This window comes from Muntiacus reevesi, chromosome 18 (assembly GCF_963930625.1).
Source record: "Muntiacus reevesi chromosome 18, mMunRee1.1, whole genome shotgun sequence".
Classification (NCBI taxonomy): domain Eukaryota; kingdom Metazoa; phylum Chordata; class Mammalia; order Artiodactyla; family Cervidae; genus Muntiacus; species Muntiacus reevesi.
In genome coordinates this window covers 39091845-39373424 of record NC_089266.1, presented here as the reverse complement: position 1 = coordinate 39373424, position 281580 = coordinate 39091845, and the positions used below count along the sequence as shown (strand labels likewise).

The 281580-nt window shown below is 47.8% G+C and overlaps 9 protein-coding genes, 2 non-coding genes and 2 pseudogenes across 25 annotated transcripts; 2 read left to right on the top strand and 11 right to left on the bottom strand.

The window, feature by feature from the left end:
- Positions 1-10767: 10767 nt before the first annotated feature.
- On the bottom strand, positions 10768-46224 carry YWHAE (tyrosine 3-monooxygenase/tryptophan 5-monooxygenase activation protein epsilon). Of its 2 annotated transcripts, XM_065911064.1 has the most exons (7): positions 46045-46224; positions 22125-22324; positions 19152-19258; positions 18304-18510; positions 16132-16268; positions 13306-13352; positions 10768-11700 (listed from the first exon to the last, which is right to left on the bottom strand). In XM_065911064.1, exons 1-6 carry the CDS (start codon positions 46106-46108, stop codon positions 13345-13347), a joined length of 723 nt encoding a protein of 240 aa, XP_065767136.1. In that variant the 5' UTR covers positions 46109-46224; the 3' UTR covers positions 10768-11700; positions 13306-13344. The 2 variants fall into 2 exon arrangements, with proteins under 2 accessions (XP_065767136.1, XP_065767135.1); XM_065911063.1 differs by lacking the exon at positions 13306-13352 and having other exon boundaries at positions 46045-46223.
- On the top strand, positions 24355-24461 carry LOC136150375 (U6 spliceosomal RNA). The gene has a single exon (XR_010659809.1). It is a non-coding gene; the product is annotated as a U6 spliceosomal RNA (small nuclear RNA).
- An 18007-nt stretch (positions 46225-64231) lies between the features above and the next one.
- On the bottom strand, positions 64232-84949 carry CRK (CRK proto-oncogene, adaptor protein). Of its 2 annotated transcripts, none has more exons than XM_065911061.1 (3): positions 84566-84949; positions 76775-77310; positions 64232-66856 (listed from the first exon to the last, which is right to left on the bottom strand). In XM_065911061.1, the coding sequence occupies exons 1-3, from the start codon at positions 84804-84806 to the stop codon at positions 66719-66721; spliced, it is 915 nt and encodes a 304-aa protein (XP_065767133.1). In that variant the 5' UTR covers positions 84807-84949; the 3' UTR covers positions 64232-66718. The 2 variants fall into 2 exon arrangements, with proteins under 2 accessions (XP_065767133.1, XP_065767134.1); XM_065911062.1 differs by having other exon boundaries at positions 66714-66856; positions 76945-77310.
- Positions 75167-75239, top strand: TRNAE-UUC (transfer RNA glutamic acid (anticodon UUC)). The gene has a single exon. It is a non-coding gene; the product is annotated as a tRNA-Glu (tRNA).
- A 6093-nt stretch (positions 84950-91042) lies between the features above and the next one.
- On the bottom strand, positions 91043-93045 carry LOC136150175 (geranylgeranyl transferase type-2 subunit beta pseudogene; annotated as a pseudogene).
- A 1047-nt stretch (positions 93046-94092) lies between these two features.
- MYO1C (myosin IC) lies at positions 94093-117789 on the bottom strand. 3 transcript variants are annotated; one of them, XM_065908641.1, is made up of 32 exons: positions 117555-117789; positions 109873-110028; positions 109634-109749; positions 108776-108974; positions 108616-108696; positions 106541-106720; positions 106352-106450; positions 106025-106138; positions 105869-105940; positions 105360-105479; positions 105166-105248; positions 104828-104933; positions 104632-104712; positions 104276-104367; positions 102774-102868; positions 102646-102692; positions 102449-102529; positions 100499-100604; positions 100301-100418; positions 99345-99458; positions 99194-99270; positions 98630-98698; positions 98448-98532; positions 98189-98348; positions 97830-97913; positions 96682-96775; positions 96528-96583; positions 96274-96409; positions 96121-96191; positions 95936-96033; positions 95763-95862; positions 94093-95356 (listed from the first exon to the last, which is right to left on the bottom strand). In XM_065908641.1, the coding sequence occupies exons 1-32, from the start codon at positions 117627-117629 to the stop codon at positions 95330-95332; spliced, it is 3192 nt and encodes a 1063-aa protein (XP_065764713.1). In that variant the 5' UTR covers positions 117630-117789; the 3' UTR covers positions 94093-95329. The 3 variants fall into 3 exon arrangements, with proteins under 3 accessions (XP_065764713.1, XP_065764715.1, XP_065764714.1); XM_065908643.1 differs by lacking the exon at positions 117555-117789 and adding an exon at positions 116630-116778; XM_065908642.1 differs by lacking the exon at positions 117555-117789 and adding an exon at positions 111419-111638.
- Positions 117790-120018: 2229 nt separating this feature from the next.
- Positions 120019-139402, bottom strand: INPP5K (inositol polyphosphate-5-phosphatase K). Of its 4 annotated transcripts, none has more exons than XM_065910865.1 (12): positions 139067-139400; positions 137163-137270; positions 136733-136841; positions 133315-133431; positions 132794-132936; positions 132054-132165; positions 131296-131405; positions 123564-123747; positions 122569-122706; positions 122230-122313; positions 121959-122063; positions 120020-121532 (listed from the first exon to the last, which is right to left on the bottom strand). In XM_065910865.1, the coding sequence occupies exons 1-12, from the start codon at positions 139111-139113 to the stop codon at positions 121473-121475; spliced, it is 1317 nt and encodes a 438-aa protein (XP_065766937.1). In that variant the 5' UTR covers positions 139114-139400; the 3' UTR covers positions 120020-121472. The 4 variants fall into 4 exon arrangements, with proteins under 4 accessions (XP_065766939.1, XP_065766937.1, XP_065766936.1 ...); XM_065910864.1 differs by having other exon boundaries at positions 120023-121532; positions 132794-132969; positions 139067-139396; XM_065910866.1 differs by lacking the exon at positions 139067-139400 and having other exon boundaries at positions 120023-121532; positions 132794-132969; positions 136733-136834.
- A 965-nt stretch (positions 139403-140367) lies between these two features.
- On the bottom strand, positions 140368-176765 carry PITPNA (phosphatidylinositol transfer protein alpha). The gene is made up of 12 exons (XM_065910868.1): positions 176502-176765; positions 172667-172697; positions 168159-168304; positions 164857-164948; positions 160138-160145; positions 158969-159043; positions 156662-156745; positions 155355-155432; positions 155085-155195; positions 153920-154042; positions 143905-143973; positions 140368-142949 (listed from the first exon to the last, which is right to left on the bottom strand). Exons 1-11 carry the CDS (start codon positions 176519-176521, stop codon positions 143929-143931), a joined length of 813 nt encoding a protein of 270 aa, XP_065766940.1. The 5' UTR covers positions 176522-176765; the 3' UTR covers positions 140368-142949; positions 143905-143928.
- On the bottom strand, positions 162188-162288 carry LOC136150401 (U6 spliceosomal RNA; annotated as a pseudogene).
- A 7752-nt stretch (positions 176766-184517) lies between the features above and the next one.
- Positions 184518-227679, bottom strand: SLC43A2 (solute carrier family 43 member 2). 4 transcript variants are annotated; one of them, XM_065911083.1, is made up of 14 exons: positions 227603-227679; positions 226513-226726; positions 218032-218239; positions 216181-216236; positions 214965-215041; positions 202335-202427; positions 200745-200878; positions 200459-200661; positions 199919-200065; positions 197026-197164; positions 195264-195393; positions 192375-192448; positions 191073-191196; positions 184519-190364 (listed from the first exon to the last, which is right to left on the bottom strand). In XM_065911083.1, exons 2-14 carry the CDS (start codon positions 226670-226672, stop codon positions 190203-190205), a joined length of 1707 nt encoding a protein of 568 aa, XP_065767155.1. In that variant the 5' UTR covers positions 226673-226726; positions 227603-227679; the 3' UTR covers positions 184519-190202. The 4 variants fall into 4 exon arrangements, with proteins under 4 accessions (XP_065767158.1, XP_065767155.1, XP_065767156.1 ...); XM_065911084.1 differs by having other exon boundaries at positions 227541-227634; XM_065911085.1 differs by lacking the exon at positions 227603-227679 and adding an exon at positions 227118-227508.
- A 4715-nt stretch (positions 227680-232394) lies between these two features.
- Positions 232395-243979, bottom strand: SCARF1 (scavenger receptor class F member 1). 2 transcript variants are annotated; one of them, XM_065908602.1, is made up of 11 exons: positions 243603-243979; positions 243303-243364; positions 242933-243034; positions 241558-242083; positions 239599-239817; positions 239078-239206; positions 238076-238179; positions 237335-237455; positions 235918-236042; positions 235687-235833; positions 232395-235029 (listed from the first exon to the last, which is right to left on the bottom strand). In XM_065908602.1, the coding sequence occupies exons 1-11, from the start codon at positions 243701-243703 to the stop codon at positions 234173-234175; spliced, it is 2493 nt and encodes an 830-aa protein (XP_065764674.1). In that variant the 5' UTR covers positions 243704-243979; the 3' UTR covers positions 232395-234172. The 2 variants fall into 2 exon arrangements, with proteins under 2 accessions (XP_065764674.1, XP_065764676.1); XM_065908604.1 differs by having other exon boundaries at positions 234312-235029; positions 235687-235796.
- Positions 243980-244127: 148 nt separating this feature from the next.
- RILP (Rab interacting lysosomal protein) lies at positions 244128-248299 on the bottom strand. 4 transcript variants are annotated; one of them, XM_065908605.1, is made up of 8 exons: positions 247843-248299; positions 247676-247769; positions 247483-247589; positions 247149-247394; positions 246752-246897; positions 246260-246382; positions 245550-245639; positions 244128-244563 (listed from the first exon to the last, which is right to left on the bottom strand). In XM_065908605.1, exons 1-8 carry the CDS (start codon positions 248068-248070, stop codon positions 244338-244340), a joined length of 1260 nt encoding a protein of 419 aa, XP_065764677.1. In that variant the 5' UTR covers positions 248071-248299; the 3' UTR covers positions 244128-244337. The 4 variants fall into 4 exon arrangements, with proteins under 4 accessions (XP_065764677.1, XP_065764679.1, XP_065764678.1 ...); XM_065908607.1 differs by having other exon boundaries at positions 244352-244563; positions 245561-245639; XM_065908606.1 differs by having other exon boundaries at positions 244420-245298.
- Positions 248300-248849: 550 nt separating this feature from the next.
- Positions 248850-281138, bottom strand: PRPF8 (pre-mRNA processing factor 8). The gene is made up of 43 exons (XM_065908894.1): positions 281061-281138; positions 280762-280872; positions 280051-280219; positions 277706-277870; positions 277401-277619; positions 277053-277265; positions 276715-276840; positions 276515-276620; positions 275232-275422; positions 274984-275103; positions 274711-274900; positions 274457-274576; positions 274212-274346; positions 273741-273870; positions 273168-273364; positions 272863-273069; positions 272573-272736; positions 272019-272145; positions 271725-271917; positions 271285-271472; positions 270894-271132; positions 270539-270685; positions 270149-270359; positions 269840-269956; positions 257666-257913; positions 257384-257563; positions 257047-257182; positions 256795-256964; positions 256330-256459; positions 256071-256217; positions 255715-255875; positions 255216-255407; positions 254332-254569; positions 254067-254195; positions 253135-253248; positions 252879-253052; positions 252436-252629; positions 251308-251547; positions 251069-251210; positions 249927-250067; positions 249663-249802; positions 249358-249560; positions 248850-249184 (listed from the first exon to the last, which is right to left on the bottom strand). The coding sequence occupies exons 2-43, from the start codon at positions 280859-280861 to the stop codon at positions 249030-249032; spliced, it is 7008 nt and encodes a 2335-aa protein (XP_065764966.1). The 5' UTR covers positions 280862-280872; positions 281061-281138; the 3' UTR covers positions 248850-249029.
- Between the last annotated feature and the right edge of the window lie 442 nt (positions 281139-281580).

Below are 281580 nucleotides of genomic sequence, written 5' to 3'. Positions count from 1 at the left end.
CTATCAAAATTACTTTAAATGTCAGTGTACTGGGAATTCCCTGGTGGTCCAGTGGTTAGAACTCAGTGCTTTGACTGCCATGGCCCAGGTTCAGTCCTTGGTTGGGGAACTAAGATCCCACAAGCTGCACCACACACCCAAAAAACAGAAAAAAGTCAAAGGATTAAATGCTGCAATGAAAAAATGTGTGGTGACCAAATGAATAAAATGTGAGATCTTTGAATATACTGTCCACAACAGACTCACCTCAGAGCTAAAGACACAGACTGAAAGTGGGGGGATGGGAGAAGTTATTTCACACAAATAGAAACACAAAAAGGCTGGGGTAGCAATACTCCTATCAAACCAAATCACTGAAAACAAAGGCTGTAACAAAAGACAACATTATATAACAAAAAAGGGATGGATACAAAAGAGGATGTTATACTCATTTAACATATATGCACCCAATACAGGAACACTTAAATATATAAAGCAAATACTAACAGACATAAAGAGAGAAAGTGACAATAATAATAGGAAACTTGAACACACTACTGGCATCAGTGGACAGACCATGCAGGCAAAAAAAATCATCAGTAAGACAACACAAGTCTTAAATGACACAATAAACCACTCTGAAAAACTTAAAGCAAAAAAAAAAAACAAAACTTAATGCATTTCCTCTCAATTCAGGAACTAGACAAGGATGCCCACTCTCACCATTTCTGTTTAACATAGTATTGCAAGTCCTACCCTCAGCGATCAGACAAGGAAAAGAAGTAAAAGGTATCCAAGTTGGAAGAGGCAAAACTGTCACTATTTGCAGATGACACGATACTCTTTATAAAAAGAATCCTAAAGTCTCCACCTAAAAAAGTTATTAGAATAAATGAATTCAGCAAGGTTGCTGAATACAAGAGTAATACATAGACATCTGTATAATGTGGAATCTAAAAAATTATACAAATGAATGTATATGCAAAACAAAAAGAGAAAACCTGTGGGAGAAGGGAGAGGGACAAATTAGGAATGGGATTAACAGATACAAACTGCTATATATAAAATAGATAAGCAGTATCTTATATATACTGTATAGCACAGGGAATAAAATGCATTATCGTATGATAACATAATGGAATATAATCTGCAAAAACACCAAGCTACTATGCTGTAATCTGAAACACAATACTGTAAATTGACTAGATTTCAATTAAGAGTGAAAAGAGAAAGCAGGAGGACTAAGGAAAGTTAAGGAGGGGAAAGGTTGCACAAATAGGCCCACGAAGGGCCAAGGCGGCAGGCAGGGGTCAGGAAGGCCAGTTCCACTGCACACTCAGAGGCCCCGGGGAGGTGGCAGCCCAGGATGGGCAGAAAATGTGGATTTCCATATTATCCAGTGGCTGGGAAGAGTGCTCCAGGAAGAGGCTAAAGAGGAATCTAGAAATCAGTCACACCAGGAGGGACACGTCCACACGTCCATGGCCGGCAGCAGTGGACAAAGGGAAGCAGACTCACAGGTTGTGCAGCCAGGCTTGCAGTAAACAACCTGATCACCAAGATCCACTGGGGCATGAACAGGCCTCTGTGCTAGGCTCTTTATGGGAAAATTGACACAGGTCATCTTCTGGCCAGGAAAACGCTACAGAACAAGTCTGGATATGGGAAGGTGGGGCACTAACTGGCAAGGCTGACAAAAGGCTCAGAGGCTGTGAAAGGCTCCTGGATTCTGAAGGGCAGGGACAGGTGAAGGGCAGGACGTGGGTAGACGTGGTCTCCTGGAAGTGGGACCACCCTCCATGGACACTGAAACCGAGTCAGGGCACTGCTTGCTCATAAGGACACTCTGGAACAGTCCCCCTCTAGCACCAGCAGAGGTTACGGTGGACTCTGCTCTCTCCCTAAATATTTCACCATGATAAAGGCAGCAGCCCCACACATCTGCCCCTGTAAGTCCTGAGAGGGCAAGAGAACTATCTGGAGGCAGGCGATTAGTTCCTGTGCTATTTGAGTGCGAAGGGAGTCCTTGGGACTTCCTTGGAGATGCAGCAGTTAAGACTGCGCACTTCCACTGCAGGGGGGCACCTGTTCAGTCCCTGGTCAGGAAGTAACAACCCACAAACCGTGTGGCACGGCCAAAAAAATGCAGAGGGGGGCGCCCATAAGGACTCTAAAAAAGTAACAGTGACCAGAGAGAAGGTACCAGAGTTACAGTATCAGCAGCAATAACACACACAGAAATCTCAGTCAGATATGCAGACTGCCCTGCATGTTATACTCATCTAATCCCCATAATTATGTCTTATTCCCCATCTTACAGACAGGAAAACTGAGGAACAGAAGACAATGCTCAAAGACAATTAAGGGGTAGAAGGTCAGGTTCACTGATCCTCCTGTTATTTTCCTTCTTACTCTATTAAGCCCACTCAGTGAATTTTTATTTCAGATACTGTTTTTTTTTTTACTTTTGGCTATGTGTATTGCAGGATTTTAGTTCCCTGAGAATTTACTAGCCATTTAAAAAACAAAAAAACAGAAGTTCCCAAATATCAAAATTAGTTTTTACTGAGCTTCCAACCTCTCCTTGAGATTTAGAAGTGCAACTGCTCTTGTCCTCTCCTCTCCTTTGAATCGAGTAATTTTTAAATTTCATTTTAGCTATCTCCAGACTTGTAGCTATACCTCTCTGCATTGTTTTTATGATACTTGCCCTAAGTATTACTATGCTATGCTGTGGTATGCTGTCGCTCAGTCATGTCCAACTACTTGAGACCCCATGGACTGTAGCCCACCAGCCTCCTCTGGTCCATGGGAATTCTCCAGGCAGGAGTACTGGAGTGGGTTGCCACGCCCCCCTCCAGCGTATCTTCTCAACCCAGGGATCAAACCAGGTTTCCCACATTGCAGGTGGGATTCTTCACCATCTGAGCCACCAGGGAAGCCCAAGAATACTGGAGTGGATAGCCTATCTCTTCTCCAGGGGATCTTCCCAACCCAGGAATCAAACCAGGGGTCTCCTGCATTGCAGAAAGATTCTTTATCAGCTGAACTACCAGGGAAGTCCAAGTATTACCATATATATTCTGTTTCTCAAGTTCTTTTCAGAATATAACATCACTTCCAGTAAAATACAAGACATTTACAGTCAAATGTATCAATTACCACCCCTTGACTTCCTCATATGCTATAGTTACCATATGTATGATATAACTACATATATTATTAATCCCACAATGCACTTAAAATTTTTTGCTTCAGGCACTTGTAAGATTTTTTTTTAATTGAGAGAAATAAATCTTTTACATTTACCTTCACATTACCATGTTAAGTGTTCTTCCATTCCTTCTTGAACATCTATTAAGAATGCCAACTGTTCTCTTGTCCTTAGCACCACAGAAGAGAAACTTTTGGCACTATTAACATTTCATCATTCCAAACCTTTCAGGCTCATGAACATAAATGCAAAAAAGAAAACTTAAAATTTTAGCAATTCAAATCCCAAAGTATTTTTAAAGGACATAACAACAGGGGTTTTATCCCAGGAATGCAGGATTGGTTTGATATTTAAAAAGCAATCATTATTATTCATTATAGTCATTACAATTCATTATACTAATACACTAAAAGAAAACCCACATGATCATTTAAATAGAAGAAAAGGTACCTGACAAATAAAAGCATTTCTGACAAAAACTCTTGGCAAATGAGGAAAAGAAATTAACTCCTCAAACTGATAAAGAGCATCTAAGAAAAGCTTGAAGCTAAAGTCATATTTAATGGCCTAAGAATGCTTTTCTCCACAAGATCAGAAACAATATAAATGTCTGCTCTTACCATTTCTATTCAACATTGTGCTAGAGGTTCCAGCCAGTGCAATCAGAAAAGATAAATAAAAGCAGGAGAAAAAGTTAAAACTTTCTATTAACAGACAATATCATTGTCTATGAAGAAAATCTGATGAGATACACGGAAACAACAAAATACTACTAACTAAATGAGTTTAGCAAGGCTGCAGGATACAAAATCAATTCACAGATATCAATCTTATTTCTATATACTAGCAATGAGCCGTCAAAGATTGGATTTTAAAAAGCATACAAACTTGTACACTGAACAGTACAAAACACTGCTGGAATTTTAAAAGGCTTAGAGAGCCTTATTCGTGGATCAGAAGATTCAATATTGTTATTGGAAGAGACACCTCATTGAAGAAAATATACAAAAAAAAAATATACAGATGACAAATAAGCATATAAAAAGATGCTCAACATTAGTCACGAGGAAAATAGAAATCAAAAACACCTATCAGAATAGAAAAATTAAAGAGTAAGCCAGCTCTACAGTTCAATGGATAGTTTGTTGGGCTTGTAAAAAGACTGGCAGGAAATTACAAAGAACAAAAAGGAAACCTTCAACCTTTGGAGGCTGAAGGCTATATTGACTCTCTTGATTATGGTTTTACATGTGCATAATATCCCCAAACTTCTCAAACTGTATAGTTTATATACATTACTTAAGTCAAACAGAGATGCTTTTTTATGGGAAAAAGCGCTATCTTTCAAAAGTTTCCTAAAGACAGTCAAATACACATACAGAATATTTTCCTATTTTTATTTGGGATATTATTTATTAAGATTCTATTCTAGTCTCATTAACATTGTATGCAAACAAGTTTCTATATTAGCATAAATTTTTTTTTAGCATAAATGTTTTAACTTCACCTTTTTTTTTTTTTAAACAGCAACATAGTACACACAGTAAGGCCACACAATTCAAACCACATTGATGGGTGTTTAGGTTATTTCTAACTTGCTATTATAATGCCAAAGTGAACATATTTTGCACATATTTGTAAATAAGTATACACACACAAGCAAAGGGTGCATTCATTTAATACTTTTTGTCCAGTCTCAGGATCTACATAAATCTGTTAGAATTAATGTTAGTTTAGCAAGGTAATAAAATACAAGGTCAATATATAAGTAGCAACATCTGGAAAACCAAAAAGATTAAATACTACTTAAAATAACATGAAAAGAAATCAATACCTAGAAATAAGACCAATAAAAGGTACCAGACCTCTACAGAGAAAACCACAACATGGAAATTCCCTGGTGGTCCAGTGGTTAGAACTTGGAGCTTTCACTGCCAGGGCTTGGGTTCAATTTATGACTGAGGAATCAAGACCCTGCAAGCTGTGTGGCACAACTAAAACAAAAGACAACCCACAAAACACAGGAAAAAAAATTAAAGATCTAAATAAATGGAATAGATTGTGCTCATGGACTAAAGAACATAATTGTGTGAAGATTGTGTGCATTCTCCCAAATTTATTTACAGATTCAATAAAATCCTCATCAACACACCAGCAGGTTGTTATTGCTATTCTACTACTGAAATTATCAAGTTGATTCTAAGGTGTATATGGAAATGCAAAGAGCCAAGAATAACCAATACAATCCTAAACAACAAAAAATGGAGGACTGGCGTCACCAGATATTGAATTATTTTATACCTACAGTGTTACACAGGCACTAGGACAAGACCAATGAACAATAAATGTTGCTGGATCAGTTAAATATCCATATGGAAAAATGTTTAACACCTTATTACCATGCACAAAATAGATTCTAGATGCTAGATCTAGATATGACAGGTCAAAGATTGCTTCTAGAAAAACAAATTTAATAATCTTGAGGTAGATAAATATTTCTTAAATAGGGCACATAAAGCATTTTACATTACAGGAAAATATACATATATTGGACTACATTATAATTAAGATCTACTCAAGATATCATCACGACACTAAAAAAGCAGGGCACAGAAAAGGAAAGATAACAACAGTAACTATAAAGATACACTCTAAATATATAGATATTCCCCCCAAAATATAAAGATGCCTTACAAGTCAATGACAACCTACAGAAAAATAGGCAGAGATCCAAATGTCCATAATCACATTAAAAAGTACTCAGTCTCATAAGTCATCAGAAAAATAGAAATTGAACACAGAATAAGATATCACTACACATCCACCGGACGGCTAGAACTAAAAACAGGGACTAAACCAAATGCCAGGGAAGATTTAGAGCAACTGAGAGTCCCATACACTGTTGTAAAGCAGTAGTGTACTGTCAGAACAGTACAACCACTTTGGGAAACTGTTTTGCACCATCTACAAGGCTGAAGCTACGGTTTTTCCAGTAGTCACACATGGATGTGAGACTTGGACTATAAAGCAAGCTGAGCGCCGAAGAACCAGTGCTTTGGAACTCTGGTGTTGGAAAAGACTCCTAAGAGTCCCTTGGACTGCAACGAGATCAAACCAGTCAATCCTAAAGGAAATCAGTCCTGAATATTCATTGGGAGGACTGATGCGTAGAACTGACTCATTGGAAAAGACCTGACCCTGATGCTGGGAAAGATTGAAAGCAGAAGGGGGACGACAGGATGGATGACAGGTTGGATGGCATCACTGACTCGATGAACATGAGTTTGAGCAAGCTCTGGGAGTTGGTGATGAACAGGGAAGCTTGGTGTGCTGCAGTCCACAGCGCCGCAAAGAGTCAGACACAACTGACTGAACTGAACGGATGAGGCTGAACACATGTATTCCCTAAGACCCAGCAATTCCATTTGAAGATGTTTATGCAAAATTATTTCATACACATACATACCAAAAGACAGGCACATAAGTCCATAGCAACATTATTTGTACCACCCAAAATCTGAAAATACCCATCCATAGACTAGGTAATGGTATACTAATGTAACGGAATACATCATACATGGCCATGAGAATACACTATTACAGGCAATGATATGGATTAACCCCACAAACCTAATTTTGAGGAGGAAAAAACAAGCCGTTTCATTTATATATGTCTACCATTTACATGTAAGTTTCAAAACCAGGAAAAACTGATCAATAGCAATGATCCAGATACTGGTTCCATTTGTGGGGTAAGGGCGTAAATTAAGGAACGGGGCATGAAGCAGTCCTTTAGGATGTTGGTCTTGTTGTGATTAAATGGTGTGTTCCCTTTGTAAAAATTAAAATTCTAAGATGTATCCTCACAATGAAGTATTCTACAAATCTGATCTTTGCTAATCTTAGCCAAGGTGAAACTGGCCTCTCTTGTTTTGGCTTACATTTCCTTAATGATCAATGAATGATGTCAAGTGAAAAAAAAAGTTTTTAAAAGATTACTAGAATTCTGCTAAAAGCAAATTCTGAGGGAATTCAGCAATTACTGTGGTCTGTTATGGCTACAAATATACCACTAATTAACGGAAAAGAAGCCTTAAGTGCTAAAATAAGGCCTACCCCAACTGTATAGCACCAGAATTCTAAATGGAAGAGTGTCTTAGTGCAAGACTCACAAACCATACAGGATGGAAGCACAAGTGCTGAGACATTCAGCACAACTGAAAAAGTGGTCAATAGCAGCTTTAGACAGAACACCACTCCTGGACATGACTCATAATGTATGGGTTATACGAGTACATATCCTTAACATCAACTGTGTGAGAAACAAATGCCTGAAACCCAAGAACTTTTTCTTGAAAAAAAAACAAAAACAAAAAACAAAAAGCAGGTTATCTGGAAAACTCAGTCACAGCACTGCAGCAACTTGACAATCCACAATCGCTACTTATTATCTATTTGGATTTTGGCTCTACCTGTCCAAGCTAACCTATTTTAAATTGGAAGAATGGCTCCACTTATTTAAAAAACAAAAACCTAATTTTTAAATTTCTAAATTAAGCTACTAGAAAAAAATTAATCTAGTCATTAATCTTGACTCTTTCTAGATGGTAGCTACTAAAGAGCCCTAAACATACTTACCATTTATATTCTATTTCCTCAAATCTAATGATTTATACTACAGCTTAATTTCTACTACAGCTTTTCAAAAAGGCATGTATCAGTTGCAAACCATATACTGACCTCAGAAATGTTAAAGTGTATTTCAATAAAACATTAATAGCCTAAAAGAAATAGAATGCTTAATGGTTTTGAGCATGTGCCCTTCAGTCATACAAACCCAACTGTGAATCCTGTTTGACTACTACTAACTTTGTAGCTCTGGAGAAGTTTCTCATCTTCTCCCTATCCGTTTTCTTATTGGCAAAATGCAGGTGGAAACTCACCTAATGACTGAGTACTTATGTGCTAGGCACTATCTAAATGACAGTGCCTTGAACACAGCTGATACCCAGTCTTAGCTGTTAGTTGTCACTTATCAATCACAAGTCTAGATCTCAAAGAAATGAGAGCTACAAGACAGGGTTTAATTTTGCTGATCTGGGTTGGATCCAGTATCACCACTTCCTCTAAAAGCTCACAATTCCTTTCCACTAGTGGCGGGGGTGACGGGGGGAAGGGGTAAGATAGGGGTAGGGAATTTAGAGGTACAACCTATATCAACACTATAACTATAAATGGGAGTATAATCTTTAAAAACTATGTTGCACACCTGAAATTCATATTATAAATCAACTATACCTCAAAACAAAACCCAAAAACCACTCCAATGCGGAAAGAGAAAACTTTAAATTCAAAGAAAAACAACTCCTTTAGTGAAGCTTCCCAGAATTTTACCAGGGAACCCAGTGATCATGTTAAAAACTTAAAGATTCATCTTTATTGCAAAAATTTTAGCATGCTCACCCCTCTAACTGTCCTAGGATCAATACCATAGCAGCTAACTGGGGACTTTTGTTTTTTAAAACTCACAAACAGCATTCATTTGGAGCAAGAGTGGCAGTGTTTATACTATTCCACCAAGATGCCCTTACAACAATCCAACTTAAAAGTTCATTCTAGTCTTCATAGAATGCAGCAAAACTATAGATTTTCTTTTCTGGCCACCCATCTCAATACCCAAGCATGGGTATAAACCCATCTATTGTTACTACTAACATTTCAGAAAACCTCTGGGTTTAAAACTTCATTTTTAAAAACCAAAAAATCAAAATTAAAAATCACATTCACGTTTGTAATCGTCAAGTTCCTATTTAAATCAACTGACCCGCACAGATGACTAAATCAAGAACTGTAAAAAAACAAAAACAAAAAACAAAAAAAAAAAACACTGCACCTTCCCAGACCAGACAGAAAGTGGAAAAAGTCACACTTCTGCAGTCTTCACACTTGACTGCCTTCTGATAGGATCGTTCTGAAGACCTATAACCAAACAAAACTCTCCTTCTGATGTCTCTCCATTGTTTTCTTTGGATGGCAAGCTCTATTTTCTCCATACCTAGACTGTCACATCACTGAAAATGCTCACAGCATCCTGAATTTGCTGAATACTATAACGAAGTCTACATAGGCAACCAAGGATCTCATTATAGTAAGCAAATTCATGTTGAGAACCGAACTGAACAGAGAATCACCTCCACAAACCAGACTATTTTGTAAAAAAATTACCTATGTATTCATGTGAACTCTTCCAAGTCCAGGCATCCACACATTAGTGTGGGAGCAGCCTGCAAAACCCTGATTAGCAGCTTCTTTAAAAATTTGCAGTAAGGGTTTCACTAATTCCTGTAATGTTGGACTGAAACGCAGCATACAGTTGGCAAAAATACTGCTGGAAAAAGAACAAATCATCTGATTAGCTCTTGGAGGTAGCTCCAGAGAGTATAATTTGCATGTAATCATCTCCAACTATCTGATAGAAAAACAATTCACAAAAATAAGATTGTTCATTCTACATACTTATTTTAATAGGAACTACTAGTACATCACTAATCTATTAATTTCCCAAGTCTTAACAACAAAGAACTGCAGTCCAAGATACACTTCTGGCATATCTCACGTAGCAGCAGGTTGAGCACAGTGAAGCTGGTACTCTCACATGTTGCTGATGGGGCTGTAATGTGGAATAACTCTTCGAGGGAAAATACTGGGTTGACCAAAAAGCTCATTTGGTAAAAATAAGACATATTTTCACCATGAACTTTATTGATCAATGTAGTCACTAACCGAATGAATGTTTTGGCCAACCCAATAATAGTATTTACCAATTGCAAAGTTGTTTTCTAACACAGGGAATCTAGAAATGTATCACAGATACACAGGCAACTATTTAAGCAGACCATTAACAAAGACATTTTACTGCAGCAGCATTTACAACTGCAAAACTGGAAATAAGCTCAATGTTCAAGAGTAGTCAACGCCCCCAATCAGGAGTATATCAATGTGAGGCAGTCATTCAAACAAGATAGACCTCAATGCCTGACATAAAATGATCTATATTAACTAAATATCTGTACACACTGTTGTATAAATTCCCTCAAAGATATTACTTCCATTGAGTGTTTCTAATAAAGAGGACCACTGTACTACTATTTCACCATGTGTACGTGTACACTGAGAATCTATTTAATTCTTCTCTATTCCTGCCACTCATTGGAGCAGGCGGAGAGTAAACTCAGCCTTCAGTTGTACAACTCCAAAAATTGCATGTTAGATGATCCTTAAGTACATTTTGTATTATAAATAAACACTGGCACTTTACTAATTAAAATAAACATCACACTGTTTCCTGATTTAGAGGAGGGGATATTTGCACTATTTATACTTCCTGTTCCTCAGAACCAGGTTACATAAACGTAATTCTCCCCCCAGAAACACACATCATTTTTGGGAAACAAGTGATTTATGAAAGAAAAAAAAGAAATGAGATCTTCTTCACATTCAGGCAAAAAAATATAATCCATGTGTTTAGACTAGAGATTTTATTATAGAAGGAAGAAGGATAGAGGCACAGTATGTTTGGCATTTTTAATTTAGGTTTGTTTTATTTAAGTTTAATGTTAATCCATGCTGTGTTTCAGTAAGAACAATACAGATTCTGTATCTGTGGCTCCAGTCAGATATCCAGTAGTACAAATTAGCTTCAAGTTACACAGACTGAACAAAAGAGGCCGAGCGAGCGGGGGGCGGGGTGGGCGGGGAGAGGGAGGGACAGAGAACTGAACACGCATGCAGGCCTTTCCACACCACCTCCAACGCTAACCTGCTTCAGAGGGAGAGTAAAAGTAGGCAAGAATGAGCAGCCACGGATTGTTGAACTGTTACCAGCACCATGCTTTTCAGCAACATTTCAGCAGAGTTTGAAACACTTTTTTACAGCAAAACCATTACAACAAACTCCCCAAAAAACCTTTTACCACCTCAAGCTAACATCCAATTAATTTTAAACATTGGTATAAAATTCAATTTAAACAATTAGAAAAAGGGAAAATGATACCACATACACCTCTATAGTGTGATTAACCTTTCTCTTAGATGCTTGCATCACGTAAAATTCTAATGGCTTTCGAATGTAATTTCCATTTCTAATGGTGATCTTGCCACATCTGGCAATACAGTAATGCTGAAAAAGCCTCTATGCAGTCCTGTTAGTGTTCTTAAAGAACCTAAAAGCTGGGACCAGTAAAATCCACAGAAATTCACTCTTGCCTTTAAGAACTTTTGAAAACTGTTTAAAAAAAAAAAAAAAAAAACCAACAGGGCAGGAACCTAAATTCTGAGACCAAATGTAAAAGTCAGATTTGGTGGTTCTCAGTGACAATGGGGGAATTTCCAAGAGGGGTGGGATAGGAAGGTCTAGGGTGGTCAGAGATGGTTTCTCTTGTTGGCTTTTATGTCTCACTGATTTTCATCTTCCACATCCTGCAGCGCTTCTTTATTCTGCTCTTCACCTGCAAAGAAGAATGACAATTAATTTATAACCTACTAAACGAGGTTGCTGTGGCACAGACAAAGGTTATCATTCCAAGCATAATACTCCTTATATTTGATACAACTGGTTTAAACACAGACAGGCAAAGGACTTCTACCATCCTTGACAACTTAGATGCCTAAACGAAGAGGTGCTGCTGGATTAAGGTCCTGAATGATCAACAGGATGGAAAAAAAAAACTGATGCATAGTAAAACTCAATGTTTTTATGCTAAAAAAGCTCTTGAGTGGACAGCCAAGGTAACCATATTATTAAAATGATTTTCAAGCTTTCATGTTTATCTTGAGTCAAAATACTCTTTCTCAATAACCTCACCTCTTCAAGAACCAAGAGTATTTTATAAATTTTTGCAAAATCTAATTGATCTGAAGCCTCATTAGAAAAAATTTCAATATGAGAACTGAGCAGTAAAATGATTCAAAGGAATTGGAGGATTCTGCTTTTGTAAACGAATATTTTACACACTTTGTATCTTGGACAATCGCACCAAACCATAAACCAAATCTCTCACTCCAGAGTGGAACAGCATGCTCAAAGTAAACCAGGCCACTGAGGTTATTAAAGAAGGGCATTTGGACCAGTTCTCTCATGCCACTTTTCTCTTCCCTTCGAACATGATTATCAATTAGCCTGAGGAATTTCAACTGCACTATGACATGCAATCGAAAGCCAGCCTATTCACCAGTCATCTACCTATTAATAAGCATAAGACAGCCATAATAAGGAAGCATGCAGGCTTTTGCCAGAAAATAAACAGATAAAAGTTACATTCTTTTGTGCTTTAATAAACCACTAATTCCTAAGTAGTTACTAGTTTGATCAAAATAAATGAGAAAAACCAATGAACTAATCCAACAATCATGATACTTCAGACAATCCATCCATTCCTACTGCTTGTTAAATTATTCAGAATGGACAAGTGACACGAAGATCAGCTCCCTACAGACATAAAGCGAAACTGAGGAGCACCTTTCAACGGTCTTGTCTGAAAGACCTTGATAGGATAAACGCTATCACGGCAGTAAGGGTAAAGATAGTTTTAGTCATTTCAACATTTCTTTTGTGATAAAAATGTTTGCCATTTATTGTTTTAAAAAAGTATTTAAGGCACATGAAGATTTTTTGACTCACATTTAGAAAGACATGCAAAGAAAAGACAAAAACAACCATTTACTGAGGGAAGAAATGATGGACCACCCAATTGTTCTCCCAATGAACAATAATGTATTCAAACTTAAGAAATGATAAGAACATTCACACTCAACAGCAATACACAGCCAAAATAACGGTTAACATACATCAATAGAGCACACTCTTAATTTACTTATAAGCAACCAGTAGATTTGCCAAAAGTTCCAATTAACTCTGGCGTAAAAACATTGCCAAAGAAGTCACACCCAACCAGAAGTAGACAGGGGTAGCAGATCATAAATGTCTCAAAAGGTTTTGCATCCTGGGATGTATAACAGGCAGATTTTTAAGCAACAAGATGATGATATGCAGGCATGATTAGTGAAGAACCAAAACTAAAAGCAGAATTCACTGTGCCATGATAATGACTTACAAAGTAGAGTTTTTAGGAAAGGAAGAGTTGGATTTTCCTTTAGGAATCTATATTGTAAGGAGAAAGGGAGGGAGAACAATCATATGAAAGCAACATTACAAGAAAAATAAACCAAGAGCAGGACAAAGGAAAACATCAATGACTTAAGAGGAATCAGATTGTGGAATATTTATTACTTTGTATGAACTTCACTCTAAGAAATAATCTGTTCCTTTTTAAGAGGATGAAATATCCTCTTAAAAGGTATACAGAAGAGGGGAAAACGTTTCCTCAGATATGTATTTCTTTGCCCAGTTTCTGGATTGGGAAGGGAGAAGGGAACAAGCAGAGAACACATTTCCTCTCAATGAACTTGTGTATTAAACAGTCCTCTGATCATAGGTTAAAAGAAAAAGGACTGAAATTGTTTGATGAGAAAAAGTGGTGCTCCCTTTAAAGAATTATGTTTGAACACACCCAGACAGACATTAACATTCTGCAGGCAAAAGAATACAAGCATATATAAGTAAAGGTTTGTGAACAACATAAATTTCATAGATCTCTTTGTTTAGAAACCATCAATTCAAGTGGTTTTTTACACCACTTTTCAAATTAAAAGTAAAAAAGGAGAAAATAATCCTTAAACTAAGTGCAAGTAACATCCTGACTAACTTCATACCCCAAACTCTTCTACATTCAGCATTGATTCTAAACCACAAAACCAACCTAACATGTAACACCTTACACCTTTTAGCAAAACTGGCAAATAATTTTCTAGTTACAACAATTTGTAATTTCAGACAGCTTGTTTATTTTACTAAGATTTCAACAGACCACTTGAATTTTTCAAGTTAAACCATGTTTCATAATTCCAAATATTTTGTAACACACCTCTTAAGAGGAAATTAATCTGTCTCAACAAAATTTAATTAACTGGTCGACCTACAAAGTGATAAAGAATTGATGCAACTGAATTTCACTAGTTTAAGTGTTTAAGATTAAAATGTAATGAAACATTTTGTACAAAGAACATTCCTAACTACGAAAACATAGTAAGTTTAAAGATACTTTATTTTTAAATAATCCATTTAATAAAACATGCTTGATAACCAAGAAAAAGAATATCTTTGATTCTGTATAAATGGAATTACAATCTACCTTAGTCAATTCTTGGTTTTAAGTAGTAACAGAAAATCAGACTTTATTTTTTTTTATTTTTGGAATCACTTTATAAAAGGTGACATCTGTACCAAATAATGTGTCTAAAAAAAAAAATCGCTTTACAAAATCACCTTTTTTGTTGTTATTTTTCACCCTCAAAAAAATATCCCAAGAGATCAAAGAGGTATAGCTTACTTAAGGTCAATACCGCTTACCAAACTCTCCACATGCTTTCCTTTTATCCCCTCAAACAGGCAGAGAGATATTAGTCTTCTCTGAGCTGGGGGTGACTATGAAGAGTCCACAGCTATCTGGCCATTCTTCTCAGTAGTTATTGTTAGAATACAATACAATTTAAAGCTGGAAGGAACCCCAGTAATTAGTTCAGAGATGGTTTAGTTGGTTTTGACTCCCACAGACTGGTAGTGGTTGCCTGCAGTGCTGTGCTGACGAAAAGTAATCTGTGACTCCATCTGGCTTTGTTGGTGAAGTGTGCAAGTAAGTCACATGCACCACAAATCTCAAGCCAAACCTAGTCAAGTTCTAAACAGTTCAGAGAGCTACTGCATTTTAGGAGCAGAGTCCCCTAATTCTCACTTACCATAAGACAAGATAATTCCAAAATCTGACTCTGTCCTTCCACTGCCAACCTACATTCCCTGACATCCATTTCCAGATACATCTTTAAAAAGTTATGTTTCCAAATACAATATATACTGGTCTGACCAAGAGAAACTACATCTAGCCTCAAGGAATATAAAACATGCTTCAGTTTGGGTAATACACTTTTAAATGATTTGTACCTAAAAATGACAAATGTTTCCACTCCCTGCATCACCAGAGCCAGTTACAAACACTCTTATAATTATCATGTCACAATAGTTTGTGTCCATCTCCTGGTCCAGTCCCCCCACCCTTTCAATGATCTATCATGGGTTAAAAACAAGTCTTTAGAAATGAGTAGAATAAAATATTCTTTAAAATCAGGAAACATGACAAATTTGGTCCTCTACATCTGGAATAATCATTAAGAACCCACCCTACTCCCAACAACAAGATTAAATTTTATAAAATACTCTACTACTATTTACAACGGCAACATCAAAAAACAGAGACTATACCAGATCTCTAAAATAAGGACCTATATGAGCAGGGTGTTTCATCTGTTGTATAGAATATAGAGGGAAATAAGTCTTTTTTTTAGATAAAAGATTTCCACACAGAAAATATACCATAAATATCTACTTATAACCATCTAAGTTTTAACCTGAGGATTGCCACTCAGCCAAAACAGTGACAACAACAATAAAATATAATTAACCTTAGACCCCTAAGATTGAATCTGAGGAATGGTAATATGAACTGCTTCCTCTCCCTCCATCTTTCAAAACCGATAGAACAGAAAACTAAGTTTAGCCAATGTTATGACAGGTAAATCTTGAAATCTTTGATTATTAACAAAAGATCTCCTTTTCCAAACAGGCCTTTTATGTTATTATCTTACAGACCAAAATGTAAGGCTGTATACTTTGATACCATTTCCTGTAAAGGCAGTAATTAAAATTTGATAGTTTGGAGGATAGGCTGTGAGTCTAAGTTATAGCTTAATGTAAAGAAATCCCAACTTTCTAAGAGTAAATAAATCCAACAAATGAAAGAGACACAATTTAACTTCAGTCTCCTTACCATCACCCTGCATGTCTGAAGTCCATAGTGTCAGATTATCACGTAACAACTGCATGATAAGTGTAGAGTCCTTATAGCTTTCTTCACTCAGCGTGTCCAGTTCTGCAATTGCATCATCAAAAGCTGCTTTTGCCAACCTACGAGAATTCATATAAATGTATTATAAAAATAAACAAGTCCAAAATAAACTAAACAAGTCCAAAAACAGATTTTAGAAAAGATGTAAGTTAAATTTCAGTCTTTTCTTTAGTTATCACTACTAGACACTATTAGATGCTGAATGCTTGGGTTTAGACACTGAAAACAGGTATAACTACTGAAACTCCTTTCTTAGTTTTGTAATCCAGCAACTGTGGAACTAGTGAAACTTTTGTTAGAGTTCCACTTATTACTACGTTTTTGACAGTCAGACCTAATCCCATCCAAGCCACCATCAAAATATATGCATATGAAAGGTATTTCCAAATTCTAGTCAGTTTAATTTTATTTAATAAAGTTTTAATGCAAAAGAAAAAATTCTGGGACAGTATCTCACAATTTAATTCAATAAAATTTAATGTTAACAGAGCAAGAAGAAAAAATCCACAAAAATGTGATCATATAAGCCATTTACTACAGTTAAGAAACAAAATTCACCTTTACTTTTTGAGTACTGTGTACTATGTACACCAAGTGATGCTGGGAACAGGTAGGAAAAGGAGCAAAGAGACATAATATGAGTCCACAATGAACTTTTTAAAAACACATAAAAATAGAGGGAGTGACATAAACAGCTACTATAAAATAAAGATGAAGTGCCAACCTAGAGAAAGTACTTCAGGGACCCAAGAGGGTGAGCAAATTAGGAAGTCATATTTGAACTTATCTTAATGGGTAGAAAGAGAGCACAAATGGCATACTTCACATTAAAGCAAAAGCTCGGGAAGGACTGAAGCTGAAGCTGTGTGTGCAACGGCTAGACTAGAGAATGGCAACGAAGAGTCAACCAATACTATGCCTGAACAGCCATAGCTTCTGCAGTTAAAGAGATATTACCTGGTTGGACACACTCATCAGAAAGTTTTTTAGATGAATTAATACTGATTTTTCATTCAAAAGAATCCATCTGACAGCTGGAAAATCTCTTCTTTCAGGGACTATCTGACTCCTACATACCCAAGAACACTGAGGTTACTTTGTAACACTTACTCCTACTGTATGATGTATCTAAAATAGGCAAATTCATGGACAGAGTATCAGAAAATCAAGCAGAGGTGTATATAGTGTTCTTGTTTAGTGGTAAGTTTGTTTCAGGTGATGATTAAGTTTTAGAAATAGATGCAACAGACAATATCATGGGCTTACTTAATGCCTACCCACTGCAGTACTCTTGCCTGGAGAATCCCATGGACAAAGGAGCCTGGTGAGTTTCCCTGGTGGCTTAGCAGTAAACAATCTGCCTGCAGTGCAGGAGACCTGGGTTCAACCCCTGGGTTGCGAAGATCCCCTGGAGTAGGATATGACAACCCATTCCAATATTCTTGCCCGGAAAATTCCATCGACAGAGGAGCTACTGTCCATGGGGTCACAGAGTCGGACACGATTCAGCACACATGCACACCCACTTAATGTCACTGAATTGCACATTTAAACACAGAATGATAAACTTTATGTTGTGTATACTTAAGAAATAAAAACCCACATACATATATTCCTTAAATTTATGTGTCAAAATTGGGAATAACCTGAAGTATAAATGGGGTAACACTTTTAAACACATCAATAAGATGGCAAACTTTATGACAGAAAATACAAAACAGCATGCATACTAAGAGCATAACTATATAGAACACGGTACAAAAACCGAAAGCTAATATACAAAAATGAAGACAATTCTATTATGAAAATCCCTCATTCCTTACTCCTACTCTGTAGTAACAAGATTCTTTTCAATCAACAATCAAATTTTTCCTCATCGCACAATTATCCTAACTACTATCCTAGTGAACTGAAATAGGTCTGTCTGTCTTTGTATCATCCAAAACAGTTGTGTTAAAAGCCAAAATTCTTCATTACAGGGCCAGGCCAAGGAAGGCAGCCCCAGGAAACAAGACAGAAAAACAAGTAGCCATTTTTTTTTGGTAACCTTTTTCACTTTCACAGTCAAGAGTTTTTTTCTCTTTAGAGACTTACCTGCAGGCACGGTCGGGGGAATTTAGAATTTCATAGTAGAATACAGAAAAATTGAGAGCAAGACCTAAGCGGATGGGATGTGTTGGTGGAAGTTCTGTCATTGCAATATCACTAGCAGCCTTATAAGCCACTAGGCTGTTCTCCGCAGCCTCCTTCCTGTCATTCCCTGTGGCAAATTCAGCCAGATACCTGTGGTAGTCCCCTTTCCTAAAGCAAAACAAAACAAAACAGAACAAAAACAGAATTAGAATAATGCTTTTTAAAATAAGTTGTTAAAAATTTTTCTCTTTTACATAAAATAAAGTTGTGATAAAAACATGAAACAGCAGATGTATATACTTCAATAATTCAAAAACTCAGGAATGACTCAGAGATTTCACATTGCCAAATATAAGCAAAATCCTAGGGAAATTAACTGAAAATGTTCAAAAATCAACAAATTTTATCACCGGAATTAAACATAGAAAGTGGTTCCAAAGAAAAGCACAACAGTTTGTTAATGAAATAAAAAAACAACTATATAAAATGTTAAGACTGAACTGTGTAATGCATTGCTTGTAGCTAGTGGGTATCCCTCACACAAACAAATGAATATATATACAGGTAACACAAAATCTAGTACATTTTTTTACAGCAATCATCTGTCATCTTAAATGCAGTAACAGTGATTATTCTTAGTAGTGAATTTGCAAATGAGTATTCAAAAACCAAGTCTTGAGAATCACTCCTCTTTTAACCATCCTTCCAACGTTAAATAAAATGTTGAAAAATCTATATGAAAAACTGGTGATTCTAAGAGAGCCAACATTTAATCTGATTTATATCTTCCCTTCTAGTATAGAACCTACATTTTATAATAGAAAACCTTGGACTCGCCAGTGTTAGCTGCTGGAATGAGGTGTTTGTCCAGTACATCCAGAATGTCACAACAGATTAACTTTAGCTCAGTCTCAACCTGAAAAAAAAAAAAAAAAGTCAAAAATTATTTAAGAAATTACACAAATTATCACATTCTATCTCTGGTTTGGAGAAGAGAATCATATTAAAGAGAACATATATATCCCTCTCCAAACTTCCTTTTCCACTCTTGATACAAAAGCAGAGCAAACCTGTCTTCGGTTTATGTAAAGTACTTCTTCCTACATGCCATCAGTTATGTGATGGGGGTGGGGGGAACAACTCACAGTTCAGCTATAGAATCACAGTTCAGCTATAGAAGTAAGATTGGGATTACTACTTACTGAATGCAACATATTAACTAGCTTTTTTTTTTAAAACTAGCTTTTGTCTCCACTTACATAGGAAAACAAAGATCACTATATTTGACCAAAGATAACTAACTTAAAGAACCTAGAAGCAGAGTGAAAACTTGAACCCAAGTAGCCTGCATGGCTAGGCTCACAGTTTCTAAGGGGTGGAATAAAAACTCAAAGCCAGGCATCTTGCCTCCGGGACTCATATTCCTTAACCACTATTATGCTCAACTGTAAACCACCTTACTGATAGATCCATAACCAGCTACGACATCAAAAGTCTACAGACTGAAGTAAACACTGCCACTTCTTTCAATTTGTTTATCATGGCAAAAACATGTATGTACTACCTCCACACATACATTCCCCTCTCAATTTTCTGTTACTACAATGTCTTCCCTGGTGGCTCAAATGGTAAAGAATCTGCCTGCAGTGCAAGAGTCCCAGGTTTGATCCCCGGGTCAGGAAGATCCCCTGGAGAAGGGAACTGAAAACCACTCCAGTATTCCTGCCTGGAGAATTCTGTGGACAGACGAGCCTTAAGGGCCAGTCCATGACAAAGAGTCAGACACAACTGAGCGAGTAATACTTTCACTCTTTCACAATGACATTGTTTAACCTTTCCAAATTCATTGTGTGCCCTCTGCAACCTTCTTTCCATTGTAAATAATTCTCCCTACTCACTCTTCTATAATCTCGTACTGATTCTAAGTAAAACCAGTTCTCTCCTGAACGAACTACCTTCTTTATGGCTTTTCAAGTAGAGATCGATTGCTCTAAGAGGAGGATGATTTCTGAATTCTCTTACGTCCTCACTGACTCAGGATGACTGTTCTAATGTTCCTCCCTTGGAAGCTCACCCACTATGTTTTAAAATATCAATTTCTGTCATCAATACATCTCTGCAGGCCCTTCACCCACATTCACTGAGTATCTACAGCTAACCTCTCCAATTCCTGGTATCACACACCAAGGCATTATCACGTTTCTTTCAATGTAGTTCTCCTTGATCTCAACTCCATGACCTTTATTTGTGCACTCTTTAACTGTGCTATTCTAGCCTGGAATTTTTAAGTTCCAATATTTTACTACTGGATTACAACTTTTTTTTTTTCAGTTTCTTTACTCCTGTTATTTATACTTAAGAGACACATCAAGACCTCCAGTCTCTTGACCCTTTCATCTTCTCCCAATTTATCACTTCCTCTCTTTGCTTCCTGCTTCCTTTCCTTCTTACCCCAAACCCCACAATCTAGCACACAGACTTCTCTCTTCAGCACTCTCAACCTCCTCATTTCCTCATCTCTCTGGAACACCAACCTGTCTGCTGACAATCCATAATCTTTGTTCCAATGTGTTTGAAGGTAATGGTCACACTGGTACCAGCTCACCACCTTCTATGTGATCCCAGGTACATTAATCACTCAGAACACCCGTTTTTATCTAGAAACTAGAACAATATCTACTCTTTACAGGGTCGTTTAAACATTAAATACAGTAACTTGCACATGTATTTTGTAATATAGAAATATCTCATGTAAGTCAGCAAATGCTGTTTCCCCTTTCCCTCTATCCACCAAATTCACTCCATGCTAACTTTGTGACAGTTTTTTTAATTCTTCTCACTGTACTTTTAAAGAGTGTGTTTAGAATTAGTTTCTCAACACTCAACAGTGGGGGGCTACTCTATGCATAATAGGATGCTTAGCAGTAACCTCATCTAAAATGTCTCTACCAAATGTCCTCTGAGGAGCAAAGTCACTTCTGGTTTGAGAACCACTGCTCTAGATTAAACTTTCTTGACCAAAAGCCACAGCAAGAAAAACATTACATATCAGCATATACCCACATATAATATCTGAGATAATAAATTTACCAATATCTGATGCCCTCTGATATTTTCTATTATAAAAACAATGACTAGACCGATCTTCCATAAGGATATTAACTGTCTCATTTTTGTACCCGTATTACCTATAAACTGATGTATGTAACAGGCACATGAATATTGGTTAAGTTATCAAGAATGGTAATTTCAAGTTACTCAATGAAGTATCTTGTAGTCACCACAATAGAAACAATGATTAAATTAGTTTTCTACTTGCATGGTGCTCTCTGCAGCTTTCAAGGAAAAACAAGTCTTCTCCTCTCTCCTAAAATACTGTATAGCCTGTAATTCTCAACCCAGATGAGTAAAAGATGCAAATCCAGTAAAATATAAAATATACATTACACAGGTATACAACAATGTGTGTACTAGGCTATGGTCTAAACAGTCTAACACCTAAGACATCATTCTTTAAAGCTATCTAGGATATGATAAGATGTGTCTAGGATATGCAGGCCACCCAGTAGCTCAGGCAGTTAAGAATCTGCCCTGCCGTGGAGGAGACCCAGGTTCAATCCCTGGGTTAGGAAGATCGTCTGAAGAAGCGAATGGCAACCCACTCCAGTATTCTAGCCTGGAGAAGCCCATGGACAGAGGAGTCTGGTGGGCTACAGTCCATGGGGTCACAAAGGAGTGAGACACCACTGAGCAACTTGAACACTAAGATGTAACAATCTCACCATTTGCCGATATTCCCGAATCATCTTTAGCTTGTCCTCGCCTCCCTTGTTCTCCTCTTTCTGTTCAATGCTGCTGATTATTCTCCAGGAAGCTCTTCTAGCGCCAATCACATTTTTATATGCAACAGATAGGAGGTTTCTTTCTTCAACTGTCAACTCCACATCCATCCCTGCTACTTTCTTCATTGACTCCACCATTTCTGTAAAAGTAAAATCAGACCTTACAAACTAAGTTTTGTTAAAACATCCCTATCACAGAAAATCTTTTTTCTGTCAAGCTAATGTAAAACAAAAGACAAATTTTTTAGCAAAATAACTTTCACAATCATCAAACTAGCATGAGCAAAAAAACTAAAAAACATGTAAAAGACAAAGTAAATTAAGAGCCCAGAACAAGAGGATCTAGAATATAAATTGTATGGAACCAAGCTGACTTCATATAGTACCAAGTATAATTTAGTATGGCTTGGAAGCATCTCTCTCATTTAAGTAAGAGAATTAGGCATGCATACCTACCCATTTCCTAGTAAAAGTAATTCAGCTGGCCATTAAGGACAAAAGTTTTAAATTTACAGGCTCTAAAATGCATTTTTCAAAAAAAGTGATAGAAAATGCATTTTTTCTCAAATTATTTCCCAACTAAATAATACTGAATTCCTACCCCCCCCCAAAAAAGTCATGGGAGCAAAGGGCATCCATTCATACAGCAAACATATAGTTAGCATTTTTGTTAATCACAAACTTCTCTCTGGATTTTCCAATCCTTCCTCCTCTAGAAGGGCACTGTACACCTCCTATGAATTCATTCATTTGGGTGGTTCTTACTTGTTACCACTAGATGGCGAGCAAACAAAGAGGCCCAGATAAAACCTTGGGAGATTTTGAGTACACGAAAGAGAGAGGTAATCAAATGCATATGAATGCAAAGGAAAAACCAAAATTCCCTTAAGAAACACTAACTGAAAGAAAAAAAAAGAAAAAGAAAAAGAAACACTAACTGAACAAGTTTATTAATGAAGGGACTTCCCTAGTGGTCCACTGGATAAGACTCTGTGCTCCCAATGCAGGGGGCCTGGGTTTGATCCTTTATCAGGGAACTAAGATCGGCATGGGCAAAGAAATAAATACAAAGAAATGTTGCAAAGAAGTAAACAAATATATTAATGAAAACTATAGTTTTGAAATGACTAAATGTCATCATTACCATGTGACTCTCCAACTTTATGGAGTAAGAACTTTTGGTAATGACATCCAAGGATCTGCATTTTTACAAGCATCCTTAGCATACACTGTATGCATAATAAATACATAATAATTATATGATGAAGATGGTGGCTTTATGAAACACTGCTTAATGATATGTTAAATTATGTGTAATGTTTCCAAAAACTATATTTCCAGAAAGTATATCAGGAAGTTAATACAGGGAGTTAATATGAGGAAGTTAATACAAATATCAAGATGGCATGATCTCTACAAACAGCGCAGTAATTTCTTACACAAACTGCTTACACCATAAAACTATATACATGTCCAGAGCAACTTTATTCATCATATTCAAAAGGTGAAAACAACCCCAATGTCCATCCATACAATGGAATAGTACTCAAGAATAAAAAACAAACTACTGATATAAGTAACAGCATGGATGAACTTTTTTTTTTTGGATGAACTTTAAAAAACACCATGCTAACTGAAAAAAGCCAGATCTAAATGGACTATGATTCCACTTAAATCAAGTTAGAGAAAAACCTGTAAAACTATAAAAATAGAGAGGAAGTGGCTATCAAGACATGGGGGTGAAGTGAGGGGCTGATGAGCAAAGGAGTGCAAAGGAAATTTGGGGGAAACAGAATTGTTCTATGGTGGTTACACAATTGATCACATTTACCAAAACAATTTTATGTGTAAAGTAGTATATTATAAAATCTTACATCAATACAGCTGAATTTTTTAAGGTGATTCTGAAGCTTTAAAAAAATATTACAGCATACATGGTAATAAGACCATTAATTCATTTGTGGGAGCCTGAGAGCATTCATTTGAAACATCCTTTTTTTTTTTTAACCATAGCCATGGAAAAAAATACTGGCAGTGTTTAGGAGTAAAGAGGGTATCATTTCAAGCTCACTGCCACACTAGTTTTCAAAAACTAAAAAACATGCCTAAAAAATGAAACAGTAATTCACCTAAGTTGCTACCAACAAAGCAATTTAAAAAGTAACCTATGGTGCTCACTTCAGCAGGACATATACTAAAACTGGAATGATACAGAGAAGATTAGCATAGTCCCTGTGCAAGGATGACACCCAAATTCATGAAGCGTTCCCTATTTTTTTTTTCATTTTTTCATATTAAAACAGTTAATATCTTTGGAATAAAAAAAAAAAGAAAGTAACCTAGGGCTAAGGTAAAGGTAAAAGCTAAGGTTACTAGGTAAGGAATCCACCTGCCAACGTAGGACACTGGTTCGATCCTGTGTGCCCCAACTATTGAGCGTGTGCTCTAGAGCCAGGGAGCCACAGCTGCCAAGCCCTCTCACTGCAACTACTGAAGGCTGAGCGCCCTAGAGCCCATGCTCTGCAGCAAGGGAAGTCACCAAGATGAGAAGTCCAAGCACCACAAATCAGAGTAGCTCCTTCTCCCGCAACGAGAGAAAAGCCTATGCAGCAACGAAGACCCAGAACAGCCAAATATATATAAATTTTTAAATAAAATTAAATAAAAAGTAGCCTAGGTACACCAACAAAGGACCATAATTCTTTTAAATTACAGAGCTTTACAACATTATATATGGAAAAACATTACTCAAATATCTAAAAATTGGGATTCCCTGGTTAACTCAGCAGTAAACTCTGAGCACTGAACTCTGCAGGAGATGCAGGTTCAATCCCTGGGCTGGGAAGATTCCCCTGGAGAAGGAAATAGCAACCCACTCCAGTATTCTTGCCTGGAAAATTCCAAGGACAGAGGACCTTGGTGGGCTACAGTCCATGAGTTTGCAGAGAGTTGGACATGATTGAGCAACTAAACAACTACATACATCTATGTCACACTTTATCCGTTCAGTTAATGTATTTTTGTACACTGACTTCCCACTTTTCAGCTATTATGAATAATGTTCCTATAAACATTCACGTAAGAATGCACACAAGTCTTTTGAATATATACGTAAAGACTGAAACTATAGATAGGGTCAGCAAGTGAGGATGATTCTAATTTCTCCATAATCTCACCAACACTTGTTTCCTTTTTTTTTAAGTCGTCCTAGTGGGCATCAAGAGGTACCTCAGATTTTGATCTGAATTTCCTTGATGGCTAATGATGTTGAGTATCTTTTCATATGCTAACTGGCTATGTGTGCATTCTCTTTGGAAAATATCCATTCGATGCTTTGCCAGTTTTTGAGTTACTGCTTTGTAATTACTGAGTTTAAAAGCAGGGAATTCCCTGGTGGTCCAGTGGTTAAGACTCCAAGCTCCCAATGCAGGGGGCCAGGGCTCAATCCCTGGTCAGGTAACCAGATCCCACATGCTGCAACAACAACAAAAAAAACCACCCCACATGCCACAACTAAGACCCAGGGCAGTTAAATACATTAAAAAAAAAATTTAAAAAAAAAAAAACAAAAAAAAAACCAGCCATTACTTTTTAAAAGCCCAACACTACTTACAGCTCTTTGCCCTCAGAAGCGTCTCCATCCCAGGAGGAGTAAGCCTAAGGGCAGCATGAGTAAGAGGAGGAAAGAGCTCCATGCTACTGCTAGAAGCCTTACAACCAGTGCTTTGCACCAATTTGTGCAAACTCTGACTACAGTGAAATTCTCATGTCACTGGTGTCATCCTTAACACCTTTTAACATCCTCAGCATCCATTTAACACCAGCAATAGAAACAATCCTAACTACAATACACCCCCACCAAACCATGTGAAAACCCGATTTATTCAAAATTCTAAACTAGTCACACCCTTAAAACCTCCAACAGCAGAGGATTAACACCAGTTGTATTCACATAAACTTCTCAAACACAATTAGTATTTCATGACATCATCTTTGCAGCAACTATTAATGAGATTTCAACATTTCTTGCATGGAGGGAGGCTGTCAAATCTCTCTGCAGCAGATATGTTCACAATTTATGTGCCAGAGAATAGCAATTCATGGTCAAATCATTTGTGGAGGCAGAGTTTAGTACATACATGAGGTTTAGGCAACAATATACAATTCCTGGGACTCTTGATAGTTGGGGGACAATGGGTAGCTGACTGAAAATCACCACTGTTATAGAAACTCTGAAATATGTAATCCTCACAACTCAAAGAAGAGCTGAACCAAATACTAAGCTTGTTTTGTTCCAGGTCATTTCTCCTTCATTGAGTAACAGCCTAGTCCATTACACTGAAGCAGCTTGCCTCTATTTGTTACTGACTACCCCCGCTGTGTATGCTAAATCACTTCAGTTGTGTCCAGTTCTTTGCAACCCCATGGACTGTAGCCCTCCAGGTTCCTCTGTCCATGGGATTATCCCCTCAAGAACACTGGAGTGGGTTGCCATTTCCTCCTCCAGGGGATCTTCCCAACCCAGGGATCGACCCATGTCTCTTATGTCTCCTGCATTGCCAAGCAATGTTCTTTACCACTAGTGCCTCCTGGAAAGCAGTAAATGCCTATACTACATTCAAGTAATATTCACAATTAACAAGACTATGGAGAGACTCATAATATTATATGATCTGATCTTGAATCCTGTACATGAAATGACTAAAGAAGACCAAAACTCTTTCATAATACAAAGTCAAGGCATTTGGGGATATTCTGAGAACTTGGTATACTGTATTCTAGAAGCCTTATGGATTCATCTGCTATAGATTATCCAGAAGAGGCACAAAGTATGTGAATGTGAAGGCTAAAGACTTGTCTTTTATATGGAAAAGTGACAGGTTGGTGGAAAAAAAAAGGAGGGGGTAGGAAATAAACCCATCAAAGCAATCTGTAACAGAGGATAGAAAAGTGTCATTTTAAATAATAACCAGATTTGATTTCCAATCAAGAGCCCCTTAGGGTATAAGGTATGTTTACAGAAAGACAGTCAACAGAGGAAAAAATCCAGCTCTTCCTTTTACCTATTTAAAAGACTAAGATGACCTACCATTTCACACCACTATTAAGAAACCAGAAAACAGGTGTTGGCAAGAATGTGGAGAAATTGGACCCCGTGTCCTATTAGTGGACATGTAAAATGGTACGGTTGCTGTGTAAACAAGTATGGCGGTTCCTTGAAAATTTCTGAATAGAATTACTATAAGACCCAGCAATTCCCCGTTCTGGGTAAATACCGAAAAGAACTGAAAGCAGGGTCTTAAAGAGATATATTTGGGTATTTTTATAGCAGCATTATTCACAGTAGTTAAAACACGGACACAACTAAGTGTCCATCAAAGAACCCATCAATGAATAGATAAGCAAAACATAGCATACACTTGCAATGGACTATTAAAAAGCAAGGAAATTGTGCAATATGCTACAACAGAAATGAACACTGAGAAACCAGTGAAAGAAACCAGTCACAAAAAGACAAATATTGTACAATTCCACTTATATGAGACACTTAGTAATAAAGTATAATGTTAGTTGCCAGAGGCTGAGGGGAGAAAGTAAAGTTACTGTTTAATGGATAGTTTCCATTTTACAAGATGAAAAGAATTATGGGGGTGGATAGTAACGGCTACACAAAAACATGAATGTATTTATTTACCACCACTGAACTATACATTTAAAAATAATCAACATAGTAAATTTTGCTATTTGTGTATTTTCTCTCTTTCTCACACATACACTAGCACACACACAATGAAGATAAACCAAGTAGCTCTGTCTCAAACTCAACTTTGTAGCTCTGTCTCAAACTCCGTAGTCCCCCTTTCTCAATGAAAAGTAATCCAAATGACAAACATGATGATAATAGCAGAATTTCAATTAACTGGGGAGTGGTGAAAAGAAACTCCTCCATAGACCCAACATGAGAATAAACTTAAGACAATAAATTTATTTCTAGCTTACATGAAGGCAAGCTTCCCAAATTACTATGTCAAATGGAAAGAATGCAAAGTTATCTCAGGGGTGACGCAGAACTATCATTGGGAAAGCCAGAGGGGAAAAAAGCAAAGTACATCTGCAAATTTTAAAACTCTGTAAAATTTAAATTTTAAATTTAAATGTAAAATTTTAAAACTCTTGTTGTAATGATAAAAATCACCTCAGTAAAAATCTCTCTAGACCAATTTTTAATTATCAAGGCATGGCTGTTTGAAATTATTAGTCTAGGATCTATCAATGTATTTTGTATGTATACATCTGAACTAACAGAGAAGTGTTTACGCCCCTAAGATACATTAATATTTCTACTAAATGAGAATACTTTTTCAAAAGAGAAAGATCTATTGTTAAATTAGAAGTAGCAGTGTAGGATCTGTACTTTTCAATATAACGCCACCATTTCCCCCACTTAGTTTTTTTTTTAATTTACCACACGATGACTATTATCTTACAGACACTTTACAAAATAAAAATTTGAAATAAGGATAATACAATAAATAAAAAAGAATCACCAACACAAAAAGTCATTCTTCACTAAATGAGAACATCATTCTTCACTAAATTCTTCACTAAATTCTCTACCAAGGGGTAGAGAATAAATATCTTAAGTAATTTCCCAGCTGCTGAGAAAAAGTTTTGTTTGGCTGTGCCTCATAGTGTGTGATCTTAGTTCCCTGACCAGCAATCAAATCCCGCTATCTTAACCACTGGACCGCAAAGAAGCCCCCAGTGTCCAAGAGTTTAAACAGTTCAGAACATTCTCATCTTATGATTATCAGGGAAAGGTAGGATTTATGAAGATAACTTGTACCATACACAGAAAAAACATTTGTGTCATCTGGGCTAAAAGAGAGAAAGAGAACAGCAGCAAAGGAAAACCTGATGTTTGCATTAGGGGGAGGGAGAAGTTCCCAAATGAATAAAAAGCAGAAAACCAGACTTGTGTCAGCAACAATATTTAGAGTAGCTAGGCTGAGGACAAAGAAAGAACTAAAAAGCCTAAGATGAAAGAGCTCCAGTTGGCAAAGAGCTTAATGTAATGAATGTCTCCCTTAAAATCTCAATACTTGGTTCTGAAGAGATATGGTTTAGAAATTAAGGGATGAAAATAAGGAACTCCACCACAGACTCAGTTTGCACAAAAGGGGGGAGTGTTATACCCTTTAATTATTCATTCACACTGAGGCATGCCACGAATCCAAAATGCCCTTCATATGACAGCATGTACATACTTAGCCTAACAGCCGAAGGATGATTTTATTCATTTTTAGAGAGTCTAGCATATAATCTCGAGACAAATTGGCCTCCCCTAAGACTCTGGAAAGCAGAGAGGCCTGGATGTAATCTATTTAACATCTCAAAACTGAAAGTACAAAGAGAAAATCAACATGTTTTCAACCTTTCTGAACTGCAATCGATAATTCTGTATTCTCGAAGGATAGAACAGGTGTGCTTGGGAACCAAACTATTCTCCACGTCTCAGAGCCTTGACACAACAAAGGTTTCCTTCTCACTCAAATGTCTGGGAAAGGCCACCATCTTTAAGCTGTACCATTTGGTACTTCAGGCTTCACTTCAGGCTTGGTACTTCAGTTCAAGAAGCAAGGGAAGAAACAAGTAATCAGGAAAGGGTTTGTCATTGTCTCTATATAGTCAGACAGACAAAAATTTCTGCTCACATTTCACTGGCCAAAACAACTCACATGACCTCACTGCTCAAGTACAAGAAGTTGGAAGAAGCGGGGAGGGCATCCCACAGAGACTCAATATAGCTCTAAAAAAAGCCAATGAAACCACACTACGATTTTTTAAAAAAACTGTCAAATCAGACATTACTTATAAAAGCATATATACGCATCAAAATTACAGGCAATTAATGCAGATAACAAATTTTGCCTATGGTTAATGACAACGAAATCAACAATTTAAAATGTCCCAAGTTACTGTATTTGATAAAAAAGTTCCAAGTGTGTTGGGAAAAAATCTAAGAGGAATTTACCATATACTGTAGATCTTTAAGTAAAAAGGAAGAGTCACAGAAAATGACTAATTTACATAAGAAGCAGTCTTCACTCAGATACTTCTGATCTCATGAAACCAATGACAGTTATTTCTACAGAAAGTTATGTTTATGAGAGGTTTCCCTGGTTGTCCAGTGGTTAAGAATTCGTCTTGCAATGCAAGGGACACAGGTTCGATCCCTGACCCAACATGCTTGGAGCTAACTATGCTCGTGTGTCACAACTACTGAGTCCACGTGCTGCAACTACTGAAGCCTGTTTGCCCAGAGCCTGTGCTCCACAAAAGAAACCACCACAACGAAGAGTAGCCCCCACTCTCCACAACTAAAGAAAGCCTTCGAGCAACAACAAAGACCCACCACAGCCAAAACCATAAATCTAAATTTTTTAAAAAGCAAGTTATTTATGTGAATGTCCAGGTATTATGCTGCTTTCAGATGATCTGATGGACTCATGACTTCTATGAAGTTTTTGTAATTCATTTCTTAGTAGCAATGACCATTAATATTTAGGAATGGGGAGTTCCCTGGTGGCCCAGTGGCTAAGACTCCGAGCTCCCAATGCAGGGGCTCTGGGTTCGATCCCTGCTCAGGGAACCAGATCCCATGTGCCACAACTAAGACTTCACACTGAAGATCCCGCATGCTGCAGCTAAGACCTGGTACAGCCAAATAAATAAATATTAAAAAAAAAAAAAAATTTAGGAATATACAGACGGAGCCAAATTTTCTCTAAAACTACCCTTTTTCTGCGTCACAGTGACAAATACACTACTGGCACCAACAATTATGTACCATAAAGCATAGAAAAGAAATTTGATTTGAGTAATTTTAAGGGCAGGTATTATCGGTTAACCATCAAACAAATTCAGTATGATCCCTAGGGAACATGGTTTTTGACAGAGCTATATTTTCATAAACCCATCAGATTAAGCTGGATACAAAATATATTCTGAGAAAGCAAAAGTGACTTATATAGGCAATTGAACATTAAAATCCATGCCAAATTTGACAATTTAGTTTTACCACTAATAATTCAGCTACATCACAAAGTCTGTGATACATCACTTTAAAAGGTTTTTCGCACTTTTATGAGTGTGCTTCCAAATCACTGAAGACTTCTATGCAGTACCAAAACACAACTTTAATACTAGTCTACGGCCATACCACCCTGAACGCGCCCGATCTCGTCTGATCTCGGAAGCTAAGCAGGGTCGGGCCTGGTTAGTACTTGGATGGGAGATTCTACATTACTCAAAATAATAACTCAGTCTAATTTCTTTTTTTTTTTCTCATTTATTTTTATTAGTTGGAGGCTAATTACTTTACAATATTGTAGTGGTTTTTGTCATACACTGACATGAATCAGCCATGGATGGAGTTACATGTATTCCCCATCCCGTTCCCCCCTCCCTGAAAATTTCTTAACTGGGAACTCCCAGGCAGTCCAGTGGTTAGAACTCCATGCTTTAAGTGTCAAGGGGCTGAGTCTGATCTCTGGTTGGGAAACTAAGATCATAAACCACAAGATGCAGTCAAAAAAAAAAACAAAAACAAAAAACCTTTTTAATTCCAATAGTTAATAATGTGGAAAAGATCTAAAAATACAATAAAAAGCTGATGTGTGTAGTTTTAGGAGTCGTCTTCTATCACTGACATGTTTCTAGAGAAATAAAAAGCTACTGTAATCACTAGTTATCTTTCATTAAAACTGACCAAAATATTGACACGTATCTTACACGTATTAAGCAAGAATTATTAAAAAAGTAATCTGAGTGAACAGTTTGGTCAAGATTTGGAAGCCATTCCTGGGATTTTTCTTTAAACAAAAGTTTAAATGGCTTAAAGCAGCCAGAATTAAAAATGTGACATCTACAAGTACATTTTGTGTTGAGTACCAGGAAACAAGCAGGATGCTGAAAACAAAATAGGGGGTCTGGGAAGCCTCTCAGGTCTTATTTTATTCCAGTATCATTTTTACTATTCTTGTCATAGCTACATATAACTTTGACCTACATCACTTAACCTTTATGAACCTGTTTCCTCACCTACAACTTGGAAGATAGCCACCACTCACTGGGTTATGAGGGTTAAAACAAGATTGCATCATAAACTCCCTGGCACCTAATAGGAACTCAATAACATGTTAAAATCTTTTTCTTTGTTTGCCTCTTGTAAGATTTAAAAACAAACAAACAGGAATCCAGGAAGATGTAAGCACTTGGAGTGTTGACAAAGCACTTGACACAGTAATGAGCTAAATAAAGAATACAGAACTTAGTCTTAATGGCATCTAGAATGGAGAATCCTTTCCAAATGATATTCAATTTACTTCACTCAAATCCACCAGAGGAATCAGTCTTCATAAACAATAAGACTTTAAACTTCAAATGACTCCTTAATCCATGGGCTGCACAATGTATGTTGTGTTAGCAGGCAAGAAAATAGCGTTAATTTCATCGTACATCTCCATCAGAGCTCTTGGGTGACCAGGTGCCATTGTCAATGAGCAGCAATATGTTCAAAGGAATCTCTTTTCTTAAAGCAGTAGGCCTCAACAGTGGGCTTAAAATATTCAATAAAGCATGTTGTAAATAGATGTGCCAAACATCCAGGCTTTTTTGTTCCACTTATAGAGTGCAGGCAGAGTAGATTAAGAGGAATTTTTACGGGCCCAAGGATTTTCAGAAATCAAGAAATGAGCACTGGCTTCAACTTCAAATCACCAGCTGCATTTGTCCCTAATAAGCCTATCAGCCTGTCCTTTGAAGTCAGACACTGACTTCTCTCTTTTTCCAGCAGAAGGCTATGAGACATATGTTTGACACTGGTCTTCAAAGTTCTTCCATGGTAATTCAGTAACAACTGCCCACAGAGGTAGTTAGCCTGATAATACACCTTCATTGACTATCAGCTGGCCCTCATGTTCCAACTGATGTTTCCTTCACCAACAAAGTAAATCACTGTCTCCTAAATCTTTTGTTTCAGGGTCCACTTCTCGAGAAACTCAAACTAAGAAGCTGCAGTTGAAGAAAATCATCTATAATCCTTCATACAGGAAGTGCAGTCTGCAGACAAGTAACATCAGACATCAGCTGGCTTATGAAAGCAGAATCCCAACCACCATCACAACCCTCTGGTTATAATCTCTACTTAAAGACAACCTCTGGGTGATTTGTGTACCAATTAATTTAAAATTCAATGGCCTATAAGGATTACTCTCAAATTTGCAGACTTATTTTATGATTACATAAAGCATTTTTATAAATGTTCTATTTGTGCTTGAAAATAATGTATATTCTCTTACAGTTGGGTATATATTTTCTTTTATGTCTTTTCATTCAAGCTTCTACACTTGTTTTTTGTCTGCCTGACTTACCATTTACTAAGAGATGTTTACTGAAACCTCCCAATACAGTAATAGGTTTGTCAACTTCTTCCCATAGTTCTGTCAATTTTTACTATTTACACTTTGGAGCATTATGTGCTTTGTTTTATACTCTTGCTGAATTAAACTTTTTATCATTACAAAAAATACACACAGAACTTAAATCTAAATCTATAAAGCCTCTTGTATAATCTGGCTTCATTTTTTTTTCCTGGCCCAGACAATTCCATTCTTAGGCCTCAAATGCTTCACCGCATATCATACCTTTGATGATACATCTAAAGCAATCTCCCTCTCCCACCATCCAAATCTTATCCACCCCAATGAGTATCTCATCTATTAACACTAGGAAAACTAAAAGTGAAAGTGAAGTCGTGTCCAACTCTTTGCAACCCCATGGACTGTAGCCCACCAGGCTCCTCCATCTATGGCATTTTCCAGGCAAAGTTCTGGAGTGGGCTGCCATTTCCTTCTCCAGGAGGAAAACTCAACTCCTTTTACTAGGAGTTTTACTCCTCTGTATTAGGTATCATAAATTATTTTATCATTCACAAGGGGGAACATTCCTAAGAAATGTTAAATAAATACCTACTGATTAAAAAGTACAATGAAAGGGAAAAAAGTACAAGAATGGATATACAGGAGAAATCTTTAGAAATGACTGTGAAGAGGAAGAAGTGAAGTCCTAATCCTATCAACTAATCAAAACATAGTATGAAAATACAGAGGCAGATACAGGGAAAAGTGACAGAAATCAATAAACTATATTAAATTAAGGGGGAAAAATAGTCAGAGGTCCATCCATAAGGTATGCAGTGCCACTCAGAAATAAGAATTGACAATTTTTTTAAAAACTAGACAAAAAACTATGCAGTATTGCCACAGAATTTCCCATATTCTCAAACTCAGGGTCTCCGATAATTATAATATTTAACTCTGGAAAAATGGCTGAGAAAGCCTCTAAGAAGTGAGTTCTACAAAGTCATCTAGTCAAATCCAACTATATACCTGAAGTTTGTATTACAGCTGAGTACCCATCAAATGCCTTAAATTTTTAACTTTTTTAAATTATGAAACTATGATAACACATTTACAGGAGACTAGGAAAAAAACAGAATAAGCCTACATATAGTTCCATTATATATCAAATACCATAAGAAGCACTCTCAGTGACTCTAATTCAGTGACATGTTTGAAAAATGATCTATTCCAGTGATTGTCAACCCTGGCTGTACAGTAAAATCTCTTAGAAAGGTTTCCTTCCTTAAAGGTAGACTGACAAAGGTGAACAAATGAGAAATTTTAAAATTTTCATGCTAGACTGGTTGAAATGGTCCAATTTTTATTTTAAAAACTTTTCTTATATTCAAGATGCTTTGTTGAGGGAAAAAGGCACATGGCTGAATAACATATACATAATGACTTTTCAATGAAAGAATGTAGCATATTATGTATATATACTACAAATACGTATTTATTTTAGGAAACATTTTTACACAACATCTCTGAAACCCAGACTTTTCTTAATCAATGGTATGTCGTGATGTAGTTAGCATCTTTTATAGTTGTAAAAAATGAAGGAAGAAGAACCATATTAACAGTATATATTAACTGTTGGGAAGAGGAAAAACTGACTTGACTTAGCAACTGGTCTAAACCCAAGGTCAAAAGACCCACCTGAAAAGCCATCTGCCGAAAAGATACATAAAGAGAAAGGTTGTATCATTAAGTTCCTAGAGCTTCTAAGCTTCAGTCTCATATCAAGAATTTACAAACAGTAGTATTTTTCTCATGCTCAACACTGTTTAATTTCTTGATTCCTTGATTAAATAAAATAACCATGTGATCATATTCAACAGTCATATGAAAAAGCTAGGGGATTGAGGAATAAGCTCTAGTTAAGACTTCAAAGCTAGAAAGAAACAAAGACTGTCACAATGGGTAATGGGAAAGGAGACACTTCTTTAAAATATAAAACAGAAAAATTCCAAAATAATAAATGGAATTCTACTGATTATATTTAAGGAATCATGTTAAAACTATATAATCTAATAAATCTGAACAGTTTCTTACAACTGAATTTTACTGTGACGTGTAACACTGAGACCAATTCTTGTCTGGAAAGAACAATGAGGGTAGAGTCTTTCTAAATTCTCTTTAATCCTTAACAACTAGCAAAAAAAATGAAATTCCATTCATGTTATTTGGGGGGAAAAGCAGGATTTTATACACCTCTTCTCCAAAATGATCAAAACACCCAGAGTCCCTATGTTGCATAGTTCCAAGAGAACTATGTGACAGTGCTGCATTAAAAGAATTGCAAATGCAGCAAATCTGAATCCATCATCCTGAGGAAAAAACAGACCTAGAAAGTGGAAATAGGTAAAATAGACTAAAGTTGAAAAAAAAAAAAGCAAAACCAACCACTGAGGGAAAATATTCACGGACACTCCCTCACTAATCCTGGTGCTTCCTTAAAAGTTGATGTCACTTGGGGTATATTGAGGCCTCACCTTGCAGGCCTTCACCACTCAACATTACGCTAGATCATAGAAAATGAATATTACATAATTAAGTGAACCAGTAACTCAGCTGACTGGAGTAAAACTCAAAGTTACAGACACAATCCCCAGCTGAAATTAATTTGTTTCATAACTACTTTCGTCTCTCTTCACTAGAAAATATACTCAAGTCTACGTACTATACTCTTCTGTTTCTTCCTATATGAAAGGTAACAGAATTAAGCCAAAAGACAGTTCAAAGCAACCTTTGAGTCATAAAATTAAAATGTAAGGAACAAAATAAAGCAACTGGTTTGAACTATTGTTTACATACATATAAATACGAAAGTGAGTGGAATATCAGCTTGGAAATGAAAAGACTAGCTGAATCCCAGTGATCCCCTACTGTCACTTTTCCTAAGGTTCTTCATCTTTATCTGTAAAATAGGTAGTACCTTCTCTGCAGGGTTGTTTTTGAGGACTGAGATAATAGTAAGCACCTGCAATAGCTGCCAATAAATAACAGATAGTATTGATATAGGATTTTATTATCACAGTCTACAAAAATATTTTTTGAGGAAAACTTTTGTTAATATCACTTAACTCTAGTTAATTAATGAAGAAAAAATGTAGCTTTCTACAAGTCTTTGATATGGAACAGGAGCCAGCACCAGATATAATGCCCTACAATTATACCAAACACCAGTGTTGTTACTGACTAACTCAAATTAACTCTTAATTACACATGCTAACAGAAGAGTACATCATGAGAAACACTGGGATGGAGGAAGCACAAGCTGGAATCAAGATTGCCGGGAGAAATATCAATAACCTCTGATATGCAGATGACACCACCCTTATGGCAGAAAGTGAAGAAGAACTAAAGAGCCTCTTGATGAAAGTGAAAGAGGAGAGTGAAAAAGTTGGCTTAAAGCTCAACATTCAGAAAACTAAGATCATGGCATCTGGTCCCATCACTTCATGGCAGATAAGATGGATAAACAGCAGAAACAGTGGTTGACTTTATTTTTCTGGGCTCCAAAATCACTGCAAATGGTGATTGCAGCAATGAAATTAAAAGACGCTTACTCCTTGGAAGGAAAGTTATGACCAACCTAGACAGCATATTAAGAAGCAGAGACATTACTTTACCAACAAAGGTCCGTCTAGTCAAGGCTATGGTTTTTCCAGTGGTCATGTATGGATGTGAGAGTTGGACTATAAAGAAAGAAAGCTGAGCGCTGAAGAACTGATGCTTTTGAACTGTGGTGTTGGAGAAAACTCTTGAGAGTCCCTTGGACTGCAAGGAGATCCAACCAATCCATCCTAAAGATCAGTCCTGGGTGTTCACTGGAACGACTGATGCTGAAGCTGAAACTCCAATACTTTGGCCACCTGATGTGAAGAGCTGACTCATTGGTAAAGACCCTGATGCTGGGAAAGATTGGGGGCAGGAGGAGAAGGGGACGACAGAGGATGAGATGGTTGGATGGCATCATTGACTCAATGGACATGGGTTTGGGTGGACTCCAGGAGTTGGTGACGGACAGGGAGGCCTGGCGTGCTGCAGTCCATTGGGTTGCAAAGAGTCGGACACGACTGAGCAACTGAACTGAAGAGTAATTCTATAAAGCATTTATACAGGGACTTCCTTGGTTGTCCAGTGGTTAAAAATCTGCCTTGCAATGCAGGGACACAGGTTTGACGCCCGGCTGGGGAACTAAAATCCCACACGCTGCAGAGCAACTACGCCCTTGTGCCTCAACAACTGAAGCCACAACTACAGCCCTCTCGCTCTGACAAAAGGTCCCACATGACACAAAGATCCCATCCTGAGTGCTGCAACTAAGACCTGTCTCGGCCAAATAAATATTTTAAAAAATAAAAGCATTTATACATTCACTGCAAAATAAGCCCCTTGAACGGACTTTTTGTCTATTTTGTTTACTGATGAATCCCAAGTGCCTGGTACATACTCTGAATACTAAGGCTTTTCAAAACACAATAATCTTGACACTCAAATGTGTACCATTTCTTATTCACATACCAGCCTAAACAGAGGAGCCTCTCACTCTAAAATGAATTCATATCTTCTCTTAAAAAAGAGTAAAAAAATTTTAGCCTTGGGAATTCCCCTTTCACTGGCAAGGGCCTAGGTTTGATCCCTGGTTGGGAAACTAAGATCTGATAAGCCATGCAACCGGTCCAATAAAAAAACACTTACCCTTAAAAAAATTTTAAAAATTTCCTAATTAGTTTCTGGCAGGTAGAAAAACAAGACATGATTTTACTATTTTGATTGCAGAGAGGTTATCTCTCTCATTAGTCTCAATATTGACGGAGAAGGGAAAATCCCTCTTACTCTACTCAAAACAGATTTCTCCTCTCAGAATTTAAGAAGATACTTCCTCAGGCATGCAAACATGTCTATCTGTAGCAGAACCAAAAAGATAAGGTGAAGAGAAGGTAAAGGTAGAAAGAAAAAGACTGGGAAAGTAAATGACCAAAGGTACACATGGGAAGGGAGGAAAAAAAAGAGCTCAAAGTCTAAATCGTTCCATAATTTCTGCAGAATTTCACACAAAACTTTCATAGTGATGTATTTTTATTTTATTTGGCTGCCCTGGGTCTTAGATGTAGCATGTAGGATCTTTAGATGCAGCATGAGGGATTTAGTCCCCTGGCCAGGAACTGAACCCATGCCCCCAGTATTGGGAGCTCAGGGTCTTAACTACTGGACCACCAGGAAGTTCCCAGAGTTTAACTTGGGGGAGGAGGGGTCTACTCTGCACACACACAAAAAAAGTTTGTACTAATACCTTTTGACAAACTTATAGAAGCAAAATCACAACTGTCCCAAGTGATATTTTTATAGTCAAAGGGCATGTTTTGAAATTTTCATGGTAATTCTATCATAAATGTTTACTAATTTATAATTTAGCCCATTATGGGCAAATTAATTAATCACATACACTCTTAAACAGGACACATCTCTACAACACAAGTCACAACAGCCATTCCAAAGTCCTACTGTATCTTCGAATGACTAACCACCAAGGACTTAGTAGTATTAATTCATAGCTTTAATCAGAACCCATTCACTGCCCAAGGCTTACACTAAGCCTTCAGAATCACTTCTCATGAAACTAGTAATAATTTTTCCTAGTCAGTAACCTGAGACTGTTAACATGCAAATATTTTTAACACTGATCTATTTTTATTTTTTTTTTAACTGTGGAGCCTTTCATTCCAAACCCATACACAACAGGTACTGCATTTGCTAGGGAGATCAGTATATCCTCCTGGATATTAACCTGAAATTAACACCAAAGAACTGCCAGGGAAGTCCCTCTTATTTCCCTGGCAGTCCACTAGTAGGTGGCACAGCTTCCATCTCTGGTCAGGGAACAATCGCACATGCCATGATAGGGCCCAAAAAGAACTACATATCAGCTCATAATGGCCAAAGAACAGCTTTATGTTGCTTGAGAATAAATTTGGACAACCTTCATCTTCTGGATATGCAATTTTAAAGAAGAGTTAAGATTAAGGATTTTATTTTGAAAACCTTTATACAAATATTACTTGAACACTAAATCCATGAGAATACACTTGTTAAGTATAACTTAAGAAAGGTTATTCTCTAACATGTAGTTCTGCAGCAAAAACATTCACATCATCTCTGACAATGGGTAAGACAAAGTCTTCACAATTAATACTATTACCTTGTAATTATACGTTGTAGTATACGAAACCCCACAAGTTCATAACACCCTGTAAATTAGCATGCAAGGTAGACACTATTAATCTCCATTCTACAGATGGGGAATTCAGAGTGATTCCAAGGCCTCTGCCAAAGCATGAAAGTCATAATTCTTATTCATAGTAATGTGTCTCCTTGAAATTTTACACAAAGACTTCAACAAACACATTTCATACTGCTTTAGCTAGATAAAATCCTGCCCTAATCACAAATCAATAACTGATCTACCCAGCTACTGTAATGAACCACTGGAAGAGGGACAATAAATTCAAGATTAAATTTCAAAAAAGACAAATCAGCATAATGATCATGCTTTCTAAACTATTCAGGATTTGGTGTTCTAAATGTAAGTCATAACAAGACTCAGGTGAAGGCTTTAAAAATGTTATTTGGGCAACTTCCCTGGTGGTCCAGTGGCTAAGGCTCTATGCTCCCAATGCTGAGGGCCCAGGTTCGATCCCTGGCCAAGGAACCAGATTCCACATGTTGCAGCTAGGAGTTCACACGCTGCAACTAAAGAGCCCCTCTTCCACAACTAAGACCTAGTACAGACAAATAACTTTTTTAAAATGTTATTTGGAGGAGAAAGTTCTGAACATCAGACAGACACTGCTGCTAACACCTAAGGCAAGTATTTTTATACAAAGTCTAGCTCAAAGTAGACATATATAAAACCAACACACTTGGCTTTGACACTATCAGTCAAATTGACTAGTTGGTGTGCCAGCAAGCTCTATTTTCAGCAACTACCATATCCATGACTTTTCTAGCTCCTATTTGGGGGAAAGGGGACTGAGAAGGGGAAAGCCTTCACTTTGCCTTTCATTTGTCTTAACATTCTGCCAAATGATAACTTCACTGGAAAGAAAACCAATATTCTGGGGGTTCAGATCTAAGATCTTGGTGGTAGGGGGATGGACAAAGCTTAGGGAACTTTCTCAGTGAGACAACTAGCAGTGCAGCAAGAAATGGTCTTCAGTAGGATGATCATGGGATTCCTAAGTGGCTCAGTGGTAAAGAATGCACTTGCCAAGGCAGGAGACACAAGAGATGAGGAGTTCAATCCCTGGGTAAGGAAGAAACCCTGAAGGAGTAATTAGCAAACCATTCTAGTATTCTGGCCAAGAAAACCCCATAGACAGAGAAGTCTGATGGGTTACAGTCCCTAGTGTACCAAGAGAGTTGGATATAACTGAGCGCGCACATGCATGCATGCATACATATACACACACAAATACACACAGGATGATCACAGGTCAAGTTTGCAGCTCAAGACAACCCATTTCAGCACGATTATGAATTCTCATCCCTTCATTTCAAGGTTATCTCAATTTGTATTATAAATTATCATGACCCTTTTATTATTATGGCAGTTGTTATCACAATTTGGTAAACTTAAATGAACTTCTGAAACTGTTCCTAGGAGTGTGACCTGCATGAATATTCCATAAACTCAAACAGTAAAAGTTATTTGAACAAACCAAGTTGTCAACTTCGATATATCAGTATGTAACTGTATCAAACTGTTAACTGATCATTTCAAAAACAGTAAATATATAATTGTTTCCCACTACCCCTGAACAGATTCTGTTTGACAGCTAGCTAAGCTACTATTTGTAACATTTGTGAATCATTTGCCAACCTCCCTGCCCCAAAATTTCTGACTGTGTCATTAATTTAAGGGTTGCATCCATTAAGACTAGGGTGAGGGGCAGACACCTTTTAAAAGTACTTTATAGAAATGCATGGCACTAAGCTATATCCCAGTACAGACATAGTGATAAACCAAAAAAATGTTAATACCAACACTTAAATTACCTACAATCCCTCACTCTAGCTTCACTCACGGTGCCTTGTTTTTGAAAGAAAACAAAAGGTTACAATGGATATTAGTCGTCACAAATACCAAGACATATTATGTGAAGTAACTGCTTAAAAAAATAAGAATACTCCCTTCCCCCACAAGGCACCATCTGATTTAGTTTCACATAGGTCTTTTGTGAGTGGCTCAGGAGAAATAAGAGTACTGGCTGGTCTAAAGGTCAGACAAATTCTGGCTTTCCTATATACTTGCCAACTAGTCATGTGATATAGAACAAAATTTTTTTTTTACTCACTAAATCTCAAAATTCTCTTTCGTGAACCATAAAATAAAAATAACATTACCTACATTATCACATGAAATAAAAAATTATGTGAAGGTAGCCTGCGAAATGTGAAGTTCTACATAAACGCAGAATTTTTATAAAGTTTAAAATTTTAACCTTTATCCTATGCCTGTCATTACTGTTTAAATACACATACTTTACTGAAATATAAGGCTGAAAACTTCTGCAAAATAAGCCTTACAGACCTTCAAAGGAAAAAAAAGATGCTTTCAGATCAACTTCTTAAAGTACTTGAAACTCATTTGTAAAATTAGATACATTAATTTACTATGATAAAATTTCACTTGCTTTACCAGGTTAAAGTCAAGAAATTTTTTAAATATTTCATGTTTCCTTGACCAACCTATTAAACAACCATGAAAACTGTTTGTATGGGCTTTCAGTAGGTTTGCTTGCACTAAATCCAAAATTTGCTCAAGTTTAATTATTTGTGTTCCTCCCCATTCTAGAATTCAAATTGAGACCTTTTCATACAAAGGTGAAGAGTGCCTAGAAATGTCCACAGTAAGAATTTACCCTATTACCATCTCAAACTGCAAAGATTCATGATTTCATTCTATTCCATGGTTTTGTAAACCAACAAAATAGACAGAAATAATGCCCAATATGCACAATACTGTACTGTGCATATACAAAACTATAGTGTACATGAACAAAAGTATCACAAAAGAGCAACTACTTTAAATACAAAAACCAAAAGTAGGAGGAATTTTCTAACTGCATTATCCAACTCTGTTTATGATTAGGTAGGAGGAAAAAACATTCAATCAAGTTAGTTAAAACAGCAACAACAAAAATTACTGACATAGTCAAAGGATTGATACTTAGCCTGTGCTTTTAAACTCATTACTAAGTTAATTTACCCACCCTTTTTCCCTAACAAGCTGGACATTAAGCAGTTGATTCAAAAAATGCACCCCACCCCTCAGAATAAGTCAGAGATGGGGCTCTGGTGTCAAAAAAGGGGGCGCTCTCAAGCACTCAGAAAAGATGCATTCCTGGTGTTGTAGTCACAGATTGAATCAAACGTAATCCATCAAAATTTTACCCCGACCTCACGTGGAGCTAATCACCACACGGAGAAGTGAGGAAAGGACAAAACCAACAACTACCCTACAACCCAAATGTAGTTTATGCGGACCCCTCTATTCTCAAAAAAACGTAAAAAGTACTCATTTCCCCACCACTATCCCGCGTATGGTTCATATACATGATGCGAAGTTTAAGACTTCAGGAATGCTAAAAGATGATCCGCTTAATATGGCTATGAATGATATAAAAACTATCCCTGACACTACTGTTGTTACATAACAGAAGGCTAGATTTAATCTTGAAAGTCGACCGTCCTGGCCCCAAACTTCTGTACTTTTTCTGTCTGCAATCCCAAACTGTCCTTTTCCTGAAGGCAGCTTAGTTCGTCCGTCCTCCAGTATCAATCGATTCCAATTCTCCAGTACAGAATTAAATGATGCTACCAAAAAGGGTAAGTATTAGGTTCAACATAATGTGCAAAATAAAAACAAAGTACTGCAGAAACAAGAAGAAAAGCCAATATTCATAGCCAACTACCACAAATCAAATCGTCAAATGTATTTTTCATCTTCCCCATACTTGATAAATTGCTTGATAACTAAAACCACGGAATCATTTTTTGTTACCACAAACAAAACTGAATTATTGCACCCAATTAAGGAATGGACACAGGTACAGACTGATTTCTAATGACTGTCTTCCTCTTCTTCCTTTCCAATGAATCCCTTCCAATTTTGTGCCCAAGAATCAAAGGAGTTACGCTCCACCTGGTAGATCTTATAGCCCAGCCGCTGCCCCCCCCGCCCCCACCTTTTGATCCTGAAGGACACCTCTAACATTTAATCAATGTTAAGGATGTGGTTACACAGTCCTGCGTTGAACAACCAATTAAACAATGTTCAATTCCAAAATATGATTTCATACTGAATTGTCACTTGGAAGCTACAATCACGAGCTTCCAATCAGTTTTTAAAACAAGTTCTTAAAAACAAAACAAAAACTTTCCTTTCTGGTGATCACAGCAGTTTTACTCAAAGACTAAATCCCTACAGAAAAGAAAACATTCCAATATAATTTCGAGTTTTTTCCCAAGGGCAGTGATAGATTAAGAGGGGAACTTACTTACTTGGGGCAAGAGGAGAAGAAAAAAACTTTCATTACAAGTACACCTACGGTTGCTTTGACTTTTAAATACTGAAATAAAGACAAATCTGACCTTGAGCTGTACTTCCCATCATATTCCCCTCCGCCTCCTAACAAGAATCTTGTTCAATATAAAGAGCAATTTAAGGATTTATGAAACGAAATTTAGAAATCTTCACTAAATTTTGAGTTCGAGGTCTTTTCTCCTAATTTTCAAATTCCCGAATCCTAATGAATGACGACACACATGGACTAGCCCTAAGGCTATTCACGTGACCAAAGGCATTCAAGGAAAAGTCCCCACACAGCATTTTGAAGTGGCTTGATTCAAGATCAATGACACCTGAACCCAACCATATCGCATCCCACAACAGCATTAAAAACATAAAAACCACGTATATGATTTTTTGTTTTGATAATGCTAGTTTAACGGATGTGGAGTCAATTCAGATACCAAGGTCCAAAATGGGGGGAAGGGGACCCAAGTCGGGAAGGGCAATTTTAAAATGTAGCAGTTTGGGGGAACTGACCGAACAGACACAAGGGCCATTTCAATAAAGTTTTGAAAAATGACTATGGCACCTTTAAAAACAAAGGAGCAACGAAGAGGAAAAAAATGTTCAAATCTGTACATAAAACCGTTTATTAAAAATGGAGGGAAGAAAACAGGATCTGCCGAGATCCCTTATGTTCTTAACAGAAAAACCCAAGTCTCTGCTGAGTGCCTTGGGATTGGCAAAGATCCCCAAAGAAGGAAGAACACCCATTCTAAGCCAGGGGAGTCAACCAAAACAGTCACTAAACGTTATTTGAAAAAACTTTTATTTTTCAACAGGTCATTCCATTTGTCATAATGCTGCGTATAAACAGGAGAGTCATCGTTTTTAAATACCGGTAGACTGAGGCACAGGCATGGGAAAGGCACTGAGAGAGTCATGAGCTCCTTGTTTCCTGTTCCATGTTCTACAGTTTATGGAGCCCAGAAAATGGTAACAGAAACTTCGAGCTCTGCGGGGTAAGTCTGAGGAGAGGGAGCGTGAGAGACGTTTTTCTAGAGCTCCCTAGAAAAAGGCGAGATGGAACGGGAAACCTAAAAAACGCCACTACAAGGTGTGCCGGCCTAAGGGGAGGAAATCCGATCGTAGCATCTCAGCTGGCCTCCGCCCAAGGATGAACTGCAGTGATTCCCACTCTCTCCCTCCTTCCCCCACCCCCATCTAAGGCTGCCCCCCACCACAAGCCCGGAGAAGCCCTCCGCTCGTAAGGGTTCTCCTTTGTGAGACTCCACAGCCGCCGCCCCACATTGGGCCTCCGGGGAAAAGCCACCGCCCCCACCCGCCATATTTCCCTGAAAGGCGCCCGCGCTCCAGCTCCCGGTCGCCACTCTCCCCCATGTGGCGGGTGTTTCTTCCTTCATCACGCCACCCAATTGTTCACCACGTCCCAAAACCGGCCCAGAAGCTCCCCTGGGGATTGCTCGCCCAGAGAAAGCACCCGCCATCTCCTCCCCCTCCCCCGCCCCAGGACTCGCCCTCCCCCCAGCCGCCATTTTACAACCAACTCCTCCACCCCATGGCCTTGGCCTGCTAGCTCTCTTGTGTCTGCAGATGAGGACGCTCGAGGAGTCAAATTGCTGGGCCTGGAGCCTCCTACCGCTCTGGGAGCCCACGGGCTATTTCCTGCTTCCCGAGTCCACGTCCCCGGGCCGGGCTCGGCGACGATGCCGCCATTTTGTCTCCCGCTCCCGGCCTCTGTGGGCGGCGGCAGAGGGTCCGAGAATTCCAGCCCCCCGTTGCCCCCCCAACTCACCGTCGTATCGCTCAGCCTGCTCGGCCAGCTTCGCCTGGTACACCAGATCCTCCCGATCATCCATAGCGGCAGCGGCTCCGGCAGGGTCTGCGCGACGGATGGAAGCGGATAGCGTCTCCGACTCTCAGCCTCTCGCTCCGCGTCCGGGCAGGAAAAATGGCGGCGCCTCAATCCGGGACTTCCGCCTGCGCACGCGGACAACTGCTCAGCTCTATGGCAACCGCTCCCTGGCAACTGGCGCGGGGGGCGGGTCCGGGTGCTCCGCGCCCGAGGAGGTTGGAACCAGCTAGACGCCCCTCCTCCGGGAGCTCAGCGGCCGCTTGAGGCGGGAACTGCTTCAGCGCGGAGGGAATGCGCCCCGAGGGAGCGAGCGAGGCCAGGTGAGGCCGGCCTGGACCGCTCCAGAAGACAGTGAGCGGCAGAGCCTGGACTGCGGGCGGAGAAACCAGAGGCTGTGAAGGGGTTTTTGTAATGACAAGCCATCCTCTCTGAAACTGACTCCTCTCCTGTTTTCTCAGCCAAGCTCAGTCCTGGGCCTCATTCAGGGCCCTGCTGTAGCTGATAGGGGAAGGAGGGATCCAGTTTTCACACTTCACCTTCGCACTTTGCGGTCTTTTTCTGTTCCTCTCCCTTGGCCTTCTTTTTTCCCCGTAGGCCCGCCATGGAGTAGGAACAGAAAAGTTCTCAGAAAAATCTGGTCTAGAGTCCAAGGTGCAGAAGAGTAGGGCCGAGATGAGAATGAGGTCCAGGAGGCAGGAATGGAAAAGAATCCATTGGTCTGTACCCCAGTGGATTCCTAGCACCTTGTACTGAGTACAGTATGCGGTATGTTGCAAGACTAAAGCTCAGGTAATTAGAATGTAAAATGTGTGGTAAAGTCTGCAATAAATGTAGAATAAGGAGACTTCCCTGGTGGTCCAGTGGCTAAGACGCCACACTTCCTGTGCAGGGACCCCGTGTTCCATCCCTGGTCAGGGAACTAGATCCCACATACAACAATTAAGACCCGTTGCAGCCAAATATGTTAAAAAAAATTTTTTTTATTGTGGAATGAAAAGGTTGGAACTAAATTATGAAAAACCTTGGATGGCAAGCTGAGATGTTTGCACTCCAGTGGGCACAAGGAAGCTATTTTTTGATGATTTTGCATGGAGGATGACACCATCATAATTATTCTTTTAGAAGGTTATTAAATATTGTATAGCAATGACTAAAGAACAGGATAAATTATCAGGCTATTACATTAATGCCACTGAAAGGTAATAGATGATAGCAGTGAAAATAGGAAGGAAAGGACAAATAGAAATAGTACTTCAGAGGGAAACCATAGGAGTTTGTAGCTAATCAGATGTGAAGATATTGGGAAGGGAAAAATATTAAAATTAACCTTCTACCTTCCCACCCTGAGTCATTGGGACAATAAGTGGCAGTACCATTAACAAAAAAATAAGAGACTTAGACTTCTCTGGTGGTACAGTGGATAAGAATCTTCCTACTAATGCAGGGGACAAAGGTTCAATCCCTGGTCTAGGAAGATTCCACATGTTACAGAGCAACTAAGCTCATGAACTGCAACTGCTGAGCCCACGCTTAGAGCTCATGATATGCAACAAGAGAAGGCACCACAATGTGAAGATGGTATACCAAAACAAAGAGTAGCCCCCTACTCACCCCAACTAGAAAAAGCCTTCAAACAGCAATGAAGACCCAGCTCAAGCAAAAAAAAAAAAAAAAGGAATGCTAGGAAAATTTACTGATGGAATGCAGAGGAAGATGAGTTCCTTTTATCACATGTTGGTTCTACGGTTTTCAAAGATCACTCAACTAGAAATAACAGGCATGGAACTGGAAAAGGGGACTGGCATTTCAAGCTGGAGGAAGGCTATGATGGAAACAGCTAGAGAATGTGTGGAGGAGGAACAGGACAAACAAAACCTTGAAGAATGCTTACTTTTAAGTGATAGGAGAAATCAGAAGCCAGCAAAGTTCGGCTCCTTAAGCCCCTTCACTCTTGTCTTATAAAATGTCAACAATGAATGATTAAGGGTTAAAAGACCTGGACTCTAGCCCTAATTCTATAACTATATAAATATGTGACCATCAGAAAGTTATTTCCACCTCTGAGCTTTATGTCAATCTGCAAAGTTAACTGGAGACCATATGTTAGGCTACTAAACAAATCTTAACGTTTAAAAGACTGAAACCACACAAAGTCTCATATTGAAACTAGAAATCAATAAGAGAAGGAAAACTAGGAAAATTTCGAAGATGTGCAGAAAATCGATAACATTCTGTTAACTGATGGGCCAAAAAAAAAAAAATCACAAGGAAAATTAGAAAATACCTTGAATAAAAACGAAAATACAATATACCAAAAAGTATGAGATGCAGCAAAAATTGGGCGAAGACGGAAATTTATAGCTGTAAATGTGTAAAAGAAGGATCTATAAATGAAATGGGAGTACTGCACATGAAATAGAAAAGTGAAAAAAAAAATAGAAAAGTGAAACTAGATAAAAGTTAATCATATAGTCCAGTTACTAGTTTATGTTTTCCAATTTTTATGTCAAGCCTTAATCAAGTAAAGCAGAAAAGCTTTTGTGTATATACATATATAAATACTATGTTAAAAATACATGGTTTAGAAAATTTATGAATTTTTGCCTAGCTAAAAAATTTAGGACATTTTGATTCCACTTGTTTGACTTAGTATGAATAGAATGCTGCTGCTGCTGCTGCTAAGTCATTTCAGTCGTGTCCGACTCTGTGCGACCCCATAGACAGCAGCCCACCAGGCTCCCCCATCCATGGGATTCTCCAGGCAAGAACACTGGAGCGGGTTGCCATTTCCTTCTCCAGTGTGTGAAAGTGAACAGTGAAAGTGAAGTTGCTCAGTCGTGTCCGACTCTTAGTGACCCCATGGACCGCAGCCTACCAGGCTCCTCCATCCATGGGATTTTCCAGGCAAGAGTACTGGAGTGGGGTGCCATTGCCTTCTCCGTAATAGAATGCTAGATTTCTAATTAAAAATAGATATGCAACAAAGGATTACTGAATAGCACAGGGAACTATAGTCAGTATCTTGTAATAACCTATAATGGAAAATAATCTGAAAAATAATATCATGGGTATATGTATAACTGAATCACCTTGCTGTGCATCTGAAACATTGTAAGTCAATAAAGTCAATAAAACATATAAAGGAAAAAATATCTAAAAGAAAAGAAAGATCTCATATATTAGGAAGCCTGAGTCATTGGTCCTACATTCATGTACTTCAAAGCTTTATTAAAAATATCTGGATCCCCATGAAGCCCTGCTGTACCCAAGTTTACCAGGAGATTTGGGTAGGAATGGAGTTGATGGGTTTTATCATCTATAAAATCAGGAGTACTGATAAAAGAAAGCTTTGAAATCTTCTAGTTCAGCGCCTACTCATGGTCATCTTTAACCAGCTTTACTTGGAAAGAATATCAGTCTGGTTGTAGATTTCAGCAAGCTGTGTCAAATGGGAACCTGTGCTGTCCTCCTGGCATGAATAAATGTACCTGTGAGATGCACACTGCCTGCACAGGTGTTCCTCCCTTAGTCCTGTGCCCATGACGCTCTGAGTACATCTTTGTGATGCAGCAGGTCTCACTGAGCCATCCCATCCTTAGGAAACCTGAGGGATTGAGAAGTAAATATCTCAATTAGCAGGTAGGAGCTAGGGATCAGATCTAGGCACGCACCTCTGGTGTTCAATAAATATGTTAAACATGGGGGGTAAATAGGAATTTCGATTTGGAATTTATAGCTACACACTACTATATGCAAAATAAACAAGGACCTACCGTATAACACAGAACTATATTTAATATCTCATAATAACCTATAATGGAAAAGAATCAATATATATTAAAGTTATATATATATATATATATATAACTGATTTGGCTTTGCTGTACAGCTGAAATATTCACATCAATTATACTTCAGTTAAAAATATATTTGTTGCAACTTCCCTGGTGGTCCAGTGGTTAAGACTGCCTGCTCCCAATGCAGAGGGCATGGGCTCAATTCCTGGTCAGGTAACTAAGATCCCACATACCACAGGCTGCAGCATATGTGCATGAAAGTGACCTAAATGAATGGAAGACACTCTGTGTTCCTGGATCAGAAGATAACATTACTACACAAAGTGATCTACAGAGTCAATGCAATCGCTATCAAAATCCCAATGGCATTTTTTTGCAGAAATGAAGTGAAACAGCTGAATTTGCTGACCTCTAGAAATCTCTCCATGGGCTTCTCTGGTGGCTCAGTGTTAAGAGAACTCACCTACCAATTTAGGAAAAGCAAGTTCGATCCCTGGGTCAGGAAGATTACCTGGAGAAAGAAATGTCAACCCACTTCAGTCCTCTTGCCTGGGAAATCCCATGGGCAGAAGAGCCCATGGGATCGCAGTCCATGGGGTCGCAGAAGAGTTGGATACAACTTGGGGACTATACAACAAGAAATTGCTCCCAGACACGTCACAGCAGGTACAGTGATGGGCTCTTCTTCCTCGGGTTCCACGGCTCCTTACCACCTGTGCAGTGGGAATCGATTACTCAACTTCTTTACACCTCAGTTTTCTCCCCTATGAAATGGGAATAGCATTTTCCTCACACAAGAACGAACTAAGTGGGAGATTGGAAGAAAAAAAAAAAGATACTCAATGAATGTTAGCTATATTTATTGATGTTTCTATGGTTCAACCTTGAGTGAGAACCAGAAGTTAGTGTCATAAAATACAAGTGAAAAGAGTTCAAAAATAAGGGGTGGTCAAATTAAATTTTGCAAAGACATCAAGATTAGCACTGAGAAAAAGCCACTGGATATAGCAATTATGTCATTACTGACCTTCATTCAAGAACAGTTTCAAAAGAGTGTTGGAAGCCAGACTGCATTTGGTTGAAGTACAAAGACAATAAAGTGGAAGCTCTAAGTGTAGGGTTCTCTGGAGAATAACTGTGAAAAGGTACAAGGTGATCATTTAATTGGGGTGATGACCCCAATAGGGGTGGCCAAATAACTGACTGAATAGGTTCCGGGTTCACAAAACTCACCCCACCTTACAAAGCCATCCGTGCTGCCAAATTGACCACAGAACACACAGAGATTAGGAGTAACATCTTTCTAACCACTGGGTCTTCTCCCCTGAACAGTTTCCCACGACTGACTAAAGTCTATATGAAAGTGACGCTTCAAAAACTGCTGAAAAGGCAGAAATCTAAACCTTAGATTGGTTCTCTGATCATACTGCCTGTTCTCTTAACCAACAGAACTAAAAGGGACAGAAATTGTTGACAGGGCAACAAAAATATAGAGAAACATATTTGATATAGCACCTGGGATTATTAACAGATAAAAAAAATTCATGGTTCTCTACTGAGGGTGGCTCCCAAAGTATGGCACTGCACTTCTCATGCTGCTTTGTTGATGGATACTCACCAACATCACCGAGTCAATCGATCACACCCCTAAATAGAAGTCTCCCAACTTTATTGAAAAATCTGCTTTAATAGAAACAAGATCCGTGGTAGTGTACTAACCACTACAAGAAGGAAATGAGACGTTAAAAAATATGATTAGTCATTGCCTCCAGGAGCTTGCAGTTTAGGACTTATTTTCTTTTTAAAGGTCATGGTGTTTTTATTTGTAAAAATAAGTTATTTTTATATTTTTTTAATTTAATTTTTACCATATATACATACATACATAGTACCTTTACATTTTGATGTAATAAATAGAATCAACTTTACAGTTTAAATCTGGTGAAAAATTCTCACGATATATGGTTAAGTACAAAAAACAAGAAATACAATCACATATTTAGTATTATTGCATTGGTAAAAATACAATCATACTTGGAACAAAGATTAGAAAAATACATTAAAAGAATGCTAAAATAAATTTTGTTTAGGGATTACAGATGATTTATTTTTAGCTTTTTTATTTTCAAAACTTCTTGAATTATGTATTACTTTTACAGGCTAAAAAAGGTGAACTAAAAGAAATAAAAGTAATTTACTGCTACAATATTGTTAAGCAGACTGCTTTTTCCCCTTAATATATCATGACCATCTTTCCAATAGTATCTATAAAGATACCTTATTCTTTTTAATAGCTTTATGATATTCTCTTAAATCAGTGTTACATCATTTAACCAATCCTATATTCATAAACATTAAAGCTCTTTAAAATATTTTGTTTCTACAAATAATACACAGATCCCTTCTATCTTTACACATATATAAGGATACAAATTTTTTTTTAAGTGTACAAATTTTAAGTGCACAACTGAATGATATTTCACCAAATTAAAGTAACTCACATAAACTGCATCCCATTCCAGAAGCAGAATATTGCTTAAGGCCCAGAAGTCTCCTGTGTATGCACACTTTTTATAATTTTATACAGTTGTTGTGAAATTGCTTTTCAAAAATGTTAAATGAATCTACATATAACCCAATAGTATTTGAGACTGCCAGGTTCTCACATCCTCTCCAACACAGGATTTATCATACTTTAAATTTTTGATAATTTGGTAGGTAAGATGAGAATTACATCTCAACTTGCCTTTTTGGGGTTTTAATGAGGTGGAGGATATTTATTTGTGTTTTTCTATAAATTGTCTATTACTAACCTTGTTCATTTTTCTACTGAGTTGTCTTTTTCTTACTGTGTACAGGAATTCTTTATTTTATAGATGCTACCCTTTGGTTCTTATATATGATGCAAATATTTTCTCATTGCCCTTTGTCCTTTATGCTGCGTTCTAAACTGAAGTTTCAAATTTCAAATATTTTGTTGTCACATCCTTCAGTCTTTTTCCTTTTGGGCTTCTCAGTTTTGTATCATGCTTTAATAGTCTTCTAGACATTCAACAGAATTAAAATATGCACCTGTTCTTTCTTCCTGTTCTAATTTTGCTTTTAACATTTATATCTTTAATATATTTAGAATTGTGTGTGTTGGAAAGGTAGACATTAAAAAAATCAATAAGCCTAATGCTATTATGTTTTGTTCATTATTTCTAAAATTGAGGGGCTTCCCTGGTAGTCCAGTAGTTAAGAATCCGCCTTGCAATGCAGGGGTCACTGGTTCAATCCCTGGTCTGGGAAGGCCCCACATGCTGCGACTACTGAAGCCTGAGCACCACAGAGCCCATGCTTTGCCACAAGAGAAACCACCACAATGAGAAGCCTACTACAACTAGAGAGTAGCCCCTGCTCTCCACAACTACAGAAAAGCCTGCAGAGCAATGAAGACCCAGCAGAGCCAAAAATATTTAAATAAATATTAAAATTGATTTGAAAACACCATCTTTACTATATGCCAAATTTTCTTATATCTGATTCTAGAATGTATTTAGAGCTGTTGATCTCTTATTTCAATGCTATTACTCATTGCAACAGCTTAAGAGCACGTTTTCATATCTGGTACGATAAGTTTTCTCTAGAAAATTTCACTCATTTTGTACTAGATGAACTGAAGAATTAACTTAAAAAGTTCTCCCAGGACTCACTTTGATTTTGATTGAGGTTGCCCTGAGTTTATAGATTAATAGCGGGAGAATTAAAAATCTTTTCAACAATGAGTTTTCCTACTCAAGAATATGTTTCTCCCACTTTTTTTCAAGTCTCTATGATTTTTTTTTTTTTTTCTTCATCATGCTGTGTCTTATAGGATATTAGTTCTCTGACCAGGGATCAAACCCTGCAGTGGAAGCTCAGAGTCCTAACCACTGGACCTCCAAGGAATTCCCTCTTTTAAATGATTTTATTTATATAGATTAATAGAGATTTCTAGAGATCTTACAAATTTCTAAACTTATTTCCAAGTATTTAGGAGGCTATTGGTATCATAAATGATATCAATATTATCATTTAATAGGCATTATTGTTGAATTCCTGATTTCAATGGGAATATCTCTAGTATTTCACCATTAAGGGTGATCTGATAAATAGGTTTTTGAAAATCAAGTTAAAGAGATCCTTCTACTTCTTTGATTTGTTGTAGCTGCCTTGGGTCTTTGTTGCTGTCTGCAGGCTTTCCACATCTGCAGTAAGCCAGGACTACACTCTAGTCGCAATGCAGGGGCTCCTCATTGCAGTGGCTTCTCTTGCTGCAGAGGACAGGCTCCTCAGGAGCTGTGGCCCTCAGGCTTGGTGGTTGTGGTGCATGGGCTCAGTTGCCTTACAGCGTGTGGAATCTTCCCAAACCGGGGACTGAACCCATGTCCCCGGTATTTGCAGGTGGATTCTTTTTCCTTTGGCAGATTTTTAACCACTGGACCCTGAGGGAAGTCCAGATCCTTCTACTTCTAATCGGGCAAGAGTTTACTTAAAATCAGGGTTGATTTTCCCTGGATGCTTTTTCAGGCTCCATTTATATACGTACATATTGAACCCACACCCCCTCCAATGGAAGCACACTCTTAACCACAAGACTGCCAGGCAAGTCCCATCAGGCTCCATTTTCATGAACTATGGTTTCTTCATTAATTAGTACATATAGCTAACTGTTTTAATAGATTTCCTAATATGGAACCTTGGTTGCAATGCTGGAATAACTTCTCCTTGGTTATATATATGATAGGCAGCCAGTGCCTGGATTTCATGGGGACACCTGCAAGAGTTCTTTGGCAGGTTCTCCAGGGGTTACAAGCAAGTTTCTTCAGCCCAGCAACTTATTGCTTTGTCCATTTGGTCCTCAGGAAAATACCCATGATCTTACTGAATAGGAGCATATGCCAAAATAGGAAAGCATGGTGGCTCCCCTGGCATCTTCCCTCACTACTGCCGTCTCTCAGTCCTCCAGTCCAGGGCCCAGAGAGACGTGGGAACATGAGTCATCCATTGCATCTGCATCCTTCTACTTCTGTGGCTGATTCAGGTCAAGGTCCTGCTGTTCTCCTGATCACTTGTAAAACCCATCACTTCCAAACCTCTCAAGAATCCATAACACAGGAATAAGAAAGGATTATTGTAAAAGTGGCTTGAGGACAAGTGTATGTTAGAAGTTAGGTCTACACTTTATGCCATTCAATTATTATTTAATTTAATAAAGTAAGTTTAAAGACCAGCTTATCAAAATGCTAGTATAAAACACAGTCAAATGTCTGTCAGATCTGAGGAAGAATGCTTTTTCAGCATTGAAAGTAAAAATTGACTATTTGAATAAACAGTAAATCCAATAAATAAAATATGCACAGGATATAACCTGATAATTCATATATGAGAAAATTCAAGAGGGAAAAGTAAAATGGAAAGATTCATTTTTACTAGTAATAAAGCAAGTGATTGAGATATACTTTTTAACATTTTTAAATTATTTTAAGTGAAAAATTCAATTGTGGTTAAATACAGTTAACAAAGTTAACATCTTAACCATTTTTAAGTATACAGTTCAGTAGTGTTCAGTACATTCACAATGCTATTGAAGATATACTTAGCAGCATACTAAATTATCTTTAAAATTCAATGGTGAGCCACACTTTCTAGGTTATTCTGTTAGCAGTGTTGACAGTTGGTAAATGTCTTTTAGAAAGCAATATAATTATGGTGATAACAGCCAACATCCAGTAGTCCTACTCCTGGGAATTTGTGCCAAAAATAATTCAATTGAACCAAAAGGCTATATTCACAAATATATCTGTGACTATGGCAAATTATCACAAGCTTTGTCGTTTACAACACAGATTTACTCTTTTATGGTTCTGGTGGATAAGAAGTCCTAAAATCAACAGCAGGACTGTGCTCCTTTTAGAGGCTCAAAAATGGCTTTTGCCATTTCCAACTTCTATAGTTAACCTGCATTCCTTGACTGACTGCCGCTTCCTCCATCTTTGGAATGCTTCATTGCAACCTCTGATTCCATTGTTAAATCTCCTTTTTCTGATTCCTCTCGAGTCCCTCTTATGATTCCACTGGGCCCACCAAGATAATCCAGGGTAATTTCCCAGGTCAAGGACTTTAATTTAAATCACAACTGCAGAATCCCTTTTGTCATACAGGGTAACAAGTTCCAGGGATTAGGATGTAAACATGACAAAACATGGTCCACTACAGAAGGGAATGGCAAACCACTTCAGTATTCTTGCCTTGAGAACCCCATGAACAGTATGAAAAGGTAAAAAGATAGGACACTGAAAGATGACCTCCCCTGGTTGGTAGGTGCCCAATATGCTACTGAAGATCAGTGGAGAAATAACTCCAGAAAAAATGAAGAGACAGAGCCAAAGCAAAAACAATACCCAGGTGTGGATGTGACGGGTGATGGAAGTAAAGTTTGATGCTATAAAGAGCAATATTGCATAGGAACCTGGAATGTTAGGTACATGAATCAAGGTAAATTAGAAGTGGACACCAATTCATGTAAATCTATGGCTAATTCATGTCAATGTATGGCAAAAACCACTACAATATTGTAAAGTAATTAGCCTCCAACCAATAAAAATAAATGGAAAAAAATTAGAATTGGACAAACAGGAGATGGCAAAAGTGAACATTGACATTTTAGGAATCAGTGAACTAAAATGAACTGGAATGGGTGAATTTAACTCAGATGACCATTATATCTACTACCGTGGGCAAGAATCCCTTAGAAGAAATGGAGTAGCCGTCATAATCAACAAGAGTCCAAAATGCAATACTTGGGTGCAGTTTCAAAAATGACAGAATGATCCCTGTTCGTTTCCAAGCTAACCATTCATTATCAGAGTAATCCAAGTCTATGCCCTGACCAGTAACGCTGAAGAAGCTGAAGTTGAATGGTTCTATGAAAATCTACAAGACCTTCTAGAAATAACACCAAAAACGATGTCCTTTTCATTATAGGGGACTGGAATACAAAAGTAGTAAGTCAAGTGGACTGACTTGACTTGACGTGGAGTAACAGGCAACTTTGGCCTTGGAGTACAGAATGAAGGAGGGCAAAGGCTAAGAGAGTTTTGCGAAGAGAACGCACTCGTCATAGCAAACACCCTCTTCCAACAATACAAGAGAAGATTCTACACATGGACATCACCAGATGATCAATACTGAAATCAGACTGATTATAATCTTTGCAGCTGAAGATGGAACAGCTCTATACAGTCAGCAAAAACAAGACCGGGAGCTGACTGGCTCAGTGGAAGTGCAGAGTCTTAGCCACTTGACCACCAGGGAAGTCCCTGGACCATTTGTTTTATAGAGTGTCCCACATCCTGGATTTGTTTCTTCAGCTCTTTGTGGTGGTATTTAACTTGTTCCTCTATTCTTCCTATTTCCTGTAAACTAATAGCTGGATGAGAGTCAGGTTCAATTTTGGGGGGTTTGACTACCTCAGTGGTGGTGCTTGTTGTGAGCTTCCTGTTGTATCTATCACATCAGAGACAATGTCCTGTTTGCTTTTAGTGATGCTCACACTGAAGAGACAATGTTTTTAAAATGACTTTACTGATAAAATTTACATACCATAGAATCCACCCACTTCAAGGATACTATTCAATAACTTTTATCTATTTACAGTTGTACAACCACTGCCACAATCTAATTTTAGAATATTTCCATCACATTAAAATGAAACTTTGAACCCATTTTGAGTCCGTCTCCATTTCTACTCTCAGCCCCAGGCAATCATTAATCTATTTTCTGTCTCTATAGATTTGCCTTTTATAGAAACAAATCATATTTTGTGTGCTTCAGTGTTCTGGTCTCTCTGTTAACTCTGTTGGTTTCTGAACTCAATTCAGGCATATGAACCTAAGTCTTTGTTTTTTCCTTGCTCCTGGTTCTCTCAATCCCTCATTCATTTTGATCCACTTGTAAGAACAGTTTTAACAATGTCTGTGCTTTCTTCATTTTCTTGCTTTGTGCATTTTATGCCATCTCACGTTCCCCAGTAACCATTTCTCTGCTACCTTAGGTTGAGTATCCAGGGCCCTGTTAGCCCAGAGGGAACTTTTGCGAGACATAAAATAAGTGCCCTTTCCACATAGTTGCAGCCCTAGGGGCTCACTGCTTAGCAAGCAAAATGTGCCTTTGAATTTAAAATGGTGCATCCGGCAGGCAGACAAAACCAAGTCAGGGACTGGGACTGTTTCTTAGCTACCACAGTACAGGTTGGATTTCAACTTCACTCCTTGCCTGGCATGTCCTTGGGAAGGGAATCACCTGCACATCTACACGCAGCAGCACTGCTGGTTAAGATAGGACATTCAGCTCTCCTTTACAACAGTAAACAGAGGTTTACTCTTATTCATTCAACATGTATCTGCTGAGTGCCTTCCATGTCCTAATCAGGTGAGGTGCTACAGATAAAAGTTAATGAAGTGGACACAGTCCCTTTCCATATGAAGCTTCCTGTCACTCTTCATTCTCAGTGACAATTTCCCAAGTGTCTTTCTTCCCCAACAGTCCCCATGGCCCAGTTCCAAACACCTACTTTAGCAGTACTAAAAATGATCATTACACATGCAGTGTTCAAATTACGAAATAAAATGAAGAAAAACTATGGACATTTGGGTATTGACTCACCAGGTGATGATGCTTCCTAGTAATGTGTGCTTCTTCACATATTTTAGTCAAATAGTTTCTTTGGGGTAGCTGTGCATATTCCAAAAATGGCCGGATTTGGTCACTTTTCCTATATTCATACCCCTTTGCAGTAAGAACTTTAGTTTCTCCCATCAAGAGGAAGAGTCTATTTTTTCACTCCTTGAATCTGAGCTGGCCTTGGGACTTGCTCTGATCAAGAGAAGGCAGTGCTATAGATATTGTGTCGGTTCTAAGGGTAAGACTTAAGAGGCCTTGTGTGATTCCATCTGTTCTCTTGGAACCCTGTCAATAGCCATGAGAACCAGTCCAGGCTACCCTGCTGGAGGATATAAGATCACAGGAAGCAGAGATTAAACTCTGCTGGCTGAGGGCCATTCAAGACCAGCCAGCCCCCAGCCAATTAGAAGCTGACCTCAGATATGTCAGTGAGATTAGCCCAGACCAGAACTGTCCAGCAGAACCAAACGCAAACTGCTAAGCTGCAGAATTGTAAGATAAATGATTGTTTTAAGTCACTACGTACCGATGTGGTTTATCATGCAGCAAAAGCTAACTGACACTGTGACCTTAAATCCCTAGGATTATTACTACCCGCCGCTCCCACTTGACTTTTAATGATATCTAGCCCACCCATCCTGTGGCTCATTCTTTTGTTCAAAATACACACTCTGGATATCTTGCTGTGTGTCAAGCAGGGCTGGGTGTTGGAAATACAATGAGATATCTAGGTCTTGTGACAGATACATGCACAGACAATTTCAGTTCAGTGTGACAACTGTAGGCGTATACTGCCAAGACATGGAACAGATAAGCCAAATTAGAGTGTAATTAGTGTAACTGAAGGTGAGACAGTTAGACTGTATAAAAGCCTGGAGGGCTGAGCAAGTGGATCGGTCAGGTAAATAAAGGACACAAACACAGCATGGCTAGAGCCCAGAGTAGAGACGGGAAAGTGAGGAGGGGCTGGAGACAGGAGCAGGGACTAGAGCATACAGAGCTCTGTGTCCTCTGCAGAGGGAACTGAGGTATCTGCTGAGGGAGAATATAATCTAGGATAAATTACAGAAAGCGCACTAAGGCTGCAACAAGCATAACAAAGGGCTTGGAGGGGCCAAAATTAAAGGCATTCTGGCGACTTTCAAGGTCATCCAGATGAGAAACATTGGCAGTCTGAACTAAGGCAGCAGCAGTGGGGAAGGAGGTAAGCGGACTGATTTTAGATGCTCAGGAGTTAGGACTTAGTAAATGACTACAGATGGGATGAACTCTCCAGAGGAAGAATAAAAGATGGGTCTCTGGGTTTTTGGCTTAGCCAAATGGTGCCATTGAGACAGGGGATATGGATGAGGGGCTGATGGGGGAAGGGACAATGAATTCAGTTTGGAATATATTGAGGAGTTTGAGGTTCCTTCAAGATATCCAAAAGATGGGGTACTCTTTTGCCCCCTTCTGATGCCTATGTCAGAAGCTTTCTCTATCTCCTTTATACTTTAATAAAACTTTATTACACACACACACAAAAAAGATATCCAAAAGGTGTCCACTAGGCAGTTGGATATATCTAAGACCTGACAACATTTTATTTGTTCATCATTGAAAAAAAAAAAAAGCAGGTGACTAATAGTTGAGGAACTTGGGGACTAGAAAGTGCCTTGAAATGGAAGAACCAGGGCTTTGGGAAGACAGTGAAAGAACAGAAAGGCTAGAAGGCAGTGATCAGAGAGTAAGATGTTTTAAGATTCCAGGGATGTCACAGTGCAAGATAATGGTTTTGAGGTCGTCAAAAAAGTGAGAAGTCGAAGTGATGAAAATGGTAACCCCAGATGACAGCAGATCTTGGCAAAATGAAACACCGAGAACCAGATGACCAAATATAAACGAGAAGAAATTTGATTGGGACAGTAAAGGCAGTAGGGAGCCTAACACGTTGGTAGATCTTCAAAGATGAGAGTCCAAAAATGGGGGATGCGTGGTCAGAGAAGACTCGGTACAGCTTGAGGATGATAGTAATAAAATGAGAGGTCACCAAGAAGCCTTACACTTGGGACAGAAAGATGACAAGAGGGGGAGCTCTGGAAGGAGTTGGTTGGCTCCAGCTGTCCTGGTATGAATTGCTTTTGCTTCAGAATTCCATTTCCCTGGAAGAAAGAGCAGTAGCCCTGCAGTAATGTTTCTCTAAAGGGGAGATTAGGGGTAGAGTTGCCAGGTTTAGCAAATAAAAACACAGGATGCCCAGTTAAATTTCAATTTCAGGTATTACATAGGTCATACTTATACTAAAAAATTCCTAGTCGGGTATCTGAAGCATCTTCTTATTTCTACAAAGCTTTGGCATCACGTGGCCCTAATACTCTGCCAGATGGTCAACATCTCACCTATTCAATTCACCTCCCTCGTATTAGTTGGAGTAGGCTAACTAATTTAACCTTAAAACATATGGTTGAACAAAAGTTTATTTTCTGCTACCTAAGCGTGTCACCAGGCTCCCCAGGTGACTCAGATGACAAAAAACCCACCTGCAACATGGGAGACCCAGGTTCGATTCCTGGGTCGGGAAGGTCCCCTGGAGAAGGAAATAGCAACCCACTCCAGTATTCTTGCCTGGAGAATTTCACGGAGCCTGACAGGTTGCAGTTCGTGGGGTCACAAAGAGTCGGACACAAGTAAGTGACTAACACTTTCACTTTTTCAAGCTGGTCATCAAGCCAAGGTGCCCCTCTCAGTGTTGTCACTTTGAGCCATGTGGATGAAGGCTCTACCCTGGGAGTCATCTCCCTTCCTGCCTGATAGGAAGAGCATGGAGGAGCTCCTAGAGGCGGTATCTAGAGCCCAAGCCTCAAAGTGGTGCAGGCGCTTCTGTGCATAGTCATTGGCTGGACTCACATGGTCATGTGTAATGCAAGGGAGCCTGGGAAACAGTGTGCACAGGAAGAAAAGACTATGGCTTTGAGTGAGCAATCTGCCACACCCCTTATATCAGTCTATCTTTGGACTCCCTAGTGATCAAGATTCCGGATCAATAATCTCTGCTTGAGAAGAACAGGTACCCACACATAAACCATATCCTAACTGCTGCTGAAAATGCTGATCAGGGACAATTAAAGATCATTACATGCATTTCTTTTTCCCTAGATATCAGGTATTTTGATAGCTAAAAGTGGTACCTATCAAACAGATCTCACTAGAAAGAAGAAAAAGTCAACCCAGTTGGTCCAAATTCTCGCTGCTAGCCCACCAAGTTGTGTTTTATCTTTGCATTTCGATGAAATTTACCACAAACCATCCAAAACAACTCACGTTATCCCCTGGTTTTTCCTTATGTAAATGCTGGTTGCTGTGAAAACAAAAAGGTCTGCCATTGATCAAAGGGCAGAGCTTGCTAAGGAACAAGAAACAACTAGATGGTTCAGGCATAAACCTAACCCTGCATGCATGTTTATTTAACAAGGGAAATAAGAAATTGGGGCAACTTCTTATTGAAAAGAAAAAGTGAAAGTACAAGAACTTGATTCTAGTAAGAGAAAAGATGTGGCCAAAGAATTTACATAACTGTTTCCTCTGCTTGCATTCTTTTTGGGGGGTGGTACCTGGCTTTCTCCGTTTTTCTTGTTGTATCACAAGGCTCACAAATGGATTTGGGCCTCAGACTTGGGACACTTTTGTCTTTCTACCTACTCTGACATTTTAGAGAGGGGCCAATGCCGTTTACCACAATGCACAGAGAGAATTCAAGAGGGCCCTGCCTCCCTTAGGCGCTTTCTTGAGTTGCCACCTCTGAGGTCTGTTATTCAAAGACCTAAATGACAACAGGATAAGGTATAACTACTCTGAATGTTGTTTAGGCTATTAAGCTACTTCTATTACTGGTATTTTAGAACAAGATAATTCTGACATTTTTGTTAATTCATTCTTTTTTAAAATAGCACCAAAACTAAAAATTACAATACAACCAGTGAATGATCTTCATTATATGATATAGCTTCCCTCTAAGTGATCCATTCGCCTCTCCTTCTATGGCGGGGGGAAGCAAAACATGAAAGCACCAGAGCTCTCAAGACTGGGCTTTGTCAAGCATTTCACATTTCAGAAACAGAATGACCTATAGAATCGGGTTTTACTTTAACCAAAATTAAAGATGAACCTATAGCCTTGGACCATATCCAAGACCAGGGGTGCTAGAGAGAGCAGCTGAGGTAACCAGTCGGGTCCCTACTCCCCAGACTCAAATACTGCCAAGGAAACGATTGTTCGATCAACAAATATATATTTTCTGCTGTGAGTCAGGCTCTGTGCTGGGCTCTGGAGATGAACAAATTAGATGTGGCTCCTGTCCTGATGGAACTGATTTCTAGTCTAAGGGAGGAGGTGGAATAAAATCAGGATAAGAGTAACAATCTGAGAGGAGTGCTGAGAAGGGACTTCGAGAGATCAGGGAAGACATCTCTTGACAAAGCAGCATTTGAGCCAGAATTGAGTGGAGGCAAGTTAAGCTCGTTTTCAACCTGTATCCCAAAAGAATCCTTAAGTCTTGCTCTTTTTGAACCTCGATTCTTAATAGTAGCTTTTCTTGGCCCCCCTACCTTATCTCCCCATTTCTTTTTCTTCACATATGTAGCAGCCGAGTTCCAAATTCTTAGCTTCCTCCTGCAAAACTTTGGAGACTATTTTCATATTTTCATCTGTGGACAGGGCCACTTCTCTCTTCATATCTGTAAGAGGAATAGACTTTAATCTGAAGATCAGGGTCACAAAATACAAGACTGTTATGAGCATTCCAGGCTATGTAAAAAAATTGAACTCCACCTATGACAAGATTTTATTTCTAATTGATAAAAAAGTGGAAACATATTTAAATCAGCTTGCTGTTAAGTGTGTGTACAGCAAACATGGCTGCCTTGCAGTGGCTGCCTTTATTTACCTCTAGGTTGATACTCTGCCATGTATATAGCAGTAGTTAAGATTGTTCATTTGGGCCCAAGGCAGGAAACTCTATGAATGACTGGCCACGCTTGTCCTTATCATCTTAAAACTTCACTATCCACAGAAACGTAAGACTATGGCATATAAAGTCAACTTTTTAGGTATATATACCCACATATTGTGCATATGCATCTAAATATACATGTGCTTCGAGAAAGGATGGGAAGAACAAAATGTTTAACTTTTAAAATTTCCTAAATTATCTACACTGAAGCAGTGTCACTTACAGAAAAAAGGAGAAATTATACTGAATATCTCCCCTAACAATCTAAAAACCTATTGGGTAACAGCCACATTTCTCACTTGCTTTATGAAAACCCCTACCACAATCATATTTTCTTTAAACCCATGTGTGATTTGGTAATATCTGCTCACATCATTCCAGCTTTCCAATCATTATATAATCATTCTTCTTATATCCCCCTCAAATCATTATTTCTGGACTTCTGGAGACCCTTCGAAGTAACACCAATGATTGATCCCATTTTTATGAGTACCCACAGTGTGTATAATTATTTATCTGATTGTTCGTAGGCTGTTGAATACTACACACAATTCTGACTCCCTAAACATAAAAGATTTAGCTCTTTTGTGAAAAATATTCAAACATTACTTTCTTCAAAAGATCACCAAGCCAAACATTTGGCCATATTTTTATTTACTACATATACTATAAACATATACAATACATGCTACAAAAAAAACATTTTTTAAAATTTAACTGTCAAGAAAGTGTATAGTGTTATAATACAATGGCACATGTTTCATATTTTATTTCAAATTGGTTTGCTTATCATCCATTTCAAACCTTTAATAGTGAAATGTTACTTATGGATAATTAAAATTATCTATTTGCATTATTAACAATAAACAATTCCAACAATTAATAAGAATTAACCATGTCAAATATTAGTATCCAAAAAAATGGGTTTTTGCAGAAATTATTATATAAAATATAGCAGCCAATTTCGGTTTATTTTGCTCAGTGACAATGTACATTTGCACTTGAATAGGATTCTTGCATTTGCTTTTGGAAGATACTTATAAGAAGTCCTTTGAGTTCTTAAGGTCCAACAACTGCCAAACCCAGCCAAATCCAACCCAACAACTCATGTAATGGCTTTGGACAACCGATCACTGAGAAAGTCTTATGATTTGGGTAGAGCTGCATGTTCCACCAAAATTACATATGATGAAAAGAGACATTACAAGCCAATATCAAGGTCAGAGGCAAAAAAAAAACAAACAAACATTCAAATCAATTGTGACAAAGCTTTTCTACAAATATTTTAGATGTCATACTTTCAGGAAAACAAGATTTAACGTGTATTGGGCTTTAGAGTATCTATGCTCTAACTGAAAATTTAAGAGTCGTCAGATGGAATTAAGTCTAGTATTGCAAACCTGTCCATTCAACATTATTGAGCACCCACTATGTGCAAAGCACTGTGCTAACATTTTAAAAGTTGAGTATTAACGTCTTTATCAAGCACTATCTTAGTGTGAGGTAAAAATATATTAAATTAGCGTCAACTCATTAGTTTGCTTGTGGTAATGTATGTAATCCTGTGCCAGCTGGCTTCCCTGTGCCATATAATGAGCTTCTGCACACCTCGCATTCACTCTCACAAATCTGTATGCTGGCTGTGCCAGGCATGGTGCTAGTCACTGGGATATCATGATTTGGCATACGTTCAATGAATGCAAATTAATCTTAACCTAGGCAAAACAACTGGAAAAATACATTACTTTTCTAAAATGAGGCCCAAAGCAAAGAACACGGTGTTTCTATTGGTCATATCACACCACAGACCAGTAAGTGCCTCTAGGCTGGGAACTAAATTTGAAGAAGTTTCATATGGTAGTCTAAATAGCCTCTATCATTTTTGGTCTCAGAAGTCAATTCTTTGGAGCACCTGACCCTATATAAACCATTCCACACTTAAAAGGGTTTGTAAACTAAACTTGAACACAAAGAAAAAGAGCCCCAAATGAAGGCAGTTTATAACATAGTATATTTCAAGCACTATTCTGGCCATATGAAACAAATAATACATAAGTAATTCATGATTGGTTCAAACATTTTTCAAAGCACTAAAACCCTATCCCCAAACTCATGTAATTTTAACTTGATTTTTATACAAGTTGTACATAAAGCAAAGGGCAGAATTTGGCCCCCCCAACCGTCTGTGGAATATTCTAAGTGATTGGTCCTTCCACTCCAAGTAGAAGCTAAGAATTCCAAAATGTCCCCTGATAGAACGGCACTCAGGAGAATGACCCTGCTGGATCCCATTAGCCAGGAGTCCACTGAACTGTGGTAGCAGTGTGAACCTACTATGACCCCTTGAGGGATGGCAGAGAGCTGGGAGTTTGGCTGTCCACGCAGTGAATCCAATACTGGCTTAAAGCTATGCACTGAATAAAGTGCTCTGCACATCCTGCTTATCATCTGGAATGAAAATAAACACTTATCTTGAGAATTAACCTATCTGCAGGTTTGGGGAAAAGGAATTACAAGGCTTGAAAGAATCCCAAGAAAAAGTATGAAGCATTGACTGGGAAGGAAGACAAATGCCTCTAGTAGTGTTCTCAGAATTCTCAGGATTTGAACTGTCAGAATGAGTCATACAATGGTCATGTTCCATAAATGAAAAAGCAATCCCACTGGGTACTATTCACACGTGCATGATTACTTCACGGGGTGGAAGGGAACAGTCTATTGCCATTTGACAGCATGGTTTCAGAATGAAAACCAAACCATTGAATAAATCAGGGTAAGTGGTGTGCAACACTTCTCTCCCGTCCATCAGTTTTCCACAGGTTGATTTGTGTTGCCTGAGAAAAGGGAGGCAAGATGCCAATCCTTTCAGATACACTCAGGCAATGGTGCTACCACCTAAAATCACCAATTCAAAAGTTAACACACAAGCCCTCCAGTTTCGTACCCTGAATATGGTAAATAAGACCAGGGATGGAGCAGTTCAGTCTAAGAAAGATCACAGGCAACAGAATGCTTATATAAACTAGACTGCTTTGACATCTGTAAGAAAACTGTATAGATGGCAATTGGAAAAAAAAAAAAGGATTGTTCCCATCTGTCAGCAAAACTGTTTGTTGAGCTATACTCAGCTGAAGTCCTCATCGGGATTCTGTTGATCCAGCAGACGGACATGTGTGAATGGGAAGTGACCTCGTTTGCCATTACACTCCCCTTCCCACTGACCACTCACATTAATCTTCGTAACCTTTACCAGCTCACCGACCTGCAGGAGGAGAATAAGGACAGCACTTTATTTCCAGTTATGAATGCAAGCTGAAAAACTCCATTCTCTGGTTAGCCAGACCCTGCCCATGTGATTGCTCTAGGGCTGATATTACAGAAATGGCTATTTGCTGCCTCCCAAGCCCCAGCCACCAGACCGATTACTTATGGTTAATGCAGGCAAGAGAAAGAGTGATTTTAGCAGTGCAGAGAAAAACAGAGTACAGAAAATAGGAGGGATGCTAGAAAATGACACCTTTCAGAAAGTTCAAGTGTCTCTGGAGCAGCAACCCTACCTAGGACGATCTACATGCCCTGTCTTTGTAGCCACAACACGCAGTTTCCTGCCTGGTCCTCTCTGGCATATAGCAGTGCAATCCCCCAGCCCACTCTTATACACACATCCTGGCCTGGTGTTGCCTGTAGAGCAAAAGGCAATCGGAGGAAGCATATTTCATTTGGCCCCAGAAAACAGAAGTGTTCCCATTACCTTCCTACCAAGGCAAGGCTTTCCCCACTCGGTATAGGCCAAGACTCCAAATTCCATCTGCTCCCTGAGAGCCTCAACCTTCTTCAGCTAGTTTTACTTGGCAGGCCACTGCCTGCCAGTCCCTCGAACTACCCACCCTTAGCAGGTACTGGCGGACTTTGCCGCTTCCTCAATGCCACCTGGTACCTGTTCCTTAACAGTAGGAGGACATCGTGTTTCTGCTGTTACAAAAAGCTTTCCTGTTTGCAACATCAAATATTTTTGACAATCTAGGATATACCTGTGTCTTACTATGAAACTTAAAAAAGACAAGGTGAAAAAAAAAAAGACAAGGTGTTTGATGAATGGATTCACCCTGTAGCAAAGTATTTAACAATGGTGAGGCTAAGTTCCCAAAATGTCACTGAAGAACTTTACGACTATCCTTGAATTATTAACATCTGAGTTCTGCACATGCAAGTGGTTTCTAGACATTACTGTTCATTTGGTTTCATTAATAATGATATTTAGCTTCCGTAAAGTACTATAGTGCTTTATATAAAATCATTTTCTAATAATCATATAATCCTATAAAATAGGAATTGTTTTCATTTTACATATGACATTCAGAACAACTAGATGTTATACCTGAAGTCAAAAAGCCAGTGACAGGGCTGAGATTTGAGCCCAGAAGTATTCAGCTCCCAAGCCCATTTATATTCTTTCCACAATATTAACAACTTTCAAATTATGCTCCCCTAGCCCTGTGGGTTCCTTCCCTAAGAAGGTCTGTAGGCTGACTATCAGCCAAGTCAACTCATGTTTAGGCCAGGGCCTTCTCTTTTTTTTTTTTTTTTAAATATTATTTTATTAGTTGGAGGCCAATCACTTTACAACATTTCAGCGGGTTTTGTCATACATTGACATGAATCAGCCATATAGTTACACGTATTCCCCATCCCGATCTCCCCTCCCACCTCCCTCCCCACCCGACTCCTCAGGGTCCTCCTAGTGCACCAGGCCCGAGCACCTGACTCATGCATCTCACCTGGGCTGGTGGTCCGTTTCACCATAGATATATACATGCTGTTCTTTCAAAACATCCCACCCTCACATTCTCCCCCAGAGTTCAAAAGTCTGTTCTGTACTTCTGTGTCTCTTTTTCTGTTTTGCATATAGGGTTATCGCCACCATCTATCTAAATTCCGTATATATGTGTTAGTATACTGTAATGTTCTTTATCTTTCTGGCTTACTTCACTCTGTATAATGGGCTCCAGTTTCATCCATCTCATTAGAACTGATTCAAATGAATTCTTTTTAACGGCTGAGTAATATTCCATGGTGTACCACAGCTTCCTTATCCATTCATCTGCTGATGGGCATCTAGGTTGCTTCCATGTCCTGGCTATTATAAACAGTGCTGCGATGAACATTGGGGTGCACGTGTCTCTTTCAGATCTGGATTCCTCAGTGTGTATGCCCTTTTGTGGGCACCTGTGCTATCTCTTCATTTTCTCTACCTTTAAAATTTACATACAGTAAAATTTGGTGGGGAGGGGATGCTCAATTTCATGATATTTAACAAACCCATACACTACCACAATTAACATGTGAAACAGATCCATCATCCCATAAATGCCCTCAGGTTGCCCCTTGTAGCCAACTTCTCTCCACCCTCAGACCTTGACAACTACTGACTTGTTATCTGCGCAGGGCCTTCTCTTAAACGAGCCTGATCTCACTCACAGAGCAAATAGGTTACCTACTGACCTACCTGCAGTTTCCTAAAGAATTATATGAAGAGATTAGAGGCCTAAAGTGGTTCCAGGAATCCTAAAATGCTGAGAAAAGGAAGAGAGAAACCATGGAATATTAGAGAGACAAGGGATAAAATACAAGGGTGAGAAAAGGCAGCAGCTTGATGGGTTGATAATGATGAAGGTTGATGGGGAAAGGTGAGGAGAGAGAAAAATGACACTGCACATCTGTCTCTGCAAACAGATCCAGGTCCTATAGGCTCAAGCACTCAGGGTTCTGTTTATTCCCAGCAATCTTCCAATTCAATTCCTGATATCTGAGCAGGTCAACTATGACAAGCAAAAATTTTCAGTCTTTGTAGAGGAATATCTGAACATCAAATGAGAATTTCCTTGGTGGTAAAAACAGTCTGAAAGATTTCTTCTTATATCCCCAATTCTCGTTTTCAAGACTACCTCGCTTGTTCTCATCTTTTAAAAATTCTTACAGTATTACAAGAAGTTAGGCTCTATATAAACTCCACAACATGTGACTATTCCTTAATGAATTTTCCTCCTTTTTGACCTGTCAGCTACCTTTGACTCTCCATCATCCTTCTCTCTCTCACACACACACACAACACTTTACTGGAATTAATGCCCCTGCACTGCTAGCCCCTTGCTATGTTACAGTAAACTTTATTAACTGCAACACTCTTCCCTCTCATTTTTATTATACACTCATGTTATACTCAAGTGCTATTCAGATAGCTGGACTCAGAATAAGTTCCTGACCTTAAGAAAGAAAAAAACACTTAAAGGAATGTGTATGCTTGTGTCAAAAAGTTAAATTGCCACTCATGGGACTTCCCTGGTGGTGGTCCAGCGGTTAAGACTCTGCTTCCGCTGCAGGGGCATGGGTTCGATCCCTGGTTGGGGAACTAAGATTCCACATCTAGGAAAAAAAATAAATAAATAACCTTGCCGCACATGTTAGATTCTCCTCCAGATAGGGAGTTAGTGACCAGTTTCTTTTAAGAAGTTGGTCTGATGCCATCCCAGCTATGTGACTCCATCATTTTACTGATATTAAAAACACAACCAAGGGACATGAGGGAACATTCTGGGATGCTAAAAACATTCTATACTTTCATCTGGGTGGTTGTCACATAGGTATATACACATGTAAATTCACTGATCTACATACTTAGATACTTAGGATTGGTACATTCTACCAAATGATTTCATATCTAAATAAAAAGGTGAAAAGAATGTTATGTTTCTCCAGCTTTTCTTTGTTGCTCAGTTGCTCAGTTGTGTCTGATTCTTTGCAACCCCGTTGACAGCAGCATACCAGGCTTCCCTGTCCTTCACTATCTCCCAGAGCTTTTGTAGGTGTTTTGTAAAAGATGGGTCTTCAGGATACAAACTTAGGTCCACCATTCTACTTGACACCAAAACCCAGGTTTAAACACCTTTCTTTGAAGTTAAGACTATCATTCTAAGACTAAGATTGTTGTTATTCTTAAGCATTCAAAGTGCTGTCTCAAATCATGTCCAAAGAGCTCTAAGTGACGAGTAGTTAAAATGTGGACCATTCACCCCCTCCAAGTCATCAGTACCACAAAACCACACTAGCTTCTCCCCAAGAGAGCAAAGCCTTCTGCTCTGCCTTCCTGCAGAGTTCTAAGTGAGAATGAGTCAGGGCTTCCGTACAGCAAGTTGCTGGGAGGGAGAAGAATGAAGCACAAGGTAGATCTGTGGACAGTATCAGAGTCATCCTCTAACATACACTCACTTGGTTCTACCCTACAGAGAAAGATTCAGGAAAAGCAACCAACTTCTGGAATCCAGAATCGTTTTTTTTATGGTTGATTAGGTTCTTGGCAGAAAAGTCCAAACATCATGGGGTGAAAGAAAGGTTGTGTCATGACTCTGAAATGATTCTGATTTTTAAATGGGTAAAAGAGGAAAGCTGAAAGCATTTAATAGGCTAATTAACCTGCCCAAAGTGGCCTTGAAGTACAAATACTTTGAGGTAGACCTTAGTAAAATTAAATTCCTATGCATAATACCCTATGGGTTCTTTCTCCTGAAATAGTCAAAGCACATAGCGAGTCCTGGGGTCAAGAACAGACAAGTCCCAAAGGCAAAAACATGACTTATCTTTGAGAAAACATAAGGCCCTTGAGCTCCAACTGCTTGGAAGACAGCGTGGCTATGGAGCCTGAGGCAGAGCGCAGAAGGGGATGGGGCAGCTAGGAATACGGCACTCCACTAGATGCAGTTCTTTCTCCAAGTCAGAAATGACACCATAACTTGTGCACCTCTCCCTGTTAGGCAACAACACTCTAAAGGAGAATTCCCTAAGGCAAGACCAGGGAGGGTAAGGGGGATGCACATAGGTTTGAAGCTTGGTGTACTAATTCAAAGACAAAGAAAGCAAAACTGAGTACCTGCCCTAGAAATGCTACAATTTTTTTTTTTTTTTTTTAGAAATGCTACAATTTTAAGACACAAAGGAATGTACTTGCAGTAGTAACTGTAGCTCTCACATTACTGATTTCAAAATTCACGTTACAGATGAAAGAGAAAGTCCTCACCTGTACACTAATGAAAACCAAAGAACTTCTAAAGGACCTGAAGCACAAGGCAGTTAACCTTTCTTTTCATGAGGCAGACTTCACTAACATCTTGTGAAGGAGAGACTGATGATTTTTTTACCACCAAGGTACTATTTCAGTGTCGAGTCAGTTCCTAGTCTCTCAACCCTATACCACACCCTCAGGAGTAAGTCTGCAAGTAAATCATGGTGTCATCTGTAAAGAGGATCTAATGTGGTTACTTTATCTTCCTCACTCCCAGGGAACTTAATGAACACTCACCTTTACCAGTGATAATTAGGGATAATTAGAAAAAAAAATGAAGTCCAAATGGCATTAATTTTTGGTGTTCCCTAAATAGGAGACACCAGAAATTGTATGACCACCCCTGCTGGCACAACCCCAGGTGACTGCTTTTCTAGTTTCTATCCCTGCTATCTAACAGGAAAGGCATTAATAGTTGCCAATGTTCCTTTGATCCAGATTTGCTGCATTATTCCTGTGAGCTCAGGGCAGGAAACACATATAACTAACTTTATGTAAATAAAGCCAGGGAAACCAAGTACAGAGACAGACTACAAGTACCTTGTTTTCAAATACCTTCAAACATACCAAAAACACATTTCAAGATTTGACTGAAGGAGGGAAAAAGGTAAGAAAACTACAGCAATCTAAGACAGGGGTCAGCAAACTATGTGGCCCATGAGCCATATCCAGCTTGTTGCCTGTTTTTGTAAACAGTTTTACTGTAACACGGCAAGCTCATTTGCTGTTTTGTCTATGGCTGCTTTCTAGCTACAGTGGCAAAGTGACAGAGGCTGCATGGCCTGGGAAGTCCTTTACAGAAAAAGTCTGCAGATCCCTGATCTAAGGAATAGGAAATATTTAGGGCCCATCTAAAATCTTTAAAATCAGTGAAGACAAGTGAGGCCAGTTCAGTCTTAATGATTCACTTGCCTCAGAGACAGACTGAAATGCACATGGCTCATATTGGTGGATCATTGCAGGCCTTTGAGATTTAACTCGTAGGTATGCTTCCGGATGTAAAGCAAAAGCACCACATGGAAGATAGGTGTTACCTTGATTGTAGTCCAAGTCCAAATAGATTTTTCTGTAGCTCAACAACTGATAATAACTGAAACTAAGTTCCCCATCCTTTTGATGAGAGATACATAGAACAGGTAGCTCAACATAAGGAATTTTCTAAGAACTAGTACAGTCAACGACATCTGAGGTTCCCAAATTGAAGAGTCAGAGGCACTGCAGCAAATTCTGAGGGGTCCCACCAAGTATTTTGTATCTTTGAGGGAAACTGCAATACCTGACGTCTATTATGCCATGCGAACTACTAACTCAAGGCAGTTAACAATTTTGACATCAGATTACACTACATCCCTCTCAAAGATGTCATGTCTTCGCAAAGCTGGGTTTTGGCAGTTGTTATGATAAAAATCAAGTACCTTATGAAAATATAAGTGTGGAACAAGAAATGAAGGTGGCAATGTTCCATATGATCCCAAGGTTTGAGAAACTTTGCTATTTAATGGGGGGTTAAGTAACTAAAACTATTTTATTAAAATGAAAATATTATTTTCTTTCAATTATGTTTATTATTTTTTCAAGTGGGTATGAACTTATTATATATACAGCCAAGACTTGTCACGCAGTTCTTACACCTCCTAAATCTCATTTTTTCTCTCTGGAACAACGGGGAAATTAAGATCTTCACTCCACTTTTCCATATAATGGTCAAAAGGCCTAAATAACTTAAGGTTTCAGAGCTCTACATGGGGAGATGTAGAGTTAATATAGTCACTGCTGCATATAATCAGGGACCCACGGAACTTTACATCTTCCCTATCTGTGACCAGAAGAACAGGTTCATACCTAAGTCCACCTGAAAGGCTCCTTGGTTACTCAGAAGTCTTATCTATCAAAGGCAAGAGGCCAGGCTGAATCAGAAAATGGAAGTTACATGAATAGTACATTCCAAGATAATGTGATTGTTCTGGACAGTCTACAGAAGCATGAAATAAACTTTTAACACCTGCAATTTACAAGATAAGATTCATCACTATTCCAGCTCCCAAGAAGCCAAGACTCATGAAACCAAAACCAATCAAATCGAAATCTCAGATCAAATCTAAGACCAAAAAATCAAAAGGTGCCTCTGCACTGTTCTAGTGTTACTTCCAGTGTTTCAGTGTTTCTCCTTCAAAATACTCAGCCTATCTACATTTGTTTAAAATCTGTCTTTATTAGAAGCTCCAGGATGGAACAGATGATGTCTTCCTGGTTCAGTTACATTCCCCCAGAGTTACAGTGAGCAGAGGAATACCCCTATTTTGGTTGTTTGCTAGAATTAATCCCTTCTTTCCAACAACCTTCATTCCTACTAGAGAAATCTGATGGGTGGGAAAAGAGGAAGTAGTCATTGCCTTATATTCTATGGAGGACTCTGGTCACAGCAAATGTATCATGCAGGAAACATCTATCTGTAAGGGGAAGACAGGTGGATTATGAACATATTAAGTAAAGAAACCCTTCCTTCAAAAAAAACAAAAAAAAAAAACCTTAGAGAGACACTGAAATATAACATAGTTAAAAACAAAGTTGTTTTGATTGAAGTAAGAGAGGTAACTCAATGTGTTGCATCCTCAGCTACCTTCTGGGAAATACCAGGAGTCTGAACCCTATTATACCTGGGGTTCTGCCCACTTCTAAATGCAATGATTTTAACATCAATTTCAAGTTAACTGTAAAACTCCACTAAAATGTGCCTAGCTTCTCTACAGGTCTAAATTTATAATGGGCCAACTACAGCAATGAATTTTTTTCTCATCAGAATGCTAAGGTCAGAAAGTCAGAGCTTCCTAATCTTATCTCCTGGCTTCATCTCAACAGGGACTAGGCATCAGCTCCTATGAAGAAGAAGAGATGGGAAAGGAAAACTGCCTTCTTGCATAGACAGTACAAATGAGGACATGCTGTCAGTTAAACCACACAAAACTGACAGGGAGGGGAGCATCACTATTACAAAACAAAAAGTACCACAGATGGAATCTGGGTGCGGCTGAAAAGGCACCACTGTAGATCTGGATTCCTCATATCTCCAACTAGTTTAATCAACCCATTCAGTCCATCTCTACTTTTTTTCAATAAATGAATAAGGTCTTTTCTAGCTTTAGATTTCTGTGATGCTAAACTAACATGATGTTTGCTTAAGTACATAAGGTTTTTTTTTTTTAATAAGGTGTTTTTAAAGCTATTATTTGGGGTATTTGTTCTAACGTGAAAGAGGTTATCTTCATCAGTCAACACATGTGGCTCAAAACTAATACCCAGCCAAAGAAGGAAACTTACTGGCCTCACAACCACTCTTCCACTTTAGTTTTTACTTCACAAGGTTTGGGTTTCACAGTAGGAGAGCAGCTCAACCATTCTAGAGCTCTGAAGACTCTAATTAAGACAAGCATCGTTGGGGCAAACAATTCTGGGAATTCCCTGATGGTCCAGTGGTTAGGACTCAGCATTTTCACTGCCGTGGGCCCAGGTTCAATCCCTGCTTAGGGAACTAAGATCCTGAGAACTGCTCAGTGAGACCAAAAATAAAACGAAACAAACCAATTCTCTTTGAGAAAGGAATTGCAAATGGAAGCAAAATTCATATGGTGACTACTCTCTCCTGGGCCTTAGCTAGCTATTTCCACAGTAAACGGATGCTATTCCCGCGCTCCCGCCCAGCACTAACTCACAGGGACTGCAATAGATGTTGGGTCACAGCCGCCATGAGCCCAGCGCCATCTTGGCTGCTGCCATCCTACAAACTTAAGTGAAAACACGAGGCTAGAAACTTGTTTTCCTTATCCTCCAAATTCTAAGTGAGAAAAAGCAGTGTGACCTAGACAACATATAATCCCTTTCTCATCAAAACCAGGGCACAATACTTTTCGGTCACAACATGATCTCAAAATACACACATTTTAAAAGCACACATTTTTTCCAGTCAAACCTGTAGACCTAACCCTCCTTCACACCACTCTTCAGAATGCAAAAGAAAAACTTTAAATCCAGTAATACCACCCTTTCATATAAATTTCAGCTCACTATACAGCCTAATACTTAGGCAACTCCCACTCCTCAGTGTATAAGCATGATCCAAAGGATTTTAGAGATTTTCACTTAGAAAAATATATTAATACTTTAGCCCCTTCTCTGCTAACCTGCACCTCCACCTGAGTAACTTCAGCCTATGCTCATGAAATTTAGCTACTTGCTTAATTAAAGCTGTCATATCTGAAAGGCTCTGAAAGACAGGAAAGCATGCCACTTCTACACTAGCTTTTATGCTGAATCACTACCTCTGCATAAATCAGAAAGGGAGGGAGGGAGGGAGGAAGAGAAGAGGTAAGAGACAAAGCTGTGAGTGCTAAAGACAAGAATAAATACAATGCAGTGGTTGGCCAGAGGAGATGGGCTACCAAGGATAACTATTCACCAGTAAAAGGTAAAAATTTATTCCTCAGGAGGAACTGGTTTCTTGAGTATAAAATGCATCAAACAACAAAGACCAAGTAAACCTGCTGCTTCTTGGAATCAATACTTTTGGGTATCTATCTCATTATACCTATACAATTAATCAATGGTAAGAAACCCCAAGCCCCCTAAAGTAAAAACACATTTCTGTAAGAAAATTCATTCAAGTATTTTGATAGAGACCACTTATACTCAAATTTGTGGAGCCCACTTATTTTAGATAATGATAAACAGAAAGAAACAGATTAGAATGTAGATGAAAAAAAATATTTTAGGTTAATTCCTGTGAATTCAGGTGGTGTTATTAAAGAAGTCAAGTATGGTTTAGTAAATCAATCAGAACATTCAGTTATACAGTTTTAAGCTTACTCATTCCAAAATAGGTTTTCTACATAAAAGAGAAAACCTAACATTAAGTGCCAAAATCAGTACTTAATGGTAAAAGTACCATTCAAATCTATAACAATGTTACAATGCTGCTGCTTGTATTCAGCATTCCTACAAAGCTCTAAGAGGTCTGAAAGGGAGACCCTGTAGCAGATCTCTTCTTTCTACATTTTGCACATTATGTACCTCCAAAGCCAAGGCTGTCTTGTCGTAGGCATTAGGGACTCGCTTCTGGATTACCCTGGCATAAATGGGCCCATTCTGGAGGTTAGGGAGCGGAGTGTTGACGCTGGGTTGGGCATAGGGCCCAGGCTCCGGCCCACCCAGTGGCTGTGGGTGGGAACCCTCCTGGTTACCTCCAATCAGGGCCGATACTGAGGCGGAGGCAGGTCTATACTTCTCCACGTAAGGGACTGGAATCATCCCTCTCTTGCCTTCGCTGTCCTCCGCATTCCACCACTGCTCTTCAGGCTTATCCCGGATTCTCAGGATGTCTCCTTTCTTAAAGGGAAGATCTTCTTCATCATTCCCATTAAAGTCAAAGAGGGCTCGTACATACTCTGCCTCTTCCTGCCTGAGAATCACTCCACTACCCTGCCTGGATCTGGAAACTGGTTCTATCAACGTTGTAGTGTCCAAATAGTGTATTTTGTAGAATTCCAGTAAAGCAGGCAATGAATCAAATTCTTGATCTCCTATTCGGAGTCTGGAGGGACTCACCCCTGGAAAAAAAACAGAGCAGGGTATTATTGAAAGATATACTGGAGACGAAACGCAGATTTTAAGCATCTCCCCGCACATATTTAGTCAATATTTACCCAGAAAGAAAGAGAAGGGGAAAAAAAATAATCTAAATAACCCCTTCTCCTAACAGTAAACTAAAATCATAGTTTGTAGCTCAAATGTTCCCTGGGAAGAAAGTGAGCTATCACCACCTGCAGCAGAGAAGACAGAGGCTGTGAAAGAGCAACCATGCCTGTCAGGACAAGCTCACATATTGGACCAAAGACAGAGCACCATGGAGACTTCTTGGTCATTCTCCCAAAACATTCTGTGGCTACTCCATTTACAGAGTACAAGGGTTCAAGGTTAGTGTTAGTCCTCTTCTTTTCAACCTCAGGAAATGCAGCAAGCTCTCCGTTTTCTTTGGTGCCAACAGCTATCCCAACAAGAGGTGGGATATTTTATTCTCAATTTTTCACTACTGCAAACAATGCTCTTACGAATGCTTTTATTAATGAACACTTTTTTATTACCTCTTTAGGATAAACTCCTTAAAATGCAATTGCTGGGTCAAAGGTTTGGAACACTAAGGTTTATGTTGCCTGTCATCCAAAAAGTTTTATGATCTTACACTCGAACCAGTGGATTATGAGTTTCCATCTCCCCCACATCCTTGCCAAAACAGCAAGGATGTCTCTTCTTAAATATCATCTTTGATTGATTGATGTTTTTCACATTTATTGAATATTTGTACTTCTTTTGTGAAAATTAGTTTTTCGAGTTCTTTGTTAAAGAGAGGGCCTGAACTACCCTCACCACTCCTATTAAAACCAGTCAATCAAAACAAAAACCTAGACAATCCATCTAAAAACCCTTTGCTGTTAATGCTGTGAAACAGGAACACCGCGGTAGCCCAGCTGTCTAAATTGCTTCGCCACTCTAAAAAAATGAGACCAAATTATTTTGTTCCAAGTTAGAAAACACTCTGTCCAGACAGACCAGAAAAACTACATTTAAAATTCTCTACTGGGGAGAGGGGAAGTGATAAACTTTGGAGGGTAACCAAAAGTCCCCAATACAGGATGTATATTGATGAGTGACTTCTCTTTCCACCCAGATGAAAGAAAGGCCGAGACACATTTAGTGGACAGATGCACATTTCTTACATTGCAAAGTCCATCTGTGGAATTCATGGCTATAAACTAAAACAAGTTAATAGCCCACAGTCAGTAATGTTGGCTGTCTCTCTGACTCAAGATGTTGAAATACATGCTTATACCCAGGATTGTCCATCTAAGGCAAATACTCCTCCGACACCAGCGGAATGCACCCCCAATAGTTCCAAGTGCAGAACTGGTGACAGGAGAGATGATTTTGGTTATGACCACACCAGAGCACAGTGGTGCTATATTTTGGAGTTTCTCTTCTCTAAAGCTGATGGGTAGTTATTCCTATTTCAGCCTGGTAAATAAGGAAGACACATGGCTACCTCATCTATCACCTCTAGGCTACAGTGATCCTGTAGAACTATGTAAGACAGAGCCAGTGTGAGCTCCAAGAAGACCTACTTTGTATTGCCTGGTCAAGAAAGCCTAAAAGGCAGAGTGGTACGGAGAACCTTCACACCTGCAGAGAACCTGGCTTAGAAAATGGTCCTGGTGACACCTGGGAAGAAAAGTTCCTTTCCTAGAATTTACCCAATGATATGCCAAGGTACAACTGCCAATATGGCTTTCACTAGTCACCCTTTAGTGTTAGGTATTCTTCTTCTTCTTCTTTTTTTTTTTTTAGGTATTATTCTTTTTTTTTTAGGTATTATTCTTAATGAACATAATTCTCAAGTGAGGAAAAGTTACATGAAAATCTGTCTCCAGGTTTGAGAAACTCACAGCATAGGTGGGCATACAAAGGCAAACACAGTGTGGCTGGTGAACAAGAAGCATGTTTCAGGAAGACATTCTTTTTCTCCCCTGGCATTCACTTCCAACTGGGGATGTACTCTTACAAAAATCAGTGGCAACAAACTATGTTCTAAGATAGAACAAAATTACGAAGAAAGAATAGCTCTTTCCATTCCTGAATACTCTTTCTTTCCTTCTTTCGTTTTGCCACATTGGGAAGCTTGCAAGATCTCGGTTCTCTGACAAGGAAGTGAACCAAGATCCCAGCAGCGAAAGCCTGGAGTCTTAAGCACTGAACCACCAGAGAACTCCCTCTTTTCCTACTCTAATGACGTTATAATTATCCCATAGAGGAATACCTGTTTTTGTGTACTGCTGCAGCAGTTACATGTTTTATATATATATGGGGCAATCAAGCTTCAGGAGAGGAGAGGGAACAAAACATACATACTTAAGTTCCAGATAAGCCCAAACCTCACCACAGCTATGTGCTCCGGCTCCTTTTCCCTAGTTCATCTCTTTCCAACCACAAACAGCTAAACGCAGGAAATAGAAGGGCGGGAAAGGAAGGAGACACAGTCAGTCAGTCTAGAGAACAGAACCAACGGCAGAGTTCTCATAGTTGGGACTTGGAAAACCTCACTGACTTGTTCTCCATCAAACCTGTGCTGGTTTCTAAATGTGCAGTTATGAACATAGTCAGAAACCAAAGTCAATGCAGTCAGAGCTATCTTTTAACCAAAAGAGTTGTACATGCTCAACTCATCACTTCCAAGCATGTCAGCCCTCAGGTTACAACAGTTTTTACAATACCATTCCCTGAGGGTTTTATGAAGAACCCTCAAGAGCTCTGTGGGCTAAACAGGCCAAGTCACTTCTGGCATGGGCATCCCCACAGAGGCTCCATTATCAGTCTCTCTATCTCTCCTTTCCTCTTTCCTAAATTCCCATTCCCTCTCTTCTTTCTCCACTGCCTATGGTATTTATAGAGGTTCCTTGAATGCTCTTACCATCTATCCACTCCAAAGGACTAAAAAGGCCACTGACTTCCTTTTAAGAAAGTATCCTGAAGAAGGATATCAGCATGTGACTTTGCAGATTCAGACTTACAAAGTTTGAAGAATTCAGGCTCTGGTATTTCTAGCTATTTGAATTGTTATTTAACTTTTCACAGGGATCTATATAATAATTTCTATCTAATAATAACAATAAAGTTCCTAAAAGTAGCTGGTATATTATAGATGCCCAATAAAAGGCAAATCAGCTTAATATACACCCCCCCAAACCTCTCAACACCTCTGTAAATTTTCAATTCATCCCTAAACCCAGAGTCTGCTACACTGTTTCCCAAAGAAGATTCCACAGCATCTCAAGATGCTTCTCAAAAAGTTCTGTGGCCAGACTGGTTTGAAAAACCCACTATTTTATCCCTGCCTGTCTAGAGTCATAATTTCACATGAACATAGGAAAGGCTTAGAGAAGTCCGGCAACAAGTAAACATACTTCCTTTTACTACGGATTTTTTTTTTGGGGGGGTGGGGGCGGTGTCTAAAATCTTTGAGTAACTCACTAAAGAACTCCTCATAGAATCACTGAATATCTTTTAACTCTGATATTAAAGAGTAAATCATGAGGACCAGGTCTGAGAACTACAAGGATGAGCCAAACAAATGAAATAGATGCTGGATGTTCAAAAAAGCAGCAGTGGATAAGAGGCGGTCCCCTAGGATCTCCAGAAGTGGCCTGGCCCAGCACCACCTTGAACAGGCAGCACAATCATCACCCTAGCATCTGCCCCCCACCCCCCAAATGACACAAGTTTTACGTTCCCCTCACCCACTAGGGCCAACAGGTAGGAGGTTCTGGGTTGAGCGGGTAATGGAAGCCATCATCTTATTTCCACACACTGGATCCAAGGCTCCTTCATACTTCTTGATGCACCCCCACCCAGCACTTACTCCTTCAGACATGCTGTGAGCCTCTAAAAGTTGAGAATTGTTTTCCATCTTGCTTCAATTTTTCCCTCTCTGCCATATCTGTTAATATACCTAATGTTAGTTCCATTCCTAAGCATTTGGTATACTAAAACTCATTTAACCCTTGAAATAATCCTGTCAGTACTATTTCCCCTCTTTCACTGATGAGGAAACTGAGGCAAAGAGAAGTTAAAGAACTTGCCTAAAGTTATATAAACAGTAAGCAGAAGGTAAGGAAGGTTCAAATCCAGACTTCAGAACACAAGTTTTTAACTATTCTCCCAACTCATATTTACTGTTTTATTGACTGTTTATTGGACAAGGTCCAGTAAAACCTCATGTTCAAGAGGTAAAAACTAGTGGATCAATCAGTGATTTGCAGAGTGTTCCCAAGAGGTACACCTGACGGAGTATGATCAGTAGGCTTGACCCAGCCCTGCCCTACGGCCCTGGGTTACAGTCAGGGGACATCCAGGCAACGGCAGCACTGGCAGCCTGTGGGAGCTAAACACAAGTTAAAAACAAGCTGACTGGAAAAGGTTGAGAATATCTGGTCTATTTTGTTCATACACGTCTAAAATGTATATCTAAGCCATTCCATACAAATTCATCTTATGCATTATGTCCACAAAATACATTATATAATCCTAAACAAAAAGCTCATTTCCCATATTTAATCTGTCAAATAAGGTTATTAAAAACCTCTTCATCACTGACTTTAGATAGCAGATGCATACTGCCTGAGCGCTAAAGCCAGTTTCTTTTCATCCTTTCCTTTGGTCTTTATTTAGGCCATGCCACACAGCATGCAGGATCTTAGTTCCCCAATCAGGGATCAAATCCACGCCCCCTACAGTGGAAGCGTGGAGTCTTAACCACTGGACAGCCAGGGAAGTCCCTCCTTTCAGTCTATAAACAGAACCTGGGGCACAGAACAGAGACAAAAGTGTTGAGGCTTCAAAGTGCACTGCTGGGATCTCAAAAGCAAACTGGCTTTCACAAAAAGGAGTGCAATGTAACAGTGTCAGCTCTCAGGTCACAATTCCCAGGTTCAATTCTGGCTCAGTCACTTACAAGCTGTGTGACTTTGGGGCACTTTACTGTATCTCTGACTCTCAGTTTCCTCATCTATAAAATGGAAAGAGTTTAATAAGTGGAGATCATAGTACTTTCCTCACTGGATTGTTATAGACAGTAAATGAGACAAGGCATATAATGTACTCAGCAAAGTGCCTGGCACAGAATAACCAGTCAATAAATGTCAGCTATTAACATTGTATATGCCTTTCTAAAATTCAAGAAATTCTTCTGTGGTTTCAAAAGAAAAGAGCTTGATGGAGGGAGGGGGAGAACAAAGATTAAGTAATCTTTATAAAGACAGCAACTGAATCAATTGTCCTATGCAGAAAATAGGGTACATGGCAGAAACAAAAACGACCACAATGCCCATGAACTTTCCACACCCCAGCCACAAACTCTGGCAATCCTCAACTTCTCTCTTGGGCCAAAGATCTGAATTCATATCTGTTATGAAAAGGTGGAGCTCAATATTAAGGTAACAACTGAGATTAAAGTTATTAACACCAAGACGTGGGGAAAGCTCAAACAAAGCTGTGTGTTAGTCGCTCGGTCATGTCCAACTGTTTGTGACCCATGGACTGTAGCCTGCCAGGCTCCTCAGTCCATGGGATTCTCCAGGCAAGAATACACGACTGTGCTGCCATTTCCTTCTCCCGAGGGATCTGCCCCACCCAGGGACTGAACCTGGGTTCTCCTGCATTACAGGCAGATTCTTTACCATCTGAGCCACCAGGGAAGCCCCTGCTGCTATTTCCAAATTTTGCAACCAACAAAACACACAAAAGGTTGAGAACTTGAGTTTCAGTGACTGTTTGCCATCATGTCACTGCACAGTAATGCAAAACCCCAGACATCATGAAGGTGGTAAAAAGTAGAACATATTTGGTTTAGAGTAAACACACAAATATTCCCACCTCATGTTATAATGCTATTAAACCAAGCAGACTGAGAAAGACCTAGAATAATTTGTATCCCTACGTTTTTCTTTTTAATTGGTATGTGTTAACAAGAGACTACCCCAATTCATTTCCGGTCAGAGAGAATAAACCTAAATTAGGACTCTCCTAAAAGAGCAAGTCTGCAAAGGCTGGTTCAGGAGTCTCCTAATTCAGGTGAGAATGGCCTGAATCTAGTCTCACGTGATCAGGATGAAACTGCTTCCACCTGGAACAGCGAGGCAGCACTAAGACTCCGTCCGTATTGTTACACAGAGAACAGTAACCTCAGAATCACTCTGCATACCACAAATCTCAAGTATCAAGTGCACAAATCCCCTTAACAACTCCAGTGGCCTGGGTGAATGTCAAGCCTCAACCTTTAGCAAGGAAGATCCAATGTAGATCATTTAAAGTCTCAAGAGAATCACTTCAGTGGGATCTGTTTCCAACATCTAGGAAGACTCGGGCCACAGCTCTCAACTTACTGAACAAGGAGAGGCCCTGGAGGACAAGAATGATAATGTTCGAGTCCAGGGAAAAATGAAGTTCCATTCACTTTCAGGGAAGGGACTGTTTCCACTGGCTTATTTCTGAATTATTTCCTGAAATAAAAAAAAAAATCTTTCCTCCACTGATTGCTTTGAAAACTATAAACCTCTCATTGTGGAGAACAGTCTCTGGACGCTAAGATCTCTTGGACACAGTCAGCCGGGCATCAGCTTACTCAGGGCTGGTCACAGAGGCTTTTCTTCTATAACCAAGGCACTTAGCTCACCACCTTCATCCTCCGCGGGGGAAGAGGAAGGTAAAAGTATTTTGGAAAAATGCCCAAGAAAGAAAAAAGCTGACCGGTTTCCTGAGGGTGTCTCCATCCCTCTCGGCCAGTATGTGGTGACTTCCTACCAAAGGCCACCAGGGGAGTATAGCCAAACCCGGCTCTCCAACACTGCAGGAAATGTTTCAAGCCTAAAAAGCCACTTGTAGGATTATCGGATTCATTCCCGGCACCGCTGCCAAGTGATGCCCCCGCAGTGCCAATATCCTTCTCAGCTCTTTGTCCCCACGTTGCCCGGCTCTGCTCGGGCGCTAGCCCCACCCTGGGACCGAGGCAGTTCCCCTTCCCCTGGGCTGTCCTCCCAAGTCACACCCAGAGGCCTGGGTCAGCGGCTCCTCCTCCCCCACACACTCGCGCTGGTCCGTGGGAGCGAGCCCCGGCAGAGGCTGCGCCCCGGCCACGGTCACCCCAGCCTTCTGCCCACGTCCCTCGTGGGGGTCAGCTCTCGAGGAGCAGCCAGCCAGGCTGGGGAGTTCCGCGGCCCTCACCCCCGCCCGGGGCCTCCCGTCCCGTCCGTCCCTCACCGGGCGGAGGCTGGGCGGGCGACGGTGGCACCGGCGGGCGCGGGCCGCTGCTGTTGATGATGTAGTGGGAGACGCGCGAGTTCTCGGAGACGCTGAGCACATAGTCCCCGGGGCTAGTGCTCGAGTCCCGCACCAGGAACACCCCGTGCCGCTGGCCCTGCAACAGCGCCACCGCCTCCTGCCGACTCAGCCGCCCCCAGTACCAGCTACTCCGCTCCTCCGAGTCGAAGTTGCCCGCCATGGCCGCCTCCGCGCCTACACGCTGGGCCGCCGCCGCCGCCGCCGCGCGTGCCCCTCCAGCCCCGGCCCCAGCCGCCCAGCGGACCGGCTCGGGTCTCAGCCTCACAGCAGCGCCCGAAATGGCGGCGGCGGCCGCGGGCCTTCCCCACCGGAAATGACGTGCTCCTGGCCCCCGGGAGGATGCCGGGAAGGGGACCGCCACCCGCCATTGGGAGAAGGGCAAGTGACAGATCGTGCGCGCACTGCGCATGCGGCCTCTTGGGCGTCGCCGCCTGGCTGGGACTGGGACTGCAGAGGGTGAAGGGGAATCCAGGACGGAGGGGCGGGGCTTCAGCTACCAGTCGGCTGTTGGCGACGCGGTTCTTTGCTCCTCCAGGTTTCAAGTTACTGGAAAGCCCAGGCTTCTAGGCAGTGACTAGGGTACAGAATTAGAGCAGAAAAGGTGATGTGGCCCCAGGGCTTGTGTTTCCTGAGACTGTCTTTTTCTGATGGTTCCTCCAGCTTCTCCCCATGCCTGCTGAAGTTCTTGTTTTCATTGATTCATTCGGCAAACAGTTGACACATTTGCCCTGTGGGTGCAAAGGTCATCAAGGGTGAGCCCGTCTCTCACCGAATTCTCAGACCAGTGGGAGAAACCAGGAAACAGTCTATGAGGATGGCGTGCCGAGTGATACGATGGGGAAGGGGCAAGGGGCTCTAGGAATACATAGCAGAGCCCCCTAATCCTTTCTTTAGAGAAATCCAGGAGGGCTTCCCAGAGGAGGTGACTTGCACTGAATATTGAATGGCAATCAGGGAAGAGCATTCAAGACAAAGGGAACAGAGCATGCCAAGCCAGGTGAAAGTATGGAGTTCTCTCTGTTTAGGGTCTTAAGACACCTGCCCAGATTCTCTAAACTCTAATTGTGGCCATGGGTATCCTCTGCTCTCCCTGCTGTCAGGACCGTTTCTACTTCTACATCCCGTATCTATTGTATTCCTGTGACAGCCTGCTCACTGGTATTCTATAGTCTTGCTGCCCCTAATTGTATAGCACACATTTGCCAGTTTGCACTTTCTCAATTATAGCTCTGAGTCAGCTGCTATTCTGTATAAAACTTTTAACAACCTCCAGGTGTTAGAACTCCCCATTTACCTCGCAGCATACAACCAAGCCACCATCTCATCTTCACCACTTCCACATGAACCTTGTGTTTCTTCTCTCTGGAATGCCCCTCCACTCCTTTTGGGATCTCAATGTCAAAGTCTCCTCTTTCTTGACTGTCACATCACTCCCTCTCTGTATGTACAGACCTATTTCCTTATTATCTCTATTATGGTTCTTAACCACTGTACTGTAATCTTTCATTTACAAGTCTGTATGCCATGGTAGATCTCCTCAAAGGCCAACCATCTATTGTAGGAAGCACTCCATAATTATTTCATAGTAACAGCTAACATTTATTCAGGAAATACTACCTGCCAGGCATAGTGCTAACTGCCCTTAGATGGATCATTTCATTTCATCCTCTCAACAACCTTATGGGTTGGTCCCATTTAACCAATGAAGCTCAGAGGGGTTCGGTGACTTATCCAGAGACACATAGCTGCTGTTGGGATCTGGGATTCAAATCCTGGAAGGAGCTATGATCACTCTGCTATGTCCTCAGACTTCTGGGGATAGGAAAGACAGGAGATGGGTTGAGCAGAGTAGAGGAAGGATGGCAGAAATAAACATTTTTTAAAAATCAGTCAGCCCTGGGTTTTATGGTCTTGTATGAATAACACACCTCTTCCAGACCCATTTCACACGCCCCTGGGCCTGCTCTGGGAAGGGGTGGGGAGCAAGGGCATCTTCCCTGCTGTGGGTGACTCATCACGACCCTGGCTTAGTCACAGCATGTCACCACAAGCCAGCAGAAGAAGCCAAGCCAGGATGAAGTCTGGTCCTTTGGGGAAGAGAAGTGCCTGCTTTACATTTCCCCAGGATGACTGGCCTTTGGGGCAGGACCTTACCACAGACTGCCATGGGGTCTGAAGCAGTGCCTCTAAGCCCCCTTTTCTAGTACACATGGACATGACAGAACAAAATACCTTAAAAGAAGAGAAAAAGAAGGAAAGAAAGAGGAGAAGAAAAGAAATAAAAAGAGGGGGGAGGGAGGAGAGAACAAATCATAACTGAGCTGAAAAACAGGCAAGGAGATTGGTAAGGAGGGGCTGAAAAAGTGAAAGTGTTAGTCGCTCTTTGGGACCACATGGTCCCAAAGATTGTAGCCCGCCAGGTTTCTCTGTCCTTGGAATTCTCCAGGCAAGAATACTGGAGTGGATAGCCATTCCCTTCTCCAGGGGAACTTCCCGACCCAGGAGACAAACACGGGCCTCCTGCACTGCAGGCAGATTCCTTACCATCTGAGACACCAGGAAAGGAGGGGATACCTAGCACCAGGCAGCTGTTAAGTATACTCTGTCTCAGAGTACAGAGAACCTACAAATTCAGAGGCCAGTGAGGTGGGAATGGGAGCGGCCTTGGGACAAAAATAGGGCAAACGCTACTGCCCCTCCCTCCTTTCTCTTCTCCTTTTCCCCCTCCTCTCCCTTTCATAGAGAAAGATTTACGGCTCTGGTGGTGGCTTTTGCCCCCGATAAGTCTGCGATCTGCCCTACAAAGAATGTAAAGGATGTGACCTTCTTGTGCAGGAAGATGCTCCAGGAGTTGCCTGAAGGAGAAGCAGAGATGAAAGGGGAGAAGAAAGAGAAGGCTTCCCTAGTTCAAGAGAAAACCACATCAAAGTCCTCCACTCCCTCCCCTCTAACCAAAGAGAGGCGTTCCTGGGAATTCCCTGGCTATCCAGTGGTTAGGACTCTATTTTCACTGCAGAGAAAGACACTATTTTAGCAAAGGACCAGGAGCAGGGGGGTTCAAGGACCTATCTGCCTGCCTGTGTCTGTGTCTCCTGAAGTCATGAGAGCTGCCTCATACAGCTGTGCAACTTGTGCCCTGCACAACTCCATGGTACTATGTAAATGAAACCCTCCAGAGTTGGGTTACTCACACTCACTTTTTTTTTTCACACTCACTTTTCCTTCAAAAAAAAAAGAAAAGAATTCCTGTGAAGATGACAAAAATTGCTATATACAGAGAAAATGACAGTTATCACCTTGAAAAATGTGTATGAGAGAAAGGGAGAGACAAAATTTGGTCTATGTGTAGGCACCATTTGTACTGGTGGGAAAATACATTTCTGCCTAGTTCTCATCCATGGGTGGAGACAAGAAGAGAGAAAGGAGAGAGAAAAACTCCTAAGTCTCAAAAAAAAAAAAAAAAAAAATCCCAAGTCCCTGCTGGAGTTTTTGGATTATGAAGAAGAGAGATTCCCCACCCCCACCCCTCACCCCCTACCAGTGGGTAGTCCTTAGTTTTGCAAAGACAAGGATCTGTCTTAAGCTATGCAAAGGCAGGATCTAGAGGCACCTCTGGGGAGGGAAGTCAAGGGATTGCAAGGCAAGGGGAGGGGAGGAGAGCAAGCTGGGACCCAAGACAGTAGGTGGGACCTTCCTTTTGTTGTTGTTTAATCACTTAGTCATGTCCGACTCTTTGCAACCCCATGGACTATAGCAGGCCAGGCTACCCTATCCTTCACCATCTCCTGGAGTTTGCTCATACTCATGTCCATTGAGTCGGTGATGCCATCCAACCATCTCATCCTCTGTCATCCCCTTCTCTTCCCACCTTCAATCTTTCCCAGCATCAGGGTCTTTTCCAGTGAGTCAGCTCTTCACATCAGGTGGCCAAAGGATTAGAACTTCAGCTTCAGCATCAGTCCTTCCAGTGAATATTCAGGACTGATTCGCTTTAGGATTGACTGGTTTGATCTCCTTGCAGACCAAGGGACTCTCAAGAGTCTTCTCCAGCACAACAGTTGGGACCTTCTTAGAGAGGTCAGTGAGATGTTCCCTGGGGTGATGACACGCTTCGGGGCTTTTGAGACTCATTCATCTGCTTTGCCTCCATGTAAGTCCCTCTGATTGCCCCATCCTTTAGGAGAGCTGCTCACACAGACACCTCTGCAGGGAGAAATCAAGAAGGTGTCTGGAGTTCCCTGGCAGGCCAGTGGTTAGAGTTCTGTGCCTCCAGTGCAGAGGAACTAGGATCCTGCATGATATGTGGCATGGCCAAAAAAAACAGAGGGAGAGGGTGCCAACTTCCTTGTCTCCATCTTCATGGAGTTGAGAAAAATCGAGAACATCTGAAGGAGATGAGATGCAAGTGTGCGTGTCTTCTCTTCTGCGCTTCTCCTCCTGCCCACTCCTTTCTGACCCCACTAACCTTCCTCTGCCCCCTTGCTTTGACTTGCTGTTCTCTCTACCCAGATGTCCATGGTCATTCCTTCAGAGACCTCCTTCCTCGGTCTCTGCTCCCACGTTGCTTCATCAAGGAAACCTTCCCTCACTCGCCCATTCGACTCTGCAGACTGCCTACCCCACTTTCCCCCTCCCCCTTCTCTGCTTTGTTTTCCTTGTACTCACCTCTTTCTAATTTTACAGATTTGTTTCATGCATTGTCTGCTCTTCCCTAATATGTGTAAGCTCCATAGGAACAAGAATTTTGGTCTTTTTGCTCCTGTTGTGTCTCAAGCCCCTGCAGAATGCCTGGCACATAGGCCTTACGTGAATGTTAGTTGAATGACTAAATGACTGAAAGGAGAGTCCAGTGGAGGCACTTTTTCAGAGTCAGATTTAGCTTTCTGTAATTGGCATGTGTCTCCTGGCGAGCACTGCCCTTCCCGCAGGAGGTAAGCTGGGGGTGCACAATGTTTTAGGTTGCCTCTCAGGAGGATAGGTCTGCGGCAGCATCTGGACTGGGCCGGTGACATCACTCTCCCATGTGCTTCCGATTGCTAGAGAAAGGCATGTGGTTACAGTTGTAAAGCTGGTAATTGCACCTATCCGATTGCTTATCTTATCTGTCGGCTCCTTGGTGTCAGCTTCTCAGGGCACGGTTCCTACTGACAAGAATGGACAAATTATTGTGGTGCTTTCATTTTTCTGTAGCTTAATTTGTGGGGTGGCATCTCAGATCTAGGTGTGGTCACAGGATGGTGTGAACCCTGATACAAAATTAGTTCAGTTAGGTTCAGTCGTTGAATTGTGTCCGACTCTTTGCTACCCCATAAACTGCATCACTCCAGGCTTCCCTGTCCATCACCAACTCCTGGAGCTTGCTCAAACTCATGTCCATTGAGTTGGTGATGCCATCCAACCATCTCATCCTCTGTCGTCCCCTTCTCCTCCTGCCTTCAATCTTTCCCAGCATCAGGGTCTTTTCAAATGAGTCAGTTCTTCACATCAGGTGGCCAAAGTATTGGACTTTCAGCTTCAGCATCACCTTCCAATGAATATTCAGTACTGATTTCCTTTAGGACTGACTGGTTTGATCTTACAGTCCAAGGGACTCTCAAGAGTCTTCTCCAGCACCACAGTTCAAAATCATCAGTTCTTCGGTGCTCAACTTTCTTTATAGTTCAACTCTCACATCCATACATGACTACTGAAAAAAACACAGCTTTGACTAGATGGACCTTTGTTGACAAAGTAATGTCTCTGCTTTTTAATATGCTGTCTAGGTTGGTCATAGCTTTTCTTCCAAGGAGCAAGTGTCTTTTGACTTCATGGCTAAAGTCACCATCTGCAGTGATTTTGGAGCCCAAAAAAATAAAGTCTCTCACTGTTTCCATTGTTTCTCCATCTATTTGCCATGGAGTGATGGGATGGGATGCCATGATCTTAGTTTTTTTTTTTTTTTTAATTCCCAAATATCAGCCATTTATTTTTGTTTCATCTTTTAATTCCTATGGGGTTCATCAACTCTTTATCAGTAATGTTCTAACTGACAAAGACCAATTTACGTTAACTATAGTTATATACAACATATCAAGGGAGTACACGGGAAAATCAGAACACGAGACTTCATCAGCTAAACAGAGTTCAAGTTTGCTCTTATGAAGACATACAAGAAAACAAATACACTGAAGCATAAGCAACAACAACAAAAAAATCAGAGTAACGCATTCCAGAAGGAAAGATACAATAAAGATCTCAATTTACAATATGTATAATTATATAATTTATTAAAATTAACACAATTCCTGTACACAATATTAACATGGTAGTCATTAAGTTTGCTAAGCACTTCAACTACTGAAAGGTTAAAACATACCAAAAACTATATTAACCAACTTCTCCATCAAGTGATCTAACCTAGTTCACTAGTTCAGGCTGAACATTCACTCTCCAAAGTACTTCAGGCATGCAAAAAACAGGGCTAACAGGTTTAATCTGTTCTTCTCCAAAAAGTGACAATCCACTAATTCCAGAGTATGAAAAGGATCTACCATATCTCCTGGCCTATCTGCAAATCCTCCTGTTTCCTCATCTTGACATGCAAGGATGAAACTGCAGAGTTTTTCTCTATCAATCCAATGAAGCCTTTCAATTATCTTTAGGAAAGTCAACACCCACCATGAATAGCATACCTCTGGTTACTTCTCTGGCCTTCCATTGAGTCGCCTGATGGAAGCTGTTGTTCACAAAACCACCAACGGAGTAAATCAGAATTTACTTGGTGCAACTGACTAGTAACAGACAAGAATCCTGCCCAACATGGGATTCAGAACCTGGCCTGCAACCAAATCCACCATCAAAGTTCATACATGATAAAACAAATTCGATTGCCTTTTCCACATTAGTAGCATCCAACTTCCCCAATAGAGCCAAAGTTACCATCCCACAAAAAGAGAATCTTGTATCAGTTTCCCCCCAAGTATCTCCAGCAAAAGAACCATTTTCCTTCTGTAGACACCGAACATATTCCACAACTTTATTTGTGTCAGTAACATTAATACTATCATAGTAAGTATCTGAACAGCACTAAGAGTATACAAAAGATGAGGATCATGTCCAATATTAGCACTTATTCCACCACACTCGTGTTGACAAGACTTAATAAATGTCAGAATTTCTTCTCTATTCATGCAATGTAGTTGTCCAAGGAGATTCATTACCGTCAGACCCCAGTAGATTCCTCTCATTCTCAAATACTCAGACATGCAATATTCATAGTCATCTTTCTCTGAGTCATAAGATGCAATATAATTTCCTTGCTTCTCCAGTAACAGGGTGTCAAGTTCATCTGACTTAATGATAACATCCTTCTGCCATGTACACCTACCTATCCACTCTCCTACTGACACATCTAGACAGCAACACAAAACACGTCCACACTCACTATAACCCTGATCTTCGTTTTTTTAATGTTGAGTTTTAAGCCAGCTTTTTCACTGTCCTCTTTCACTTTCATCAAGAGGCTCTTTAGTTCCTCTTCACTTTCTGCCGTAAGGGTGGTATCATCTGCGTACCTGAGGTTATTGATATTTCTCCTGGCAATCTTGATTCCAGCTTGTGCTTCATCTAGCCCAGCATTTCATATGATGTGCAAAATAGTCATATCTTATGTGATACTTGTTCTTTGGGGACTTCTGTCCCGGGTGATGAATCTAAACCCCTCAGTATGTAGTCTGACTCCTAACTAAACCTTTCATGACCTTTAAACCCTGCATGTGCTATTCCTCCTAACTACAAGGCTCCTCCCTTTGGGGAAAACAGCCTGCGGAGGAGCTCTGTAATTGCAGCTTTTAACACTTACTCCCTTCCTTCTGGAGGCAGCATTCTGATTTTCAGGGAAATCATCTCTCCCTAGTCTCTATCCCTGAGGGCAGGTGTGGTTCGTGCTTCTGTCTTGAGAGGGAGCAGGCACGTGACCCAGGGCCAGTAGGCACATATCAGAATGAGCTCTGCTCCCTAACTACACGTGTTGGGGCAGGGGAGAGCACCTCACTCAAGCTGGTGCACTGAGCATCAGCTCTAAGACTTTCCTTTTTATTTTATTTTTGGCTATGCTGGGTCTTCGTTGCTGCGCAGACTTTTCTGTAGTTGCAGCACAGGCTCAGTAGTTGTGGCACATGGGCTGAGTTGCTTTGCAGCATGTGGGATCCTCCTAGATCGGGGACTGAACCTGTGTCTCCTGCATTGGCATGCGGATTCTTTACCACTGAGCCACGTGGAAAGCCCCTCTGAGACTTTCAAATCACTAAGAGATACTTTCTGCTTCTGAGGCTGAATCACCAAAGCCTGGGGCTGCCTTCGGCTGCTGCTGCCACCACACCCAAGGGGAGAGTGGGCCTGAGAACAAAGCTGCCAGACATGTTCCCGAGAGTGAGCGCCTGGAAGCAGACCTACCCTGGAACTGTTAGGTTGCTAACGCTAATAGATGTCCTTTTCTGCTCAAGCCACTTTGCATTTGGTTTATCATTTGCAGGGGAGTTCACAGACTATCCTTTGAGATGGATGACCTCAAATGTCATCTTCTCTGTGAAGTGTTTGCAACCCTCACCCCCACCCAAGTCAGCTTCTCACCAGTGTGCCCCTGATGCCTGTACTCCCCAACTGGGCCGTGTTTGCATCTGCCAGCCCTGCCTCCTGGGCTGAGGGCCACATGGCAGGCACTGTGTGATGCTTCCCCCTCCCCCGCCCCCTGGAAGGACTAGGTTGAGTGGCCCTTCTGTGGACGGTCAGTGAAAGAGCAAGGCCACCTTGCACCTACTGACCACTCCTGCCCTTTTCCCCGGGGAGGGAGCCCAGCCTCCTTCTGGGGACAAGGCAAAAATTATAATACAAGACCCCTGAAAGGATAGTTAGGGGCTTTAGAAAGGTTATGTACACACTGCTCTATTCAAGATGGAAAACCAAGAAAGAATAAGAAAAACAATAACAAAGATAAATAAATAGAATGGATAACCAACAAGGACCTACTCAGAGTATAGAACTCTGGAACTCTGCTCAATGTTACGTGGCAGCCTGGATGGGAGGAAGGTTTGGGGGAGCATGGACATATGTATATATAAGTGTATGTATGTGTATATATATATATGTATATACATATATATATATATATATATATATATATGGCTGAGATCCTTTGCTATTCACCTGAAACTACCACAACATCATTAACTGGTTATTCCCCAGTTCAAAACAAAAAGTCTGGGGAAAAAAGAGTAATACAAGATCCCTGGTTGCCTTCTAGGGGGTCTTCTCCCTTCTATTTACCTTTTTTGGCCACACCAAGTGGCCTGTGGGATCTTAGTTCCCTGCTAGGGATTGAACCCATGCCCCCTGCAGTGGAAGGGAAGTCCGTACCGCTGGACCACCAGGGAAGTCCTTCCCTTTATCAACATTCACAAGGAGACTGATGTTGGCAAACACATATTGCTTTATTTAGTGTTTCTCTGGATTGCAGAAGTGTCAGCAGTGGGCTGAGATCCACAGGAGGGCAGAGGCAGCTGGGCAGCCTCCAGGCCCTCTGGGGAGTTGGGGGTGGGGGTAGGGGAGAAGCAGCAGAAAGAGGTGATGCCCCTGCAGCTCCTCCCAAGGCCAGCCCCTTCCCCAGGCCCCCAGGATAGGGAGTGGGGTCAGGAGCCAGTGAAGGCCCTGCGTCTGTAACCTGGGGCCAGAGTACATGGGTAGGGTGTTTGTCATCCTAAGGCATGGACTCAGGCGGGAGCACTCCTCCCACCTGGTGGCCCCCAAGGCTGATTGCTGGTCAGGAAGCCACATGCACCCTTAAGACATGAGCCTGTTTCTCGGGGCCCCCAGTCCCGGGGAGAGGCAGTGAGGTGTGCTGAGGACAGTCTGGTTTTGCCCCAACCTGCTGGATCACTTTGGGCAAGTCCCTTCCCTTCTCGTGCCTCTGTCTCTTGCTCTGTCACACCAGAAGACTCGACCAGGTGATCTCTCAGTTGTCTAAATCCTCCGCTCTGAGAGTCCTGCCTTTACTCCAGGATGTCCTCAGGCTGGGCTGATATTAGAAGGGCATTTTTAAGGCTGGACGGAGAGGCAGGCAAGGGTGACTTTAGCCCCCAGGGGGATGTTGGAGGGGGCTACAGGTGGACAGGCAGACAGACAGACAAGGTGCCAAGGGAACAGGGAGGAGAGGGGGGCCTGGGCAGGGAAGAGGGCACCAGGGCCCAGATCGCCCACCCTCTCGGCGACATTCCCTGCCCTGCTGAGTCAGGGAAAACACATCCAGTGTGTCTTGGTGGTGGTAGGGCGGCTGGGGCGGGGGGGGGGTGGGAAGATGGCTTTTTTTAAAAATAGTTTCCTATAAAGCATCAAAAAATCTCAGAGAAAAACCTCAGCAAAAGTTCCCTTCTCTCAAATATTTGGCATTGGCAGTGGGGCTGGCATGGCTGCCTTTGGCCCCGGCTTTTCCTATTGCTGTGGCCCGGCCTGGCCCACTCCTGGGGCAGCTTCCTGCGCCCCTGCCGCCCCCGCCATGAGAGAGAGAGCCGAGCAGGAGGCGGGAATTTGTCGGTGGGCTTCGAGGTGTCCCTGGGTCCCTGTCTGGAAGCTCGAGTCTTTGGTAGCTGGGAAGGGAGGAGGGGATGAGCGAAGCACTGGGAGGCGGGAGGGGTCCAGTGGGCGCCTTCATCACCGTGAGTTCAGCCGTGGGGCCACCTGTGGGGACCAGGGGAGAAGCCCAGAGGTGAGCAGGAAGCAGAGGTGGTCCGGGCACTTGTCTTGGTGAGTTAGATACCTGGTAGTATATGGAGGGAGGGGAGGAGGGAAGTCTGGAGGCCTCGGTGCTGGAGACTCGGCCCTTAGATCCTATTCCCACAGGGCTCTCTGCCCCGACAAGAGTGGGCCTCTCTTCCCCAGCAGCATACCCCTGCCCCCTCGGTCTCCCCCACCTCCCATGCTGCCCTCTTTATGACCCTCTGCACTGGTCTCTGGTGCTCAGTGGGCAATGGGATGAAGGGTGCCCTCTGGATCGAGACCCACAGTGAGGTGCCCAGGCTCTGTCCAGGACGGCTGAGGGAGGATGGCCTGGCCCCCAGAGGCTCTGCCCCGGCCCCACACTCACCACAGCCAGGTGCCCGTTCTTGGCCTTGGTGATGAGCAGCTCCGAGCCGGGTGTGAAGTCAATGATGCCGTCCCTGCCGGGCCCGCCTGCGAACGTGATGCTGGAGAGAAGTGGGTGCATGAGGCCTGCCCGCTGTGCACGCACGGCCCGCTCAGCAGCCCTCCCCGCCTCACCTGCCCTGGTTGATGTTGATGTTGTTCACTCGGTCAGCGCTGAGGGCCGTCTTGGTCAGGGTCTCGATCACGTGGTCACTCTGCAGCACCACGTCCCCCTGGGGGCCCACACAGGGACGGGGTCAGGCCCTGCCCAGCGCTTAGAGGGCCCGTGCCCTCCCCGCCACCCAGTCCCCGCGGGGCACCTTCTGCTTATTGTCCTGACGCTGCACGTGGAGCACAAAGAGGCTGTCGCTCAGGCTGCTGACGGAGATTCCTGGGGGGAAAAGGGCAGAGGTCAGGGATCAAGGAGCAGAGCAGGGCCCCCTCTCTGGACCCAACCTGGACTCGGGGCTCACCAGTCAGGTTGGCGTACTCGATCCTCTGCTTGACCTTAGCGTCCTCCACGATGACCACAGCGTTGGGCGTCAGCAGCAGCTGCCGGGAGCGCGGCTTGTAGCCCTTGCGGTCGTACTTCACTACAGGCACAGCGTACTGGGGACAGAGGGTGGGTAAGGGGCCTCCTCACCCCCTGCGCAGGCCCTGACCCCCGCCCACGCAGCCCTTGGGCAGCAGAACTGTGTGGGGCTGAGGGCCGCCAGCAGGGTCTCACCTGGATGGGCTCCGAGCCCAGGGCCTGCAGCACTCTGGGGTTGATCTCATCTGCACCTGCAACCCAGATAGGAGAGTAAACAGGGAGTGAGCAGAGGAGAGAGGGGACCAGGCTGCTGATGGAAGGTTTGTGCACTGGAGGGGCGGGGGCTTACCAAGCCGAGTGCTGATGAAGAGTCTGGGGACACTCTGGGGGTAATTGTCCTTCTTGCCCTTGAAGATCTCACTCGCCACAGCCTTTTGCTGCAGCTGAGGAGACAATAGCAGGGAGGTGGGGGATGTCAGAGAGGTGGGACTGTCACAGCAGAGCAGGAGCCTGCTGAGACAGGAGCTGAGACCGCCTCCCTCACCCACTCTTTGGCCCCAATAGCAGGAGGCTAAGCCCTGCCACCAACACTCCCCCTCAGTCCCTTCTCACCCGATCCCCATCAACTGAGGCAGAGGCCTCTCCAGAAGGGACATGACAGTGCTGTCAGGGTCCAGGCCCCACTCCGGAGGTTATTCCCATCATCACAGGCCCTGGAGCCCCTGAGATTCAGCTCTGGTCTGAGATCTTAAAGCTGGCTGATACTAACACTCAGAACTACTAGGGGGCTTCCCTGGTGGTCCTGTGATTAAGAATCTGCCTTGCAATGCAGGGAACATCACTTTAATCACTGATCCAAGAAGATCCTACATGCCTTGGAGCAACTAAGCCTGTGGTGTGCCACAACTATTGAGTCAGTGCTCTAGAGGCCGGGAACTACAACTACTGAAGCCCTAGAGCCTGTGCTCCGCAACAAGAGAAGCCACCACAACAAGAAGCCTGGGTACCGCAACTGGAGAGCAGCCCCAACTTGTTGCAATTAGAGAAAATCCTGAGTACAGCAATGATGACCCAGCATAGCCAAAAATAAATAAAATTATGCAAAAAAAAAAAAAAAAAAAACCAACTACTGCACGTTAACTTTGCTGGGTGGGTCCATCATCATCATCTGATATCGAGTTGGCAAATACAAGGCCCATCGGTCACCAATGCTTCTCTCTGGAACTATTCTAACAGACCAATGCTGCAGGCTTTTCAACATAGGACTCTGGGCAGCCTCGACCAGTCCAGTACAGCTGCTCTAGAAGATAAACTCTATTTGCCTTGCAAAATCTACTCCAGTCTGCACTTCATACATTAGGCCAGACAGGGGCCTGGATCAATTTAAGGTTGCACGGTAAGTCAGGACAAAGGTCCTCCAAGCCAGCTCTCTTCTAGCACCGCACCCTCCCCCACCCCGCCCCCTAGTCCCCTGGTACCTGCCTCCCAGCCCCATACCTGCTGCTTCCATTCGGGGCTGATGCTCCGGCAGTATTTCCACACCATGTTCTTCCGGCACAGCTCCCGCAGCAGCTCTGAGGCCTGTGGGCAAGAGGGAGGTCAGGGCACCCAGGCAGCCTGGCTCCCTTCCCTCTGCAGACAAGAGGCATGTGCCCATCATCGGACCTTGGCCTAAGTGACACCCCCTCAACCTGGACCACCCTTCCATTCCTGAATTGTTTCTCTGCAGAGAACTCGCTCTCCTCGGCCCAGCTCCAGGTCCCTTCCCTTCCCATGGCTCCTCAGGTCACATGGTTATTAGGTCCCTCCGCTGGGTGAGTTGGTGGTCCCCCAGTCAGCAGGGAGAGCCCACGGACCTCACGCAGGGCAGGTGGGGGCGTGGGCCAAGAAGTGTCCAGAATATTCCGGGGCAACTGCCGCCGCAGGTTGAGCAGAAAAGAGGTGCGCACATGGTCCACGAAGAAAGCATTCTCGGGGCAACGGGGCGCGTGGCGCAGGATGAAGCCCTGGATGAACCTGGGGGCAGGGGTCCGACATGGGTGGAGGTGAGAACCCTGATAGCGGACCTGCCCCCACACTCTGCTCTGCACGCCCTGCGTGGTGCCCAGTGCTCACCGCCGGATGGTCTGTGCCGCCCACTTCCTCTTGGCCGCCTTCCTCCGGCCCAGCGTTCCTCGCCACCACGACTGGATGCAGATGGCTGCAGAGACCACAAATGGCTGACTTCTATCTCTTCCCATTGGTGGCCCACCCTAGCCCCAGTTCCCACCGTCCTGAAGGCCTCCGGGCGCCCGAACCTGATCGCTTCACCCGGAGGAATTTCTGCCGGCAGTGAAAGCCCCTCCAGGCGGCCTGGATCTTCGTGGCTGTGGTTGGGAAAGAAAGTCACTTGGCCAGAGCACAGGGGACCCAGCTGGGGGCCTGGCCCTGCTAAGAGCTCAAAGAGTAAGGGGAGTGGCTGAACCAGCTTCGAGTGGAGAATAAATAAGTGAAGAAGAGTAGGAAAGGGCAAGGGCTGGTCTAGTGGTTATGACTTCGCCTTGCAATGCAGGGAACGCGGGTTCAATCCTTGGTTGGGCAACGAAGATCCCACAGACCGTGGGGCAACTAAGCTTGAGCTCCGCCACCAGAGAAGCCTGCGCATTGCAACAAAGACCCAGAACAGCCAAAAGAAAAAAAAGAAAGAGCAAGGGAGCAAAGCAACATGGGAACATGCTGAGTGTGTATCCGGGAGCAGACGAGGCGGGCAGCCCAATGTGGACGTGGCAGACGTCCCGGAGAAGAAGCCCAAATAGAGCGATTTCTTTCCCGCTTCCCAGAATGGACCCCACTGGCCAGGATGGGTGGGGCCCTTCTCTCACCCAGGCTCTGTCGTCGGATCTCCAAGGCGTCCTCTGTGGCAAACAGGGTCTTGGGGAAGCGGATGAAGATCTTGGTCCTGGGAGGGCAGCAGTGATCAGCCCCTGGTTGCCACCCCGTACCCCTCAAACCCTAGGCATGGGCGCCACTCACCTGCCCATCTTGTACTCTTCTGGCTTGTAGCCTAGGTGCCTGACCAGCACAGTCACCCCATCCTGGGGCCGCCCCGTCCACGTGGGCCAAGTCTCTGGGCACAGTGACTTGTACCTGGTGACAGGAGCAGAAATGTACCCAGCACCTCCGCCCCCCACCAGTGCTCTGGGAGCCCAGACCAGCTTTCCTGGTTCCACTGACTCTCAGGTCACAGAAAGTCTGGGAAGTAGCTCTGTTACTACTCCTACTTTAAAGATGAGAAAATTGAGGTTTCTATTCTGAGATCCAACCAGTCAATCCTAAAGGAAATCAGTCCTGAACATTCACTGGAAGGACTGATGCTGAAGCTGAAACTCCAATCCTTTGGCCACCTGATGTGAAGAACTGACTCACTAGAAAAGACCCTGATGCTGGGAAAAGATTGAAGGCAGGAGGAGAAGGGGCCAACAGAGGAGGAGATGGTTGGATGGCATCACCGACTCGATGGAATGAGTTTGAGTAAGCTCCAGGAGTTGGTGATGGACAGGGGAGGCTGGCGTGCTCCAGTCCATGGGGTCGCAAAGAGTCGGACTGAGCGACTGAACTGAACATCTGCCTAAGGTCACAGGCCTAGACAGACACGCCTGGTGACCCCTCAGACCCCTGACTCGGGATAACCACAAAGTTGCTTTCTGAGCTGACTGCAAACTCTGTCCCCTTCACAGGGTTTTACTGTGTCCACTGGTGATAGGTATGTGAATGCATGCCTCATTGGACCCCTGAGCAGCTGCTCTGTGACGGCAGGGCCTGGGCGTGGGGAGGGCTTTGCCCTCTCAAGCTTAACATTAGGCCTGCAGCATGGAGGGGCCCCTGGCATGGCTCCCACCGCAGCTGAGGGCTGTCCTCCCGCCCAGGATCGCGGAGACTCCGACCCGCCCACCCCTTCCCCCTGGGGCTGCGCCAGGCCCCGCCCCCACCTCTGCAGGAAAGCCTCGTATTTGCGGCGGTAGGCAAAGCCGGCTCTGCGCACGCGCAGGTTCTCCATCAGCCCCAGGTACTTCACCTGGTGCCGGATCAGCACCTCATCAAAGCGGCCTGGGGGAAGAGATCACCGGGTGGTCAGCGGGATTTGAAGGAGGCCCAGCCCCCACCGGCCTACGGGGCAGAGGGCCTACCGGGCTGCTTGGAGTCATTGGGCTTGATGCAGCGGATGTAGGCAGGCTCTTTTGACTTCAAGATCTCTACCAGCTCCAGGAGGCTCATCTTGAATTGGGTGGCCACCTGGTCAGGCAAGATGAACAACAGGAAGGTTGGTGGCAACTGGGCCGAGGCCACTGACCCCTGCAAATGCCCCCCCCCAAGCAGAACCCCGCAGACACCCCTCCCTGGGGCAAAACACTCCCAGTTCCCACAACTGCCCCTGCCCTTCGTGGTCCCTTTTTTTTTTTTTTAATTACAACTCTTTATCGCAGCATCCGCAAAGGTCAGATTTCTGAAGCTGATGAAGGTGGGGCAGCATCTCCAAGTGAAATGTTACAAGTTTTCTGTCTGTGGGGTAGGGGGTGGCAGGAAGGGTCTTCGGGAAATAACCCTTCAGCTGAGAATGAAAGGACAGGTAGGAGACAACCAGAAGGAAGAGAGGCAGGAACAGCATTCGGGCAGAGCAACAGAGTGAACAAAGGCTTGGTGTACACAGGGAACTACAGGCCATGCAAGGATCGAGGAGGGGAGTAAAAAAGAGCATTAGACAGGCAGGAGCATGGTAGGACTCAGGAACCATATTAGGGAGACTGAACTTTATCCTGAGGGAAATAGGGAGCCAAAGAGGAATCTGGAGGGAGAGAGGAACAGGAACAGGTCTGCCTTTTGGAGTATCTCTACAGCACATAGGTGGAGGGTGGTTGCTAAGAACAGGTGGGAAGACAGAAGACCAGGGAGGAGGCTGACTGGCTCAGAGGACTAGAACTGGAATAAGGGTTACAGGGAGGGGCTGAAAGGAAGGGGTTTTCAGGCAGCAAAAACAGGCAGTATCCAGCAGTTGTTAGGATGAGGGCAATGGGGGGGGGGGGGCTAAGGAATCAGGGATGCGGCCCAGGCTGCTGTCCTTCAAGACTGGGTGGAGGGTGGTCCCTGCCCTGAGTCAGGGAAACAGGAGATGCATGCCTGGGACATGGACAGTCAGGGTGCATCAAGACTAGTGGGGTCTGGAGTAGCTGCGGGTCCCTGGGAGGAGGTCAGTGCAACTCTGGCTTGCTGGAGAGGCCTGGACAGGAGTGGGTGTGTCCTCACGAGGGTGGGGCTGAGAACAACCAGGGAAGGGGTGGGGTTGGGGAACCCAGGACAGGGTCCCAGCAAGTCAGACTCTGGGCAACACTCTGCCTCCGCGGCCTCCCTGCCAGCATGCCCTGGCCTGCAGCTCCCTGGCTTCCACCTCTCCCTGACCTTGCTCGTCCTGGCTGCCCTGACCCTCTGCCTGCCAAGCCTGGCAGCCACACCTCTGTGCACAGATCACTGCATGCAGCATTCCCCTTGTCTGGCACCACTGGCCAGATCTGCCTTCTTCTCATCGCTCTCCTTGAAAATGGCACTTTGTGGTCCACTTCCTGGTCTTTTTTTGGACTGTGTTCCTGTGTGGGGCTCTGCAGGGCCCTCCCATACATCTGACAAGCATCTACTCACTCCCAAGTTATCTCAGATGCTTCCTCCTCCAGGACGCTTTCCCTGACTCCCCTCCCCTCTTCTACTTCCGCAGGCAATTTGCTGCTCCCTGTTGTAAGTTTCCATAGCACCCCATTCACATTTCTAGGACAGTGTGTGTTCATTTTTGTATCCTAAACGCCCAGTAATGTCCACTACAAGTGTCTGCTGCAGGGGAGTGAATGCATGCAAGGGCCCACACAGACACAGGTATACATACGTGCATCCACACTTAGAGATGTTACACACCCAGACACCCATCAAAGTAGGCACAGATGCACCCACGGGCAGCCTCCCAGACACACACAGATGTGCACCCAGGCAAACACACGAACTCACATACACACTGCCAACTCCCAGCTCAAGCAGGCACCGGGCCGGCTCACGTGTGCACACACACACCCCCTGGGGTCCCACCGCCTTCACACCGTCTCTGGCCGCTTCTTGTCGCTGAGCTCGCTCCGGTCGAAGCACTGGCTCAGGATGGGATTCTCCGAGCTGCACATGGTCTGTGAGGGCAGGGCAGGGGTCACAGTGGAAGCACAGGGACAGGCCGGTCAGCTTTCCGGGGCAGAGATCATTCAGAGCCCAGACCCCCAGCTGTCCCCCTGGAGGTCCTCCTCACCTCCTTCAGGTTCCGGAAGAGAAGGTCGTTGTTTTTATCCAGAAACCCTGAGGGGAGAGAGCAGACGTGAGGGGAGGCAGAGCCCCTCTCCCAGCCCACCCGGGGAGACACAGCCCCAGGGTCCTCACCAGTTACGTTGTAGGTCACCTCCCCGGCATAGTGCAGGAGGCGGAACTCCCCGCGGTCCAGAGATTTCCTGGTCCGCTGGTCAGCCAGCTTGTGCCTGGGGCAACAGGGAGAGGAAGCTGCCAACCGCAGGCCTGAGCCATGCCCCTGTCTGCCCAAGAGACTTCAAGAGAGGAACCAGGCTTCCAGTAGGAAACCAGCAGGGCGGGGCCTCCTCCTGCACAGAGGCCACCACAGAGGCTCAGAGAGGGAGACGGCCTTGTCCGGGGTCACACAGCGCCAGGACTGGGACCTCAGCCTCCACGCTGCCAGGGCTCGCAGGGTGGAGGGCAATTTGGTGCTGCCTTTGGCTGTTGCGTGGCTCTGCTCAGAGCGCTGAGTGCTGCCCACTACATTTTAAGAATGGAATCAGCCCCCAAGAGACTACTTAGGCCTTAAGCATGTTTATACCCTTTAGCCCATTTTCTACTTTTAAAGAAGAATTCCAAGCAACTAACCAGAGAGACCAGGCTGAGATTTAAGGCCCAGGGGTAGATATTCTGTTTTCCCAGCAGAAACCCAGAGGCTGGACAGGGCCCCGAGAGGCCGGGTGAGAGCAGTGGTGTGTCTGTGTGTTAGAGCCGCCAGAGGAAGTGTTTTGAGCAAAGTTTTCTGTTTGATGATACAGGAAGATACTCAGGATATAACATTATCCTGAGTCCTATATACAATAAGCTCTCAACCGTAAAAAAGAAAAAAAATATATAGAAAAAGGCAGGAAGAAAATGTCTCAAATTATTAACAGTGGTGACCTCTGGGTGACAGGATTACAAGTGGTTTTCGCACACGTTCCAACTTTTCTCTGAAGAGGGATGTTCTCTTTACAAACAGAAAAAAAGGTGTTTTTCTTTCTTTTTTTTTCAGGCAAGGCTTTACTGGGACCCCTGCTGCAGCCAGAGGGAATGAGAACAAACAGGTTCCTCGCTTGCTCGCCCTGCAAAAAAACTGCTCAGGAATCCCCTGGCGGCACAGTGGTTAGGACTCTGTGCTTTCACAGCTGGGAGTCAGGTTCAATCCCTGGCTGGGCCTGAGGCCCAGCTCTGGACTTGATGTGAGATCATCTCCGGCACAGGGGTGCACCTCTGTGAGTCTCAGTAAAACCTCCTCCAGGGGTTGCTTCTAATTAGAGAAGGTGATATGCTCAAAATATGCAAGGCGGAGCTGGGACAGAGGGGCTTGTTTCTTTTCTCCCCTCATCCCGCTTTAGGGGATTCCTTAAATAAAAAGGCATTTCCAAGTAAGGAGGCTAAAAAAGAAAAACCTTAGCAAGTTTCATTCTTGAGCGGGTTGAGGAGGAAGTGGCGTTCTTGGCTTCTTACTCAGGAGGCGCCAGGAGCCGCAACTCGGGTGCCTGGCCGTCAGTGGCACCTCCCCCGGTCACCTCCTTGTGGCTGGCACTTTATGGGTGAGGGGGTTCCCAGGCTTCCACAGGCTCTGGCCCAGGACAGCCCCCAGTCCCACTCACGTCAGGAAGTGTGGATGGTGTTTGACTGTGTCCTCCAGCTTCTCCAGGAAGGTCAGGTCCGTGGCCTCCCCGGGACGCAGACACTCCTCGTCCTGGGTGGGTGGTGGCAGAGGGTGAGGGGTGCGTGCGGGGGAGGGACCAGAGAGCACGGGGACTCAGGGGCCCCCGCGGGAGGCGCAGACACTCCCAGGGCTGGCCAGCGCCTCCCCTCACCACTCACACACAGCCCTGTTCTGTCCCTCGGCAGGCACCGAGGACTCCAGCCTGCTGCGGACAGGCTGTGAGAGCCAGGGGAAAGGGGTGACATCATCCCGCCCAGCCCCCAGCCCAAGGCCCTGGAGGAGCAGATGCCTCACCAAAATGGAGATGATGCCCTTGAACTTCTCCTCCACCAGGTCACAGATAATCTTGTTGTTGAAATACTGGACCGGCTCCCACTGAGGGGCACAAGGGGAGGGAGGCATCACCGTGGGGTCACGGCACCTCCCCTGGGGACACCCAGACATTGACCTTGGTTGCACTAGGGCCGCCCGCGGGTGGTCCTGCACTCACCGCGATGCCCTCGGCCTCGTACTCCTCCTGCTCCGACTTGAGGGTGAGCTCAATGAAGAGCTGCTGCAGCTTTTCGTTGCAGTAATTGATGCAGAACTGCTCAAAGCTGTGAGGGAGACAGAGGCGTCCTCAGTAATATGGGGGGGGGGGGGCGCCTAGACCAGGAAAGATGGGGAAGGGCAGAACAAGGCCCCAGCGCTAGCTGAGGGAAGAAACAGAGTGGGACCCAAGCGGCTGGCAAGTCACTGGCAGGAATGAGGGAGGCCGGGGGAGAGGTGAGGGACCAGGGCAGGGGACACGACGGCAGAAGAGACAGGCAGAGTCAGGGGGGCGCTGACCTGTTGTGCTGGAACACTTCAAAGCCGTAAATGTCCAGTAGCCCAAGGACTGTGGTGCTCCGCCAGCTGGGGCTCTCAGCATCCTAGGGCCAGCCGACCAAGAGTGTGGGTCCCCACGATTGCGAGCTCTCAGCCCCGGCCTCCCTGGACCGCCCTCCCTGCCAACTCGGGAGCAGCAGGGGCCAGGCTCTCACCTTGGAGGCCAGTGACCTGTTGATCTTCGCGACCAGCCAGGAAAAGGTGCGGCTGTAGACAGCCTTGGCGAGGGCGTCCCGCGCATACGCGGCCTGTTCTAGGTTCAGCGGGCTCAGGAGCTGCAGGCAGAGGGTTAGCAGGGAGATGAATGCAATTCCTTCCCACCCCTGGCCCCTCTGACTCAGGAAACTGATCACTCTGCCCTCCCTGCCCCCAGTGAGCCTGGTGCTGGGCAGGGGGGCAAGGGAGGACACAGTGGCCCCACCAGAGGGAAACTGGTAGAGAAACAAGAGGTCTCATTCCTGGAGGTTGAGTCTTCCTTCCAGCCTCACCCTCTTCCTGTGTGACCTTGGCCAGCTCCCTGTGCCTCTCTGAGCCACCTGCCTTATAAGCTTCCAATATTGGTGCTGAGAGGACCAGCTGAGCAGACTAGGGCAATGTGGGATGATGCGAGTGGGGGCTGCCTTGGAACACCTGCCCCCCACCCCACACCCACCCCTGGCCTCACCTCTTCGCCCTTGGCGATGATCTTCCTGTGTGTCAGGGCTTCCCGCAATGTTGAGCCTTCCACACCAAGGAGCTGCCAAGGGAGGGGATGGGTCTGGTGAGGGCGCAGCTCCCCCACCCCAGCTGCCCTGCCCTTGCCTTCTGCTCGCCTCCTCACCCTGGTCAGGTACTTGAGCTGGTTCTCGGTGGTGACCTGGGCGTTGCTCTCCTCATCGGCGGCAAAGTGGGTGTTGCCCAGATGCAGGACGCTGGCCACGATGCTTAGCAGGTCCTGGGTGGGGGTCAGGGGACAGGGAGGGGCAGGTGGGGGTTATGGGAGGGTCTGAGAGCCCCGGGAGGGCACATGTGGATGGTCAGCAGGAGCTAGGAACGGTGGGGGGCAAGGCATGTGAGAGGAGAAGGTGGCTAGAGTAGAAGCTGGCTGTAGACGGGGGTTTTCACGGGGTGACAGGAGGAAAGGGTGGGTCCCCGACAGAGGTCTCACCTCCACCTCGTCCTCGGTGAAGTCAATGACAGTCAGAGCCTTCCTCACCACCTTCCAATCACTCTTGTCATTGATGGAGGAGACTTTGGCGCACTGGCCCTGTGCCATGGGCAGAGCAGGGTTACAGCTCTGGCTGGATGGGCTCCCTGGGTGGCACCTGGCTCCGCCTGCCCACCCCCCTCTACTTACTTTCACCAGGTACAGGTAGCTCTGGGGATTTCGTTCCAGGCCCAGCCTGCGCAGCGTCTCCTCCTCACCCCCCTCCAGCAGCTGGTAGAAGATGTGGAAGTTCCTCTCCCCGTGATTCTGGTGCACCACGCGGGACTTCTCCAGGAGGTAACTGAGGATGTGGCCACCCACGGGGGCACCCTGCGGGCCGGGCAGGATGCAGTGACTGTTCAGGGGGACTGGGGACATAGCCCATCTTCCCCCCGCCCCCAGCCCTCCAGAGTATGAATTTCAGCTCTGGCTGCGTGGCTCAGGCACGTCGCCCCTCCTGGCCCCCATTTCTTCCTCTATGAAATGATGCTAAGCCCTTTCTTGGGCTTCCCAGGTGGGATGAGTGGTAGAGAACCCTCCTGCCAATGCAAGAGATGTGGGTTTGATCCCTGGGTCAAGAAGATCCCCTGGAGAAAGGCATGGCAATTTGCTCCAGTATTCTTGACTGGAGAATTCTATGGACAGAGGAGCCTGGCAGGCTACAGTCCACGGGGTTGCAAAGAGTCAGACACGACTGAAGCAACTTAGCACACATGCATGCATGGCCTTTCTACCTGGTGGCTCACACCTGGAGGTCCCATAAGCATCTCAAACTCAACAGGTCTGAATCTCAAGTCCTGGTCTCCGCTCCTCAAACCAGCTCCCTCTTCCCATCCTGCTCACCCTTCTAGGCGTTCAGACCAAGAAGTCTGTGGTCCTCCTGGGAGCCTCTCTGTCTCTCATACCTCATGTCCAATCAGATAGCCAATCCAACTGCCCTAACCTTCAGAGTATCCAAAATCCAGCCATGGTCACCAGACTGGGCCCAGCCACCATCATCTGTCACCCAGATCTAATAATCATCAGCTTCCTAACTCGTTTCCTTGCTCGGCCTTGGTCTCCACCATTTATTCTCAACAAAACAGCCAGAGCGACCACTTTAAGAGGAAACTGAGGTCATAACACACTTCTCTTTCAAATTTTTGGGACTTCCCTGACACTTCAGTGTACTTCCACTGCAGGGGACACAGGTTCAATACCTTGTTGGGAGACTAAGATCCCACATGCCGTGAGGCCTGGCCAAAAATTAAAAAAAAAAAGAATATATATGTATATATATACACATATATGAATTTTCCAGGTGGTCCAGTGGCTAAAGCTCTGCACTTCCACTGCACAGCACACGGGTTCAATCTCTGGTTGGGGAACTAAAATCCTGCAGGCTGTGCAGGCATGACCACACAAACAAACAAACAAAAAATCCCCAAAAACTCTCTGGCATCACTTCCACCCAAGAGTTTTATTTTGTTTTATTTTATTTTTTAATTTTTTTTATTAGTTGGAGGCACCCAAGAGTTTTAAAGAAGTTCTTATAAAGACCCAAAAGAACCCACACCACCAAGCGTCCTCTTCCATTCCTTGGCCCCTTGCTCTCTTCTCCAGCCATTCTGGCCTCCTTGCTATCTGTTATCCAGCATCTTGCTCATCAGCACCTCTGCACTGGCAGTGCCCTCCGCCCGGACCCTCTTGGGTATATGCACAACTCATTCCTCTGTCTTCATCAAGGCTTTACCAAAGGCCACCTTCTCTATGCCCACTGTATCTGCATTATTTCAAACAGCCAATGCCCCCTCCCCTTGCCTCATTTTCTTTTTTGCTGTGACATATGTTGGCTAATTTACATTTTTCTGTGGACTGTCTCCCTGCTAGTCGCTCAGTCATGTCTGCTCTTTGTGACCCCCGTGGACTATAGCCTGCCAGGCTCCTCTGTCCATGGGATTCTCCAGGCGAGAATATTGGGTGGGTTGCTATTCCCTTCTCCAGGGGATCTTCCCAACCCAGGGATCGAAGTCGGGTCTCCTGCATTGCAGGCAGATTCTTTATCTTCCTGGAGGCAGGATTTCTGTCTGTTTTGTTTCACTGCTGTGCCACTAGCACTTGCAACAGTGTCTGGCACACAGAAGGTGCTCAATAAATGTTTGCTGGTGCCAAAGACCTGGGCCAGTGGGTGCCCGCCACGTGGGAATCCCATTCCCCCTGCTCTGCCCCGCCCCGCCCATGGGTACCTTGAAGTCAAACTGCACGTCCATGTACTTCCCAAACCTGCTGGAGTTGTCGTTCCGGAGGGTCTTCGCATTGCCAAAGGCCTAGGAAAGGGCTGGGGTGTGAGGGGTGCCTGGTGGCCTCTCCCTGCCCCTCCCACCCCCGGGGCTGCTGTCCCCTCACCTCCAGCACCGGGTTGCTCTGCAGCAGCCGGTCCCTCACAGCACCACCCCGCTCGGGGGCTGGGCAGGTCTCGGCATAGAACTGCAGCAGCCGCTTGGTGGCCTCGGTCTTGCCTGCCCCGCTTTCCCCAGAGATCATCACTGCCTGGTCCCGGCGCTCCGTGCGCAGTGCCCGGTACACAGTGTCGGCCACCGCGAACCTGGGGCAGAGGACCGGCAGCAGCTTAGGGGGCAGGGGCCCGAGTGGCTGCAGGGGCTGGGAATCCCGCAGGGGGGACTGGGGGTGGGCATTCCCATGTCGTGGGGGGGGTGGTACCCTTGAGGACAGGTGAGCCCTCCAGGATGTGGGTCAAGGGAGATCCTTCAGAGTTGAGAATGAGAGTCATATTCTAATGGAGAATTGATGGGATCACTCATGGGTGAGGAGATTGGGAGTCATTCAGGGGAAGACTGAAGTCACTCATAGGGAGGGCTGGGAGGTCCTTCAGAGGTGCAGGTCAGAGGGTCACTAAGGTGGGAGGGCCATGTCTAGGTAGTGTTGGGAGAATAAGTCACAGGTGTGGGAATTCCCTGATGGTTCAGTGGTTAGGGCTCCATACTTCCATTGCAAGGGGCACAGGTTCAATTCCCAGTTGGGGAACTAAAATCCTGCAAGTCACACAGCAGGGTCAAAAAAATAGTCCTGGGTGTGAGTTGGGGTGGAGGCTAGGGGGATCCTGATGGGATGGAGAGATTCACCTTGGGTGAGGACGGGGTGTTCCTCAGAGATGTGAATTGTGATTTATCCCAAGTGGGAAACTGGGTGGAATCACCTCAGGTGGTGATGCTGGGGAGCGGGGCGGGGTGGGGGGTCACTCACAGGTGAGGTGGAACCTCATAGAAGCTGACACCTCGATAACGCTCCATGTGCTGCCGGCTGTAGATCTGCAGGTCTCGGTAGGGGTTGACAGAGACCAGCACAGGGCCAATGTAGGTCTGGGGGTCGGAGGAGGAGACTCAGAAGTTTCTCCCTGAGGCCCCGGAGCCGCTCCCCACTCCTCCCTGCAGCCCTGCATCTGTGGCCCCAGCGCCCCCTCCGCCTCTCCACTCGGGCCTCACGTAGATCAGGTTCTCCCGGAAGCGCCGCCGCAGGTTCTCGATGAAGGCGGCCTCGCTGGTGAAGTTCTCCAGCAGCACGAAGTCCTGCACCCCCACCCGGTCACGGGCGGTCAGCGCGCTCTCCATGGTGACCCGCACCCCGTCACTGCCCAGGGCCTGCAGGGATGGGCCACGGGAGAGAGTCAGAGGCGGCAGGGTAGGGGAAGGCCTCTTCTCCCCTTCGCCACAGCCTGGATGACTGAGGGGGCAACCAGGGCACGTGAACACGGGGAACACCTGGGAAACGGGTGTACCAGGCTGGGTAGAGAGGGCCCCGATGGCAGAAAGCTGGCACACGGGACACAGAGGACATGGGTCCCAGAAGAAAGACCATCTGGGGCACATGGGACCTGAACACAGGCCACTGGGACGCAGAAGCCCCAGAGGACACGGGGCCAAAGCCACTGAATCCAGGAAGAGGCTGGTTTTGTGTAGAGAAAGTTAGGGGTTGGGGGGGGATGTCATGAGAATAAAAGAAAGAATGCTCTGTTGACCTTGGACAAAACCCCTCCTCTCTCTGAAAGGCGTCCCAAGGAGGAGGAGTTGAGGTAGACCAGGTGACCTCAAGTACCCTAGCTCTAGGCCTTGTGTGACAGGTGCTTTGTAGGACAAATCACCAGGAGTCAATTCTACAAGCAGGGGGGGGCTGTCTCTCCCCTTCTCACTCACCAAAATCTCCAGGGGGAGGGGGTCTGGGGACCCAGCACGAGGCTGCCCCAGGTCCCAGGAGAGAGACTCCACCGCCGTAGAGGCAGGGGGAACCTCACATCCCAGCTGGGCTCACCACTCACCCCAGAAGGGGGCCCTCCCTCCCAGAGCGGAACCACACCCTCCCGGCCAGCTGCCAGGCTCCCCAGACACCCTCCTCCACTGGGAGTCCTGAGAAGTCTCAAGGGAGCAGGGGTTTTACCAGGGAAAACCCAGCTGGCAGCTGGAGCCCATCAGAGGGTGGGAAGAAGCACAGGCTCAACAAGACCCTCACCCCTCACCACACTCTTCAAAAGGGTCCGAGAGCTCTAGGAAACTGACACCAAGAGTGTCAAGGGTCAGGGAAGAAAAAGCAAGCTGGCCGCAGGGGTAGGAGGGGGTGGAGATCCCCGAAGAGGCCACCAGGTCTCATCCAACCGCAGACCACCCAGATCTCGGGCAGACCCCTTTGGGTCTCGCCGTGGCCCTGCCTCTTCTAGGCCTGCCCCTCAGCGCCCTCCTCCCCACCCCTCTAATTCTGTCCCGAAGCTGCTGCCAAATCTGACCCAAGCCGCCGCCCCCTTGCCCTCTGGGTGGCGGGTCTGGGCGCTCTCAGCCTTCCCCGGGAGTTATTGGCCCGGCCCGGGTCCGAGCGCCTCGCGGCCCTCCCGGCCTCGGCCTCCACTCTCCTGCAACTTTCCGGGACGTTTTCCACCCGAAATTCCTGGGCCGCGCCCGCTTCCTGGCGGGGCCGAGGCGGCGCCGCGAGGCCGTCAGGGACGCCTGGGACCCCCTGGCCCTGCCCCGCAACCCCGCTCACCGACGCCCGGTAGCGCATCCTGCCCGCTCGGCCCGGCGCCCGTCTCCGCGGCCCGTGCTCTCGGCCCGGGGTATCGGCGGCGGCGGCGGCGTCACGAGGGAGGGGCCGGCCCGCCCCCCGTTCCGCCTCCGCTAGGCTCGGAGGCGTGGGACTCCCCGGGCGCCCCCGCCTCGCTCGGGGCTCGGACTCCGGGGTTCCTCTCCAGTTGGTAGGGGTGGGGCAGGCGCTCAGTCGGGGGGCGGGGGGGAATCTCGCGGCGTGGGTGGGGACGGGGGGGGCGGGGGCGGGGCTCCCGGCTGCGCAGGGGCTCCGCCTGAGTCAGGTTTTCCAGGAGGGACGTCGTCGGTTCTCCCGGGGGTGGGGCCCGGAACCCGCGCGGCCGCCGCGTCTACACCGACCCGGAACTCACTTCCGGGCTTGTGTCTACACTGCGCACTAGGCCAGGCTGGGGACTCAACTCACTAGGCAGAGAGGCCCGTGGGTCCCGGAGGAAGCAGGATTTCCCTCCCCCCCTCACCCCAACCTCGAGTCCCGGGAAAGTTAAAAATAGAACGAAATGTCCAAATACGGCCGTCGTGCCCATGCAGGCGGAGCCTCGGTGCGGGGACACTGTCCACCCCCCACCCCGTACACTCGCTGGAGGGTGGGTCCCAAGCGAGTTTTCTTTAAGGGATTTTCTTTAAGTCCCAAGAAAATCTCTTGGGTTCATAACACAGGCGCCCCAGGGAGGGAGACGGCCACAGGGTGCCTGTGCCCAGCGTCTTTCGTGCAGGGCCTCCACGGAGGGCTCAGCTTTCCATCTGGGAAATCCACGGCCCGATTTCCAGCATGCGGAGCAATACCCTTCCCCCTACCCCGGACACCCTGACTAGAGGCCCCCTCCTCCCCCCTCCCCCGTGCCCAGGGGCTCCTCACCTCTCTTCTTCTGTTGGGTGGGGGGACTCCCTCTCTGGTCTCTCTGGATCCTTCCATATTTTCTGCCCAGGACACCCTCCAGCTGCCCAAACCAGCCTCCAGCAGTCCCATCCTCACTGAGCTCTAGGTGGGCGGTGGGCAGCAGCCTGCGGGACAACTCTAGCTCGGATCCCAGCACAGCTGGGGGTGTAATGCCTGGGCTTAGTCACTCAGTCGTGTCGGATTCTTTGCAACCCCGTGGACTGTAGCCCTCCAGGCTCCTCTGTCAGTGGGGATTCTCCAGACAAAACTACTGGAGTGGGTTGCCATGCCCGCCTGCAGGAGATCTTCCCAACCCAGCGATCTAACCGACGTCTCTCGCACCGCAGACAGATTCTTTACGGTCTGAGCCACCAGGAAAGCCCGGTGTGATGGCTAGTGCTTTCTGAAGGCCGGGCTATTTCTCACAAGCCGTATGACTGCCAGCAAGTCATTTCACTTCTGGGAACCTCTCCTAGAGCCTTGAAATGAGACTAACCTCTGTCTCAAACGGCTGTTGAGAAGCCTAAGATAAAGCACCCAGGCACCTCCCAGACCCTCAGTAAATATCACTGCCCTCTCTGGCCAGACACTCTCTGCACAGGCTTGGAGCAGACCTTCAATGCAATGCTAAGTCCGCTTCAGTAACGTCTGACTCTGCGACCCTTAGGGGCTGTGTAGCCCACCAGGCTCCTCTGTCCATGAGATTCTTCAGCCAAGAATACTGGAGTGGGTTCTTGTGCCCTCCTCCAGAGGATCTTCCCCACCCAGGGATGGAACGCGCATCTCTAATGTCTCCTGCATTGGCCGGCGGGTCCTTTACCGCTAGCGTCACCTGGGAAGCCAGTGGGAGCAGACATACAGAGCCAGGTCCTGGGTCAGACAGGTCACACTTGTTATCTAGCAGGGAAAGCCCCTGAGGCGTGTCCCTCGGCCAGTTAGAAAGAGCTCTCCAACTTTACTTCCACCGTACCTGACAGATAAGGAACCAGAGGCGCAATAATGCAGATGCTGACTTTGTCCTAGGGGGCAAAAGGCAGGGTTAGGACCCAAAGCCCTAGCCTGCCCGCCAGTCTTGGACTTAGGCTCCCGGGGGAGGGAGTGAGGTGGCGGCAGGTGCGGGCTGCAGCCTCTTGGGGAAGGCTCATTACTTTGAAAACAACAGCCCGGCCAGAGCCCGCGGGACCCCGCGGCGGGAACCGCCAGCTGGGAGATGGGGCCCTCCGGAGGGACGGAGGGGACCGACGCCACCGCGTGCAGCTGGGAGATGGGTGGGAGCGGAAGGGCGGGGTTGGGTCTTAAATGCCACCAGCTTCGGGCTTTGGGCGGGAGGAGGCCCCCTCCGCGAGGCCCCCAGGGTGAAAATGCAGAAAGGAGAAAGAGCGCGGAGAGGACTCAGCCTCCCGCTCAGCCGGAGTGGGGAGGTACTTGGGGGACGGGAGGAAGGGGGTCCAGCCGGCGCCCACCGGGAGCACGGCTCCGGGGGCCGTGCAAGCACCGGGTTGGGGCGGCTGGCCGTGGCCCGCGGGCCCGAGGGGAGGGGCTGGCAAGGGGGCGTGGCCTCGCCGCCGCGGCTAGAGGCTGGAATGAGGGGAATCCGCGCACCGAGGGGTTTGGCCGGCCACCCCCGCCCGAGCCGCTCCGCCGCATTCCCGGGATGCCCGCCGACGCCCCCACAGCCGACACTCGGTGGCGGAAGGAGGGGGCGGCTAACCAGGCCAGGCGAGCCCGCAGCCCCTGGCCAGCGCCACAGACCATCCCGCCCCGCTAGGCGGAAGCGCCCGCCCCAGGGGGAGAGGAGTTAGAAAGGCGGGGGTGGAGTGGGGTGGGGTGGGGTGGGGTGGGGTGGGGTGGTGGGTGGGCCGAGGGTGTGAGAGACACCAGGGCTACAGCGCTAGGCGCTTCCTGCGTTCGGATCGCTGTCTCTGGTACTACCTTCAATGCTCTCGAGCTGAGCCTTGAGGGCTGGATTATTACCCCCATTCTACAGACGGGGAAACCGAGACTCAGTAGACGAACGTCGTGTTCAAGATCCCAGGACTAGTGAAAGAAAGGGTGGCATTGGAACTGGAAAGTCTACCCCTGTCTATTTCTGCAGGGCTGCCTGAGGGGGAGACGCCTGCCTAGCCCTGGCGGTTTTCCCAGCTTCTCTGTCAGATTAACCTGCTACCTGCCAGGCGGTGACCTTCCTTAGTGAACCTGTGACTGCAGTGCCTAGTAGCCACCTTTGGCTGTGTTGTGTGAGTATTGACCTGTAGGCCTTGGGAAGAGCAGCTAGGGAGTGGGCCATGATCGTTGAGTCCCCAGCATGGCCCTGAACCTAGGGGCTGGTTGCAGGCTAGGATGCAGCCATGCCCCACCCCGAGTGACCCAGGACTTATTTTCCAAGGCTGCCTCTAGGTTTCTTTCCATCTGGAGAGGGGTTTCCCCTAAAAGCGGGGATGGGCAGGCCCAGCAGACCTGGGTTATTCAGCCCTGTCACCTAGTATGGGCCAGGTGCCCCCAAGCCTGTCCTCTGGGAGGGTAGTGGGCAGCTTCAGGGGTTCCTTCAGCCCAGGGCTATGGAGGTCTGGAGAGGGTGTTCTGAGGACCCCCAGATTGCCTCTAGAAACTGATTTCCACTGGGGGTAGCCTTCCAGCCTGTTTGGCAGCAGAAAGAACCATAGCCTATCCTACCCCCCAGCACATGCTGGGCACAGAACAGGTGCTCGAGTTTTCTTTTTTTAATCAAACATATCTTAGGTCTGGGCTCAGGCTGCCCTACCTAGGACTGTTCCAGACTCGAGGGAACTGTTGTAAGGGGGAATGAAAAGGAAAGACGAGGACTTAGGGGTTCTACCTGATATCTCACTGGACCCCAGTCAAAGGTTTACACTCTAGCTTCAGAACCATGGGCCTTTTGTCTGCCAGATGCTTCTACCTGGGGGTCCAGTAGAAGTAAACAAAGCACCTTGCCCCCTAACCTATCCTCCTGGTTCAATATCCTATCTGTTGAGAGGAGACAGGCACCTCCAGTTAGTTGTCACTGCCGGGCATCAAAAGGCCTGCCCTCCTCCCTCCGCTTCTCACACGGAGGAGTCACCACCTGCCAACCCCCCCACCCCACTTTGTTCCTCCATCACTGCTCTGCCCCTGGACGAGGCAAGCAGCCTCCAAACTGGCATCCCTGCCTTCCTCCAATTCATTTTCCTGCAGCCTCCTGTGGCATTTACAAACGCAAATCCAATCAATTAACGTCTCATGTTAAGAGAGTGAAGGTTTACTCTTCCCTATGCCAAGCACACCCACTGCTTCTTGCCAGGCCGCTGTTTGTGGACTTTCAGCCACCCTCTCTGTCCTCAGTTTACCGCTGCTCCTGAGTTCCTGTGTGGCCCACAGGGGTACCCTCTCCAGTGCCTTCTCTCCCCAGGCCTCCCTCACCACCCCACTCGGCCAAGAGGCGCTCGGCGAGCCGCCGCCACCAGCCGCCCGGCTCTAAGCTCCTCGCCTTTGCACCTGCGGCTTCCTTGGCCCTCGCACCCAACCCCCTCCCCACCTGACTGACTCTTAGTCATCCTTGAAGACTCGGCTCAGGTATCACTTCCTCCAGAACCCCTTCCTGACTCCCCGAAACACACAGCCCCCTCCTTGCCGCATTCCGCTCTAATCGAAGGTTTCCTAGTCCGTCTCTCCCAGGAGATTGCCCCCGCTCCAGGCCCTCCAGTAGGGGCTCAAAAACTGCTCGCGGAAGCCTGCGTGAATGAATGAATCACAGAGCCCGGGAGTGTGAGCAGAAGGCCGGAGCGTGCCGGGCGTTGAATAGGCCGTGGGCCAGCCATTCATTCTCTCATTCATCTCGGAGCCCCCCAGCCGCAGCACACACGCAGGGGCCACTCGCGCGCCAGGGCCCGGAGGCGGGGAACGGGAAGGGGCGGGGCCCGGACGGCTGCTCCGGAACCCGGAGGCAGAGCGGGCTGCCCGAGGGCCCCAAAGGGCGCGCGGGGTGCCTGAGTCCCGCGGCCCCAGCCGCTCCTCACCGCCCTCACGTTATCCGCAAAGAATCTAAGTCTCCAACAGGCCGAGTTCCGGCGCCACCGGGTCCTGGGACCCCCGCAGAGGCCGTGCCGAGCAGACCCGCAGCCCCCGCGATCCCCGGGTCGGCGACCCTCGCCTTCCGCACGGTAGCTCTGGGACTGGGTCGCCGCCCGGCCGCTTACCCTCTTCATCCTGCCCGCGAGCTGAGCACCCAGCTCCCCCGGGCCAGGCGGCTGCGGCCCGCCTCGCGCCTTGTGTACCCACCTTCTCGGCTTCTCGGGTGCGCGGGCGGGGGCCAGGCAAGGCGGCGTGGCCGGCTCCGGAGTCGGCGGCCCCGGCACGCTCTCCCCGCCCAGGGCCCGCCCGGGGCCGAGCCGCTGCCTGTCGTCATCCCAGGCAGGGCCCAGGCCCCGGCGCGCGCGCGCACCCTCCGGCCCCGCCCCGGCCGGCCGTGGCCGGGCTCCGGCCCCGGCCCGCGTCCGTGTCCGCGGGGGGCTTGAGGCAGCACACTCCGCAGCCCGTTCCCCGGGACAAGGCATGTCACATTCACACACACACACACACAAACACACACAAACACACACAAACACACGCACGTACCCTCCTCTGCCGACGACCTGGCCCACTTGCTGCAGTGCTGGGTGGCGGGGTGTCTTACATGTCTCTCCTTTCTCAACTTAGGGCGCCTTTGCAAACCCGACCCTCCCCTGCTTGCCAGGCCAAATCAGTTCTTCCCCATTTGCGACTGCCTGAGTCCCTTCATCCTCCTTCCCCACCCTCCCTACTGCTCTGAGCTGGCCAGTGTCAGTTTTTCAAGCCAGACGAGAAAGCCGGGCGGTATTAACCTGAGCCTGTACTATATACACCTGGAACTTTACACGCACTGTTAGATGTCGAGCGGCCCTGTCACCTCCGTGTTGTTAGCCCAGTTCATAGCCCGGCAAACTGAGGATCAGGGAGCTGGAGGAGAAGGGAGTCAAACCCAGATCTCCACTTTGAAACACTCTGCCCCTGGTGGGCTTAAACCCATCTGCCTTCATTCCATTCACCCCTTCTTGTCTGGTCCCTTCACGTCCTACCAAGGACCAGAACGCTTCCTCACTGCTCACCTCTTCCCCAAGGAGTTTGCTTGAGAGGGGTCTTCTGAGACACTCCCACCCACCTCCCAGCCCAGAGCATCCCAACTTACTAGCTTGCAGGGCCTGTGGGGGTGAACCACACGGATGATCTCCCCGGTAGGTATCAGCTCCACTTGCAGCGCCATTCCGCCTGTGGATCGCCAGTGTGCCGAGCCCCGGGACCTCTGAGCAAAAGGCGGCCTGCCTGCCTGCCCGTTGGCTCTGGCTGTGCCCGGAACCAGGAATCTAGTCTCACGCTGGGATGGCCGCTTGGTTCAGCTTCAACTCCAGCCCCAGGGGATGGGTCTGGTCCAGTGCCTCAGGACACAGCTGGAGCAGCCCAGGTCTGATTGGGAGGCCTCTTAGCCCAGCGGGGTTGGGGCAGGAAGAGGAGGGGCTGAGGGATGGAGGAAATGCCTGTTGTCCCAGGTAACCAGAGGAGCTGATGCAGCCACCCCTGGGGGACCCTGGGCTCCAGGTCAAAGGGTAGAAGGCCGTTCCCCCCAGCAGCTGGGCTCCAGGTCAAAGGGTAGAAGGCCGTTCCCCCCAGCAGCTCCATGACCGGGCCTCTGCTGATCCCTCTCACCGATGTCAGCTGGAGAGCACAGTGACCACTCCCGAAATCAGAATGTACATCCTGCCCTGAGCCGAGAGGAGCCATCATGAGGCATTGCGCCTTCTGCGTGTCCCCCCAGCTTGCCTGCCTCCCGCAGCAGCAGGTGAGCCGCTGGAGTTTGAGAGGCTGCGGCTGCTGGGGACTGACCATGTTGGGCAGAGGGAGTTGTTGGTTGGAGAGGCAGGAGGGCACTGTGAGGAGGCCCCGATCCTACCCTCCTCTGAAGCCTTGAATGCTTGAGATGTTGGTCCCTGGGTTGCTCGACTGGCCGTAGGGAACCTTAGTCTTGTTTGCTCCCTACTTTTCCATAGCACCCTCGGTGCTCCCCACCCCCAAATGTTCCTGTTTTTCTATCTTTATTGTTGCTAAATCACAGCTGACACTTTCCTGGCCTGGGACTGAGCCCTCAGGTCTCTGACCGTTCCTTATAGAAAGGGTGAAGTGGATGTGCGAAAGCAACCTTTCCAGAGGAAGATGCTGGAAGGGGAGGGGTGGAGTCCCGTGGGCCCGCACTGGCCTTGACAGCCCCTCTCAGGCGGGCGCCTTCCCCCAGGCACCCTTCCTTGCCTCCCCTCAGCTTCCCCCGCCCAGGAAAGGCCAGCAGAGCTTCCTTCCTTCCTCCAGGAAGCACATCTATCCAGAGCAGGATCATCCCGGCGGCCACACAATGGCCCTTATCAGCTGTGGAGCCAGGCGCAGAGACCCAGCGCACACCAAGTCTCACATATTTCCTGTTTCCACTCGGCGGGTCAGGGCTGGGCCCAGAGCGGCCATATCCTGACTGGGGCCAAGAGGAGGGAGAGCACCCCCCCTTCCCCTTCCCGCCTCTCAATCACTGCTGGACTCAGCCCTCCTGGCCACAGGAGGCAGGGGTAGGAGTGTGTGAAGACAGAAGGGCAAAGGGGAGAGGTGGGCACATACAGGACATGCATGACCCAGAGACAGGAGGAGAAACACGGGGATTGCTGGAGTCAGGAGCCCTGGGGTCCTGCCCCAGGGCTGCACTGATCAGTTTCAAGAGCTGAGTAGAATGTTTTGCAGTTGTTCTCACACAGTAGTCTTGCGAATTGGAATGCTATTTGTTATTTTATAGAAACTGGGACTCCTAGAGTAGGGTAGAGGAGGGTACCCTACTCATAGAGTAGGGAAGAATAGGGTAAAGAGGGGACTCTCATTCGAACCCAGCTCTTGACCCCATTCCTGTGTTTCTGCATGACACCACAGTTCAGGGGATCACACCATTTCTCTGAGCTCTCACTTCCCCCAGCTACAGAGGAAGGCTGGCAGCACCCTGATGGTTGTGCGTGTGAGAAAGACGCAGGGGAGTTCCAGGGTTGGGCTCCTCAGGTGCGTTGTGTGTTGTGGGCAGAGAGAGAAGTTACCGTGGGGACCTCAGGGTAGAGGGATCTGGGGAGAGGTGAGGCAGAGAGAAGAGATGGTGATGTTTTTGGAGAGCTTAACCCAGGACCAAGGCTCCAGACTAAGGTGTGAGGGGGGCTTCCCTGGTGACTCAGGGGTAAGGAACCCACCTGCCAAGGCAGGAGACCCCTGGTCCGGGAAGATCCCACATGCTGTGGGGCAACGAAGCCCGTGCACCACAACTGCGGAAGCCCGCACGCTCTACAGCCTGTGCTCTACCATGAGGGAAGACACCGCAATAAGTCCACACACCACAACAAAGAATAGTTGCCCCTTACTGCAGTTAGAGAAAGCCCAAGCAGCAACAAAGACCCAGCACAGCCAAAAATAAAAACATAGATAAAATTATTAAAAAAAAACACTAAGGTATGAGGGAGTGCCAGGTGAGGAGGGATTACCTGATGAGAGCAGAGTGAACGCCTTTTCTGAGTTCAGCCCCAAGAAGCCCACTCTACTTGCTTGGCAGGAGTGAGCGAAGTGCCCAACAGCAAAGGAGGCACAGCCCTCTGGGACCCAGGATCCAGAGGGCCCCCATCCCAGAACCTCATTCTCCCATTCCCACACAGGCAACATCTGTCACCCTCATCAGACACAGACAGTCTAGTCTGGACGACAGGGCCCTCATCCTGGAGTCAAGTAGGAGCCCGTGAACATGGGCCTGTTCCCACCACCATCATAAAGGAGTCACACACAGGTGTAAAAGCCACTGTTTCTAATTAACCCCCAATGCAACAGCCAGAGAACATGGCCATGTTCTCTAGCCATGGCCCGCTAGAGGCCAGAGGGACAGTTCCAGATGGCTCTCAGGGTGGAGTCAGGATACAGGGCAACTGGTGTCCCTGTCTCAGGTCCTATGATGGGTCTGATGGTCACACAGCAGGCTCCCTGAGGTGTCTTCTAGAAGAAGGTTACCACTGCAGCCACTGTTGACTCAAGGGAGATGGTGGGTGTGGGGCCACGCTGCGTCCACACAGTGCCTGGGGAATGCTCTCTGAAGATGCCCAGGTCTCCAGAACGTCTTGACTCCGGCTCCGCCTGCCCCCTCTTCTAGGTCCCAGGGCAGAGAGAGAGGGCAGATCTCTGGCCAGCGACAGCAAGCAAGGATAGGGGCAGATGAGATGGACTGTGCATGGGCCGCCCTGCGAAAGTCTGTGGCCAAGCTCCTCTATCAACTGCCAGCCCTTCTCAGGAGGGCACTTTGGGGGCATGGAGCCTGACCCATGAGCGGAAGCAAACTTGGGTGCAGTCCTCTGCTCAGACCCTGGAACTTTCTGGGCTGGATTCCTTGAGCTGGGGGTGGAGGTAGGGGTATGTGTGTGCTGTTGGCAGGACACACCTCAACCTGTCCACAACAACTACAGGAGAGCCTGGATGGAGGGCTCCTCCATCCTGCCTACTTGGTCACTGGCTTCTGCTGAAAGCAGGGATCTCAGACCCTCTGCCCACCCCTCAAGGGGACAGGCAACAAGATGTCAAGACTCCTGGGACCCAGCGCTCTGTGCGCCAACCAGTCTCTGCAGCCTGTACGGATGGGAGCATGTCCCCCGCCCAGGCAGCCTAAGGCCCAGGGTGGTGTGACAAGAATGCAGGCCTGTGCCAGATGGGGCATGTGCCTGGCAGGCCTGCCTGGGTGGGGCTGGAAGTGTGTGGGGAAAATTCAGAAATGAGATGCGGGAGGGAGGGTCCTTCCTGCATCCAGGGGCCTGTCTCTAGATCTTCACTGTTGACAAACTAGCTGATTTCACTCACACCTCAGCAACAAAAACCTATATTGAAGGGGCCCATTCCAGAGATCTAGACTGAAGAGAGCAGAGGAAGGTGGCCAAGGCTCCCCCTGGGAGGTGGAGGATGCTGCTGCCTCCTCCGGGGGCTGGGCTGGGCCCCCAGCTCCTGGCAGTGGTGGGCAGAGCTGGCTGCCAGCTCCGGCCTCTGCCCTGGATCACTCTAGCCCGGCTCAGATCTGTGGCTGGGCTTCATCCAGTGGGTCCTCCTCCAGGAAGGAGAAAGGCTGGATCTGCAGGGATAAAGCAGGTGGTGAGTGGAAGGGGCAAGGGGCAGGTTTTTGCTCCATGCCTTCCATCTCCCCCATCCCCAAATGGATGCAGCTCTATGGTGTGTGTGTGTGGGGGGGGTCCTCGGCCCATGGCCTCAGGGAACCAGCAACGGGCTTGTCACCTGGGCTATCCTTCCTTCTGTGTTGTTGCTGTTCCTTCACTAAGCTGTGTCCAATTCTTTTGTGACTTCATGGAATGTAGCCCGCTGGGCTCCTCTGTCCATGGGATTTCCCAGGGAAGAATACTGGTGTGGGTTGCCATTTCCTGCTCCAGGGGATCTTCCCCACCCAGGGATCGAGCCCAGGTCTCCTGCACTGCAGGCGGATTCTTTGCCGCTGAGCCAGCAGGGAAGCCCACCCTTCCTCTTACCCACCAGTATCTGTTACCTTGAAGGGTTTGCTTATCCCCACCACAGAATGTAGGTTGTTGCTATAGTAAAAAAGGAGAAACGGATCCTCAGTCTCAGGGATGTCGCTGATGTTGATGTATACCTGGAGGGAAGGACAGACAGATGTGGGTCAGCTCTATGGCCTCAGGCCCCATCCAGCTCTCAGCGACTAGGTATCCAGCTCTCTGCTCCTTCCAGAGGACAGAGAGCTCAGGCAAGCCCCCCTGCTGGCGAGGTGGAACCCCTGTCTCAGGTAAGGGGGAAGGTACCTGGTTCAGCCTGTCACTGAAGGAGATCTGGTTGTCCCTGACCCAGACATAGGAGACGTAGTCATTAATGTGGCGCAGCCCCACCTGTAGGAGGGGGGGATTGGGTGGGCGGTCAGTGGTTTGGGAGGACACAGGACCCATGTCAAATCCTAAGAGGAGGATGGTCTCATTTCTAGAGGCTGGCCATCATAGCATCATCTGCCTCCTCCCCTTCACAGCCAGCCCCTCGGTAGGCAAGGACTCCAGGTAGATGAGGGTAGCTCTGTGGTCTCTATGCCCAACTCCCATGAGCCCTCAGCATGGATAAACCAGTGGGGTGCGGCCAGCGGGCCCCATCACCTTGTACAGGCCAATCCAGTCCCAGGGGCTGCTGAGGAAGTCTGCGGTCAGGGAGTAGCTGATCAGCATGTCGCTCTCCATGGTGCACGGGCCCTCGGGCAGCAGGGTGATCAGCGGGGCAGACACCAAGGGCTTCAGCTACACACAGGGGTCAGAGGGGGTTGAAGGCCCACAGCAACATCCCCTTCCCTGAGATGGGAGTCCTGACTGTGCCCTTCCAACAGGTCAGGGTCTCTGCGGGGGTGTCGGGGGGGCAGCCAGCAGGGTGGGTTAGCTCTCAGCTAGGCTGCCTGGAGGGTATCAGCCTTGGCTGGCCGGCTGGAAAGAAGGGCCAAAGACTGGTGGGGGATGGCTGGCCCTGCCAGGGAGGATGGGCCTGGGGCCGGGTGGGTGGGTAACCTGGCAGAGAGCCAAGTACTGGGGGCAGAGTATGCAGGTGGGGGAGGCTACAGGAGCTGCTGACAGGATGAAGAAAGCAGCCAGGAAGTCGCTCTCAGGATTCCACGGCTTCTAACCCAAAGACCCAAATTCAATTTGGGGGCCTCTGGTGAGAACAGCTGGAGGCACATGGAGGGACACACGGCGTGAGGGCAGTTGGCAGCTCAAAGAGACCCACACTACCTTGGTCATTAGACGGCAAGATACAGGAGGAGGGGGCTCCCTCTGCAACTTGAGCCAGAGAGGTTTAGGACAAATGAAAGGAAGTCCTACCTCACATAGTAGGTAATAAGCATAATGGAACTCAGGAGCCCCAAGGGACAGTACCAAGAGGAAATGGAAACCTACTGACAAAGGGTTTGAACACATTTTTGACAGACAGAGCCAGCAATGGCTGCTAAGAACAGTGAGACACCTGACCTGGGAGGAGAGGCAATCGTGTCCTCCTACAGGTCTCCCCGGGGACCTGCTGAGCTCTGAACCCAGGGCAGGCGGGTCTGGGATGTGGCCCGGCACAGCTGTGGCTCTGCCAAGTGCCAGGCAGCCTGGAGATTTACCTCCAAGTCAAAGGTGCAGGTGACGGGCTTATGGTCACTGATGGTGTACACCATGTGGCTGACGTAGCTCCTCAGGAACAGGGCGAAGGGGGCTGAGAGCGCAGGGGTGTGGAAATTGGTCTGGGACTGCCGCTTCAGCCTCCAAAGGACGCGATCGGTCCAAGCAGGCTTGCGCTTTTTCTCACTGGGGAGGGGGGGAGAGGAAGAGGAGGAGAGAAGGGTCATCAGGCCAGCAGGAAGGGACCCCCACGAGCTCCCTTGGAGTCCCTAATGCCAGGGCCTGTCAGCCGCCATGAGATGCCCCTGGACAGAGCTGGTGGAGCCCAGCCTGGCTGTGGGCAGGAGCGTGCCCCGTGGAACCAACAACAGTACACAGGTCTGTGTCAGGCTCAGCCAAGGACCCTCGGTCTCGTCTACATTTTTATGATCAAACGGTGACTCAGAAACACTGCGTCTAAACCCTTTCTTACTTCCTGAACAAAAGCAGCAGAACATCAAAGAAGCTGAGGTCTGGAATGTGGGGTTAGAGCTGAGCTGGAACTTGGCTCCCTCCCACTCCCCGCAACTACCCACTCTCCGCAACTACAGATGTGATCTTGGGAAAGGGAAGGGAAGTATTTAGGGAATCTCCCCACATACCTTGGACCAGGACCATTTATCCCCTCATCACAGGTGGAGAAAATGGGTCTTAGAGGGGTTGGGACTTTCCTAAAATTGCCCAGCCATGGTGTGGTGAAGCCAGGATTCTGGGTCGGCCAGCATGACCACAGGGTACATGCCCGTCATCACCAGGCCAACCCCTCTTAGGCCTCAGCTCTTCATCAGTAGAATGGAGATAACAGTAGTTACATCTCAGGGTTACTGAGATGGTTAAATGAGACAAAACACAAAAAACAGATAGTGCCGTGCTTCACACAACGCAAGCTGCCCCCTGGACACTGGCTCTTATGAGAATTTGTTCTTAAGAGTCAACTGAAGACCTGCCATCCCCTTTCTGTACTCCCAGCTTCCCCAACGGGCATGAGAGACACCATACAACCTGGTCAGATGATTCACTGCTTCAAAACTTTTAAGGACGGACTTCCCTGGTCCAGTGGCTAAGACCCTGCGCTCCCAATACAGGGGCCTGGGTTCCATCCCCGGTCAGGGAACTAGATTCCACATGCCACAACTAAGACCCAGTGCAGTCTAATAAATAAATCTATATTTTTTTAAAACAGTAACAACAAATCCAGCAAAAACCTTTTAAGGAGTCTTCACTGCCTCCAGAATAAAGCTCAGGTCTCCAAATGTGGCTTTCAAGGTGCCCAGGAGTCTGATGCCCCAGATTCGACCTTATCGCCCCCCTCCGCCCCAGACCCACCTCACCCTGGTGAGCCTCTCAAGCCTCTGGGCCTCTGTTCTTGCGGCTTTGCTGCCTGGAACGCCCTTCGTCGCAGGGAGAGGCCCAGTTCCCGTGCTGTCGGTGTCCCTGGCCGGCCCTGACCTCTCTGCTTCCAAAGCTCTTGACACGAGTTTGTCTACTGTTACACTCCATTGTAGCTTACTGTTTCCCCCTCAGCCTATCAGTTAGTGCAAGCTCAGAAGGCAAGGAAGGGGCTCCTGGTGTCTCCTGTGTATCCTTGGCATTAGCACAGAGCTTGGTATGCAGTAAGTACTCAGCGGTATAATAGTTAGTCACTCACTTGCATCCAACTCTTTGTGACCCCATGGAGCCTGTCAGGCTCCTCTATCCATGGACTATCTCAAGATAAGAATACTGGAGTGGGTTGCCACTCCCTTCTCCAGGGGATCTTCCCAGCCTAGAGATCGAACCCATCAACAAGCGCTCATGAAAACAAAAAACAAGTACTTGTGAAATACAAACAACTAAAAAAAAACCAAGCTCACTCTCCTTCCTAAAAAATGTCCAGTTAATTTTAACATATATGACTTCACATGCTTATAGCCTGAAAGGCTATTTTTATCTTCTGCTTTATTCACTTACTATTTTAAACAAACATTCCTGCCACACCTTCATCACTTCAATAGCAAAATGGTTCTCCAGCAATAGCGGCAGAATGGTGGTGCCCTGGTGGTGAACTTCGACTCTAAAATTGGAGACCAGTTGGTGAAAGGTTCTGTCCTGTTAATGCAGAATTCTGTGTTGGTGAATTTGAGGAGTGGTGCTCTTGGAGAAGGTATTGAAGCTCTGTGCCCTTTGCCACACCTTGTCCTACACATCTCTTCCATCTGCCTATTTCTGAGTTGCATACTTTTAAAACGAATCAGTGATGTAGTTTAAAATTTAAAAAAAAGTTCTGCCCTTGGCAAGTGACACCATCACTCTAAACCTCAGTTTCTTCAACTCTAAGATGGGGTGATAACAGTACTTACTTCAAAAAACCTTATTGAGTGTTGCAGAAGTGGTAACTGGCTACGTCACCTCTGCTCTGAGCTCCTGGCATGTTTTGACCTTTCATGCTTCTGAAGAGTGTTCATGGGATGTTGGAATGTGGTATTTCCATCCCAGAAACTACAGACACAAAACCTCCAATCCAACCTTGGACATCAGTGCCTAGCAGTTCCTGAAACGTGGTAGTGAACCACATGGATGCACCATTCTCCCTGTTGAGGCATCTTCCTGCCCCCACTTCCCTATTATGGTCAGAATCCTCCCCAAGTCCTGACCGCAGCCCCACTCCTTCCCCCTCAGGACCTCAGCCTGTCTCCCCATCTTCCTTTTCCATAGCCTGGTCCACACTCATCACTGGGCACCTGTATTGTTCATTCTTTTGATGATCTTTGTTGTTGCTGTTCAATCGCTAAGTCGTGTCCAACTCTTTTTTGATCCCCACAGACTGTAGCCTGTCACGCTCCTTCTGTCCAAGGGATTTCTCCGGCAAGAATACTGGAGTGGGTTGCCATTTCCTCCTCCAGGGGATCTTCCCGATCCAAGGATTGAATCCATGTCTCCCGCATTGCAGGCGGATTCTTTACCACTGAGCCACCAGGGAAGCCCTCAATCACCTTTACTGAGCCCTTATTATAAGCCAGGAGAATGGGGAGGATCTGATAAACGGGATTGACAAACTTGTTGAGGAGCTCGTTTAACAGAAGACAAAGGAACAAATAAGCAGAATAAATATATTCCCCCAGTTCTCCATTCCTGGTAACAGCTAAACACGGGGTCCCTCCATGCATCACGTGCCTGTGGCAGGCATCTTAGACTGTTCTAATCCTCCCAACCCTGGAAGGGCGCCACAGGTCACATCTCCCTTCTTCTCCAGGACACGGATGCTGAGGGAGGTCACCATGTGCAGGTGGGAGCTGGGTGCCTGCCCACGTTGCTGCCCATGGAGTCAGCTCTCCTCCACTGCACCGTCCCCCTCCAGTCTGTCCCTCAGTGGCCGATTCCCAGTGTGTAACCAGAGTGGGGCCTCACTGATGCTTTTTTTGGCTGAATGGTCATGACTGAGAACAAGAACTGTTTTTTTTAATAATTTTTATTTATTTATTCATGGCTGTGCTGAGTCCTGGTTGCTGCACGGCCTTTTCCCTAGTTGCGGAGAGCAGGGGCTACTCTCTAGTTGCGGTGTGAGCTTCTCATTGTGGTGGAGCGTGGACTCTAGGGGGCGAGGGCTTTGGCAGTTGTGGCTCATGGGCGCTACAGCACAGGCTCAATAGTTGAGATACATGGGCTTAATTGCTCTGTGGCATGAGGGATCTTCCTGCATCAGGGTTCAAACCCATGTCTCCTGCATTGGCAGGTGGATTCTTTACTACTGAGCCACCAGGGAAGCCCCCAAGAACTGTTTCTGGAGATGACAGGCACGCCCCGGTTTACTGTGCTTTACTTACGTTAATACTTGGCTGAGATTGTGATTTTTACAAATTGAACGTTTGTGGCAAACCTGCATTGAGCAAGACTACTTGGAACCATTTTTCAAATAGCATTTGTTCCCTTTGTGTCTCTGAGTCACGTTTTGGTAGTTCTTATAATAGTTCAAGCTCTCTTAGGGGTATAATTGTTAGGTGATCTGTGATCTTTGATGCTACTATCACAAAAAGGGAGGACTTGCCAAAGGTTCTGAGACTGGTTAGCACTTTTTTACTAACGAAGTATTTTAAAACTAAGGTATGTACATTTTTTTAGATATGTTATTGTACATTCAATAGACTACAGAACAGTATAAACCTAACTTTTCTGTGCACCAGGAAACCAAAAAGTTTGAGTGACTCTATTGTGATATTTGCTTTACTGTGGTGGTCTGGAACCAATTCCACAATATCTCTCAGGCATGCCTGTGATATGTCTTTACTTTCTAAAAATTAAGACCAAGTAGCTCTGCAAGATTCTCCAGGCTTAAGAGCCTAGAAAACTTGAGCCAATTTATTGGCCCTGAAGGAGTGATGTGTTCCATTTTTGGGTCTGGGAGCATTTTCCTCTTGGCTCCCTATAGATGGCTTCTAAGTGTCCCACTGAACTCTGGACTTCAGTCTTACCTAGTTTGATCATAACATCCTCTGCTCACTGCCGAGTGGGGAGGTGGACTAGGTTCCTGTGGACTGTAACAAAACCCTACTGTAATCCCTGACTTTAATAGGATTTCCTGCCCTCAGCCCTTTCACCCTCCCCTGTAACGGAGCCAACCTCGTTTCTCATTACATCTTGGCTCCAGTATGCTGCCGAGGCCGGGCGAAGCTGCGAACCAGGCCCCGCACACAGCTCAGTCCCTCTGTACAGCGGGGCATTCCCACTCAAAGTGCCTCTCATCAGAGCTGCTGCTGACTGATCAGAATGCCTGTCTTCCTTTCTGTGAAACCTGCTGCCTCTCTGACAGTTCTCATTGACTCCTCCTGGCTTCAGCTGCCCTCCTCCATTCACTTCACTCTCTTTTACCACTTCCACACAGAATTCTGCAGCCTTCTACTGGCCAGCTCCTGGACTTGAGAGTGTTTATTTGGCTCTCTCTCTCTGGGTGGGTCCCTCTACTAGACTGGCTGCTCCTTAAATAGCTTATCTGTCCCTTTCGTCCTCTCAGGCTCCCCGTTCAAACACATGGCAGGCACACTGTGCCATATAACCAGGGACAGTCGTAAACCGGATCTAGCCTCTGTGCTCCAGGCATTCACAGCACAGTACAAAGGGCACACTACGTCTTAAAAGACACTGAATGCACGATGTGCAAGGCTTGCAGGCAGCGTGAATAGCAGGAGAGAACTCTCAGAAACTGGCAAGGGTCAGGGAAGATTTTCCAGTAGAGATGATGCCTCAACCAGGTTTTCAAGGATGAATAACAGACTGATCACACAGGAACGTTTCTGTTCCCTATGTGGGGCTCCTGCCAACCGCAGGCATTCCCAGCGGGGGATATTTCATTTGTGATGTCCCCCTGTAATGCCGTTGTTCTTGTTCAGACATTCCTTCATTTCCTGGGCTCCAGGCAAGGGGAAGCATGAGTCTGGATTCACACAGACCTCAGTTCAAATTTTTGCTCCATCACTTACTCTGTTACTACCTTACTTAGACGTTCTGAGATACAGTTTCCTTATTTGTAAGAAGTCAGTATCAACACTGTCTACCTAATGAAGATACAGTAGGAATTAAGTGAAGTGATGCGGGCAAAGCCCTCTGCCCAATGCCTGGCCCGTGGTCAGCATTCAGCGATGTCAGTCACAGTGTGGACTGTATCTATCATGTAGAAGTAACATCTGCCTTCTCCTTGGCAAGCTTTCTGCTATCCCAGCCCTGATCTCCTTTCTGCTGCTAGCTGGCAAGACTGGCTGTGTGGGGACTTCCCTGGTGGTCCAATGGTTAGGACTCCACGCTTCTAATGCAGGGGGTGTGGGTTGGATCCCTGGTCGGGAAACTAAGATCCCACATGCTGTGTGGCACAGCCAAAAAATAAATACACATTAAAAATAAATACAATTCATAAAAAAGAAAAAGGCCTGGCTGTGAACTTGGAGGCACTGTGGGCTAGAGGAAAGCATCATGGGCAGCACAGTCTGGAGAGGTCTGGCCCCAGCTCCACTATCCCAGCACAGCCACCTGGGGAAGACCGTGAGCATCTCAGCCTCTCCACACCACCTGCATGACTTCCAGCCTCCTGCTGCCTTCCCTCCCGTAGCCGGGGGTGTGAGCAGAGTGACGCCTGGCCACATGGCCTGTCAGCAGCTCTCTTCCTGCTGGCAAGTGTCAACTGGTAGAGGGGCCCAGCTTGTCCCACAGAGGCCTGACAATTTTCACGATGATCCTCATTTCCAACGGATGGCCGGGGAGACTGACGGCTGCGGACCTGGGCCAGCGGGAGCCTGCCCTCTTCCCTGCTTTCTGGCTCGGGCTGCGGCCCGGCCGGCCCTCGGTTCCAGTGTTCCTGGCCTCTTCTTGTGTGCACGGCCCTTGGCTGTGACCCCACTCTGTCTTGCTCCACACGCCTCAAATGGCTCGTGCTCTCCCCCTCGCTTGGCGGGGACATTGTGGCTCTGCCACACAGCTTCCCGCCCTGCGCCAGCAGGGGTCCCTCGCATCCTGGCCTGGCTGTGGACAGACCTACTCACGCCTAAATCCCAGAGGCCTGGGCTGCCCTGGGGGCACCTCCTATCTCCCTCAGAAGACAATTCTGCTAGGGGAATACAAAGAGCCCTATAACATATAGGGGGTTATTCTTCTTCAAAGAGATGAGGGTCCCTGCCCTAAATCGGGTCAGGGGTTTTGCCCCGAGCTACTTTTGCCCCACTGCCTAAGTCTAAGGTTTTGGTGGTTACCTGTCCCTTTCTCAGTTCTTTAGTAAGGCTTTCAGTAAAACTCTGACCTGAAGACCTGAATCTAAAAACAACAACAGCAGTTATCCTGGTGCCTACCGGGTGCCAGGCACTAGGCTAACATGCCAGGTCTTATTTATTTCTTTTTAAATATTTATTTACTTGGCTGCCCTGAGTCTTAGTTGCAGCATGTGGGATCTGACCAGGGATCGAAACTGGGCCCCCTGCTTTGGGAGCCGCGAGTCTTAGCCACTGGACCATCATGGAAGTCCTGTGGTGGTCTTAATGAATCCTCAGTCCCATGAACTAGGTACTGTTATCATCCCCATTTTTAGATGGAAAAATTGAGGCTTAAATACCATGACCAAGGTCATGCTGCCGATAAAGTGCAAACTGTGCTTCCAATTTCTAACCAGGTACATTATCTCTGCTTGTTCCCCACTAACTGCCCCATGGACAACTCCTACTTCATCTTCCTTAACTAGCACCCAACCCACTCACAGCCAGGGCAGGACTACTTAACACCAGTGACTGGCTGAGCCAAGCTTTCTGTCCCCACCATCTTCTGGGCAGGACCAGAAAGCCCTGGGGGCGCAGGAGGGCAGGAGTTTGAAGGATGCTGAAGTATAGTCCCTCCCCGATCTCCCTTGCCCTGCAGTCAGCAATCAGCTGTCTTCCTTCCCCTTTGGCTCTACCTGCCCTGGCCCCAGCCCCCATTCTGGCCAGCACCAGCTCCCCTTCCTGCTCCCTTCTGGGACCATCTGGGACAGCTCCCTCAGTCAGCATCTCATGAGGGGTGCGGAGGCACCGCTCCTGAGAGGTGATGGCTGGATCTAGTCCTGCTCCCCCAACACTTCTTTTTTTTTTTTTTCCCCCCCAACACTTCTAACTGAAGGTGGGTCCCATGATCACAAGGGCCAGCACGGTCTGACTTCCCAGGCCCAGATCTGCAACAAGCACATCCTCTCCCGGTGGGGCCCCTCACCTGGTGTCATAGTTGTTGGAGTTCTTATCAAACTTGTAGGTGGGCGGGAAGAGCAGGGAGCCCTCCTGGAATTCCCGGAGCAGTGGGTCGTGTCTCTTGGCGATGCTGAGCTGGAGGAAAAGGGATCGGCACTTGCCATCACAGTGGGGCAAGATTCAAACCTGGCGGTGCCCTCCCAGTCAGACTGCTCCTCACTGCCCCAGCCCTGTACCCCACCCCCAGGACAGCAGCTGAATGCGAAAGAAGGCAAACATCACCCCCCCACCCCATCCCGGAGTACCAGGGGAGGGAGCCGCCTACCACTTCCCTGTCCCTGGACCACAGGGACCAGGCTCTGAATTCTATTTCCCTAGGAGCCACTAGCAGAAGTGTGTCAGAGGGGAGGCTGGGGTAGGCAGGGTGTCCCAATGGGTGGTATCTCATCCTCCAGGAGGCAAGACAGGTCGGGAGTGGGAAAGACAACAGGGACACTGAGGGCTGGTGCAGGGCCGGCAGGCCAAAGCCCTTCTCGCTCCCCGACCTCACACACACCTGGTGCTGGAGTGCCTCCAGGTGGAGACCAGGCTGGCCAGACAAGCCTGGCTGCCCCACTCCCAGCAACCAAGGCCTATTAGACTTTGCCCTGCCTGGGGTCAGGGACTTTGAAGGCTTGGGAAAGGAGAATGGGCGCTAGGGAATCTCCCGACACCTCCTGCTGACCTCCCCGGCCTTGGGCTCAGAACTCTCCTCCCTCAGGCTCAGATCCCTCTCTCAGATACCTGATCCTTCTCCCACAGGTCACTGTAGCGCCGATTTCTTATGGATTCTCGAACAAAGTGCAACCCGAAGTCCTCGATCCGAAAGTTCATGTCTCCAAACCAGAGAATGAGGCTTCAGAAAGAAAGGAAGGCAGGTGGCCTGAGGGTCTGTGATGGGGTCAGAGCAGGCAGGAGACCACAGGGGCCCTGACCACCCACTGCAGGGCTGCCAAGAAGCAGAAGGCTCAAGGAGGGGGTAAAAAGCCAGAGGCTGAGGGAGGATCAGGTGAAGACAAGAGCAGGCCCCAATGGGCCTGTTCTCCTGGCCCCCACCGGCCATTCAAACCAAAGGGACCAGCCCTGAGGGGCAAGTGGTGAACGTGCAGCAGGCTCGAGCCCTCCCTCCCTGTCCCCTAGCTGGGCACCCGGCACCAGGTGCCCCCACAGGGCACACCTGAGAACCAGCCCTCCCCGGGGACCTCAGGAACCACGAGGTTCTTGACCTGGGATGTTCGGAAGCGTCCAGAGTTTCTAGGCAGGACAGAAGGGCCAGGGAAAGGGAAGGGGTCCCAGACCCCAGGCAGGCAGAGGCATCAGGGAAAGAAGAGGAGAGCAGACAGGGCATCAGGGAAAGAGGCTGCGGGAGGGCGGGAGATGGGGGCAGACTGCCTCTGGCGGGGGAGCAGTGACCCGGCAGAGCAGGCTTGCCGGGGCTGGACTGGAGGAGAGGGTCGGGGCACAGTTCACAGCAGCACGCTCACTCATGGTCCAGGATGTTGGGGATATCCTGTGCCTCAAAATTCTGCATCTCCAGGATCCGGTCAAAGTGCTCCAGTCGCTGGTCATTGTTGGCCATGTGGGGGGGCAGGTGGCAGTTGATGATGCTGACATAGTAGCCGTAAAGCTTCAGAAAGATGTTGACACCCCCTTTGTTCCCCTGGTAGGTGGGCAGGAAGGGGGGGGGACACACCTCTGTTTTCCCATCCGGGGCCTGAGGGCAGATGGTCTCAATTCCTGTGGGATCTCCCAGGATCGGCAGACACTCACCTCCGCAGAGCCCAGCTCACCTACCTGCCGTCCCAGGGACACTAGGCGCCCCAGAGGAGGGAAGGCAGCTATGCGGGGCACTGGCCTGGACAGAGTGCCAAGATTCATTTCACCCCCTTTTTTCAATCCATTCATTCCCTTTTTCAGTTGCCCAGCTCTAAAGCCCCCAGCCCCGCTCCATCCAGTGAGAGAAGGCCCCCTCAGGTCTTGACTCAGAAAATAGCTCAGTCCTTACCCAGTACCCGAAGAGGCCGGTAGGGGTGGATTTAGTAGACAGGACCTGGATGAACGGCAAATGCTGGTACTTGGCAAAGATCAGTAAGAGGAGCCCTTGCATGCGGACACTGGAGACCTGCAGGACAGAAGGGTGACAGTCATTCATGTCCCTCCAGGGCCTGTGCTGGGCGCCCTTGAGAACGCTGAGCCACATGGATGTCCTGCCCCAAGGGTCTAAGGCATCTCAGTGCTGATGGAGTCTCAGCTGCCAGATGAGGCAATCTGGGGGCTCAGCAAGGGGGTGGAGACATCCCACCATCAGGAGGGCACTGACTCTTCCGCCCCAGCCCATGTATGGCCAGGCGCCCTTCCCCCTAGAGCCCTCCTGAGCTCCCCCGGGGTACCGTGCATGGAGGGGCTCAAAGAACTTCAGAGATGCTTTATGGGACAATGACTAAGGGCCAGATCTAGGTTCAGAAACCAGCTCGAGCTGTTAGTATTTGATGCCGGACAAGTCTATTTTCTCATCGATAAAGCAGGAATCTATCTTAAAGATGCTGGAAATTTTTTTTTTTAAAGATGCTGGATTAACTGGTAGCTCTTGATATTAATTTTTACTTTAAGGATTCTTGAAAGTAAATGCAGAGAAGGGACATGAGCATGAGAGAACGGGAAATACTCTGTATCTTGATTTGATGGGTGGCAGCATGGCTACATACACGTATAAGAATCCACCAGACTCTGCACTTCATTTCTCCATACATTACAGCTCAGGGAAAAACAATTAAGAAAATGCTACTGGAAAATAATACACACTGTGGGCAGCTGGTGCCCCTGAACGCCACGCAGAGGGGATGAGAGCGAGCACAAAGGACGCGTATGCGCAGGTTGGGGGAACAGCTAATTCTGGCCAACTTTTGAAAGAAGGGTCCCTGTTCTGCAGAGGGACTGAGGCGCGAGGAGACTAAGGAACCCGCAGGACCACTCTGGACAGCGGCGTCAAAGGACCAGGACTGCCAGAGTCCCCGCTCTCAGCTGCCGTGGAGGTGGGGTGGGAACGGGCCTGTGACCCTCTCACAGCTTCAGGCTGTCTACACCCACCACCCGAGTAGCTATTTCCGGAGCATGAGGTGCAGAGGCCAAGGAGGAAATCCCCGGGTGGGGAGCATGTACCGGGGCCTTCCAGGAATTATGAAACTTGATCCCACATGCCAGGAGCTCTGGGATGGTGGAGGAGTCAAGGGAGGGGGAACCCTGAACCCAAGACCGAGGGACGGAGGCGAGAGCACCCAGGGCTGGGCACAGGTTGCTACCAACGTGTCCCGGCTTCACTTTCTACCCCTGTCTTGGTCTCTCCCTTTCGCAAGCAAATAGGACAATGGGAGTGGGGAAGGGCTGGACTCCCAGAGGCGGGGGGACTGACTCCCAGGGAACTTTAAAAAGATTTGGGAAGAGTTTCAAGATTAATCTGATCCCACAGAGCAGGTGGGGGCCACTGAGCTCCGCCCCACAGGCTAGAGCCCACTCTGAAAGAGCAGGGAAGTGGGGGTAGGGCAGGGAGGACGGAGGTGGGGGTGGGGCAGGAAAACTTCAGATTGGGAGAAAGGGTGGGGCTATGGGGAAAGGCAGGAGACTTGTAGGGGAAGTTCTAGTTGGAGGAAATGAAGGAGGAGGAGCTAAGGAAGGGACTAGAAGGAGGGAGGCTGGGAGCCGAGGAGCAGGCAAAAAGGATCAGTACCAGGCTTCTCAACCTGTGGCCAGCAACTTCCGGCCTCAGAGACAGGCTGCAGGCAGGGCTCTACTCTACTCTCGGCCATGTGAAGGAGGGGCATCTGCTGTGGGTGCCTGCCAGGCCCTCAGGCTGGTCTCCCAGCCTCAGGAGGCCGCACGGAGAGAGTGAGCTGTGTCCATGCCACAGCAGGATGAGCTAATTTCCTTGGCTCAAGTCCATCCCACCGATGCCTTGCCAGTGAGCCGAGGTACAAGGAGGCCTCCAGTCTTGGGAAGGGAGTGGGTGGTGAGAGACAAGTGGTTTTGCCCTCTGAGAGGGGCCAGCTCCAAGTCTGCAGGAAGAGGCCCGAGTTCGATCTGAGGGGAGCCAAGGGCTTGGGGACTGGCATCTTTTAGCCTCAGCAGCAGGATCACATCTGACGTGACCTGGCTCTGCCCTCCTCCAGAGGGTTCACAGCTCTTGCCTCAGCAACTCTGGACAGATTAGGGTAATGGAGTGAATCCTGAAGCAATCCAATCACCCAGAGAAAGGAAAAAAGGAGTTCTGGTATTTCTGAGAAGCAGTGCTTCTTGGAGGTATTTTTAGTGAGACTGTGTTTCATCTCTCAGCTGTGTAGGGCAGACAAGTAAGATCCAGCAATCTAGAGCATTCCTGCAGATTATCCTATGGTCAAAAAGGTTTCCTAAAGAATACTGGCTCTATAGACTGAGAACCCTTCTCCTCCACATGTGTCTCTTCTGACCTCTGGGTCTCTGAGGATTTGAGGTGCATGTTTCTTAAGATCAGAGGAGACCCTCTGATACCAGCAGGAGAGTCATAGGATACCTGTCAGCCTTAGAGATCACCAGTACAGTAATAAAGTACAGTAGTTAAAGACACGGGTTATGAAGTTTGAAAAAGCTGGATCCAAATCTGTCATGATCTCTCAGTCTTGGTTTCATCCGTATAACACCTATATTTCAGAATAGTTAGGATTATTTAATAATGTATATAAAGAGTTTGTTTATAATGATGATGCTTTCAAACTGTGGTTCTGGAGAAGACTCTTGAGAGTCCCCTGGACAGCAAGGAGATCAAACCAATCAATCCTAAAGGAAATCAACCCTGAACATTCACTGAAAGGACTGATGCTGAAGCAGAAACATCAATACTTTGGCCACCTGATGCCAAGAGCTGACTCACTGGAAAAGACCCTGATGCTGGAAAGATTGAAGGTGGGAAGAGAAGGGGGCAACAGAGGATGAGATGGTTTAATGGCATCACTGACTCAATGGACACAGGGTTGCAAAGAGTTAAACACGACTGAGTGACTGAACAACAAAACACCACCACCAATAGGCACACCATAGATAGTGGCAATTACTATTATACGCTGAGATTTCAGGCTGGGTCTTTGAGTAGAGATTGGAGGCTGGGGGTGGGGTAGGCAATGAGGTGTTACTAAGCCCTGCTACACCTCCCCCAGGAATTCTCCCAACCTGAAAAATATCGAGGTATTAAACTAGCCCCTGGGGTCCCAGCTCAGCTCCAGCTACTTTAGAAAGACACAAGGCAGGCAGGAGCCCCAGGGAACCAGGTGCAACTGGGGTTTGGGTCTTTAAATAAAAGGGTAACAGCATGAAAGCTGGACTGGGAGACAAAGGACTAGGGATTAGTAATAAGAGGTGAGACATATTTCCCAATTGCCCATGAACTTGCAAGTTACCTTGACGAAGCTCAGAGGGGAAAGCACGTCCATGAAGTAACTGCTCCATGGGTCTTCAAAGGCAGTGTCAGAAAGGAGGCTCATGATCCCACAGTTCAGTTCCTGCAAACTGCCCATCCCAGATCAGAGGCCTGCCCCCGGCCTGGAGGGCACGGCCTCTGCTCTGACATCTAGCACTGCCCTCGGCCGACTGTCCAGCCCTGGGTTTTCCCTCCCCTGTGGCTATTGCTCGCAGCCCCCTGCCATTGCTGACCCAGGACAACAGATGTGGCCTGGCTCTGATGCAGGCTGAAAGTTCTTGGCCTTCACACCCCAGGGCGAGGGTGAACAGGTTACAGTGGTTCCCCGTGAGGACAACTTGGGACTGGTCAGGCTTACCTGATCCTGATCTCAGATACAGGGATGTGTGACGCGTCCTATGGACACCTACCCAATGACATATATGTCCAGATTCAGGTTTAGGTTGTTCAGCTGAAGCAGATCACTGAGGTCGGGAGGAGGTGCTGCAGAGGCCACGTTCCACGTCACAACATGTATGCTGAGAAGGGAAGCCATGGAGGAAGGAGGATGAGACCTCGTCCAGGTAACAGACCAAGGGCTGCGCCTGCTAATGGCTGGACCATAATCTGTTGTAGTCAGAATGGGAAATGTGTGTTTTTCTGCATCCACTGGAGGGAACGGGGGCACTGAACTACAACCCCTTCATCTTCAAGCCCTCTGTCCCCTGAAGCAGGAAATGCCCACCCTGGATTGGCTCCTCTGTGCGGGTAAACAGCTGCCCACGGCTGGCGGCACCTGTGCTGCTGACACAGGGAGAGCTGCCAACGAGCGGGGCCGAAGGTTTTGGAGTCAGGCAAGGGAAGGGGTGTGAATGGGGTGGGCAGTGAAGAATTTATTAATTCTAACAGCCCTTCATCTGTGGCTCAGTCAGCTACTTCCCACCCCCAACTCTTCAATCCATGGGGTCCCAGGACCACCAGAAAGATTCTGGAGGTTCAGTTTTCACCTTGTGAGAGGCCTGAGCACAGCAACACAGGGGAATTTAAAAAATAACAGATGAGGGCACCACCTTTCCTTCCTCACTCATCCCTGAAGCACAACCAATTCTGCCAAGCATTTCAGAGAGGCTAACAAGATTCTAAATAACAGGTTTCCCAACATCTTTCTGAAGAGTCTACCAAATTTTAGGAAAAACCATCAGTTGGATAACATCCAACGCAGCTTCATATAAACCCCAGGGAAGCAACAGATCTAATCAGCAGCTCTCAATAACACTGGCTTCCTCAGAGGCTCAGGGGAAAGAGAGACTTGAAAATCTCTTCATTTGAACAGTTACAGCAGTGCTCCCGGGAAGCCCCCAGACTGTGCTGATTACACAGCAGGCAGGGGCTAAAACCCCACAGAGACCAAGAGAGCCAGCAAGCCCCAGGGAAGTCCTAGGCACACCATAAGGAGGAGGATCTGTAACAGCAGAAGATTTAGAATGGGGGCAAGAAGAAAAGGGCAGGATTTCCCCAAACATCTTTTCTCCACCAGATGCCCGTTCTTAGAGGTTCGAGTTCTAAAAAGCACAACTTGAAGAAATTCTGGGCCAGCTTAAAGCAACTTCCTGCCCCTCCCTCCGAACATCAACAAAACAATAGGAAAACCACCTTCCCAGGCACTCAGCCAGAGGTTCTGCCCCTTCGTTTGTTTACGATCTCCCCCTGCTGTCCAACGGAGGATTAAAAGGTAGCTCTTTCACAGCAAGGCTCCTTGTTTTCCCAGGGACCTCCAGAGCGGGGATTTCTTGTTCCCACTGTTAGGTCCCATGATTAGCAGCAAATCCTTGCATCGTGACTGGCACTAAGTTGGTGATTAGCGTTGTTAAAGAGCAAGCATGAGACCAAGCTATTATCACTTCACTAAAGGATCTCATCTAAATCTGATTGTGGATTTCAGGTCATAACGGGATCAGGCAGATCCCATGATGTATGTGCTGATCTAAAGAACAAGGTTTCCACTCTAGACCTAAGGGGAGAATGCTTTGTTATAGCTTTAACTTCAAACAGCCTAACACTGCTCCCTCCTCCAGAATCTAACTGGGACACCTGCTACGGGCGCCGAAGTAAGAGCTTGGCGGCCTGAGTTTGCAGGAGGCGCAGGGTTTGAACCCAACATAGCCCTCTTAGATACTGGCCTGGGAGAATGCGAGAGGCCTCTGAACTAGAAGCAACCTATAGGTCTGGCCCCTTCTCTCCCAGTCCGGTTCTGGCCCAGACCCGCAGCACTGATTGGGTTGGAGGTAGCGATCCCTCCACGAGCAGCCGGCCTGCCCGCAGTCGCCTTCCTCACCTGAGCGTCCTGCATCTCGGCTCGGTCCGTGGGTTCATGGCCTCCATCGTCCCCACGCAGTGGCCCGGCCGGCTTGCACTTCGCCGGTCCTGGCCCGATCGGCTCTCTCTGGGAAGCAGGTGCCGGTCCGCTCACACTCCCGATTGTTTTTCTTCCGGATTCCGACCCTCCGATTCGGCTTCCGTAAGAGGCGGGGCCGGAGCGCACGGAGAACTCTGGGTGGCGGGTCCGCAGGAAGAGGCAGGACTCTCCAAGGAGCGCGAAACGGGGCAAGGCGAAGGGAAAGGGGCGTCGGGGACAGGGGACGTAAGAGAGGCGTGTCCCCGTAGCAGCAGAACCCGACGCAACACTGCCCAGCCCGCGGGGCGCGGCGGCCCAGACTCCGCCCCCGAGGCTCCCAGGCTGCCCCGCGCAAGGCTGGCCGGGAGGGGCTGTCTTCCGGCGGAAGTCGACGCCACGCCCTCCCCGGGGCGTCCCTTTTCCCTGGGGTGTCTGGGTTCTAGGGCACCGATCTTTGCAGGTTCCCAACGCCTGGAGGGGCAGAGGGCGAGCCGGATGGGACGCAGCCAGCCACTGTACGGCCTGTAATCCGCTCTTACCCCCCAGCTACAGGTAACCTCCCTCCTCTAGGCCACTGAGTGCGTCCATTCTCCACTTCCAACCTTCAGTGTTTTCCTCTTTCCAAACCCGTGCAGACTGTTACACCTTGGACATTTTTTAGGGGCTTCTGGACTCAGAAAATAAGCCATTGGTGAACGAAAAATAAGTCACTACGTCTATCTACGCCCAAACATGAAGATTATTTACTGTGCCAAAGATGATTATTTCCTTTAAATCACTGTTAGTCTTTTTTGGGGTGCGGGGCAGGACTGTGCATGGGATTCCTTTGAAGATCTGATGATAACCGTGACTCTCCCAAGAAAAATGCAGGACAGTTTTACGAACAAGCTTCATAAAGTTCAGACCCAGAAGCCAAGGTACGAACTCCCTTAAATAAATGTTTTGCTTGGTAGGAAGGATAAAGGGGGATGTGGAGAGTAGGGGAGACAAAAGCAAGAAGCAAATACTACCAGTGGAAAATGGCCCCAATACTTTAAGGTATGTGGTGTTTGTATAAGTAAAATAAAATGATGAGCGATTGTCTTAGTTTACAGAAATCCATGTGCCACAATTTCTAGACTAGGTACCTTGGATCTTTCTTATCGTTCCCTGGTAAAATGGGGGATGTCAGCAAGAGTTTGAGGATATCTAAGTTGTAAAATGTACATGAGAACATCACCAATAAGCTGGACTCCAGACAGCTCTGTCTAGGATTTTATTAGACTGCTTTTTTCCCCCAATATACCTGTATTGGAAGATTGAGACAAAAAGGCACAAACTCACATTAAATAAACAATGTAATCTAATCAGGTCTACAAAGTGTATTTTGTAAAAGAAGTAGCACTAGGAACCAACCAAAATAAGTCAGGGAGTCCCAGCAGGGACTGTAAGAGAATTGGGGAAGATATACACGTGCCCACAGTACTGACCCTGTCCCCTACGTCTCTCTGTGAGAAGGCCAGAGCCCAGCACCCCTCCTCCCCCAGAGGCACCGCTGCTTCCAACTGGGACTGTGGCCCTGGAAATCTGATGGAAGCAGCTGGTCTGAAGGGGCATGGCACATCCTCAAAGACTACCCTTGGAGCTGAGCTTTGCATCCTAAGCCCCTCTGAGTGCTAGTCAGTTCGGGCAGGGTGAGTAAGAAGGGAAGGGAGGTACTTAAAAGGTATCATTGCCCAGCAGCGACACTCTCCACGGGGACAGAACAGACCAGGCTCATCCCTCCTTGCACTGATGTGGACTGGAGCCCCAGATCCAGCTGACCTCTGAAAATTCTAGTTCGGCTCACGTGGAGGCTGAACTGGGGCAACAGGTGGAGGTGGGTGGAGCTAGAGAAAAGGCCCACAAAGAGCAAGCCCCGCTCCTCCCCAAGTTGGAGTGATATGTATGAATCTCAAGAGAAGAACTGAAGGAAGGAGACCAACATCTGCTGACCCTTAAACCACGTAAACAATAGTCTGCTTACATTATCACTGCTTGTTTCTCCCAGGCTAACGCACATCTGGACTTCACTTAGTTGATGAATGAAAGAAGGGAAAGCTTTAAGCACAAATATAATTACAGCTATTACAGAACTTGTAGGAAAACATTTACATTTTTCTCCAGTAGGAATGCCACTTCAACTTTCCCTGTCAAATAAATGTGTCCAGCAGTTGGGCTGCTAATAACCAACTGAATTGCCCCAGATCCATTACTATAGACCCCACAAGGTGTGGAGACTAAAAGGAAGGTGTGATGGGGTATCTCGTGGTCCCAGAGGGGACTCAGTGAAGGCAGAAGCTAACCACGCTGAACCTGTCCCCCCTCCCTTGCCCCAGGGGGGCCACAGGGAAGCAGCCATCAGGAAATCCCAGGCGTGACACTCCCTTATTGCACTTAGAAATCAGTAAGGCAAAACAAACTGACAAAAACCTAAGGACAGATCATCCCATTCTGCATATCATTCCCCCAACAGAGATTTGGTCTCTCGTTAGCTTGAGTCACTGCACACTTGGCCAACAAACTTCACAAGGCTTGAGAGATGTCAAGTGACACCACGGCTATCTCAGATTCTCCCACTGGAAAGGCGTACTCCAGCGCTGCCAAGTCACAGGCAACTAGGAAGCCCTCAGCAGCCTCTGCTCCCCCGCAGGCCTGGACTTTACACCAGCCAACTTTGGTAGAATTTGCCACTGCGATCACTACTGGCTCTTGATTGTCCAGGGCAGAACTCAGCGTGGGGGCAAGACAAGCTGAGTTCTTGATCCCCAAATTCTTTTCTGGCCACTGGAGAAGAGGGGGGAACGTGTTCTGGGAAAAAGCTTTTTGCATGCTTGTTTTGTGCAGCATGAAAAGATCAAGACCCCTTGTGTCCTGATCAGCCTCAGACAGAGGACAGGAATCTAGAAAGCACAGAGAGGAGGGGGTTATTGCTGAGTGGCAGCACCAGCCCGAAAGGGAAGAAGAGTGTGGACATACAGAGCTCCTGGGGACAGCGGGGGGCGGCACACTATTAGGCATACATGGGGCAGACTCAATTCTAAGGGCCACGCGGGACAGTCCCCTCCAGGTAGAGTTGACCCGGGCATATTACAGGCTCTGCAGAGATTCAGACAGAGTGGGCAACAGGAGGGCCAAGGAGCCATAGGTATTTCTAAGACTAGTGACCAGAGATGCGATGCCTGGGGCAGGGGTTATCTGTTGTTTAATTTTCAAAACATACTGGTTGGGCCTTGGGTACTTCCATGGTGCCTAGAGCACTCCTAACAGTGGGTTCCTGGGAGCAGAGATCAGTTATGAAGCCACACTGATGTTCTGTGGAACTGGGGGGGAAACAAATCTATTTCTACCTCATCCCCTCTCCCCATGTGAGCACTCAAAATTGCAAAGACCTGCCCAGGAAGCCAAACACTTCAGTTTATCCCAAGGTTGAAAACAAAGTAAATCGTTTAAATCACCACATCACAAAAGGTAGCTATTTTCAAAGACTAAAAATGTCACTTGGAAATAAAAGGGAGGGGGGAGGGCACACAGAAATGGGTCAAGAACACAATGGTTGGAGAGGAAGGAGCTGTAAATACAGCCACCTACAACGCCACGTATCTCAGAGGGGTAGGTTCCCGCTCACGCGGGCTTCATAATACCAGACGGTCTATTTGTTCACAATAGTAAAGGGCATCTAGAATTAGCTACAGGGGGTCAGAGTTGCCTGAAGAATGGGCACAGAAAGGCTGCGTCCGAAGATGGCCTGTCACTCAGGAGCGTGGAGCTGCTGGGCCTTCCTGTTGACCACTGTCTTGCAAAACTGGAAGAGAAATAAAATAGAAACACTGTAAATCACTGACGGGGGAACTTCAAAAGGAGGTAGGATGCCAGGCGGTGTGGTGGGGGGTGAAGAGAGAGAGGAAACTAAGGTCCGAGCAGTGACAAGAAGCTGGCATCACCACAACCCATTCTGTCCTACAGTTTTATCTCCCGGAAGTTCTCCTCAAGCATGCAGGGCAGGAAAAGAAAGCAGAAGTTCGTGTCACAGCGGGTGAGGTCCCAGGCCCCATCATGCTAGAGAGCAGCCAGGTTTTATTGGATAACATTATTTTTTCTCAGAGCCAGATGGGGAGCAGGGCTAGGTCTTTTGTTCCATGCCTAAGCCCCTCTGAGCTGCTGGAAAAAGAGCAAGTCTGGAGGCTCTGGGAGCTAACAGAAGGAAGGATCTTGGGAAAGGGTGACCACGTGAAACAAGGGACATCCCAACCTGGTCTATGACCTGAGCAGAAATACTCTCCCAGTACCTGAAAAATGCTGTCTCTGATGGGGAAAGTCTGGGATCAGAGGGTACAGAGAGGAAGGAAATGAAGCACCAGACCCAGCAAGGACCACTAGGAAAAGCTGTCTGGCCAGCAAATTTTCCAAGGGAGGAGCAGAGAACGGCTCTGGTCCAGGGGGTAAAGGAGCAACCAGAAGACCAGCTTCCACTTGAAATGGCTCCACTCACGGGCGGAAGAGTAATTAGGTGCAGATAAGCTTTGATTCTCACCCACCGCCCCCTCCCTAGCCCCCCTGTGTCTAGTGGATACATATCCAATCACATGGATCCCTGAAATGTCTTGAAAGCCATCATCTCTTTCAGTGGAAGCCCGAGAGCTCTCTGGCACCATGACCATCATTACGACTAGAGGGCAAGATGAGGAAAGAGGCGAGGACCCAGACTGATGACTGATTTTGGCATCTGTGATGCACTCAGTGAGAAACTTGGTACATACGGTGTGGGAGGGGGAGGAGTGGCTTTAGTCGTCTGCCGTCATGCCTTTCACTGGGTCCTTTTGTCTCATCTGCAACGGAAGAAAACAGGACAAATGGAAGGTGTTTGCTGCTGCTGGAACTCCAGCACAGGTACAAATTCCTCCTCCTCAAGCCTGCCAGTGGATAGGGTAGAGCATGTATTTTGCACACAAAGCAAATCGGAAGAAATGAATTTTGCGTATACAGGGCCAATGCCACACTATTTATAGCTCTGTCACTGGTCCCACTGCCCATGATTTCTAGTTCTCTCCCCTGCGTCTCAGTGTTGGGGTTTAGTTCTTAAGCTCCTCTCTTTCTTTCATTCATTCAACAAATATTTATGAAGCATCTTTTTTTTGGCAAGGCACGGTTCCCAGCCTGAAGATTTCAGCCAGGAACCAAAATAGACCAAGTTTCTCCTCAGGGAGCTTACATTCTGGGACAAAGTGAGGGGAAGATAGAGAAACTAATCCACGTCAGATGGGGCTGCAGGTTGCTGGGATGGAGAATGGCTCTGGGGAGATGCTGTTTTATGAGCTGCCTGGGGAAGGCCTTTCTGATAAGTGACGTCTGAGCAGAGACCTGAAGGAAGTGAGGCAGGAAATCCTGTGGGTACTCAGGGGCGGCGGTGTGGGGGGGTGGGGTGGGGCATAGCAGGGAGCATTTCAGGCAGAGGGAACTGCAATTCCCTCTCCTGGGCTCTGCTTAGAGGCTTTGCCTGGGACTTGCATATTTCCAGGGCCGGGGTGTATGTGTGTGTGTGTGCGGGGGCAGGTTCCATCCCTGGTTGGGGAGGACCCCACATGCTGCGTGACATGGGAAAAAAAAAAAGAGGCTTTGGCCAGTCTGCCCAGTCAGCCAAGTGGGCACAGGGATGGAGAGTGCAGGTGAAATCTCGGCTCGGCAGAAGTGCGAGGCTGCCGGAGAACAGGACAGGGTCTTCTCTCCTTTCAACAGCGGTGGACACAGCTTCTTGCTGGGAACACCGTGCTAGCGATTGCCCTCAAATCCTTTCCAACTTGAAAATAGAGTCTAATTGCAGGATGTCTAGAACATGTCTATTATAACTTCCCATTAGACATGTCTTCACTGTCCATGAATTTTCTGCACCAGGTTCAATTTTTACTCATTCAACAACTTTTGAGCCCCTCAGAGCATAAGCGCTAGAATCAGACTGCCTGGATCGCATTCTGGCTTCATCACTAAACTGTGACCTTGAACAAGTTACTTCACTGCTCTCTAAGGCTCAATTTCTGCAATAATAAAAACAGAGATAATAATAGACACTACACATGTCATGGGGTTGTAGCGAAGATTAAGCTTTCACGGAGAGTACTTAGCACAGAGGAGTGCCTGGAACCCTGTACATGTTATCAGTCCTGTTATGTCTTTGTTCTAAATAGCACAGTGAACATGCCATGTGTGCACGTAACACTCAAGAAGCTGCATGCTTAAGCTATAGCCTCCTCAGTTGTGCTTTATTCACTAGACTTTCAGCCACATTGTTCAGAGACTCTATCTCATCAGTAGTAGCTCTCCACTGGGAAACATCTTTGAATATACTTCCTGCCACATTTCAAACCCTCGACCATTGTTTACCGCCCGCCCTACCCCCTCAACTGTTATAAATCACTGAGCCCACGTGGAACCTGAACATGAGAAAAACATTCTCCCGGTCCTTCCCAGAGGTTCCTATAGTCACTCCCTACTGATAATGATTACTGTGATTATATCTAAGCTCCGAGCTTGGTCGTTCAGGCTAGAGTTTCCTCAAAGTCTTTTTCTTTCCTTGGCTGTGCTGAGCCACTTGTGGGATCTTAGTTCCTTGACTAGGGACTAGGGACTGAACCTGAAGCCACAGCAGTGACAGTTCCTAGCTCCCTCTTGGAATGATGCCTCTCCCCTGTAGATTTTGCTCAAAACTCACTTTCCTGAATGGTAGCTTTAAATTTGTATTGCTCCTATAATTTTGGTTATCCATAGTAATTAATATATTACTTTATAAGAGCTTAACAAACTCAAGATTTTTCTTGAGTCAAATTTTTTAAAAGACGGAAAGTTACCCTTGTGGTGTGAGGTCGGAATTGGAAGTACTGTGTGAACATAATAGATCAGAGAGATATAGAAATAGCTACAGATGTTAAAATTCCTCCGTGCCATCCTAAGAGGAGGTCTGGGATCAGCAACACCCCAACAGTGATGACCACACCCAGGTGAACAAAGGTAACTTCACCGGGACTGGACAAGGACAGGCAGAATACAAGGAAAAGAACACCTTTGAGTCTGTGACCTTTTGATCTGAAATACAGACTCTGGATCTAATCACACAGAAGCGCTGGACGAACCCCAACTGAAACACCTTCGACAAAATGACTAGCCTCGAAAGAACAGCATGTATATTATCTATGGTGAAACAGATCAACAGCCCAGGTGGGATGCATGAGACAAGTGCTCGGGCCTGGTGCACTGGGAAGACCCAGAGGAATCGGGTGGAGAGGGAGGCGGGATGGGGGGATCGGGATGGGGAATATGTGTAACTCTATGGCTGATTCATATCAATGTATGACAAAACCCACTGAAAAAAAAATAAATAAATAAAAAATTAAAAAAAAAAAAAAATGACTAGCCTATAACCTCCACGAATGTCAAGGTCGTGGAACTCCCAGAAAACAGGGGCTGCACCAGACAGACTAGGAGGGTGCGCTGCGTGATGCTGTCTCTGCCGTCTTTCCTTTCCTACGTATTCTTCTCATCATTTTCATTAAGTTTGAAACTCTTTCAGAAAACAAACAAGAAACTCCTTCAAAATGATTACCAACCTCCCTGCCCCCGACCCCAAACCAGAAATGGGAGCTTCCCTGGTGGTGCAGTGACTAGGACCCCATGCAGGGGACCTGGGTTCGATCCTGGGTCAGGGAGCTAGATCCCACATACCACAACTAAAGACCTGGAGTGCCCACAACTTAAGACCCAGCACAGCCAGTCAAATAAATAAATGTGAAAGAAGACAAAAATGCACTCATTATGTGTCTGCTAGCTAATGACCATTCACGTACATTTTCAATAATCAAAGAGGCTAAGGTTTAGTATCATGGGAACAAAGTCCTTTGGGTCTCAAGCAGATACCTGTAGACCCTGAGCGCTCACTGCCTGGCTTGAATTTACTAACGCAAAGCCAGGTCCTGTTCTCCTACTGCTTGAAATAAGATGTAACTTCCTATCAGGAAACATGATAGCTTCCTTTACTCTCAAAGACAAGGTCCCCCCACAGAGGGTGCACCAAAATAAAAATGCATTATTTCATTCTTGTAATGAAATGTTCTAAGAATGCTTATTTCCTGTTTCCTGGGGCCTAAAATGAGAGATTTTTATCTAATGTTTGTAGTGTTCCTCGAATCAAGCTATTACCGGCTATCTATGTACATACAGTTGAGGAACATGAAAACAGAAGCTCCAGTCCTGGATGGTTTCTTTTTAGCAGTGGTTTTCTCTAGGGAATGAGGCCAGGGGTTGGAAGAAAGGGACTTTTATTCATCTACTCATTTTTATTTATTTGGTCGTCTTCTTTTTTTTTAATATTTTTCTCCATCTTTTGAAAATATAAGTATGAAATACACCTTTGACTTAAAGGAACTTGTAAAAGTATCAGTGTCAATTTCCTGGGTGTGATATCATACTATCATTTTGCAAGATGTAGCCACTGGGAGAAACAGATCTCCTCTCTGTATTATTTCTTACCCCTGCATGTGAATCTCACAATCATCTCAAAATAAAAAGTTCAGTAAAAAAATTAAGCTAGAAGGAAATCTAAAAAAAGAGGAGATCTATGTACATATAGCCGATTCACTGCTGTAGCAGAAGCTAACACAACACTGTAAAGCAATTATACGCCAATAAAAATTAAGTAAAAAATTAAGCCAGTGGAAAAAAAATCATTTATGACACTGAATAGTAACCACAGACCTGTTCTGAAAGGACATAAATACAAGGCAAATGTGGAACTGTTTTTAGAACTTCTTTAGAAACCTAATATATAAACAGGTTCAGCCTTTTGGGAAAGAAATCTGGCAATAAGTAACAAGAATTTTAAATCCTCTAATTCTGCTTGTTGGAATTTATTCTAAGTAAATAATCCTAATTACCCAAACAATGGAGTGCATAGAAATTTTTCATCATGGCATTATTTGTAAACAATGAAATCCTGCAAACAACATGAAGGAAAATCCAACACGGGGCAAGAGAGTACAAAGTAAGATGTAGCTACTGTGAGAAACGTGTATGTGAAGGAACTTTTTTCCTGGTTTAAATGCTGTTATAATGTTTAGAGAAGAGTGAGAGGACCACCCAGGCTCATGCAGTACCATCAGAACTAAGTAAAAGTGTGTAAGAATTCTTAACACGTTTACAGTGGTTGTTTTTAAATAGTGAGAGTACGAGTGATTTTTTCTATTTTTTTACTTTCCTAAAAACTGTTTAATGCTTACACATTACCTTAATATTGAAAATTTTAAATATTTAAAAAGAAAATAAAGCTGCTCCCCTATTTCAAGATGCTGGTCAATGTTCCAGGTGGTCTGCTCTGGGGTCAATCGCTGCTGGGCAGGGCGGAGGGAATTAAGACTCCAAGGAGAGCATCAGCCTCAGAAGACAAGGATCCCTCGGCCTCAGAAGAACTCGCTCTGCCCTCTGCAGGCACTACGGGAATCTCAGATACAACCTTCCACAGCCCAGCAAATGAACCAGGCACTGAGGATTTTAACCTGAAGACCCTTGTCTATCACAGTCCCAAACGGGGAACTCTGGGATGTAGTATCCTGACAGGCGCTTCACTGCACAGGGATGTTTATGTAACTGATAGGCAACTGGTCCAGACTGGTCTAGACTTAAAATCTAGAAGTGATGGTGAATCATCAGTCAAAAAGCCAGGGGATGGAGCAAGGGCCCTCTTCATCCATACTAAAGTGATGATGAAGAGACAGGCACATTCAGACGCAAGCACGTGGACAGGGAGACTGTCTAGAGAGACGCTCAGAGACAAGCCTGCCAGGTGAGCCCACAGAGCCCAGAGTGCCACGGAGCCACTGAGCTCCACCCCAAAGTACAAAATCCAGAAGGGATGGGCAACGGAGGGATCAGAGGAGCCAGAAGGGTTAGAGAGGAAGGCCCATGAGGGCAGGCGAGGACGAAAATGCTGCGGGGTCTTCAAACATGTGTTCTTTGCTGTTTTTCAGCAAATGTTCTAGAGAGTCCTGTAAACAGGGAAACAGGTTTTGTTTTTGTTTTTTTACAATTTTTAAAATGAATCCTCTTCTCCCCATCTCATAATCTAGAGTTAATGACCAAGGTCCAGGAGGAACCTGTTCTCTGAACTAGAAGGTATGCTTAACTTCTCTGCAAAGAATACCTATGGCACAGGTAGCCAAGAGGATGTCATGACAATTCATGTCAAATGTCTGCTTACCACACATGACAGGCACATGGTAAGACCCCAGTCAATGTCAGCTTCTATAATAATAAAGTATGTTATTGTACGGGAATTCCCTGGCAGTGCAGTGGTTACGACTTGGTACTCTCATTGCCGCGGCCCTGGGTTCAATCCCTGGACAGGGAGCTAAGATCCCATAAGCCACAAGAACAACTTATTGAAAATCAACTATATACTTCAATTAAAAAATATGGATAGATAGATATGTTTATGACTGCCGTGTTTGTAAGACAGTGAGTTCCCCATTACAGGAGGTGCTCAAGCACAAGCTAAAGGGAAAGGGCAGAGAAGGCTCAAGCGCTGGCCACATAATTAGACTAAATGACCTTTAAGGTACTTTCTTCCACTTTTGAGATTACATGTTTCTTAAAAGCAGGAGAGGAGGGAGGGGGAGGGAGTGAGAGCCACTGTTCCCCCACAGGCATGCATTTCCTGACATTTTTGTTTTTAGGGCAAAGGACTAATCTCTTGATCCCGTGTTTCTCAAATCCTTGAGCCTCATCCAAGAATGGCGGGTTCACCTCCCAGAGGGACAAGAGTTATGGCAGGGGTGACTGTGGCCTTATAGTGACCTCTTATAACTCACAAAACAACCCACCCACACCAGACTGCTATGCCTTGGTTTAAAGAATAACAGTCATAATTTCTATCACAAACTTGCAGTTAATCATGGCAGGCTGGATGCAGTACAAGCATTTATTGCTGTTTCTCCCCCAAAGCTAGGCATGATGACAGTAAAGGAATTACAAAGAAAAAAAGATGGAAAGATGGAAAACTACAAAGACAACAAGAACAGAGGAGACAACAGCAGGTAAGAGATGGAAACAGCATTCTGGAAGACGAAAGGAGGACGGAGGAGCAGTGACTAATCCGCGGAGCAGCAGCAGTGGCGGGTGAGGAGGGCAGCCAGGAGGGAGCGGGCCCACTAGTGCTGCAGGTTCTCCAGAAGCTGGGGGACTGGCAGCACCAGGCGCCTCTATGTGCAGGGAGTGCAGCTGGGGTTAGAAATGGGTGGCTCCTTTGCCAGAGGAAATAAAGAAGAGTTTGGCTCTGGCATGCCCTGGTGTTACCTCCCCTGGTTCTCAGCCTGCCCCCAGGACCTTTCCCTAGATCAGCTCCCAGAATACTGGCCTTGACCAGCCCCATGAGAAAAAGGCTGGGGTGTCCTCTTGAAGCAAAACGAGCAGCCCAAGAAAAGCACACTCAGGAGCCTGAAGTGGGAAGCCCCAGCGGAACCATGTGACTACCCTTCAGTAAGCCCAGCCACTGACTGATTCAGAACGTGGGTGAACTCCGGGAGATGGTGAGGGACAGGCAGGCCTGGCGTGCTGCAGTCCCTGGGTTCGCAAAGAGTTGGACACAGCTGAGCGACTGAACAACAATAACAACTGATTCAGAGAGCTTCATCCACTTTTTGGAGCTGCTCTCTTCACTGTGAATGGACAGCCAAGGAGTCCCAGTCATCTGAGGGAAGCCCCTAAAAGGAAACATAAAGTCCAACGGAAAGAGGAGCTCAGAGGAAACAATGTTCAGGGGGAAGAGATACCGCAAAACCAAATGCAAGAACCAAACCCCATGCTTCAGAAAAGGAAAATGAGGCCAAGAACAGAACAAGAAGTGCTTAAGAATGTCTTAAATTGAATAGAGGTGACAAAAGTTAACTTCAGAAAACCTCTCCTAGAAAGCACACAAGAAAGGAGACAAAACATGAGAAAATTCGAAGGTCGACTCATGATGTCCAACTGCGAACAACAACAACAAATTCCAGAAAGAGAACAAAGAGGACAGAGGGGAGAAAGTGATGACAGGGGTCACAAAAACATCTTCCAGAACTGACGAGATCTTCAGATTAAAGTGTCTACCGAGTGGGAGCAAAATGAACGAGAATGAACCAGCCTCAACTACTGATATTGTGGCAACCAGCCCAACCACCCACCCCCGTGAGACCCAAAGATACAACTTAATGATACAGACACAAAGCTAAGCTAACAACGAGGGACGCGTTTACTAACTTCCTAAGAAAACCAGAAAATTATCCACAGAAGAAATGAAAATCAGAGGAGATGACAGGGTTCACATATATGTATGTATGGCTGAGTGCCTTCACGGTTCACCTGAAGCTATCACAGTGTGTGTTAATCGGCTGTACCCCAATACTAGAGAAGGAAGTGGCAACCCACTCCTGGAAAATTCCACAGACAGAAGAGCCTGGCAGGATACAGTCCATGTGGTCGCAGAGTTGGACATGACTGAGCTAATGTATGTATACCCCAACACAAAATAAAAAGTTCAAAAAAAAAAAGAAAAAGGATTGCAAGGGGCTGCTTCTGGGGCCGCAACCTTGGGGATAGGGCAGAAGAAGCCAGTGTCTTCCTCATAAGTGTGGGATACTACCTGAGTTTAAAACCTATAAAAATACTTGTGGGGTGATGGTACTGACCGTGGTGACAGGTTCACGAATGTCTGTCTGCAAACTCCTCAAGATGCACACATTAAATAGGTGCAGCTCTTTGTATGTTAGTCAGACCTCAATAAAGTGGCTTTAAAAAATGAGAAAAAAAAAACTCTGAAAATAAAACTTTGATAAAAATATTTTTAGAAAGAGGAAAAATAAGAAAGGAAAGCGACACGTGAGCCAGAAGTACAGTCAGCACAAAGGTCCCACACAGTTGCTAACGGGGTCAGAACATGTCCCCCGCAGTGGTTTTGCTTTCTCTTCTACTGCCAACTATTTAAAAAATTCCAGTTTCAAGGAGGGATTTCTGCATTCGCAGTTATCTTGGACAATATAGATCATCCAAACTTTTGGCACAGTTATCCACAGAATGGAAACACAAAGACAAGCGCTGTGGACGGGAAGAGAACCCTGTGAGGACGCATGCCCTCGAGCCGAGGACCTGAGGGAGGCAGGTCAGCAGACCCTCCGGACAGCCTGCCAGCACCAGGAACTCCAATTCGACCCCCAGAGGCTGTCAGCCAGCGTTTCCATGACCCTGGGGTATTCTGGCCGGCCTGGCAGCAACAGGTAACTGAAGCTGCAGACTCAAGCCTCCAAGGCTCTGTCCCTGTTCCTCCACTTGGTAACTTGTTTCTTTTCTCTTTTGGTCAGGACTCAGGTGACCACAAGATTCAAGGCTTCTCTCTTACACTGTTAGAATCGCCAGAGCTCTGGACATTAAAACCTACCGCTTCCTGAAGATCTTTAACAGAAGAAGTAGGACTTGTGTCCAAAATCCTGCCACTTCCCTGAAACTGCAGCTGAATGAATAATTTAAACATCTGCCTTCAACAGGAACTCACTCAGCAAACCGCTGCAACCAGTGAGTCAGCCTGGAAGTGTCACCCTGGAGGGTAGAATCCATTCCCCACGGGGCTCCCCCTCTAAGGAAGCGCCCATGGGCCCACTTTCCACTGAGACCAGCACAGTGCAGTGGGAGCACCAGTGCGGCGGGGGCCCCTCGGACCTGGGCCTGCGCCTCACCGGAGGCCTCGCTGGAGAGCCAGGCACGGCTGTGCAAAGCTCTGCCTGCCAGACACCCAGGCTCCGTGCCAACCCTCCCAGGGCAAGGAGGGAGAAATGGATGGCGGTTCCTATGAAACAGAGCTTCCTGCCTCATTTTTAGCCCCGAGAGGCAGGAGGGAGACCCCGACGGCATTTAGAGGGAGGAGAAGCGGCCGAGTGACTGACTGCCACGGCTCCTCCTCCCGACTGACTGTGTCACCTGCAGGCTGTGTGACCCTGCGCCTGGCCTTGAACTCCCAGCAGCTCTACCTCCTCACCTGAGTGTGGGGGTAGCAGCGGCACCCCCTCACAGCGGTTGTGACAACCACAGGAGATGGGCCGAGACCTGGAGAAGCGCTCCGAATGATGCCTCACACATGGTGGGTGCCTGAGTGCTGTTTACCAAGTGTCTCCTCAGAGGGAGTCTTGCAGGCAGGCAGCCCCAAATTCCTCAAGGGAGGCAAGAGGGGTGCTAGGTCTTCAGGCTCCCATGGAGCAGCAGATAGCTCTCCTTCTGGGAACCATGCCAAACCAGAAAGAAAAAAAAAAAAGGCGGGGGCAAAGGCTCCAAACTCTAAAATAGCTCCAACACTGTTAAAGAGGGGTTGTGGTGTGCGCTTCGCTGCTGTCCTCTGTGAGTTTCGTGCATGCTATTCGTGGACCAGCCCGGCCTGCCTCCGCCTCCCGGGGTCACCTCCGCCTCTGCAGCCCAGCACAGTTCCCCCACCCGGCTCTGGAGGACCGCTGCGGCAACTGTATTACTCACTTGGCATTCAGCACAGCCCGCCATATCTGTCTCTCTGGATATGCCAAGACCTCGACTAGACTGCGAGTTCAAGAGCACAGGCTGCTTTCTTCCTTGTAGTTCCCATATCGCCTGGCATTAGACCTTACCCACAGGGGACGCTGACATGTTCCTAGAACCACAGGACGGTGCCCTCAGTCAGCTGCCCCGGCACGCCAGTCTCCTAGCGGACAGCCCCGGAGTCTCCTCGGGCCTCCCACGTACCTCATCCAGCTGTCTCTTCGTCTCGTCTTCCATCCTTCGAATGTCGTCCATCGTCAGGTCGACCCATTTGTCCAGCCAACAGAACAGCTGCCGGTGGAAGTTTGTAAACAGACGCCTCTCTTGCTATAAAAATGAAGGGACCCAAGTTAGAACCGGAAGGTGTGGGCCGCTGTGGCAGCCCTCCTGCCCACGTCCTCCACACCAGCACCCAGACTGTACTGGGAAGGTTGGGGGAGGAGTGGTAGGTACCCCACTGACTGATCTGGATCGGTCCTCCAATCCCTCAGGTCAGTGACCCTTGCCTCCACATTTCTGATGGGTATGGCCTCAAGTCACACAAGCCCCCAGGGAGAGGGTGGTGCCTAGCCTGCCCCGAGGCTCTGCGCCCAAGACAGGCAATCCATGAGCCAAGATCCCAAAAAGACTGTGCCAAATTTCCTCCTTGTCTCTGGAGCCTAAAGACCAGGTTAAAACTGACCAGCAGCAGGGGGATTCCCTGGCAGTCCAGTGATTAGGACTCTGTGCTTCAACTCCCAAGGGCTTGGGTTCGATCCCTGGTCAGGAAACTAAGATCACGCGTGCTGCATGGCATGGCCAAAAATAAGTAAATAAAATTGGCCAGCAGCTATGAGATGTTGCTCAATTTTACCAGACTCTCACACATCAGAGAGAAGGCTATAGAAACTTCTTAGGTACCATTTGGGCAAGTTACTCAGTTTTCCTGGGTCTCCCATTTACACACGTTATTACTTTCATTTGATATTCTCTTGTTAAAAAAAAAAAAAGGAAAAAAAAAACAAAAACGCCCTAGGTTTGTTTAGTTCAATAATTTACGGTACTGGGAGAATTTGGTTCATAGTACTTTTTGCCTTTTGGTGTCAAGCAAAGATCCTGAGTTTTATTTGCCATTTAATCATAACAAGCCCCCTCCTGTTTCCTTCTTTTGCCTCAGTTTCCTTCCCATTTGCATATGGTACCCCTGGATGAACAGCATTAAACTCTAAGAGTGTGGTGCAAGGGGAAGTGGGGATCTGGGAAATCAGACCTAAATATCCTGCTGCTGGCCACCCTAGGATACAAGACACATGGAGTTGTATGATCTTCTCTTGTCGGGCAAAACGCTCCCCACCAACACACCAGAAGGCCTCCCAGCCTGGTCACTTACCTTATGAATAAAGTTTTCCACTTTGTTCTGCAGGCCCCACCACTTGAACTTGACAGTAACCAGTTTGTATGCACACATGTATGGGCAGTCTTTCTGATTTACAAGTTCTTGCTGTATTAGAAACACACCCACAGGCAGACGGGTAACTAAGAGGGCCGACCTCTGGCTCTCCTTTTGCGCCCCCCGCCCCCTCCCAGTTCCCCACCTCCAGGAGGGAGGCCCAACCACACCGGCCCCAGCACCCCCTGGTGGTAAGAGTGTGAACTGCACCTTCCAATTGGGGCCCAAGGGTCCTCGGCCTGTTTTGATAGATTTAAATTTTGCTGGGTCCTCTTCTGCCTTGTAATCCTGTCAGAAGTTGGGGAGGCAGGGGTTGGGGGGGGCGGGAAGAGAGAGGGAGAGAGAAGGAGATCAGATTTTCCACCACAGTACAGTTCGAACCATTCTTGATGCTTTTGGTGCAAAGAAAACATGGGAAAGTCTATAAACAAGATATAGAACTGTTTATATTTGCCTCTGAGGAGAGCTCTCTGTGATTTTGTCTGCCAGGGCTTGTTTTCAGTTTTACCAGATTGTGTGAACAGGCTTGGATTTCCACTATTTAAGATGGGGATTTGCAACCTGGAGTGAACATCCAGAGCACCAGGAAAGGTGTTTTCAAAACAGCTGACCCTTGAGCAACACAGGGTAATTTTAAAAAACAGGTAATTCTAAAATGGCAGCTGGAGCTGAGAACAACCAGCCAGTCATTTCTGAAATCTTCCAGTCCCACCTCTCTCTGGCTTCGTTCTGCTTTTGTTTATAAACTGCCTTGTTTTAATAAAATCATTATTGGAAATGTTCAAGGCATAGACTTTATCCTCTTGTGTACTACAGTCAATTTCCCTTCACTGATTTAAAATGCAGTCAATGCTGTGTGTTAATTAACAGTAACAAAAGTTTACTCTTGGGCTGTTTCTCTGCATTAACTAATGTGGGCAAGGGAAAAACCAAACTCCTTATGGCATCTACTTATAAAAAATAACAAAGATATCCAATCACATGCATACACATACAGTTGTAAAGCATCTTCCAAAGTGAAGGAGACTATTTATTAAACCTTCCCTAAAAAAAAAAAAAAAAAAAAACCCTTCCCTACCTCTGCTTCTCTCCACTCTCATGAAATAACCAGAATCGACAAAATACTCAAGGGGCCATACTCTTGGCTAGTGTTTCTGTTTGAGAAATATTTGGGGATGTTCAGTTTGAGGTATATAGATGCACATTTAGGATCTATTCACTTTGCTATATATGTTATACTTCAGTGAAAAGTTTTTGGTTTTTTGTTTTAAATCCGCTAATCTTTTGAGGATAGGAGTGGGGATATTAGGCCAAGAAGCACAAGATTGTACATCTGGGCCACTATTTGCCTGGTGGTATCCCCAAGTCAAGATAAGGTGATTCTTAACACTCATTTAGAAAATAAAATACTCAAGAGAGAACTTCCCTTTGACCCAAGTTGGTATGATTCCTTGGTTTCTCTGACATAAGTGACTTCTGCATCTCAAAGGCCACCCATACAGCTGAATAGTTCCTACCTTGCTAAGTACTTGGCTTCGATCTGCAATGTCTATATATACGACTTCCACATGTTTCCACGCCTCAGGCTCCAGTTTATGCACCTGCAGGAACAAGGGTGACCACTCATTATGTACAGTTTAACAGCTACCACACCCTTTACCCAGAATGGACATCTGACAGCAGCTGTTCCCATAGCCACAGACGTGAGATTCCTACCAGTACATACAAAACTATCCAAAGGAGTGGGAGGGTGAATGAATTTTAAGTGGACATACATTTGAGAACTAATGCTCTGATTTTTCAAGCTAAATATGACTGCAGCAGCCCAAGGCTCTCAGGCTCCCCCAGCACCTACTTTATTTTCATATGTTCCCCCTTTGTAAAGACTGCATATTCCTCTTGTGAGGATGCTGCCTGCTTAGCCCTATACTGCTTATTTTGATGCTCTTAAAAATTATTAATAACTAAAATCACTGCAGATGGTGACTGCAGCCATGAAATTAAAAGATGCTTACTCCTTGGAAGGAAAGTTATGACCAACTTAGACAGCATATAAAAAGCAGAGACATGACTTTGCCAACAAAGGTCCGTCTAGTCAAGGCTATGGTTTTTGCAGTAGTCATGTATGAATGTGAGAATTGGACTGTGAAGAAAGTTGAGCGCCAAAGAATTGATGCTTTTGAACTGTGGTGTTGGAGAAGGCTCTTGAGAGTCCCTTGGACTGCAAGGAGATCCAACCAGTCCATCCTAAGGGAGATTAGTCCTGGGTGTTCATTGGAAGGACTGATGCTGAAGCTGAAACTCCAATACTTTGGCCACCTCACGCGAAGAGTTGACTCATTGGAAAAGATCCTGATGCTGGGAAAGATTGAGGGCAGGAGAAGCGGACGACAGAGGATGAGATGGCTGGATGGCATCACTGACTCGATGGACATGAGTTTGGGTGAACTCCAGGAGTTGGTGATGGACAGGGAGGCCTGGCGTGCTGCGATTCATGGGGTTGCAAAGAGTCAGACACGACTGGGTGACTGAACTGAACTGAACTTGGAACTTCCCTGTGGGCCAGTGGTTAAGACTTTGCCTTCCAATCCGGGGAGCTAATATCCCTCATACATTATGGCCAAAAAACCAGAACATAAAAAACAACAAAAGCAATACTGTAACAAATTCAAGGAAGACTTTAAAAATGGTCCACACTAAAAAAAATAAGTAAAAGATCTTAAAAAAAAAGATAAAAACTAACTAACTCAAAGAGGTGGTATGAGATACAAAATTCTGACACAAGTTCAAACAGTACAAAAGGATATGATAAAAAGTAACTCTTTCTCTTGCATGTCTCTCAGTCAGCTCCCAGGTACCACTACTGTAGAGATTTTCTTTTAGCACATATTTTACATCCTTTTTTTTCCCCACTGAACAATATCTCTTGAAGACTGTTTCTTACTGGCTCTTTTTAATGGCTGCATAATAAACAAGTACATGGTTGCACAATGTTTTATTTAACAGGATCCCACTGACGGGCTCTTATGTTGCTTTTAACCTTTGGCTACACCAAGAATGGCTCAGTTGTGAAGAATCCTCCTGCCAATGCAGGAGACTTCAGTTTGATTCCTGGGTTGGGAAGAGCCCCTGGAGGAGGAAATGGCAACCCACTCTTGCCTGGGATATCCTATGAACAGAGGAGCTTGGCGGGCTACAGTCTGTGGAGTTGCAAAAGAGTTGGACATGATGTAGTGGCTAAACAAACACCAAGAATGCAGCAGTGAATCTCCCTGTATACTGCTATCTCACACATATGAAAACATAACTATAGTGTAAACTCCTAGGTGTGGAATTTCTAGAGTAAGGGACAGGTATATTTTAAATCTGAGGAGTTACTGGCAAATTGAGCTCTATAGAGGCTGTAATTTTGATGGGCTTTTTTTCAGGGGTGCTGGGGGGGCACTGCACAATGTGGCTTGTGGGATCTTAGTTCCCTGACCCGGGACTGAACCCAGGCCCAGGCAGTGAAAGTGCCGAGTCCTAACCACTGGATGGTCAGGGGATTCGCTCATTTTGGTGTTATAAAAATTCAGCTCTTCTATGCCAGGAGTTGCATTTTAGACCAATCCCAGCACTAGCAGGTCCTTGAAAGCATCTTGGAGATCATATTTCTCAAATTAGTGACAGAGCAATCCCATGCTGGCAGGACAGATCTAGGCACAGGCTGCGAGCTTCCTGGCCAAGAAAAAGGGGACCACGGTGAAGAGCCCTTGGCAGGGATAGAGCCTCAGTACCATCCTGAGGCCTGGAAGTCCTCGGGGATCTTGGGAAGTGCTACTTACGTTCTCCAGGGCCCCAAGATCAGGTTTGTGCCAGGTTTCAATTTTAATCAGAAAGTCTTCTTTCATGTACTCATTCTGTGGGAGGGGGAAAGACACCTTACAGTCACTAGGCTCAAAGTTGGAGAGTAACCGCCCCTCACCACCCGCTCTGGGCAGACAAGAGACCCCAGCCTCTGCCTTGTACTGACAGCTCACTGTCCCGGGAGCCCACAGTATGCCAGGCGCACGCTCCCTCACTCAATCCTCACCCCAGCCTGCGAGGGCTGTGCTAACACGACCCTCACCTCACATTTGAGGAAAGTGAACTCCAGAGGGGACTTCCCAAGGCCACAGGGGTAACCACAGACCGGGGCCTCAAACTCAGTTTTGTCTGACTTCAAAATTCATGCACTTAACCCACGCATCTCTGCCTTTTACCTCATGTGCAGGGTGTAAAGGCTGAGTGGCAGCGTGGGAAGAGCACAGGGAGGCTTCCTAGCCATCCAAACGTGTTGCCCCCCTTCCCCCGCCACCAGCCAGCCTTTTGCTGAGGCCTGAAGTTCTCAGCCATTTAAGCCTTCATACTAATTATCATCTTCTTCCCTTAGTGCTTTTTAAAAAACTGGAACTGCTTACAGGAGGAACACGTTAACCCCCTAACTCCTCAGCGGGAATCGGGCTCCCCGAAACTTCCTGCGTTTACCTGGATGAGGATGCTGCAGGGAGGACAGAATGGGGCGCTGACAGAGGGGCTGGGCAGAGAGAAGCAGCCAGGCTGATGTCACGATTCTGCCTAGCATCAGTGCTCACTGGGGGTCAACAGATGCCCAAATGGGAACGCCCTGACCGGGTCAGCGGCACTGGAGCTTTCTGTACAGCCTTGAGGAGGCCTGGCCCGGGGTGAGCAGGGGAGAGCCACGCGTCACTCCGTACATGTGAGACCTGGGGCTAGGATGCCACGGTCCTGACTACTGCAGCACCTACAGAGCCACCTGCCAATGCAGCTTCAAGCAGGAGGGGACAGTTTCAATTAACAAGTTCCTCAACGGGACTGAAAGGATGAAGCCTCAAAAGCCTCAAAGGCCACCCAGGAAAAAGACAGGAGAATCCAGGAGGCCCCAGGGCAGCTCCATTTTCTTTCTCCTTCCTTATAAATCATCTACAGTCCCCACCCCCCTGGAAATACTTACTGTGATAACTGCTCCACAGCAAGGACATGGAAAGAAGAGAGAAAAAGATTAATGAAGATGAATAAAATATCCACCCCTCACCCTGGGACCATGGGAGCAAAGACTTCTCCATTCCCTGGGGCTTACACCATGGTCACCCTCCAAGTTCCAGCAAGTGCATTTGGGACCTCAATGCACCAACCTCTGAGTTTTACTCATGCACAAGTCCCTGAAGACCAAATATGGGATTTCATTAAAGGGATGCCACTACTGGCTCCTCGGGACTCTTCCCAGCTGGGCAAGGACAGGGAGCAGCCCTTATGAGCTGAAGCACTGAGACCCAAGGCTCTGCTGTCAGACCATCACCTGGTGCCCCCTCCTCCCGCCCGCCCCCTGCTTCTAGCGGCAGAGCAGGGCACCATAGGCCAGGTGCTGTCTATCTGCCCTCTGCATCCTTCCTGTCACTGTAACCAAACCTCTCACCCGCCACACTCCTGCTCATTGTAATGAAACCCCCTCGGAAAGCACCGTTCAATTATTTATCAGAGAAAATGACAGCAGCTCTAATGTCACTGGGGAACAGACTAGCTCTCCTCCTGACCAAAGCCCAGATCATTCTGTACTCTCTGAACTTAGGAGTTGGTGCAGTTTCGGATGGATGCCACCACTGTCCCCTCTGACGGCATGTGGGGCTAACAGTCAAGCTCCCTGACTCCAAACCTGAAACTAAGGTTACCTCTAAGACTGAGATGAGGACAAGTTGAAATATGAGGGATAAGATCCACCTCTTATGGAAACAACCCAAGAATAACTGACAAGGCCCTAGTGTATAGCACAGGAATGCCACTCGATATTCTGTAATAACACATGGGCAAAGAATCAGAAAAAGAAAGAGTATCTGTAGATGTATAACAGAATCATTATGCTGTACATAGACCTGAAACTAACACAACACTGTAAATCAGCTACACTCCAGTAAAATCAATAAAGGGAAAACTTTTTTAAAAGAAAGGAAAGAAAGAAAAAGAAACTACCCAAGAGACGATCTCAGTAACCTCCCTGAATCCAACGGAAGTTACTTGGAAGAAAGCAACAGATCAAGATGATAACTAAAAGGATTATTGAAATAACTGCCCTGTTATTCGTTTAACAAAAAAGGAAATGATGGGTGTAATATCCATGAAGGGTGAGGCCAAAGAGACCAGCTTGGCAGCAGTTCTCTGGCGCTGTCCTGGGAGCAGGAGCCCCACCCTGAGTGTCAGGTTGGCCTGGTCTAATGACACACTTCACCAGGTTTCTCCAACAAACCACCTCATTCTGAGTCTATGCTCCCCGAGCAGCCTTCTCCTAGTTTGGCCTCTGCTGGGATGGAATGTGTTAATCAATAGACACGAGGGTCTGATCACTTAAGCAAGTGGATGATGTTCTCCACCACAGGCTGGAATTTGGTTTCCTGAGCAGATGAGCCCATGAGGGAAGCAAGTCCTGCTTGGCAAACAGGAATATCTGGTTTTATTAGTCATTTTGTATTTCAGCATAACTTAATATTTTGGCATTTCGGGGAGGGTGGGGGTGGGGTATGTCTTTGGATATCAGCTCTTTCTAGGATCCTGAGAAGCAGATCCACTCAGTTCTGACAAACTGTGAATGTACAAGGGTGATGACCCCCTTTAATGGCCTTTAATGCTAACGTGGGTGAACAGACAATCCTCCCTAATCTTTTCCAGCCTCCCTGCTTCCAAACACCTCTGCACTCAGACAGTTCTCTTTTCTTCAAACTGCAACCCTAGGTAGTCTGGAAGAGTCTCAGAAAACTCTCTGCAGTTGGAAAACTGGGCTCTCCAATGAGACCACTAAGGTCCTTCCCATGCTTCCAAGGCAAGGGGCATAGGTTCAACCCCAAGACAGGGAACTAAGATCCCACATGCTGTGTCATATAGCAAAAAAAAAAAAAACCCCAAAACAGAAATCCTCCCAAAACTGTCTTTGTTGAGACTGTACTCAGACAGGGTTAAGGTTACAGGGAGAGACAGGAGGAGAAACATTTATTTCCCTCTTCCTACTTTCTTTCCCTTTTTCATGGAGCTTCATGAATTTGCGTGTCATCCTTGCACAGGGGCCATGCTAAACTCAGAATCATTCCAGTTTTAGTCTATGTGCTGCTAAAAGCAAGTGTCTCTTCCTGCTATCATTCACAGGCCCAGGCCCATCTTACCCTCTCCTCATGTCCCAACTCATGAGCATCGGGGGATAAGAAACAGAGAGAAATAAGGTTAAGAGGACAGAAAGAGCTGAGAATGAGTAGAATATTGCAAATTCATCTTCCTTCTACTCAGAACAAGGTCAGGACCTTCCAAAAGGCATGTGGAATTTCGCTCCACACTCCGTTATCCCTCTCACTTCAAACTCTGATCTGCTTAGGCCAGCCTAAGAGTTCTGAACTAATAATCTTTCTCCCACCAGTCCCTAGCGGGAACTGGACACAGCCTTCCTTGTTCAGAGCTCTTTTTAAAAGACCCATGTTTAACTGAACAGATCTAAGATTCAAGACACACTGCATGATGGTAGGTTCTGAATGTAAAGTCAGCTCCCACTGAAGAAGCCACCCTCTCCTCCCTCACTCCCTGCCTCTCCTCTCCGTGGGATATTTAGAGAGAGTTTTTCTTCTTTTGGCCACGGATCAGAACAAGATGCTAATAAACATAAAGCGTCTAGAAAAATGCCCGTCAGCTGTAGCTCACTCTCCCCAGAACTACACAGAGGACAGTAGCGGCTCAGTGGGCACAAGCCGTGAACCCAGAACCCCGCCCCAGGCATGCAGCAGTCCACACTATCCGTTTGCCTCCTTTATGCCAAGTTGGCTAAGGTTCTTATGATGCATGCTCAATGCAACTCTCTGAGACAGGAAAATTCACCTTTGGCCCCAGACCAGACACACCCAGCCACGGTGCACACTGTGTCTTTTAAGAAAGTGTGCATGTGCCTCTTTTTCCAAGAATTGAACAGCTTCCTGTCTGATGCTTAGGGAACAGCGATGTTTGCATTTTCAGCTACAGCAATAAAACTAAGCATTACACATGCCAGGTCCCACCAATGACTGAGCATCTCCTGATATAAGGTTCTTGAATGAACAATGACCAGACAGCAATGACCCTGTCTCTAGATGGCAGTCATTCCCTCAACAGGATGAGGACCACACACATTTTCCTCATCAGATAGAATCTAGGGAGTGCTGGGTCCCAACAAATGAGACAAATAAGTGTCAAAGTACATGTAAGCAGAGGCTGGCAGGAGGACCCCAGAACCAGACTGTCTTCACCAACAAATGCAGACTGGCTGGAGGGAAATCCTCTTAACTCACAGTTAAGTTCCAGGGACCTCGAGGGACCCCCTACCCAGGATATGCATCAGTAACAGCATGGGCTGTCCAAGAGGTCTACTTCGAAACAACCCTCAAGACTTAGGAATTTTGAAAAGCTAGGAGTGTGAATTACTCAAAGGGAATCCCAGAATGTCTAGAATAGAAAATCCAGAGACAAGATTAGTGAAGATTAAGAGAAGCCTTCCACTCCTACTCCCACCTTCAACTACAGAAGATGCCGGTCGAGTGGAAGGCGCTGACTCATGGCTCTTGCCAGTGATCTCCCTCTTGCTGGTCCTCCCCTCCTCAAACCTGGTGTGCAGAGGGCAGGTGTTACATAACATACTTGGGGGATAGCTGTTTCTGAATCCTTTGTCATCACACATTGGGCTTATTTTAACACTTCTCCAATAATATCAGGGTTTTCCTTGCTACGTTTTCTGGTGTATAAGTCTGGTCTTTCCCCCGGGCAGGAAGGTAACCCTAACAGGCTCTTTCCTATGACTGCCTCTCTCTTTTAAAAAAAAAAAATCTTTTGGCCACATGGCATGTGGGATCTTAGTTCCTACGATCAGGGATTGAGCCCATGACCCTTCCGCTGTGTGGAAGCACGCAGTGTTAACCGCCGGAGCACCAGGGACGTCCTGGACTGCCTCTCTCAAGAGTCCCTGAACCTCACTGCTGCTTTTCAAGCCAAACATGAATATATACCATTAAAACTGGAAATTTCAGCATCTAACAATAAGCGAGGGGTGTAAAAAGATCCTAGCATGTTCAAACAATGGAATTCTGTGCAACCATTAACCAATTTTTAAAAATAGACTATAGGGAGTGACAGAAAATAGGTTTTCCATCTACTGAGTAAAAACGGGCAAGTTAATAATTAGTAAAATTTGACCCAAAATTTGTCTGGAAAACATATCTGGAGGCTTTACACACACACACACACACACACATCTATGTATATAAAAGCATTTTAAAAAAGGATTAGAAAGAAAGACACTAAAATGTTAACAGCGACTAGAAAATAGAAGGATCATGGGTGATTCTTTTCTTCTGTTTGTATGTATTCTCCAAAACTTACCCAGAGGACATTACTTTTGTAATGAGTAAAAACAATAAAAATTATCACACCATCCCCAAATAGGAGGGACTGTTTCTGTGCTAGAATGGGCCGGGGCTACTTGCTGGTTCCCACCCAGCTGGCTGCCAAATCTCACTAGACAACACTGTCACTCACCACCAGCCTGAACAAAGACCCCAAGCTCATCCTTCCACTGGCTTAGTCTGGAAAATGAAGGCGGGAGACAAAACCCCAATGCACTGCCACCCGGGGCCTACTTGAGCACACCCTCCATCCACGGTGGGTCTGCACTCACCGGTCCTGCAGTAAGGGTAGGCATTCCATGCTTTTTCATGTATATTCAGGGCTCCCTCTGGGGCCAGCATTCGAACAAACGTGGGCACTTTGCTGTAGTGAGAAAAGGGTTACGAAGAGAAACGGGGGAGAGAGTTAGAAGACAGTGCGTTTCTGTGGCACACCTTCCAGGCCATAGTTCCAGGCACTTCACTGGGGAGTTGACACTCAAGTTCTCATGAGACCAGCAGGTTACTCTGGTTGCAAAGAGCCAGCGGTCAGAGCCCGACACCCCAGCACCGCCGGCTACTAACGTGTACCTGCAACCTGCCCCATGACCTGCCGGAAACAGCACAGCGGGTGAGGCCCCAGGCTACCTGCTGTGGCTCATCAGTCCCTACGCTATCGTTACACACCCTTCCAGAGCTCACTGGGCCCAGCGCACAGCACTACACCCTGCAAGGATGAGATGTCTCTGAGACTGGACCAGAGGGACTGGCTGACTGATTTGGAATAGGGGATCCAAGGTGATCTGATAAGCTGGGGTCAGTTCTGGGTGGCCAGGAGGGCCCCAGGGCCATCTTCCTTTCAGGACAAAATAGTTTCTTCTACTCAATTCTTATCTCAGGTTACAGAACAGCAGGTATAAAAAGTATGAGCACCTTTTTTTTTTAGCACTTTTTATTTTTATTTTTTTTTTAAGGTATGTATATTCTTCTGCCTTAGTGTTTTCGGTTTTTAAAAAATAGTTCTTTATTTGGCTGCATTGAGTCTTAGTTGTGGCATGTGGGATCTAGTTTCCAGGTTCAGGGACTGAACCTGGGCCACTTGCACTGGGAGTGTGGAGTTTTAGCCACTGGTCCACCAGGGAAATCCTCCTCTACTTTAGTTTTTAACTGGTAATCTATGCAGTTTAGCAGGTGCCAATAACCTCATCAGCTTTGGTGCCTGAGGCCTATGAAAAACGAGCCACCCCCAGGAAAGAGCAAACTTTGAACGCAGAGAGCAGCCCGCTGAGACCTGCTCACTCATAGCCACACTCTTTCAGGCATCCGTGTGTGCCAGGCACCGGTACACGCACCAATCACACAGACGTGGCCCCTGTCCTCAGGCAGCGCACTGTGAGAACACATGAATGGGGAGGTTCCCCAGGGAGAGGAAGGTTTACGTGAAAACACAGTAGCGTGTGGGTAGGGCTGAGCTAGACAAGAGGCCGGGGGTGGGACGGGAAAAGCTGGGGGAAGACAGAGAAGTTCAGAGTAACTGGCGTAAGGCATGAGGTGGGGAACACGGGAGAACAAGCAGAGGCTGAGTCACAGGAGATCTTGCATCTACACCACATAGGATGGACTTTGTCCCGGGGGCAAAGGGCCATCTATAGCTTTAAAGCTGGGGAGCAACAGATCTAGACAGAATACTCGGAGCTGTGCGGACAAGTGGTAAGTAATCCAGACAAGAGACTGGAAGGAAAGAGAAATGCTGGAGATAACCAAGGACACAGACCCAAAAGGACTGATGTGATATGATGAAGAAGGAAGAGGGTGTGGTGAACCCGTGGTTTCTGATTGGGAAAACTAACAGCTGATAGGAAGGCTTTGGTCCTCATGAGGAGAGGTGGCCATGGCATACAGCACTGTTGGTTTGGTTTTAGTTTTCTTTTTCAGCAGTTGGGTGTCTTGCGGTTAACAGTTGTGGTGGGGAGGGAATTCCCTGGTGGTGAAGTGGTTAGGACGTGGGCTTTCATTGCTGTGGACCTGGGTTCAATCCCTGGTTGGGGGACTAACTCTCCACAAGCTGCATGGCATAGCCAATAAAAAGACTAGTGGTAGGTAGGTTCAAAACTTCTATCCTCTCCATAAGGAAGAGGGTGAGACAGGGCCTACCCTCTACATGTAGACCTTCCTCGACTGAGTCTTGAGGAACCAACTGGCCCCTGCTACCAGCCTCACTATCTCTTTTCAAAGTTCCCATTAAAAAATGTTGGGCTGGCCAAAAAGTTTGTTGGGTATTTCTGCAGCATCTTACGGAAAAACCCCAGTGAACTTTTTGGCCAGCCCAATACAAATGCACTAAAAGGAAGGTTTGTCCTGAGCCTGACTCTCATCAATGGCTCAGAAAGAATGGGTGGGCAGTCAGCTCAAAGGTCAAAGGGAAGGCATAGAGGGAAAAGAGCACAATGCCGAGGAAATGGGATCGTGGTGAGATTTTCTCCCCACTTCAGCGCTGCTCTCCACGCTCTGGCACTCACAGAACCGTGGACCACCCCCTGGGCTGGCGCTTCTACATCCCTAGAGCAGACTTCAATTAGCAGTTTTACCAAATGAAAACTGAACTGCTTTGTTCAGTTGAATGGTCTAGAGATTACGGTTCAGGTCTATGTTGCACAGCCACGCAAATGTACTTAATGCCACTTAACTTAAAAATGGTAAAAATAGTGAATTTTGTGTTGTGTACATCTTACCACAACTATAAAAAGAAATTGAAGGCTTATTTTTTCAAGTACTGGGTCGTTTCTAAAACAAGCTTGATTCAACATCCTCTAGAGCTGGTCCATGTTTACTATGATTTTCAATGTTCTTTGGGCCAGTTTACTGAAATATTACTGTCTTGGTTAGGGATTCAGCAATTGTGTGATTTGCAACAGATTCTGGTACCCAAATCAGTTTGTGCCATACTTTTAAATACTTAATGGTTTTAGACTAAAGAGAAGTACCAAAAATTTCTCCAGGACCCAATTTCATAACATCAGAGTTTAAAATACTATCTGAAGCCACAATTTTACTTTTAGGCACATTTATTATAGATTTACACACATTTAACACATCAAAGGATCTGTGCAGAAGGAGTTTTAGTGGAGTACTGCCTGTGAACATGTGGAAAAACGGTAAATATACTTCAAGACTGGTGAAACCACTGCCAGCACGTCTGTTCAGACTGCATGTGCTTTAAAAGAGGCCAAATATGCTGACAGCGAAACAGCCATGATAAGAAAAGAAAGAAGAGATCGCATCTGTCAGATAACATAACAATAAAGGAAATGAACACCCACTTACACACACACACACGCTTTGTACTCACAGACACTGAAAGGGCCCACCAGAAGATAAGCACTATCACTTCTGGGGACTTGGAGCCTGGTGGGGCAAGTAACACTTTAGAAACAAACAGAACAGCCTTTAAAAAGAGCAAAGAAGAACCACCTCTACCCACTGTCGCAGGTGAAGCAACTTGAGTGACCGGCTTAACCTGAGAAACACCTGCAATGAGCTGCTGTCTGCACTCTGACAGCGGGCCGCCACCCCAGCTCTGCTGCGGGGCACCTACCTCTGTAAGTGGTAGATCTTGTGCGTGTATTGGCCTTTCTCGCCGTCCTTCTCATAGGGTTCGTTCACCAGGACCTCCACGCCTTCACCACCACCCGTTTCATTTTTGCTGGCCTCAGCCACAGAATACAGCTGCCCTACTTGATACTGAAGCAACACAGAGAGGGGAGTTACTGCCAACACAGGATATTCTCGAGGGTTGCACACAGTCCCACTGTGGGAGCTGTCCAGTGAGATGGCTCTGGGACCCCTGAATCCGGGGGCTCATCCCGCAGGTCCTAACGTGGCCTGGCCCAAATCCCCCGGGAACCGCTGACAACGCCGCTCTGTGGCCTTCCTTTAGCCATCAGAGGTGTCTAATTTCGTCCTTCCCTTTTTCACATCCTCCTGCAAGGTTTAAGGAGGCAGGCGAATATAGTTTTCACCCACTATCCAGAAAATAGATTATAGAATCCAAGGTAGTTTTTGCTCTGTCCCTGACTCCAGTCCCAGATCCCCAAACAAGATCGGGCTGGTTGCTAGAAGTCTCTTTATCCCATCCACCTTAACAGACGTGACTTTCTGTAAACAAATGCACCCAATGCTCCATGAAATCCACAACCTCTGCTGTAACACGGGCTCATCTTTTTGCCTCTGCTTCAGCATTGGGCCCCTCCTCCCCTGCCAGCACCTCAGGGAGAAGTCTTGCAGGCAACCAAATCTCCTGATGCTTTCCTGATTCCTGGTGGGGCTGAAGCAAGTGCCCTGCTTCTCGTATTCCATAGCACAGATTCCTGTCCCATGGTGCTGGCCAGATGCACCCTCTACATTGGCACTTACTAGGTGGCCAAAGCCTAGTTTTCCTTTATTTGGGTCACATGCCACACTATCAAGTCACCAGTCAAGATTCCTGGCCTCTTCTGATCCCCTCAAGACAACACGGTGTGAGGGCCAATGACCTGGGCAGTGCCCAAGGATGGCCCTTCTATTTAGAGGGGAAAACAAGATAAGAAGAGATTAAACAGCAGCTGTTAAAGCAGGAAGTTACATCTATACCAAAGGATGTCTCTTCCCTGTTATGGCCAATGCCATGAGCCACAACAGTTTAGGGAGTATGAGGAAAAGAGAAAAAGGTACTTGATTACAGTTCGGGAGAGAGGTGGGGATCAAGGTTTCCCTCACCCCTCGACACCCCCTCCCCAAGCTTCTGGTACTCCCAGGAGCGAAAGACCAAAGTCTTTCTCTCCTTGAGATTAAAGCAGAAAAGCCATGTCTCTGCGCAGCTGTTGCGGAAGCTCCTGCCTGCAGCAGCAAGGAGCAGTGCGGCTTCCCCCACTCCACCTCAGCCTTGGAAGGCCGCTCTAGCCGGTAGCCTCCCGAGCTCCACAGGATGTTTATGGGCAAAACCTGCAAGGTGAAGCAGCACGCCAGGACAAGTCCTGTTCACCGCGAGGCTGGAAGAACCCACCTTCCAAAGCAAAGACATAGTACAAGGTGCCAAGGAAAGACCCAAGCAAACCATCAAGGCTCAGCTGATCCCGTGAAAAGGCACGTCTGGGTGAGAGCCAGTCCCCTTGACCTTGCTACTCCACAGTTACATCAGGGCTGCCTCAATGCCCCCAGGGAACCCCAGGCTGTCCCGATGCCTTTCCAAGTCCAACCCCTAATAGAGGCATCCATGAAAACCCCTAGCAAGTGGGTCAGGGTTTGGCTGAGCCAGGGGATCCTAAGAAGCAACAGTGAGTCTGTTTCAGAGAAGAGTCATGAGAACATCTAACCACTGACTCAGCAATCCTAAAGGGCAGGCCGGGGAAAGGGCCTGGTGGAGGGGACTGGGTTGCCGGCTGGTGGTGCTGCTTGGGGAGGGGCCCGCGCATTGACTAATCCCCTTCATTTGGTTCCTCTTCAGCTGCAGGAATCAGAGGGCAGGCTCTAAGAGGATCAGTGTGCGGGGCTGGCATCTTTCCCTTTTAATCTCTCTTGATATTCTGATCCTTTAATCCCAATGAGACATGTGAAGGCGGTTTTGTTAATCCAAAGGGGTGAGCAAGACTGGCCTCCACAAGCCACCAGTGAGGGACACTTTTCATGTCAGAGGGTTCCCTTTGGCACTGGGGCTCCGCACCCTGTGAAAACAGAAAGCAGCCAGACCCTGATGGCATAGAGGTGGGGGCTCGGGGCCAGAACGTTAAATCAGATAAAGAGTCTTGGGGAGACCAGGACTGCAGCCTTCTCTGGCCCAGAACGATGCTCCCTGCCCCTGGAGAGCTGCTCCTTTGCTCCCAAGAACTAAGGAAAACAGAGGCCCCACCAGGCTGGCAATCTGGAAGTGGGAGCCCGAGAAGACGTAGTGGGTGGGCCTGAAACATGTCGTGAAAAACAGTGCAGCTGTTGGTCCCACCCCCATGGCTCTGCCAAGCCAGGTACCAAAGGGGCCTGGTACCGTGCATCTCTGGAAGAGAAGTAAAAAAGCCCTATCCACAGGAGGGGGAAAAGGCAGGCTGGACTGAGTAAGAGACCAGGGGTGGATACAGTACGTTAAAGGGCCAGGGCTCTCTGGCTCTGCTGCGGAACACCTAGAAACCCTGCTCAGTGTTAGGCCAAAGGCTCTGGCCAGCCACAGTCAATTTCACCCCCAAACATTGACTCAAGCCATCGGGATGGTCATGAAGACAGGGTCTTCTCTCTTCTCTTCCCCTTCCAAAATGATAAAGCTCCAAGGGCCTCCAACTGGGAAGTGACTCCAACTGCCACATGACACGGCTGTTTCCAGTCAGGATGGGTTATCCATAAAGACGCTGAGAAGGCTGGTCATTACTTATTTCTTCTAGGGCTTCCTCTCCTGCTTCAACCTGACACAGGCCAAGCACCGCTTCCTCATTGGTGGTTTCTGGCTAGGAACGGGTTGACCATCACCAGGCTTACAGATGAATCCCAACCTGTGCTTACTTCCCAAGCTTCTGCTTTCAGGTTTGGTTCACCCCACCTCACCACTTCCTCAAGGCTCCAAAAAAAAAAAAAAAACAAGCCATCGCAAACTGAAAACCACCAGCTGCAGACGCTCTCAAGGTGTCTTCCCCTTTCCCGCCCTTCGTGGCCCCAGCATGAGCAATCGGCCCAGAGCTGCCCCGGACAAGTGCCGGCCCTCCTGCATCTGCCGCCTCACTCAGACACTAACACTTGTCATTAAAATCGAGACACTCCCTGGGAGAAGAGATCCGTTTCACCCCTGAACGCCACTTGGAGGTGCTTCTGAATTCCCGGGGGGACATGTGCCTCACTGGGGTGTGGGACCTTGCCGTACAGCAGAGAGGGAGTCACTGGACCCCCAAGGGCAGAGTTTCAGGGCAAGTGACATGCTGGGCCTTCTTGCCTGGTCTCGTGGTTTGGAAAATCATCACTTGCTATTTTTCATAAAGAGACCAAGGAGCCCAAAGGAGATGGGTTAGCAGGGACCGCCCCCACCCCCACCAAGCCAACAGCTGTCAGCCCAAGCACGTGATTCCCAGGCCCCCAGTAAATCTCAGGGGTCACAGCATCCACCCAGCCATCTCCTCGCCCAGCCTCTCAAGTCTCATTTCTCTTATCCTCCTCTCCCAGAACTCCCCTGTCCTGTCCGAGGTCCACCCCGACCCCTCCCCCAGGTTTCTATAGCTCTCAACACGGAGATGCAGCTCACCCCGGCGCAGGGCCGATGCCTGCCCACCCACCCTCCCTCTCATCTCAAGCGTGCTGCGGGCACAGCACCGTGGCTGAGCAGCTTCACCCAAGGTTTAGCTTAGCTGGAAGCTGGGGGCTCTGTTGGTTCTGAAGGGATCAAAGAACAAGACTGAGCCGGGAGAGGAGCGTGAAGGAAGTTCAGAGGAAGGGCGGGACGAGGGAGGCTCCGGGGCAGTGTTCTGCTGTTCCAGAGACCGACTCTGAGTCAGCTCGGCCTATGAACCTTCGTGTGGTCAATCCTGCCAGATTGCAATTCACGGGGACGTTGGGCCCAAGAACCATAAAAGGACAGAGGCCAAGCCAAGCCCATTTGTCACTCCCTGCCCTCCGTAAAAGGAGGGTTCTGGCCTCAGCCTTCCTAGCAGTCACCTAAGTGTAGCGAGGAAGGGCCTCGGAGGTTTCAGCCCTGCTGTTTGCTGCACAACCAGAGAGGGCCAGGCATGCCTCCCTGTCAAGTAACGGAGGTCTCAGAAATGCACGTCCTTAATCTCCTCAGTAACATGTCCTCAAACGGGCAGAGTTCCAGCAGGTTGGGGGGGTGGGGTGGGGGCTGGTTTTGTGTCTATCCACGGTTATCTTGCTGGCCAACAGCTTGAGGCAGGTCACACACAGTTGGTCAGATACATGAAGTGCCTTCCCGTAACTGAAAATCGCACCAGGAAAATTCACACTGAGTACTGATTATCTCTATGCTAGGACAAACACGAAAACCAGGCGAAGATACTAGTGTGGGCTGCCTGGAGCCCAGCTGAGCTGAGGGTCACAAGCAAGCATCTCCAACTCTGGATAAAAAGAGGAAAAAGGACTTACCTCCTCGACAGACACAGGTAGGATGACTCGACTGCAAGAGAGGGAAAAAAGAGGGTCAGTCTGGGGCTCTGAAAGCATCGTCCTGGAACAGGATGTGGTGTTGCCTGTGACACTGCACTCACTGTCAGAACCCCAGCAGAGAACGGCCTCCTGAGTGCTTCAAGGCTGGGACCCTGGTCCCACTCAGAAACCTGCGATTCAGTGCACACCCATCCCCTTACCAGGTACTTCCTAGGCCTCTGGCTCATGTTTGGAGCTGTCTTCTCCTCCCTCTCCCTGACAAATACCTTCCCCAACAACACAGGAGGGTAACACAGGAGGACCCACCCCTGTACACTCTAAAGTCTAGACGGGGATTCAGGCCCAAACATCCAGGCCCTGGAAACTGACATCTCTGGGGACCCCACCTCCCAACAGCAGCCCTCAACATGAAAAGTTAGGAAGAGGCCAAGCTCCTTGGAGCATTAATCACCCTAAGAGCACACGCCAACCATCTCAGGGCCAGATACTACAAGCCACTACCACAAAGCCACCAAGAGAGGACACCTAACTTGTGTTCTGACCTCTAGAAGCTGTCCAAAGGCACCCCAACCCATCACTTTCTTTTCCCTCTTCTCCATTTCCATGACAACCAGTTTTGCTGGGGGTACCACCAGTCAATCACCTGACGGATAAGCCATGACCAGCAAAGCCCCAGACCGGGCAGAACTCCACACACACAGACAGGGGCGAGGGGCAGGGCCCTGCTGAGGGTGGCTTGCATTTGTAACGCAGAGCAATGGCCAACCCCCAGCTCAGAGCCCTGGGGTCTGAGAGTTGAGACAAAAACACTTGGCTGTATTCCTACTAATCAAGTCAGCTCCCAAGCTCAGATTCTCCGCTCCCAGACCCTAGCTGGGAGCCCCTGGAGCCTCCTGCATCTTGTGTGTCCACTCTCCTTCCTAGGCCGTGGTTCTGCCAATCGCGACCCTTGCTCCAGGCTGGTAAAAAGCCCGCTCACTATTCTCTAGTCCCGCAAAGGTCCCCAGACAGCAAGAGGCACCCAGAGGGGTCTGAGAAAAACATCTCAGTCAAGGCAAGGCACAGAGCAGGAAAGTAGCAGGAAAAACAACATGGGTTCCAAGTCTTTACTGCCGGCTAACTCTCCTCCCCTAGGATGACTCAAATAACGTAAACCCTGCAGGTTTTTGGAAGCTGCCCCTAATGCTCTCCTCCCATCAGAGAGAGCTGACAGCTCAGAGAAATACTTCCAACGTGGAGGCCACAATTTCTGCACCCTCAGAAGAAACTTCCTAGAAAACAATACACCTTTTATCTTCAAGAACAATGGTAAAAAAAAATCATATCCAAGAATTTGCAGAAATCAAATCAAGGAGAATTTTGCGAGAGGAAGTGTTGGACAACCTTCAGACGATGGGTGGGCACTGAGTCGCCACCCGAAAAAGACCTGAATCAGTCAGTTCCTGACAGGATGCTCTGACGCTGTGACAGGACAGCGGCACACCCAGATGCTTCTCCCTGGCTCCCTGGGAGCAAAACCACTTCAGCAGTAATAGGGTGCAACTGCAAAGGATGGGGCCACAGAGGCCGTGTGGGGCTGGGACCGGAGCCTCGCTCACTTCAGTGTGACCTTCACTCACAGTCTCTCCAGAGCTGCAGCGCTGCAGCCACAGCCAAGCGTCTCCGATGCCCCCCTCTGGGCCCCCCCTACCCAGGGATGCACACACAAACACACACATGCCCGAACACACTCAGGGCACAAGTTGAGCAGGAAGGAAATGCAGATGCCAGGCAGGCTCTGTATCCCTGGCTCCTTGGACCTTTCCCTGGCGGGCTTCAAGGGGAGAAGAACAAAGACTGAGAGGGGAGGTTCTCTCTTCAAAACTCACTCAGATCTCTTCTGAAGGTCCCTTCCCTTCCCTGCCTGACCGTTTGCACAAAAACTACAGGTTTCTACAGATGCTAGGATTCGACTGGGAATAGACAAAAGAATCAGGACAGTGGGAAAAGTCTGTCATCTGGACAGTCAAGATTAAAATTCAAAGTGCACCCAACCCTCCTCTTGCTGGCTTCCCAAGCAAGATTCTACCTTCTCACCAAACAAAACTCTGCGCTCTGGCTGAATCAGCATCAGATTGGATGTCAAGTAACAGAGTGGAGGGACTTTGAAATAACGCTCTTCAGAGGAGGTGTCAAGCTGCGATGACACCTGGGTCTCTTTCCTTTGCTATCCAGAACTCCACACTATGTCCTAAACATCCTAAACACCTCCAAGGAGCAGGCCAGCTAGAAGGGGGCAAAGTCCTTTCACTGACAAAATGAAACAGCTCTCGGCACACCTGCCTGGCTACCAAGTGAGGTCCACCAGTTGCTCTCGACCCCAACATCTCCCACTTCCGGACACCTCCCACTTCCTGACTTCCTGGGCTTCTGGCTCAATGCTGTCCACTTGTCCTCCCCTCCAGGAAGTATGGTTTCCCTGAAAGTTCTGCACATATACATCCAATCTCCCCTCTCCCCGCCATCCCCCTGTCCCCAATCTCTCCTCTTGGAAGAAGAAGGGAAAAAGAAAAAGTCCTAAGATGTTTACTTGGAACCATGAACTTCTGGAACGGATCGCTTCATAAAGATGTAGCAATCCAGACATCCCCACCTGTCATCCAGTCCCCTGGATTTCACGAGCAAGCCCATCTCCCTGCCATTCCTACCGGAAGTCACTCCCACCACCCCAACCCACCCTCACTACTCAGAAACTCCCTCACTCTTCACCGGTTTTCCTCAGTCAATGGCTTGATGACAAACATCAATTTGTCAGAGCAATTTCCCCATCTCTTTGTAAGACTGAGAACCCTACAGACACAGGCTGGCCCTGGCCACCCCCACCCCAACTCTAACATGTATATTTACTCACAATCATACTTTTTCCACTGTCTTCATCCCTAACACCCTGGACTGCTCCATCATCATAATCCTCTCAGTTCGGCCCCTGACCAATATTTTCTGGACTCCTCACCCTAGTGTCCCTAAGTCCCAAGCAATCATCCTTTTTCCTTGAATACTTCCTCCTGTGTCCAGCACTGAAGACACATGTCACACGGCCAGTCCCCTGCTATCTCCTCATACCCTTCCCTTGTCACTCTGCCTGGCCCGGACTCCCTAGTCCATTTCCTGTGTCTGCTTAACACAGTCCTTGCCCTGATGCCTAAAGCAACACGCCTCACACCCCAGGTGGCCCTCCACACTCCACCCATCATCTCAACTCCATTCCAGAGTCTGTCTTACCTGATCTCCCAGTGCCCCTTGTCAGTATTTTGGCCCAAATCCCTCCCCACCCCTGGTCCTGTCTGCCCTTGTCTAACTGTTCCTGGGCCACTCAGACAACTCCTCCCTCTGCCGGGGGTCCTCTCTGCCACTCCTGCAGCTCTGAATGGCCCTTTCCTCCTTCAGTCTCCACTCCAGGACCACCCCACGTCTCATCCAGCGCTCTCGATTCCTTCTCATGCTCTGTCCCGCTCTCACTGTCCCCTTGACCTCATCCCAGGCCTGCCTGGCCCTCTTTGTCCCCTCAGCCTCCCCTCAGGCCTACTCGGCCCTCGCTGCCCCTGGGCCCCACCTCAGGTGCTGTATCCCTCCCTCTCTACCCCCGTTCGGCCCACCTCCGGCCCTGGCTGTCCCCTCAGCCCCTGCTGGGCCGCCCAATAACCCATCCAGCGCTCTCCATGCCGTCGGGCCCCGTCCGGCCGCTGCATCCCCTCCGCCAGGCCATCAGCCTCCCTGGTCGTCATCCTCGACTCTCCCTCCCTCCTCGCTTCCGCACGGCCGGCTGGACACTCACTACTCCTTGAGCAGCACCATGTCGCTTCGCGGCTCGGCGGCTGCCTGCTGCCAGTCCAGCCTCCCGCCCGCTTCCTGACGGCCGCTCTCCCCGTGGCCCGGCCCGGCCCGGCTGCCTGTGCGCCTTCGTCGTGGTCTGCTCTGTCCCCGCCGCTCTCGCTGCGGTCGCCGCGCCGGCTCCTGCCGCCCCGGCCTCGCAGCCTCCCGCGCCGCTGCCGACGCCGCCCGGAGCTCCGGTTCCGCAGCGCCGCGCGGGGGCGGGGCGTCTCTGCGGCAACCAGAGCGTCACGCGCCGCGCTGCGCGCTGACCTCACGCGGAGGCGGAGCCTTCTCGGGTCCGCCCCCTCCCGTCCTTAAGTGGGCCGCGGCGGCGGCCTCCGCGTCCCGGGTGGGTCCGTACATTAGCCAGACCCGAGCAGTAGGCGGGGCCGACACCCAGGTGTCCCGCAGGGTCCTAGGGTGACTGTTTATATGCAGGCGGAACAGAGGCCACTGTGCGGTTGGGCCTGACCTGTTGTGTGGTTTGGGATCTAGGAAAGGTTGTATTAAAAAATATTAATAATGGCCAAGTTTATGTACACGTAAGGGCTTGACTCCTCACGACAGCTGTGTATTAGAAATGTATTATTACTGTCCCCATTGACAGGTGAAGGGGAGGCAGAGGTCAAGAGAGTAGCTCAAGAAAAAAATAAGAGGGAGAAAAAAAAAAATAGAGAGAGAGACACTTGCTCAAGTACAAAGCTAGCATGTGATGAGGCCGAGGTTTTTACCCTATAGTCAGTAGTCTAATGTCTTTTATCCAAAAAGTTATTTGCTGATGGTCTGCTGTGCATCAAAATCTGTGCTTTTGTTGAGTAAGCAAGTGAAATGAAAGTGTTAGTTTCATTTCAGTCGTGTACGGCTCTGCAATCCCATGACTGTAGCCCACCAGGCTCCTCTGTCCATGGTATTCTCCAGTCAAGAATACTGGAGAGTGGGTGCCATTCCATTTTCCCGGGATCTTCCCCACCCAGGGATTAAACCCAGATCTCCTGCATTGCAAATTCTTTACCATCTGAACCAACAGGGTAGCTTGAGTGAGCAAGGCAGATATCATCTTGCCCTTAGGGAACTCAAGATCACCTGGGGGTGGTAGGTAGGTGGATGGAGGGGTAGACAGGCAGTTAGGATGAAAAGGACTGTGAGAGGTGAAATACAGGTTTGGTTGGGGTCACACTAGGAAGGTGTAGTCAGCAAAGGCATTCTAGAGGAAGAAGTTCTAAACTGAACTCTGCAGGGGGCTGAGATGGGAAGAGGTATGGGGCAGAGCTGATGCAATGACTGGGGGCCAGAGGGCCAGCAAGTACTTCAGGGAAACTGAAAGAAGTGACTGCTGCATAAAGTTTAGGGCTCAGGAGCTGTAGTGGGGTGGGGCGGGCAGAGTATGCAGTTCCTGGGGGTGCTAAGGTGTTTGGAGTCCATCCTCAGGGCATGGGCAGGCATCTATGGGCTTTAAGCAGGTCTGGTGTTTGACAGCTGGGAGAAAAGGGCACTCAGGGAACCAGAGCAGACGCAGGGAAAACCTGCGTGAGGAGGCCTCTGCAGAAGTCCAGGTAGAGTTGGACTAAGACAATGATGGTGAAAGGGGAGGAAAGAAAGACAGAGATGGATTCAGGAGCAACTCAGGAGGTAAAATCAGCAATACTCTGTTGACTAGTTAGCTGGGAGAGTGACAGCGAAAAAGGAGGGATGAAAACTTCCTGGGTTTCTGGCCTGGGAATCTGGGTGGATGGCATCGCCTTCAGGAAAAGAGATCAACGGCAGATTTACAGATGGGAAGACAATGGCTGAAACAGAGCAGGACCCTGTGGGGCCCTCCCAGGGACACACAGTTCCTTTTTCTGTCCCTCATTTGCTGTTTGTAAGAGACAGGTGTTAATCAGCCTCGTACACCTTCCCTTGAGTTCCAAAGGGCAGATTCAAACAGCTGCTAATTCAAGAAGGAAGGGAATGCAGAAACAAAGGTGAAGCAGTAAAACAATATCTTTGAGTTCTTCTGTTGGAACTAAGGCCCCCACCCAGGTGGAGGATAGTAACTCCAGGCTTACCTGGAGCACAAGATTCCTGGAATACCAACCTGTTAGCTCATCACCAATCAATTAGAAGAAAATTATTTAATAATTGCCATGTGCTGGCTCTCTCCAGGAAATAAGTAACCTGGAGCTTGCAGTCTAGTTGGGAAGACTACATCTACTCATTCACTCCGTAAAACATTGATTGAACTCTTTGCCCTCTCCTGGGCCTTTTTCTAGGCACTCAGGATAGAGGGGTGACCAAGAAAAATAAAATCCTTCTGAAACAGGAACAGGAGGGAAGGGGGCAGGACACAACCTTTAAAAGAATGACATAGCCATAGGACATGATGAAAACTGGTTAGAACCAACTAGGTCCAAGATGGCAGAAGATCAGACTTCTGGTGGACCATAAACCTCCTTATATGCTCATTATAATACATTATACACTCAATCATGCTTGACTGTTTGTGACCCCGTGGACTGTAGCTCGCCAGGCTCCTCTCTCCATGGGATTCTCCAGGCAAGAATACTGGAGTGGGTTGCCATTCCCTTCTCCAGGGTATCTTCCCAACCCAGGAATCGAATCTGGGTCTCCCACTTTGCAGGCAGATTCTTTACCATTTGAGCCACCAGGGAAGCCCTTTGTAATTAATGGCATACCCACCAGTGCCTAGGCAGATCAAAGACCAAAAAGTGGGCAGTTGCCCAATTCCTGGAAATCTCCCCCAAATAGTTGGAATAATCCTTCTCCTCATTAACCTATTAAATTACCCAGCTCATAAAAACTACCGTGTGATATTTCAGGAGCTCTCACCTTCTGAGATGACCCACACTCTGTTTGTGGGTCTAAATAAACCCACTTCTCTTTTATTTTTAGTCGTGTTGGGTCTCCGTTACTGGGTGCAGGCTTTTCTCTGGTTGCGGCCAGGGGGCGCTACGCTTCGCTGCCGTGTGTGGGCTCCACATCGTGGTGGCTTCTCTTGTGGCGGAGCACAGGCTCTCGGCTCAAGGGCTTCAGTAGCTGCAGCACAGGGGCTCAGTAGTTGTGGCACATGGGCCGTTTTGCTCTACGGCAGGTGGAATCTTCCTGGACCCGGAATTGAGCTCGTGATCCCTGCATTGGCAGGTGGATTCTTAATCACTGTGCCACCAGGGAAATCCAATAAATCCACTTCTTATCTGTCATTTTGTCTCTCACTGAATTCTTTCTGCGTCAAGACATCAAGAACCTGAGCTTCATTAAATCCTCAGACCAGGTGGTGTTGTTTAGTCGTGTCCAACTCTTTTGTGACCCCATGGACTGTGGCCCACCAGGCTCATCTGTCCATGGGATTTTCCAGGCAAGAATACCAGAGTGGGTTGCTATTTCCTTCTCCAAGGGATCTTCCCAACCCATGACTCAAACCCATGTCTCCTGCACTGCAGGCAAATTCTTTACCCCGAGCCACCAGGGAAGCCTGACACCTATGTGATCTCAATGAAAAGACTGTGGGTTTAAGTCCCAGTCTCAGTTCTCAGCATGTGGGCTCAGGTCCCAGAGCTGAATTGTACAGTTTCACTTCCCTTGTTTGGTACGGTAAGGCAGAATATAAACAAATAACTTCCAGTAGAGGCGAATGTTACGAAGACGCTGAACAAGGTGACTGTGAGCAGTGAAGGCGGTATTAGATGGGTGGTCAGGGAAGACTCCTAGAAGGAGCCATGTTTGGGGACTTTGCTGGCAGTCCAATGGTTAGGAATCAATGCTTTCACTGCTGGGGTTCAATCCCTGGTTGAGGAACTAAGATCCTGTAAGCCACGCTTTGCCGCCAAAAAAAATTTTTAAAAGAAGAGGTCATGTTTAGACAGAAACCTGAATCAGAGCTGAGATGAGGGATTCTGGAGGGCCCTGCAGGGCAATGAGGGAAATATAAAGCAAAACAATCATTAAATTACCCTAGAGACACCTTCCATGGGGAGGAACTCACAGAGAGGAGGCCTCACACTTGCAGAAAACCATATCAAGTGATGGAAGTAGCTGGCCATAAAGGTGACCATGTGTGACACAAAGAACAGTGCTGGAAAGGGTCCAAGGAGAGGCCGCCTAGGCTGGAGAGGTGTAGAAAGTGTCTGGGGACAAGGTGGCTATGAATATTTGACTAGAAGAGGGGAATGTCATCTTTGTGGGGAAAGAAACACGTGCAAAGGGGCAGAGTCAGGGTTCTAGGTGGACAGAATTTGGGGAGTGGGGAGGCCAGGGTAGAGCCTTCAATCAGAGCATAAGTGGTTCATTGATAGACACATACACACAGGCAGGACAGAACGTGGGGACTTAAGAGACAAGTTAGAGAAGTGACCTTAAGGAATCCGCATTCCTCATCACTCAGGATCAACTTGGAGAAGGAAATGGCAACCCACTCCAGTATTCTTGCCTAGAGAATCCTGTGGATGGAGGAGCCTGGTGGGCTGTTGTCCATAGGGTTGCACAGGGTCGGACACAACTGAAGCGACTTAGCATGCATGCATGCATTGGAGACAGATATGGCAACCCACTCCAGTATTCTTGCCTAGAGAATCCTGTGGATGGAGGAGCCTGGTGGGCTGCTGTCTATGGGGTCGCACAGAGTCGGACACGACTGAAGCGACTTAGCAGCAGCGACAGCAGCAGGATCAACGGCTGGCCAGATTTTTACCACACCTGCTTCATTTCTTCTCTGAAACATTGTGTCATCTCTGCCCTCCATATTCCCATGTGCATCTAGAAATAGGGATATTTTCTTCTGAATCCATAATGCCATGATCATACTGAACAAAACTGGTCATTTCTTGACATCATCTCTTACCCAGTTCATATTCAAACTTCCCTAATCATCTAAAAAATATTATTTTAGAGTTTATTTTAAATACATTTGCTATCTGAACAATGTCTGCATTTTTTTCCCCCCACATTTTATTTTCAGGTGTTCTGATTCTCACATCTCTTCCTCTAGCAGGCTTTGCTTCAGGTGTAACAGTTAGGCCTGGGAATTTCCTTGGTGGTCCAGTGGCTAAGACTCTGCGCTCCCAACGCCTGGTCAGAGAACTAGATCCCATATGCTGCAACTAAAAAGAAAAAAGATCCCATGTGCCCACGTGCTGCAACTAAGACCTAGTGTAGCCAAATGAAAACAAAATAGAGAGAGACCTTACATGCAGGGCCCACAGCACTCTCCAGGGTGTCCCACTGTGAGCCAATGATCCCACTGTGGGAATGAACCCCGGATGCCAGATGCCCTGGAGTTCCAATCCTACCACTTCCTACCTGTGTGACCTTTTGCAAGTTGCTTAACCTCTCTGAGCCTCAGCTCCTTCATTTGTAAAATGGAGACAATGGTAGTGGCCGTCTTGTGGACTTGCTGGATATCGGTAGATGAGGCAATGTGCATAAAGCCGTTCCATGCAGGGCATGGCACATTTCTGTATGACCATTCTGGAGGAAGGGGGAGCTGTGAGGAAGGAGCCCTCGAGCCTACTTGTATATGCTCCCGGCTGAGTCAGCGAGAAGAACGTGAATCTCCAGTGTCACAGCAATCTTTCTGTCTCACGTGTCTCTGTGTCTCCCTCCCGCTATCTGTACCCATCTTTTCTCCATCTCTCGCTGCCCCTCTCTCCTTTTGTCTCTGCTCTCCATCTCTTGGTATCTCTCTCTGTTGATCTCTTATCTCACATCTAGAAGTCTCTCTGTATCTCTCTCTGTCTCTGCCTCTCCCTTTTTTGTTCTCTCTGCGCCCCTTCTGTCTCTTTCTGTTCCTCGGTAACTCTGTCTCTGTCGGTGCTCTCTCTGTCTCTTTAATCTCTCTTGCTCTCTCTCCTCTCTCTGTTTCTCTTTGCCTCTTCCTGTCTCACGGCCCTCCTTGTCTCCCTCTCTCTGTCTCTCTTCTTCCCTGCCATCTCGGTCTGTGTTCCTGAGTTCTGGGGAGTGATCCGTTCTCTCTTGGCCTCCCTCTGTCCCCTTTGCGTTGTCTTGGTGTCTGCGCTTCTCACAGTCCTCGCCCCCCCGTGTGGATGCTCCTGGCTGGCTGGCCCTTCTTACCGCCTCGGTCGCAGCCACAGCTGTAACCCATCTCCGGGTATCTCGGGGAGACTGTGTTTCACTGTTTCCATCCTCGGCTCGGTCCCTTCCTGCCTGCTGAAAGCATACTCTTCTCCCAGCCTTGGTCTCAGCCAGTTTCAGCCTCTTCTTGGTTTATTTCTCTCTTGCTCACTCTTTTTTTTAAACAATTTTATTCATTTATTCATTTTTGGCTGTGCTGGGTCTTTGTTCCTGCATGGGCTTTTCTCTAGTTGTGGTGAGCGGGGGCTACTCTCTAGCTGCTGTGTGCAGGTTTCTTGTTGTCATGGCTTCTCTTGTAGAGACAGACTCCAGGGAGCACGGGCTTCAGTAGCTGTGTTTCCCCAGCTCTAGAGCACAGACTCAATAGCATGTGGGATCTTCCCAGATCAGGGATTGAACCCTTGTCTCCTGCATTGGCAGCCAGATCCTTTACCACTGAGCCACCAGGGAAGCCCTCTCTCTCTTTTTTTAAACTTCATCCTCTAGTATTTATTGAGCGGCTATTCCATGCCCGGCACCATTCAAGACACTAGAGGAGATTATCGTGGCAAAGCAGCACCCATGCTAGCTCTCAGGGGGCACTTGTGATACTGGGGAGACAGATAGACAGGAAAGCAGACAAAGCGTGGCCCTGCCTTGGCCTTGCCCCCCTGAGCAGAGGAGTGCATAGGCCAGGCTGGGCCTGTGAGTTTGGCGGGCTATGCCCTGCGCTGGGCCTGACGATTCCTTGCCCCCAAACAGGGCCTGACGGTCGCTCTAGAAGCCAGACTAGAGGGTTTAACCCCTTACTCACTGGACGGCATTCATGATGCCCCAGGCTGGGGGAGACACAGGTAGAAAGAGAAAGTCCCAGCCCACGTGGGGCACAGTCCATACAAACACAGTACCAGGGGGAGGGAAGGAACAGCAGCGCCCTGGACTTGACCTGCTCCCTCTCTCCCTGCCTCCAGCAGAGTTTGGCCTACACATGGTGAAAAGCCATTTGAGCAGCCGTGATCTTTAAAATAAGTTTCTTTGAGCCAACATCTGAAAATGGGGATGTTTTACATAAAACTCAGAATTCCCAGTTTCTGTTGTAAAAATCAGGAGATCGGGCAACAGTGGGCTCGTTCCCAGAGGGCCTTGAAGGGTTAGAGCAGTGTCAAGGCTGTTCTATTAGCTGGGGCTGTGGCCTCCAGGTCCCTGTGGTGGCCCCAAGTCCTCTCGTGTCCCTGGCAGAGAGGTCACTGTCCAGCGGCCCCTATGTCATCATGCTGGGGTTCTACTTATACTGGAAAACTAGTTCTCCACTGTGTCTGCATCAAAAGCGGGAAAATGAAGGTCGCAGAGCAGGAATGTGGCAGAGTGTGGCTTTTGAGCTTGCAGTATGATGAGTAGATGCCCTCACGAACCTCCATTTACCATCTCTGCCCTGTGTGCCATGCGGGGGTCCTACCCCATCCCCACCTGGCCCCCAAGGCCACCTACCTCAATGCCCTCCACCCTAGAGGGTTGGGAAACAAGCTTCAGACAACCAGGCTGTCCTCTCACCTCCCTGGCAGTGAGGGTCTCCCTGGGGCTTCTCTGAGGAAGCCCAGTGGCTCTTCTTTCCTGCTGCTTCTGCCCAGGGCCCAGCTTCGTGGGAAACCCGTAGGAGGAGCAGGTGTGCCCATGACCGCTGTCTCAGGACAAAAGCCGAGAGTCAAGAGTGAGCATCTGCCTTAGAACTGGAATTCCCAGCTACCTTGGGCTCCCCCCACCACCCAGAGGTCCCCTCCTCAGCACCTCCCCCAGCTCCGGGGAAGGTGAGTGCAACCTAGAGGAGGGGTGGGGGTCAGGGAGCACATTTCAGACAGGTGACAGGCAAGAGACAAGTGGCAAGCGAATGTGTGACTCAGAGAGAAAGCGACACAGGGGCCAAGGAGGAAGCAGTTCTTAGCCATTCTCAGCAGACATTTATTGAGTGCTTACTGTGTGCCAGGAAGTAAGCCAGGTGCTAGAAACAGCAAAGGGCCAGGAAGAGTCAGGGTCAGCTGCCGAGCTGTCAGTGACAACACATTGACCCCGGTTGACAAGGGAACAGATTAACCCTTCAGGCACCACGCTGAGGGCCGGGTTGGGTCCTCGGACAGAGCCTGGACCTTCCCACTCACCAAGAGAGATTCAGCGAGGTGTGACCCTCTCTCTTTTTGTCCAAGGAGAGGTAAGCTCCCACACCCTCCTCTAAATACGTTCACACCCGATGTGCCTGGAATTACACCCCAGACTTCGACACACACATGCACACACACGCACACAAGAGGCACGCCGAGCGGTTTTACAAGGAGGTGGCGTGAAAGTGCTGTCCACAAGCCATGCTCTGAGTCACCCACCTCGACATAAAACTGTCAAGAGTGCCTGAACATCCCCCATTTAGAGATTATCTTGAGAAGCTTTTTGGCTGTCTTTTACCAAAACATGAAAGACGTCAAAGTGAACAGCGGGACAACTTAAGGCTTTTGCTGAGAGAGGGTGGTCCTGAGAGGGGGAGGGATCAGAAGAAACGGACCTCACTTCCTTTACTTGGCCACAAGTCCCAGTCAGAGCTGCCTGAAGTCTGTCCTGTTACGTGGGTGGGGGATGGTCCCTATCCCCTGCGCTCTCTGCCCCGCTCCAGGGTCAAGTGCCTACTAAGTACCAGGTACAATAACGTGCAGCTGCTTGACGTCCATGTCCACCGAGTCTCCCGGGGTGGGGGTAACGCTTCCATTTTACAGATGAGGAAACTGAGGCTCAAGACTTGTCTATGGTCATGAGATAATAGGCGTGGTGGGGCCTCTAACCTCTGCCCTTCCCTCGTCGCCTCCTCAGCACAGGGAGATAGAGTCTCACTCTGGGAAGGGTTGAGCAGCCGGAAGCCCTGGTTTGGTCTTGGATCTGCTTGGGAGGCTGAGAAAGTCTGGCTCCAGGGCTGGAAGTGCTGCCTGCAGAGACCAAGGGCACAGATGGGAGAGGTCTGCCCTGCGGTGGGCCACCCACGTGGAGGACGCTGCACCTCCTTCCTGGCGTGCATCCTCAGCCCAGGGTTTGGGGTGAGTCAGGGCCTGGGTTGGGGACAGGCTCCCAGAGCCGGCCCGCTCACCCTGACCCCACCCCCATCCCAGGGAGCCCCACAGCCTGTGGAAAACCCACCTCCTCACTTTCAGGGTCCTGGGCTCCTAATGCTAACCCCACAATTAAAACGCCTTCCTGCCCCAGAACTTACGAGAATCCATTGTATTACCCCTCAGAGGAAGGGAAGCTGTGGATTCAACAGCCCCAGAAGCCTGACTCTGTTGAGAAGACTTCTCAGAGCTCAGAGACCAGAGCCTCTTGCCATAGCGGGCCCACAGCCTGACCCCTCTGAATCACATGCCCTTGGTGCATATCTGGTTAAAGTCACACAGTTGGACGTGCAAATGCATTAACCACTGCCTACCTCCCATCCCTGAGGACTTTCCTGATGGTCCAGTGGTTAAGACTCCAAGCTTCCAGTGCATGTGGTGTAGGTTCAATCCCTGGTAGGGGAGCTAGGATCCCACATGCTGCATGGCGGGGCCAAAAGATAAAACAAAAAACAACTCCCTTGGAGAAGGAAATGGCAACCCACTCCAGTATTCTTGCCTGTGAAATCCCATGGACAGAGGAGCCTGCTGGGCTATGGTCGTGGGGTCGCATAGAGTTGGACACAATTGAGCGACTAAACAACAACAGCATGGATTTGTCAGTTTCTGTTACGTGAGTACTGGAAGAAGCTGAAAAATTCAAAGTATTATCGTGATATAAGAAAAAACAAAACTCCACTGGGCCAACTGAACGTGTGCGCGGTTGTCTGGGACGGGGCTACACTCCCAACCCTGGCCACCTCCCCACCCTCAGCGTGCCTGGGGCCTAGGGCAGAGGGAGGCCCTCGTGCTCCACAACCCAGGGCCAGAACAAAGAGGGCTTGAGTTCTTTTCACCAGGCTGACGCTGAGTACAAGAGGGAATAGGAGATGGAGCAAAACAGAAAGGAACCCACAACCCGCAACCCGCAGCCCCACCTGTGGATTTCACAAGGGTGGGAGCCTTCCTGACGACAGGCCCAGGCAGCGAGAGCCGCAGGGAGAGGTCAGAGGCTTTGGAGGAAGCCAGCCACAAAGGGTCACCTAGACTCAAGTCCCGGGAGACAGAGAGGAGGGGGCTCCTGGGAACACTCCTGAGGCTGGCCTGACCCTACTTCTTGCTTCAGTTGAACGCCCTAGACCGGTCACCACTGCCTGCTCCTTCCTTGCCATCAGGAACCTGGAGAACCCGGGGGATGATGGAGTGCCCAGGCCATTGATGACCACTGCCTTCGGTCCCTTCCGCATCCCAGGGCACTCCTCTCGTGGCTGGGGGTGACCAGAGAATTCCTCCCCCAAGTTACCATCAGCCTCTAGGGCCAAGATGATTCTACTACCTACAGCTCACCCCACTCTCTCTGAGGAAGCTCTTGGCTCCAAGAAAAGGAGACCTCGCTTGTGTGTGTTTCCCTTCCTCAGGCTGTTTTGTCTTGATATTAAGGCCTGGCGGCCCCCAGGCTGCCACTCCGAGTGGACTGTCCTGATCTAGAGGGCTGTGGCTGCGCCAATGATTAGGACCATATTCGAGTCCTGGTTTTCACCATGAGCAAGTTACTCCACCTGCGCAGGCCTCAATTTTCCCAGCTGTAAAATAGGGAGGGGAGTGTATCAACTCTGGGCTTCTTAGCATGCCTCAGTGATGGCAGTGGGGAAATATGTAGCCCATCAACCCTGCAGGCAGAGTAAAATGACTGGCAAGGTAGTGTGTGGGGGGTGCGTGGCACATGTGGACCCAGACCATCCGGTACCCTGCCCTCATTTTCATGTCTTTAAGCCCCATACACTATTGGCTCTGGACTGTTTTCCACCCTGAACTCTGGCTTCTCAATGCCTGCTTCTTTCCACCACGTGTACACACCCTGCAGGCAGAGGGGCGAGAGAGAGAGGCCGAAGCTCCCACTTCAGCTGGGCTGGGGAATCCTGGGCACAACACAGGCTGTGTCCACATGGCCTCAGCACAGTTCCCAGTGGGAACTGCAGCACGGCCCCAAACTGCACTCCATTGTCAGGGGGTTTCAAATGTTGGGGGGGAGGGCACCAGAATCACCAGGTGGGGCTAGCAAAGAACAGACTTTAGTTTCCCTCTAGGTCAGAGGCAAGACCCAGGGGCTATGTTATTAACAAGCACCCCAAAAGCTCCTGCTGCAGGTGGTCATTGGGCCCCACTCTGGGGCGTGGCTGGGATTGTTAAAACCACTCCCCAGCTGCCCACCACACCCCTCTGGAGAGCAGAGCCCACCAGCACTGAGCTAATGTGACCTTGTCCAGCATTTCCCAAATCTGACTACAAATCTTTTTTTAAATTATGTATTTGGATGCACTGGATTCTTAGTTGTGACATGTGGGATCTAGCTCCCTGACCAGGGATTGAACCCAGGTCCCCTGCATTGGGAGTATGGAGTCTTAGCCAGTGGACCACCAGGGAAGTCCCAAACTTTTAAAAATTAAAATAACCTTAACATCTCCCAGAACGAGCATTGTTAGGAATGTTTTGGGAGAAATGTTCATTTTACGCTCTCTCCTTTTAAAAAAAATTTGTTTAAAACAAATACCTGCTTTTGAGTATTTGAGTGGATGAAGCCTAGGGAGATGAGGTGAATTTCAGGGGCTCAACTGTGACCAGCAGCGCAGGTCGGGGCCTGCGTCTGCCCCTTCCTGTCACCGCCCATTCCTCCTGCCACATCCTGCTCCTGCTGTCTTTGAGGCTGCGGCTGGTCTGGGGTCACCCTGTGTCCTGAACCCAGGAGGAATCCCAGGTGTGGCTGAGTGGTGACAGGAAGCCTGAGCAGGGATGAAAGGGGGTCAGGATTAGCCTGGCTGGCTGGGATAAGCAGCAGAGAAGAGGGTGGCCACACTTCTAAGGTGTCTACACAGGCCTGATGTGTTAGGCCTAGAGCAGGGGAGGAAGGTCTTTTCCTGGCCCACCCCCCCCCCCCCCAAGATGGCAATCACACCCAGAGAGAGACAGTACTCAGAGTCAGCAGCTGGGGACAACTGGGGCTGGTCAGTGGCAGAAAACTTTGTCCTGCTTTTTCTTTTCAAGCTCAAAACAGGCACATGGAGTCATGAATTGATATGCTAGAAGGGGGCATCCCTTACCAGTAGGGAAATGGATTTATTGCTTTATAAAAAGGAGTCTGATAAAACTTAAAACAAATAACCTAAAAACCCACCCACCCCTCTCAGAACTCCCAGGAAGCCTCAGACACATTTCTGAGCGCAGTCAAGGTGGGTGAGTTGGTAAGCCAGGCCCGCCTGGCAGAGGAAAGGTGGCCTCGCCCGCGTTAACAGCTCCAGGACCCCTGGGAGAGTCTGCCAGCAGGGGGCGCTGTGGCCCTGCAGCCTCGGACAAGCTCTGGGCCCTGAGCGGGGCTGGCTCCTGAGCGAGCGCTGGGCTTGCTGCGGGCCTGGCCAGCTGGGGGCAGCTCTGGGAGGGTAAGTGCAGACACCCAGAGCCCCACCCTGCCACCACCCCCCCCAACACATCTCTCGTACACAGCACATGCACACACATCCACACCCCCAGGCCTCTCACAAGTTCACCTCCCCACCCAGGCCTGGACCTCCAGGACTGTCAGCTGCAGCCTCACTTCCACCCCCCACAAAAACAGCTGCGTGTGTGTGTGTGTGATGCCCAGCTGGTGCCCCTTAATTCCCTTCAGGTCACAGCCTGGACAGAGGGTGGCAGTGGAGACATGCCCCCACTCAAGCCCTGAGGGAAGAGGGAAAGGACTGCTCCCCGGCCTTGTCCGTGGCTCCCACGTGACCATCCCGCCCTCCAGACCCTTCCCAGGCTAAGCCGGGGGGGACGAGGGGCAGGGGCGGGGGGCGCTTCCCCACAGGCCTCGAACAGGACAGGCCATGGACAGGCCACAGGGGGCTGGAATCACAAAGGAGTTAGCACCAACAACAGGAAGCGGGTCCTTCCTTCCTCAGGCAGCTCAGACTGGCCAGGGGAGGAGGTGAGGGGCCAGGCCGGGGGTGGGGGTGGGGGGTGTGCAGACAGTGCAAGCCTTTGTCCTCAGGCAGGCGTGGTCGGTGGACATGCAGCTGAGGGGCAGGAGGCGGGCAGTGGATGGCAGACCCCTCTGCTTTGGCTAGAGGCAGAATCCGGACACACTTTGGGGGAGAGGGTCTGCCAGCCTAGGGGGGTCCTCCTGGCTCCTCCCGTAGGCACCACGGAGCCCCGAGGCTCAAGGGCCCCTCGAGGGTGGCGGAGTGAAGTCCAGAGCCTCCCTGCCTCCAGCAGGAGGAGAAGCGCGTGTCTGGGCCCTCTCCCATCTGTCTGTCCACCGCAGAGCTCCGAGGCAGGACCAGGGCCCTGGGAGGGAGCGTGGACTCCAACACAGTGAAGGACAGGATCCTGGGGTTGGGGGCGGGCGGGAGCGCGTGGAGGTCCTCTGCAGGGGGGGGATGAGGACTCTGCAAGTCACTGAAGCGAGAGGGCGGGAGCCCATGATCCCGAGACGGCGGGCCCTACACAAAAGCCTCCCGGTTGGACGAGCCGTTGAGCTTGAGGAAAAGCTTGTCGTCCTCTCTCTTCTGCTCGAGCTGCCTCTCCAGCTGGCGCCGGTAGCAGATGAGGTAGAGGGGGAGGCAGAAGCCCAGCATGCTCAGCACCAGCAGGCCCACGTTCACCTGGGGAGGCAGGGACGAGAGTGGCCGTCACGAGGGGCAGGGACCACAGCACGTGCGGCTGCCGTCCTTGTGGCTCCAGACCCTTCCTCACTCTCAGGTTTGGGGTTGAGGCGAAGGTCACAGGAGAGGAGAGGAAAAACAAAGGAGGAGTCTCAGGAGGTCCGAGGGCCTGTCATTCCACATTCTCACATCAGGATTCCCCAGTGGTCCACGGGCCACACCAACGTGCTGATCTGAAGGTCCAGGGGTGTGGTGGGATTGGGATAGGCTCACAGCACCCAGTTATGAATCCCAGCCTCTGGGAGGAGGGGTAGGGACAGCAACTCAGTTCCATTTACCCCAAAATCAGGTCCAGAAAGGACACTCTTGGGAATTCCCTAGCAGGTCCAGTGGTTAAGACTCGAGCTTCCACTGCAGTAAGTGTGGGTTTCATCCTTGGTTGGGGAACTAAGATCCCATATGCCACACAACACAGCCAAAATAACAACATAGCCAAAATAAATTTTTTTTTAAGAAACAGATAGAAAGGATACTCTTCCTCTCCTGCTCCCCAGTCTATTCACAGGGATCCCTGAACTGACCCTAACCCAAGTTCCAAACTGCCTGTCCTGGGGTTCTGGAACACACTGTGATGCCTCCTGGCTCCCAGTCAGCAGAGTAGAGTGGATGCCCATAACCCAGCGCCCCCCGCCCCCCGACCCTTCTTACCCATAGAGGGTCTCCCTGGAGGGGACCCATCATAGCCAGAAACAGGGGCTGCTGCAGGAGAGCGAAGAGGGCGCTGATCAGGGACTGCAGGCCCGTGAGGCTGCCAAACTGTGTGGAAGGGTACCTGACAGAACAGGAGAGAGCCTGTCACCGCCGGGGCCACTCCCGCTTCCCAGACGCTCCCCGGCCTCGGCTTGGCCCCAGCTGCCGGCGCCTCCAGGCTCCAACTCGCGGTGTCAGAGGAGACGTGGGAACAGCTTTGAGGACAGTCGGGTGTCCATCTTTGGACTGCTTCGTGCTGAGCAGTTCCACGCAGAGAATTTCCCTTTTGGACCAGCATGAAGCCCCTGGGGCCCACAGGTGTCTGGCTGAGCTGAGTGGACAAGCTGGCAGGAGTCTGTGGCTCAGGAACTAGGCCCAGGGAGCAGGTGGGAGGCTGGGCCGGGCTTGGCTGCACCCTCATCCAGAGGAGCGTTGTATAATCACGGAAACATAGTATCACAGCCCTCGGGCCGACTCCCTCAGTCTCTGCCAGGGTGGCCTCAACTTCCTCTAGGCCTTGGGGGGCGGGTGGCGCGGGCAGGGGTGGAGCATGCAGACCTGGAATGACCCCCATGGGATGCTCTTGGGAGCCGGGAGAGAGTTTTGGCATAATCTCAGGACATTAGGCATTGTGGCTTAGCAAGGAATGGCTGCAGGAATGAGCCTGTCTTTGGTCAGAGAGAGACAGCGGATGGTGTTTGGGTTCTGGTGTTTGAGCCAAGCCCCAGCCTGAGGAAGAGGAACAACTACGGTTCCTTAGGTGTGTGTGGCCTCTTGGAAAAGGAGGCAGGTTTCATTTTAGCCAAGGCCTGAGAAAACTGTGGGCAGACCAGCCCTTTGAGATCCTGGGTTGGCTCTGTTAGGTACATTCTGGGCTCAGTTATTTATGTCGCTGCTGCCACTGAAGGCCATTTGAAGGTCAACATTCAGGTGTACACAGCCAGAACTCAGCCCTGCCCTTCCCGTGAGCAGTCAGCAGCAGCCCCTGAGGCCATAACGATACTGAGCTGCACCCTGGCCAGGGGAACTGACTTCGTGTTAAACGCCAAGGCTTGTGGGCACCCAACCGTCTGCCCACTGACCTGCTCCCGCTGAGTATGGCCTTCTCCTAACACGCCCAACAGAAACCCTAATATCTAAGGCAGGAGGAGGAACCTCAGGTGGACAAGATGGTCCCCTTCAGGCCCTCAGCCCCACCTGGAACCTCCCTCAGGTCATCCATCCCCTCACCCCCGGCCACCGGCAGCTCCTAGCACTTACACTGCAGCGTACAAGCCCCCGACGGCCGAGTGGATGAATCCTCGCACAATCGTGTGCAGGATGAAGGAGAGGATCTGTGGTGGGGAGAGCAGAGTGTGAGCAGGAGTCATGGAGGGTCTCCCTTTGTCCCCCTGCCCCAGAGCTCCCAGGGTCCTGAGTGGTGGGAGCACTGCCCCAGGGAGCCAAGCGTCTGAGTCGTGGAGCTGACACCTGGAGTCGGCTTGGCCAGCTCGCCACGGCCAACTCCTGAATGCCAAGAATTCTGAGCAAGTGTTCAACACAGTCATTACTAACAACTCCACTGCATTAAAGGTACAATTTAATTACAACAGACCCTTGGACAATGTGGGGACCCTCTATGCAGCCATAAATCCACATTAAACTTATAGTCTACCCTCTATATCCATAGTTTCACATCCTCAGATTCAACCACCCATGGACCATGTGGTAGGTATTTACTATTGAAAACAGTTTAAGTACGAGTGGAACCGCACAGCTCAAACTTGTGTTGTTCCAGGATCAACTGTACACAAAGTTCGTGAATACTCAAAGCCCATCACACCCTAATTACTTTATTCTGTTTTACTATTACCTCTAGTCTTAAGCCTTCTTGAGTCTACTGAAGATATTGGGTTGGTTAGGTTTTCCCCTGAACATCTTAAGGAAAAACTCTAACAAACTTTCTGGCCAATCCAATATATGATGGGCTTTCCAGGTGGCACAGCAGTAAAGAATCCACCTGCCAATGCAGGAGATGCAAGAGACGCGAGTTCGATCCCTGGATCGAGTAGATCCCCTGGAAGACGAAATGGCAACCCATTCCAGTATCTTGCCTGGGAGATACCATGGACAGAGGAGCGCGGTGGGCTATAGTCCGTGGAGTCGCAGAAGAGCAGGACGTGACTTAGCAACCAAGCATGCATAATATATATAATATATATATATATAGTGTGTCTTTCCAACTCCACAGTCAGTGACAATGGACAATGTATTGCTTGATACTAGCCATGATGAATCCACTTACACCATGGAAATTGCCAAACATGACAAACCAAGGCTCCTGCTACCCCACTCCCATCTAGAGTCTGCTATTAAGTGTATGTAGGTCACTAGGCCGTAGGAGGCACTCATCATCACTCCCGCCGTTTCGGACCCGAGGGCCGTGCCCTGGTCTCCCAGCCTGGTCCTCCAGTCCCTGCTGGCAGGTGGCTGTCCCCTCTCCTCTCTGCTTTCCTAAGGAAAGGCCACTGCTGGCAGGCCGAGCAGGCCCTTGTTAACGATTCCTGAGAGCCACGAGCTGTCTACTTTGCTGCCGGGACCCTTTGTTTGTTCTCTGCACACAGCCCTGTCATCAGGCGCAGCAGCCAAGTCCTGTTTCCGGGAATGTGGGCGGCGGAGGCAGAGGGACTGCTCTCTGTGGTGCTGTGAGAGGGCTGTGCCCGAAAGCACACACATCCTTTACAGGCTCCCCCTTTCCACCCCAAATGCCTTGCTGCCTTTTCACAACTTGCCTTTCAGTAAGAACCGGTTAAAACAAAAAGCAGATCGCGGTCCTTACTGACCACTGCCCCGTGACTGGACAAGGTGGTCAAGGCAAGGGTCTGCCGGTCTTGCAGAGAGGGCCACCACCGCCAGGAGGCTGGGAAGGCACCAGGGGTGTGACGGCACTCCCATCTGGAACCGGCGTCGGTCTCCGGGGGTTTACTCCAGCTGCACGCAGTGCGGGCTCAAACACGAGACGGCACCCGTGGGTGGTGCGCACCCGGGGTGCCCTGAACTGCTACGTGTGGCCGCTTGCAGCAAGGAAGGGACTCCTGCTTTCCTCCTGGACTTGGTCCAAGACACCACCTGGACTCGGGTCACACCCATCCGGGAGCAATGCCGTCACTTGTATCCCTTCCTTCAAAGTTCATCAGTTTGAGGACTGGAACTAGAACTCTTCTGTGGATCTGAGGGTGGAGCCAGGCAGGTAACACAATCTACCTTTCTCGAGCTGTCTGCCAAAAGTCAGGTTCCAAAAGCATTGGAAATCTTGTGCAAAGGAATTAAACTTTTGAACCCGGATACCAAGAGCTCATCATCAGAGGCTTTCTCTTGTGGCTGTCCTGAACCAGAAGAGCAAACGCTCCCATCAATGCCACAGACTGGCCAAACCTCTTAGGATGTTAGATCACAGCTGTTTGAGCAAAGGCAAAACAATTAGCTACACAAATATACCACATGACCCCAGAAATGGTAAGATGATGGTATTCATGGTGTGTAAGATGCCCCAAGACCAAGAAGAATGATACACTTTCATAGGGAAGGGTCTATTGTGAAAGGAAATCTCAGTTCCAGTTACAGCTTGTTCTTAGAACTGTGATGCTGGAATAGATTCTGGAGAGTCCCTTGGACTGCAAGGAGATCAAACCAGTCAATCCTAAAGGAAATCAACACTACATATTCATTGGAAGGACTGATGCTGAAGCTGAAGCTCCAATACCTTGGCCACCTGATGCCACGAGCCGACTCATTGGAAAAGACCCTGATGCTGGGAAGGATTGAGGGCAGGAGGAGAAGGGGGCAGCAGAGGAAGAGATGGTTGGATGGTATCACCGACTCAACGGACATGAGTTTAAGCAAACTCTGGGATATGGTGAAGGACAGGGAAGCCTGCGTGCTGCAATCCATGGGGTCACAGAGAGCTGGACATGACTGAGCAACTGAACAACAACTCCGCATTGCGCACAGAGCCTAGCAGATAGAAGGCCCTTGATAAACCAGGGTGGGCTGGTTGACTGGTCTGGCTGGTTGGATTAAATGAATGAAAAGTCACTGTTCTCTTTGCTAATGGCTCCCCCATGAGACATCAGGCCCTCTCTCCCTCATCATCGCATCCCCCACACCCACCTGGAGAGGCAGGTTGGGAATGAGGCAGGTCACCCCGAAACCCACGAGCAGCAGGTTGGTGAAGGCGAAGGCCCGCATGGCATTGGTGATCTTCTGGATCTGCCGGTCCCGCTTCTTCTTCTTCTCACCTCTGTTGGGGACACAGAGCATGGAACATAGGACCTAGGGTGGGCTGAGGGGTGGGGGTCCCTGGAGAACAGACTCTCCCAGGACGTCAGGCCTGGGGAGTCACAGCTTTCGGACAATGCAAGACCTAGACACCACCGCCAGGCAAGTGCTAGCTGGGGACTGTGGGGGCTAGACCATCACAGAGGAACGCTCCCCACAGCGACCCTCTGGACTGAGCGTGGAGTGTGAACCTCAGTGGAGAGGTCGGACACGAGAAGATGGGCATCAGTACCCTGCATTGGAAGGACTGATGTTGAAGCTGAAACTCCAATACTTTGGCCACCTGATGCAAAGAGCTGACTCATTTGAAAAGACCCTGATGCTAGGAAAGATTGAAGGTTGGAGAAGGGGACGACAGAGGATAAGACGGTTGGATGGCATCACCGACTCAATGGACATGAGTTTGGGTAAACTCTGGGAGCTGGTGATGGACAGATAGGCCTAGTGTCCTGCATTCTATGGGGCTGCAAAGAGTTGGACATGACTGAGTGACTGAACCGAACTGAACCCTGCACTATTTCAGTGAAGACTGAGGTCAGATCCCCAATGATGGGGAGGGAGGAGGAAGTGGCGCCCAGGTCAGAATGTGGCAAAGCCTCCTTCACTGTTAGCTCCAGCTTCACCCAAATCCTGCAGGGAGCTGATGCTAAGCCAGAGAATAAGCCAAATAAGGGAGCAAGTGGGGTTCCCCTTGGGGGGCAGGAAGGAGTGAAGAAGAAACGAGCATGTGGCAGATGGAACTGGAATGGGCACCAACCGCCTTCTGGCTATAGGACCTGACCTAGATAACAGAGCATCTCTATAATTATCTCCCTGTGAATTCACTACTACTGATTCCAGTCTCACCACCCACACAGATGCCTGACATCCAAGGGCTCAGAGATGTGCAGGGAGGCCCAGATCCACCACTTTCTCCCTGTGTGACCTCAGGCAAGCCACTCCAATACCTAGGTTCAGTTCCCTCATCTGTAAAATGGGTATAACTCATCAAGGTGTTGGGAGGCTTCCCTGAGAGACTGTGCATTAAGTGCTTTGCACGAGGCCTGATACAATCAAGAGCAGCTTATTATATTAAGGTGGAGTCAGAGAAGGCAGCATTTAACTCATCCTCTGATCTTACAGCCCAGCCCTTCTATAAAGAAAGGGCTCCAGTTCCTCGTTTAATTCTCACAGTCATGAACAAAGCTATTAACACGTCTTAAGGTTATAGCTGTTTGCGACTCACGCCCAGTGAAACAGGCCTTGCAGGCAAACGGACCGCTCTAAGGCTCTCTGCCCTTGTGCTAACTGTGCTGAGGATCTGAGTGTGGTCCTAAAGGCAGGTGTTTGATAGTTTCCAGTCTGGTTTCTCTCCTCTCTTCTAGCTTGGCGCTTCCCAAACTTCTATATACAAAAGACTTTTCCAGATAGAAGCGACAGACCAGTACATCGTGTGATGAGCTGAGCAAGGGCCAAGAGTGGCTTTGAGCACGGCCCCTTCTCGCCTCTCCTCCTGACTTTACAACCCAACGTCCCACCCACCCTGGAGCCGCCTAACACCCGCCCGGCGGGCTGCTCCCTCCGGGGACGCGGGGCACGGGTTCGGCCTACGCACTGATTGGCGTCTTTCTCCTCGGGCTCCTCGGAGGCATCCTCACACTCCTTCAGCCTCCAGTCCATGATGTAGCCAATGACGGGGGCGGTGAGCAGGCACAGAAGCTGGAGCACCCCGAAGATGGACGTGTAGAGGCTCACTGGGGAGACAGGAGGGCCGGGTCACAGAGCGGGGTGGGGGGCCGCCTGCTGAGGCCTGGCGAGGGGGCTGGGCAGAGTCTGTGACCCCACAAGCCCTTCTCGGTTTTTTTTCCCCTAACCCCTCCCCCCCACCTCTGTCACCATGAGTCATGATGGGAGACGACCTCTGAAATCAAAGCCTGAGCAAGGGGCAGGACACCCTACTCTTCCCTCCGAATCCCTCGCCTATTTCCAAGAAACAGCTGCCAAAGTCCAATATGTCACAATGACCTTCCCCAGAAGCTCCAGGAGGTCTCTGTGACTCTGGGAACCACAGGATTACCGAGACCCGGGACAGAGCGAGGCTTCGTGTGTTACCAGCAACCCGGGTCCTGCCCCTCAACACACCGAGAAGGCCCCACTCACAGGGGCCCTGACGTAAGGGCTCCGGTCATCAGAGAGCCTTAAAATTATGATGAGATTTCTCAAACAGAAGCTGAAGGCTGGCTGAGGGGGGATGTGCGGAGCTCAGGGGGCATCTGAAGTTCAAGGACAGGTGCGTCTCAGTGGGGCAAGCTCTGGCCAGGAGCGGACGGCCTGTGTTCCCTGATGCCCCCCTCCCCCCGGCCTCCACGGCTTACCGGTAGCCATCACTGCACCGAGAAAGCAAAAGTGACAAAGCAGAGAGGAGTGAGGTTAGCAGCAGAAATGTCAAAGGTTGTCAGAGAGAGGGCTGTGCAGGCAGCGAGCTCCGGGCCCAGCACCCACACCACTTCCCACGGAGCCCTGACTCTCAGAGTGCCCTGCATGGGTGTCTGCTGACGGCTTCCTGCCTGCTGGGGCCTCGGTCATGTGCGGCTGGGGCCTCGTCACAGATGGGCTGTGAATCAGGCCTGTGGCGCTTGTGGGGGGACCATGATGGGGAAGTGGCGGGGGTGTAGAAGATCCAGCAGCACGAGGGCTGAGAATCCACCCCACACCCAGCCGGAGCGTCTGACCAGCCAGGGCTGCCAGCCCCCTGATCCTGACGTCCAGATGTCCGTGTGTGCGTGTGGGTGTTATGTGTGTGAGCTCTCAGGCACAAGTGCTCAGAGGAGCAGGATGGGGAAAACCAATGCCCTGTCAGCTGTGGACTGAATTTCCTGGCCCAACTTCCTCTACTTCTTGAAACTGACTTTTGAAAGAGGGAAACAGAAGGAAAAAAAATCCTCTCGGGCAGCAAAAGATTTCTCAGAGAAAGCAAAAGACAAGGCCATGACTCAGCAGCAGCAGGGAGATTTGCCTTCCAAGGGCCAGTAAGGGCCTTTTCTCTATCCTCATCAGGGTCTCTGCCTGTCTGGGCCTCAGGGTTTGTAATAAAGGGCCTTTAGGCAGGCTAGATCAGCTCTCCTCAAAGTACAGTGGACAGATTTTAATGAATGTTACATAATAAAAGGGTTCCAGGGGTTGAAATTTAGGGGAATATCATTGAATGAAATGAAGCCAAACAGAGTATTTTTTTCTTCCCCCCATCTTCGTGTTTGCTATGAATTTCTGCAAGGGCACATAATAGGGATTTTCCATGTTGCTTCATGTCCGAACACCCATTTTCAGAATAGAACCTGCATTGTCTGTGTCCCTTAGTCTCCTTCCCCTTTTGTTACAGCTGAGTTTCTTATCCTTTTTAGAAACATACAGGACTTCCCTGGTGGTCCAGTGGTAATGAATCCATCGGCCAACACAGGGCAAAAGGGTTTGAACCCTGGCCAGGGAAGATCCCACATGCCACAGGGCAATGAAGTCCATGTGCCACAACCATTGAGTCTGCGCTCTAGAGGCCGTGCTCCCCAGCAATAGAAACCACCACCACGAGAAGCCCCTGCATTGCAAGGAAGAGCAGCTACCGCTTGCCGCAACTAGAGAAAATCCCCATCCAGCAATGAAGACCTAGTGCGGCCAAAAATAAATTTAAAAAGAAAACAACAACAAAAACCCTTACATTGCCTGGAGTATCTTTCCATGGAGAAAAACAATTAAGCCAACTCCAAAAGTTGCACACCAATGAGACTGCCAATAAAAAGGATTTACCCAATGTGTTTGTCCTGCTTTCGGATGACTAAAGCTGACTCAGCTCAGGCCCTGAGGAAGTGCCGACTTTCTTTGCAGAATCAAAACCTCTAATCAGCTTGTGTGTTCTTTTGGAAAAGTGGGCAGGTGGGTTATCAGTTCTATTTACCAGAAGTAACAAGCCTGGACCGGATCACATAAGAGGAAGGCTCCACCTGGCCTCGTTTCCCAGTTCAGGGCACAGATCCCGGGAGACCCCGTGTCCAGTCGCAGCGGCCCGGCCCCCACCCTGGCCCCCAGCCTCTCCACGCGCTACCCCTGTGGTTTCCCGGAGGATTCTTGGCATTGGGTTTGACAGATTGTCTTTCAACAAGCTCTCAGGTGGAGTACCGTGTTCTGTGCAGTGTCTTCTCTTATAAACACACACGTCAACTGTCCCCCTCAGGCAACGAAAAACACACCCCACACCCCAAACACACATAGTTATTTCAGTCCTCTCCTCCCTCCTAGACCGGGAAACTCTGGCGGGGACGTGAAAGAACAGTTGGGCCCGGCTGTGATGAAACGGCTCTGACGCACCATCAGGCCCTTGGATTCTGCCATTTCACTGCCCCGCTGGCCCGGCCGAGCCCCACACCCTCCGGCTGGCCAGGCGGTGGACCTGACCTCAGGCGGGCAGAAGCGACCACCGCGCGTGGGCTGTGGCCCAGGGCTCGGGGGCCACCTACCTACGGCCTGGTCGCCGCTGACCAGGAACTGGAGGATGTTGTTCATGGCGCCCATGTAGAAGATGAGACGCAGCTGCGTGACGCACATGGTGACCAGGCTGAGCAGCAGGATGGGGCTGAACACGCTGTGCATGAAGGAGGGGGCCGCTGCGGGGAGAGCTGGGGGTCAGGGAGAAGCGGCGGTACCCCAGGGCCCACGGCCCACCTACCACCCAGGGCACGCGTGGGGCCGGGAGGCCCCCGTCACCCCCCACCAGATGAGGCAGACGGCTGGGTGCAGGAGTGGGGTCACCCAGCCGTACGAAACACGCTGGGTGAATCCCTCACCCTCTCTGAGCTTCGTCTATGAGGCAGGATGGATGGTGCTGCCTGCCCTTGTGGGAAGATGTGGGGATGAAGGGAGGCAGTACCTAGAGAGCCCTCAGGGGGTGCTGGACCCCATCGGGGGCCCCATCTGGACTGGACGTCCCGTCCTTGTCGCTAGGCTGTTGATGGCTCAGGGCAGGCTTGGGAGGTGAGCGGCCACCTGCGGGTGGGTACCTGTGGCATCGGGCTGGCACTTGACCTCCAGGTCGACGGTGGACAGGCACAGCTTGTGGCCCTCCTGCAGGGCCGCCTGCTCCTTGGCGCTCCGCATGGAGCTGCCCACGCTGAGGCGGCGTCCCACCGTGGTCACCTGCTTGTAGAACTGCTTCCCTGTGATCTTGTGGTCGAAGCCCAGCCAGCTGAACTTGATCTTCACCCTGGAGGCCACGGGAGAGTGTCTGTCATGCTGCCCAGGCCCCTGGCCGGCGTGGGAGTGGGGGCAGACCGCAGGTCCACTTACGTGTAGTCCATGTCCTCTGGCCCTGGGAAGGGCTCCAGGGGCCAATTAAAGAAGCAGTTGAGGAAAACCAGCCCAGAGCAGCCAGCCCAGACCACGAGGATGACAATGAAGGAGGCGCCAAAGTCATAGATGACCTGAGATGCACAAGGGGGCAGGGGTCGCAGTCAGGGTGGGGCAGTTAGCAGAGAAAAGCTGGAGTGGGCAGGGGGCACCTGGCAGTCCTGGTTTCCCTGTGCTGAGCTTCGAGGGGTGGACATGGCCTGTCAGCCTGGATGTTTGCTCACCAGGCACCTGCATTTTAATTATCTCCACTCGTCCTGGACCACATGCCTGCAGTTTGGACCAAACGTCACCTCCTTGGAGAGGCCTCCCCCAACCACCCATCACTGTCACAGATGTCACTGTTCAGTCCTGGCTGAGATTTATTTTTTTTTTCTGGCTGAGATTTTTGACTTATGATTCATTTCCTCATCCATTATCAGTCCAGCTCCCTGAAGATAGGAATATCTAGATTTGTCCACTGATGTTTCTCTAACACCTTGAAGTGTATACACGGTAGGTGCCAAAAAAATACTCGAGGAATGAACAGTTCAACGGCTCACTTTGCTCTTCCGTGAAATGGGTCTGACACTGGCACGTACCCTCCTGGTGTTGAGGTGCGGTTTAGTGGATGTGACCCCAGTAGAGGGCCCAGTACAGGGCATGGTAGGTGGGAAGCCTGCCAGACTGTTATTGTAATTTTTGCCATTTATTTCCAGCCCAAGGGTACCCAGGGCAGTGGCAGAAAACTGCCCAGCTCCCCAGGGAGGGGACCAGCAGTCAGACACTGAGATGAGGAAGAGGAGGAACCTGAGGGCTCCTCTGTACTCCAGGAACATGAGGATCCCTAACATCCAGGGACTGTGGCCCCAGCCTCTCCGGACAACTCAGTGCCCAGGTGGCCGGCCCGTGTTTCTGACTCCTCCTCCTGCTCTGCAGCCTCTTCCCCTTGGACCTCAGGAAAGGGAATTTATTGGAGCTGGGGCCACCACAGAGAAAAGCTGGTTCTGAAGCCCGTTCAGGAACAACAGGATTTAGAGCAGGAACCAGGACTGATGAGCAGTGAGGTGTTTGCTCTATCCTGACCCCGTGTGACTTCCATGGGCTCAGAATCCTGCCTGGGAGGGAAACAGCTGAACCAACTTGGCTGAGAGCAGCGCTCTGGCAGTGGGGAGCAACAGTCCAATGACAACAGACCTGGGGGTGGGTGGGGGGAACTGGAGCTGGATTCAGGACAGGGGACACTCTCTCAGCCCCCTTCTTCCCCCCCAGCCCTGAAATGCAAAGGCAGCCTGCAGTCACACCTTGCAGAGATATGCTTGACTTTACCATCCCCACTCTCACGCCTCCACTCCACCCCACCCCGCCTTACTCCACCCCACCCCTGGCCCAGCAAGTCTTTTTTCTTACTCCCAGAGGTGCCCAGGTGCATCCTCCCAGGTGTGGGTGGGGGGAAGGGAGGGCCCCAGCACCCACAGTGACTTCCCTCTTCAAGGAGGGCAGAAGAGTCTCAGGAGAGGCCTCTGCTCAGATGCCAGCACACACCCTCACCTTGACTCCTGGGAAGGTGACCGCCGAGGAGGCATAGGATCCAATCATCAGGGCAATAAATGTGGACCGAAGGTCACCAAACATGTTGGGCAGCTGAAAGACAAGAAGCAAGGGAAACTTCTGCTGAAAGAGGGACAGACAGGATGAAGGAGGAAGGGAAGAGGGCATGACGGCATCCTCAGGCACCTCGTCTTATCTGCTCTCCTCCCTGCGTAATTCACGAGGCATCAGTCCAGGGATAACCACTGCTAATTGCACATTTTTTCTTCCTGGACTGTGGGTGATTAAGGAAGAAGGGGAGAGTAATACAGAACTCAGACTCTGCACGTGCAGACAGGACTTCCTGGCTGGCAAGCGACCCTCCTCTCTGCTCTGGCACAGGCTAGGGCCTTTGGTCTCTGCAGGGTTACAAGGAGATGCCAGCAAGTGAGGCAACCTTCAAAGGGAGCAAGTCTGTTAAAAATAAGAATCTATTTGAGGATGAGAGAATCATTTTATAAATAAAAATATCAGTGTTCCAGAACGACCAGATGTCAGCAAAAGCTGCTTTTGATTTTGAGAAGAGTAGGTCTCTGGAAGGTGCCAATCAGAATTCTACAGTTTCTGGTGTGGATGAGGAGGCTGGTCTGGGAGTCCTGCTTCTCAATTTCTAGGTTCAAGGAGGGCTTTCTCTTCCCGCCTGGAAAGATCAATGGCAAGAAAAGCTCAGGCCTTCTTCCCTATGAGGCCACTGCTCCCATCTCACAGGAGCTTGTCCTGGGTCCATTCGACATGACTACAAAGCTAAAACCCTCAGTGGGTTCCATACAAATTCAGGCATGGTAAACTATGACCACGAGGTCACGGGTTCAGACAGGCATGGGGAGAAGCGCATCCTCCCCTAACTGCAGCCTGCCATGCTCTCGCTAACCTCGGGGGAGCTCGCACCATGTGCTCTGAGCTTCCATCCACACCCACACGGTCCCTGGCACCGAGACTCGCTCTCTGGATCTGCCAACCTGTTTTATTGAACTCAGGCTGCTTATACGAACCTAAACTACACCCTTCTCCCCCAAGATGTCTGGAATCATACTGGGGTTTTATCAAACATGGACCACGTGATGGCTGCCTGCAAGTTAATCTGTTTGCTGAACACAGGCAGCGTGAATGTATTTACCTACCTGCCCCTCATCACTTCTGCCTGTTTTGACCACAATTAAAAATGAAAAAGGGACATCATCCAAGTGAAAAATGTTTGCACTTCAAAGGACACCATCAAGTAAATGAAAAGATGATGAGATGAAGAGAGAAAATTTTTATGAATCATGTATTGGATAGGGCACCCATATCTGCAATATATAAATAACTCTTGACAACTCAGTAATAAAAACATAATCATTTTTAAAATGGGCAAACAGACATTTCTGAATAGATGTTTCTCCAAAGAAGATATACAAATAGCCAATAACCGTTATGAAAAGATACTCAGTATCATTAATCATAGGGAAATGCAAATCAAACCACAATGAGATGCTGCTTCATACCCCTTGTGCCTGCTAAGTGGCTAAAATAACAATTTTTTAAAAAAGAAAACAACAAATGCTGGTGCCGATATAGAGTAATTGGAACCCTCCTACACTACTGGTGAGAATGTAAAATGGTGCAGTCACTTTGCAAAAGAGTCTGGCAGCTCCTCATTTAAACACAAAGCTTCCATATGACCCAGACATTTCACTCCTAGGAATAAAAACATATGTTCACACAAAAACATGTATGTACATGACTGTTTACAGCAGCATTCTTTATAATATACAAAAAGTGGAGACAACCTTCATGCCCATCAAAGGATGACTGGATGTGCAAACTGTGGTATATCCACACAGTGGAATATTACACAGCCACAGAAAGGAATGAAGAACTGAAACATGTTACAACATGAATAAACTTTGCAAAATTATGCTGAGTGAAAGACACCAGTCACAAAAGACCACGTAATTGTACGATTCCATTCAGGTGAAATGTCCAGAACAGGCAAATCCCTAGAGACAGAGACTAGACAAGGGGTTGTCTAGGGCTGGGATAGAAGCAGCTGGGAGGGACAGGGAGGAAATGCTAATGGTCCAGAATTGTGATTGGGGTGATACGGTTAATTCTGGTGATGACTCGGTAACTCTATAAGTACACTAAAAACCATTGAGTTATATAGTTTACGTGCATTGTATGGTATGTGGATTATGTCTGAGCGTCATTATTAAAGGAAAAAAAACATGAATAAGAGACTTGAGATGTTTTGAGACCCCAGGATTAAAAAGGAGCATGAATAAACCCATAGTGTGCGGCCAACAAAGCCATCTTGTGGCATGAGGCCAGGGTGCCTCTCCAGCTTCGCCACACACAAGGAGCTCTTCTTCCAGCCCCCTCTGCCCACTCAGGCTTCTCAGAGAGGGTCGGAGGGAGACAGGGAGCATGTGGAAACTTCCCCAGCAGGAGACAGAGGAAAGGTGACATGCTCATGGGCACCCAAGCACACCCAGGTGAACATGAAAGCTGCCCAATTTCACTCTTTGCACACCTGCCTCCCAGGTATGCTGTGGTTCAGAGGACACCCCTCGGATCCTGGGCTCACGTGTTTGGGCTGCACCCCACTGGCTATTCCACCAAGGCAGCTTCAGGCATCTCCAGGCCCACATCTGCCCCAAGAAGAATCCAAAGATTAGTTTTGCTTGTGTGGAAGAAGGAAACTGTTCCAGCCTGGAATGCAGGTGAAGAAAGAAGGGATCAAAGATGGCTTAGAGGGATTTCCCTGTCAGCCCCGTGGTTAAGACAATCTGTGCTTTCAGCGGAGGGGGCATGGGTTCGATCCCTGATCGGGGAATTAAGATCCCACAAGTAAGGAAGTATGGCCAAAGAAACAAAGCACAAAACAGCAGCAGCGACAACAAAGAGGGCTGAGAACCTGATCAGAAAAGCAGATGGGGGACAACAGCCACTCCGTAGTCAGGCCAGGAAACGCTTCTGTTATGGTAGTCACCTTTGGGTGCAAAGCGTGTTCCAACTTTTTGACAGGGCGAGGGGTACTTCTGAAAAGCAGAGAGCTTGCTTACCAGCCCTTTTCCTTCTACCCGAACCCAAGCTAGAGGCCAACAGAACCACAGAACTTGGGGCTAGTGGGCAACTCTGACCTCATTTCCCAGAGTCTGCTCCCTAGACTGCATCTGGGACAGGCAAGATGGGAATCTGGGAGAGGGTTCTGACCTTCCATCTGACCCTGGATGAGATCCTCACCCTCATGTCTGAACAAGGGCGGCAGCCTCCCGGCCGCCCTCCTGGCTTCTCTGCCTCTCCCTGCCTGGAACATTCTTTACAACACCCTGAAAATCCTCCCCCTCCTTAACATGTTCTTTTGGTAAGCACTGGTATAGATTCTCAGGGCCTCCCAGCTGCCCTCCTGGCTCCTCTGCCTCTCCCTGCCCGGAACATTCTTTACAACACCCTGAAAATCCTCCCGCTCCTTCATATGTTCTTTTAGTAAGCATTCGGTATATACTCTCAGGGTATACTGAGCCTCAGGGCAAACCACACTATACAGCCTCCTCATGAATGTGTCCGTCTTATACTTTACCTTAGTTATGTTTTGATTAGGAAAGCAATGCATGTTCATTGTAAAATATCTAGAACAAAGTACACATAAAAAATGAAATAAAAATTCCCCTTGGGGAAAAAAGAATTCCCCTGATATAGCCACATTATCATCTTGGTGTAATTGCCTTCAATCATTTTCTTATAAATACCTATAATTTTTAACCAAACTGGAATCAGATACTACATATTATTTTATAAACTTTTTTCTTTTTTTTACTTTGTATATTAGAAATACTTCCTAGTTTAGTCCTGTATTCATCTTCACATAATTTGTAACAACTGTCTGAATGGCCTATAATTTATGCAACCATTTCTCTATGTTCTCAGATCCTTTTCGATTTTTTTCTTTCTTTTCGATTTTTATCATAAATAACATTTTTTAATGAACACGCTTGAAGATAAACATATATGCAAATAGCTATTATTTCCTTAAGGTAAATTCCCAAAAGTAGAATCATTTGACAAAAGGGAATCCATGTTTTTAAGTTTTTTGTGATACTCTGTGACAAATTGCCTTCCAGAAAACTTACACCAATTGGAATTGAAAAAACTTACATTTACTGATTGCTAATGACTTTGAACATTTTTTACCTATAGTTTTTAAAATCAGTCACTTACATTCCTCATTTGTCCTTTCTTCCTAAGAGGAGGTTAATTCGTTCATATTAATTTGGTATAGGTTCTTTATACATTAAATACCCTCACACACACAAAAATAAAATAAAATAAAATGAAGACCCTCACAGTTTGTTCTTATACAGTAGGTATGTTTACCCAGTTTGTCCTTTAATGTCATAGTTTTAATGTCATAGGTAGGGTTTTTCTGACCAATCTGTGTTTAAATAGGTAGTCAAAGTATTTCAGCTTTTAGTGACTACCCAACATTCGTGTCAGGGCTTCCCTGGTGGCTCAGTGGTAAAGAATCTGCCTGCCAATGCAGGAGACAGGTTTGATACCAGAGTTGGGAAGCTCCCGTGGAGCAGGCGATGGCAAACCCACTCCAGTATTCTTGCTTGGGAAGTCCCATGAACGGAGAAGCCTGGCAGGCTGCAGTCCGTGGGGTTGCAAAAGAATCGGACATGACTTAGGGACTAAACAACAACATTTGTGTCAGATGAAATTTCTCTGAAAACAGTATCAAGGATGACCTTGACCAGAGAAAGCTAAAGCATAAACATCCTGGCAGCGGTCAGTGTGTGGTCACAAAACAGCAAACACAGGCGAAGAGAAGTTCTCCCTGGGGGCACTAATTATTTTTCAAATGTTAACACTAATTGTGTTTTATCCTTTAAGCCACTTCCTTCCCTTCCTCCCAAAGCTGTCATGCCTACTAGAGGAAATTTCCCCCATTTACTGTGCCCAGGAGCAGCTTGATCAGAGGATTTTTCCTGATAATTAAGTTATAATATATGACAGTGTACACAGTTATGTTAATATATTAAATAATATAGTAGCATTATTATTATAACAGAAACTATTATTATGCTAAAAACCCTCATAACATCCTTACCAAGAAAGTGTCACTCTTACCCTCACTTAATGGTTACAAGACTTCAGGATTAGAAAAGTCAAGCGGATGTCCCTGGTGGTCCAGCAGTTTAAGAGTCTGCCTGCCAACGCAGGGTATACAGGTTCGATCCTTGATTCAGGAAGATCCCACATGCCATGGGGCGACTAAGCCTGCGTGTGCCCCAACAACTGAGCCCTGTCCTAGATAAGTGCTCCGCAACAGAAGAAGCCACTGCAAGCGCGGGCCCCACGTGCCGCAACTCGACAAAGCCTGCACACAGCAACGAAGACCCAGCGCCGCCAAAAATAAATAGAAGCTCTTAAAAAAAAATAGTCAAGGGATCCCTAAGCTGGTAAGGGTCAAAACTAGAATTCAAAGCAGGTCATGTTGATGTGCATAGCCACTGGGCTACTCTGTCTCCTGGAAAACACACACGTGGCCCCTGAAGGGTCTACACTTGATTTGGAGGATCAAGGCATTTACCCTTACCTCTCACACCTCTTTCTGTTCCTTATTAAGCATTCTGTTTGCTCTCCCCACTGGAAATTTCTTACACCCTCTCCAAAGCTCCTTTTAGACCTACCTGCCTCCTCCCTCCCTGACCTCCCCCGGCCGACCTCCCCACAGTCCGGGGCGCACTGTCAGGAGGACCTGCCCTTGGCCGCAGACTCTCCTTTCATCTTCTCTGGGTCTCCTCCCCCACTGGCCTTCACATCCCCCTCCTCCCTCCCTCCTCCTGCCTCTGTCCGACCTCAGCCGCACATAATGGCCACTCAGAAGCCCTGGTGATGGAGTGAATGGTGGCTGAGGACCGAGCAGAGCGCCTAGTGCTGGCTGGAGGGCTGGGCGGAGGGGGAAGAACCACGACTGCTGCCAAGTAGGAAGCTGCAGCCGAGCTGAGAGACAGATGCGAGGAAAACACTCAGCAGGGTTGGTTTCCTGACCTTGGGTTCCCAACTGCGCTCGCAGCTTGGGTGTGGGGGGCAGTGCACTGGCCCCCTTCCTGGCTCTGGGGGGCTTCCCACCACCACCACCACCATTAATGCTGTTGCTGCCCCGGGGTAGGATGGGGGCTGGAGTGGGCTCAGCCAGGCAGAACCCGTCCTCCGAGCCAGCCTCGGAATGCCATCCCTGCGCGAGCCGTGGTGACTCATTCGCTCAGCCCCTGGGCTGCACTGTAAACAGGCCCAGGCTCTGTGACCTTCCCAGAGAGGAAAACAGCAGCTGCAGACGGCCCCTCCCCTGGAGTGCTGGCCTCGGAGCCGGCTACTGGACGAGAATCGCCAGAAGCCTAGGCTCCAGCAGTGAGGATGGGCGGCCCTCCTTGGAGGACCCTCTTTAAGATGTCTCTCTTCCCAGGAGCCCCCAGGACAGGCCTGGGGCTTGCTGGCAGGCAGGGACAGAAGAGCCATCTGACACCCGATTTCCAAATCAGTGATCTCCGGAGCCCACCAGCTAGCGGGGCTCACCCTGGCTCTTGGGGAGATGCCACGGGCCATCCAGGGTGGGGGTGGGGTGCTGGCATTTGGGTCCTCGGGCCCCTTTCAGAGGTGACCCTTGTCCTCAAGTGGCTGGTGCACACACCCAAGAGCCCTGTGCAACCTGAACAGGCCAGGATCCAGGTGCCAGTCTGGACAAGTGGACTCAGCATAGCTGAGCTCTTTTCTAACCCTGCACGACCAGCAGCTCCAAGCACATGCTGCCAGGTAAAGGCCCTTGTGGTCACCTTTCTGCTTCACTGCTGAAGGGGTGGGGAGGCGGAGCCCCACTTTCCTAGCCACTTCGTCCGCTTTCCCAGCCAGGTCCAGCCCTCCCGAGGCCCCAACTACACGTTCAGTCCATCCCTGAACCAGTCACGTGCTGGGGCAACTTCACGGGGTGGAAACCCTCTGATGGGTGGAGTTCTCCCAGGCCAGTGGTGATGGGCTGACGGCTTTGGGCTCTCAGAGCACATAGCAGAAACCCAGAGGCAGAGCTGGCCGGGGGCAGCAGGCGAGTCCTGCTTACCTGGCACGTGGGGCACGTGGGATGCCGTGGGGACCCTCTCCTGGCCATAGAAACAGGTCACCCGAGCAGGAATGCAAAACTCCACACACACCCCTGGAGGGGGCCATCTGTTTCACTGCTATATCCCGAATCCTCTCCCTCCCCTCCTTCCAGGTGTTCGAAGATGGACATTTACTTTGTTCTCTTCAAACTCAGATCCCAACTCCCATGGGACCATTTCTTCCTCAGGCTCCAAGTAAGACTCCCATGAGTCAGATAGGGAAAGCCCACAGAGAAATTTTTTCATTAAGGAGCCTGGCAGCACTTTGCAGTCACTTTTCTGGGAGGGTTTCAACAGCTCAGAACTCCCCGTCCCGCCCACACTGACAGGGGTCAGAGTAATGAAGTGGAAAAGACATGTTCACAATGTTGGCGGCATCCACTCCCATCTCTAAGCAACCCCGGCCCCGGATCGTCGGGTGGTGGCCCCCAGACGCCACCTCAGCCGCCGGCCGCTGTTTTCCTCCAGCCGCTGAAGCGAGTTAAAGACTTGAACAAATGCGAGGCAGTGAGCAAACAGACCTGAGTGTGCTGTCCAGATGCCCACAGGAGGCTCAGGCTTGGCACCTTGGGGTGTGCCCTGACCCCCGGTGACCTGCACCCTCCCCCTCTGAGGGTGTCACATCGCCCAGGACCCTCTGAGGCAGGGACCTGGGAAAGCCTGGCAGGAGAGCCAGCCTCTGCTCACGGGGGTAGGATCACCCATGGGTATGCACACCTCTCCGGCTCTGTAAGGGGAAAAGGTGGTGGGGAAAAGGCATTCTACAAAGTCAGGGCCCCTTTGCTAGCACCAATGGGGATAGCAGTTCACAGTCACTGGTCATCCTTATTTATACCACAACCCCTTGGGACTCAGAAAGTCCCCCAATTAAGGTTTCCCTGGCAACACAACCCCGCTCCCCCCAGATTCCTAGGTTGTCACAGAGCTGTTGATTTAGGAAGCTCCTAAAGGCGACCCTGAAGACTCCTTTGTCCCCCGAATGAGAGCACGGCTGGAAGACCCAAACAGAAAGTGCCATTCTGCTGCTGGCTTGGCACCTCCGGGAGCTGATCCTGACACTTCTGCTTTTTAAAAGGTCTGGGCTGTGTCAGGGCTAGATTCAGCTCTGCTTAGCAGAAGCCCCCGCAGCCCCAGAACATGGCCCAAGAGCCGCGGCCTGCCTCACTGACCTGCGTCTCTGTCCCCTTTCGAGGTCTGATCTAGAAAAGCTCCTTATCTGAAGCCTTGCGGGACAGAGGACTGCCCAAGGAGGTCCCTCGGGCCAGGGCACAGAGGAGGAAGCCGACGACGTGGAAAGTGCTTGAGGAGTCGGGTCACCTAACTAGAAGGGAGAGGGTCAGCAAGGGCTGGGGGCTGGGGGGAGCCTCTGCCTTCTGATGGAATCATGACTGAGCAGCTTCTCGGTGCTTCTAGACCTGAAGCTGTCAGACTTTCCCTGCCAAGGGCCAGAGAAACTGCAGGTTTTGCAGGCCACGTGGTCTCCATGCAGTGAGGCTGTCACTGCCATTCCCTCTGCTGCCATCAGTACAAAAGAATCAAGTGGGAGTGGTTCTGTGCCGATAAAACTGTGTGCACAGAAGCCTGCAGTGGTCTGGATGTGGCCTGGGGGCAGCAGACTGTTGACCTCTGCTCCAGACCCAAGAATGGGAGCCTTAGAGGGACAAGCCACCAGGCTATCTTAAAACAGATGCCTGCTAACCAAATGCTCCAGGTGATGATCAGATGGTTTTCTTGTCTGGTCACCGTCTGACCTGTGCAGCCTTTACCTCCCTGTGGGAGAGCAAGGAGTTAAGAGAAACATTCCTACTACAGTGCGTTCAGCTTCACACAGACCTACTAGAAGCAGGTGAAAGCCACAGACCCTCCCCTAGAAAAACACACCTGTTCGAGCACACACATGCACAATTTGCTTTTGGAGAATTTCAAAGAAATGCCCAGCCCTCCTGAAGCTTACTCACGGACCACATAGGGGACTAAAAAACTTAGGGTAAGACCACTGTTCACTCAGATAGAGAACTATTTTGTGTGTGTGTATGAAAGAGGGCTTACAAAACACAATTTTAAAAAAAAGACAGAAACAACCCTGTAGAAAAATAGACAAAAGACACAAAGGAGCAATCCCAGAAGAAACACAAGTGGTCATCAAAAGTAGGTGGAGAGATGCCCCATCTCACTAACAATTAAAGAAAGAAATTTTAAATAGTAACATATTATTTTTCACCAGATTGGATTGGCTAATGTTTACAAGAATCTGGACAGGGTGTTGGAAGGGGTGTGGAAGAAAACTTCTCAGATATGGTGGAAGGCCAGCAACTGTGTATACCCTTTTGGGAAGACCATTTGACAGTCTACATTAAAATTTAAAACATGCTGAACTTGGGGCCTGGAATTTATTTTATCGAAATACATGTATAGAGATGTTCACTTCAGCAGAATCATAAATCAGAAAAATTGGAAACCAACCCAAAAGTCCATTAGCAGGAAACTGGTTAAATAAATCATGGCAATCTATATTGGAGAATCACATGGAACTGTCTAATTATGAAGCCGATCTCTAGAGTTTAAAATAATAAGGTAGATTTCTAAGGACTGGCAGGAAAAGACATAAGAGATACATTGTCAAGTGAAAAAGGCAAGTTGTAACAGTGTTTCTTTTGAAAAGAACTTCAGTGTATGTAGATTTCTTTTTTAAAACTAAGGAGTTACATTTTAAACTGATGAAGTTAGGCTTTTAGGATTTTACAGTTCACATTGTACATTTCTCAAATAGTTGACTTTTTAAAATCAAACCTTTTTGTTGTATAATCATTAAGAAGAAAAGAAAACAAAAAGAATCCTTATGACCCTCCTAGCCACCCCAAAAGGATTTGTGGACCACAACTATGATCTTATTTTGAAGACTTCCCTAAAGGGGATTCATGGTGAGGAGGTTTTTAATCTGTTTTAGGCTTATAGCACCTTTCTGTATTTCAGAGCATATACTCAAGTCCAAGGGCCATCTCTTTCTTTTATCCTGAAATTCAGAACTGCCATGACATAGACAGTGTGGCCCAAATAATGGGGGTGAGGCCAGATTTTCATTTTTCATTTTGATGAAAGAATTGGTCATGTTTACGCTGTCAAAGAACAAGCAGAACCGTGGCTCCTGCTTCGCAGTGGACACAGCTGAACGGAATCGGTGCGTTTGACGGTTCTAACATGCTTTGTACAGCTTCAACATGTGTCTTCCGCCAGGAATTTGAGAGGGAGATACACCCATTAAAAAAAAAAAAAATCTATCTGGTTGGGACTTCCCTAGTGGTCCAAGGACTAAGACTCCTTGCTCCCAAAGCAGGGGGCCTAGGTTTGATTCCTGGTCAGGGAACTACATCCCATATTCTGCAACAAAGACCTGGTGCAGCCAAAGAAATAAATAATCTACCTGATTAAAAAAATAAATAAAAATGCACAAGAGAGTACAAAGTCAATCTCCTTCACGCTACCAGGGCAAGGCAACCAGAGACCCTGGATAGTTGAGTCCCCCACGCTGCAGCACACGATGTATGCAGTCCTGGGCAGTGCCTCTCTCAACCTAACACAGACTCCACTGACTGCTCCATTTCCACGGACTTAGGCCCTGGTAGTTCACCTTCCCACCTGGATAAAGTCAATAAATTGAGAAAGCACAGGAAGGCTGAGAAGAGGAATTGGACCCAACCGGGCCTCTGGCTCACAGCCTGCAGGCTAGAGGTCACAGGAATGTCAGTACCTCCTCAAGTTCCTTAGAAGAAGACCAGCAAGGTTCCAGGGCTCCCTCAAAGCTAAACGAGGGCCCTTCAGCAGCTTGATGCCTGACTCATTACTGGAAAGAGAAAGCAGAAGCCAATGCCCTGCAAATAAACAGGGCTGGGAGGCAGTGTGTCATTAAAACCTTTCTCGAGGGGAAACTAAGGCAGGCAAGACTTTCCTGTTGGACAGAGAAATCTTTCGGGAAGCCTTCCATTCTCACTACTTTCCCAGGGGCCAGCTCTGAAAGGCACCCCTGCCTGACCAGGTGAACCTGCAGACAACTCCCTCTTCCTTCTGGGGAAAGATTCTTTGGACTTTTTTGGACTTTCTTTCAACCCGGATGTTCAGGCAGTCTCATTCACTTCCAAAAGAAGCCCATTCTATGGTGTTCTGGGGCTACCATAAGAGAGTGCTCGGCATCCCAACAAAGGATCTCCTTCCCTTGGGAGAAGGGCTCCCTGTGCCTTGGCATTTAGAAAACCATGCAGGGCTCGCTGGTGGTTCAGGAGTAAAGAATCTGCCTGCCAATGCAGGAGACACAGGTTCGATCCCTGATCCGGGAAGATTCCCACATGTGACTGGGCCTGTGTGCCACGACTATCGAGCCTATGCTTAGAGCCCCGGGGGCCGCAACTAGAGGCCACATGCCACAATTACTGAAGCCTCTGCAGCCTAGAGCCTGTGCTCTGCAACAAGAGAAACCACTGCAATGAGAAGCCCAAGCACTGCAACTAGAGAGTAGCCCCGGCTCGCCGCAACTAGAGAAAAGTCTGAGTGGCAATGAAGACCCAGCACAGCCAAATATAAAATAAATAAATAAAAATTATTTTTAAAAAAAGAAAGAAAGAAAACCAAGCAGAGGGGCAGGCTCTGTGATTCCCCAGAGTTTTTCATTCAGTTCTGAACAAAGCAACAGTTAGAGGCAGGGTGATTCCAACAGAGGTTTGTTTTTAGGTTTCACTGTTAGCCAGAGCTGCCATAGAAAATAAGAGAAAAGAAAGTAGGTGGCAGGTTATTTTTCTTCCACACAGCTATTAAGCTGGCTTCCTCGGCGCCTGAGTCAAGGTCAGGAAGCAGGAGACAGGCTGCTCTGAGACTGACTCTGCTGCCTTCCAGTCTGCCTGCAGGACTTCCCCAGCTTGGGAGCCGGAAATAGACTTTGCTGCCACAACTTCACCAACAACAACCCTCTACTGCTTGGGATACCCCAGCAGATGCAGGTGAATGGAAGGCAAGCAAATTAGAGTCGATAAAAGCTGCCCTCAGATTTGCAAAAAGATGACTGAACTAGAAAATGAAAGTGTTAGTTGCTCAGTCATGTCCATCTCTTTGTGACCCTGTGGACTGTAGCTGCCAGGCTCCTCTGTCCTTGGGGATTCTCCAGGCAAGAACACTAGAATGAGTTGCCATGCCCTTCTCCAGGGAATCTTCCCAACGCTGGGATCGAACCCAGGTCTCCTGCAATGCAGGCAGATTCTTTACCATCTGAGCCATAAAGGGAGGTCTACAGAGATCTTCTCAAAAAAACTGGTACTGGGCCTTCTCTGATAGTGCAGTGGCTGAGACTCTGTGCTCCCAGTGCAGGGGGCCTGGGTTCTATCCCTGGTCAGGGAACTAGATCCCACATGCCACAACTAAGACCCAGCAGAGCCAAATAAATATCTTTTCAAAAAATGGTACTTACTGTTAATGAGGTAAAAGTCATGCACATCCCACCAAAGCCATTCAGAGCCAGGGCGATGAAGATGAGCACAGAGAGAGCTGGAAGGAAGCAGAAGGCTGGTAAGAGGGGAACCACGCCTGAGCCTCAGGGAGGCCGGGGCCCGACCCACTGCTGCCAAGGAGCTTGCTCTGAGCAAATGCTGCTAGTGATGACAAGTCATCAGGCATTAGTGCCAGACACCTGGGGAGCTGGCCCGGCCTCGGCCTCATCCTCCTCTTGCCTATTTTATGGAGTTTGGGCTCTTGCAAAAGGTGTATCCCCATCCCCCTTTCTTCACTAACCTTACCCACAAGTGGTGGTTGAGTTGCTAAGTCATGTCCAACTCTTGGAACCCCATGGACTGTAGCCCGCCAGGCTCCCCTGTCCATGGGATTTCTGAGGCAAGAATACTGGAGTGGGTTGCCATTTCCTTCTCCAGGGGATCGTCTCGACCCAGAAATCAAACCCAGGTTTCCTGCATTGCAGGCAGATTCTTTACCAACGAGCTACGAGGGAAGCCCTTTACCCACAAGGGAGACGTCTAAAAAAGCTGTTCGCTGAAACCAAAAATACAGGTACCTCCAAATCAGGAGAGGAGCCTGGATAAGAGTCTAGTGAAACACGGGACTCCCCTGGTGGTTAAGACTCTGCACTTCCAATGCAGGAGGCGCAAGTTCAATCCCTGGTTGGGGAAATAAGATCCTACATGTTGTGCAGTGCAGCCAAAAAAACCTCAAGATTTTGGTGAAAGTCAAGCCCTATTTTGGTGTTTGTTCCAAAAGTCCTTGCAGCATCAGCTCCACCTGAGCAGAGTTAGGGACCAGGTGGTTTCTGAGCCATCTTAAAGTGCAGGCCTGGGCTGCTCTGAGCGGTTCAGCTCACGACCTCTGCACACACTCCTGCAGCTGGCCTGGTTCTCAAGTTGGCATCAGTGAGTCCGTCAGAGACTGGCCTGGTTCAGCAATGAGATGGGTGTTTCTCACCCTCTGGGGGCTTCTCTGAGACATTTGTCTGGGGCCATTTGCTTATCCAGCCACCATCTGAATTAAGTCACTGGGTAAAGGTCTAACAAGTGTCTCTCTAACTCGAGTAGTGAGCGCACGCCTGGCCCAGCTTCCTAGAGCAGGTGGGCCTGTGAGCACGTCTGGGTGCTGTCTCCCCAGTCCCTGACAAAAGGGCAGAGGAAAAGCATACTCACAGTTTGGGTTACTTGCTCCATATGCAATCAGCAAGCAGGAGACAGCAAAGCAGGCACTAAAAAGAAAGAGAAATAGTACATTATTGGTTATTATCATTATTGATAATATGATAATACTGTTTATATGGAGGTATTTGCTACATGTCAAGACACTTTCAGAAAATTTACATACATTCTTTTGCTCAACAGTTCTAAGGAGCGTAATTGGCTCTATTTTACTGATGAGAAAAATAAAACTCAAAATAACAAAAATAAAACAATAAGGTCCTACTGTATAGCACAAGGGATTATATTCAATATACCAGGACAAACCATAATGGAAAACAATACAAAAAAGAATGTATACATACAAATGTGTAACTGAATCACTTTGCTGTATAGTAGAAATTAGTAAACATTGTAAATCAACTACATTTCAATAAAATAAGTTAAAAAAAACACACAAACACAGATATTCAAATACCTAAAAATAAATAAAATTTTAAAAACCCAACATAGAAACAAAAATGAAATTCTCCAAGGTGTCCTAGCTAGCAGGTGGCTAAGCTGGAATTCAAGCCCCAAAGCCAGACCTAATAAACACCCCACTGCACTGCCCGCTCCACTCCCCAGACTGGATAGAGTCAAGTCTGTGAAGCGAGAAAGGACACAACCCATCCCCAGGCTCCTGTGTCCACTCAGTCAGGGGACAGAAAGAACCCCACAGGGCAAGGGGTGATGATTGGCAGCTTTCAAATCCCCTCTACTCGGCTCTGAGCTGGGGACCAAGCCTTTGTAAGCTCCAAAGAATGAATGACACTGATTCCCCACCGATTCCCTTCAGGGCCACGAGCCTTGCTCATGGCCAGCCACTGCCCTGCACAATGCTCATTCCCACTGGGACTGGCTTGGGGAGGACCCTGGCCAGACAGGGCCAGCTGCTTGGCAGACTGACCCTGAGACTGGCAGACTGGAGTTTTATAGCCTAGGAACACACCCTGGGAGGTGCATTAGATGACTCACTAAGGTGCCTGGGGTAGGGAAATACTATTTTACAATTTTAGAAATTTTATAATTTTCCATTTTGTAATTTAAAATCTCAGCCTTTTTATCTCTTTTGTATATGTATCACAAGGCAGATAAAACACTATATAAGATGGTGGATGTTCCCTAAGCTCCCTGTGGGATTCATTTCATGACGTATGTAAATATGACCATTATGCTGTACCTCAGTCTTACATAGGGCTGTACATCAATTAATATCTCAATAAAACTGGAAGAAAAAAATTAAGCACATTAAACAGTAAGGATGACATACGTATATGCCTGTGGGCTTAGTTGCTCAGTTATGTCCAACTCTTTGCGACCCCAGGGACTGTAGCCCGCCAGGCTCCTCCGACCATGGGATTCTCCAGGCAAGAATACTGGAGTGGGTTGCATTCCCTTCTCCAAGGGATCTTCTTGACCCCTGGATCGAAGCCTGGTCTCTCATACTGCAGGTGGATTCTTTACCATCTAAGCCACCAGGGAAGCCCAACAGATGTGTATATGATTGATGATTCCATGTGCTTATATTAGAAGTATGTGTTCAAAATCTTTTTATCTCACAGAGGTGGAAGATGAAAAAGACCGGAAATCATAATGACAAGCAGGTCCTCCCAGGCAGGCCTGAGTCCTGTGACTTTTCTATGCAGATTGGAATAACACAAGGATCACAGCAGCTATTGATGGGGCAGGACCCCATCCTAGGTGGGCATTCAGGGGGCGCCACAGTACACCTCATCGCAGGATACCAGGATCCCCTACAGTGGGGAATCTTGGCCCAGGGGCCCCCTGCCCATCCCGCCCACCTGCCTCCCCCCCAGAACTGACCTGCCCAGCAGCCTGAGCTTCCTTGGGCCGTACTTGTCCATGACGATGCCCAGGGGCAGAGTGATGGCACTGAGCAGGAAGGAGCCCACGGTGAAGGCCAAGTTTAGCATCTCATCCTGGGCCTTGCAACTAAGCCAGCCATTCATCCGGCTCACCTCCTCAGGCTCCGGTTCTGCCGTGGCCCCCACAGTGACGTTGGTGACATTCTCTGTGTGTAGAGGGAGGGGAACCTGATCACAGGGTCATGGCAGGGATCTCCAAAGACCAGAGGGGCAGGTGCCCACCCAGAGTCACCCCACTGAGGCGGCCAGGGCTAGCTCTGGGTCCCTTCAGAGCTCTGAATACCCCCAGCAGGCTGGGATGTCCACGTGGCCAAAACTCCCTGGAGTGATATTACAGAGATTCTTTTTTTTTTGGGGGGGGGGGGAGTCACCTTCCCTTTGAAGAATCCAATAGAGAAAGTGCCTCTATTGCTCCTTAGAAAAGTCTTGCCCACAGTCTCAGGGCCTTCTTGTGTCCTTTGCAGCACCTACAAGCCCCAGGTTGGGATTCCCATTTAATGGCTGCACCAGGTCTTAGTTGCGGCATGTGGGATCTATTTCCCTGATCAAGGATCAAACCTGGGCCCCCTGCATTGAGAGCTCAGACTCTTAGCCGCTGGACCACCAGGGAAGTCCCAGGATTCCAACTCTAGAGTAAGCGACACCTAGAATAGCACGCTTTGGGACCCAGCCTGGGCTGTGGGTTCCCCAAGCTGGCTAGAACTTCTCTGCAGCTCTGTCCATGGAAGCAGTCTGTGGCCAGCATACAGGAGGGGAACCCTAGACCACTTGGGAAGGACAAGCTGCTGGTTTCAGCTGCTGTGAGTCAATCGAGGAGAAGGCTTCCTTTAATGCCTAACACATCAGATTTCTCAAAGACACATCCCCTGTGCTAAATTCTCTCTCATGTTCTCACAGCATCAACTACTACATATCCTGAGTCACGGAACCCCCTTGGGAAAGGTTTTTTGTTTAATAAAAGAGTGCCAAATAACTTGCTTTCACTTGTCGAAGAGTACCTATCTTCTTTTTCTCACTGCGGTCACGATGTCACTGTCTCTGGTGGCCACACCTATGCCATAATCTAGTCCTTAATGATCCTCTCCAAAGTCCACCCAGCCCCAAGACAGCAAAAAAGAGGGAAGGAAAAAGTGCTGTGGCAGCGAGGGGCGGGAGGGTGGAGGACAGGCTGGCACACAGCGGGGAATGCGCTCCGTTCCTCCTCTCGGGACTGCTAGTTAAGAGATGCTGACTAATCCTGCAGAGAGAGGAGCAGCCTCTGATTAGACTCGAGGAGGTCACGCTGGGAGACTCAAGGAAATACCTCTCAGCAGATAAGTGCTGTCTCCTACATGCGGCCCTCTGGCGCCAGGGCCGTAAAGCTGAGGTCGGCAAGGCCTGCCTGGGCCTCTCTTGGGGGGGGGTGAGCCAAGGTCACGGAAGAAGATGCATGTTGGGTGAATCATGTTCTGTGCCAACCTCTGACCAACAGGTCCTGGTGGGGGATACGCTGAGGGTGGGGGTGCTGGGATCTGGGCTCTAGGTTCCAATTCCGGTTTCTCTACTTGCTATTTTATCATCCTGGAGAAGTGACTTCATCTCTCTCTATCTCAGTTTCTTTATCTGTAAAATGGGCATAAGGTAATAAAAATATCTACATCTCTAGAATTTGGGGTAACAGAAAACCCAGATAACATTTTAGTGCTCACAAAAGCATAGGAAGTGTTCATAACCAATAGCTAAAAGTTATTACTATTATTAGGAGATTACTACATGGTGCCAATGGTAAAGAACCAACCTGCTAATGCAGGAGGCATAAAAGACACGGGTTCAATCCCTGGATTGGGAAGATCCCCTGGAGGAGGGCATGGCAACCCGCTCCAGTGTTCTTGCCTGGAGAATCCCATGGAGAGAGGAGCCTGGTGGGCTTCAGTCCACGGAGTCGCAGAGTCAGACACGACTGAAGCGACTTAGTATGCATGCGTTATTGTTATTGTTGCTACTACTATTCTGATGGGAGACTTGGAACGGGGATAATAATGCAACTGGTGGGGAGCAGAGCCGGATGCTGTAACTGGAAGCAGAATTCCATAACTGATCATTCATCCATAGCATGAATTCATGTCTGGCCTCCCACTGGGCTAGGACAGGGACTGTGTTCCAGTCACCCGCGTCCCCAGCACCTCCCCTTGGTCCTGGCGCACCGTCGCTGTTTACTGAATGAATGAAAACAGTGGCGTCAGATCACCTTGACCAAAAGGATCCAGAAAGAAGAAATGAAACAGGATGCATGGCACCAACTTGAAGCCAGAGGGCATTGAAGGAGATCACAGCCACAGTGTCACCCCCTGAAGCCACAGAGACAAAACCTAACAAGTCAGATTTCCATCCCCTCGTCCCTGCCACCTTCTCTCAGCTTCCCAAAAGATGTCTGCACCACACTGGCAGCCAAAACACATGACAAACAGGGTCATCTGAGCCCAGGAGTTTCCAGCTCAGAACTGTCACACACACTGCCTTGGCCAGCACGCCGGAGCTGCTTGTCCATGGTGGGGCCCACTTCTGGAAGACCAGAGCTGCTTCACAGGTCGCCGCTGGTTTCAGGTGTCAGCTCTGCTAGCAGCAACAGGGACTGAATGTGAAGCGGGAGGGACCAGGCAAAGCAACGGTCACCTCCAGGCTGGTGTGCAGGTGTGCGCAAACCAGCCCAGGCGCAACAGAGTGGATGGAAATGGGAGGGGACAGCTGCGGGTCCCGGATCGCTGGCTTGTGAGACCTAACCGTGGCCATGTAGGGTTTGGAGCCCATCAGAGAACACAAAATCACTTAGGGCTGGCAGTGCCGCGAGCTCGGCAGTTCCAAGCAGGGAGCCGTGACCGAATGTGGAGGGAGCGAGGCACTGTCTCTGATCAGAGGCACCAGGGCACCCTGCTCCTGTCTTCCCCAGAGCTGAGCCTAAAACCACGGCTATACTTCCCAAGAGAGGGAAGACAAAATCCCAAGGCAACATGTATACTCAAGGCAGACACCCTGGTTTGCTCTTAGTTGAAGATGGGGACAAAAAAAAATTCTTGAATTGTTTAGATATCTGGTCACCTAGTAACTAGACAGAAGGGGCTCCAGGAGAGAGAAGTCAGAGTGTAGAGAAGGGAATCTTCCCTCCCATCTTTCATCCTAGGGTCGCTGCAACAGAGCAGGACCCTTACACGTTGGGCCACCAGCCTTCTCTTAAATCCCTGCCAGTGGGGCCACCTGGCCGTCTGCCCTCCGAGCTCCGGGCAGTGATGTCTGGAGACAGATGAGCCGGGGGGTGGGGAGGCCTGAGCGGCCTCTCACCGGCCCAGGGAGCAACGTGAGAGTGCCCCATGCCCCAGACGGAACGAAACCTTCCGTGAGCCTGAAGCTTTGTTGGCAGTAAACAGCCCACACACATAATCACAGATCCAGCAGATGCCCAAACACCGTCACACCCAGGCTGCTCCTCTCATTCTGCTCCCACCTGGGCCACTGTGGGCCGGAGAGACACAAAACAGATAAGCGCCCAGGAAGTGCTGAGCCCCTGGGGTGCCCCTCTGCTCCCAGCCTAGAGCTCAGCCCTCCCCCAGTCCAGCCTGCTCTGGGCCTCACCTGCACCTGTTTATCACAGATGCAGCCAGAGCAGCCCAGCCCAACCCAGGAAGGTGAACCAAGAGCAAACAGGCAAGGAACTGGTGTGTCCGGAGTGTGCAGGGAACGGGCGTGAGGCTGCTTAGGAGGAGACCCGGGGCAGGGAGCAGGGAACAATGCCTGCTCTGTTCAGCCCCACTCACAGAACCCGGCACTCAAAACCCTTAGCAAGAGAGCAGGGGAGAAAAGAAGGTGCTGTGACCCCACTCAGGCCCCCCTAACCGCCCTGGATCAAGGAGGGGGCTCCCCCTACCCTAGGGCAACAAACCAGAACAGCTGACCAGACGAGGCTTCTTGAGGAGCAAGGAGCTTCAGGCTGGAGGCCCCCCTAAACTTGAGCAGCCCCCTGCCCCACCTGCCCAATACTGGCCCCTGGACTTCCCTGCTGATGGTCACTGCCCCAGGATCTCCTGTCTCTCTCAAATCCTTAGTCTATCCGGCAACAGGAAGCAGCATCTCCGTCTGGCAGGGGGTATGTAGGCGAGAGGTCAGCCTCACACACAGCCAGCCCGAGGGAGGACACAGACAATCAGAGGACCCCGCGCTGGCCAGGCCAGGGCCTGGCCCCCTAGTTGTGGTCACAGAGGGCTGGTGTGCGCTGGTCGCTGTGTTCCACGCTAGTGGTTCCTGTGTCACTGAGCACGTCCCCCTCAACTCACTAGTTCACATCTGGATATCTGGAGTATCCAAACAGGTAAGTCGCTTCCCCGAGGTCTCACAGGCAGTACATGGGGAAGCCGGACTTGAATCCAGGCGGCTGGACCTCAAAGCTCCTCCTGACCTTCAGGCTGTACTGATGCTGTACCAGCTGGGTCAGAGGCAGTTGAGAGAGAAAATGCTTAGAGAATAAAAGACACACGAGGCTGACAGTGTCAGGGACCACGCCAGGTGGCCCTTCATGTCATCTAGCGAGAACGGGAACTGCCCCCGAGATGCTCCCACGAAGTCCCCGAAAGCCAACCAAGCTGGACAGGACCTTCATGGGATGCCAAGAAGGCAGGTGGGGCAGGCGGCTGTGGAGGAGGAGAATTAGGTCACGGGAAGGAGGAAGGCGGTTGGTGTGGAGGGCCGAGGGCATCAGCTCCTCTGTGACACATCCTGAGGCTGGAGGCCCCTGCCTGCAGGCCTCCCGCCCCAAGTACAGAACTAAAAAAAAAAAAAAAAAAAGAAAAAAATCCAAAATAAATTGGGGTTACAGGGAGGGGGGAGTGAAAACAGGCCTATTCACAGCAATACAAGTGAGAGGACAGGTTTGCAAGTGCTACCACCAGTGACGTCTGAGACATACCGCCAGTGGGAGAGACAGAAAAAGGGAGGGCAGGGAAGTGGCAGGGACCGTCTCAAGCCCACTTCTTCAGCCTCAGCCCAGTCTGGTGGGGACCAGGCCTGGCCCTGCCCTCTCACTGTCCCAGGGGCCAGCTTCCTGCTTTGTTTCAGTGAGGGGTACAGCCCCTGGTCACCGAAACAAAGTCACTGAGGAGGTCAAGAGCACAGAGCTGGGGGCTGCCTTGGGGCCCATGGCTGGGCTGGACCAGAAACCACGTCTCCCATCTCCAGAGCTGCCCCCCAACCCCCCATGATCCCACCCAGCGCCTGGCATGTGGCAAACCCTCAATAATTCCTAAGAAGCTAATAGGTGAATCTGACCGTCTCTTCTGCCTCGGGAGCTTCTGCCTGCCTTGAAAAGGAGATCTAATCTCCCCAAGGCCCTGCAGGCTCCTTCCCATCTCTCCAGTCATCATCTGCCCTTCTGTCCTTTCCCTCCTCTCTTTCAGCACACAGCCTGCTCCAGGGGCTCACTGCCTCTGTCCTCTCCTGACTCACCCCTTCTGGCCCTCCACGCTTCTGCCTAAGCATCAGAGAGCCCCCCACCCAAGCTGAACCAGATCCCCATGGCTGCTCTCCGCCACCCGGCACCCTGCTCTCTGTTGGGGTCTGACCATCACGTGGGATCGTGGGATCGCATAGGTCTGTGTGTGGTGACTCTTTGATGCTGGCTGACTGCAGACCCCCCCGAGGGCCTGGATTACTCTGCGCCCAGCATAGCATCTCAGAAAATGTTTCCTGAGGGTGTGGGTCAGATAAAAGAGATTAAACATCCACAGGGAGCACCAGCCTCCTAAGCTGAGAGAAAAATGAAGAAACGGGTTGGGTGGGGGGTGGGGCTGGTGACAGTGGCCATCCAGAGGCCAAAAGGACGCAGGTCTGGGAAAGCCGGGGCTGGGAACCCAGCTGGTCTCCTGCCCACACCAGGGGGACTGGGGAGGCAAAGCCAAGTGCCAGCCCAGGTCCCCAGCCCCTGTCATCCACCCTGACCGTCGGGTGGACATGGATTAAAGAGCTGAGGGGAAACGGAAAACCCAGCTCTTTGTTTCTTTGTCCCACCTCGCCACGCTGGAACCCGACACTGTGTCTGTGACCGGATCCTGGCTGGAGTCCCGAGCAAGAGTTCTGAGGACCTTTCAACAGGTTCAGGCAAATTTTCTTTCAGGAACAAACCAAAGCATCGGTCCTAAAAGCCACAAAACGCTGACAAATTTGCATCTCAATCAGCTGTAGACTGGTCAGCTTTTCACAAGCCTCATTCAATAAATGTAATAAACGGCCAAACTGCTTCTCTGCAATTCAGCTGTCCCCCAAGTTTGACAATATTAGGCCTAAGCAGAAATCTTGACCCTCAAATCCTCCAGTTACTCCCAGCCAGGCAAGACACAGGGATGCCAGGCCCCGCAAGGCAACAGGCTGCTCAGACTTCCAAGAAACAAGGAGGCCAGAAGAGATAAGCCCTGTGGGATCAGCAGGCCTGCCCGCCATGGATGCTGGGTCAGCGGGTTTGCCAGATAGTCAGAAAAACCAAAATCAGAGGCAGGAACAAAAGGCACAGGATAAGAAGTTGATGTTCAACCCACAATCCTGACCCTTCACCTTCACTTTGGTTTACAGGAGAGACCAGGCAAGCCTCGAAAGGGCTTAAACACCAACTCAGCACTGTTGCGGGCACAACTGCTGGGACTCCTCCCACTTCAATGAAGGAGGCAGCCAAGGCTGGGGCAGGAATGAAGTGACCAGTCCTGGCGCTGCCAAGACCATAAAATAAATTAAATCAGTGGACAACGTGTGTGTGTGTGGGGGGGGAACACCCTAGAATCTGACCTTCTGACACCACAGTAGGACCAAAAAAAAAAAAAAAAAAAAATTGACCACCACAGTCCTCCAGTCTGGATGAGATGCTAAAAGCTTCATCTGGATATGATGGTTTTTTCTGTTCTTTAACCCCTCTATGCAGCCAGAAGGAAGCCGTCAGAGGCAAGTAGGAAGGGTCATGATCCATAAGAGAAGAGAGGAGGTGCCAAATGCTCCAACCTGTTCCCTTCCTGTCATTAATCTCCTAACATCTCTCGGGCAAAGCAGAAAGCTTGTTCAAGGAACAAGGTCTGAGTGACTCTCCCATCTCCCAAGGTTTCTTGCTGATGTGGGGAAAGGTCTGCCAAGAACCCTTAGGCTATTAGGAAATATTTCTGAGTGGCTGAAGGCTAAAGGTCATACATAATATACTCTGCCCTCTCTCAGGCAGTCTCAGCATCTTCTCCCTTTCTCCTGTCCTTAACCTCTTTCAGCTGAAGCTTCCCTAGTAACTGGAATGCTCAGCAACCTCCTGGGAAGATCAGAGTAGGAAAACAAGGATTCTACACCAGCTTACACACAGTATGAGCTGGTCCAAAGCTTTCTCTTCCCTCAAAGTTAGCAGTCTTGGGAGGAAAAAAATGGCAAGCTGGTGGTGTGATGCAGGCGGTCAGACTTGGGTTATCTCCATCCAAGGGAACTGGGGCGGGGGCTGGCTGTCAAAGGTACCGGGGAGAGACTCTACTCACTTCAACCATTAGGAAGTGACAGAGGGCAGAACAAAACATTTATTATCAAGGTTGTTGAGGAAGGGGGATAGAAGGGTAGAGAGTGAGGGCCACTTGGGTCCCACCCTTAGGCTGAGTCCCACTGACCTTCAGCAATCAGAATCCTCAAACAAGGTCATCGGGTGTGACCACAGGGGTGGGGGTGAGATTTCTTGTAGACAGGCATCCTCAGCTTTAATTCAGTTACACCAACATGTGGCAAAGCGAGAGGACAGCCCTAGTGCCATTTCCAGAAATACCCCCTTCCCCTCCCCCTCACAGGGGAAGAAGGCCACTGAGATGTTCTCACAGCTTGTGGGAGGAAATGTCCTTTGGAAAATTAGAAAGCAGCAAAAATAGACAAGAAATTGTATCCGACAAGCCCTTTAGAGACTCAAGGCCTGACTGAAAAACATCTAGATTCTAGATGAACCTTCCACGGGGTGGAGGCCAAGCCACTTCCTTTCTCTTGCTGCACCCCAGCCACTGAGTCAGGAGTTCCTCTTTCTTACAGTCAGAGAGCAACATGTTTACTGCAAGGCAAGTGATGTGCCAGGCACTGGGAGGAGAGGAGTCCAGTCATGTTCCCGGGTGGTGGAAAGAACACCCTGGACTTGGGGGTTCTGGATCTATGACAGTCTCCAGCTGTGAGGCCTCATGCAAGTCAGAAGATCTGTCTGAGCCTCAGTGTCTTCAGCCAAAAAACAGGGGCGATGATCTGTACCCAGCAAAGCTGGAGGGGGGAGGATGTTTAAACGGGCCTTCTGCTAACTAGGAGGAGTTGCGCAGTGAGGTGGTCTTGCTGGTTGAGTATACACCGCCCTCCGTCCCCTCCCAAAGCCCCCATTCCAGGAACGACCCCCCAGCCCGGGTATCCGTCTCACCTGGCTCAGTACACAGGTAGGAGTAAAAGCCCTCCGACTTGAGCATGATGAGCAGCGAGCCCCAGCCCAGGAGGACTGCCGAGAAGAGGAGGTTTTCCACCACGGCCGTGCAGGCCATCCACCAGCGGCGCCGATGGGCAGTGGCCAGGGTGGGCGCCATGGCGAGGCGAGACGCGGCGACCCGGCTCCGGCTCGGGCTCCTCTCTGCAGCCACCTGAGCGCAGACCTCGGCGTCAGCGCCCGGCCCTACCCAGCCGGGGCGGCCAACCCGGGCCGCTGCCGCAGCGCGCGCAGCTTGTCACCCCCTCCGTAGCGCGGGAGGCAAGTGCGCGCAGCAAGGAAGCCCCAGCCCTGCCTCGGCCCTGGGCCACCCTCTCGGCCGCTGGCTCATCCGCCAGCCCGCAGCTCTGGGAGAAGCCGCCCCGGCCAGGCAGGGAGACTTCTCTCTCTCGGCTCACTCGGAGGGAAACCGAGGCACAGAAACACGAAGGGAGAAACGCGTGCTCAGGGACGTGGAACTAATGCAGGCTCCCAGCAGGACTGACGCAGCTTGGGAGCTGTCAGGAGAGGAAGCCGGAGGTTCAGATACCTGGGCAGGGGGATACCTTACGGCTGCCACTCCCCGGGATCCTCACCGGAGCCCGCCCGCCCGCGCTCCCTGGAGACCCTTCCCCAGATCAGGCTCCCTTAACCACAAGATCAGCGCACGGAGCTCCGGAACGGCCCGCCCGCGGCCCGTTCATTGGCCTGACGGCACAGGAACTGCCACGCCATTGGCCGCTGTCTAGGTCGCTAGGCGCTGCGGCCACGCGAGCCCCACACGGGAGAGGCGAAGCCGGTTCAAACCGGCGGCGCGAGCCTCCCGCGCGACCCCCGTCTGGGGCCGTTTCCTCGGCAATTAGCTCGTTTCTGTGGAAGCGAACCCTGCTCCTCCATCCCCTAGCTTGCTCCTGGACCTCTCCCCCGGCGGCTCCTCATCCATTCAGTCTCTCCTCCCTTATGCACACATCTTCTCCCTATGCCCTTACTCCTGCGCCTTCCTCTCCCCAGCACTCAAGCTCGGGACCCGGGTCCCCAGGATCCTTCTCACCCGGCTCCTACTGGTGTGTATCGGGCCCGCCCGGCGCCTTTTCTGCCCCCCCCTTTTATTCCAGTCCTTTTATTCCGACCCCTAGAAGAAAACACTGCCGCACGCTGATTGGCTGAGTCGGGGCTGGAAACAGGCGTTAACCAATCGGCAGCCACCCGCCCTCCCCGCGGCAAGCAGAAGCCGGTTCCGGCCGGACTGGGAGACAAACAAGAGAGCTGGGGGGGCCAGGGGCTGCTTGCGGCTGTGCGGTAGGTCTGCGCTTAAAACTGGAGTCATACTCTGGCTGGGGAGCTCCAGGGGCATTCCCCCATCGCCTCTTACCCGGAAACCCTGTCCCTGAATTGAGCCCTCTGCTCGCTGTTCCGGAGCTCTCGGACTTCCCCTAGCTGCAGGCGGGTCTCCCTCCCGAAGCCCGCTTAGCTCCCTGGCTCAGTTCTTCCTCCGGCCCGCTTCGTAGCCCCCAGCTCTCACTGTGTGCTGAGCACCACGCCCGATGCTCTGGCTCCGTGTGGGTCGTTCTGCCTCCCGCCACCTCCCCACGCGATGCTGCCATCCTGTCTTCCTTGGGCTTTGTGTCCTGAATCCTCGCTCTCCTGCCTCTAGTACCCCGTCCAAGCGCTGTCTGCACATTCCGGATTCCCCGGAGCTCTGTCCAGGCGTGGTGTGCTTCTTCCCTTCTTTCCTGATTCACGGCCCGCACTTCTGGGTGTCATCTGTCCGGTCCCTGGAAGTTTTCCCTCGGGGATCTCCACGTGGGAGTCTGGGGCTTGTCTGTCTCCTAGGATGTCAGGTACCCCCTCCAGACTCTGACCGCCCAACACATTCCCTCTGCTGGCTGCCACCTCTACTCCCTTTCGCCCTGTTCTTCTTCAGGTTAGAAGCCTCTCAGCAAGGTAACGAGGTGGGCAGAGCAAAACTACTAGCAGAAGTCAGGCCTCCGGGAAGGCGCGTGGGGTCGGGAGAGCTCTAGGCTCCTGGTCTGATGAAAGACCTGGACAAGCCCCCGAGGAATTGCCAGGGCAGGGGGATGGAGCCTGGGCTCAGGATTTTAGCTCCAGTTGGAGGTTCTCCCCCATCGAAGGCACAACCCGGCGGAGGGCCCTGTGTCTCCCGGCGATTCAGCTTGGTCTCTTTGACACACTGTGGGAGCTGGTTTGTCACCCCAGGGCTGTGAGAGCCCCAAGCAGCCTAGGGCTCCTAGACCCTGAGTCCAAGTGCGCCCCCTGCCGCCAGCAACCCGCCGCTGGCAAGCTTGCTCAGACCAAGCCTGACACTGTGGTCTTAGAGGATCCTGGCTGGTTGCCTATCTGGTTGCCCAACCCTGAGAATCTCACCCACTCACTTGACAAACTTCAATCTTTCCCTCCCTCCCTCCCTCCTAGAACCACCTGCTTGAGGGCTGTCTCAGGCAGTTGTTCCATACACATTTCTAAACTGTTTCAAACACACCTGTAAAGTAATTCACTTTATCCCCCAACAAAAAACTGTACCTCCCAGATCATAGCATCACTGCCTACTGAAGTTAGATACCGTGAAACATCCTTTCAGTATTTGTTGGTCACCAGCTGTTATTGTCCCTCTCCATCCCACCCCGACCCCACCCATAGACTCTGTATCTCCTAAGTGTTTATCTGATTTGCCCATGTGTGTCTGTAGGACTGCAGCTGCTGTTCCTCGTTCTAATCTCAGCCACTCAAATCCATCTCTTCACCCCCATTCCATCCCAGTGAGCTTTGAGAAATGCAAATCTAACCTTGGTAAATCTGACCTCTGCTAAAACACTTCGGAAACTCTTTACCATTGGCACTGCAGGATAAAGTTCAAATTCTCCAAGCTGACCCACACAGGCTCCTCCCGCACGGTGGTTGACCTGCTCTTAGTTACTCCAGTCACACGGAATTGCCTGTGGTTCCTGCAGGTGCTGTTCTCTCACCTGTGACCCTCAAACATAGTCCCTCCTGGGACAGCATGTCCTCCAGGAAGTCTTCCCTAACTCCTCCTGGTGATTGTCTCCATTACCTTTCCGTTTTGTAATTATCTATTCATCTGTTTGACTTCCATTTTTCCCATCAACTATGAACTCTTTGGGGGCATGAGCCATGCCTTATTCAGCTTGCTATAACCAGCTCTTGATACAGAAGTAAGTACAAAGTAGATGCATAATATGAGTTTGTTGAATGAAAACATAAATTAAAAAAATAAAGAAAATATAAATAAATGAAGAGGTGAAAGGTGTCAGCTTCTAGGAATAAAGGACTCAAAGCTGGGAGAATGCTGTAATGCCGATAATAATGACCCTTTATTGAGGGTCAAAAATTTACTAGGTGCTTTACATACTGTGTCATTTAATCCCTACAATAACCCTGGAAGATAGCCACATGCCCATTTTCCAGATGAAAAAACAAGCTTTAAGTAACATTTCCAAACAAGTCAGAACTGAGATTTGAATCCAGGTGTAATTTGAATGAAGTTCTGGGTTTTTTCTGTTTGTTTTCTGTGTTTTTTGGTTTGGCTGTGTCTTGTGGCTTTATTTTATTATTATTTTTTTTTCTGTGGGTTTTGTCATACATTGATATGAATCAGCCATAGAGTGTCTTGTGGCTTTAAAGATTTTAGTCCCCCTGTCAGGGATTGAACCTGGGCCAGGGCAATTGTAAGCACCAAGTCCCAACCACTGGACCACCAGGGAATTCCCTGGGTTTGGGCTTTTTTTTCCAGTCTTTTTGTCAGGAGTGTTAAAGACCCCACGTCAGCACTGCTGGCAAATTGTAAACAAGTTATTATACCTAAAATAAGCTACAAGGATATGTTACTCAACACTGGGAATATAGCCAATATTTTATAATTATAATTTAAAAATTGTGAGTCACTGTAGTGTACACGTGTAACATAAAACATTGTACATCAACTATACTTCAATTAATAAATCATAAATAAAACCACTAAAGTACTAAAAAAAATGTAAAAGATTATTTTACTGATTTTAAGGTAAAAAAGGCTTTTCCGTCTTTCCATTACACATGACATTAAACCCAGAAGTGAAAAAGAAAAAGACTTGTCTAAATTTAAATTTTTGATTTCTTTAGGGAAAAGGAGAAAGAAACTATAAACAGCATTAAAAGACCAACCACAAACTGGGCAAAGAATTAATATCATTGGTATAAAGTCACTTATAAATCAATGAGAAAAAGATGAACATCTCAACTGAAAATTGGGGAAAGAATATAACCAAATCATCTATAGGAAAAAATACTAATAACTGATAAAGATATGAAAAGAAGTTTGGTCTTAGAATAATCATAGAGATTCACTCTAAAAAAGTTTTTCTAATGTGGGACATTTTTAAAGTCTTTATAGGAGAAGGAAATGGCAACCCACTCCAGTATCCTTGCCTAGAGAATCCCATGGACAGAGGAACCTGGCTACAGTCCACAGGGCCGCAAAGAGTCGGGCATGATTTAGTGACTAAACAACAACTGAATCTGTTACAGTATTGCTTCTGTTTTGTGTTTTGGCCCCAAAGCATGTGGGATCTTAGCTCCCTGAGCAAGGATCAGACCCACACGCCCTGCCTTGGAAGGTGAAGTTTCAACCACTGGACCACCAGGCAAGTCCCAGAAATTCACATTTTAATGATACTATTTTTTTCTTTTTTTTAGTGATTCCATTATATATATGCTTTTGTTTTTGGGTTTTTTTTGAGTCACGGAGCAAAGCATGTGGGATCTTAGTTCCTTAACCAAGGATCAGACCCATGCCCCATGCAGCAGAAGCATGGAGCCCTAACCACTAGGCCACCAGGAAGCTCCATATATGTATATATGGAGTTACATATATTTCATTGTGGTTTATTACAGTTATATCTTTCTCACTGTAGCTTATTACAAGATATTGAATATAGTTCCCTGTGCTGTATAGTAGGTCCTTGTTTATTACCTATGAATATTTTATATATGTTAATCCCATACTCCTAATTTATTCCTCCCTCCCTCTCCTTTGGTAACCATAATTTTGTTTTTTTATGTCTGAGTCTATTTCTGTTTAGTAGATAAGTTCATTTGTATCATTTTTTTTAGATTCTGCATGTAAAGTGATCTCATATATTTGTCTTTGACTTACTTAGTATGATAATCTCTAGGTCCATCCACGTTGCTGCAAATGGCAATACTTCTTTCTTATGGCTGAGTAATATTTCATTGTATGTGTAGACATATCTTTATCCATTCATCTGTTGATGGATACTTATGTTACTTCCATGCCCTGGATATTATAAATGGTGCTGCTATGAACATTGGCTGCATGAATGATGATGTTTTTTATAGCATTCATATCAAAATATCATTTTTTTGAGCTAAAAAACTCAACTTTTATCTGGGGAATTCCCTGATGGTTCAGTGGTTAGGACTTTGTGCTTTCATGGCTGAGGGCCCAGGTTCAGTCTCTGGTTGGGGAACTAACCCACAAGCTGCATGGCATGGCCAAAAAAAAAAACCTCCATAAACAAAACACTTATCTGTATAAAGAGTTTGACTTTTTAAGAAGCTTTAACATGTTATTGCTTTAGAGATTTTTTTGTGTGCTGAAATAATAATTATACCACCTTTAACCTGTCAGATTGGGTGTGGGGAAACAGATACCAATATAATTTATGAGAACACAAAGCCATTCAGCTCTTTTTGGGGGACCATTTGGAGTAAATACTCAAATGTTTAATATTCTTACCCCCTAACCCAGCAATTCCACTTCTAGGAATCTCTTCTACAGAAAAACTAGCACTAATGCAAAAAGAAATGTAGACAGATTTGGCTACTGCATCATTTATTGGATCAAAATAATTAGAAACAACCCACATCCCCATAGGTAAGGGATGGCTTAAATAACCTGTGTTATTTCCCCATGATGGAATCTCATTTTTTATAAAAAGAGGTAGTTTTATATTAACTAACATCAAAAGATAGCCAGGATATACTGTTAAGTAAAATAGCACATTGCAGAATGAGATGCTCTTTTGTTTTCATGCGCACAGAAAAATATCTGAAAGGCAGCATCTAAACTGTTCATGAGCTTCTCTACACACTGGGACAGAAGGGTTTGAGCTTTATTTCCTATCTGGGTAATGCAAATACGTGAGGAAAGAATTCCAGACTAGACCAACAGGCATTCCATGAAAATTAAGTCTGGCCCCTCCCTCATCCCGCAGAATCCCTTGGGGAGAAGGGAAGTCTGATTTTTACTCTAGACATGTTTATAATGTTAGTACCTTTTACTTATTTTTAAACTTTTGTTTATTTTTGGCTATGCTAGATCTTCATTGCTGCACAGGCTTTTCTCTAGCGGTGCCGAGTAGGGGCTTCTCTCTAGGTGCCGTGCACAGGCTTCTCATTGTGGTGGCTTCTCTCGTTGTGGAGCACAGGGTCTAGGGCATGTGAGCTTCAGTAGTTGAGGCGCCCAGGCTTCGTAGCTCTGCAGCATGTGGCATCTTCCCAGATCAGTGACTGGACTCGTGTCTCCTGCCTTTGCAGGCAGATTCTTTACCACTGAGCCACTAGGGGAAGCCCAGTACTTTTTAACAAACAACATTGCTTGTTATAATTTTAAAAATTCAACCCAGTGAGAAAAGTGAAAAAGAATGTCCACTGTAGGAAATTTGCAAATTATGTCTAAATTTAAGAAAATATCTGCCGCACTCTCATCTCCTGGAGAAAAATGCCATTTGATGCCTTCCTCTCAAATGTTTTTTATGCACATCCATCTTTTTTATTTCTTTAAAAAATACTTATTGATTCGGTTATGTCGGCTCTTAGTAACAGCACATGGAGTCCAGAGTGGGCAGGCTTCAGTGGCTGTTGCACTCGGGCTCTCTAGTTGCGGTCCGTGGGCTTAGTTGCTCTGCAGCATGTGGGATCTCATAAGTCTCTCTGACCAGGAGTGGAACCCAAGTCCCCTGCATTGCAAGGTGGATTCTTAACCTCTGGACCACCAGGGAAGTCCCCCTCACATCTTTTTTTTCTTTTTTAAGTCTATAAAACAGTCACAAAATAAACACAAAATGGAAGAATTCTAAACATGTATTCTGAGGCCAAAAGGAATGAAATTTGTAAAAAGGAAACATGATTTACATGTAGCAGGATAGCATGAACAAGCTCCCATATTCTTACACAACCTGATTTATTTGGTTGGTTAGGAACCTTTCATAAGGAATATCTCTTTAATCTTTTATCATCAGTTAGGTTGTTTCCCATTTCAGAAAAATGTTTTGCAAATGAAGGAAAGAAGAGACTGGGGCTAAACAGGGCCCAGGACAACAGAGAAAAAGTCCCTGCAGTCATCTCTTCCCCCTTCCTGACCCCATCCAGTGGGGTCTCTGCCCAGGCCTTCCAGACCCACTCCCAGAGCTCGGCTAGGACCCAGAGCCAACTGGCCTCCAGCACTGACATTTCCCGGTGAAAGCGAAAGGGGGCATGTCTTTCTGGCCCTGGGATCTTTTCCCAGCACAAAACACAATCTGATGGGGGCGATCTGAGGCCCAAGCCCCATCCACAGTCTTACCACTCACAAAATTCAAGATCCTCAGGGTTCCGGTGGCCCAGAGATGGGTACAACATTTTCATACTGGGGCTCCTCCTGCCCTTCCTTGTCAGCCACCTTCTGGGGATCCTGTACTAGGGGACCATCCTCAGGGGCCAGCGCCTGGCCACCCCCTGAGCTCTTGATGCCGCCCTCCAGGCCCCTGGCCCCTTCCTCTGACCCAGTCCCTGCAGACTCCAAGGCCCCAGTCAGTTCCTCCTTCATGGCTGAGCTGGGGCTCTGATTGGCAGAGCCAGAGTCCAGCCTGGGGCTGCCCTTGTTCCGACTCAGGGCCCGACGTGGAGGCTTGGGGATGGCACTCTTGACCTTGGGTTCTGCCTGGCCTTTCTGGAAGCTACCAAAACGGCGGAGGACAGATCGGACAGGGCCCTCAGGTCCCCGGGGTGTCCCTGCCAACATGTAGATCGTGGTGACCGAGCCTGAGCTTTCCTGGACGCTGCCCTCAATGGCTTCCACACGCTCAGCCACTGTCCGGCCACCAAGTGGGAGCCGACGGCGACCAACAGCTGAATCCCTGGGGCTGGCAGTACCAGGAGGGGCCCCATCTGTTTCCACTTGTGGGCCTGTGGACTCCTCAGTCTCCTGGCTTTCAGGACCTGGCTGGGTCCCCCGGGAGAGCCTCTTGGGCTTTCGGAGCGGGCTGGAGAGCTCCCCGGAGCCTCGACGACTCTGCGGTGCAAACTTGGTGCCTTCAGCAAAGGAGACTGATGGCCGCTTGGCCCTAGCGAGGCTGGAAGTGCGTGGGATGGCAAACGGCGTGGAGGCGTCCTCGGGGGGAGGGAAGGGACCTCCAGCCAGGCTGGCCTCTGAGGATTCCGCTGGGGCCACAGGGACCATCCCTGGCAGAGGAGACAGAAGTGCTTGACCGAAGCTGGGCTGGGCTCTCCAGTCCATCTTACTTACCCAGCTCAGCATCTTTTGGGAGGCTCCCAAGATGGAGCAAGGGAGAGGGTGAGGATGCAGAGAGCCAGGGGAAAGGGCTATTCAGGCAGAGACTACCGCCGGTACCCTCCAGTCTCACTGTTCTCCCCAACTTTGTGATAATGCCACACTCCAACCACGCTAACACTCTTTCAGCGCCACGTGGCCACGTCCTTCTTACTTACTGCCCTTTGTGTACACCGTCCCCTCTTCCTGGAATGTCATTCCCATCTCTCCCTGTCCCTGGGCTAACTCCTACCGATTCTGCCAGATTCAACTCCGATACCACAAACACCTAGACATCGTCTCTGACCCCTGTCACCCCTGACGTGCTGGATCACGAGCCCCTACTCGCGTGTCCCCCGTGAAAGCACGTATCACTCTGTCCTACCACCCACTGTCTCATAGACTATAAGCTTGGGGAGGGCAGGCGTCTCTCTTGTTCTTGACTGCATCCCACAACCAAGAACCGTGACGGGCACAGAGTGGGCGCCTGCTGCACGTGTGCTGAAGGAATAAAGAAGAGGGTGTGATGAGCAGGTGGGCTCGGGGCGGGGGGGCTGTTTGGGGGCTACCTTCTTGGGGTGGCACGCAGTAGGCAGGGCCCTCGTCCTCTTCTCCAGACTCGGAATCGGAAGAAAAGGAGTCATCCGAAGCCCAGCCGGCGGAGGGCGGCTCGATGAAGCTGTGGTTGAAGGGGATCTCCGGGTCGTGGTGCGAGACTGCGGGGGAGGGGCTCCAGGTCAAGTGCAGCGCCCGAGGGGACACCTCGTCCTGGCGACCCCTGACCCTCAGCACCCACTTACCTGTCACCCAGGGAAGCTTGTGGCTGCCTAGGGAACCGCAGGGCAGCGCAGAGCCCAGGCTGGAGGTCAGGGCCCCCCAGACCTGCAGCTTCATCCTGGACACGGCGGTTCCATCTCTCACTGGCCTGAGGGCAAGGGCATGGGAGAGTGGTCAGTGTGGGAGAGCCCTGACTGGGGTAGAGAAAAGGGCCAGGACCATCCTGATTCCACGGTTCATGGAACAAAGTGACCATGTCTACTTCAGTGACTCTCTGTGACTACAGAGTAAAATCCAAACTGAGATCTGGAGATATATATATACACACATATATAAAATATTGACTTCAAGATCTAAGCCTGACACAGAAGGCAGCGTGGCTCCAGAGTCACGAGGTGGGTAATCTGGCTCTGATTTAGCCTCTCTGGGCCTCAACTTCCTCATCTGTAAAATGGGGACAACAACTCCTATCTATCAGAGCTTTTTTTCAGGACCCAGCATAGCACCAACTACACAGAGGGCTGCCCCCAAATGCAGCGATGTGTGATTATCATCCTCGCTGAGCCCCAGCTCACCGATCTTTCTGGAAGTGACACCACCTCTGGGAAGCCCACCCTTGTCCTCACCGCCAAGCTGGAAGCAACTGCTTCACTCATTGCCATTCCTCAGACAGACTGTGCACACATCCTGGTTATTGAGTGAGGGACTTCTCCTTGTCCCCCCGAGATCTAGGTCCCCAGGGTAGGGCCTCCTAGGTCTGCTGCTCTGACGATGCCCCCACAGACAAGAGGGACATGCTCAAGGGGTAGTGAGTGAACTAACATCACACCAGATAAAACAGAGTCCAGAAAACTGGGCACGGGCTTCATGCGGGCCATCGACTATCAGGGTCACCTTGGGTCTGTGTCCTCCTGGGAATTAAGAAGGCAAATCCGCTGCCACCAAGTGCCTTGCTCAAAACCTCCATCCACACTGCTCTGAGCTTCCAAGGGGCCGAGAAGTATGAAGACATTTCACAAAGGAACAAAGCTCTTGTGCGAAGTGTTCCCTGCAGCAGCCCCCAAGCCTCAATCCCTTCTCACCTCTGCTTTACTCGGAAAACCACGCCCTCTGCTGAACCCTTGCACAGGCTTTCATGGCACTCTCCCTTCGGAGGCCTGGTCTCTTTGCCTCCCCGCCCAGAGCTATCCTGCTGCTGCTTCTGCCTTCTGCCAGCCTGGTGCCTGCTCCCCCACACCCTCCACCCCCAGAAGCATCTGAGGAGGGCAGGTGGCTGACCTGGTGTCTCCAGGCCACGGCCATGGCCAGCTACTTCATTAGCTGACTTATGCGTGTGACAAGGCCAGCCTATCTCCATCCCAGAAAGGAAACCATAGATACCACCTTGCTTCCACCCACGGCCTGAGCTGTAGGGTCGGGAAGACAGGGGCCTATGTTCACCTGTCCTTGGGGTCCAGCCGGGCAGCCCAGCAGCAGCAGGCACAGCAGGCGATGGCCAGGAGGAGCAGCAGCAGAGGTACGAGGATGCCCGCGATGAGGGCGGCGTCCTGACTATGAGATCCTAGGGAGGGCGGGCGACGGACACATATTCGGGGCCTTCTTGTCTCCCACACATCATGTCTCATCTCTAGCTCTGCATTGCCTTCTCCCCAGAATCTCCCACCTGTGGGGCCCTCCCCCTCTTCTGAGAGATGTAGACTCAGCTCCGCTTGGAGGCCCCCTCCTCCAGGCAGCCTCCCTACTGGTCTGTCCCTTCCTGATGGTCCCCAGCCTGTTCCACAAACTCTTGCCCCAATTCTCAGGCCTGATGAGACACCCCAGTACCCAGCCCTGTGTACCCATCTCCTGGGTGCTAGCCTGTTTTCTCAGGGGACCAGGGCTTTGTCATGTCTTCAGGGGGCCCCCAAAGCACCCATACAGATTTCAGGTAGAGAGAGCATCTCTGAAGTGGGCTTAGCCTTTCTAGCAAGTAAGGAAGCCCCAGAGCCTGTGTCAGGGGCCATTCTTTCATGACTTCCCTGGCACACCAGTGGTTAAGACTCCAAGTTTCCACTGCATGGGGTACGGGTTCGATCCCTGGTCAGGGAACTAAGATGCCACTTATTATGCAGTACAGCCAAAAAAAAAAAAAGGCCACCCTTCCCCCAGCTACTTCACCCTGTACTCTTTGTTCGAGCTTACCCAGCTGGCAGGCCCCAGAGACAGGGTCGCAGTTTCCCTCTGGACATTCGCAAGGAACAGAGCAGTTGTTTCCATGGAAGCCAGATGGACACGAAGTGTTGCAGCTTTGGGGGGACAGGAGATATAAGTGGGAGGGTGGCTGAGAAGGCATGGAGGTGGGCAGGGGAAGGTAGATTTCTGGGCACTGCTCCCTACCCCCTGCCACACAGACTTCCCCTGAAGGATGCCCAGCCAGACTCCTCTGACCTCTGAGCCACATTCTAAGCACCCCACCCCTGGCAGTGTTTACAAGAATCCCTTAGCCCCTAAGCCCATCTTCCAGAGAGACCATCCACACACTGCCCCCTGGCTCCCAGGCCCCCAGGGTGAAAGCCTCAGGCAGGGTCCACTTCTCAAGATCATTCCTTGTCCACTTGGCGCTATCGTTGAAATAAGCAAGATGCCAGTGGAATCCAGAGACACTTCCTCAGAGTCTGGAGGTCTGAGCAAGGCCCGCCCCGGCCTAACTCTCTGGGTCTTGGTCCTCTCCTCTGTAAAATGAAATCTCTTCCAGTTAATACTCTCTTCTGTCCCATAGGTGGGAGAACCTGACATTGGCGACACTGACATTTCCAGGTGGCACAGTAACAGTGGTGAAAAATCTGCCTGCCAAGGCAGGAGGTGCAGGAGACGCAGGTTCGATCCCTGGGTTGGGAAGATCCCTTGGAGATGGAAATGGCAACCCACTCCAGTGTTCTTGCCTGGGAAATCCATGTTCTTGCCGTGGACAGAGGGGTCTGGCAGGCTACATACAGTCCAATGGGTCGCAAAGAGTCAGACACGACTGAGCTGGTTCTACTTCTACCTCTGAGCCCCCTTTGGAAGATGCAGACCCCACAACCAGAGGAATAACTTCCTAGTTACGAGGATGCTGGGTGGGCGGGGGAGAAGCCCAGGTGGGGAAGTTTAGGGAGCAGACTGCACAGAGGCCTGACCTAGGCCCCTCCTCCTCCCCGTCCTCACCTGGGCCCCCAGTAGCCGACGGTGCAGACACACTCCCCGGTCACAGCATCACAGGACCCCTGGACACACGTGGGGCAGGTAGAGCCGCAGCCCTCCCCAAAGGTGCCAGTCAGGCAGGGGTCTTCGCACCTGAGGTGAGGGGAGACTCAGAATGGAGAGCAAGGCAGGCCTGACCCCTGCCCCCAGATGGGCTCCACCCATCTCCCCCCATACTTCTAGATTCAGAGACCCCAGCGTCTACTCATCCAGCAGTGAAGCTCAGGTGCAAACAGGGCCTTGAATCTGAGGTCAGACCCAATAGGTGATAGACTATAGATCCCTGGAGGGAGGTAAGAGTGGGAAGCCTGAGTAGTGGGGGGGGCACCTGCCCAGGGCCCCATCATCACCCATTTCTCCTGCCTTGGTTTTCACCCAGAGAGGGGCCCCACAGGGTTGTGTGACTATATGCTTGGGAGAGGGAGCAGTTGGGGCCAGTATCTAGAAGGAAGGGATGCCCCACCCTGAGCAGGCTGGCCCCTCACCTGGGCCCCCGCCAGCCAGGCTCACAGCGCTGACAGTGCCCGGTGTCTGGCTGACAGGCCTCCCCAAGCCGGCAGCGGGGGCACTGCTGCCTGCAGTTCTCGCCAAAGGTGCCAGGAGGGCAGGGCTGGTGGCACTGGGTCCCGTTCCAGCCCGGCTCGCAGGCCTCGCAGCTGCCTGTGTCTGCAGAGCATGGTTTATTCTGCTTGCAGTGGCCACAGCTGGGAAGAGAAGGAGTCCAGGGAGCCCTGAGAGGTGGACGGATGTCGCACCCACCCAGGCCTCCGGGGTCTAGAGCGCATCTTGGTTCCAGCAGGGCCATTCTGGCAGGTTTGAGCCTCAGTTTCCCCATGTTGTACAACAAGGAGGCTGGAGAGACTATCTCTGTGGCTCTAGTAGGATTCCAGCTCTTTCCTAACCCCCCCCATTCTGAGCCCCATCCTTCCCTGGATCCCAGGGTCCCCAGGAGTTCCCAGCCCAGCCAGGGAAACCAAGTTACCACCCCTACCTCTGCCTCCCTTCTGCCCAGGGTTTCCTTCCTTCCCCTTCCCCCTTCCTCCCTTCCACCCTTGCCACCTCAGAGGTCTGGCATGAACAGGCCTCAGTAGTTTAGCTCCTATCCCATTTAATGCGTTATAAAAATGCATCAAGTGCATGTTCTCACCACTAGCATTTTATCTTTAGATTTTTTCAGGTTTACTGAGTTATCTTTGACATACAGCACTATTATGAATTCAAAGTGTGCAGCATAATGACCTCATATATAGTGTGAAATGATTACCATGAAAAGTCTAGTTAACACCCATCATTTCATATTGATACCAAAAAATAAAAAGTTTTTTTTTTTTTTTTTCCCTTGTGACAGGAACTCTTAGGATCTACTCTTTTAACAACTTTTCCAGTAAGGCTTATCTTATCTTAATATCGCCTTCATCCTTATTTGAACTTTCTCCCTCCAGAGACTTAATTATCTGGGATCACTCACTTGGATCAGACTCGTTAGTGGGAGAAGAGGAGTTCATAAAACCAATTTAACAGATCCTGACTAAAATTTAAAAAGAGAGAACAGAAAACATTTGGGTGTATATATATGCAATGTGTGTGTGCTGTCAGCTTAACTTTTTACTTCAGTTAATATATAGCCCATCATATACATGTATGATATATATGTATATCATATGTATTAATAAAGAAATAAATGGACCATAAAGAAAGCTGAGATCCTAAGAATTGATGCTTCTGAATTGTGGTGTTGGAGAAGACTCTTGAGAGTCCCTCAATCCTAAAGGAAATCAGTCCTGAATATTCATTGGAAGGACTGAGGCTGAAGCTGAAGCTCCAAGACTTTATCCACCTGATGTGAAGAACTGACTCATTGGAAAAGACCCTGATTCTGGGGAAGATTGAAGGCAGGAGGAGAAGGGGATGACAGAGGATGAGATGGTTGGATGGCATCACCGAATCGATGGACATGAGTTTGAACAAGCTCTGAGAGTTGGTGATGGACAGGGAGGCCTGGCATGCTGCAGTCCATGGGGTCGCAAAGAGTCGAACACGACTGAGCACTGAATTGAGCTGAATACATATATGATAGAATGTAAAACGTTTCTTAAAGTGGGTGGACCTGGTCAAAGTTTGAAAGCCCCTGAGAGGCAGAGAGACCCTGCAATAGCCTTTTTGCCATGTGATTCCTTGTGTTTCTTTCGTCCTGTTTCTACGGCTTGCTAGGAGTATTTTGTTTAACAGCAACCAGATGAAAGTGGTGGGCGAGGCTGGACTCAGGGGCGTCGAGGGTCTCTTTGCCCCCTTTCACCCCACCCTTGTCTGTTTCTGCGCAACCTTCTTCCAGCGGCCCCTCCTCCCCCGCCCGCCCTCTCATTCTCTCCTCCTACTTCGCACGCCCTTCTCCCTCCCTTCTCATCCGCACCCCCCACCCCCACCCCGTCGCCGCCCCGGCTCACCTGTCGCGGCACTGGAGCCCGTACCGGCCGGCGGGGCAGGGCAGCTCGCAGCGCACGCCGCGGAAGCCGGGCGGGCAGCTGCACTGGCCGGAGGCGGCGCTGCAGCGGCCGCGCACGCACTCGCACGGCTGCCGGCACTCGGGGCCCCACCAGCCCGGCCGGCAGGCGCAGCGGCCCGACTCCTGCGCGCACGGCGAGCCGTGGCAGGCGCAGCGGAAGCTGCAGCGGCGGCCCCACCAGCCCGGCTCGCACAGGCAGGAGCCGGTGGCCTGATCGCACCGTGCCGCCGCGGGGTTGCACTGGCATGGGCGGCGGCACGTGGGCGACCACCAGCCGGGCTCGCAGCGGCACGCGCCGGTCTCGGGGTTGCAGCGGCCGTGGGGACCGCAGGTGCACGGGAACTCGCAGCGGTCGCCCCAGCGGTCGGGTTGGCAGTGGCACGCGCCGGTGGCCGGTTCGCACTGGCCGTGCGGGTGGCAGGTGCAGACCTCCCTGCAGTCGGGGCCCCAGTACTGGCCCGGGCAGCCTGCGTTAGGGCACGGGGGCGACGGAAGAGGGTCAGCGGGCTCGGGGTTGGGCACGGATGCTCGCCGCGCGCCCGCTTGTGTGCCAGGAGGGACCCTGGGCCAAGGAAGTGTGCGTGGGGGGAGCGGGCCCACCCTCCAAGAGCCGGGACAGCCTGTCCCCTGGGGCACAGCTCACTTCCTGCCCCTGGCTCTGAACCACAAGTCTCCTTAGCACTGGCCCAGCCTCCCACTTCCACATTCCAGAACACACTTGCGAGTGGGAAATGGCCTGTTCAGAGCCACACCGAAGTGGGTGGGCCTGCATTCGGGCCCCTCCTCCCTCTCCTTGGGTTCCCCCCCAACACCCCCAACTGTGTCTGTCCAGGCCTGGAGGCTGCCCTTGGGGTCGGGGAAGAAGCCACACCCCCAGCGTCTCCTCTCAACCCCGACCCCTGGCGGCTGGCTGCCCTCTGGCTCAACTGGCCACCAACCACTTTGCCAAGTCCCTCTTTGTGCCCGAGAAGGTGGACACTCCATTCTCCCTCCAGACTGGCATAAGGTGTATGAGACTAAGAGCGCATTCATTCTGCAGTTAACCGGGATCTCCAGCGTCTTTCAGGAAGTTGAAAGGGAAGATGAACAGCCCAGAGCTGAACCTGTGGGAGGACTTTGAAGATGGGGTAGAAACCAGATGACTCAGGGCATCCCCGGGAGTGCGTCACTTCCTGTCTCCAGACCTCAGTTTCCTCAGCAAAGCTTGGAAGGACTCTGGCCCTGCTCTTGTAAGATTTCTTTGCTCCCTGCTTCGCCTCCCCTCTCCCCCAGTCCTGCCCGGCCCCTTCATCCTTCAGGAGACCCTCAGGACTCACGGGAGTTGCACTGGGCTCCGAAGAATCCAGGTTTGCATCGACAGAGGCCTGGTTTCACACATACCTCGTCTTCCCGGCAGGCGTCCAGCCCCTCGCAGATGGCTGAAAAACACCCCACCCAGGTTGGAAGGACAGGGGTGTGGCCAGGGGACACTCTGTCCCTCTCACTGGCTCCTGCTGCCCCTGCCTCCCTCAAGAGCTGTTTCCTCGGGGGTGGGGGGTTTGGGTCACAGGAGGGACCCTGGCACAAGGACTCAGGAGGGCAAATAGACCCCAGGGTGGGTAGGAAGGAAGGGTCACTGGGCTCTGTCCTCCTTTCTCCTCCAGTGGCGGGTGGGGTGGGGTGGGTGGGACCATCCTGGCTACTCACGGATGGTGCATTCTCGATCTTTCTGCCTCCAGCCTGGGCAGCACTGGAGCTCAGCAGAGGGGCTGTGGGGCAGAGAGGGGTCAGCCGGGGGGGCAGCCTGGACCTGCAGCTGGATCACTGTCGCTGGCCTCAGCCCCATCTGGTGAGCCTGGCCAAGGGTCACAGCCCCACGTCTGCAAACCCTTTCCACTCTGTCCCTGGCCATCCCACTGCCCTCCAGGCTGTCCCCGGACCCTTCCAGCTTTAGCCCCTCTTTCCTCATGTCCTCCTCCCCCCTCGTCAGACGCCCACAAGACCCACCTGCTGGCCTTGCAGACGTGCCGCCCCCCGGCGTCCAGCTCAGACCCTGGGGCTCCCAGAGCCCCGAGCAGCAGCAGAGGGAACAGCAGCCCCGGCCCCATGGCGGTCAGTGCAGCGGGAGGGCTTGGGTCAGTCTGGCCCCCACAGCTCCCAACCCCCTTCCTGCTTCCTCCCCAGGCTTTTCCTGAGGAAACCAGGCTAGAGGGGCGGGCTGCCACGAGGCACCTCCCTGAGACAGTGGGCAGGCGCTGAGGCGCAGACACCAGAATACTGAAAGGAAAGGGAAGGCCAATGGGCCCAGTAGAGGCTTCCGGGCAGGTCTGAATCCGGAGTGGGCAGGAAGGTGAGGCTCTAAGTCCTGGATCCCGGACAGGCGAGTGGGTAAGTCACAGAAATCCATTAGGTCACATTCCCCAAGGAAAGTCGGAGAGGGGAGAAGCACCACCCCCCCACCAGTGACAACCAAGGGGGCCGTCCTGGCAGAGCTGGGCAGGGGCAGATCGCTGACAGACAGACGTGGAGCCATTTCTGGTATCACGGGCAGTTGCTTTATTCCAATAGCTCAGGCCATCTGCACAAACACCTGGTGGGGGGGCAGTCAGCTCTCCGTGTCACGGATGGGGAAACAAAATCAGAGAAGCAGCACTTTTATCTGGCCCCCGAGGCTTGGCACAGAGGTATAGGAAGGACAGTATATTAAAAAACAGAGACATTACTTTGCCAACAAAGGTCCATCTAGTCAAAGCTATGGTTTTTCCAGCAGTCATACATGGATGTGAGAGTTGGACTATAAAGAACTGATGCTTTTTGGAGAAGGAAATGGCAACCCACTCCAGTATTCTTGCCTGGAAAAGTCCATGGACAGAGGAGCCTGGCGGGCCTGCAGTCCATGAGGTTACATGACTGAGCATGTGTGCACGAGGGTGGAGGGAGATGGGTTGGTAGCAATAAAGTGGTAGAACTGAAAAAAAAAAAAAAAAAAGAATTGATGCTTTTGAACTGTGGTGTTAGAGAAGACTCTTGAGAGTCCCTTGGACTGCAAGGAGATCCAACCAGCCCATCCTAAGGGAAATCAGTCCTGAATATTCATTGGAAGGACCGAGGCTGAAGCTGAAACTCCAATACTTTGGCCACCTGATGGGAAGAACTGACTCAGTGGAAAAGACCCTGATGCTGGGAAAGATTGAAGGCAGGAGGAGAAGAGGATGACAGAGGATGAGATGGTTGGATGGCATCACCAACTCCACGGACATGAGTTTGAGTAAACTCCCGGATGGACAGGGAGGCCTGGTGTGCTGTAGTCCATGGGGTCGCAAAGAGTCGGACACCACTGAGCAACTGAACTGAACTGATAGGAAGGAAAGTAGGCTGAGCTCCCATCAGACCCCAGCTCGGACCAGGATTAGAGAAGAGCCTGGGAAGGGCAGGGAAGGAGGAAGCCCAGTCCTCATTTGAGGTCACACATCCAACCACAGACAGATTCCAAAGTCAGGCCTCTGGGGTAGCTGAGACCCCAGACAAAGATGTTCACTGAGAGCACAGCGGGACCCATCAGGAGTCGGGGGCTGTCGGGCTGCCCACCGGCTCCAGGTGGGGTGGCTGCGGGGTCTCCTCTCCTCCCTGTAGCTGGCTGGGAGCCACACTGCTGGTCTCAGTCCCAGGGGCCTCTGCTTCACCCCGATACCACTGGCCAAAGCTGGGGGGAGAGCCAAGAGGTGCTTTGAGCCTGGCTGCCAGGGAGGTCAAGGACAGGGGCTGAGGGCGGCAGGGGGAGCTGTCAAAAGGGGCCCCAGAGCAAGAAAGGGCAGCATGAGGCAGGGGGCGGTAAGGGGCCACCAGAGGAGCAGGAGGGGACGGGCATGCTACTTGCTTGGGGCAGCGGGAGGGAAGTTGGGCCCCTCCACCCCCACCCCCACCACATTCATCCTTCCTCTTCCCTCAACATACAAACTCCGTACTCTGGACTCAGGGGCTGGGGGTTCAGAATGGTCTCCCTTATCACTGGAGAGCAGGAGCCATGAGCCATCCTCATCGTCACTGAGGCAGAGAAGAGAGGAGAGGAGACATGAGGGTCCTTCATCAAGGCCCTGAGGGCCAAGCGGAGTCTGCTGTGTTCATTCTTCTGTGTAGCCCCGAGGAGCGGGAAGGGGAGGACAGAGCGACTTTGGGGCCCCCACAGCTGGAGTGAGGGAAACTGAATCACTTTGCTGTACACCTGAAACCATCACACAACACTGTTAATCCACTATACGCCAACATGAAAAGTTAAAGAAAGCTGGAGAGAAGGAAAATCTGGGGAGACAGAGGACACCTTGAGGCTTTTATTTCCTAGCCAGATACATAGCAGGCCGCGGACAGGGCCTGCAGCTATAGCCTGACCTTTACCTGTCTGAGAACAAACAGACGCAGCCAAGACAAGAAACCAAAGAAAGTGAAAACCGACTGTGGAGAAGCAGAGTCAGGATGTGCAGCGAGCAGGGCAGGTGGGAGCACCTGTGACCCAGCGAGAAGGTGGTGGGCTCAGGACGGCAGGCTTGGGGGGGTGACCAGGCCAGGTTAGTAGGTTCCAGAGGTGGCTAAGCCAGGTGACAAGCACAGTCTGAGGCAGTGGGTTCAGAAGGTGACCAGGCTGGGTGGGAACGGAGGCTGGGCCTTACCTGCTCTCCGCTTCCTCTGGAGTCCCTAACATTTTGGCCTTGATCTTCTTCCGCTGCTTCTTGACAGCTACCTTCATGGCTTCAAGCAGAAGCCCAGGGACCCGGTGGTCTGTGAGCAGCTCCCTACAGAGGAGGAAGAAGGGCAGACAAAGCAGTGGGGATGCTAAGAATAGGTCTTGACCCAAGTACTGTGCATGTTGTTGCCCCTTTTGGGAACACTCTGCCTTGCCTCCCTAAGCTTAGGTGTCACCTCTCCTCGGAGTACTTCCTTGACAGCCACTGCTGCTGACCCTCAGCACTGGCCCTCCCCCGTGTGGAAGAAGATCCGGGAGGGCAGGGACTATATGACTCACGTCCTCCAGTGCCCAGCACGGTGGGTGGCACATGACACCCTGGACATATCAACCACTCAAAGAATGAGGCGGGTGAACCGAGGCCAGGGAACAGGTGCACCTGGCGCCCCCGCCTCCGGGCCCTGCCCGGCGCCCTCACCGCTGGAAGTAGGCCAGCTCCTCCTTCAGCAGGAACACGTTGGCTTTGAGCTCATTCCGCTCCTGAAGGATCTGCTGAACCTCCTCTCGACTGAAGCCGCACTGCCCTGCCTTGGCGGGGAGCCCTGGAGGCGGCGGGGCATCCGCCTGTGGAAGGACAGGCTTGGTCAGGGGGCGCCTCGGTTGGACAGGGACGCGAGAGGACTGGCAGGGAGCCTTGGGAGGCCAGGGCGCTACCATGGGTGCCAGGCCGGGGCTCTGGCTGAGAGTAGGGGCAGAGGCTGGCTGGGGGCGCACACTCGTAACCACCTTCCAGCTAGCCTGTTGGCCTGCTACGTACAGCAGAACTTTCCCGAGTGCCCACCGAGCGCCAGACTGGTCCCTCATCGGGCACTCACCGGGTCCTCGGGGGTCCCCGGGGCTCTTGTGCCCGCGGCCGCCCGCTCGGACTCCTGCCTCTGCTCGCACCCCGGCCCCGCGGCCTGGCCCTGCACCGGCTCCGGAGGCGGCTCCACGGCCGCTTCGCGCCGCTGCTCTCGTTGGCTCTCGCGGTCCCGCGCAGCGCGCAGCTGGGTTTGTACCGCGGCCAACTTCTGCCGCAACTCCCCATTCACCAGCAGGAGGCGCTGCAGCTGCTCCTGCAACTGTGGGCGGAGCCAAGGGGCTGGTGGGCGGGGCGTCCGAGGGCCGGCAGGGCCCCGCGCCCCGCACGTCGCCCCGCCCCGCCCTCACCGCCTCGGTCTCCTGGCTTCGCTGCAGCAGGTCGCGGTTGTACGCCCGGAGTTCGTCCCTCTGGCGGTCAGTCACCTCTTTGAGCTGCCGCAGCAGAGCGTGCTCCTCTGAGGAAGGGGCGTTCTCAACAGCGGGCCCGCAGGTGGAAGCCCTGAGCCGCCCCGACCACGGAGCCCCGTAGGCCGGCACTCACCCTGTGGTCTAGAGCGCAGCTCTCTGCGGAGGCGCTCGTTCTCCTCTCGTAGCCGCCGCAGCTCGAGTTCTGCCTGCTGCGCGGATACCTGCAGCTGGGGAGGCGACGCTGTTAAGGTCAGCCCCCGCTGGCCCGGCGGGCGGCTGGGGAAGGGCGCCGTGACTCACCGAGTCTGGGGCGGGCCCCACGGCCGCCTTTTCCAGGAGCTCCAGCGCCTGCACCACCAGCGGCACGAGCCCAGCCGCTGCCTCCGGCCCGAAGCGGCGCGCCAGCTCCTGCAGCTCAGCGCCCAGGGCCCCCGCTAGGTGGTACACGAGCTCCGCGGCTGTCCCCGACCCCGCGGCCACCCGAGACCCCCAGCCATGCGCCCCAGGCACCGCCCTTCTGGGCTCCATGTCCGCCGGAGGCGACCAAGGGTGCGACACCCTCCTCCCTCAACTGGGGCAGGAAAAAGCCAATCAGTCCTGGCCCAGGAAGCAGCTTAGGACAGTCGAGGGCGGGGTAGAAGCGACAAGGGAGGAGCGATTCAGGGAAAAGGCTGGAAGAGACTCAGGGCTCTGGACCCTGTCCTGTTAAAGCCCCCAAGGTCACAGGAAGTAGGACATTCCGGCCAGGCGTCCAGGAGCTGAGGCCCAGGGCTGTAAGTGGTCACTTTTGTCAAGCCCTCCCCGGTGTCCACACCAGGCTCCACCCCTGTGTCTAGAGTCATGGGGCCTGACTTGGCTGCCAGCTCTCCGCCAAGAGGTGAGTGGTAGGAGGGCTGTCACTGACCTCAGCCAGTGGCAGCCAACTGTCCAACCACGTGCCTGTTTCCAGGACAGGCTGAGAGTGACACAAAGCTTAAGGGGCTAAGCTGGGCTCTACAGCTACCGAGAACAAGCCAGGAGCTTCTACACTCAAGAGAGTGACTGCTCCAAGAGATGCTGAAAAGCGGTGAGGGTTTACAATGGTGAGGGTTTACAAGTATCTGGGGGAAAACTGGCAAATGTGGTCACAGCAGCAGGGGTGTGAAAACCCAACTCCCCTTCAGCTCACTGAGCTTAGAGGATATTTATGCCCACAGCTCTGAACAGGGGGCCTCAGGGCTCAGTCCAGCAGCTTGCTGTGAACACGTCCAGCCTCTGCCATCCCTACACCCAGAATCTGAGCTCAGGGGAAAAGAAGCTTCAAAACCTCCTATTTATACAAAATTTATTATTATACTTTTTCACAATTACAAGTCACCAGAAGGTCAACATCACCACAAGCACAAAAGAGAGGGAAAAAGGGCCAAGCTGCTGAATGTCACCAGCTTGTCTGTGGGGTCACAGGCTCTAGCCCTAACCAGAGGCTGAAGCAGGAGATGAGGAGACGACTACGCATAGAGGTCCTCTCGGTCCGCAGAGTAGACCTCGCCCTCCTGCAGGAGAGCGAAGTTAAGGAAGTGGGAGGGCCGGTGCACCTCGTGGTAGAACTCTTTGGGGTTTGCCAGCTGCAGCTCGTACTTCATGTTGGGATCATGCCGGACACCTTGGAGTAGAAGGAAGAGGCCAGCGTTGACAAGGTCCACCTGCCTCACCCAGCCTGGGTCCCTGGGCCATCTCTAAACCAGAATCTGGGCCCAAGTGCTAAGGGTGGTGGCCTAACCTCATCCCCACTTTCCTGTGCACCCCTGACCCCACCGCACACCCTGGCCCACATACCCATGAAGTTGTAGTTCCACGAGGACTGGGCAGGGACCATAAAGAAGCCAAGGAAGCGATCCGACAGTAGCATCTGGACCCTCTCGTAGTGCGAGGGTAGGTAGCCCTTGGGGTTGTTGCCCTTATCTGTGTTCTGGCGGCCCCATTCATAGCCACTGGGAGTCAGCTTGTAGGCTGTCAGGGTGCAGGAGCCTGGTGTGAAGCTGGAAGAGGAATGAGGACAGAGTCAGAGCTAAGGCCACCATTCTGGGCCCTGGCCCGCAATGCCTCCCATCACCCGTCCTCCCAAGGGGGCTCAAGCCCACCTGCAGGTGATGATAATGGTCTTCTCGCCATCCCAAGATGGGTTGTCGGCCATGATCTTGGCATGAGTGGTGACATCCTGGGGTGACAGCTGGGGAGACTCATTGGGCTGAGTATGGATCCAACCTAAAGGTTCCATCTCCTTTAGGAATAGTGAAGGAAAGCTATTTAGGGCCCAGGAATCCCACCCATGAGAGTAAAACCTCTGCCTTCCCTTCACCACCCTGAGAGCAGGAAGCCGCAGTCCTCCCACTTCCTCCACTAACCTTGAGGTACTCGTGCTGGGGCAGCTGGCCAGGCAGGTGCACCGTCTGGTGCGTGCCCCACTGTGGCACCATCACGATGCAGCGGATCTCCTTCACCTGGGGGTTATCTGGTGGGCTCACCCCATACAGGTATCCTGCAATCTGGAGACAAGGGGGTCAGGGACCAAAGAGATTCTTAGTACCAGCTTTGTGCTTAATTCCCTTCTCCAGGACAAGGACAGAGTTCCTCAAAATGTGGCCAGAATCTCCTGCATTAAAAAAGCCTGGGGATGCTTATGCAAATGTTAAACACGGACCTCATCTCAGACTTAATCACATCAGAATCCTGAGTGGGGTCCAGGAATCGGCACTCCTCACACATTCCCCAGTTGATTATTTAAGTACAGTATCCATAAACACATGAGCACACAAGCACACAGCTCAGGCATTCAACAAGCTGTACACATCTGTAAATCCACAGCACTGTTCCCACCACCGGTTTCTCTTTGAAACGACCTTGAAACTCTTTGCTCAGTCTTCTGGTTATCTTTTATTTCTTCCTGTTCTTGTCTTCTGTGTACTCTCTATCACATACGAGTTAATCATTCTGATGATGCTTTTGTGCTGCGTATCTTATTTAAGATTATACCATCACTAAGACAATAAGTATTTTCTTCTAATGCTATACTAGAGTTTAGTATTTTATATCCAGATTTTTATTCCACCTGGATTTTACTTCTGTAAGTGCTACAAAGTAGGGATCAAGTCTCCTTTTGCTGATTACTTCAATTTCATAAAACACAATCCCACAGATGAAGTGGAATCCTCAAATGATACACCTGATTTATTGTATACACATGAATCTCTTTCTGACTATATGATACTTCATTCTGTATACACATGAATCTGGTTCTGACTATATGATACTTCCTTCCAATAACTTCTAGGCCAATCACACATCATCCTCTCAATTGCCACAGCTTTATAATGCTTTGGTATCTGGTAGGGGCCAAAAGCTTCCTCCCTGTTTTGGCTATCCTTATATATACTTTACTCATCCATGAATTTCAAAACATCACCTCCAGTTCCAGGAAATCTTAGGTGAGTTTTAGGATCATAAATGCTTAGCACACACTGTGGCGTAGTTGGACAAACATACTCACCTGGGCACGAAGGTCAGATATGCAGATAAACTTCTTAAGCACGTTCTTGGGAAGGATATAGGTGTACCCAGTCTCCTTGATGTCATCAGATGAAACATAGATGTGATTGGTCCTTAGGTGCAGGTTGGCGGCAGAGATGGCCCTAAAAACAGGCAGGGAATGTTGGCATTTCTCAACTCAAGCACCTCATGCAGCACGGACAGGCCTTCCCATCCCCACCCCTCTGCCCTGTGCACTACCTGACCCTCCATTCAGTCTTAGAGGAGAAAGTCTGGGTCTCGTAGTTGCTGGTGGTAGAGGTGATGATTTCGTCACCATGCTTGTTGACAGTGCGAGTCTGGGTTGCAGTCAGCTGCGACTGTTCCTTGGTCTGCTTCTCAATCTCAGCGATCTGCTGCCGCTGCTGAGATGGTGCTGAGATCTCCATCCCCAGGATGATGTCCCGAATTTCTGATTGTGTCAGTGATGCCACATTCACACTGTGGGGACAGTGTGAGTCACACCACAATGATCCCTTCCCTTGGTCACTTATACCCCTAACTGCAAGCTTGTTAACTGGGTGAGAAACAGAGCCCATTCGTACCCTGACCCCAGACAATCCTAAGTGATACTTATACACCAAGTGTGAAGTGGAAATACACTAATATGGATCAGATTTGTCACATCCTAGGCTGGCCCTATGCCTGTACACCTTTTGATCATGCTCAAACCAGATTTAGCATCCACACCTCCCACTCTATCTCAACAAAAAGTGCCCTGAAACTGGAAAAACTTTCAAAAACGAAAATGCTGGAACAAGTTCTCAGAGTTGACACGTCAGTCACCCTTACCAATGTCTGGAAATCTATGGACATTTTTGGTTGCAAAAATGACAGGGGAAGAGAAAGAAGGAAAGTGTGTGTGTGTTTTATTAGCTGTGCTACTGTGGGGTCTGGGATATGAGAACTCTGTGTGTGTGTGTGTGTGTGTGTGTTATGAGCTGTGGTACTGAGGGGTCTAGGATGTTAGAACTCCCTCTACTGACTATGTGGGTGTGTGTGCATGCATATATGTGTGTGTGTGTGTGATGAGCTGTGGTACTGAGGGGTATGGGATGTTAGAATTCCCTGGACTGCAAGGACAGTAAAGAAACACCCTGCTCAAAATGCCAACAGTGCCTCTGCTAAGGAACAGTGCCCAAGAGTCAGCTTGAGCCCTGAGACATGGACACTTCCTACACCATCAGAAGACACCACCTATAGGCATCTCCATGACAATTTCTTGAGAATCATCTTAGCTTAAAATGTTTCAAAAATCCCAGAAAGTATATACTGAGCCGCCTATTTCACCCCTTGCGGCTCTCATCGGTAGCCCCCACCACCACTCACTTGTTTTTCTTGCCGTAGTCAGCCAAGATAAGGTCCTTGAGCTGCACCTCCACCTTGATCCACTCCTCGTCAGTCAGAGTGGGCCAGATGTGGTGCGGTTCTGTGATCGTAGTCTTGTCTGGCTTCAGGATCACCTTTGCGCGGTCGTTGTTCACGTGCAGGGCACGCAGAATCAGGATGAGGCGGGAGAAGGCCTGGGGAGAGGTATGGTGGCAAGGGAGGTCAGCTACTGGACATTCTTCCCTCTCCGTCAGCCCATCCCTTTGGAGACTCACACCCTAAGGTGTCCCCCTCACCGCAGGCAGGGGCACTGGCCCATCCACGGTGGATGAGGTGAAAATAGCCCCCCAAGAGGCCTGTGGAGAAAGTTAAGGCACAGGACTTTCTTGTGACTCCAAACCCACTCCTCTCAGAGTGGCGCTCCTAGCAAGGTGGTTTCATACCGTGTAAGATGAGATAGTCTTGAGCCAGTCATCATAGAGGTTAAAGAGAACCATCTGCGGCTCAGTGGCTTTAAGGATGAGATCCCCAAACTTCTCCACCTTGAGGCAAGCCTGGAAGGGGAGCTGGAGCTCTGATCCTTTAATAACAATATTGGGGAAGTCCAGCAAGTGCACCTGAGACAAGATCAAGTCCAAGTTTAGAAACAGAGGCAGCAGGTCTCAGCCCTCTTTCCCTCTACCTCATTCACCACCTCACCTCCAGTGGATCCAGCATGCCTTTCCTAGTGACAATGATCTGCTTGGGCTGCTCCTCCACGGGCAGAGACCGGATCAGGGCAGCCACCTCCTCAGCTGTCTTCCATTTAGCCAACTAATAAACAAGAGAGGAGGACAGGGAAACTGAGTCTCCGCCCTCCCAGGTCAGCTAGAACAGAACATCCCAGTCTTAAAACACTTACCCTATGTCTCTACTGCATGCTACTAACTGTTAGGTACTCAAGAGCTATAGAAAAATGTCCAATTGTCTGGCCCCAAAGGATGTTTCAACCTAGTTGGCCAGACAAAACTCACATAAGCCTAGTGTTTGATTATATACACACTACGTCAGCAACAAAAGAAATTAAGGCTAAAGGTCACAAAAAGCTGCACAAAGAAAGAAGTCCTGAGGAATGAGTAAGACAATGATTAACAGAGCTAAGAGAAGAATTCATTCTAGCAAAGCCACAGAGGCGGAGACGTTCACCAGGGTTTGGGATACCAGGATCCTGGACTGACTGCCAGAGGGGACATGCTACAGAGGAAGAGAAACTGTGGCTGGACAAATGACAGCCTAACTAGATATTAAGTATCTAGAAAACCAAAGAGTTAACTTAGTAAGAAGTAAGGGGTTACCAAAGGCTTTGAGGTAGAGAAGAGATTTGGTGAAACCGACATTTTAAGAGTGTGTGTTCCCTTTAGAAAGATGATTTCCCATAGCCCTCTTCAAGATAGGTTAGAGACCAATTATTCTTGGACTTCCTACAAGAAGAACACTTCTCAAGTTAAGTAATTCAGGGGGGAAAGTGTAAATGAGACACCCTCAAATTTGCAAAAAGAGAAATAGGGAGATTCTCTCTCACACATCCACCCAATACCAAAGAATAAGAGGCAGCAAGGTTCTACAGCCTCTCTACCCTTTAACAGGCTCACCTGCCCCAAACGCTTCTGTCCGGCCCACACAGATGTGTGAATTATCTTGAGAAACAGCTGCCCTGTGCGTGGGTTGAAGATGAAGATGGCCCCATTGATGGGCTTGGTGGTCAAGTTCCCTTCAAAGGTCTAAAGAATGGTTACATCAGTTAGCACAGTCTAGACACAATCAGCCTGCCTTCCTTCCAGAATGCACACATTTGCCCAGTCACCCTCCCATAGGCATATACAAAGCCCCACACATCCACATGCGTCTAACTCTCACCTTATGGATAGTCACTCTGTAGACATTAGTGTCATCCACAAACCAAATAATCTGGTTGGAGAAGAGCTCACCGTAGTTCTGAGAGGACAGATAGGGCTCAGTGGGCTCAGATGAATAGAGCTGCAGCCCCTTACGGATCCGTTCACGTAACACATACAAGGCAGGATTTGCCTTCATGATCTTGGCCATGGCCTGCTGTATGAGAGGCTTGCTGCCGGGGAACCAGTTTCCATAGGCACTATGAAGGGGGAAGAGGCAAGAGAGATTAAGACCAGACGAGAAGTCCCAGGAACAAGGCAAAATGCAACTACAGAGGAAAAAAGACTGTTCGCCAGGCTGAGATGAAAGTGTCTGCTCATGTACACAGAGGCAAGGAAGAGTCAGTGACCCAGATGAGCAAACCGGCAAACCTCCACCTCACCTGGGCAAACCAAAAAGCACATGTATACTGAAGTATGGGCTGGAGGGAGGGACAAATTAGGAAGCTGATGATAACATATATACCCTACTGTACATAAAACAGATAAATAACAAGGACCTACTGTATAGCACAGATAACTCTACTCAAGACTGTAATAACCTATATGGAATCTGAGTCTGAAAAAAGCTAACACAGGCGCATGTATAACTAAATCACCTTGCTGTGCGCCTGACATGAACACAGCACTGTCCATCGACTACAATAGAAAATAGAAATTAATGGGGTGGGAGAGAGGTTCAAGAGGGAGGGGCCATATGATACATCCATGACCAATTCATGTTGATGAATGGCAGAAACTAACACAATGTTGTGAAGCAATTACCCATCAACTAAAAATAATTTTTAAAAATTAAAACAAAGTATGGGGCTGATGAAAAACACATGTTTTTGAGCCTCAACTTACCTATGCAGGTTATATGCCAGGTCAATGGCAATGAGCACACCAGTGGGTGAAGGGTAGATACTCATGTTGTCTGTGGTGTAGTCCAAGAACTTGGCCCGGGCATAACGCTCGATGTCATGGGAATCATAGTCCCCCCAGCGCAACTGTATGTCAATCCAATACTTCTGAGTGGTGGTGCTATCCATCACATCCCTGAAAGTGGAGAGGGGTCAGGAGTCTAGGCTTCCAGGAAGACACTGGCACAACCAATATCCCCAGAACATCAAGAACTCTCAATTGCTCCGTCTACATCTTAAAACCAATCCCTCTCCTATTCCAGATCAGCAAGATGCACCAGACAATCGGCAGACCTGGCTGAAGGTGTTGACAGAATCAGGGGGTAGCACTGGCTTCTAATTAGAAAGAAAGGCAGCCAGGGACAATTTCAAAAGTAGTGCTGCTAGAAAAACAGTAAAATGAAGGTTCCCAGATACCCAGGGTTGGGTCAGAAGGCACTTACTTAGAGTCAGCCAGCAATGAGGGCCGGGAGACATTCCACTTATAGGATGCAAACAGCAGGATATCTGCACAGGAAGAATTCATCTTATAGGACTTTCGGGGGTGGATTGTCTCCTTCTGAACTGTTTCAATTTCCAGTGCATCCAGTTCCTGATCAAATACCTGGAGGCGAAGGTGGAAAGGTTATGACTGATTATGGAAGCCCGCTTGGAATGGGGGCTGACAGAACTGAAGATAATGGGGCAGTTGGGACCACAACAGAAGTCTCATCCTTGGAGCTGAGGGTGGATTTCCACACCCAAAAGAGCGAGCAAACTGGACTTTCTGTGGCATCCTTTCTCCTCAATTCGGGCGCACCTGACACAAGTCCATAACGATGCTCTCGTGGATCTTCTGCCACAGGTGAGCTCGGAAGATCTGGATGAGAGAGATCTTCAGCGTGGGGATCTTGCCATGCATAAAGATCCCGGTCAGGTCCAGCTGCACCTGAAAGCCCACGTACACCTGACGCGAGAAAGAGAGGGAGAGACTGAGACTCTGGTTCTCAAGACGTAGTTGAGGAGAGAGAAACCCCTGCTTTTAGCTTCCCATTCCCATGTCTACCAATCACACTCACGTTGGCTCGGTTGATGGTTGGGGACCACCAGAGGGTGAATCTACGATTGGGAATCTGGTTCAATCCTGACCGCTGAGCATTGGTGAGCTTCTTCCACTTCATGGACTCCTCAAAACCACTGGCCTTCTCCCTGGGAAACAGAAGAGATCAGGTAAAGTGATGTCCTACCATCCCCCAAGAGCACTGCTGACCTCCTGGGGTGGCTGTCTGGGAAACACCACAGTAGGAATCAAAGGCACACGAGGGATGAACTCAAGAGAGCTGTGACATGTGAGAGATCACTGCAGAGAGAAAAGGGGTTTCCCTGGTGGTCCAGTGGTTAAGACTCCACAATTGCAATGCAGGGGGTGCAGGTTTGATCACTGATCAGAGAACTAAGATCCTGTAAGTCCCGTGGCACTGCCAAAAAATAAATTAATGAATAAAAACCAACCAGCAACTGTAAGGAGAGAACAGAATCCTCACCAGAAAAGCCCCTCCCAGGTAGGGAAGTAAGTGCCCTTGAAGAGGGTGTGTTCCAGAATGCCTTCCACGCCGCCCAGGGCCTGGATCATGTCAGTACGGTAGTTGTTCAGGTTCCAGAGCTTCCCATCATGCCGCTGGTGTGTCCACCAGAAAGGGTTCTGCTTCAAAACCTAGAAGGCAAGGCAGGTCCAGTCAAGCTTCCAGGAGGCCACTGCCCCAGGTTCCCAAAACAGCCATAGTCCCCTCCAGTACCTGGTACTGTTTAAAGTCAGTTCGAACACGCCAGCCCTTATCATAAGCCAGTGTATGCCTGTCCTTCTGAAAGAGAGTGTTGATTCGAGGAATGCCACGATCCCATGAATCTTCCAGATCTTCTAGGGTCAGTCGTCTGCCAAGGAAAAAAGATCAAACTTTTAAATACATATATGAAAAGTTCAGCATTCTTCCCTAGCCAAGGATAAATATGGTCAGATATAGAACCCACTTCCTTGACTCCACACAATATGGCATGCTCTCCCCTGACCTTTAGGCAGGGCTCAAAGGTCACCCCTCCTCCCGACAGAACTGCTATACCCTCGTGGATGCCCACCTGTTCTGAGCAATGGCCTCTTGTCTCTTGAGTGCATACTCAGCCCAGACCCGCTGAGAATCAATGAACTCACTCTCCCATGGCTGTATGTAGCGATACAAATTGGGAATCAGCTGGTCTTCTTCATGGCTCATTCCTGAACGGAAGTGTGTGATACCTACATCTGTCTGCTTGGACCACCTGTTGGGGGGCACAACCAAGATTAGAAAAAAAACAAAGGCTAAAACTAAAGAAACATCCCCTTTCCCTCAGGGTCTAGCAAGATTCTTAGCAAAGTCCTACCTGAGGTCAGACTGGGGAATGAGCACATGGCCCATTGAGAGCATGCCAAGTCCACCCAACTCCTTAGGGGTGTAGAAAACGACAGGGGGGAATCGACTCGGCATCTTGGAGTTGAGGCCAATCTTGATTCGTGTCTGGATCTTGTTCTCACACTTCACCAGCAAGTCCAGGAGCTCCTGGGTGTTTACCACAGCCTCTCGAAAGTATGTCATAAGGCCAATAAGAGCTGTGTTCCACTTATTCACAATCTGAAGACAGTGAGAAGAAAGTAAATTATCAATAAGTCATTGCAGGGAGAGGGTGTGTGGCTGGGAACCACTAGATACAATTAGCTATATTCTTTTTAGTTCTCAAGAAAGAGTTGAGCTCAATGTCATTAGGGAAGTGTGTATAAATCAAAATCACTATGAGATATACTTAACACCCATTGGAAAGGCGATGAGTGAGTGACAAGTATTAGCAAGGATGTGGAGAAAATACAGTAATCATATACTACTAGTGGGAATATGAAATAGCATAGCCACACTGAAACAGCCTGGCAGTTCTCAAAAGGTTAAACAGAGTAACTGTATGACCCAATAATCCTACTCCCAGGTATATACCCAAGAGAAATAAAAACTTATGTCCACACAAAAATGTGTACATGGACTTCCCTGGTGGTCCAGTGGTTAAGAATCCGCCTGCCAATGCAGGGCCCAAGGGTTTGCTCTCTGGTCCAGGAAGATTCCACATGCCACAGGGCAACTAAGTCCATGCGCCACAACTACTGAGGCTGAGCTCTAGGGCCCAAGCTCTGCAACAAGAGAAGCCTCCGCAATGAGAAGCCCACACACAATCAGAGTAGCCCTAACCTGCTCCAACTAGAGAAAGACCATGCACAGCAGTGAAGACCCAGCACAGCCTAAATAAATACATTAATTAAAAAGTCACATTAAAAATGTGTAGACAAATTGTTCACAAAGGCATTATTCATAATAGCCAGAAAATAGAAAAACCCCAAATGTCCATCTACTGACAAACAAAATGTGGTACAGCCATATAACGAAATATTATTTATCCATGAAAAGGACTGAAATACTCATACATGCTACAACATGGATAAACCTTGAAAACATGCTAAGTGAAAGAAGCCAGATGAAAAAGGTCATATCCATGATCCACTTATATTAAACGTCCAGAATAAACAAATCCATATAGACAGAAAATAGAGGGACTTCCCTGGTGGTCCAGTGGTTAAGTATTCACCTAGCAATGCTGCATATGAGGGTCTGAATCCTGACTGGGGAACTAAGATCTCACATGCTGTGGATCAACTAAGTCCCAGTACTACAACTTCTGAGGCCACATGCTCCAGAGCCCACAGAACGGAACTACGTGCACCACACGAAGAGCCCGCATGATGCAACAAATGCCATGTGCCACAACAAATGCCATGTGCTGCAACTAAGACCCAGAGCCGCAACTACCAAGCCTGCATGATGCAATACTGAAGCCCACGGGCCCTAGAGCCTATGCTCCACACAAGAGAAGACACTGCAGTGAGAAACTCACCCACCTCAACTAGAGTAGCCCCCGCTCACTGCAACTAAACATAGCCTACAGAGCAACGAAGACCCAGCACAACCAAAAATAAATTAAACAGAAACAGATGATGGAATTAGTAGACAAAACCTACAGCATTTATAATTATGCTTGAATATGTAAGATAAACATGAACATAATGAGGAGAGAAATAGTTGTTAAAGACCCAAATGAAAAAACTTCTAGAGATAAAAATTTCAGTATCTGAAAATTTAACAAAAGCAGAGCATATTCACTGCCAGTAGACACTTACTACAAGTGATGTTAAAGGAAATTCTTCAAGCGGAAAGAAAGTACCAGATGGAAACATGGATCTACATAAAGTTATGAAGAACATCAGAAACAGTATGTGGATAAAAAGACATTTTTTTCTCATTCTGTAATTTCTATAGAAGATTAAAAGGCTGTTTAAAGCCAAAAGAGCAACAATGTATCACTGTATTTATAATATAGGTACAGTTAAAACTACAAAGAATAAGGGGAAAAATGAAAGTAAACTACTGTAATGTTATCATACAATATGCAATATAATAGACTAGTGGTCATAGTAAGACAGAGGTGTACACTGTAAACCCTAGAGCCACCAAAAAAACCAGAGAACCGTAGCTAATAATCAAAGAGTGGAGATAAATGAAAATCATACCAAAATCCCCACTTAATCCAAAAGAAACTTGGAAAATTAGTTAATCAAGTTTTCCTGGGTCTCTTTCACAGATTTATGTTATGAAACCTTTGTTTTTCTCATGTTTAAAAAATAAGTTAAAAAGAAGGCAGGAAAAGAGGAAAAAAACCAGAACAAAGAACAGATGGCAGATTTAAACTCAACCATATGGATAGTTATCTCAAACTTAATTGGAGTGTTTAGACTACTCATATGGCAAAGACTGTTCAAGTGAATTTAAAAAGCAAGAACCAACTAAGTGCAATCTGTAAGAAGTTAACTTTAATTATAATGACATAGGTTAAAAGTATAAAGATGGAAAAAGACATCCATGTACACACAAAACAAAGCTAAAGGGGTGGTACTGATACCAGACAATGTAGACTTTAGAGCAGAGAATATTACAAGGAATAAAGGACATTTCATGATGATAAAGGAGTCAACTCATTAAGAAGATATGATAATTCTAAACATACTGCATACTTAATAACAGCCTCAAAATATATGAAGCAAAAAAAATGATGGACCTGTTGAAACATTAAGACTCAAAAAAAAAAAACAAAGCATATAATTATGCCCAAGGGTATGAACTATATATATTTCTTGTGAGAGTGTCAACAGTGCTCTTTCTATCTACTGAAGTGTCTGTGTGCACTAGTTGTTAAGTTAATTTCTAATTCCAGCTGTATCTTCAGGTACATGATAACAGCATTCCACCTGGCACACTCCTTGATCATCACTCATATGCAGGTTTCTGAAGAAAAAAGTTTGTCTCAGTGAGATGGCTCCCTACTCCCCTAAACCTGCTAAATTCCTGATGACTCGTTGGTTTTCCATCTGCAAGCCAAATATGTTTGTCCAACTTTCACTAAATATTTAAAAGATAGCAGAGTAGTATGAATTTCAGACATCCTTTGATGCTCAAAAAGTATAAATTTCTGGGAAAATGTCATGTGTCTTTATATTATAAGCTTAGATGAGTTTAATAAAGTGAATGGTATCTCTGAAGCCAAAAATAAAAAGAGGAGCCTGGAAGGGGAAATAAATCCACGACTTCCAACACTTTTCTTTCTGTAATTGACAGAAATAGACAAAAGAAAAAAAAAAAAGACTAATTAAAGGCCTTGAACAACAGAACTTACAGAACCTAAATGACATCTGTAAAACTCCAACAATAGCAGAATACAGATTCTTTTTCAAGTACACAGGAGACAGTCACCATATAGGCTAAACCATAAAACAAGTCTACATGAAAAACTAAGATCATAAAGATCTGACCATAACAGAATTAAACTAGACACTAGTAACACAGAAGTACCTGGAAAAACACCTCAATATTTGAAAGTTAAACAGCATACTTGTAAGTAACCTATGGGTAAAATAAAAACTCACAAGGGAAATCAGAAAACATTTTTAACTGAATGAAAAGGAAAACCTATCAAAATTTGAGGGATGCAGCTAAAGCAGTGCTTAAAAGATTTTTCAGCATTGAATATGTCCATTAAAATGAAAGATCCAAAATTGTCATTTAACCTTTACTTTAACAGACGAGAAAATGAAGAGCAAACTAAACCCAAAGTAAGCAAAAGAGCAGAACCAATGAAATAGGAAAGAGAAAAATAAAATTAAAACAAAACCAAAAGCAATTTTTGAAAAAGATCAATAAAAAAAGAGAATAAACTACAAAACACCAAAAGATATAATCAAGGTTTTAAGGTAAGGAAAGTTTGTCAGACAACTGTTGAAGTGAAAGATCACACTGGCTGGAGTTATCATAGGCATCAGCCTTGAGCAAACAGTATTCAGGACAGGCAGTACGAAGTGACCCCAGAGTGAGGTAAGAGCCGGAACCAAGTCACAGAAGCAAAACCAAGCATCTGAGCAATAGACCTATAGAAGCAGCTGGGGGCCAGAACGGGCTAGATCTGGGAGTAAAGCAAAGAGACCTCAACAGGATACCTGAGGCTTAGTAATAAGTTCTCTGACTGTATCTGGCCCTTGGAATCACAAGCTGCACGGTCTGTATCACAGAACACCCCAGTTCTGCTGTAGCTACTAGTGCTGTATTTCTGGTAGGGAATAAGTATGAATTCCCAGACAGCGTCATGTTCCTTTAAGAACAGCAAAAGTTTCTGGGGATGAGAGGAAGCAAAAAGGAAATAACACTGAGTGATTCCATGTTCTGTGTACCATGGTTAAGAACTTCACACATATTATATCTTCATAAATGAAATAAATTCAACGTACATAACCTGCCCATCATAATACATGACGAACTTGGAGTGCAACGGGGAAAAATAAAACTGATGTTAGGACAATGGGATTGTTGGTGTTTTCTGGATTTTGTTAGTATTTAATTTCATTTTCCTGTAAATGAAAACATAACTATTAGAGAAATTAATAACTTTTACTGTATCCTTTTAAACCATGATATAGTAGAGAACAATTTTTTTCTATTTAAAACTAAACATATGGCTGGGGTGGGGATAGGGGAGACAAAGAGGAAGAGAGGGTTTTTTAGGGCATGAAAATTGTATGTTATTTTAGCAATGGATATGTGTTCTTATGGGCTTCCTAAGTGGCACTAGTGGTAAAGAAGCCATCTGCAACCCCTGGGTTGGGAAGATGCCCCAAAGGAGGGCATGGCAACCCATCCCAGTATTCTTGCCTGGAGAATTCCACAGACAAAGGAGACTGGCGGGCTACAGTCCATGGGGCTGCAAAGGGTGAGACACAACTAAGTGACTGAGCACAAGTATTCTTATACACTTGTTCAAACCCAGAGAATATATACCACACCAAGAGTGAACCCTAAGGTAAACTTGGGACTTTGGATGGTCACAATGTGTCAATGTAGGTTCATCTGTGGTAAAAATGTACCACTCTGGTGAGGGATGCTAATGATAGGGAAGGCTCTACATGTACAGGCACAGGGATTTTATGGGCAATGTTGGTACCTTCCTTTTGATTTTATTATAAGCCTAGAACTGCCCTAAAAAATGTTTATTAAAAATAAATAATGTAAAATAAAAATCAAAACAAAAAAGAATAGAGAAATACACCTACTACTGGGCAAAGATGTTTGTTTCTTCTTGGCTTTAGGCTTTAAGTCACCTACACATGCTTAAAGGGACTCCCTAGTGAGAGGGAGAGAAGACAAGGAACGACAGGAGTTCCTGACGGTCCTCCAGAAGCTAAAGTAGGTTGTACCTCATAGGTCAGGTGCTTAAACATGGTATGTTGCTATTTTCCTTCTGTTATTTCTGGCACTTACCAATCTTGTTTAAATGTTCCAGTCTTATTTCAAAGCCACTACTAGGATTGAATCAAGGCAAATTGGAAGTAGTCAAACAGAAGATGACAAGCATGAACATCGACATTCTAAGAATCGGCAAGCTAAAATGGACTGGAATGGGTGAATTTAACTCAGATGACCATTATATCTACTACTGTGGGCAGGAACCCCTTAGAAGAAATGGAGTAGCCGTCACGGTCAACAAGAGTCCGAAATGCAGTACTCGTATGCAATCTCAAAAACGACAGAATGACCTCTGTTCGTTTCCAAGGCAAATCATTCAATATCACAGTAATCCAACCCTTTGCCCCAACCAGTAACGCTGAAGAAGCTGAAGTTGAATGGTTCTATGAAGACCTATAAGACTTTTTAGAACTAACAGCCAAAAAAGATGTCCTTTTCATTATAAGGGACTGGAATGCAAAAGTAGGAAGTCAAGAAACACCTGGAGTAACAGGCAAATTTGGCCTTGGAGTATGGAATGAAGCAGGGCAAAGGCTAATAAGAAGTTTTGCCAAGAGAATGCACTGGTCATAGCAAACACCCTCTTCCAACAACATAAGAGAAGACTCTAAACATGGACATCAACAGATGGTCAATGCCGAAATCAGACTGATTATATTCTTTGCAGCCAAAGATGGAGAAACTCTATACAGTCAGCAAAAACAAGACCAGGAGCTGACTGTGGCTCAGATCATGAACTCCTTATTGCCAAATTCAGACTTAAATTGAAGAAAGTAGGGAAAACCACTAGACCATTAAGGAATGACCTAAATCAAATCCCTTATGACTATACAGTGGAAGTGAGAAATAGATTTAACGGACTAGATATGATAGAGTGCCTGATGAACAATGGATGGAGGTTCATGACATTGTACAGCAGACAGGGATCAAGACCATCCCCATGGAAAAGAAATGCAAAAAAGCAAAATGGCTATCTGAGGAGACCTTACAAATAGCTATGAAAAGAAGAGAAGTGAAAAGCAAAGGAGAAAAGGAAAGATATTCCCATTTGAATGCAGTTCCAAAGAACAGCAGGGAGAGATAAGAAAGCATTTCTCAGTGATCAATGCAAAGAAACAGAGGAAAACAACAGAATGGGAAAGACTAGAGATCTCTTCAAGAAAATCAGAGATACCAAGGGAACATTTCAGGCAAAGATGGGCTCAATAAAGGACAGAAATGGTATGGACCTAACAGAAGCAGAAGATATTAAGAAGAGGTGGCAAGAATACACAGAACTGTACAAAAAAGATCTTCACGACCCAGATAATCACGATGGTGTGATCACTCAGCTAAAGCCAGACATCCTGGAATGTGAAGTCAAGTGGGCCTTAGAAAGCATCACTATGAACAAAGCTAGTGGAGGTGATGGAATTCCAGTTGAGCTCTTTCAAATCCTGAAAGATGATGTTGTGAAAGTGCTGCAGTCAATATGCCGGCAAATTTGGAAAACTCAGTAGTGGCCACAGGACTGGAAAAGGTTCGTTTTCATTCCAATCCCAAAGAAAGGCAATGCCAAAGAATGCCCAACCTACCGCACAACTGCACTCATCTCACACGCTAGTAAAGTGATGCTCAAAATTCTCCAAGCCAGGCTTCAGCAATACATGAACCGTGAACTTCCAGATGTTCAAGCTGGTTTTAGAAAAGGCAGAGAATCGCTTCTTGGCCTTTTGGCTAAGATCAAGTGTAGAAAAGGCAGAGAAACCAGAGATCAAATTGCCAACACCCACTGGACCATCGAAAAAGCAAGAGAGTTCCAGAAAAAATTTCCGCTTTATTGACCATGCCAAAGCCTCTGACTGTGTGGATCACAATAAACTGTGGAAAATTCTGAAAGAGATGGGAATACCAGACCACCTGACCTGCCTCTTGAGAAACCTATATGCAGGTCAGGAAGCAACAGTTAGAACTGGATATGGAACAACAGACTGGTTCCAAATAGGAAAAGGAGTACGTCAAGCTGTATATTGTCACCCTGCTTATTTAACTTCTATGCAGAGTACATCATGAGAAACGCTGGGCTGGAAGAAGCACAAGCTGGTATCAAGATTGCCGGGAGAAATATCAATAACCTCAGATATGCAGATGACACCAACCTTATGGCAGAAAGTGAAGAAGAACTAAAGAGCCTCTTGCTGAAAGTGAAAGAGGAGAGTGAAAAAGTTGGCTTAAAGCTCAACATTTAGAAAACTAAGATCATGGCATCTGGTCCCATCACTTCACGGCAAATAGATGGGGAAACAGTGGAAGACTTTATTTTTTTGGGCTCCAAAATCACTGTGGATGGTGACTGCAGCCATGAAATTAAAAGACGCTTACTCCTTGGAAGGAAAGTTATGACCAACCTAGACAGCATATTAAAAAGCAGAGACATTACTTTGACAATGAAGGTCCATCTCGTCAAGGCTTTGGTTTTTCTAGTAGTCATGTGTGGATGTGAGAGTTGGACTATAAAGAAAGTTGAGTGCCGAAGAAATGATGCTTTTGAACTGTGGTGTTGGAGAAGACTCTTCAGAGTCCCTTGGACTGCAAAGCATTCCAACCTGTCCATCCTAAAGGAGATCAGTACTGGGTGTTCATTGGAAGGACTGATGCTGGAGCTGAAACTCCAGTACTCTGGCCACCTCATGGGAAGAGCTGACTCATTGGAAAAGACCTTGATGCTGGGAGGGATTGGGGGCAGGAGAGGAAGGGGACGACAGAGGATGAGATGGCTGGATGGCATCACCAACTCGATGGACGTGAGTTTGAGTAAACGGTGGGAGTTGGTGATGGACAGGGAGGCCTGGTGTGCTGTGATTCATGGGGTCGCAAAAAGTCTGACATGACTGAGCGACTGAAGCGACTGACTAGGACTAAATGCGTCCTGGCTCCAAGCTTGGGCGAGCAGACTGCCCGTACATAAAGCAAGAATGAATGGTGCACCTAAAGCTATAGCATCAGTAATGATTACAAGTGAGTCCCCCATTTTACGGATGAGGGAACTGAGGCCCACAGTGGGTGGGTGACTTAACTCAGATCCCAACTAGTAACGTGGGAAAGCTAGGACTGAACCTAGTTTGACTCCTGAACCATTATTCTAACAACTACATCACACTGCCCCCCCTGACCTCTGGCTCTAATCTCTCATACATCTATTCCCTCGAACCCTGCCTTCATGCCCCAGGGCCACCCATGTCTTTTGGTCTCTTCCTTCTCCCCTCTCCCAATATCTAGGATTCCAAAGGGGCCAGCACCTTTGACTCCCTGCATCTGGTCCCTCATGACTCCACAACAGCCCTCTGACAAAGCCCCAATCCTAAATCAGCACTAGAATTGATCTACTTTCTCCAGCCCCTCGCTGAAAGCTTGAATAGCTGAGTCCTTCTGGGAAGAGGTACTCACTCACAGTTGTCTTCACTCTCTTAAAACCCTCAGTGCACAGTTTCTTCAACAACTGAATCACACCCTCACTGCTGTGCTCAAGTCCAACATCCTATGCCCCTCACTCAAGCCCTGGCAAAACTGAAAAAAGCAAGATTTGTTACAGCTTCCCACTACACTTACCTACATTCACATCAATACCGACCTCTTTCTACTAGGTTCAGAGGATGCTTCCCTCTACCTATTCCTGCTAAGCAGACACCACTCCATCACTTATCACACGTCTCTGCTGCGCTCAAAACGCTGTTGGCTCCCTACTGTGCAGACTCCCATCATTCCCATTTAAAATACCTGCCGTGACTTCTCTCTCCCTCTAGGTGGCGTCTCATGTCCCTCCTCCTCCAGCTGCTCTGGCAAACTGACAGTCCCTGCTGTCTCCACTCCCTCACTTCCCATAAAGCCTCACCCACTGCAATCTGGCATCTCTCCCCACTATTTCTGAAACAGCTCTTGCTAAGGTCACCAATGACGTCCTGACTGCCAAATCCAATGGCTACTTGTCAGGCCTTATCTGACTGAAACACTTTTAGGCAACTGACACTGTTAAGTGCCTGTCCCGATTCCTGACAGGCTTGGCGCCCAGGGCCCGGCACTTGCCCAGTCTGGCCACACTGCTGCTCAGTGTTCCCTAAGGTTTCAAGCTCATCCCTCTGCTCTTCTCGCTCCTTACACTTTCCCCAGATAATCTCGCTCATCTTGAGCTTTCAACCATTGCCTTTATGCTGACAGGCTCTTTTTTTTTTTTTAGTTCTACCACTTTATTGCTACCAACCCATCTCCCTCCACCCTCGTGCACACATGCTCAGTCATGTAATCCCATGGACTTCAGCCCGCCAGGCTCCTCTGTCCATGGACTTTTCCAGGCAAGAATACTGGAGTGGGTTGTCATTTCCTTCTCCATGCTGACAGGCTCTTAAACCTACGTTGCAATCCAGATATCTTCTCCACGCTCCAGGCTGCAAAGTTATCTCCACCTGGACATCCTATAGGAACCTCTAAGTTCCCCCTAACCTCTTACTTTCTTGTCTCATTTCTCTCCCTGGAGCTTCAAACCTGTAATACTTTTTTTCATCAAACCTAAGAGATACCACTAAGAGGGACAAAATACATACACTTATATATGGATATATTTACCTTGGAACTGAAGAAATGTGATTTCGGTGTCTGCTGGAACCTCTATCTGGATGTTTTCAGAAACATCAAACTTCTTACCCCCTCAAATAAATCCATTTATCTTCTCTCCTAAACACACTCTTCCTGTAGTTTTCCAGTTGGTGGCTCCATCATCCATCCAGTCACCCATACCAAAAACTGAATGTTACTTTGACTTCCTTTCCCTCTGGCATGTCACCACAATGAAGCTTTGCTGACTTTTATCTACTAACTACTTATCAAATCTGTTCCCCCTCTGTCCCTCTACATTCACTGTTCCCATCATTTTTATCTGGCCTTCAGCAGAGTCCCCACACCTCATCTTTATTCCTATTCTTCTGAATCCATCTTCCCCACAGCTGCACGAGTGAACCACCTAACACAGAAACCTGAAAGTCACTTCCATGCTCAGGACCCTTATGTGATTAATGAAGCGGTGATGACCTCCATAATTAGCTCTTGCTTATCTATTCAGCCTCCACCTCTTCCACAATTCTATTGCCCTAAACTTTTTATGGCCCCACAGACACTATGCTTGCTACCTCTTCATACCTCTGGCTGAAAGAAATCCCTCCCTCACCCGTCTCTCACACGTTATTTACTTCGGGAAGTCTTTCTCCCTTTCCCAGACTGGGCTAGAGTCAAGAACTCGAGGACTGTGACTGATCCCCAAATAACATGAGAGCTCTAAAAACATATGGTACTATAGTTCTCTTGACTGCATGTCTCTCCAAGTAGGCAGTGAGCTCTAGGAAGGCAGAGACTCCCTCACAGGCAGTGTGTGTGTATGCCTTGAACACATGGAATGAATGAGTTAGACAACTCCTGTCATCTGACTCTAGATGATATAAACCAGCCTAAGACGACAAACAGTTTTACCTTGCACTATACCCCCCAAAAAAAGGTATCATGCGGGTTTTGCGATAAGGAGTTATCATTTTAAAAAAAAGGTATCCTTACCAAAACTATTAAAAAAGTATACTAAAAAACTGAAAGCCTTCTTTATTACATATTTAAAGGTATAGGAAAGTCAGAAGGGGAGAAAATGCTACAGCTAAGAGTTATTCTAAGACAAGTCAGGAGGAGGTGATTTTTTTTTTTTAATCCACTGGGGCATTTTATTTCTATATATGTATTATACACATTGAAAAAGAATCCCAGGTTAACCCCCCATGTGTTTTTATGTCTTGCTTCTTTGTGGCCCACAGTGCCAGCTGAGTTGTCAGTATAATGAATCCAATCTGATGGGGCAAGAGCAGAATATTCTGCCGTTTTTCTAAATTTTTGAGTTGCACAGCAAATCTGGGGCTGATCACATCACGACAGTTATTTAATCTGCCTGTGAAGTTCCCAATTTTGCCTGCTTTGTGATCACTAGAGATTTCAAATTCACCAGTATCACGCTGCCTCATCACCACAGTTAGAAACTGGACAGTGACTCTGAAACACAACCTAGTAAGAACCTAGACTTCCCTTTCTTTTTGGTGTAACTGATGCTCTTGAGAGCAACAGCCAGGAAATTCATGTGCACCATATCTAGAATGGGAAAACAGCAGAAAGAGCAAGACGGCTTTTTAAACCTTGAAAACACGTAAGCACACAGAGTTAAGTAATCTTCAGATTACTCTTTCTCAATTCCAGCTGCCTTCCAAAGGGGTGGAGTGGGGGGCTTTGGAAGCAACTGAAGAAGAAATAAACAAAGATACCTTGTTATACTTGCTTTTTAACATGCATGCTATGTTAAAGGTCAAAAGATTAAATGTATGGCCCAGATAACAAGCCTGGGGAAGACACAAAAATGGTGATTTTTGTCCAAATTTAAAAATCCCACTTCTACTCTCACCTTAACTTAGAAGCATCACCAACTACATAGATGCAGGCTACAGAATTCCTACAGGGAATTCTCAGGAAACCACTGTGAGCTGATCTGACACTCCAAGCTGCTGTACCATGAAGCATGGAGACTGCACACTGAGCACAGCTGGGAAAAAAGAAGGAGAAAGCAGGGAAGGGCTGAAGGGATGAGACGGACAGAGGACTCGACTGTTGTGTGTACCTTCGTGAAGGTGGTAGAGCCGGAGGCCATCAGAATTTGACGCACACGGTTGTGGAAGCGCTGCATTGACTCATCATCCACACGCAGGAAACACTGAGCCGTCCGCTCTTTAGTAACCTAAGTCACAAGCTCAAGGTTAACTACCTCTGGAAATGCCAGAAGAATAAGAAACAACCCTGACACCATTAAGACCTAGCCTCCCAGTAAGGCCCAGCTGATAGATGAAAAGATATGCCACGTCTCTCACCCCTCATCCGTGAAGATGGAGGTGGGCCTACTCCTACCATCCGGCCCCACTCCAGACTGTACCTCGTTCTGTAGGTTCCAGACCCCATCCTTGTGGGTGAACTCCTCATAGCTGGTTCGGCACTTAGGCAGGATGCGGCACTCAAAGCCACACATGTTGAACAGCAGGTTGGGGTTGTCCTTGCTGTACACGGACACGAAGCTGTTCTCCCACTGGACTGTCGTCACTGAGCGCGGCAGACGGTTCTTGATGTCCCAGAACACTGCCCGACCCCTGCCCACAGAGCGCACAGGGTCACGTCGGAGCTTCCCTTCACAGGCCAGCCAGACTGATGACGTCCCGACAGAGCACACCCTCCCACCTAGGACACCCCTCATCAGTTCCCTTTAATCGTCCTCTGGGTCCCTCAAGCTGACACTCTTCCAGCTCCCACAGCCCCAACTCAGACTCACAGGTTGACATCATGCTTCATGAGGCGCATGCGGGCGTCTCGGGGCCAGCACTTCTTGTTATTGTAGCCAACAATGTTTTCGTTATTGGGGTCAGGGTGCTCTGTCAGGTAACGCTGGATCAGGTCCCGAGCCTCATCTGCTGTGAACCTACACAGACAAGGTGAGTAGCTGAGGCCCAAGGCACTGGGATCTCGTGAGGCCTACGGCTCCACCCCAATCCCCACCCTACTCACAGGACTTCATCCCATTTCAGAGCGCCAACCCGGCAGCAAGTCAACCAAGGGACAACAGCTGTTTCAGAGGCTGGGCATGGACCTCAACACCCTGTAAGGGAAGACTCCAGGCAAGCCCTCACCTGAAGAAAATATGGATGCGATCAATGTATCTGCAGAAGAGACGGATGGGGTGGGCGGCCTCGGTGGCTATGTCTTGGAAACTGAGAAAATCATTTGGCATCTGAGGTGGCCCGGCCATCTCACTGGCTCGGTGCAACCCCAACACAAGCAAGTCCATCACCAGGCCATAGTACTGTACGATGAAAGAGGCAAACTGCAGGCCTCTGATGATTCCATATGAATTTGTATGGTTCATGTCCTAGAAAGAAAGACAATTCTTAACCATAGCCAAGTCTCGGGGTTTTCAGGGCCCATCCTCTTTTGCCTTCCCCCCACCAAGGCAATCCCAACTCAGTGGGCCAGACCATCCCCTGCTTCCATAATTCCTTGCCACCCTGTCCCAAGACACACCTTGTAATTGATAACGACGTTGTTTTTGGCTGTCATGTAATCAGCTATATTGTGGTCTACAATGAGACGCAGCAACCTATTGAGCAAGGTCAAGTCAATCTTCTCATACATCTTCTCAAATCGTGACTCCAGCATGACATTGCACTCACCCTCGCTTGTCTCCCACACATCCTGCAGGTTATTGATGCCTAGGGGGGGAGAAACACAAAGCTCTAGCAGGTTAGAAGTTCCCTTTCAGGACTAGTGCCTACAGTAGCCATCACATTCCTATCCAGATCATACGACCACTCCATTCATTCACTTGGACTGCTAGCAGAGTAAAATTGCTCAGTGTAACATCAACACCATTTCTTCGGTACCAGGCATCAAGAGAGTAAACGAATTATGCTATCTGGATGAGAATCTCAATGTAAAAATCAAGGCATCTGCCTTCCTTTCACCTTGGCACCACTTGTAAACAAGCAGAGGCGGCGGTTCTGTGTCTGCAGGCTTGATCCAGGGTGGGAACAGGCGGCGCTTGTCAGCTTCATACCACAGGTACTGGTCCAGGTAGGCATCAGTGATCTTCTCCAGTGGCTCCACATCATACACTGGCACCAGGTGGCTATAGAGGTCCATGAACTCAATGCCCACCTGTGGGACAAGTAAGCTGGCTCACACCAACCCACCAAACACCCTGGGTGCCATGAATGAATCACACAGCCAAAGGAAAACATGTGGGGCATCTCACTCACTTCTTTAAAGGCTCTCTGTGTGAGGAGGTGACGCTTGATGCGGGACAGCGCCTCATGAGGGTTGTCATAGGCCTGCTCGATTAGGCCTAGCTCCTCCCTCTGGGACTGGTTTAACCGAGACTTCACACTGACAAGGCAGAAGAAAAGGTGAATGAGGGCACTTCCTTAGTGGTCCAGTGATTAGGAATCCACTTGCCAAAGCAGGGGACATGAGTTCAATCCCTGGCCTGGGCAGGAATACTTCACATGCCATGGGGGTAACTAAACCCATGGACTGTTTACTTCTGAGCCCGAGCTCCAGAGCCCATGCTCCACAAAAGAAACCACCGTGATGAGAAACCCACACACTCCAAGTAGAGCAGTCCCTGTTTCCTGAAACAAGAAAAGGCCCAAGGGCAACAAAGAAGACCCAGTGCAGCCAAATATTAAATTTAAAGTCTGAATGGGAAAACCAAGAGGAAGCCATCCCCAAAAAGGCCTTCTTTGGACTCTAAAGATGATGCCACTCTGTATCCATCACCTCCCTACAGGAACCTGTCTACTCTACTCCTCACCTGTAAGCTTCCTTGAGCCGCTCCAAAGCCAAGATCAGCAACTTGGTGTCATGCTTGTAGGAGAGCGGGGGGAAGGGGATGGGCGAGAATCTACGGCTTTCCAGCCAATGCACAGTAGTGGTATACACTGCCACAGCTTCCTCTGCTGTGATGTAAGGACCGTCCTGCAAGGTGGACATGAGAATCAGCTTCCCACTGCAGCCTCAACCCACCAGGGCCAGACATGGTCCCAACTTTAGTCTGCCCTCCTGCTTACCCTCGTGCCCCTAGCCCAGCCTACGCTGCCTAACCTTTAGGTAGTTGTGCTGCCGCTCCTGTTCTGCCTTCAGGTAGAGCCGAGTCAGGCGGCCCAGGTTCTTTTTGCACACAGTTTTGTCTACAGTGGCCCCGCGGCGGATGCGTTCTCGGTTGTAGTGGGCAGTGTTGGTCCACCAGTCCGCCTTGGCCTTCACATACCGAAGAATCATATTCTCTATCGGTGTTGGCAGCCCAGGGACCTGAAAGAGCAAAAGGCATGATGAAAAAGTGACAGGGGCTAAAACAGTCCAGGAGTGGTAATCTCCAGGCCCCTCCATGAGCCGGGGAGACCACCCACCTTCCAGGGAATGTTGGCCTTCCAGCAGCGCCAGGCCTCACTGAGGTGCTGCAGGATGGTCCGGGCCTTGTTCTGCTTGATCCCCTCAGGCATCATGTCCAGGATATCATGCATCACAGCGGCCCGAAGTTCAAGGTCAAAATGAGACTCCACTCGCTGCTTTGTTACCGTCTTGGCCACCCCCTTTGAGTGCCGGCCTAGAAGTGAAAGTGGTTAAAAGCAAGACTTGTTGTTCCTACTAAAGTCTCTGCTTTCATGTCCGTTGATAACCATGGTTATAGTGAAATCAGTAAGCATGAATAAAGCCCAGCACATGCAAGACACAATATGTCTGAAAAGATTCACAACAATTCTTCTGAGGCATTTCCATCCTGTAGATGCTCGCTGGCCTTAAGGCCCCACAATGAAGCCCAAGAAAAGAGAATACTAGGTCAGATTCATTAGATCCTGGGCCTTAGAGGTGATCTGACAGGAAGGGATGCTCAGTCTCAAACAAGGACGAGGGAAGGATCAGGAGCACACGTGACCTCTATTCTTGAATGGGAGAAGTCAGACATGGAGAAAACCACTCACCTTCAAACTGCCGGGCCAGGAGGTTGCCCAGCCATCGCTCTAGCAAAGGGGTGATGCCACGCATGAAAAACAGCCAGACCCGCCAGCCAGCAGCCCAGAAGCCACAGCCAGGGCCCTTCCCTACAGGACCCTAGGATCCCAAGCAAAAGTCAAGAACACAAGTTAGTAATTCATTCAGACAACAACAGAACACTGGGCAGAGGTGGAGCAAAGAGCACAGGTATGGCAATAAAGGGGAAAAAAAAGCAAACTATTTTAAGATCTCAATATTTAAAATGGAGTAAATGAGGAAACCAGCAACTGAGATTTTCTTAGAACTAAAGGTGGGCTCTGGGGAGAGGTGTTGAGATCTACAGGACAGCAGTAATAACACTCAGAGCCTCTCTCCAAATAGGTCCTTGGAAAGAGCCCTGACCGATGTAAAGACTAAGATGGATCTGATAATATGAATGCACAAGGGCAGGCTCCTACCGTGTTGAAGCGATAATAGATAAGGTGCTTCAGGTCCTTGCACATACGAATCTGCCGCATCAACTTGTATTTGTAGCGGTACATGCCCGTCAGCTGCCCCACGTGGGCGAAGATATACTGCAACCCATCTGCCAGCTGCAACACAGTGGCCCCAGCAGGCTTTAAGCTAGAGCCAGCTCCATGATCAGCCCAGACTTCACCCAGTTTCCCCACATGGGGCAGGGCCTGGGGATTCCTAGCCTCACCTGGAAGGCATCCACATTGCCCAATCGATACTGCACATGACTGTCCACCACCAGCTTAGTTAATCGCAGAACTTCTCGACACAGATGGAAAGCATTTCCAAAACGCGATTTCTTTCTTTCCTGGAAAAAATGCCAAGGACAGAAACAACACTAGTCAGCAATGCTCTGGACTAGATGCACGCCTTCCCAAGAGGCCAGAGTAAAAACCAGTCCATCCCTCAGCCCAGGACCCTCTTAAGATCCAATGCAGGTACCTTGGTGGTGAGCGTCTTAACAGGTTTAAGGTTGAAGTTGTAATCCAGGTGCAAATAGTTGAGGTTCTTACGGTGAATGAGGAGGTTGAGCATGTTGTAGCCCTGGCGGCAAACCTGTAGCCCCACCTCCACCCAATCCAGCTTGGTAGACTGGAAGAATTTGGTGGCTTTGAAGGATCGGAATAGATACCTGGGATGGGAATAAGGAGTGAGAGTGAGCCTCCTGATCACCACTGGAACAGAAGGCTGAGTAGGGGCCCAAGGGTACCTCACCTCTTCTTTTGGGCTTTCGGGGGCCGGTGCTTCAGGGCATTCAGCACATAGTACTTAAGCAGCTTCTGGTAGGAAACCCTCACTTTCACAGGCTGCCCAGCAGGACAATGCTCCCGATACCTGAAAAAACACACCCATTAGAGCTTGGCCCACCTCTCCCTCCAGCAGCCCTGCTAAAGGCTGTATGCCCACCCAGCTGGAGTCTTTAATCCTATACATCCACTACTCTCCCCAGGTAGAAGCCTTACCAGTTCTTAACAAGGGGGATGTCTAGGGCCCGGCGAGTGCGACCAGAGCGTAGGTTGAAGGGCCGGGGGGCCCAGAGCAGGGCGATGCCATTGGCTGTATTGTCTGTATAGAGGGGTGTGTCCTTCAGAAAGGGCTCCACAAACTCTGGGAGCTCGAACTCCTCATCATCATCTGGCAATGGTTCCTGGCTCTGAAAGAAGAACCCCCAAGGGTTTAGCTCCCGCTGAATTGGGCAGAGACCTGGGATGAGAGAGAAACTCTCTGGGGTCAAACACAGTGGCTACATCTGCTATGGAAACTAGGCTGCCTGACAAGAGAAGCCCTGAAGAGCCAGAGCAAAGGTGGCCAAGGGAGCAGAGAACAGGGCAGGGCCAACTGGGCAAATAAGCAGCACTCCTCTCACCCCAACTGGCCTTCCAGAGGAGTCCCCAGTACCAGGGAGAGGTAAACATGTAATCACCTCCTGTCCAAGCTCCAAAAACTGGGCCTGGGGAAGGAGATCTATTTACGTTAAGAACATGATGGAACATGAATCAACATCAAAAACACTGTGCCAAGTATAAGAAGCCAGTCACAAAAGACCACATACTGTACAATTCTATCTATACAACATGTCCAAAATAGGCAAATTGATAGAGACAAAAAGCAGATTAGCAATTGCCTAGACATGGACAATTCAGGGGAAATAGACACTGACTACCATGGGTGCAGGGTTTCTAAGGAAACGAAAATGTCCTAATAACTGTGGTGATGGTTGCACAGCTCTGTGAATAAACTAAAATCATCATATCATACACTTTAGATGGATGAGTTGTGTGGTAGTGAATTACAGCTCAAAAAAAGGATTTAAAAACACACTGGAGAGACTTCCCTGGCGGTCCAGTGGATAAGACTTTGCACTTCCAATGTAATGGACGCAGGTGTGATCACTGATCAGGGAATTAGATCCCACATGCCACAACTAAGGCCTGGTGCAGCCAAATAAATAATAAACAAAATATTATGAAAAATAAAAAATTTTTCTAGAAACAGACCAGAATAAGATTAGAGTCCCAGGGGAGAAACAATAAAGCCCAGATGGGTAATCACAGAAACCAAGATAATATCAATTACTTGGTTTGAGTCAAGTGTCAAACTCTCACATTACAGTTCCCCTCTTACAGCTCGAAGGGAACACTTAAGGATGGAAATCATGGCTCCCTCTAGCTGAACTTTCATCTAGTCATGCTTCCGCCCAGTCAGGAAATCTCTTTGAAGAGCTGAGCATGTCCCTTCCTCTCACCTTGACAGAGTGTCTGTGGGAAATTGGGTTGATCAAAGGGTCAAAGTAGAAAGCTGGCAAATCAGGATCCTCAGTTTTGATGAACACAACATTAGGAGTGTGGTACCTGCAATGAAACAAGAGCCAGCCAAGGTTCTCCCCCCCGGCCCACCTGAAATGCCAGCCACCCCTTTCACCCAGTTGGGCTCCAGCTCTCTCACCAGGTGAGGTGCACGTGGTGCGGCAGGTTGTTGTACAGGTAAGGAAACGCGATCTTGTACTCGGTGCGGATAGGCTGCCGAATGATGATCTTGTTAATGTCATTGAATTCATTCCAGTCTTCATCCCTAGGGCACAGAATCAAGGGTGAGCAGCTGGGTTGGGCAGTTTGGAAACTACAATGGGATCTAAAGGATCAAGATTAGATTTTACAATGGCTGCTTCATATTGATGTTGGGCAGAAACCAACACAATTCCGTAAAGCAATTCTCCTTCAATTAAAAAGTAAATTTAAAATTCATTTTTTTAATTTAAAAATACTCTACTCTCTCCAACTTACTGTAGGTTGATATCTCGGACAAGAGGCTCAAATTTGGGGCCTCCAGGAATGGCCATATTAAGTGCCTTGGATGTAAAAAAGGCCTTCAGATCAAACAGATAGAAGTAATTGTCATCAACCAAGTCTGTCAAGAGCTGATTGGCCAGGCGGTAGAGAGTAGACATCATAGGCAATGTGAACTGCCAGCGCTGATAAGTGGAACCATTCACATACCTAGGGAAAAAAGAGAGGCCCATGTAAGTCCAAGTAGGTGTACCAGCTAGCCAGGTCATGCTACCTACTGGTCTCCCAGGACCCCCTCTGGAGCTGCAAACCCTCACAGGAGAGGTAACTCCAACTATCACTTACTTCCGGCTATCCCTTAATGGCTGGTGGTCATAGAACCAGTCCAACACAGGGGCATCCTCCTCAGGGTCCAGCTCTAGCTGAATGGCTTCCAGTGGTTCAACATCGAGGATATTGTCAGCATAGTCCAAAGGTGGCTCCTCATCATCAAAAGGGGGAAAACGCATCCTCTTGAAATGCCTCCTGTCTCTTTTTTCCCGACGCATCATAATCCACATTGACCTGGAAGTCGACAATGTCATGCAACCATTTCTGCATAGTGCCCCCTCAACCGCCACCACCAAACCCCACATTCCAGTCCTTCTCACCCCCACTGGGAGATGTAGACAGGCTCAATGACCCAGGGGATCTCATTGACAAAGGAAATGGCTCCGGTAATGTGGTACAGCACAGGCACATCCCGAATCTGCTCCCAAGGCATAGGCATGTTCTCGAGGAGCTTGAGGACTGCATGCGGCATGTACTTGAGGGCACTGTAACAACAGGAAGAGATGATTAGAAATGACAAGGTGTTCTGCAACCTGAGCCATGCAGAGAAGTAACAAGGTATCAAATTCCACACAAAAACTGGCCTTACAGTCTAAACTCCTAAACATAGTACACAGGCCCTCTGTGACCAGGAACTCTGCCTCCCCACCTCCAACAGTGCCACCTTTTTTCTTAAACATCACTGTCCCACAATACTGGGTTTCAGTTCCTCTAAATCACCAGCAATCTCCCTAAAAACAGCTTTTAAGCTATCTCACGTTCTATTCTCTCTGTACCTTTCACTAAATAATAAAATATTCACTATACTTTATTTTAACCATTTGTCTGTTATGTCAGTAGGCCATAAGCTCCAGAAAGGCCATTACTTCCTGATCATTGCTATATCCCTGCCACCTAGCACAGTTCGCAAATACTTTCAAAATAAACACAACTTCCATTGCTGTCTTGGACTAGTTCATTAAGTGGCTAACACTTCTGTGTAAAAATGAAAAAGGATCTCCTAAGGTATTTGTACCTGTATTCACCCACCTTGGGAAAACAAAAGGATACAAAGACCTCAGGACATAACTACCCTTGAACCTGAAAATTCCTGTCACTTAGGAGTTACAGGCAACAAGGACGTACAGGTGTCCTGCTCTGGGCTTTACTTCACTCAAATATAGAGACGTCTTATCATTGTATCAACAGGACAAATTAAAAACTCCTGTCCCAGATCAGGGAAAAGAATCAGAACAACAAAGAACATAACTGAGAATATCCTACATTGTTGGTAGTAACATAAATTGTTAGTCACTAAGGAGATTATGGAGGTTCCTTAAAAAACTAAAGAACAGAGATACCATATGAGCCAGCAATCCTACTCCTGGGCATATATACAGAGAAAACCATAATTTGAAAACAAACATGAAGCCCAGTGTTCACTGCAGTACTACTTAAAACAGCCAGAACATGAAAACAACCTGAATGCAAATCAACAGATGAATGGATAAAGAAGATGAAGTACATATACATTAATACAGTGGAATACCACTCAGCCATAAAAAAGAAGGAAATAATGCCATTTGTAGCAACACAGATGGACCTAGAGATTGTCATACTGAGTGAAGTCAGACAAAGAAGAAGAAATATTGTATGACATCTCTATATGTGGAATTTAACAACAAATAGAATCTACATTGCCGGGAGAAATATCAACAACCGCAGATACACAGATGACACCACCTTTATGGCAGAAAACAAAGAACTAACTAGCCTCTTGATGAAAGGGAAAGAGGAGAGTGAAAAAGTTGGCTTAAAACTCAACATTCAAAAAAAAATTCAGAAAAAAAAATCAAAACTCAACATTCAGAAAACTAAGATCATGGCATCTGGTCCCACCACTTCATGGCAAAGAGATGGGGAGACAATGCAAACAGTGAGAGACTTTATTTTCTTGGGCTCCAAATCACTGCAGATGGTGACTGAAGCCATGAAATTAAAAGACGCTTGCTCCTTGGAAGAAAAGCTATGACCAACCTAAACAGCATATTAAAAAGCAGAGACATTACTTTGCCAACAAAGGTGCACCTAGTCAAGACTATGGTTTATCCAGTAGTCATGTATGGATGTGAGAGTTGGACTATAAAGAAAGCTGAGCACAGAAGAATTGATGCTTTTGAACTGTGGTGTTGGAGAAGACTCTCGAGAGTCCCTTGGACTGCAAGGAGATCCAACCAGCCAATCCTAAAGGAAATCAGTCCTGAATAGTCATTGGTGCTGAAGCTGAAACTCCAGTACTTTGGTCACCTGATGTGAAGAACTGACTCACTGAAAAAGACCCTGATGCTGAGAAAGATTAAAGGCAGAAGGAGAAAGGGACGACAGAAGATGAGATGGTTGGATGGCAGCACCAACTCAATGGACGTGAGTTTGAGCAAGCTCTGAGAGTTGGTGATGGACAGAGAAGCCTGGTGTGCTGCAGTCCATGGGGTCACGACTGAGTGATTGAATTAAACAACAAATGACACAAATGAACTTTATTTAAAATGTATAGCCACCCAGATGTGCTGTGTGAGAACATTAAAAGTCCCAAAATGACAGCAGCTCTCCAGGACTGAAACATAAGAGACAAGGAGAAGGAAAAGGGACCAAATTCCAAATGAAATAATTCCAGGATGTTCCTTACCCCAAGTACACCCTTTTATCATGCCGAAACTTCCTGTTGGTCATGTCTCCATGGTCTCGGATGATCTTCCTGACATGTTCTGGAGGCATGTCTTCCTTCTGTGCGTCCACAAATCCAAACTTCCGCTTTTCCGCATAGCGCTTGGCCTGCAATTGCTGCCATTTTCGGGCTGCAAAAAGACCTCAGTTTAAAGACCTGCACATCATTAGCTTAATCCCACCCCCACCTCTCATCCTAAGCTGAGCTTCTGTCAGGATGACTAACAGAGGGTGGGCATCCAGAAGGAACGCTCCCTGACAAATTCTCTTGTCAACTTGCTCTGCTTTACTTTTTTTAATCTTTGCCAGCTATTTATCAATGCCTAGTATTTTTGGTACAGCTAATTAAATCTTTTTTTTTTTTTAAACTATCTATGTTTCTCTGCAATTTAAACCCTCTAAGAGAAAGGGTTTTGTTGGCATCACTATTGTATCCTCATTGTCTGGATCAATGCCTACAAGTAATAGGCACTTAAAAAAAAAAAAAAAGGACGGTTTCAGAGACTCGATTCGATGAAAAAATAAATGGGGGCTAATAAGTGCACTAACATCTAATGTTTTGACACCTGACAAAACACGGAAAGGGGGCAAAGCCGCTGCGCGCAGGCGCACACCCGCGCCCCCGCGCCCCCCGCCCCCCCCCGCCGGCGCCGCTCCCGTACGCTTTCTTCACCTTTCTCCTGCAGCTTCTCCTCCGACATGTAGTCTGGCAACGGGGCTAGAGGGCCAGGCACCGGGTTACCCGGCCCTCGGTAAGGAAATACTCCGGCCATGCCCGGAGAATCTGGGGAGCAGCAGAAGAAAAAAAATTAACGAACAGGCCCCAGGCCCTCAAGAGGGGCCGCAGAAACACGTCGAAACCCACGCCTGCAGTTCCGCCTCGCTCAGAGTGCGCCGGCCCAGTCCGTCCGGCCGCTCAACCCCACCCTAGCCTCCCCTCCCGCAGCCTGGCCCTTACAGTCCGCCACGCACCCCTACAGCCCCTCACACAGACGGACGCTTTTTAGCAAGGCAATGGCGGCAAGCCTACGTCCGCTCCGCGTTCCCAAAGCCAGGAAGTACGTAACCCAGGTTCAGCGGTTGACCCAATAGGCGCCAAAGTACTCAGGCGGTTTGGCGAAATCACCAATTAAAGTTGCAATTCGGACAGGAAGGGGCGGGACCAATAACGGAAGTATTGAGCGCGAGGGGGTGTGGTCGGAATGGATGCAAACCCCTCCTTCCGCTTTTTTGGAACAGTTTCTAGGGCTTCAGCGGCTAGTGACCCGAAAGTGAAAGTGTTAGTTGCTCGGCCGTGTCGAATTCTTTGAAACTCCACGGACTGTAGCCCGCCAGACACTTCTGTTCATGGGATTCTCCAGGCAAGAATACTGGAGTGGGTTGCCATTCCCTTCTCCAGAGGCTCTTCCTGACCCAGGGATCGAACCCGGCCTCCTGTATTGCAAGCAGATTCTTTACCGTCAGAACTACCGGGGAAGCAACTTTGCGACTC

Coding starts and splice junctions, on each gene's coding strand:
- SLC43A2 (XM_065911083.1), bottom strand. CDS start 226,672: ATGGCGCCCACCCTGGCCACTGCCCATCGGCGCCGCTGGTGGATGGCC. Junction 200,662..200,744: donor CCAGAGGACATGGACTACAC/GTAAGTGGACCT, acceptor CGTGGCCTCCAG/GGTGAAGATCAAGTTCAGCT. Junction 200,066..200,458: donor GTGCCAGCCCGATGCCACAG/GTACCCACCCGC, acceptor CTCTCCCCGCAG/CGGCCCCCTCCTTCATGCAC.
- PITPNA (XM_065910868.1), bottom strand. CDS start 176,521: ATGGTGCTGCTCAAGGAGTA. Junction 164,949..168,158: donor AAGATCTACCACTTACAGAG/GTAGGTGCCCCG, acceptor TTCTCACTACAG/CAAAGTGCCCACGTTTGTTC. Junction 154,043..155,084: donor TGGAAAACTTTATTCATAAG/GTAAGTGACCAG, acceptor TCATTTTTATAG/CAAGAGAGGCGTCTGTTTAC.
- YWHAE (XM_065911063.1), bottom strand. CDS start 46,108: ATGGATGATCGGGAGGATCTGGTGTACCAGGCGAAGCTGGCCGAGCAG. Junction 16,269..18,303: donor TCCCCCGACCGTGCCTGCAG/GTAAGTCTCTAA, acceptor GAATTCTCGTAG/GTTGGCAAAAGCAGCTTTTG. Junction 11,701..16,131: donor TTCAGACATGCAGGGTGATG/GTAAGGAGACTG, acceptor TCTTCTTTGCAG/GTGAAGAGCAGAATAAAGAA.
- CRK (XM_065911061.1), bottom strand. CDS start 84,806: ATGGCGGGCAACTTCGACTCGGAGGAGCGGAGTAGCTGGTACTGGGGG. Junction 77,311..84,565: donor GCCCGCCCAGCCTCCGCCCG/GTGAGGGACGGA, acceptor TTTTTTTTCCAG/GGGTGAGTCCCTCCAGACTC. Junction 66,857..76,774: donor AGACAGCCTTGGCTTTGGAG/GTACATAATGTG, acceptor CTCCTCCTGCAG/GTCGGTGAGCTGGTAAAGGT.
- RILP (XM_065908605.1), bottom strand. CDS start 248,070: ATGGAGCCCAGAAGGGCGGTGCCTGGGGCGCATGGCTGGGGGTCTCGG. Junction 247,590..247,675: donor GCTGCGCTCTAGACCACAGG/GTGAGTGCCGGC, acceptor CCCCTTCCTCAG/AGGAGCACGCTCTGCTGCGG. Junction 247,395..247,482: donor GAAGCCAGGAGACCGAGGCG/GTGAGGGCGGGG, acceptor CTCCGCCCACAG/TTGCAGGAGCAGCTGCAGCG.
- PRPF8 (XM_065908894.1), bottom strand. CDS start 280,861: ATGGCCGGAGTATTTCCTTACCGAGGGCCGGGTAACCCGGTGCCTGGC. Junction 275,423..276,514: donor CCCACAGACACTCTGTCAAG/GTGAGAGGAAGG, acceptor TTCTTCTTTCAG/AGCCAGGAACCATTGCCAGA. Junction 255,876..256,070: donor TCGTTATGGACTTGTGTCAG/GTGCGCCCGAAT, acceptor CTTCGCCTCCAG/GTATTTGATCAGGAACTGGA.
- SCARF1 (XM_065908602.1), bottom strand. CDS start 243,703: ATGGGGCCGGGGCTGCTGTTCCCTCTGCTGCTGCTCGGGGCTCTGGGA. Junction 235,834..235,917: donor CAAGCTTCCCTGGGTGACAG/GTAAGTGGGTGC, acceptor CCTCCCCCGCAG/TCTCGCACCACGACCCGGAG. Junction 235,030..235,686: donor CTGCGTGCCACCCCAAGAAG/GTAGCCCCCAAA, acceptor CTCCTCTGCCAG/GGATGGTCCCTGTGGCCCCA.
- MYO1C (XM_065908641.1), bottom strand. CDS start 117,629: ATGGCGCTGCAAGTGGAGCTGATACCTACCGGGGAGATCATCCGTGTG. Junction 100,419..100,498: donor CAATGACTCCAAGCAGCCCG/GTAGGCCCTCTG, acceptor CTCTTCCCCCAG/GCCGCTTTGATGAGGTGCTG. Junction 96,584..96,681: donor CTTCATCAGCACTCGGCTTG/GTAAGCCCCCGC, acceptor TCTGGGTTGCAG/GTGCAGATGAGATCAACCCC.
- INPP5K (XM_065910864.1), bottom strand. CDS start 139,113: ATGGAGGCCATGAACCCACGGACCGAGCCGAGATGCAGGACGCTCAG. Junction 136,842..137,162: donor CTGGACATATATGTCATTGG/GTAGGTGTCCAT, acceptor TGGGATGGGCAG/TTTGCAGGAACTGAACTGTG. Junction 122,314..122,568: donor ACTGGATTGGCCTGTACAAG/GTGATGGGGCCC, acceptor CCCCTCCTACAG/GTGGGGCTGCGCCACATTAA.